At 43.9% G+C, this 288,358-nt stretch overlaps 7 protein-coding genes and 1 long non-coding RNA gene across 14 annotated transcripts in view; 5 read left to right on the top strand and 3 right to left on the bottom strand.

The window, feature by feature from the left end:
* Nucleotides 1-59,079, top strand: part of aldh1l1 (aldehyde dehydrogenase 1 family, member L1) — a 77,904-nt gene extending 18,825 nt beyond the window's left edge. For 2 of the 4 annotated variants that reach the window (XM_061783790.1, XM_061783791.1), the window contains exons 5-23: nucleotides 2,888-2,989; nucleotides 6,838-6,927; nucleotides 7,430-7,567; nucleotides 21,353-21,478; nucleotides 21,572-21,663; nucleotides 21,807-21,951; nucleotides 22,075-22,194; nucleotides 22,436-22,563; nucleotides 29,042-29,192; nucleotides 29,291-29,361; nucleotides 36,754-36,859; nucleotides 36,941-37,028; nucleotides 50,633-50,726; nucleotides 50,808-50,907; nucleotides 50,976-51,074; nucleotides 55,986-56,151; nucleotides 56,297-56,402; nucleotides 56,494-56,693; nucleotides 58,665-59,079. In XM_061783790.1, the coding sequence (XP_061639774.1) occupies nucleotides 2,888-2,989; nucleotides 6,838-6,927; nucleotides 7,430-7,567; nucleotides 21,353-21,478; nucleotides 21,572-21,663; nucleotides 21,807-21,951; nucleotides 22,075-22,194; nucleotides 22,436-22,563; nucleotides 29,042-29,192; nucleotides 29,291-29,361; nucleotides 36,754-36,859; nucleotides 36,941-37,028; nucleotides 50,633-50,726; nucleotides 50,808-50,907; nucleotides 50,976-51,074; nucleotides 55,986-56,151; nucleotides 56,297-56,402; nucleotides 56,494-56,693; nucleotides 58,665-58,720 (2,178 nt within the window). In that variant the 3' untranslated portion in view covers nucleotides 58,721-59,079. The other 2 variants (XM_061783793.1, XM_061783792.1) reach the window with 2 other exon arrangements.
* An 11,412-nt stretch (nucleotides 59,080-70,491) lies between these two features.
* Nucleotides 70,492-75,681, bottom strand: pdrg1 (p53 and DNA-damage regulated 1). The gene is made up of 5 exons (XM_061785898.1): nucleotides 75,521-75,681; nucleotides 71,734-71,806; nucleotides 71,582-71,656; nucleotides 71,390-71,470; nucleotides 70,492-70,774 (listed from the first exon to the last, which is right to left on the bottom strand). The coding sequence occupies exons 1-5, from the start codon at nucleotides 75,629-75,631 to the stop codon at nucleotides 70,692-70,694; spliced, it is 423 nt and encodes a 140-aa protein (XP_061641882.1). The 5' UTR covers nucleotides 75,632-75,681; the 3' UTR covers nucleotides 70,492-70,691.
* Nucleotides 75,682-98,890: 23,209 nt separating this feature from the next.
* Nucleotides 98,891-186,837, top strand: nucks1a (nuclear casein kinase and cyclin-dependent kinase substrate 1a). Of its 3 annotated transcripts, XM_061784085.1 has the most exons (8): nucleotides 98,891-99,201; nucleotides 122,420-122,469; nucleotides 134,438-134,528; nucleotides 151,649-151,695; nucleotides 151,786-151,938; nucleotides 174,927-175,076; nucleotides 185,506-185,655; nucleotides 185,991-186,837. In XM_061784085.1, the coding sequence occupies exons 1-8, from the start codon at nucleotides 99,185-99,187 to the stop codon at nucleotides 186,236-186,238; spliced, it is 906 nt and encodes a 301-aa protein (XP_061640069.1). In that variant the 5' UTR covers nucleotides 98,891-99,184; the 3' UTR covers nucleotides 186,239-186,837. The 3 variants fall into 3 exon arrangements, with proteins under 3 accessions (XP_061640069.1, XP_061640070.1, XP_061640068.1); XM_061784084.1 differs by lacking the exons at nucleotides 98,891-99,201; nucleotides 122,420-122,469 and adding an exon at nucleotides 124,092-124,311; XM_061784086.1 differs by lacking the exons at nucleotides 134,438-134,528; nucleotides 151,649-151,695.
* On the top strand, nucleotides 152,717-171,082 carry LOC133483213 (uncharacterized). Its single transcript, XR_009790052.1, has 3 exons — nucleotides 152,717-153,677; nucleotides 153,763-153,820; nucleotides 160,435-171,082. It is a non-coding gene; the product is annotated as an uncharacterized LOC133483213 (long non-coding RNA).
* Nucleotides 186,838-192,766: 5,929 nt separating the features above from the next.
* cldn19 (claudin 19) lies at nucleotides 192,767-222,406 on the bottom strand. Its single transcript, XM_061785679.1, has 5 exons — nucleotides 221,802-222,406; nucleotides 220,385-220,549; nucleotides 218,352-218,436; nucleotides 196,905-197,051; nucleotides 192,767-194,770 (listed from the first exon to the last, which is right to left on the bottom strand). Exons 1-5 carry the CDS (start codon nucleotides 222,022-222,024, stop codon nucleotides 194,734-194,736), a joined length of 657 nt encoding a protein of 218 aa, XP_061641663.1. The 5' UTR covers nucleotides 222,025-222,406; the 3' UTR covers nucleotides 192,767-194,733.
* Nucleotides 222,407-247,083: 24,677 nt separating this feature from the next.
* On the top strand, nucleotides 247,084-254,974 carry ap5b1 (adaptor related protein complex 5 subunit beta 1). 2 transcript variants are annotated; one of them, XM_061784363.1, is made up of 3 exons: nucleotides 247,084-247,414; nucleotides 249,732-250,520; nucleotides 251,588-251,850. In XM_061784363.1, exons 1-3 carry the CDS (start codon nucleotides 247,277-247,279, stop codon nucleotides 251,606-251,608), a joined length of 948 nt encoding a protein of 315 aa, XP_061640347.1. In that variant the 5' UTR covers nucleotides 247,084-247,276; the 3' UTR covers nucleotides 251,609-251,850. The 2 variants fall into 2 exon arrangements, with proteins under 2 accessions (XP_061640347.1, XP_061640346.1); XM_061784362.1 differs by lacking the exon at nucleotides 251,588-251,850 and adding an exon at nucleotides 253,049-254,974 and having other exon boundaries at nucleotides 247,104-247,414.
* A 78-nt stretch (nucleotides 254,975-255,052) lies between these two features.
* Nucleotides 255,053-267,916, bottom strand: c9h1orf50 (chromosome 9 C1orf50 homolog). The gene is given in 6 exon segments (XM_061784364.1): nucleotides 255,053-255,424; nucleotides 255,426-255,560; nucleotides 258,382-258,513; nucleotides 266,631-266,717; nucleotides 266,803-266,918; nucleotides 267,677-267,916. Coding segments are annotated over 6 exon segments (666 nt in total). The 5' UTR covers nucleotides 267,726-267,916; the 3' UTR covers nucleotides 255,053-255,277.
* A 16,633-nt stretch (nucleotides 267,917-284,549) lies between these two features.
* The window catches only part of p3h1 (prolyl 3-hydroxylase 1), a 73,615-nt gene continuing 69,806 nt past the window's right edge, over nucleotides 284,550-288,358 (top strand). Inside the window, exon 1 of the mRNA XM_061783953.1 lies at nucleotides 284,550-285,188. Within this exon, the coding sequence (XP_061639937.1) occupies nucleotides 284,727-285,188 (462 nt within the window). The 5' untranslated portion in view covers nucleotides 284,550-284,726. The remainder of the gene's footprint in view (nucleotides 285,189-288,358) is intronic.

The following is a 288,358-nucleotide window of genomic DNA, read 5'->3' on the forward strand; positions in this document are numbered from 1 at the left end:
ATCGCGTAATCTGACACCCTGCGCTTGCCTTGTTGTAAGGTGACAAGGGAGCGAGCTGTCTTACGATCTGGTGTGGAAGACTGAAAAACTTGCTCCAGAGTCTTTACGAAAGAAGTCCAAAAATGACATGCGGCGGAATTGCGGCTCCATTCAGCAGTAGCCCACGCCTCCGCACGACCAGTCAGGTGGGAAATGACAAAAGCAATCTTTGCCCGCTCGGTGGGGAAGACAGCTGCCTGCAGTTCAAAGTGGAGTTCTGAGTGATGAACGGTTTAATATTCCCAGAATCTCCAGAGAACCTCTCCGTTCGAGAGAGCTGTGGGCAGACAGAAGCGGAGGTGGCAGGTAGCTGCATGGTGACTGCTTCACATGGAAACGTTGGTACAGTGGCGGCATCGTGCAAGCTGGTTCCTTCTTCTGAACCATATTCATTAGAACTTCAAACTGTGAGGCCACCTGTCTCATCATAGTGTCCTGATGCTCGGACAGTCCCTTTTGAAGGTGGAGGGCAGCAAGCTGCTCATCCTGCTTCGAGTGGCGTTGACCCTGCGCACCGGGTCTGACTCTGCTGGGTCCATGTTATGGCCAGTTTGTTCTGTCATAAACGGAACAAAGGACAGGATCCAAAATACACGACTCCAATACAAATGGACAGTTTCACAAAAAAAGATGTTTAATAAACAAGCAGAGGTTGGTACACAGGCAGGCAATCCGAAAAGGCAACAGTATCCAAAAAACGTGAGGCAAAGAGACAAGGTCAATAATCGGAACAGGGTCTAGTCATACTATGAGTCGGTGACGTGGAAACAAGGAATGCTGGAACGTGACAACAAGGTACAACGAACTGGCGACCAGGAAGAATGAGACAGGAGGTTAAATGCATGGGGTAATTAGGGTGAATGAGGCACAGGTGGGGAAGATGCTCTCAGGAGCAGGTGTACGAGACAGTGGGAATACAACAAAAAGAACACACACATGACAGATAATGTTTTAGGACAAGTGATGAACTGTTCCAAGAATTCCAAATAATAGGCTGAAACGTTCGTCAATGCAATAAATTAAAAGCAGCAATAAAAAAAAGAATACCAACATTCCAGAGTACCCTCGAACTGCCGGAGTGTGTCAACCAAATAGTGAAGCTTCTTACACAAAGTAAAAGAAACCTCTCAAAAGTTCATGAGGGGAGGGGGGGGGGGGGGGGGGGGGGGGCATCTGGTCCTTGCGGCGTCCTCCGGGTGGCCAGTTGTCGGAGCGCCTCGGTGGGGCAGGCAGACCGCCTTGGGTCCCTCGGTGTGGGACATGTCGAACTTGCCTGACTGAAGTGGTTTATTATTTGGTGCAAATCAGCTAGCACAGACTTTGCAATAGCTTTGAAAAAGTCAGACGGTATTGAGTCAAGACAGCTCGTTAGTGGTTTTGACATTTCCCTGGGTGGCTTCAGATGTAGTATCATTTTATCATTTTGCTGATTTGTGCTAATATTTAACCTGATGGATTGTATTTTTTCACGAAAATAACAAGCAAATTCATTGCATTTATCTGCTGTTAGGAGTTCTGGAGCTATCTGATTCAGGGGGGTTGTGTGCTCGTCAACCACAGCAAACAGAGTGCGAGTATTGTTGAAGTTCTTACTGATGATTTCAGAAAATAGTTGCAGTCTAGCCCTGACTAACTCTTGGTTAAAATTACAAAGACTTTGTCTGTAGAGGTCGTAGTCAATTTGGAGTTTAGTTTTTTTCCACTTACGTTCTGCTTTCCTCCATTTTGATTTAGAGGTCGTTACCATAATTGTGCTCCTTCACGGTGTTCTAGGTCGCCTCAAGATTGTCAAGTGACAGAATGATGTCATCAACATGAACCATTAACTTAAATATTAGTGTAGTTGAAGCCACATTAAATCTGCAACTTAGTGCAGACTTGACCTGCCAACACAGGACAGTAAGCACCTAAACGTAAAAAACAACATTCTCAGTAAACTTCTCTAAAGATGCTTAACTGATAGATGGATGCCGATTGTGGTTCATGAAGGCAACTGTGTGTGTGTGCGTGCGTTTGTGCACGTAAATGTGAAAGTGAGTGCCGCTATGATATTGGGGCCATACACACATACAAACCATTGCTCCCACCATCGTAATTTTGATGTGAAGAGCGATAAAAGATTATGCAACTAGCAAAGCTGTGGGTGATTGACAGGTGAAAGGTGGAGAAGCACGTACTTACGTGACGTCAGCCGTGCAGCGCGTTAAACCAGCTCACAGTCCGGACTGCAGACGAAGTTGAAAGTTCTCACTTTTCATCGTAAATATTTAAAATAACTATTGTTAAGTCCTTCAGTGAGTCAGTCCTTACCATCCATGACTTTGGTATGAATAATTAAACCACAATGCATTGCGCGCATAACAGGCCAGTAAAACGCTATTCTTAATGTGTAAATAAAAAAGTAACAACAATTAAATACACTTTTTACTAAGGAAAATAACAAAAATAGTGTGGCGATAGTGAAATTGTGTCTTTCTTTTCACTTTTATGGTACTGTACCTTCACTGTGCATTGTAAACAATCACCTCGCAATGCCAATCACTGATGTTGAATAGCTGGACTGCGTTTTGGGCGACTCACCACCAGCCACAAATTAATACTTGGTGAGAGACATTGATGACTCATCAGTAACTACTGCTGGTTTGAAGAAGTAAGTGTAATCTAATTACTACCCCGGGAAAAATAACGCGTTACTTTGCCCCTTACTCAAAATGGTGGCATTTTGGAGTCACGTTACCGGCATCACTGCTCGTAAGTGAAGGTACCACTGTATATCTATTGTGACACCAGTCCTGGAAACTTTCTGACACACCTCGTACATTTGAAATATTTTTTTTTCTGGTTACAGGTAGAGGCAGTGAGGTTGATTGCAGAGGGCAAGGCTCCACGGATTCCACAGCCGCAAGAAGGAGCCACATATGAGTGCATCCAGAAAAAAGACAATGCAAAGGTAACACATTTTGAGGCAAACACCTCCTATTGGTTCCTGTTTTTATGCTTTTAAAGAAGTAAACTTTTATTAAATAATAATATTGTTCATGAATGTATGTATGTATGTATGTATTGTATTATTGTTTTTTAAGTTATTTCCTGAGATAATTTTCAGTCAGAAGTAGTGGCTGACTCCAGGCCTCCACCAGTGAGCCATTACTGGCCAAATCATGATAAAACCACAGCGTCTTACTCAACAGTGAGGTCACAGAAAGTTTCAAACCACTTTGTGTAAACATAAGCATGCAACAAGGAAGGTCTCCTCATATGCTATATGCCACTTTACGACCTAAGGCTACAGTTTCTGTACTAGCTGGACGGTCACATTTCATACCCTAAGCAGAGATCGCAGGACTAAAACAGCTCATCTCAGAACTCCTTCAGAACAGGTCTGCCTCACATGTCCATTCAAAATACTGTACAGACATGAATAACTGTTATTACAGAGATGAATAATAACAGCAATTCCATTGTAAAAGTAACTAGAGCCTCCTTGCAGTCAAATGTCCCAGATCTGTAGATTGTGGCCGGCGATGTTCCCAGTTGATAATAGGTACCTTAATGGCTATGATGCTCAGTCAACTTGCACTATTCTATCACCTTGTGGCACAGCTGCAAGTCACAGAACATAGATCATATAGTCAATTAAAGTCCAGTCACGTCAATTTATTATTTAATCATTTAATCTATATAACATCAATTCACAATGAAAAGTTATCTCAAGGCACTTTCCACATTGAGCAGGTCAAGAAACACACTCTGTATAAATTATACGTATATAACCAACTACCACACAAACATGCACTTGGCGATGGAGGCAAGAGAAAAACTCCCTCAAAGGAAGAAACCTCGAACAGAACCCAGGCTCTGTGGGGAGTCTGTCTGCCATGATTGGTTGAGATGGTGAGGCAGAGTAGAGGGACAGAGAGTCTAGACAGAGAGCGAGAGACAGACAGACAGACAGAGAGAGAGAGAGAGAGAGAGAGAGAGAGAGAGAGAGAGAGTTGAGCAACCAGAGGAAGGACGAGAACAATGGGCATAAAATCAGCCGTATCAACAACTGATAGTCCCATGATTTAGTTTCAGAAAACCTTTATCTTGGCGGGACATTTAAGGGAGCAGCTGAGCTGCACAGTTATTGACACAAGTTTACAACATAAATAACAAAAACAAAACAAAAAAAAAGTTAAGTACTGGTACAAATAAAATTAAGTACAACTGAAGGTCCGCGTTCTGAGCATTCAAAAGGAGAACAGGTTCATCTGGGTCCCACTGGCCAGACATTGTAGCCTGCGATCAGTGATGGCCAAAATGGCCGACATTTTGAGTAACGAGGAAGGATATGCGTTACTGTATTGAGGTAAGTAATCCGATTACAGGGGCGGCACAGGGGATGACTGGTGAGTACATCTGCCTCACAGTTCTAAGGGCCCGGGTTCAAATCCGGCCCTGCCTGTGTGGAGTTTACATGTTCTCCTTGTGCCTGCGTGAGTTTTCTCCGGGTACTCCGGTTTCCTCCCACATTCAAATTGTCTTTGTAAATTAATTTCATATATACTCTTTATGGGGTTAATTTTAAATGTATTTACAGTATTTGGGATCAGCTGGTTTTGCAACATCTTTTCCAAAGAAAGTCCTGCTCACATTGAGTTTGTAACAGTCATTCGAGCAATGTGAATGAATGAATGAAATTAATATTTTACAGCGCTTACAACATCCATCCATCCATTTTCTGAGCCGCTTCTCCTCACTAGGGTCGCGGGCGTGCTGGAGCCTATCCCAGCCATCATCGGGCAGGCGGTTACAACATTGCCATAGAATGGGGACAATGAGATCTTCATAAGATGTCTATCTTTAGCTAATTTGCAGTCTTTCTCCCTAGCCAGTATTTACACATAAAGCAATACAATGAACACATTCACTGCCATTGACGGCTTTAGAAGTCAAATATGCAAGTTAACTGTTAAGGCTGGCAGTAAATGAGTTACATAATAAAGTGACACAAAACATTGTTTAAAACACCAGATACAGTACAACTCACATTGAATGAAAAATGTTGATTATAAAACGAGCATTAATGTTAATCTCTGCAGCTGCTTAAAGGAGGTATGGGGTCTTAATGGTCCATATTTCACTAAAAAGTTGAATATATGTATTATTTGCTCAAGAAACTGAAACTGGCAGTTATTTTGGAGCAATTGGTAACTAACGAATTGCCTTTGGAAGGCCCCTTTTTCATCGCCAAAATCGAGACGCCCCCCACCCCATGTCTTGATGTGACCTCAGAGGCAGAAGTGGGACCAAATTCACTGCGGAGCCGGTGTGGAAAAAGGAATGTGTTATACTATAAAGAGGCAGGATTTAGTCATAAGTGATGGGAAAGTTTGGCATCCGGGAAAATAAATTGTCCCTCCTTGAGTCATTACCTTATCGTGGTAGAGGGGTTTGTGCATCCCAATGATTGTAGGAGCTAAGTTGTCTGGGGTTTTATACCCCTAACAGGGTCACCCATGGCAAACAGGTCCTAGTTGAGGAACTAGACAAAGCACGGCTCCAAAGACCCCTATGATGTTTAAAAATACTGGAAGACCTTTTCCCTTGGCCGGATGCGGGTCACAGGCTCCCCTCTCTGGAGCCAGGCCTGGAGGTGGGGCTCGAAGGCGAGCGCCTGGTGGCTGGGCCTGCACCAATGGGGCCCGCCCGGGCACAGCCCAAAAGGATAACATGGGTCCCCCTTCCCATGGGCTCACCACCTGTGGGAGGGGCCATAAGGGTCGGGTACAGAGTGAGCTGGGCGGTAGCCGAAGGCAGGGACCTTAGAGAGCCGATCTCCAGCTACAGAAGCTGGCTCTCGGGATGTGGAACGTCACCTCTCTGCCAGGGAAGGAGCCCGAGCTGGTGTCAAGAAGTTCTGACTAGAAATATATATATGTGGAGCTCGCCTCTGCACACAGCTTGGGCTCTGGTACCAGGCTTCTTATGAGGGGTTGGACTCTCTTCCACTCTGGAGTTGCCCACGGTGAGAGGCGCAGAGCAGGTGTGGGTATACTTATTGCACCCCGGCTCGGCGCCTGTACTTTGGGGTCATCCCTATGGACGAGAGGGTAGCTTCCCTCCACCTTCGCATGGGGGGACGGGTCCTGACTGTTGTTTGTATTTATGCACCAAAGAGCAGTTCAGAGTACCCACCCTTTTTGGAGTCCTTGGAGGGCTCTATTGATCAGAACCCGAGCGGTGTTCTGTTCCTCCTTTGCTCATCATGGATTGTCGATAACGAACACCATGTTAAAGCATAAGGGTGCCCATATGTGCACTTGGCACCAGGACACCCTAGACCCCAGTTCGATCATAGACTTTGACCCGGGTGCAAATCCGGACTCGCCTGTGTGGAGTTTGCGTGTTCTCTCCGTACCTGCGTGGCTTTTCTCCGGGCACTCTGGTTTCCTCCCACATCCCAAAAACACGCATTAATGGAAGACTCTAAATTGCCCCTGGGTGTGAATGTGAGTGCGAATGGTTGTTTGTTTATGTGTGCCCTGCAATTGGCTGGCAACCAGTTCAGGGTGTACCCCGCCTCCTGCCCGATGATAGCTGGGATAGGCTTGAGCACTCCCGCGACCCTTGTGAGGATAAGCGGCTCAGAAAATGGATGGATGGATGTAGGTCAGTGCTGAGACTGTTTAGGGCAGCAGAAAAGGCTTAGAAGGCCTTCACTTCACACCACTGATTAGATTACATACAGCAGCAATTACAATAAAGTCTATATACAAAGGCTGTGTTGCTTTATGTTAACAATTTCCTTTGTAGATCAACTGGAACCATTCTGCTGAAGCTCTCCACAACTGGATCAGAGGAAATGACAAAGTTCCTGGTGCCTGGGCAGAAATTGACGGACAGGTATCTATTAACTATTGATTTTTTTTTTTTTTTTTTCCAGTAACCACTGATAAATTCCAATTGATTCAATAATCTGAGAATACAATGACACGGATGAGAAAATTTACAAGTAATCACTGCCAAATTGTGTGTGTATATGTGTTTTCAGTGTATAGTACTTTGTATGATAACAATAAACACAACTGTCATAACTCGCACTCAACTCTCACACTATCACTGAGTGGGAACTGAACCCATGCTGCCTGCACCGAAGTCAGGCGAAGGCACCACTACACCATCAGTGACTACTACAAAATCAGTGAGGGATCAAATAATTATTTCCTCCACTGTATACAATTGACACGATGCATTGTGGTTGTCTATGACTGCACATTCCCACTATATTATCTCAAGCTGTATCTGATGATGTTCTCTGGCATCTCCAATGGAGGTACACCCCATGCAATGGAAACCCCTGCACTTTCCTCAACAGCCGTTGTGTTGTGTGTCTGTTTTGGCGTAGAAGGTGACTTTCTATGGCTCCACATTGGTGGATAATGGCACCAATGCAAACGGGAAGCCCCTGGAAATCATTGGTGCAAATCGACCTGGCATTGTCACGAAAGAAGGCCTGATGCTCTTTGGCAATGACAATAAGGCAGTAAGTTATCTTATCATTTCACTCTCTAGCACATGCTGACTACTAATCAACCTGGCAGATGAAATATTTTTGAAGGGACACACCTACATTTCCCCCCCACAATTTAAAACAATTTCCTGTTGTCGTAAGGCCTTTTCACACTCCAGTTGCTCAGTGTGAAAGGCCCCCATGTCAAAGCGCAACGACGACGGCCATCCCATATTTGGAAATGGTGATGGAACAGCCGCTGAGTGGACCGCAACTCGGCAGTATATATTTGTCATTGATGGGAAAAATGCTTACTTTGCTCATTTTAAGGACGAGGAGGTGACGCAGTAGCAAAAAAAAAAAAAAAAAAACGGAATGGGAATATCTCATACTAATTACACCTCAGCAAATCAGAGTTTAAACGCTTTCTAGTTTTGGGAAGTGCGCTTCGAGGTGTTTTTCAGGCTGAGCAGCAAGTTTTGAAAGGGGACTTTGAAAGCCTCCTGCAGAGACATCTCTGAATATTATTTTTCAATTGATCCAAAGTTCGGGATAGCGGGACACCGCAATTATTATGCCTTCCTCCATTTCCCCCTTGCCGTTTACAGTACAAGTCCGCCAAAATAGCACTAGAAATCACTAGAAATCGCTCCGCCAGCCCTGCTCCTATTGGATGAGCTTTTTGACATCAACCTGTCAACGCTCCAGAATAGAAATTTGTTATGTCCGATAACGCGACGATGAGCGTCAGACGCCCTCGGCATTGACGCGACGCTCTGCACTTTAAGTGTCACACCAATATGATAGTGACATAAATTTACTCCCACAGATCTAAGACCACAAGGCTACGCCCTGAACTGGTCGCCAGCACATTTTCATCCATTGGTTGATTTATAATAAGGAATCTGGATCACTCCAGTCTCGTTTAATTTAGGGTTACAATGTTAGTCTAACATTTTCATCATCTTCCTCAGGGTAGTTCTTGTCAACATGTTCTCAATTAACGTGTTCAGCCGTTTCCTACTGTTCTCGCCGATGAGGTAATAAATAGCTTGCATTTCGTGGATTCCTCTGCATCTGGTATTCTAAGTTCCGTGTAAAATGTGAATTTCTCTTTCCACGTCTTTGTCAAATTGCTCAAATCCAATGCAAAAGTCGGCGGCAGTCTCAATCTTTCCATTGCGACGTCCATCCTTAGTTAGCCTCTGTGCTAGTGAACTAGCGTCACTTTATTCACTCTTTTCGTGTCACCAATTGATACTACTCACACGCTGCCATGTTTCATTCTGTTCGTCCTGACTATACAGAATGGGCGGTTAAAGCAGTCACTTGCTTACTTTTACTTTTATTGACATAGCATTTCGATTAAGTTTTTATACAACAGCTCATAATACATACGGAATACATAAATTCCTGTAGAGACTACGCCTCTCTATAACCTGCCCCAGTGGCAACATTAACTCAGACTAGCAATACTATTGTTACAAGTGTGGTGACTCTTACACACATCTTTGAAACGGATTGATGAGGCTTTCCCTCATTTCAGGGTCAACTTGCTTCGACTTTTCACATAACATGCTTGCTGGAATACCCTTCAGGAAACTAAATACGGGCAAACCGACGAGACAACAAGGCACACTTGGACAAGACACGAGTGGCTAGAGGGAGCTTATTGATTGACACAAGGGACAGGGCTGACGAGAATAGGTGGAAACGAAAACGGACAAGACATAACATGAAACAAAACTAAATAGTTATAAACTTAGAGCTGCATTTCAGGCTGAGCAGGGAGCTTTGAAAGGGAGTTTGAAAGCTTCCCGCAGAGACGTCTCAGTATATTTTTCTATTGGCCCAAAGTTCGGGATAGACGCAATTATTATGCCTTCCTCCAATTCCACCGTGCCGTTTAAGGTACAAGTCTGCCAAAATTGCAGTAGAAATCAGTAGAAATCATAGAAATCACTCCTATTGGAGGAGCTTTTTGACATCAACACTCCAGAATTGAACATTTATCTTTCTGATGACGCGACACTGAGCGTCAAAAGTCATTTTTAACAATGAAAACTGTGTGCACTGTCTCACAAGCAAACTCTCGGTTCAATGTTCAGTTCATGTCTACAAACAAAAATAAAATAATTTACAATAGCATTATTTCTCTTACTATGCATGTTGCTTAGTGGGACTTCTGGCATTCCTTGTCCTCAGCAATCCTTTTCAAATCTAATTTATAGTCAGTTGTTGCCACTCGAAGTAATTCCTTCACGTTTGTCTATTGACTGTTCCGAGCGGTGACTTATAGCCGGGAACTGCTCACAACGGCAGCCATTGTGGTTTGGCACAGTCTTCGTATTGCAACCACAAATACTTCATAGCGACAAATGATAGCTAATAAGTCTTTGGGAAGTTATCGGAGGTGATTCGATGTTATTTCAGTAAAGCGGTATGATAAGTGTGCTAAGCACGGCAATACGCCTTACAAATAACACTATCCACTCCGGGTCAAATTCGATTGGATCGGACCATTGCATAAAAATAAGAGTTACTGATCGACGCACCCCCACACATTGAGCAATTGGATATCTGGATGCCCTGAGTGAGATTGTATAGGCGTTTGATGTTGAATATAAAGTATATTGTACTTGATCACATTTCTTAAACAGTAAAAAGATAGATTAAGGAAGAAGCGGGTTGCTAAAGAGAGAGGCCGTAAGCGACAGTTAAAGCAAAAGTGTAAATACTTTAAATGCGTCTCCCCCAATTCATTTGAATGTACCCAGGTTTGCGTACATTTTGGTCTTAAACTTCGCTTTTTCATCCACAGGGATATTATACATTAAGAATATAGTTAAGTTTTGATGTAAGGCACAATATTTGTAGGCAAACTTTTTAGCTGAGGGGCCACATTGACTTTTAAAATTTGACAGGCAGGCCATTCCAGGACCAGATGCTTACATATCAAAAACAAACAAACAAACAAACAAGCAAAAAAGGCCTTGCAGTGTTAATGCTTAGATTTACTTTTAATGGGAACAGTTGATCACCTTTTTTGCCTGTGGATCAAAGTCTGGTGTTAGTTTTGTTGTAGCAATTCTCAGAACACATCTGAGGTGTTCATCTCTCAGCTGGGGTCTGTAGAATGTTTTGTTAGTGTTCATCACACTAAATATCTGTTCACACACATATGTAGAGCCAAACACCACCAGCATCCTCTGTGCCATCTTCCGGATTTCTGAAAATGTTTCTGCGCTTAATGAAGCATAAAGCTCACACAGTTTGAGAGTTGAACTTTTCCTTTAAGACATTATCACATTGGAGATCAATCAGTTCCATCTGCAGTTCCCGCGGCGCTGTTTCAGGGTCTTGTGTGAGGGGGGACATAACAGCAGCTGAAGTGACTTGTAAATTTTTCCAAAATCAGAGAACCAATTGCAGAATTCTCCATGCTGGTCTTCTAGTGATTTCCTGTATTTTTTCACGTCGAGGAGCCTCTTTCTGCGTAGCCAGTGTGGGGAAATGATGGTGCCGATCCGTGTGGACGCCTCGGTTACATGCTCTCTAGTATTGTCTATGTTTTTGTGTTTTTCGTTCATCTTTGGAGACATTACGCAACTCACTTACACAAGGGAAGACTTGCTAAACATCAGGGAGGCTACTCCGGACTTTCTTTCACCAACTTTCGCAAATCCGCTCAGTTTTTTCCCCGAGTTACACACCGGAGCAGCGACCGCAGTCTTTGCCGCACGGAGCCGGAGGCGATGCCACAGAGCCCAGGGCTCGTCTGATCACTGCTTAATTCACTTAACACCAACATACAAGCAATAACTTAAATGTGCGAAGCCTACAGTGAAAACAATGAAAAAGTGGACCAATGAAGCAAAGACTGGAGTGTCTTTGAAAATTCAGCTGGCAGCCTGGATGAATATATGGACACTGTCACATCCTATATTAGTTTCTGTGAAGATGTGTACCAACAAAGTCATTTCGCACATTCAATAACAACAAGCCGTGGTTCACTGCCAAACTTAAGCAACTTCGCCAGGCTAAAGAGAACGCATATCGAAGTGGGCACAGGGTCCTGTATAATCGCACTAGAAACCAGCTGACTAATGAAATTAACATTGCAAACAGAAACAATGCAGTAATGTTAGAAAAACAGATTAGCGCTAGCGACTCTAAATCAGTCTGGCATGCATTACAATCGCTAACCAATTACAAGCGACGATCCCCCCAAGCTGAGAACAATAGTAGACTAGACGACGACTTGAACACCTTTGACTGCAAATTTGAAAAGGACACTTTCACATCCCACACCCACACAGCCGTATCACCGACCACAATCACACATCTGACTTCTGTGTTGACCATCCACGAACAGGATGTGAGAGGCATCTTCAAACAACAAAAGATTAACAAAGCAGGAGGCCCAGACCTTGTGTCACCATCCTGCCTCAAAGTCTCCGCGGACCAGCTCGCTCCAGTCTTCACACAGATCTTCAATAGATCTCTGGAACTGTGCGAAGTACCATCCTGTTTCAAACGCTCAACCATCATCCCAGTCCCCAAGAAACCTGCAATCCCGGGTCTGAATGATTACAGGCCATCTGTGGTCATGAAGTCCTTTGAACGTCTGATGCTGGTCCAACTTAAGAGCATCACAGGTCCCCTGCTGGACCCCCTGCAGTTTGCCTACCGAGCAAACAGGTCTGGATGAGTCAACATGGGACTGCACTTCATCCTAGAACACCTGCATTTAACATCATCATCCCCGAACTCCTCTCCCCCAAGCTTCTCCAGCTCAGTGTCTCGCCTGCCATCTGCCAGTGGATTTAGAGCATCCTGACGGGCATGACACAGCAGGTGAGGTTGGGGGAGGCCACCTGATCTACACAGCCCACCAGCACCGGGGCGCCCCAAGGTTGTGTCCTCCCTCCGCTACTCTTCTCTCACAAACGACTGCACCTCGACGCACCCGGCTGTCAAACTCCTGAAGTTTGCAGATGACACCACAGTCATCGGTCTCATCAAAGACGGTGACGAGTCTGCGTATCGACAAGAAGTGGAGCGGCTGCAGCTCTGGTGCGGCCGACACAACCTGGAGCTGAACACGCTCAAGACTGTAGAGATGATTGTGGACTTCAGGAGGCATCCTTTGCCACAGCTGCCCCTCACGCTGTCCAACTGCCTTGTGTCAAGTGTCGAGACCTTCAAGTTCCTGGGAATTACAGTCTCTCAGGACCTAAAGTGGGAGTTCAACATCAACTTCATCCTCATAAAGGCCCAGCAGAGAACGTACTTCCTGCGGCTTCTGAGGAAGCATGGCCTGCCACAGGAGCGGTCATCGAATCAGTCCTCTGTTCTTCCATCACAGTCTGGTTTGGTGCTGCTACAAAAAAGGACAAACTCAGCTGCAACGGACAATCAAAACTGCTGAAAAGATTGTCGGTATCCTCCTACCCACCCTTGAGGACAGAACTAAGAGAAGAGCATGTGAAATCCTCTTGGAACCTCCACATCCTGGTCACCAGCTCTTCCACCTCTTTCCTTCAGGTAGGCGCTACAAAACAATGCAAACTAAAACGATCAGACATTCCAACACCTTCTTCCCTCTTGCCCTCTTGGTCTTGGCCATAGTGGAGTTTGGACTGTGACTGTTTGAGGTTGTGGACAGGTGTCTTTTGTACTGATAACAAGTTCAAACAGGTGCCATTAATACAGGTAACGCGTGGAGGACAGAGGAGCCTCTTAAAGAAGTTACAGGTCTGTGAGAGCCAGGGGACCAAATACTTATTTTCCACCATAATTTGCGAATAAATTCTTTAAAAATCAGACAATGTCATTTTCTCTATTTATTTTTCTCATTTTGTCTCTCATAGGTGAGGTATACCTATGATGAAAATGACAGGTCTCTCTCATCTTTCTAAGTGGGAGAACTTAATTGGTGGCTGACTAAATACTTTTTTGCCCCAGTGTGTGTGTGTGTGTGTGTATATTATATATATATATATATATATATATATATATATATATAGTTTATATATGTATAGTGGCCTGAAGGAAGCCTCTCCTCAGTGCAAGACACATGAAAGCCTGCATGGAGTTTGCTAAAAAACAAGGACTCCAAGATGGTGAGAAATAAGGAGAAAACCAGGCACTGCTCATCACCTGTCCAATACAGTCCCAACAGTGAAGCATGGTGGTGGCAGAATCATGCTGTGGGTGTGTTTTTCAGCTGCAGGGACAGGACGACTGGTTGCAATCGGAGGAAAGATGAATCCGGTCAAGTACAGGGATATCCTGGATAAAACCTTCTCCAGAGTGCTCAGGACCTCAGACTGGGCCAGAGGTTCACCTTCCAACAAGGCAATGACCCGAAGCACAGCTAAAATAACGAAGGAGTGACTACAGAACAACTCCGTGACTGTTCTTGAATGGTCCAGCCAGAGCCCTGACTTAAATCCAATTGAGCATCTCTAGAGAGACCTGCAAATGGCTGTCCACCAACGTTCACCATCCAACCTGACAGAACTGGAGAGTATCTGCAAGAAGGAATGGCAGAGGATCCCCAAATCCAGGTGTGCATCATTCCCAAAAAGACTCAAGGCTGTATAAGCTCAAAAGGGTGCTTCTACTAAATACTGACCAAAGTGTCTGAATACTTATGGCTGTGTGATATTTCAGTTTTTCTTTTTTAATAAATCTCTGACATGCACTGTGAGCTGTAAGGTCTTATGTAGACAGGTGTGTTGCTTTCCTAATCAAGTCCAAACAGTATAATCAAACACAGCTGGACTCCAATGAAGGTGTAGAACGATCTCAAGGATGATCAGAAGAAATGGACAGCACCCGAGTGAAATATGAGTGTCACAGCAAAGGGTCTGAATACTTATGGCTCTATCTATCTATCTATCTATCTATCTATCTATCTATCTATCTATCTATCTATCTATCTATCTATCTATCTATCTATCTATCTATCTATCTATCTATCTATCTATCTATCTATCTATATCTATATCTATATCTCTCTCTCTATATATATATATATAGAGTCAGGTCTCGCTTCCCCCAGGCTCACCTGATCTTTAGAGCTAATGGAGTCCTGACCGGCTCTCCGTTTAAAGGGTTAGAGCTCCCCGTTGTCCCTTCGTTTTACACAATCGACCAACGACGTGAGTTTACTTAAGCCGGTGTCAAGAGAGATTCGCCTAGGTTCTCACAGCCGGTTGTAAAGCGTCGGTCCCACTTCAATTAGGCCTCACTTTCACAGAGTAACCTTAGCAGATGTTGGGTGAAACTCTAACCATACTACTTTAAGACTGCTCTCCCCCTTTTAACTTGTTGCACTTGGAATGACCTCGGCAGATTAGATGGTCTTGGTACGACAGTCAGGACCTGTTGTTGTTTAAATTATGGCCGAAACGACCTTTCAAAAATAGAGCTAAAATAATCAATGGCTATATTAATAATGTTATTAAGTCTGTTAACATAAACAACACTGGACTCATTCCTCTTTAAAGAAAAGGGACATTTTTCTTTGCTCACAAAAAGATACTTTAATAAACAGGATTTATGAAGGGCAAAGCTTCAAATAATAAAAATACAATTAATAAAATTCACAAAAAGTAACTGTGTGAAACAGCTACTCACTCACAAATGATATGGAATGTTCCAAGCTGGCCCTTTGTTGAGAAAACCAAAACAGTCCAAAAACATCACTTCAAGGAGAGCATTTGGTTGCATTCAAAGTTTAAAAAGATGGTAAATAAAAACAGTTCAAAGTGTGAAAATCCAATGTACAATAAAAATAAAAATACAATTCAGTTCAAATGAAAAAAGGAATATTCGATTATCAGGTCGAACATCCCTCAAACCTTTTAAGTTGAGTTGAGAATAGGCGTGGGTTCAGAAGAGAGAGGTCGGGGGCTTCGACCCGATGGTCATTGCTAAACTCCTCTATTTTAGTCGAAGCCATTCTCTAAAACAGTTCAGATTGTTCCTTTTTGAGCTGCCTCTGTAATCACCCTGCATCTTACACAGATAGATATGAGACTAAGCTGTTAACCTCAGGAGCTAACCGACAGATCAAAAGCACTAAAAAGAGGTTGGCCTTGCTGGCTGTTAGGCCTATGAGAGCACTTTGGACTCATCTGAGAATGACTCACCCCCATCTCTTCAAGTTTATTATTAGTTTTGTGCCCTTTTTGCCGAGAGACAAATCATGATGATAAACTTCCCCGAATAAATTGAAACTTCTCATAAATGATCCCTTCTTGTGGTATTCAGACCCCCTTAAATTTTCACTCTTTTTTATATTGCAGCCATTTGCTAAAATCATTTAAGTAATGTTTTTCCCCCTCATTAATGTACACACAGCACCCCATATTGACACAAAAAATGGAAGTGTTGAAATTTTTGCAGATTTATTAAAAAAGAAAAACTGAAATATCACCCAGCCATAAGTATTCAGACCATTTGCTCAGTATTTAGTAGAAGTACCCTTTTTAGCTAATACCGCCGTGAGTCTTTTTGGGAATGATGCAACAGGGTTTTCACACCTGGATTTGGGGATCGCCTGCCATTCCTCCTTGCAGATCCTCTCCAGTTCTGTCAAGTTGGATGGTGAACATTGGTGGGCAGGTCTTTCCAGAGATGCTCAATTGGGTTTAAGTCAGGGCTCTGACTGGGCCATTCAAAAACAGTCATGGAGTTGTTCTGAAGCAACTCCTTCGATATTTTAGCTGTGTGCTTAGGGTCAGTCTTTTTTTAAGGGGAGCCTTCGGCCCAGTCTGAGGTTCTGAGCACTCTGGAGAAGGTTTTCATCCAGGATTATATTCCAGTCTGCATTAAGATTAAGAAGTCAAACATGTTTGCATTAAGACTAATATACGTAGCGATACGTATACTAAAAACAGCGTTTACCCTGAAAAAAGAGGTGTCTACTTAGATGTGTAATAAATTGTTGTGCTATTGCAAGAATTGAACAGACTATGAATCCGGACTTTTTGGTTTCAAAACTAATTATCCAACATTTTCTTGTGTAAATGTGTTACTATGTTAAGTCAATTAAACAAGAGGTTAACTGATATTTGTGAAGCAGTGGAAAATGGCAGAAGTAGTTTTCACACCATATGAATCTTACAAAATGCTGAATGTGATGGATAGGCTGACAGATGAGGTTAGACTGGAATCCCCGTGGACCATGAAGTTCACAGATGACATTGTGATCTGCACTGAAAGCAGGGAGCAGTTGGAGGAACAGTTAGAAAGGTGGAGGCATGCATTGGAAAGGAGAGGAATGAAGCTTATCTGAAGTAAGACAGAATACATGTGCATAAATGAGAAGGGTGGAGGGGGAAGAGTGAGGCTACAGGGAGAAGAGATGGCGAGGGTGGAGGACTTAAATACTTAATACTTACTTCAATACTGCTAGGATGAAGGGCAAAGTTTAAAAGGAAGTGGTGAGGCCAGCCATGATGTACGGATTAGAGACAGTGGCACTGAAGAGATGACAGGAAGCAGAGCTGGAGGTGGCGGAAATGAAGATGTTGAGGTTCGCTCTCGGAGTGACCAGGTTGGATAAAATCAGAAATGAGCTCATCAGAGGGATGGCCAAGGTTCGATGTTTTGGGGAGAAAGTTAGAGAGAGCAGACTTCGATGGTTTGGACACGTCCAGGGGAGAAATAGTGAGTATATTGGTAAAAAGGATGATGAGGATGGAGCTGCTCGGCAAGAGAGCTCGAGGAAGACCAAAGGTTGATCGATGTAGTGAATTGTTAGAGAGGAGGATACACGAGATAGGTTTACATGGAATAGGATGACACGCTGTGGCGACCCCTAGCCGAAAGGAAAAGAAGATAGTGTAATTATAAGCTCTGTGTATACATTTAATTTGGATTATTTTATATCGCACACGTCTTGAATGTTGAATACTTTAGTATTGAATTCTTTTCGACAGTGAGAGCTGAACCAATGTCCCATTCCCATTGCGACTTGATCGAAGTCAAGCTTTCAGGCTAGGATAGGCTTAGTATCTTAGAAATAACAGAACATAGCAGCTGCTCTTAATTTACAATCAAGGACAATATTAGACCCCAAAATGATTCCTTTACATTTAAATGTTTCAAAAATAGATTGCAACTGAAAATATTGTAGATATGCAGAATCATTCAGGCCAAACCGTGTTTTCATCTCATTAAATAATATTATATGGCGATCCCTTACAATTTGCCTAAGGTGAGTAATATTGTATTGTTGCCAGGTATTCTCAATTAGTGTTTTGCCACCTGCTGTTAACAATGGCTTATTCCAAATAGGGCAAGATGGTAAATTTTGTGTACTGACTTTACAATTTCATGTGAAAATTCAATAAGTCAATTATTTAATCTGGCATTATATCTGGGATGGTACCATAACAATGATATAGAAATTGATTTATTATATTCAGATATGGTCCTCCCCTCCGGCCACTGTCATCTACCCTCAATATACTGTTGTTTTTTTTTTATATGCCGATGACGATGATGGAAACCTTACATTATAAGCTAAATAATAAAGAAGGACATCAGGTACAGCGGCGGCACGGTGGCCGACTGGTTAGAGCGTCAGCCTCACAGTTCTGAGGTGCAGGGTTCAATCCCCGTCCCCGCCTGTGTGGAGTTTGCATGTTCTCCCCGTGCCTGCGTGGGTTTTCTCCGGGCACTCCGGTTTCCTCCCACATCCCAAAAACATGCATTAATTGGTGACTCTAAATTGCCCGTAGGCATGACTGTGAGTGCGAGTGGTTGTTTGTTTCTATGTGCCCTGCGATTGGCTGGCAACCAGTTCAGGGTGTACCCTGCCTCCTGCCCGATGACAGCTGGGATAGGCTCCAGCACGCCCGCGACCCTAGTGAGGAGAAGCGGCTCAGAAAATGGATGGATGGATCAGGTACAGCCACGCCTCCCTTGTTTCTAGGCATAGCCAGTTTTTTTTTATCATTGACTCTCAGCTTCTTGTCACACGAGAGAAAGGTTGTGAATAAGTTCTCAATTTCTTTGAACCATTGCTGTGGAAACTTTAATGGTATTGCTGATATAACGAAGGATAATTTGGGATTAGCTTTCTCAGCATCCAGTGATAATGCGACTGCTGGATGCCGAACAGTCGACGCTCCTGCCACGAGTCTGAACGAGTCTCCACATCTTGTTAGAAGAAAGGCGGCCTCGAATGAAGCCAACATGATCTAAATGTACTCATGATGGCACTGGCCTCTCCAATCGCATAGCAAGGATCTTGGCAAAAACTTAATAATCATTATTTAATAGCCTTAATGGTTTGTAATTACTCATTTGCATAAGGCCCTTGCCCTGTTTTGGAATAAGAAAAATGGTAGCAGATCGCATAGACATTGGCATTGACTGTTAGGAAATTATAATATTAAAAAGCGTGGTAAGAGATGGGGTTAATGTATCTTGAAAACATTTGCAAAAGTCAATTCTGTATCCATCATTGCCTGGTGTTGAATGGTGTTTAAAGTTTAAAGAGCTTTAATGGCAGCAATGACTTCTGTTTCCAAAGCACCTGTCTCCAGTGTCTCCTTTTCGTTTGTGTTCAGGGAAAGTAGTGTTATATCTTTAAAAAGGTTATCCATATATATATATATATATTTGATTTATACAAATTAGAATGAAATTCCTGAAAGGCTTAATTAATTGTTTTTTGCTCCCATACTAAAGATCTATTACAATTATATTTTGCTGAAACATAGTATTGATTTTCCATTTGTTATCATCGAAATGCTAACGTTTTTACACCTTTTCCTCGTGATTAAAAATGTAATTTCAGTGTGAGAGAAAGCTCCTGACTGTGCATTTTGATTGTCTGTAAACTGTGACGCTGCGAGAGTGTGCACCCAAAACCAGTGACAGACTCATCGGTCACTCATGGAAACAGTTGCCAAACCGTGGACGATGCGCAGCAGTGCAGTTCGTGCTGTTTACTTGCATTCACCCAAGCGAAACTGCGACCGTCTTGAAATCTGAAGTTAAGGAAAAGGGTATATTTTTGATCGGGTGTATACTTAAACGTTACGTCATTTACCAAGATGGAGGTCCGTCATCAAATGCTTGATAAAAACAAGTTACAAGTAGTGAAAAACAACACCTCCACAAAATAGGAGCTCTGTGTGTGTCAACGATTAAGTTGCCTGGCATAGATTAATACAAGTTTAAACCACATTTATACCACAAACTATGATACCAAAGCGGTTTAACATAATTTTAAACTCGTCTTTCAACATAAAAAATTAAATAAATGGCTTACAGTTTAAAAAAAAAAAAAAAGCACCGCTGCAATCAGTGTGCACATGCAAATGTGGCAAATACTGAGTAACCTTCACTAACAACCCAGGTTAAACGTAGCTCCTCCCCAACATACAACGATCCTAGTGTCTCAGTCAGTATGTATCACTTCAACAATACATCTTTGGCACAACTTTCCTATTAGCCAGGGCTATGGCACCGTTTTGTGGTACATTAGGGCATTACAAAAAGGCTGCAGGTAGTGCTACCCATTTAGTTTTTTGTTTTTCTTTTTGTTAAATCCCTTAAATTTTTATGTAGCCGATCACATTAGGAAAAAAAAACTTACGTGAACGGAATGTGTCCGTGACGTGACATGCATGTGCACAAAACATGATGTCACGTGGTGCAGTGTGTTTACGGAAGTATATATGGCCCCTCGTGTAGGTCTCAGTCTTGATGCATCTGTGGCTATTTCGAAGATTTTGTGCAACCTGACCCAACATTTTCTTATATTTATCAGTTTTAAAGCATCTTCTTTTCACCACTGACTGTATACTGCTCCTTCGGCATAATAATTTGTCGCCTTTTGATGAAGTACAGGTCTTATGAGCGCGACCTGAGCGTCCAGACTGCAGTCGCATCGGATACATATCCAATTTATAATCAGATACTGTACAAAAGAGGCACACGCCACATTACGCAGATCGACGGCCGAACATCGACATACCATGTCCTACTAATTGGCGAAGATAAATTCAGTGCCAGCATGCAGCATTTTCAGTTCAAACATTTGTCTGAAAGTGCCACTTACAACAACTGCAATCGTCTTAATGGCACGACGGTGTGTTATATTCCGAATCATTTTGTTTTCATTTTATCTGTCATCGTCCGTCGTGAAATCCGTTGAAGTGATGCACCTGTGTGTGTGGCACTACCTGTAGTATGGTTGCTGGGCAACGCTGATCAACAGCTGGCTCACTTGCTTTCTTCTTTCGAAATGACATATATTGTACAGTATAGCCTGTTAGACGACATACTGTGACATACTGTATTTTCCAAATGGATTTCCATGGCAATCACATGTCTCAGGGAACCTTCACTTGCCAGTTCTTGAAGCTTCCCTGAGACTTGGATGAATCACATCTCTTGGGCAGTTGCGCACATATTCGTCAGGTCCGTGCGGGCTTTTTGTCAGAAGTCAGTTATGGGAGAATCGGCGCAAGCCAAGCGCATAAAAAGAAGACTTACGCACCAACGGGAGAATGTAGCCCTTAGTGAATCGTGAACTGTGAATAGGCTGGGGTCCACTGGAATTCCTTTTTCTTTTCAAACATGGCAACCTGTGTGGTAAATCCCAAGATTGCAACAACTTCACTTTCCCCGAGGATACACCTGTGGGATATACACACCACTTCTCAATTATTGCTCCTAAATGATGTCTCCTATGTCCATAATCCTTTGGATTACTGATAAACTCCATAAAATGTTACGGGGTAAACTTTTAAACTGTCTTTTTTCAACTCTTTCCACTTTTAGCTGTTGGTAAAGAATGTGCAATTTGAGGATGGGAAGATGATATCTGCCTCACAGTACTTTTGCACAGGAAGCAGTGCTGCTGTGGAGCTAACTGAGGAGGAAAAAAACTTTGCTGAACAGATCAAGGTAGCGTCTGTCTTATTTAATAATACATACATTGTCATTATTTGTAATATATAATAATATTTAAGAAAAGAAAAACATTTTCACTCCTTGCAGTCAGTGTGGCAGAGTATTCTGACTAATGTCAGTCAGATTGAAGACTCCACTGATTTCTTCAAGTCAGGAGCTGCCTCCATGGACGTCGTCAGGTAAAAAAAGAAGAAGAAAAAAAGGCATAAAATACAATTACTGCATTGTTTCTGTATTTTATACTGTTCAACAGTAATATACATATTGTACTAGCTTCACATTTGGTAGGTTATCACATTGTTTAGTTTGTTGTCATCTTAAGGCTCGTAGAAGAGGTGAAACTGTGTGCAAGTACCTGCCAATTACAAAACGAGGACGTCTACATGAACACCACCTTCCAGGATTTTATCCAGATGTGTGTCAGGAAGCTTCGAGGGGAGGGAAATGAAGAACTGATCATTGACTGTGTAACAAACTTATTGATTGAACATTTTGTACAGGCAGAGGAAAACCGTAGCTCGTTTTCTGACTCTAGTACACAATGCTAGCAAAGCATTTTTCATTCAATTGATTTGATTTCTCTTTCTCAGGTGGAGAAAAACATCAACAACATGACTGTGAAGATGCCACATCAGCTATTCATCAATGGAGAGTTTGTTGATGCCGAGGGAGGATTAGTTTACAAGACCATAAACCCAACTGATGGGACAGTAAGTTCAAACACTTTTGTTCTAAATGTGAATCGCAGCTAAAGTTCTCATTTATTTTCCGCGTAAAAATTGATACTTGTCCTTTAGTACACTCATTTGGGCGAGTTTGTGTTGTTTCTTTCGATAGACCTTGTAAAATACCGTACCTAAAAAGGATTAGAATCAATCCATATATGAGATATAAGATCCGCATGTTTGATTGGGGTACCACGTGTAAAATGTGTGTATGTCTGTCCTGCAGGCCATCTGTGATGTGTCCCTGGCGCAGATTGGCGATGTGGACAAGGCTGTTGCTGCTGCTAAGGATGCGTTTGAAGAGGGAGAGTGGGGCAAAATGAACCCAAGAGACAGAGGCAGACTCATTTACAAGTTAGTGCAATTTTTAATGATTGCGTTAGACCATCTCTGTATAGAGCTTGCATTTTCTCCCTATGCTTGTGTGGGTTTTTTTTCTGGGTACTCTGGTTTCTTCCCAAAAATGCTTCTTAGCTTAATTCAAGACTAAGTGGCCATGGGTGTGAATTAGGGGTCAAAGGACCTTGGATTTTTGGCTGTCGACACAAATAACAGTCGAGTCGACGTTGATTAGTTGATGTCGTCATTGACCTACCTCATAGATTTTCACTGGGCTTTAGATCCGGTGAGTTGGCTGGCCAGTCAAGCGCTCTGATGGCATGGGAATCAAACCAGGTTTTAGTGCTTCTGGTGGTATGGGCAGGGGCCAGGTCCTGCTGGAAGATGAAATCTCCATCTCCATACAGATCCACAGCAGAAGGAATCATGAAGTCCTCTAAAACATTCTGGTAGACTGTTGCGGCGACCTTGGATATAAGAAAGCAGAGTTTACCAACACCTGCACTGGAAATTACACCCCAAATCATGACTGACTGTGGATTTTTCTCACTGAACCTCAAGCAGCTTCGGTTCTGTTCTTCACCTGTCTTCATCCAAACCCAAATTAAAGGCACATTTTACTTTCATCAGAAAAGAGGACCTTGGACCACTGGCCAACAGTCCAGTCCTTCTTCTTCTTGGCCCAGTTGAGACTCTTCCTACGTTGGCTCAGGCTCAGTAGTGGCTTGACCCGAGGATCCAGACAGTTGTAGCCCATCTCCCGGATGTGTCTGAATGTGGTGGTTTTTGAAGCTGTGACTCCCGCCTCATTCCACTCTTTCTGGATCTCTGCTAGATTCTTGAATCTTCTATGTTTGATAATCCGCCGAAGCCCACTGTCATCTCTTTTGCTGGTGCATCTTCTCCTGCCACATTTGTCCTTCCACTAGATTATCCATCGATATGCTTGGACACAGCATTCTGTGAACAGCCAGCCTCCTTAGCTATGAACTTTTGTGGCTTACCCATCCTATGGAGGGTATCAATGATGGTCTTCTGGCAAGTCGTCAAGTCTGCAGTCTTCCCCATAATGAACCCAACTGAGAAAATTGAACCAAACTGAACTGGCCTGCAAAATTTGGGATGATTTCTTCACAGTATTCAATTTGTTTCCCAGTCCCAGTACTTAAGCCTGCATGGCCATGATGAAGAGCCTTTGCTAAACCAAACATATCAGCTAGTAGCTCATATGTACACGTTAGCAAGACACTATGTCTGGTCCTGTCATTTGTGAACTCGAGGACTTCCTTTCATCACCACTCAACTCCAAGACTAACAACACCAGAAATAAAAGCAAAACTGTGCTGCGGGCTGGGGTCTTCACCTGCCTGTCTCTATCTCTGTACTGCAGCCGCGCTGCAGGAGAAGGGGAGCGGGCGGGGGAGCGTCAGAGTGCATGGAGTGTCATGTCCCATTCAGCTATTTGGAGTTCTCTTTGTTTCATCGACTCACAACGTCCTAAGTCGATGTTGTCCGGAAGTCGTTCTCCACTCCTCCCACACCTGAGTTTTTGCCTTAGCAACCACCAAAGCTGTATTCCACTTGGCCTGCCATTAACAATCAGCTGCCTCCAGATTCCCACAAGCCAAAAAGGGGTCATTTTCCAATCACGCCCTTCCAGGTCTCACTGTCATTGCCCACGTGAGCATTGAAGTCCCCCAGAAGAACGAGGGAGTCCTCAGCGTGATCACTGTCCAGCACTCCCTCCAAGAACTCCAAAAACGGTAGGTACTCTAGAGCTAATGTTTGGTGCATAGGCTCAAACAACAGTCGGGATCCAACGCCCCACCCTAAGGCGGAGGGAGGCTACCCTCTAGTCCACCGAGGTGAACCACAATGTACAGGTAATGAGCCATGGGCAACTCCAGAGTGGAATACAGTCCAGCCCCTCTCAAGGGGACTGGACCCAGAGCCCAAGCTGTTGCGGTGATATCAATCTATCTAGTTGGAATTTCTCAACCTGACACACCAGCTCAGGCTCCTTCCTTGCCAGTGACATTCTACGTTCCAAGAGCCAACTTCTGTCGCCAGCTTCTGTCGCCGGGCATGGGACCGTCAAGGTCCTCGTCTTCAGCAGTCGCCTAGCTCTCCGCGCACCCAACCCTCTTGGCCCCTCTCACAGGGGGTGAGCCCATGGGTAGGGGGACCCATGTTGCCTCTTTGGGCTGTGCCCGATTGGGCTCCATGGGTGCAGACCCGGCCACCAGGCGCTCGCCATCGAGCTCCACCTCCAGGCCTGGCTCCAGAGGGGGGTCCCGGTGACCCGCGTCCAGGCAAGGGAAAACGTTTTCCAAAGTTTGTAATCATCATAGGGGATCTTTGAGTCGTACTTTCCCTTACCTAAGACCTGTTTGCCATGGGTGACCCTGCCAGGGGCACAAAGCCCCAGACAACTTAGCTCCTATCATTGCAACACACAAACCCCTCCACCACGATAAGGTGATGGCTCAGTGAGGGGGCAAAATTAGGATACATAGAAAAATATTTTTTCTATTGACTGTGGACTGCACGTGTGTTTGGGTCAAATTGGCCATTCTCTTGCTGAACTTCAATATTTGGTGGGAAAGAGAGAGGTGTTTTGAAGGAGTGACCCAATTATGAAACCAAGGGACATTAATCTGATTGCAGTCCTTTGATCTAGCAATTGTTAAATTAACATATATTGTCTATCGAAGTTCTGTTTATCAAAAAGGGAGTTGTGACGGGCAGCGCCTACATGACAGCCGTGTCAGGACATAGTGAGCCCACGCTACACGTGCCACATTGTGTACAGTATAGCGTAGCTTTTGGTCGCAATTTCAGTCCAAAGGCCTCATGGAAAGGTCTGTCTTTACAGCCATTCCAGTAATAAGAAAAGGAGACAGCAATGGGAAAATAAATATGGGCAAAACAATGTTTAAAAGCTCTGCATTCTTGCCATTTCTCTGCTGATGTCCCTGGTTATGAATAAAATTACAGTGTAGCCAAATGCTATGTATTTTTTTCTCTCAAAGACTATTTTTGTACAGTGTCAGAGAGATTAATCAGTGTTATCAATAAAATGACATATTACATCTATTTCCTTCAACATATGACTTATGGATTTCACCGTCGACCTCTGTCCTAAGCAATGCTTTTGTGGACTGAGCCACTACTGCCCAATGATCTTATGTGCGATCCAAATAAAGGATCCAGATTCGGTGCAACACGTTTGCTGACCACTGTGTCTTGAGTTTGGATTTGAGGAGGTTTAATAAGTCTGTGTTTTGGAGGTCAGGTGGTAGTGAGTTCCAAAGACGGGGGCAGAGCGGCTGAAGGTTCTGTCCCCCACTGTGGACAGACAGGCAGAAGGGACAGTGAGGTGGATGGAGGACAAATATCTCAGAGAGTGGGAGAGTATGGCAATGTGAAGGAGGTCCGCAAGATATGGCGGGGTGAGGTTAGCGATGGCCTTGAAGGTGCAGATCAGTATTTTATATTGGTTGTGGTATTGGACAGGGAGTCAGTTGAGTTATTGCAGGGCTGGAGTGATGTGGTGAGTGGAGGATGCCCTTGTGATAATACAGGCAACAGAGTTCTCGAGAAGCTGTAGTTTTTGTAGTGAGTTGTGGGGAGACCAAACAGAAGAGAGTTGCAATAATCCAGGCGGGAAGTAATGAGGCTATGAACAAGGACAGCAGCAGTGTAGGATGGAAGGAGGCAATTAAGGTTTCGAAAGTGAAAGTATGGGAACCGGATCATCTTGTTTATATGTGCTTGGAAGTAAAGTGTGCTTTTGAGATTGACACCCATACTCTTAACCTGAGGGGAGGATAGAGGAATTATCAAGTGTAATGGAAAAAAAATGTCCATTTGACTTGTATGGACTTGGTACCTATGAGTCGGTTTTCAGTTTTTCAGTTGAGTTGTACAAAGTTTGATGAAAGCCAGTGTTTGAGTTCAGAGAAACAGCAAGGGAGGAAGGAGGAAGAGTGACGGTGCGTTTGGCAGAGAGGTAGAGCTGTGTGTCATCCGTATAACAGTGAAAGTGTAAATTGAATTTACGGAAAATATTGCCAAGGGTTAAGATGCTGATGATAAAGAGGAGGGGGCCTACAACAGAGACTTGGGGGACAAATGATTTTCATTCGAAAAAACTGGGTGCGGCTGGACAGCTAAGAACTGAACCAGTGGAGGGGTGTGTGTGTAATGCCAATGTGGTGGAGTCTGTTCAGGAGGATGGTGTGAGAGATGGTATCAAAAGCTGCAGTCAGATCAAGGAGGATTAAGATGGTAAACCAGAGTCTGTTGCCAGGAGGAGGTAGTTAGTGATCTTGATGAGTGCTGTCTCAGTGCTATGAAGGGGACGGAAACCAGACAAGAATTGTTCATTGACATTAACGGAAGTGAGCTAGGAGTGGAGCTGGGAATAGTTTTGAGGGAAATGCGATGTTGGAGATGGGAACAAAGTTATTACAATTATTTGGATCTGAAGCATGTTTTTTCTGTATTGGGATTATGGCTGCAGTTCTGAATGATCTGGGAACAATACCAGTTGAGAGAGATGAGTGGATGATGTTAGGGATGAGGGGGACCAGGGATCGGACAGCTTTTACCAGAACAATTGGGAAGGGGTCAAGTTGGCAAGTGGAGGGCTTCGAGCAACGGATGATTTCTTAAATGTCCATGGCAGAAGGCAGAGTGAAACCTGCAAGTGAGTGGACAGGGGAGGCAGTTAGGATGGACTAAGGCAGGAGGAAGGAGGAAGTTGCTGGTGGATCCATTTCATTTTTTGCATAAAAAAAATGACAAGGAATTAAAGAAAACAGATGAGTACAATTGGGTGGGAATGGAGCCTGGTGGCATGAAATATTGCCAAGCAGGAAGAATAGTGCCTTGGAGTTGTCTTTGCTTTTATGGAATAGGGTTGTGTAGTAGGTAGATTTGGCTTGGATTAGAGTCTTTGTAGTGGTTAAGATGATGACTGTACATATCCTTGTGTATAGTGAGTCCCGTTTCCCTATGGAGGTGTTCGAGTTGACGACGTTTGGATTTTAATAGTCACAGAGCAGTGGTGAACCAGGGTGCAGAGGTGGTGAAAGCTACAGACCTGGTTTTTAATAGAGCAAGTGTGTTGAGGAAATTATGGGGATTTTTATTGGCGTGAATAACCAGTTCATGGGTGGGGGTGGAGAGAGAGTCCGTGCTGGGGAGGCTGTTGATAAGAGTGAAGATAGTGTCTGAGCTAATGCTATTGATTTGTCGAAAAGAGATGGCACAGGGGAAGTTGAGTTTGGAAAAGGTTAGATTAGGTTATTTTGCAATTAAATATTTAAACGAGTTTAAAAAAGAACAAACTAAAATAAATCTTAAAAAGAAGCCAGTGAGCAGCGCCAGAAGAGCAAGGCAGCAAGAGCATGGCAGCGTTCACTCAACCGGATGTGACACTATTATTTTGGGCTGTTTTTATTCTAAACTTTTATCCTGTTAAAACAATTAATTAGTTCAGACTGAAAATGTTCAACTAAATATACCATGGAGAAAGATGGTGATGGGTAGTTGTTGTCTTTGTTTTTTCTTTTGCTTAAAAATTCCCCTGTACAAGGAGATAACCCCGTCTCTTATTACGCGGAGTTACCAGACGTTTCGCTTCCTTATTGAAACAGTTTTGCGGATGTTTGCTTCCTCTTTCTTGATGTACCGCACTGAAGATTCATTCACGCCATAATGGCGTGCCACAGATGCATAACTTCTGCCCTCTAAAAGTTTCACTTTTTCGCTGATGGTAATCATCTTCTTCTTGCTCTTGGGCACCCCGGAGGAAGCTTTCGCAGGGGGACAGCGCTTAGACGCACTTGTAAGGGCTTAACTAATCAAAAGAAGTTATCGCTTAAACAAAAAAAGTTATCACGAACATAACACGAAGATACAGTATGCGAGCCAGTCAACAGCGTGGACGAGACTGGCGAGACAAGGGAAGATGCTGGGTGAGGCTGCGATGATGCGCAGACAATCAGTTCACAGGATAAATCCACTCGTGCTCTCATTGGTAGATGTCGCGCCGGGAACCAATCACGCGCCTTGTATGAGTGCCCGCGGAATGTACAGTACAGTACAGGCATGTAGAAAGCCTCTGAGTCAACTCATCTCTTTGTTTGGCATGCAGGGAAACCTTCTCTCTCGTGCATCAACATGAAACACGTCTCCGCAATATGGCTGCTGATATGGCTGTATTTTTTCATTTTTAGTTTTTGATGAATTATTATCTTTTTTTATAAATATTTTGGAAAAACCCGCGAAGCACTGAAGCCGCAAAACGCGAAGTGGCGAGGGAACACTGTAGTAGATTGTGCATACATTAATTTAATTGCAAAAGCGATCTCTATTCAATGTGGCTATTGCATCATTTGGGAAAAGAGCTCTTCCAATTTTGCCGAAAAGATTTTGTGCGTGTGACAAAGTACCTTTTCCTTTCCCTGTGTCCAATTTACTACAGGGTGGCTGATCTGATGGAGCAGCATCAGGAGGAGCTGGCCACCATTGAATCCATTGACTCTGGAGCTGTTTACACGCTGGCCCTCAAGACTCATGTGGGCATGTCAATCCAGACCTTCCGCTACTTCGCTGGTTGGTGTGACAAGATTCAAGTAATAGCCCCTTTAAAAACTTTAATGTGAAACAACAGTGACATGACCAAAAACCCAATATGATTTAATTTTGTTTTTGTTGTCATGTATAATTTCAGGGCAGCACCATCCCAATCAACCAAGCCAGACCCAACCGCAACCTCACCTTCACCAAGAAGGAACCAATAGGGTAGGAATACATTTAAAATAGGGGCCCCATCAAACTCCCACCAAATCAATTCATTCCCCATCCCCCCCTCATAATGTCAGGTAGAGCTATTGTTTATCTTATAGTACTGCAGTACTTCCTAACATTTATTGAGCGATTGCACCCATTTTACATCAGCAATACTGTATCTCACAGCACACCACCAATATGTCTGTGTAGATTCTCAGGAATCCAGGTCATGGTAATCTGCAAAGTTTGAATCAAGGCAACCCGGACTGTTCTTGTTTGTTGAAAGTGTTTCATCTATAATCCAAATGGCTTCTTCAGTTGTAAATTTTAGGATTGGAGTCTCCCTTTCTATGTCTCGTCGGTGTGTCCCCCTGGGATGGTCAACAATAGGGTGTTGTTGTTGCCCGGCAGAGTTAGTGAAATTACCGTCTTGCAAACCAATCAGTCGTTTACTAGTCTTGTGCCAAACCAGTTTGTTAGTCAGTTTATTTGTATAGCCCTTAATCACAAAATAGTCTCAAAGGGCTTCACAGGCCCACAGTTGGCAATGATTGATGACATCCCCTAATCTAAACCTCCCAATCAGGCAAGGAAAAACTCAAAACCCCATTTTGGGGGGAAAAAGAAACCTTGAGAATGCAGATGGAGGTGGTGGTGAGGAACAGAGTTAATTCATCCATCCATCCATATCCTCACTAGGGGCGTTTTTCAATGAACCTACCATGCATGTTTTTGTGATGTGGGAGGAAACCGGAGTACCCGGAGAAAACCCACGCAGACAGGGGGACAACATCCAAACTCCACACAGGAGAGGCCGGATTTGAACCTGGGTCCTCAGAACTGTGAGGCAGTTGTGCGAACTAGTCGGTCACCGTGCCGCCCACGGGAGGTTAATTGAATTGCCCATAGGTGTTAATGTGAGTGTAAATGGTTGTTTTTTTCTATGTGGAAACAGTGGACCAGCTCTACACCCTCGGCAGTGTCCTCGAAGGTGCATGGGAGTTCACCCAAACAGTCTACATGTGTTTTGTGGACTTGGAGAAGGCATTCGACCGTGTCCCTCGGGGAGTCCTGTGGGGGGTGCTTTGGGAGTATGGGGTACCGAACCCCCTGATACGGGCTGTTCAGTCCCTCTACGAGCGGAGTCAGAGTTTTGTCCGCATATCCGGTAGTAAGTCGGACTCGTTCCCGGTGAGGGTTGGACTCCGGCAACGCTGCCCTTTGACACTGATTCTGTTCATAACTTTTATGGACAGAATTTCAAGGTGCAGCCGAGGCGTAGAGGGGGTCCGGTTTGGTGGCCTCAGTATTGCATGTCTGGTTTTTGCAGATGATGTGGTTCTGTTGGCTTCATCAAGCCGTGATCTCCAACTCTTACTGGAGCAGTTCGCAGCCGAGTGTGAAGCGGCTGGGATGAGAATCTGCACCTCCAAATCTGAGACCATGGTCCTCAGTTGAAAAAGGGTGGCGTGCCCTCTCCGGGTCGGGGATGAGATCCTGCCCCCAGTGGAGGAGTTCAAGTATCTTGTGGTCTTGTTCACGAATGAGGGAAGAATGGAATGAGAGATCAACAGGCAGGCCTGAATGCATGCTCACCACACAAGACCCCATTGCTGAAAAAAAAACCATGTCAAAGCTCATATAAAGCCAGTTCAATACTGGGAGAATATAGTCTCGTCGGATGAGAGGAAAACTGAACTCTTTGGATGTCATAATGCACACCACGTTTGGAGGAGAAATGGCACTGCACAACACCCTAAAAACACCATACCAACAGTGAAGTTTGGAGGTGGGAACATGATTGTGTGTGGCTGTTTTCAGCAAATGGTACTGGTAAACTTCACATTATTGAAGGAAGGTTGAATGGGCAAATGTACCGAGACATTCTTGACAAAGATCTGCTGCCAACTACGAGGATTATGAAAATAAAAGGTGTGGGATGGGCCATAGGTGTCAGGTGCAGTGTGAGCTGGGCGGTGGCCAAAGGCAGGGACCTTGGTGATCCGATCCCTGGCTACAGAAGCTGGCTCTCGGGACGTGGAATGTCACCTCTCTGGCAAGAAAGGAGCCCGAGTTTGTGTGTTAGGTTGAGAAGTTCCGAGTGGCTATAGACGGGCTCGCCTCCACACACGGCTTGGGCTCTGGTACCAGTCCTCTTGAGAGGGGTAGGACTCTCTTCCACTCTGGAGTTTCCCACAGTGCGAGGCGCCGAGCAGGTATGGGTATACTTATTGCCCCCCGGCTTGGCACCTGTACATATGGGTTCTCCCGGGTGGACGAGAGGGTAGCCTCCCTCCGTCTTCGGGTTCCTGACTGTTGTTTGTCCCTCGGCACCAAACAGCAGTTCAGAATACCCACCCTTTTTGGAGTCCTTGAGGGGGTGCTGGAGAGGGCTCCCGCTGGGGAGTCTATCGTTCTGCTGGGGGACTTAGATGCTCACGTGGGTATGACAGTAAGACCTGGAAGGGCGTGATTGGGAGGAACGCCCCACCCCCCCGCCCCGATCAGAACCCGAGCGGTGTTCTGTTATTAGACTTCTGTGCTCACCACGGTTTGTCCATAACAAACACCATGTTCAAGCATAAGGGGGTCCACATGTGCATTTGGCACCAGGACACCCTAGGTCGCAGTTTGATCATCGACCTTGTGCTTGTGGCATCGGACTTGCGGTCGCAAGTCTGTCACTCGGGTGAAAAGAGGGGCGGAGCTGTCAACCAATCACCACCTGGTGCTGAGTTGGGTCCAATGTTGGGGGAAGATGCCGGTCCAACCTGGCAGGCCCAAAAGTATTGTGAGGGTCTGTTGGGAACGTCTGGCAGAATCCCCTGTCAAAAGGAGTTTGAACTCCCACCTCCGACAGAACTTTGCTCATGTTCCGGGTGAGGCAGGGGACATTGAGTCAGAGTGGACCATGTTCCGCGCGTCCATTGCTGAGACCTGAACCCGTTTGTGGACACCAACGGTGAGGGATGCCATCAAGCCGAAGTAGGAGTCCTATCTGGCCTTTTTGGCCTGTGTGACTCCTGAGGCAGCTCATGGGTACCGGCTGGCTAAGCGGAATACAGCTTTGGTGGTCGCTGAAGCAAAAACCTGGGCATGGGAGGAGTTTGGTGAGGCCATGGAGAAAGACTTCCGGACGTCTTTGAGGAAATTCTGGTTTACCATCCGGCATCTCAGAAGGTGGAAGCAGTGCACCATCAACACTGTGAATAGTGGGGATGGGGCGCTGCTGACCTCGACTCGGGACGTTGTGAGTCGGTGGGGAGAATACTTCGAAGACCTCCTCAATTCCACCGCCACGCCTTCCCATGAGGAAGCAGAGTCTGGGGTCTCTGAGGTGGACTCTCCTATCTCTAGGGTTGAGGTCACTGAGGTGGTTAAAAAGCTCCGAGGTGGCAAGGCCCCAGGGGTGGATGAGATTCGCCTGGAGTTCCGAAAGGCTCTGGGTGTTGTAGGGCTGTCCTGGTTGACACGCCTCTGCAACATCGTGTGGACATCGGGGACAGTGCCTCTGGATTGGCAGACTGGGGTGGTGAGCCCTCTTTTTAAAAAGGGGGACCGGAGGGTGTGTTCTAACTACATAGGGATCACACTCCTCAGCCTCCCTGGTAAGGTCTATTCACGAGTGTTGGAGAGGAGGGTCCGCCAGAAAGTCAAATCTCAGATTTTAGGAGGAGCAGTGTGGTTTTCGTCTTGGCTGTTGAACAGTGGACCAGGTCTCCACCCTCGGCAGGGTCCTCGAGGGTGCATGGGCGTTCGCCCAACCAGTGGACATGTGTTTTGTGGACTTGGAGAAGGCGTTCGACCCTGTCCCTCGGGGAGTCCTGTGGGTGGTGCGTCGGGAGTATGGAGTATCAAACCCTCTGATACGGGCTGTTCGATCCCTGTACGACCATTGTCAGAGTTTGGTCCGCATTGCTGGCAGTAAGTCACTCGTTTCCATCGCGGGTTAGACAACACCAACACTGCCCTTTGTCACCAATTCTTGGGCAGCTGTGGCCCAATGGTTAAGATCATCGCCTGCCACCGTGGGGGACCTCGGTTCAAGACCCCGACTGGACCATCCGCCAACATCCCGCGGACTCACGGCTGTGGTGTCCTTGAGCAAGACACTAATACCCCAAAATGCTCCTTGAGCGCTTCAGCTGCCCCCTGCTCCAGTGTGTTCCACTAACGTGTATGTGTTCATTGTGATGGGTCAAATGCAGAGAACAAATTTCATGTGTTCATGGCAATAAAAGGTGATTCTTCTTCTTCTTCTGTTCATTACTTTGATGGACAGAATTTCTCGGTGAAGCGGAGGCATAGCCACCTCTCCAAGATGCTTCCATAACTCCACAGGAATGTCATTAGGACCAACTGCCTTTCCATTTTTATCCTCTTTAACGCCTTTCTAACTTCCCTCTTACTAATCAATGCCACTTCCTGGTCCACCACACTTGCTTCTTCTACTCTTCCTTCTCTCTCATTTCCTCATTCATCAACTCCTGAAAGTATTCTTTCCATCTGTCCAGCACACTACTGGCACCAGTCAACACATTTCCATCTGTTTCCTTAATCACCCTAACCTAACCTGCTGCACATCCTTACCATTTCTATCCCTTTGATCCAAGATGGCGCCTACCCGTGTGGACGCCTCGGTTACACGGTCCCAAGTATTGCTTTTGTTTTTGTGTTTTTCGTTCATCTTTGGAGACATTACACGACTCACTTACACAAGGGGAGACTTGCTAACCATCAGGGAGACTACTCCAGACTTCCTTTCACCAACTTTTGAAAATCCACTCAGTTTTTTCCCCGAGTTACTCACCGGAGCAGCGACCGCAGTCTTTGGCGTACGGAGGCGGAGGCGATGCCACAGAGGGAAGCGAGCAGGCATCCAGGTGAAGCTCCGCAAGAGACGATACAGATTGGCATTTCCGTCCATCCACCTCGCGAATGTACGCTCCCTACCCAACAAAATGGACGAGCTTCATCTTCTGATAAAGACGAGTAAAGACTTTGGACATTCCGCCGCCACGTGCTTTACGGAGACTTGGCTTTGTGAGGCTGTACCCGATGGCGCCGTCATGCTTTCCGGCTTTCATCTTCACCGGGCAGACCGCGACATGAAATCATCAGGGAAAACAAAAGGCGGCGGGATATGCTTCTATATCAACGAAAATTGGTGTACGGACGTCACGGAGCTTAGCAAACACTGCAGCCCGCATTTAGAGTCGCTGTTTTTGAACTGTAAGCCATTCTACTCGCCTCGTGAGTTTGCATCATTCATTCTCACTGGTGTCTATATTCCGCCTCATAACACGACCACCGCACTGCTAATGCTCGCCGAACAAGTAAACGAAATTGAAAAAAAACACCCGGACTCACCCCTCATTATTCTCGGGGACTTCAACTAAGCTATACTCAACCACGAACTCCCTAAATACAAGCAGCACATCGACTGTCCTACCAGGGAAAATAACATTTTAGACCACTGCTATAGTACGCTAAATAACGCATACCGTGCCAAACCTCGTGCAGCCCTGGGGTTGTCTGATCATTGCATAATTCACTTAATACCGACGTACAGGCAAGAACTTAATTGCGCGAAGCCTACAGTGAAAACAGTGAAAAAGTGGACCAATGAAGCAAAGATGGAACTTCAAAGCTGCTTAGACTGCACAGACTGGAATGTCTTTGAAAATTCAGCTGGCAGCCAGGATGAATATACGGACACTGTTACATCCTATATCAGTTTCTGTGAAGATGTGTGTGTACCAACAAAATCATTTCGCACATTCAACAACAACAAGCCGTGGTTCACTGCTAAACTTAAGCAGCTTCGCCAAGCTAAGGAGGATGCATATCAGAGCGGGGACAGGGCCCTGTATAATTGAGCTAGAAAACCGCTGACTAAAAAAATTAACATTGCAAAGAGGAACTATGCAGCAAAGTTGGAAAAACAGTTTAACGACTCTAAATCAGTCTGGCATGCATTCCAATCGCTGACTAATTACAAGCGACGATCCCCCCAAGCTGAGAACAAAAGCACACTAGCCAACGACTTGAATACCTTCTACTGCAGATATGAAAAGGACAGTTTCACACCACACACCCACCCGGCCGTACCCTCGACCACAATCACACCTCTGACTTCTGCGTTAACCATCCACGAACAGGATGTGAGACGCGTCTTCAAACAACAAAAGACTAACAAAGCGGCAGGCCCAGACCATGTGTCCCCATCCTGCCTCAAAGTCTGCGCGGACCAGCACTGGGGCGCCCCAAGGTTGTGTCCTCTCTCCGCTGCTCTTCTCTCTCTACATGAACGACTGCACCTCAACGCACCTGGCTGTCAAACTCCTGAAGTTTGCAGATGACACCACAGTCATCGGCCTCATCAAGGACGGTGACGAGTCTGCATATCGATAGGAAGTGGAACGGCTGGAGCTGTGGTGCAGCCGACACAAGCTGGAGCTGCACACGCTCAAGACTGTAGAGATGCTTGTGGACTTCAGGAGGCATCCTTCGCCACAGCTGCCCCTCACGCTGTCCAGCTGCCTTGTGTCAACCGTCGAGACCTTCAAGTTCCTGGGAATTATAGTCTCTCAGGACCTGAAGTGGGCGATATATATATATATATATATATATACATATATATATATATATATATATATATATATATATACATATATACATATACATATATATATATATATATATATATATATACATATATACATATACATATATATATATATATATATATACATATACATATATATATATATATATATACATATACATATATATATATATATATATATATATACATATATATAGCAGCACGGTGGGCGACTGGTTAGAGCGTCAGCCTCACAGTTCTGAGGACCCAGGTTCAATCCCCGGCCCCGCCTGTGTGGAGTTTGCATGTTCTCCCCGTGCCTGCGTGGGTTTTCTCCGGGTACTCCGGTTTCCTCCCACGTCCCAAAAACATGCATGAATTGGAGACTCTAAATTGCCTGTAGGTATGACTGTGAGTGCGAATATATATATATATATATATATATATATATAAAATCAGAATTGCTAAATTCTTATGAATTCCCGTCCTTATATGACGTAATGTTAATGTGTATGTATGTAATTTTAAGACTGCCTACAGTATAATTTTGTTTAACACGTTAATTATTCCATATCCACACAAGTAGCATCTTGTTAAAACAACACCATTTACTGCTTTATATAAGACATCAAATGCACACTGAACACAACTGAGGTTAGCCCTTGTCACCTGGACCAGTTTCTCACATTGCCCCTTTGGGATATTGTTTGCCCACCACTGGTGTAGAGGATAGGTCGTAATGGATAGAAAAATTTAAGTTTTGTCACAACCAATAACTTTCCTGTCATTTTCTTTAGAGTTTGTGCCATTGTGATTCCTTGGAATTACCCTCTGATGATGCTGGCTTGGAAGACTGCAGCCTGTCTGGCTGCAGGAAATACAGTTGTCCTAAAACCTGCACAGGTTATCCTCTAAAATAACATGATATAGCCATACAACATTGAATTGCTTGCCGTGGAAAATATAAATAATTTTCATTACCAGGTGACACCACTGACAGCTCTGAAATTTGCTGAGCTGGCAGCAAAAGCAGGACTGCCCAAAGGAGTGATTAATATTCTACCTGGATCAGGTAAGAAAATGTTATTGTATAAAATTCTCAGACATTGTTGTGTTTTTTTTTTAACGAAAACTTGCCGCAGCACGTATAATACAAAAAAATAGTTCTGCGGTGTCACACCTACCAAAAACATGTTTTCTTATGGTTTTTGTCCATTGTTTTGGCTCATTTCTTGATTACATTCTCAAAATAACATAGACAAATCTCCAAACCGTCTCGCAATTATTCACAACAGAAATTACATTTTACATACATGTATTTTGTGTGTTTGAGTTTAATGAAAAACTTGATATCGCCTCAAGCGGGCTGCACAACTATGTAGCATTTATTGGTTTTGGATAAAAACTAATTAATTTGGAAAAGAAATACGTCGAAAGGTAAACGCCTGCGTTTACTTCCGGTGTACTTAGACGTACGTCGAAGGTAACAATCAACCAATCTTTGTCTCGGAAAGAGGCACCACGCCTCTTTTTATATGTGTACATTTTAGGAAAAGCGACGAAAAACCTCTATCAGTCTCTGTTGTCTAGAAGGCTGCTATCTTTATGAAATAAGAATTCTTGATTACAGCGGTTTTACCGTTATATTCAAACACCCACAAAACACAACAAGAAGTGTAATTTTATAGAAAATGTAATTAAATCTAAAAGGGAAACTACAGGGAGAACAATGCAGAGGGGCTTGACTATGAAAAGAAAATAATAATAATGGTAATAGAAAGGAAAATAGGCATACGTCAAGAAAAATAGGACATCATGTGTGGATGGACTCCAAATTAGCGTGAATAGGTTACAGCGTGTTAAGCTAGTACAAAGTTGGAAGTGTGAAGCTAGCATTTTCCCCCCAAATTATTCGGCACTAATTTTGTACATTCTGACAATTGCCATTCTCGACTGACGACCGTAGATCAGTTGGCCCTGGGGATTGTCTGTCTCCGAGCATTTCAGGAGAAAAAAGAGTTTTTCATTGTTCAACAGTCATCATTCACTCCATCCCTCCCCCCCAAGAAGAAGAAGAAGAAGAAGAATCACCTTTTATTGTCATGAAAATGCGTGCATGCACACGAAATTTGTTTTCTGCATTTTACCCATCACAGTGAACACATACACCTGTTAGTGGAACACACTGGAGCAGGGGGCAGCTGAAGCGCCCAGGGAGCATTTCGGGGTATCAGTGTCTTGCTCAAGGACACCACAGCCTTTAGTCCGGGTGATGTTGGCAGATGGTCCAGTCGGGGTCTTGAACCTAGGTCCCCCACGGTGGCAGGCAATGATCAACCATGCTGTGCCAGTCATGAGGAGACTTGCAATCAGTTTTATGGCATCATTTTCCTGTGTTGGAAAAAGATGGCTTCTTGAGGTTCATGAGGCAGGAATGCAACAGTTTATCAGTTCTTGGGGTTGCCATGACAACCAGGCCATTGGCGTATCCACTACACTAGAGACAAACTTTTGAGTCTGATGTTTCTTTTAGTGGTTTTGTTGTTTACATATTTGTTTACAATATTAAATTGCTTGAAAATGCCTGGTAGTCTAGGGATTCCCTGCTCAGAAACGGCTGGCAGTGAATGAGTTAACCTACCATGCATGTTTTTGGAATGTGGGAGAAAACCCATGCGCTCACAAGGAGAACATGGAAACTCCACAGAGAGAGGCTGGATCTGAACCCGGGACCTCAGAACTGTGAGGTGGATGTGCTAACCAGTCACCCACCATGCCAACTCTTGTTCAAGTTACTGTCAAAAAGGGGTTTGGTCACCCCCAAAAAATTTGCTTTTGCTGTCCACATAAAATGATGTGGCAGGCCGGATATAAATTAGTCTCTGCTAATTTGACATACCTGCTAATTGGTTTTATTATATCCTCTTGAGGCGGCACGGTGGCCGACTGGTTAGAGCGTCAGCCTCACAGTTCTGAGGTGCGGGGTTCAATCCCCGCCCCCGCCTGTGTGGAGTTTGCATGTTCTCCCCGTGCCTGCGTGGGTTTTCTCCGGGCACTCCGGTTTCCTCCCACATCCCAAAAACATGCATTAATTGGAGACTCTAAATTGCCCGTAGGCATGACTGTGAGTGCGAATGGTTGTTTGTTTCTATGTGCCCTGCGATTGGCTGGCAGCCAGTTCAGGGTCTACCCCGCCTCCTGCCCGATGACAGCTGGGATAGGCTCCAGCACGCCCGCGACCCTAGTGAGGAGAAGCGGCTCAGAAAATGGATGGATATCCTCTTGATACTCTTTTCATCTAAAAGATGTTGCTTGAGGATTAAAATATTTTTTTTTGTTTTAACAGTATTTGATTTACTATCTTATCAAATTATTAATTGGTGTTTTTTGTGTTAATGTTTACGTTTGACTCTGTAGCATGTATTTTGAGTAACCACTGTATCATTGAATCATGTAACTACACTATTGATGTGCTATGCGCTGTACTAATCTATTATTTGTACTGTTGATTACATGTGGACCCCAGGAAGAATAGCAAACTGCTACGACTATGGCAGAATCAGAATCATCTTTATTTGCCAAGTATGTCAAAGATATACAAGGAATTTGTCTCCAGTAGTTGGAGCAGCTTTAGTACGACAACGAATTGTGACAAAAATTACATTTGAGACTACGGATAGTCATTGAGCAATGAAAGGTTATCGGTAATTTGGTAATGCTGATACAATGACAAGACCTCAAACAATTTAGAGCTGCTTGAAATGACTAATAGAGCGATAATCTGGTACAGTGACAATTGTGCAGAATCCTCAGGAAATGTAAGCAGTTTAAAGTGACAAGTCGTGCGATAATCTGGAACAGTGACAATTGTGAAAATGGTGCAGATAGTTCTCAAGCACATGAGTGGCCAGTATTGGTCAACAACAGATACAAATAGTGCAGAGTGACGAGACTACAAGTGAGTGCATGAACAATGTAGTAGTTGTCTCAGCAGAAATGTGCAAAATTGGCAGCATGTTACAACGGAATTGTAAGTCAACTGTTGAAGCTGTTGGAATGTCTGCTGGTTTTAGTTTGCATTGATCGATAGCACCTACATGAGGGGAGGAGCTGGAAGAGGTGGTGACCAGGATGTGGAGGGTTCAAGAGGATTTTGCATGCTCTTGTCTTAGTTCGGGCACCGTGCAAGTCTTCAAGGGTGGGTTGGGGGGTACCGACGATTTTTTCGGCAGTCATGACTGTCCATTGCAGTCTAGTTTGTCCTTTTTTGTGGCAGCTCAAACAAACTGTGATGGATGAACACAGGACTGATTCAATGTGTAGAACTGCCTCAACAGCTCCTGTAGCAGTCCGTGTTTCCTCAGAAGCCGCAGGAAGTACATCCTCTGCTGGGCCTTTTTGTGAATGGAGTTGTTGTTGGACTCCCACTTCAGGTCCTGAGAGACTGTATAATTCCCAGGAACTTGAAGGTCTCGATGGTTGACACAGGGCAGTTGGACACCGTGAGAGGCAGCTGTGGGGAAGGATGCTTCCTGAAGTTCATGATCATCTACAGTCTTGGGCGTGTTCAGCTGCAGGTTGTGTCGGCCCCACCAAAAATCAAGCCGCACCACATCCTGTCGATACACAGACTCGTCACCATCTTTCATGAGGCCGATGACTGGTGTTGTCCGCAAACTTCAGTAGTTTGACAGCCAGGTGCGTTGCGGTGCAGTCATTCGTGTAGAGAGAGAAGAGCAGCGGAGAGCACACATCCCTGGAGGGCCCCAGTGCTGATGGTGTGTGTGGATAAGTTGATGTCCCCCAGCCTCACCTCCTGTATCCTGCCTGTCAGGAAGGTGTAAATCAGAATCAGAATCATCTTTGTTTGCCAAGTATGTCCAAAAAACACACAAGGAATTTTGTCTCCGGTAGTTGGAGCCGCTCTAGTACGACAACAGACAGTCAATTTACAGAACACTTTGGAGACAGAAAGACATTGACAAAAAAAAAAAAAAAAAAAACAGTCACTGAGCAGTAAAGGGTTGCTAGTTATCTGGTAATGCCGGTACTTTTTTTTTTTTTTTTTTTTGACAATTGTGCAAAAAGATGCAGAGTCCTCTAGCACTTAGAGCAGTTCGAATGACTAATATTGCAATAGTCCGGTGCAATGACCATTGTGCAAAGGGCGCCGAGACTTCAAGGAGTGTATGCGGTTTAAAGTGACGAGTAGTGCGATAGTCTGGGACAATGTTGGTTGTGCAAATGTTGCAGATACTCCTCAACCAGTGTGCAAATGGAGCAGATGCTACTCTGGCATGAGTGGCCAGTATATGCAAATAGTGCAGCATGGCGAGACAACTACAGTGAGTGCACGAGTAATACATAATTGGCCCCACAGAAATGTGACAACAAACTCAAATCAAAAAATTGCCAGCATGTTGTAATGAAATTGTAGGTTAGGTGTTTAAGAAGTTGATCGCAAGAGGGAAGAAGCTGTTGGAATGTCTGCTAGTTCTAGTTTGCATTGATCGGTAGCGCCTACCTGAGGGAAGGAGCTGGAAGAGCTGGTGACCGGGATGCGGAGGGTCCGAGAGGATTTTGCACACTCTTGTCTTAGTTCTGGCAGCGTGCAAGTCCTCAAGGGTGGGTAGCAGTTTTGATTGTCCGTTGCAGTCGGAGTTTGTCCTTTTTTGTAGCAGCACCAAACCAGACTGTGATGGAAGAACACAGGACTGATTCGATGACCGCTGTGTAGAACTGTCTCAGCAGCTCCGGTGGCAGGCCGTGCTTTCTCAGAAGCCGCAGGAAGTACATCCTCTGCTGGGCCTTTTTGAGGACGCACTTAAGGTTCCTAAGAGCACAGTGGCCTCCATAATCCTTAAATGGAAGACGTTTGGGACGACCAGAACCCTTCCTAGAGCTGGCCGTCCGGCCAAACTGAGCAATCGGGGGAGAAGAGCCTTGGTGAGAGAGGTAAAGAAGGACCCAAAGATCACTGTGGCTGAGCTCCAAAGATGTAGTCGGGAGATGGGAGAAAGTTCTAGAAAGTCAATCATCACTGCAGCCCTCCGCCAGTCAGGGCTTTATGGCAGAGTGGCCCGACAGAAGTCTCTCCTCAGTGCAAGACACATGAAAGCCTGCATAGTGTTTGCTAAAAAAACACCTGAAGGACTCCAAGATGGTGAGAAATAAGTTTCTCTGGTCTGATGAGATCAAGATAGAACTTTCTGGCCTTAATTTTAAGCGGTATGTGTGGAGAAAACCAGGGACTGCTCATCACCTGTCCAATACAGTCCCAACAGTGAAGCATGATGTTGGCAGCCTCATGCTGTGGGGGTGTTTTTCAGCTGCAGGGACAGGACGACTGGTTGCAATTGAAGGAAAGATGAATGCAACCAAGTACAGCGATATCCTAGACGAAACCTTCTCCAGAGTGCTCAGGACCTCAGACTGGGCAAAGGCTGTGTGATATTTCAGTTTTTCTTTTTTAATAAATCTGCAAAGATTTCAACAATTCAATTTTTTTCAGTCAATATGGGATGCTGTGTGTACATTAATGAGGGGAAATTTTACTTAAATGATTTTAGCAAATGGCTGCAATATAACAAAGAGTGAAACATTTAAGGGGGTCTGAATACTTTCCGTTCCCACTTTATACAGAGCCTGTGACTAAGTTGGCGCTGATGCGCCAGAGGGCCCAGAAGCAATGTTGTGCTTCAGCGGCCGCACATTCACAGAGTTTTTTGGATCCGTCATCATTTTTTTGCGTCAGGGACACGGACGCACATCAAACGAGAACCCTGTACACACACACACACACACACACACACACAGACACGCACACATATATATAGGGGAATTCATTATGACACATGAGTGAACTGTTTTGGAAGCGATATGAGCTTTTACAAGTGAGCATTAGTGTTGTGTGGTGAACTGTAAGACTTTCGCCAAATTATCTTAGACTTCTGAAAATGTAATCTCATTTTCAAGAAATGAGCCAAAGCAATGAAGAAAAACCGTAATTTCCAGTCACTTCCCTTGAACTGGGTGCTGACACAAGACCCGGATTACTGTATACTGATGATCTCACTCTGTTTTCCCAAAGGAGCACCTACTTCCTTCATAGTGATTTCCACACTAATTCCAATTTACAGCTAACTGGCTAAACAACAAACAAGCGCCGTCATTGCTTCGGCTGGCTATAAATTTATCTGCACGTATTAAGATCAATCACATTATGATTAAATCATTTTTCAAATATTGACAATGGGGTGACATATTAGCCAGGTTTACATGGATACTTTTTTGTCATTCTGATTGAAATCATTTTGATTGAAGATCTTTGGTCAGCTGTTTACATGTGACATGACCAATTCCGATTGGGTGTATACATGTGCACTACATTTAATCGGAACAGCCATGTGACATGCGCACTTCGTCGTGAACGTCACAACAATGATCATATAATCATATGATATATATATATATATATATATATATATATATATATATATATATATGCCGTGTGTAAACAATAACGTCACCGCACATTTACAGTACGTCGAGACGGAGCATGCGCAGACAGAGTTTTTCTGGGCTCTATTCCGAATGACAGTTTACATGGCGAAAAATTACTTCTGATCGGTTTGGCAAAAGGAATATTCCACTCCTGTGAAACTGAATGAAATTCAATTTGGATTTGGCTTGTTTATTCCGATTGAGGTGTTTACGTGGAGGTTTTTCATTCCGTTTGGGTTTCTAAACAGATTATATTCAGAATAAAAGTCTCCATGCAAACCAGACTATTGTCAAACAGATATGGGACAAAGATTGAATTCAGTTCAGCCAGGGTGGGTTCACTTCCCACAGTGACAGTGTGAAAGTGAATTGCAAATGGTTGACTGTCTCTATAAGAGCCATGTGACTGGTACCCAATCCAGGGTGTAGTCAAGTCAAGTTTCTTTGTATAGCCCTTAATCACAAAAGAGTCTCAAAGGGCTTCACAGTCCCACAGTTGGCAATGATTGGCGACATTCCACTAATCTTAAACCCAGCAGTCGGTCAAGGAAAAAGTAAAATAGAAACTTTGAAAAGGGACCGTAGATGTGGGACGTGGGGGGGGGGCTTCCATGATGACCAGCCTGCAATGGATGTCAAGTGGGAAACATTTATCACATAGTCTGATGCTGTACAATTTTCATTACGATGGCAAAAAGTGAGTCTTAAATCGGGATTTAAACATTTCCACTGATGTAGCAGCTGTAATATCTGCGGGTAGGGCATTCTAGAATACTGGAGCCCGAATAGAATATGGTCGAGACCATACAGACTTCTTTCTGGCTTTCGAAGTCACCAAAAGACCAGCGTTTTGCGAGCGTAGGTTTTGGGACAGAACATACGGTACAACTAAGTCAGCGAGATAAGTGGGTGCTAACCCATGTCATATTTTATGATTAAGTAATAGAACCTTAACATCGCATCTCAAGTAGACCAGGAGCAAATGCAATTTGGCCAGAATGGGGCTAATATGATCGAACTTTCTCATCCTCGTCAAAAGTCTTGCTGCAGCGTTTTGTACTAGCTGTGGGCTTTTAATACTAGACACGGGAAGAGCGGAAAGCAGCACATTACAATAGTCAAGGCAAAACGTAACAATTGCGTGGACAATGCTCTCTGCGTCAATAGCGGATAGGATGTGCCGTATTTTAGCAGTATTGCGAAGATGAAAAAAACACAGTTTTGGTAATATTCTTAATGTGCTTTTGAAAGGAGAGAGTTGAGTCAAATATATAACGCCGAGATATTTTGCTGACTCACTTTAGGTGATCGTGCTTTTGTCAAAACTCAGAGTGGTGTCCTTAAACAAGTGGCTTTAGCAGGAACCATCATCAACAGCTCAGTTTTCTCATGGTTAATGAGCAAAAAGTTACAGGATATTAACTATTTAATCTCATCGAGACACGACTCCAGATTAGAGCAATTGCGTGGGCTAGTTATTTTTAATGGCACGTATAGTATCATCGGCATTACAGTGAAAGCTAATCTTATATTTGCGTATGATATCGCCAAGCGGCAGCATATACACATTTTTCAAGTATTTTGGAAATAAATAGGAGATTTGACACCGCCTTATAATTGCAAAGACTCTCAGGGTTGAGGTTGGGTCTTTTGGGTAAGGTCAAATAACGGCTGTCTTAAAACCTGCAGGTACAGCGTTGGAGGAGAGTGATACATTTCTGATATTTAAGATTGAAGGTCCTAAGATTAAAAACAGCTCTTTGAGTTTCCCACAAAGAAAACAAGCAAGCATGTTGTCTGTTCTGCCGCACTAACGAATTTTGTGAGACTGTCAAGGGATACTTCGTCAAAATGAGAGAGGATAGCCGTACAGGTATCCGCAATGGTGCTCGTATAATTCTCGGTGATCAAAGAATTCAACCGGGCTTGAGGCATGGTGTCCTTTTTTTTTAGTAAAAAATTGGATGACATTATCAGCTGAAAAGGAGGAGCTATAGGAATTAGGCTGGTTTTGGCATTGTAGCATTGCTACTGTGTTAAATAAGTATTTTTGGGTTATTTTTATTAAGACAAATTCCATCCAACCATTTTCCGTACCGCTTATCCTCACTAGGGTCGCGGGCAAGCTGGAGCCTATCCCAGTTGACTCTGGGCGTGAACTGGTCGCCAGCCAGTCGCAGGACACATATAAACAAACCATTTACAGCTTGTTTGTACTTCAGTAAACTATCCCGGTGTCGAGAGCGTTACACAGATCCACATGAAAATCAATGGCATTGAATGGAACAATGGCAATGGGCCAAGACTTCAAATTTTATGACGTAATGGTTGGCAGTGGTATAGGGAAGTACCATTACATTTGAGGTCGCAATGCCCCGGGTTAAAACCAAATCTAAACTATTATCGTTATTATGTGTCAGTTCATGTATTAATTGCACCTGAAGTATCAATTATTTTCTGAAACGCTGCAGTAAGAGGTTCCGATGGGGAATTCATATGAATATTATAGTCACCCATGATTAATACATTGTCTGCGTGTGTCACCAAAACAGCAATAAATTCTGAGAATTCATCTAAAAAGCCAGAGTAAGGGACCGGGTTGCGGTAGATACCTGCAAGATAGAAAGGCAATTGTGTTGTAGATCGCATAACGAGAGCCTTGAATTTTTTTAAAGTCGATGTTAGGGGGAGATGCCTCATGAGGTGGTAAGAACTCATTTTGTTTTAACCAAGTCTCGCAAAAAACAATCATAGTAAGATAAGATCATAAGATCATTGACTAGCAAAGCTTTTGAGGAAAGTGATCTAATATTCATTAGGCCGATTTTCATTAAAGTGGGCTGATCGGTGCTATTTGCCGCCAGAGTATTCAAAGTAGTAATGTTAATAAGATTGCGTCATCTAGAACCCGTATTATATTTTGAGTTGCTGTGGGCAAAAGATGGTGGCTCTAAACACCACCACAGATCAAGATGGCGCCTACCAGTGTGGTCGCCTCGGTAACGCGCTCTCTAGTATTGTCTTTGTTTTTGTGTTTTTTGTGTTTTTCGTCCGTCTTTGGAGGCCTTACACGACTCACTTACACAAGGGGAGACCTGCTAACCATCAAGGAGTCTACTCCGGACTTTCTGTCACCAACTTTCGAATATCCGCTCAGTTTTTTCCCCGAGTTACTCACCGGAGCGGCGTCCGCGGTTTTCGGCGCATGGAGACGGAAGCGGCGCCACAGAGGGAAGCGAGCCGGCATTCAGGTGAAACTCCGCAAGAGAGGACACAGATTGGCGTTCCCGTCGATCCACCTCGCGAATGTACGCTCCCTACCCAACAAAATGGACGAGCTTCATCTTCTGTTAAAGACCAGTAAAGACTTCGGACGTTCCGCGGCCATGTGCTTCACGGAGACCTGGCTCGGCGACGCTGTACCCGATGGCGCCGTTATGCCTCCCGGTTTCCACATTCATCGAGCGGACCGCGACATGGAATCATCGGGGAAAACAAAGGGCGGCGGGATATGCCTCTATATCAACGAAAAATGGTGTACGGACGTCACGGTGCTCAGCACACACTGCAGCCCGCATTTGGAGTCGCTATTCTTAAACTGTAAACCATTCTACTCCCCACGTGAGTTCGCATCATTCATTCTCGCTGGCGTCTATATTCCGCCTCAAGCTAACACGAACGCCGCATTGCTAACGCTCGCCGATCAAGTCAACGAAATTGAAAAAAAACACCCCGACTCACCCCTCATTATTCTCGGGGACTTTAACAAAGCTAAACTCAACCACGAACTCCCTAAATACAAGCAGCACATCGACTGTCCTACCAGGGAAAATAATACTTTAGACCACTGCTACACCACGGTAAAAAACGCATACCGTGCTATACCTCGTGCAGCCTTGGGCTCGTCTGATCACTGCTTAATTCACTTAATACCGACGTACAGGCAAGAACTTAAATGTGCGAAGCCTGAAGTGAAAACAGTCAAAAAGTGGACAAATGAAGCCAAGATGGAACTTCAAAGCTGCTTAGACTGCACAGACTGGAGTGTCTTTGAAAATTCAGCTGGCAGCCTGGATGAATATACGGACACTGTCACATCCTATATCAGTTTCTGTGAAGAGGTCTGTGTACCAACAAAATCATTTCGCACATTCAACAACAATAAGCCGTGGTTCACTGCTAAACTTAAGCAGCTTCGCCAAGCTAAGGAGGACGCATATCAGAGCGGGGACATGGCACTGTATAATCGAGCTAGAAACCAGCTGACCAAAGAAATTAACATTGCAAAGAGGATCTATACAGCAAAGTTGGAAAAACAGTTTAGCGCAAACGACTCTAAATCAGTCTGGCATGCATTCCAGTCGCTGACTAATTACAAGCGACGATCCCCCCAAGCTGAGAACAATAGTAGACTAGCCAACGACTTGAATACATTCTACTGCAGATTTGAAAAGGACAGTTTCACACCACACACCAACCCGGCCGGACCCGCGACCACAATCACACCTCTGACCTCTGCGTTAACCATCCATGAACAGGATGTGAGACGCATCTTCAAACAACAAAAGATTAACAAAGCGGCAGGCCCGGACCACGTGTCCCCATCCTGCCTCAAAGTCTGCGCGGACCAGCTCGCTCCAGTCTTCACTCAGATCTTCAACAGATCACTGGAAATGTGCGAAGTTCCATCCTGTTTCAAACGCTCCACCATCATCCCAGTCCCCAAGAAACCTGCAATCTCGGGTCTGAATGACTACAGGCCTGTCGCTTTGACATCTGTGGTCATGAAATCCTTTGAACGTCTTGTGCTGGACCACCTCAAGAGTGTCACAGGTCCCCTGCTGGACCACCTGCAGTTTGCCTACCAAGCGAACAGATCTGCGGATGATGCAGTCAACATGGGACTGCACTTCATCCTAGAACACCTCGACAGTGCAGGGACCTACGCGAGGATCCTGTTCGTGGACTTCAGCTCAGCGTTCAACACCATCATCCCTGAACTCCTTTCATCCAAGCTTCTCCAGCTCAGCGTCTCACCTGCCATCTGCCAGTGGATTTACAGCTTTCTGACGGGCAGGACACAGCAGGTCAGGCTGGGGGAGGCCACCTCATCCACACGCAGCATCAGCACCGGGGCGCCCCAAGGTTGTGTCCTCTCTCCGCTGCTCTTCTCTCTCTACACGAACGACTGGACCTCAGCGAACCCGACTGTCAAACTCCTGAAGTTTGCAGATGACACCACTGTCATCGGCCTCATCAAGGACGGTGACGAGTCTGCATATCGACAGGAAGCGGAACGGCTGGAGCTGTGGTGCGGCCGACACAACCTGGAGCTGAACACGCTCAAGACTGTAGAGATGATCGTGGACTTCAGGAGGCATCCTTCGCCACAGCTGCCCCTCACGTTGTCCAGCTGCCTTGTGTCAACCGCCGAGACCTTCAAGTTCCTGGGAATCACAATCTCCCAGGACCTGAAGTGGGCAACCAACATCAACTCCGTCCTCAAAAAGGCCCAGCAGAGGATGTACTTCCTGCGGCTTCTGAGAAAGCATGGCCTGCCACCGGAGCTGCTGAGACAGTTCTACACAGCGGTCATCGAATCAGTCCTGTGTTCTTCCATCACAGTCTGGTTTGGTGCTGCTACAAAAAAGGACAAACTCCGACTGCAACGGACAATCAAAACTGCTGAAAGGATTGTCGGTACCCCCCTACCCACCCTTGAGGACTTGCACGCTGCCAGAACTACGACAAGGGCGTGCAAAATCCTGTCGGACCCTCCCAACCCCGGTCACCAGCTCTTCCAGCTCCTTCCCTCAGGTAGGCGCTACCGATCAATGCAAACTAGAACTAGTAGACATTCCAACAGCTTCTTCCCTCTTGCAATCAACTTCTTAAACAGCTAACTTACAATTCCATTACAACAAGCTGGCAATTTTTTGACTTGAGTTCGTTGTCACATTTCTGTGGGGCCAATTATGTATTACTCGTGCACTCACTGTAGTTGTCTCGCCGTGCTGCACTATTTGCATATAGTGGCCACTCATGCCAGAGTAGCATCTGCTCCATTTGCACACTGATTGAGGAGTATCTGTAACATTTGCACAACCATTGTCCCAGATTATCGCACTACTCGTCACTTTAAACCGCATACACTCCTTGAAGTCTCAGTGCCCTTTGCACAATGGTCATTGCACCGGACTATTGCGATATTAGCCATTCGAACTGAGGACTCTGCATCTTTTTGCACAATTGTTGTTTGTTGTTGTTTTTTGTCAATGTCTTTATGTCTCCAAAGTGTTCTGTAAATTGACTGTCTGTTGTACTAGAGCGGCTCCAACTACCGGAGACAAATTCCTTGTGTGTTTTGGACATACTTGGCAAATAAAGATGATTCTGATTCTGATTCTGATTCTGATATAGCAGGAATCTGGTAGTTATTTCCCAACTTGTCATTGGTAGAACGAACCGGGGAAGAGTGCTTAAATTCAGCACACAGTACTACTTCAGTAGAAAGCATAATAGCTTTGCAATGCAAAAGCAATGCATTAGTGGGTAGTGGAACAGAATGTTTAGTATGTCGCTCTTATCTACATATAGGTCTATGTGTGTTATTAGAGTCCAGGATAGTACAAGTTAGCCTTAACCTTGCAGACTCCGCACCCGTTCTAACAGGCTCGCTAATCACCTGTGTCCTGGCTTGCTCTATGTTTCTAGAAAAAGTGATAGCGCCTACCCCGTTGGGGTGAAGGAGTGTAGCTTCGCTTTCGACCGAAGTCATTCGCTTTCCCTGTCATTCTGAACAGGTTAAGCAGTATAAGAAATGGATGCATATTGAGTTTTTACGTTGCAACTGCAGATGTCTGTTGGCAGGAGTGACACACCCACATGTTGTACAGTGCCTTGAGATTACAAAATTATGACGAAAACGAAATTTTATTCATTCCGTCACCATGGTTGAAACTCAAATCACTCATATATCAAATCATCTTTCACAATTAAATTAAATGGAAATGCCTTTTAAAACTAAATAAAAATATTGTGGTCTCTTCAAATTATTACGTCTTGGCACCTCCTTCTTACAGGTTTGTTTAATCTTTTGTTACTAATCCTCTTCCAAATCAAACTGAACAACTGGTATTTTAATTTTTTGAATAAAAGTCACCTATATTGTAGGCAATCTGGTGGGTCAGCGCCTATCTGACCATCCTGACGTCCGAAAACTGGGATTCACAGGTTCCACGGCAATTGGTAGACACATCATGAAAAGGTAAGTGGTCAGTCCAAATTTGAAAACTCATCAAATCACTAAGAAGAAATTTACAACCTCTTGATTGCCATTCTTCAAAAGCTGTGCAATCAGTAATGTTAAAAAAGTGTCATTGGAGCTCGGAGGAAAATCCCCTCTCATCATCTTCAGAGACTGTGACATGGACAAGGCTGTGCGCATGGTATGTACATTTGTCATTTTTGCAGCGCACCATACAGCAATAAACCTACTGGGTGATGTGTATTTCAGGGCATGAGTTCAGTGTTCTTCAACAAGGGAGAGAACTGTATAGCTGCTGGCAGGTTGTTTCTGGAAGAGAGTATACATGACCAGTTTGTGACGAAAGTGGTATGTCTTTTGTTCTTTTTGGGCATTCAGTTAGTTCTCTTTAATGTGTGAGGAGTGGGGTTTTAGATCTGCTGCACATTTATTTTACTTATGTATTTTATTATTGACCCTTTATTTATCCAGGTAAGGCAACTGAGAACATTCTCATTTGCAATGCCGACCCAGCTGCAGACAGCAGAGTAACTATATGTCACACTTTTTTCCATGGTTTGGCTGGTCCTGAGACTTATACTCCGGAGCGACTTACAGCGGCTGAAATAAGTATTTAACACGTCATCATTTTTCTCATTTAATATATTTCCAAAGATGCTATTGACATGAAAATTTCACCAGATGTTGGGAACAACCCAAGTAATCCATTCATACAAAGAAAGTACAACAAATAAGCTCAGAAATTAAGTTGTGTGTAATAAAGTGAACTGACACAATATTGAACATGCGAACTGGTATTTATTTAATATTTTGTACAAAAGCCTTTGTTTGCAATGACAGGTTCAAGACACCTCCTGTATGGAGAAACTAATCGCATGCATTGCTCTGGTGTGATTTTGGCCCATTCCTCCAAATAAGTAGTCTTCAAATCTTGAAGGTTCCATGGGCTTCTTTAATGGACCTTGAGTTTCAGTTCTTTCCAGAGATTTTCGATTGGATTCTAGTCAGGTGCTTGGCTGGGCCATTCTAGCAGCTTTATTTTTTTTCTTTGAAACCAATTGAGTGTTTCTGTGGCAGTATGTTTTGGATCATTATCCTGCTGAAATGTCCACCCTCCTTGGCTCTTGGACAACTCTTCTGATTATTCTTTGCACTCCTCTGTCAGAAATCTTGCGAGGAGTACCTGATCGAGGCAAATTTATGGTGGTATGATTGGCTTTCCACTTACGTATTATGGCCCCAACCGTGCTCACTGGAACGTTCAGAAGGTTAGATATGCACTTGTAACCAATGCCATCGTTATGTTTTGCAACAATTAGTTTGCGATGGTCTTGAGACAGCTCTTTGCTCTTACCCATCATGTTCTGTGTCTTGACTCACACCTTGGCAATGAAACCTTTTTGTAGGCCATCAATTAGGACTGAACCAGCTGATATTCATTTGCACCGACAAGGGGCTTGATTGCTGATTGATTATTGATAGATTTTAGATGTTGTCTTAGCTTTCCATGCCTTTTTGCACCTCCCTTTCTTCATGTGTTCAATACTTTTTCCCTGTGTCATTTCACATTTTTACACACAACTGAATTTCTGATCTTATTTGTTCTACTTTCTTTGTATGTATGGATTACTTGGGTTGTTCCCAACATCTGGCGCAATTTTCAGGTCAATAGCGCCTTTGAAAGTATATTTAGTGAGAAAAATGGTGGCGTGTTAAATACTTATTTCAGCCACTGTAAATATTAAAATATATAATTTCACATGTTCAATATTTTCACACTGACAGCCGTGAGAGGGCGGTCTTGGCTTCTGTGGCAGTATCTACTACTCCTACTCCTGTACCACTGAAAATTTTAAATGTAAACATTAACTTTTAAAGACAACCAAGAAAGACAGAACACAAATGCAAACCAAAAGAACATCATACTCTGCAGACTACCAGCTGTAAGTACTGAAATATGCAGTCAAAAACGGGAATCAGACATGCAAATCTCCACCTGCACCTGATGCCTGCTTCAAGCTCTGCCTCATGAATACTGAAGCATCCTCCTCTTTAAGCACTTTCATTCTGGAAAACAATTGACTAAAATCATTTTCTGTTTCACTTCATTTTTCACAATTGCCAACTTCAAAGACTCATCCCAAATGCATCCTCCAGGAAAATATTATGTACAATATTTTTCTGTTTTTATTGGCCATTTCTGATCTTGAAATTAGTTCATTCTGTGTTGTGACATAATCCCTAACATTGCTCCGTCGCTTTATACATTTAACATTAACATCGGTAAACTAATTAGATAATTGTAGGCGCGTTTCCTAATTAATACAAGATGTCCTAGCGGATCAACTCTTGTCGCCAATGTGTGAGCTTCGCGGTTCCGCTGGGACCGCAACCAGGGCCACGACTCGCAGCACCTTAACGCAAAAATACAAAAGACCAGTGCAACAAATACGACACGGGCTGATCTGATGAGCAAAAATGTTGCTTTAACGTAACAGTAGCAATAGAGGATGTCCGCTCCATCAGACTCTTGTGAGGGACTGGCAAAAAGCGGAGGATACTCTAACTGAAATGAAGAAAACAAAAAAAGCTAATCGCAGGCTAAAAGCTAGATGGCCACAGCTAGGGGAACAAGTTCACAAACGGGTGCTTTAACAACGTGCTGCCGGGAGAGGCTTGTCAACGATGCAGTTACCTCTCCACACCCAGGTAGTTGCCAAGGCGATGAAGATAAATGACTTTGCGGGAGGTGTTACCGCTTCATGCAATGCCACCGCCTCACTACAGAGCATGGAAAAAAGTTGTCCCAAAAACTGCCAGCAGACTTCCAAGCCAAGGTCGACAGTTTCTGTGAGTTTCTTAAAAAGTATGTTTTGAGCACAACGTGACACCGGATCATATTATTAACATGGACGAGGTCCCCTTCATGTTTGACATCCCTTTTGGTCGAAGTGTCGCAGAGAAAGTGCAAAAGAATGTGAATATAGGGACAACTGATCATGAGAAATCACACTTTACAGTGGTGCTGGCATGTTGTGGAGATGGATCAAACTTGCCAATGGTAACTTTTAAACGGGAAACCATGTCAAAAATCCAAACCCCCTCAGTTGTCGTGGCCCTGAATGAGAAAGGGTGGATGGATCAAGAAATGATGAACTTGTCCTGTCCTTCCCTCACAGGGTGTAGCACGACTGCCCCATACAACAGTCATATCTAATGTGTCATTCTTCTAGGTATGTAATGATTTACTTTCCTCATCTTGTTTACAGTTAGTGCTTTGTCTTTCGTTGTCTTCTTTTCCCACTCCGCTCTAGAAACCTTGTTCTGTTCAACTGATCAACTCTGATTCTCAATGAATATCCATTAAAATACTAAGAAACCACAGCGGCAGCTTAAAAAGTCCACTGTGACACAGTAAAACTGTTCTGGCATAAAAGCGATCCACATCATCCTTTCTGCTTGACCTAACAGCCGAACAGGATAAAAAAAGGAGAAGACATGATGAACTTTTGGCTTACAAAGTGCTACTTTAAGCGTCCGGATGGCTTCTTTAGAACATACAAAGCCCTGCTTGTGATGGACAGTATGCGAGCGCACATCACGCCAGCGTTCAAAGATAAAGGTTTTCAACTCCATCCCAGCCATCATCCCTGGAGGCTTAGCCAAAGTAGTCCAGCCACCCGACATCTCGGTGAACCGGAGCTTTAAGGCAGTCTTGCGTCGCCTGTGGGAGCAGTGAATGATGGATGGACAACACAGCTTCACGCTAACCAGGAGAATGCACCATACTTACCTAGAAGTCACTGGATGGATTGACAAAGAATGGACTTCAGTGACAACCGAAACCATCTTTTCGGTATTCAAAAGGGCCGGAATAATTCTAAATCGAACTGATGCTGAGTCTGACGACTGCCACGTAGATGAGGAAACGGCACGCTGTCTACCTCCAGAGTTGGCGGAGTTGGTCCGAAGTGACACAGAGGATGAAGAATTGGTGATCTGGAGTGAGATCCAGAGTTTGGTAAACTTATGTTATCTTGTTTATGTTATAGTTGTCTGAGTAACTGTTAATACAGTATGTTACGTTAACATACCAGACACCTATTCAGCCTGTTGTTCTGTATTCTATTGTTATTACTATAGCTTTCCTTTCAAGATTTAATGTCTGTTCTTGGTCTCTGAATTTATTGAATAAATTTCCCCAAAAAATGTGACGTATAGTCCAGTACGACTTTGTAGCGTATATTGGTTTTGTATAAAAACGTGATTAATTTTGGAAAAGAATACGCCGGAAGCGAACGCCTGTTTTTACTTTCGGTGTAGTTCGACTTACGTTTAACGTTACAATCAAACTACAGTGGGTACGGAAAGTATTCAGATCCCCTTAAATTTTTCACTCTTTGTTATATTGCAGCCATTTGCTAAAATCATTTAAGTTCATTTTTTTCCTCATTAATGTACGCACAGCACCCCATATTGACAGAAAAAAATGGAATTGTTGAAATTTTTGCAGATGTATTAAAAAAAAAAAAAAAACTGAAATATCACACAGCCATAAGTATTCAGACCCTTGGCACAGTATTTAGTAGAAGCACCCTTTTGAGCTAATACAGCCATGAATCTTTTTGGGAATGATGCAACAAGTTTTTCACAACTGGTGTTGGGGATCCTCTGCCATTCCTCCTTGCAGATCCTCCTCCCCAGTTCTGTCAGGTTGGATGGTGAAAGTTATTGGACAGTCAATTTTCAGGTCTCTCCAGATATGCTCAATTGGGTTTAAGTCAGGGTTCTGAACAGGCGGAAAAAGGAAAAAAGATGTCGTTCACGCATTCTGTGGGAGCATGTGACCGTTTCTCTTCCTGCCTTTTTCATGGACCCGCTGGTAAAGCAACGCAAAGCAAAGCAAATTTATTTATTTAGTGTAAAAACAGCTTATAAATATATATATGTGACATGGTATAGGAAACGTGCCTTGAGATAACTTTTGTTGTGGAATAAATATAACATGACTTGAAATGTACTTTTGTCAGATTCTCACTTCCTGTTTGTAATTCCAGATTTGTGCTATATTTGTGTGTTCTTATTTCTATTTTATTTTATTGTTTTCAAAGTAATAGTTTACTCTCTATGGTTAATACAGTCATGCATGAGGTTAGCTGTTTCGGTCTCCTCGTCATCTGAAAAGAAACAGTTGTTTGAGTCATAACACTAGGTGGAACAAAATACAAATAAAATCACATCAAAATACTTGTCTGATAGGTTGAAGAGATAAAGAAAATGAAGATTGGTGATCCATTGGACCGCTCCACAGATCATGGTCCTCAAAACCACAAAGCCCATTTGGACAAGTTAGTGAAATATTGTGAGACTGGGGTCAATGAGGGAGCCACCCTGGTCTATGGTGGAAAACAGATACAGCGGCCAGGTATGCCACTGTCTGCACTGCTTTTTAGCCTCGGGTGTCTCGAGTTAACCATTAATGTTGATGCATATGTACAGTATATACGAGTGAATTTAATTTCTCCTACTAATAATAGAATATTTTTTTTCTCAAATTTAATTGTTGACAGGTTTCTTCTTTGAACCCACTGTATTCAGTGATGTGCAAGACCACATGTATATCGCTCAAGAAGAGTCATTTGGCCCTGTCATGATCATTTCAAAATTTAGGAGCGGGTAGGTTGTAATCACAGATTACTTCACTCCAAGAAATTTGTGTTGTTTTCATCATACTTCCTTCCTCATCCAATTTGTGTCCCTGATTTAGTGAAGTGGATGATGTCCTGAGAAGAGCGAACACTACAGAGTATGGCCTTGCTTCAGGTGTTTTTACACGGGATATTAACAAAGCTCTTTATGTCAGTGAAAAACTCAATGCTGGGACCGTCTTTGTGAACACCTACAATAAGACAGATGTGGCTTCACCATTTGGAGGCTTCAAACAGTCTGGCTTTGGCAAAGACCTGGGTAAGAATTCTTGAAAACATTGCAATACCTTTATTTTTTTGAGGACTATTGTACAAATATAAATGAGGTATTACAAATACTGCCCTCTGTTTTACTGCCCAAATACACACAAGTCAAATCCCCATTCGGTCATTCAAACTGGAATACAACCAAAATCTGGGAAAGGAATTTAACAAAAAGCTGCACAAAAATTTTTAGTTCATACAACTGTTGCGCACAACAAGTCACAAGTCTTGTCACTATATACAACCCCAATTCCAATGAAGTTGGGACGTTGAGTTAAAGATAAATAAAAACAGAACACAATGATTTGCAAGTCATGTTCAACCTGTATTTAATTGAATACACAACAAAGACAAGATATTTAATGTTCAAACTGATAAACGTTATTGTTTTTAGCAGATAATCATTAACTTGGAATTTTATGGCTTTAACACGTTCCAAAAAAGCTGGGACATGTGGCAAAAAAGACTGAGAAAGTTGAGGAATGCTCATCAAACACCTGTTTGGAACATCCCACAGGTGAACAGGCTAATTGGGAACAGGTGGGGGCCATGATTGGGTATAAAAGGAGCTTCCCTGATTTGCTCAGTCATTCCCAAGCAAAGATGGGGTGAGGTTCACCTCTTTGTGAACAAGTGCGTGAGAAAATAGTCGAACAGTTAAAGGACAATGTTCCTCAACGTACAATTGCAAGGAATTTAGGGATTTCATCATCTACGGTCCATAATATCATCAAAATGTTCAGAGAATCTGGAGAAATCACTTGCATCTAAGCGGCAAGGCCGAAAACCAACATTCAATGCCCGTGACCTTCGATCACTCAGGCGGCACTGCATCAAAAACCGACATCAATGTGTAAAGGATATCACCACATGGGCTCAGGAACACTTCAGAAAACCAGTGTCAGTAAATACAGTTCGGCGCTGCATCCGTAAGTGCAACTTGAAACTCTACTATGCAAAGCAAAAGCCATTTATCAACAACACCCAGAAACGCCGCCAGCTTCTCTGGGCCCGAGCTTATCTAAGATGGACTGATGCAAAGTGGAAAAGTGTTCTGTGGTCCGATGAGTACACATTTCAAATTGTTTTTGGAAATTGTGGACGTCGTGTCTTCCGGGGCAAAGAGGAAAAGAACCATCCGGACTGCTATGGACGCAAAGTTAAAAAACCAGCATCTGTGATGGTATGGGGCTGTGTTAGTGCCAATGGCATAGGTAACTTACATATCTGTGAAGGCACCATTAATGCTGAAAGGTACATACAGGTTTTGGAGAAACATGAACTGCCATCCAAGCAACGTCTTTTTCATGGACGCCCCTGCTTATTTCAGCAAAACAATGCCAAACTACATTCTGCACGTGGCTTCATAGTAAAAGAGTACGGGTACTAGACTGGTCTGCCTGCAGTACAGACCTGTCTCCCATTGAAAATGTGTGGCGCATTATGAAGTGTAAAATATGACAACGGAGACCCCGGACTGTTGAACAGCTGAAGCTGTACATCAAGCAACAGTGGGAAAGAATTCCACCTACAAAGCTTCAACAATTAGTGTCCTCAGTTCCCAAACGTTGATTGAATGTTGTTAAAAGAAAAGGTGATGTAACACAGTGGTAAACATAACCCTGTCCCAGCTTTTTTGGAACGTGTTTCAGCCAAAAAATTCAAAGTTAATGATTATTTGCTAAAAACAATAAAGTTTATCAGTTTGAACATTAAAAATCTTGTCTTTGTAGTGTATTCAATTCAATATAGGTTGAACATGATTTGTAAATCATTGTATTCTGTTTTTATTTATGTTTAACACATCGTCCCAACTTCATTGGAATTGGGGTTGTACTTGTAGTACTGACTTCAGTGAGCATCAAATTACTAACTGCACATGTACTTTGTATTTGACAAATTTCTAACCCTGTATGAATTCTGTCATGAATAAAAAACATCCTTACTGTCTGTGATACTCCATCAGGCCAAGAGGCACTCAATGAATACCTGAAGACAAAGGCTGTGACCATCGAGTACTGATTCTGAGCCGCTGTGTCCTGTCTCAGGAGTGGTGCACTTTTCTATTGATTTTAATGTAGAGTTGTCTAACAAATTGTCTTTCACTCATTTCAATAATATGACTTGTTTTAGTAATCTTCCAATTATGGCATGAGAGGGTTTTGTAGTTGAGTTGATGGGACACTTTTGAAAACATGAATTGCTTCTAAATATGGCTTACATCAAGTTACAAGGCTCTTAAATATGTAACAGATCTGCCGTGCCTTGAACCTTCTTACTGTATTTCCATTGATCTGTAAAATCAAATTCAAATACTAATCACTTTGTAGAGGGGTGATTTTTTTTCAATAAAGGACACCAGTAAAAGTTTGCATCTGTAACTGATATCTCAATGATTGAATGGCTTGAAAGTGATGGATTTTTTGGGATTCCACAAATGATGTCTGCATGGGCCAGACAGACACCATTTGGCACTCGCCATTCAAAATAAATCTGTGAGTTGAGTGCAACCTTGTTTCATGTGTTGTCTGTGTGGCTCCAGTTAGAACCTAGAAAAATCCCCAGATGTCTGTTTGTCTATCACCTCAGCGATCAGTCTGCTTGGTTACTGACAATGTGATACTTTACTTTCACATTTGCATAAGCTCTTAAACACATAGGCTACTTTAAAAAGTAAGTGTACCAAAGAGCAAGGGCTAATATGATGTCAACCTTAAAGTAACTTATATGTAAGGACTTGGGCTTTGGAACCACAGAATAACTATTCGAGTCCCACTGTGGACAAATGTGTACAAACTAGCTGCAATTGGAGAGCTGTAGTTCTGCTAAATTATGACAGTTGAGGTTCTCTTGAAGAAGGTATCAACCCTCCCTCCCCAGATCAACAGGGACAACACTGTTTGAACACCCAGACACACCATCCATCCATCCATTTTCTTCCGCTTATCCGTGGTGGCGTGGGCAGTAGCTTTAGCAGGGACGCCCAGATTTCCCTCTACCCAGCCACATCATCCAGCTCTTCCGGGGGGATCCCAAGGCGTTCCCAGAACAGCCGGGAGACATAGTATCTCCAGCGTGTCCTGGGTCGTACCCGGGATCTCATCCCGGTGGGACATGCCCAGAACACCTCACCAGGGAGGCGTCCAGGCACTGACCACCTTACGGCCACAGCTCCTGTCGGCCGCCTCAGCAATGGAGGTGTGGAACGTGGTCCACTCGGACTCAATGTCCCCTGCCTCCCCCGGTACGTGGGTGAAGTTCTTCCCGAAGTGGGAGTTGAAACGCCTTCTGACAGGGGATTCTGACAGACGTTCTTAGCAGACCCTCACAATACGTTTGGGCCTGCCAGGTTGGACTGGGATCTTCCCCCACCATCCTAGCCAACTCAACACCATGTGGTTATCAGTTGACAGCTCCGCCACTCTCTTCACCCGACTGTCCAAGAAATGCAGCCGCAAGTCTGCATGACCGAACACAATCTGTATCAGTTAACAACTGCAGATCAGTGTCTCTTAGGCTAACCTCTGGAGTCCCTCAGGGATCAATATTCGGCCCCCAGTCTTTATATCAACGATTTGCCCACTGTTTGTTCTGAAGCAGAGTGCGTAATGTATGCAGACGACACAGTTTTCTTTGTTCATGGTCGTGTGGTTAATTTTCGTTCGCCTGTGCTTCCAAGTCGTTGGTCTCCCGGGATAACTCCGACTTCCGTCTGGCATGGGGTGAATGAAGACTTCGAGACACTTGGCGTTTGGGCTAATTCGATTTATTGAACAGGCCTCAGTGTCCTAGCAGCTGCTGCATTGCCCGAACGACGAAAAAGCCCCCGAAAACCCCGGGATCTCAGTTTATCAAGGTTCCAATTCTCTGGGCGTGGAATTAGCCCCCTCCCTGGTTGTATCCGGAAGGATGCTGCTCCTCATGACCATATTTGGAATCGCACCCGCCAGCTGGTGTCTCTTTGGGTGTGTGAAATACCACTACTCGTCTGCTGTCGTCTCTCAGTCTGGTCAATCTTTCCCCCTGGGGTCCTTTGTTGCGATAATGCCAAACAGTCCTCTTTGAAGATCAGGACCCCTGATGCAGGACACCCCAATAAACATATAACTGGTTAAAGGATGTTCTTTGATGTAGAATTACAAAGAAAAGACAGTTGGCGTGAATACAGCTCTCCAACCATTTGTCCTTCCCAAAGGAACTCTGATTGTGTTACTATTAAAATATACTACAGTCGCTCCAAAGATACTGTTGCTGCTAAACTCACTAATACAATGTCCTGTGTCACAACTTGGTTGCAGGAGTGCTGTCTACAGCTAAACGTTTCTAAAACTGTAGGCATGTATTTCACTAAAACAAATAGAGTATCACCTGACCCCGATATACTTGTTAATGGAGAAAAAATGCAAATTGTCAGCCAATACAAATATCTTGGGTTAATAATAGATTCACAGCTTTCCTTTAAAGCCCATATTGACAAATTGTGTAAAAATATCAAATTAAACCTCGCAAATTTTCGTGCAATTCGAAATGAAATGTCAAATGAAGCCGCAAAAATTTACTTACATTCAATGATTCTTAGTCACTTTAACTATTGCATAACCAATTGGTCCCAGGCTGGTCAGAATGCAAAAAAAGTTTTGTACAAACAAGTAATTAAAGTGATGGATAAAAAACCAAGGCACTATCATCACTGTGCAATTTAAAAAAAATACAGTCTTTTAAACTGGGACAGTCTTCACATATTTGCAGATTTAAATTTGATTTAGGCGGCACGGTGGCCGACTGGTTAGAGCCTCAGCCTCACAGTTCTGAGGTGCGGGGTTCAATCCCCGTCCCCGCCTGTGTGGAGTTTGCATGTTCTCCCCGTGCCTGCGTGGGTTTTCTCCGGGCACTCCGGTTTCCTCCCACATCCCAAAATCATGCATTAATTGGAGACTCTAAATTGCCCGTAGGCATGACTGTGAGTGCGAATGGTTGTTAGTTTCTATGTGCCCTGTGATTGGCTGGCAACCAGTTCAGGGTGTACCCCGCCTCCTGCCCGATGACAGCTGGGATAGGCTCCAGCATGCCCGCGACCCTAGTGAGGAGAAGCGGCTCAGAAAATGGATGGATGGATGGATAAATTTGATTTATAAAGTATTGCACGATTTGGCTCCAGCTCCTCTGGCTGAGTTCATCAGCCAAAGAAACAGCTCTGAGCGTGTCACTCGAGGCTCTATCAGAGGTGACTGTCTCATTCCTCTGCGCAGGAGCACTTTCAGTAAGTCAGCCTGGTCAGTGAGGAGCGCTGGTGAGTGGAACTCAGTACCTGAGGAGGTTAAACTGCTTACAACATACACGGCCTTCACAAAAAACCTGAAAATGTGGCTAGTTAACACCTATAGCTGCCAACACTAAAATACAATATGTTATGATGTTCTTTTTTTTTTGTTATGATCAAATGATTTGTGCTTTTATTCTCTCTTAATAGTATAGTAAGTCTTTGATTATGTATCCTGTAGTATATTGTCTTGTAGATGTATTTTACTGCTTTTTTACATCATGGCCAGGGGACGACAGATGAAAACTAGCCTTCTGGCTAATTCTGGCTTTTTTAACCATGTGTATTTCATGTGTTTTATGAAATTGCATTGTCCCCTTTCAAATAAACTGAAAAAAAAAAAAAAGTCAGATGACACAACCACAAAGTCAATCATCGAACTGTGACCTAGGGTTTCCTGGTGCCAAGTGCACGTGTGGCCAGCCTTGTGCTTGAACATAGTGTTTCTTATGGACAATCCGTGATGAGCACAGAAGTCTAATAAGAGAACACCACTCAGGTTCGGATCGGGGAGGGGGCCATTCCTCCCAATCCCGCCCTTCCAGGTCTCACTGTCATTGCCCACGTGAGCATTGAAGTCTCCCAGCAGAACGATGGAGTCCCCAGCGGGAGCGCTCCCCAGCATCCCCTCCAAGGACTCCAAAAAGGGTGGGTACTCTGAACTGCTTTTTGGTGCATGGGCACAAACAACAGTCAGGACATGTCCCCCCCACCTGAAGGTGGAGAGAGGCTACCCTCTCGTCCACCGGGGTGCGCTCCAATGTACAGGCTCCGAGCTGGGGGTAATATAGCTAGTATACCCACACCTGCTTGGCGCCTCTCACCTTGGGCAACTCCAGAGTGGAAAAGAGTCCAACCTCTCTCAAGAGGACGAGTAGTAGAGCCCAAGCTGTGTGGAGGCAAGCCTGACTATATCTAGTCGGAACTCCTCAATCTCACACACCAGCTCGGGCTCCTTCCCTGGCAGAGAGGTGACATTCCACATCCCTAGAGCCAGCTTCTGTAGCCGGGGATCGGATCGCCAAGGTCCCCGCCTTCGGCCACCGCCCAGCTCATACTGCACCCGACTCCTATGGCCCCTCCCTCCAGTGGAGAGCCCATGGGAAGTGGGAGCCACATTACCCTTTCGGGTTGTGCCCGGCGGGCCCCATGGGTGCAGGCCCAGCCACCAGGTGCTCGCCTTCGAGCCTCACGTGTCTGGGCAAGGGAAAACGAGATCCAATATTCGTACTCTTCATAAGGGGTCTTTGAGCGTGCTTTGGCTGGTCCCTCACCTAGGATCTGTTTGCCATGGGTGACCCTAACAGGGGTATGACGCACCAGACGACTTAGCTCCTAGGATCATTGGGACACACAAACCCCTCCGCCATGATAAGGTGATGGCTCCAGGAAGGGACCCAAGCCTGATAAAACACACTGATGACTTTTATGTTGACACTGGACAGTCTGTGTCTTATGAAGAAGGACAGTCTTTGTTGAAGTCGCTCTCACGGTTAAACCTGCAATCACCTACTTTTTTTTGTTTGTTAAAAAAGTAATTTTCACCTAAGACGCTACTAGAGGAGATGAAACAGTGCTGATTAAGCCTGTCAGCTCCTCTAACATCTTGCTGTATTTTTCAGTATTTAATTATTTTACAATTACTGAATAAACGATGCGGCACGGTGGGTGACAGTTTAGAGCGTCTGCCTCACAGTTCTGAGGACCGGGGTTCAATCCCCGGCCCCTCCTGTGTGGAGTTTGCATGTTCTCCCCGTCCCTGCGTGGGTTTTCTCCGGGCACTCCGGTTTCCTCCCACATCCCCAAAACATGCATGGTAGGTTAATTGAACACTCTAAATTGCCCGTAGGTGTGAATGTGAGTGTGAATGGTTGTTTGTTTGTATGTGCCCTGTGATTGGCTGGCAACCGGTTCAGGATGTACCCCGCCTCCTGCCCGATGATAGCTGGGATGGGCTCTAGCACGCCCGCGACCCTAGTGAGGAGGAGCGGCTCAGAAAATGGATGGATTGATGGATGAATAAACGATTCATTTTCCACGCTGGCCTAGTTGGTGGAACGCTCCAAATGACGAAGCTGAAATGACGCCACGGGAATGATCCATTTTACTGACCAATGGGTGCAGCGTGGTTGTAAAAAGCTCTCTTAACATTATTTTGCGTTTCTATAACAGAAAACTATACAATAATTAATTTGTAAACAAAAACAATAAGAAATAATTAAAATAATTGGCACAACTCAACTAAGAGGGTGGATCTCATTCTATACTTCCTCGGTCCTATCTCCTAGCTCCTCTATTTACATGCTAGCCCCTCCCACCAGAAATTCCATCAAGACAATAACTGCTGCGAACAAAGTCCACACTTCGTACGAGCATCAATAAAGTATTACAAAAAAAAAAAAAAACATCTTCCCAAAGACCTGTAGCTGCGCAACAAGGTGCCTGAAGCACAGATGGTACCAATAATAGTTAATGACTTGCTATGTCTGGATCATCCTGCCTGGGATATTTATGTCTGATATATTCATAGCAAATGCAGAGAGGCTTCTATGTAAAATGTGTGGTGGATTTTCTGGTCTGAAGGATGTCACCAAAGAACAAACCGTCTGGCTTCCCAGTGAGTCTTGGACAGGAAAAATGAAAGTCGGGACAGATTGCTTTTGGAGCCAAATAAATTTATTGCGCAGTCTTGTGTCAGCAGATGTAAAGTGTCAAATTCAAGATGGCCCGCCCGTTTCTCCCTGACATGATCTTATAAGGACAATGTTTGGGCGTACATTATGCAAATGAAGGATGGAACCGGGTGTTTGTTGGGCGTTTACCAAATATGGGGAGCAGTTTGTCCCAAAAGAGAGCCTCCTCCTCATCGATCAATGTAGCTTATCAGAGCTGAAGCTGCCGTCGTTCTGTCTAGCTCTCCTGTCCAAGCTGCATATGGTTATTGTTAGGTTGGTGGTTTATTAAATAAGTGTATTGTGGTTGTGGAGCATTAACACACATTTTAGCATACATTTTTATCACAACAATTATGTAACAAAACTGATGCTGAAGTACCGAGGAAGGGTTTAAAACCCACCATCTTACTGGCGAGGTCATCTTCTTTCTTCTGTTCTTCTGCCAAGTTACGCAAGTGCCCTTGACAGTGCTGATTGGACATTGATTAGTCGATAATGTCCAATACCTGAACGATTCATGTGTCCATCAGCAGACCTGGTTTCGGTAGACCCAAATGGATCTGGTCCAATGGAGTGCCTGCCAAGACAATCTCAAAAAGGGATAGAGTGCACACACATCCTCATATTTAATTGACTTCCCAGCATTAATTTTTGGGTGGTAGCTACCATGTGTTCTGAGAACACAAGAATAATCATAAAATTCTGAGAATAATTTCGGTCAATTGTGCTACTACCACTACAATTCTTGCTTAAACATGTCTGCCATATCTAGACCGTATTTTGTAAGCGCATGGATCATTACTTCATTATATACATTGACAGCATAGAGTCAATATGGTCCAACCCATTATCAGCATTATAGTAAAATATTTTTGTTATCATTATCTTTGAGACTGATAATAAAAACATTGAGCCCGCCTCTACCCCCTTTTTTTTTTTTTTTTTAATAAAGTGACACATGGTCCCACCCATGCTCACTTTAGCAAAACACTTCAATTTGGATTGGCGGACAGTTCCTGATTAACCCTATATTTGCCAGTAGCCCAATCGGTGGTGCCCAATTAGTCATGTGTCAGCAGATAAACAAGAGGTTTATACCCTTCTAACCACGTTGAAGTTTGCTCCGCCAGAGAAATGTGCAGTGTTTTGGTTCGGAGAACAGACCCAAAAACAAAAAACACACAGCAAAGTCATGACTGGACAGGAAGTAGAAAAGAAGGGAAAAAATACTGGCGATATTGACTGAGTGTCTTGTAAAAAGCAAAATCTGAAAATCCTCTCAAAATGTCGTAATTAAATGCAGTTTGCGGCGTATACAGTACCATTCCTTTTAATGATCAAATATCTTCTTATGTTGAAATGGTTAAAATTGTACTATATTGAACTTTGAATGCACACTTGTAATTGTTGTAATCTAATAACTTAATTCAATTATTATTTTGTCTGAACGTTGAGCACTTTTCAAAGATTTTGAGCAGCGTCCTTTTCTTTTTTCTTCTCTCATTCTTACTACTTCAGAAAAACAAAACTGTTGCTCTACAATATCACAGCATCACACAAGTTAATCACCATCCATCCATCCATCCATCCATCCATTTTCTGTACTGCTTATCAAGTTTCAAGGTGCTTTTATTGTCAATTCTTCAATATGCCTAACAAATACAGAGGATTGAAATTAGGGTGCTCAAGGGCCCGCGTGTGCGACAAAAGACAGCACAAATAATAACATCAATATAAAAAGCTAAATAAAACTATGGTATATACAGTATAAAAAGTATTATGTGTGTGTGTGTGTGTGCGCGTGCATGTTTGTGGAACGTCAGATTTCAGGTGGGCAGAGGACAGAAGGTAGATGGTGTAGAGCGGGCAGAGGGTTCAGATTCCTGACAGCCTGATGAATAAAACTCTCTTTGAGTCGGCTAGTCCTGGCCCGCAGACTCCGCAGTCTCCTCCCTGATGGCAGCAGACTGAAGAGGCTGAGTGATGGATGGGTGGCATCACCCGCTATGCGGAGGGCTTCGCGGGTGCTGTAAATGTCCTGCAGGGAGGGAAGAGAGGTTCCAATGATCTTCTCAGCTGCCCTCACGATGCGGTGGAGAGTCTTGCGGCAGGATGCAGTGCACGCTCCGTACCACACAGTGATGCAGTTGGTCAGGAATCTCTCTATGGTCCCTCTGTAGAACGAGCACATGATGGGGGCTGGGGCTCTGGCTCTTCTCAGCTTGCGCAGGAAGTAGAGACACTGGTGAGCTTTCTTGGCCAGTGATGAGGTGTTGCTGATTCAGGAGATGTCCTCTGTGATGTGCACTCCCGGGAAATTGGTGCTGTGCACTCTCTCCACCGCAGCACCGTTGCTGTTCAGCGGAGCATGCTGGGAGTGCGCTCTCCTGAAGTCCACAACAATCTCCTTGTTTTTTTCCACATTTAGGGAGAGATTGTTGTCCGTGCACCACCCGGCCAGGCGGCTCACCTCACTCCTGGAGTATGTCTCATCCTCGTTGCTGATGAAACCACCACAGTTGTGTCGTCTGCAAACTTGATGAAGAGGTTGGAGCTGTATGTCGGTGTGCAGTCATGGGTCAGCAGAAGAGGAGAGGACTCAACACACAACCTTGTTCAGAGTGATGGTGCTGGATGTGTTGCTGCCAACCCGTACTGCCTGCGGTCTCCCTGCCAGAAAGTCCAGCAGCCAGTTGCACATCGAAGTGTTGACCCCCAGCTGGTCCAATTTGTAGATCAGTTGCAGATCAGATCCTCACTAGGGTCGCGGGCGTGCTGGAGCCTATCCCAGCTATCTTCGGGCGAGAGGCGGGGTACACCCTGAATTGGTCGGCAGCCAAACGCAGGGTAGTTAATCACCAATCCACATAAAAACATTTTCCCACAACTTATTTTCCCCCGCAACAAAAGCTCACAACATAAGTAATAACACACACACAGGGATACAAGTACATACAGTATCCACAGCGAACAACAGATCTTCCATCAATCAAACAATGCACTTTCACCAAACACTTGTCCAAGATTCCACTATTTGTCTCTCAAACACCAAACACATACAGTCGGTACGGAAAGTTTTCAGACCCCCTTAAAATTTTCACTCTTTGTTATATTGCAGCCATTTGTTAAAAATCATTGAAGTGAATTTTTTCCTCATTAATGTACACACAGCAGCCCGTATTGACAGAAAAAAAACGTAATTGTTGAAATTTTTGTTGATTTATTAAAAAGGAAAAACTGAAATATCACACAGCCATAAGTATTCAGACCCTTTGCTGTGACACTCATATATTTAACTCGGGTGCTGTCCATTTCTTCTGATCATCCTTAAAATGGTTCTACACCTTCATTGGAGTCCAGGGGCCTCAAGTACAAAAGGTGCGTACGCACAAAAACGTGGCGTCCGTTCTTTTTCACGGCAAAGTTCAGATGTATCAAGAGTGACATGACCATGGAAATGTGCGGTGCCTCACGCCAACTGCATGGCTGGCGTACGCACGTTTCTGCAGCTTTTGGTGCTTTGGCGACACTTAGAGGTGATGCTAGGAAACTGTTCTCATAAATCTGCACACCAGAGACGCATGAATAATTAGCACCGATGAACAATTCACGCCCGGCAACATTTGATTTCAACAATGCAATTGAGGCAAGGACTGAGAATTCATTTGTTAACCAGCGTATTTAATGAACCACTGATATTTGTGTATTAAAATAATAAATTGAGTCATCAAAAAGGAGTCAAAGTTTTTGATATCCTCTTTGATATGCTGATGTGCTTCTATTTGAATTCAAAAGATTTATTACAAATACCACACATCCAACATTTCCGCATGAACCTTCATCTCACGGGGCTGAGTGTAGGTTACTGTATGAACACATTTGTTATGAGTTCTAAAAATACATGGTATTAACCTTGTGGGGTGATCATAGTCAGCCACATGTGATCCCATTACCCCTGAGAGAGCAGAGTCACCCATGTTCGCAGCGATTCGCTCCTCGAACGGGTGAGGCCCTCTGCGCCGGTTCTTCCGCCTTTTTTTGGCCACACTTTGGCGGTGGCCAGAAGTCGTCCGCTTCACATCCACCTTAATGACTGACCACTTCTTTTTTCGTTCAGCGTGTGCGCGCTATTCTGTCTCCACAGCATTGACAGCCGCACACGCGCTGTCCCATTCGTTCCTCTTTCGCGTGTTGTTAACGCCGAGGACAGCGTGCCAAAGAGGATTTTCTTGCGCACCTCCACTTCATTGAGCAACTTCACATTCAGAAAAAAAAAATTTCTTCATTACCTTGCTCATTTTACTTTTTGACAGATCATGCAAAGATCGGCATCTCAGCTTCAGGGTTCATATAAATGTGATTTGCATATTCAAGTATGGGCGTGGAAAGGGAGGAGTCGGCTACTCCAACATGTGCGCTCATTACCACGTTGATTGGAATCAATCCATCCATTTTCTACCGCTTATCTGGGTCGGGTCGCGGGGGCAGTAGCTTTAGCAGGGAGGCCCAGACTTCCCTCTCCCCAGCCACTTCATCCAGCTCTTCCGGGGGGATCCCGAGGCGTTCCCAGTCCAGCCGAAGGATGTAGTCTCTCCAGCGTGTCCTGGGTCGTCCCCAGGGTCTCTTTCGGGCGCTCGCATCCAGGATCTTGTTCTTTCGGTCACGACCCACAGCTCGTGACCATAGGTGAGGGTATGAACGTAGATCGACCGCTAAATTGAGAGCTTCGCCTTTCGGCTTAGCTCCTTCTTTACCACAACGGATCGATACAAAGTCCACATCACTGCAGACGCTGCACCGATCCGCCTGTCGATCTCCCGTTCCATTCTTCCCTCACTCGTGAACAAGACCCCAAGATACTTGAACTGCTCCACTTGGGGCAGGATCTCATCCCCAACCTGGAGAGGGCACGCCACCCTTTTCCGACTGAGGACCATGGTCTCAGATTTGGAGGTGCTGATTCTCATCCCAGCCGCTTCACACTCAGCTGCAAACAGCTCCAGTGAGAGTTGGAGGTCACAGCTTGATGAAGCCAACAGAACCACATCATCAGCAAAAAGCAGAGATGCAATACTGAGGCCACCAAACCGGACCCCTTTTACACCTCGGCTGTGCCTTGAAATTCTGTGCAGAAAAGTTGACAGAATCGGTGACAAAGGGCAGCCTTGGCGGAGTCCAACACTCACCGGAAATGAGTCCGACTTACTGCCGGATGTGCTGACCAAACTCTGACTCCGGTCGTACAGGGACCGAACAGCCCGTATCAGGGGGTTCGGTACCCCATACTCCCAAAGCACCCGCCACAGGACCCCCTGAGGGACACGGTCAAACACCTTCTCCAAGTCCACAAAACACATGTAGACTGGTTGGGCGAACTCCCATGCACCCTCGAGGACCCTGCCAAGGGTGTAGAGCTGGTCCACTGTTCCACGGCCAGGACGAAAACCACACTGCTCCTCCTGAAACCATTGCTCGAACCAATTGGCCGAAGTCTTGCGATGCCTCATAGAGCTTCATCAGTTGTGATACCTACTCGCTTGCTCTGCGGAACATTTTCAATGTATCAATGTACCACAGAAGGATCATCAAACAGCTACACTACCTTTGAGATGAACACACATAATAAGAAATTTGTCAAGAAGCCCACATTCATAATTATTTTCCACTACAATGGAAATTTACCAGAACAGGCTATTGTTAGCCGGTGCCCCAACTCCTTATGAGAGGGCCATGTGTGTAGCAAATTGAAAGCTGCTGCAATATCTTCTCTCTCATGTGGAATGAAATTACAAAAGACATTTGCCGTTTCCTCGTGTTTATTACAGTAATAGAGAAAATATTAGCCACATCATCAATGTTGTAAGATCAAACAAAACTAAACAAATCTATTGGAAGCAGTGAAAAGCCCTTTTCTTCAATTTGAAGCAACCAGGATAACAATACATACATCTGCACACATGCAACCTATATGTTGTAACGGGCTAGATGAGATCTGATGTCAGCGTTTTAAGATGCTTTTAATAGCTTTCATTTCATTCGTGGACAGTGGCAAAAGGTTGTAGCTGCTCAGCTCAGGCTTTCCTGCAAAAACAAAAGAAAACCACCTCAGTCATACAAGCAAGAAAGCTCCTCGTTTCTTTTTCATGAATAGAAAACTGCCACTTTGTTGTAGGTGCTGGTGGGGTTACAGGGGTGTCAAACACACAGCCCGTGGGCCAGAACTGGTCCTTTAGGGGGTTCAATCTGGCCCGTGGGCATGGTTCTGCCCATCAGGCAAGTTTTAGTACATTTCTACATATAGATTCTTATTTTAAAACTCATGCTTTTATTTTGACACAAGCACCGTAGAACTGGAAGTGCTGTGAGTTGCCTGACGTGACATGCACGAAGCTGAGCGAGAGAGAAAAGATCGGCGCGGCGGGAGCATGCCTCCAGTCCGTTGCGGTAAAACCGTGAGATTTTGTGTGAAGAAATGCCTATATATCATATCATGTATTGTTCAGCAATTTCATGTGAAAATGTGCAGCTACAAACGAGTTTGTGAAGTTCACTGGGACCAAGATAATAATCAATAAATGTGAATATTTTTCCATGTGGCCTGCGACCTAAAATGAGTTTGACACCCCTGCTGTATTTCATCAGGAGAGGATAGTGGGGCTATGACTGTAGATGAAAAATTGGATATTCTTTTCTTACCTTGCGTCTCATTTAGACGATTGACATTTGCTTTTAGTCGTTTGTGAAGGTCATTCAGTTCACTGTCCAATTGATGCTGGTCTACAGATGAGCAATTACATCTCAGTGAAAAAATGAAAACCAAATCAATTCATATTAAGGACAATTAGTCCTATACAGTATGACAATTACAAATAGTTTAAAACATTGTACCTCTCTGAATCATTTCTCTTGTCTTGGACTTGGGGAGTTTGATGAACATATGACCAAAGCAAACCTTCACCTTTTCTAGAAGTGACAGTAACGAAGAGGTCAGTTATTCCCGCTACATATAGAACGACATTGAAAATCATAACGTCACTAACCTGAACACAAATCATTCTTCAGTGCATTGAGTGCTTCTCTGTTCCTGTTTCTCTTTACGTCCAGGTCAACGATCTTAGATGCAAACACACATTATGTAACAACAGAAAAGATCACAGAATTATCTGGCTAATAGACTTAAGAAAAAAGATTTTAACTATTTAGATTCAACAAAAATACCCGGATGAGGGGGGATAAAAGACGGATGAAGGGACTATTAAGGCTGAAGAACGCTTCCTACGTCGGCTCAGGCTCAGAAGTGGCTTGACCCGAGGAACCAGACAGTTGTAGCCCATCTCCCGGATGCGTCTGAATGTGCTGTTTGTTAAGCTGTGACTCCCGCCTCATTCAACTCTTTCAGGATCTCTGCTAGATTCTTGAATCTTCTGTTTGATCATCCGCTGAAACCCACGGTACACCCTGAACCGGTCGCCAGCCAATTTGCAGGGCACATATAAACAAACAACCAATCACGCACACATTCACACCTAAGGACAATTTAGAGTCTTCAATCAACCTAGCATGCATGTTTTTGGGATGTGCTAGGAAACCGGAGTGCCCGGTGAAAACCCACGCAGGCATGGGGAGGACATGTAAACTCCACATAGGCGGGGCCGGGATTTGAACTGTGGGGCAGATGTGCTAACCAGTCGTCCGTCGTGCCGCTGGCTACAAAACAGGCTAAAAAAAAAAACATATATATATTTAATCGTTCTGTATAGATAGGAAAGTTTTATTGCTTCCACATGATTCCTTACCCCCGCCCTTGGCAAACATGCCTCCTCTTCGGGGTTTGTCGCGCCCCCAAGCACCCTTGTCTCTGAGAATATTTCTTGTATCACCCCAGAAGAAGAAAACACCCTGTTTTTACTGGTCATTTTTTGTTTGTTTTTTAGTGCTTTTCAAGCTGTATCAAAATAATAGTCTCTTCAGCCATTGCATTAGCAACATTGATTACATGTTTGCAAATGTTGGTATAGATCCAGTAATTGTTGATGTTGACACACAATTTGCTTTGACCGGTCATCTTAAAAAAAAAAAAAATAATTTCCTTTTGCTGACAGATGCTACATTGTGTTAAAGATGCTTCGTCTCTCACAGCTAACGGGCGCTGACAACCTGAGCTCAGTCATGCCCACCTGACCCCCCTTGCATCCTTCAATACTAAGGTATCTTTAGTTTTTGCTAAAAACTGCAAGACACTTCCCACTGACCCAATGTCTGAACACATCGTGTCTCCTGACTTGCCCTGACATGTTCGGTGATGACCGCACGTGACCCTGTCTGACCTCAAGAGGCCTCCTTAATTACATCACGTGATAGTTTTATTGTATTACAAGACGCAATATTATACCATGTTTCTGTCCGGGGAAGACCGCGTGTGAGTCTGTCCTGTTCGAATTTCATGAGTCTATTCAAAAAATAATATACTTTTCTATATGCATGATTGTAAGATTAATATGTATGTCCAGTGGGAGGAAAAAGTATGTTAAGCCTTTGGAATTTCTTAAACCTTCAATCCACTACTAAAAAGTACAACAACAAAAAGTCATTTTCACCCAAGCCACAACTTGACGTGATGACAGTATAAGCCTGTCAGCTCCTCTAACATCTTTCTGTACGTTTCAGTATTTCATATTTTATATTTAGTGAATACCCGATTAATTTCCCGGGCTGGCCCAGTTGGTGGGGCACCACAAATGACGTGGCGGAAATGACGCATTTTAACGAGCAATTGGCGGAGCGTGGTTGTAAAAAGCACACTAAATATACTATTTTGCGTTTCTGTAGCAGAAAATAATTACTGTGTAAACAAAAAATAATAATTAAAAAATAACTGCCGCGGCTTAACTCAACTCAAAGGGTGCATCACAAGTATGCAACGTTCCTAGCTCCTCGCTCCTCAAAACATTGAACTCGACCCGGAAGTTGTTGTTACGCCGCCACATTAAGGAGCGTCTCCAGTGTCTTAAACGCCCACTGGGGAGCGTGGATCGAGCATCCAGGAGCTAGCTTAAATCGAGAGACGTCTGATGTATCCCTTGTGGAAGTCCCATAGCGCCTCGATGATGTTTGCAAATGGCCACGCACCAGCTGGATCGTGAACGGAGCAGAACTTCAAATCAAATAGTTAATCCTTAAATCCTGAGTTAATAGTGTGAATTGCTACTTAGTTTTAAGTGTAGCAAACATGTTTTACAGTGTGGGGAGTGGGACTCAGGGCGCGGTGCGGTGACGATGTCATCACACTCGCTGGAAAAAAAAACGGTCGCATATGCGATCATTTTGGCCGCCGTCTCAAGCCCTGTAAAGAGTAACAGTGTTGATTATATTTGACTTCGCTTATTTTCAACATTTGGCGTTCCGTGTTCCTTTGGGTTGCACGGAGCCTTTGTATAACTTTGGCATTCGTAGTCCAACTTCCACTACCGTAAGTGAGGACTGGTAAAATACCTTGATCGAAAACTTTTCTTTTCAAGCAAATGGGAAGACTGTTCTTGAATATAACACTAAGCCTTCCATAAGCCTGCCAGGCAAGCTTTATGCAGCGTTCAACATCAGTGGCTGTATTTCCATCCATTGTTACAAGTTGGCCTAAATGGATGTAGTTGTCGACGGCGTCGAGGACATAGTCGCCCATTTTGACATCTTTTTGTGGACAGTAACGATTGAAGATGACCTTCGTTTTGTTTAATATATAATATATATATATATATATTAATATATAATAAATTTGATACGTTAATCTTCAACAGTTGGAGTTCACTTTAATAATAGGGATGACATTTTTTAGCCTGCTTTTTGTTTTTAGCCTTCTTTTTGTTACAAATGACAAGGCCTAAATAAGTTACTTCCATTTGGATCTTGATATTACAAATACTGGGATCAATACATTCTTCGACAGGTAATAGTTGGCATTCATTTACATTCATCATAAAGCCAGAGACCTTAGAGTATTCCTATAAAGAGCATAGTGTCCTCTGCATTATAGTTTGAGTCGTAAATTTGTGTCGAATTCACAACCAAACAATTGTTTTTGCATCATCCGTGCTTGTACCATTGATATTTAACTGATGGGCTCTATACTTTTGCACACGTACAATTATCAGTTTTTGTGGGGAAAAAAAACATGTTTGTTGGATTAAATAATGAAATATATAGCTCTTTTTTTGTGTGTGTCTACTATTTGGAAGATATGCTTTACAAATTGGGATTTAACAAGGTTAGTTTAATGTCGAGAGGGTTCACAAAATTTCAAGCAGCACTGTATAAAGAATAAACTTTTATAATATTCATTTAAAAATAATTACATACTTTGTTTGTGTTTGGGGAAACAGGTACGCCCCAAAAACAACATGTACTTTTAATGTAATGATTATAAATGTTTACTTACATGTTGATGATAAACATTAGGTAAGCACTAAAAACAACATACATATTTATCTAAGATTTGCATGAGTGTTTACTAAATATACTCCGTGTGTGTGTGTGTAGTGGCAATCGTTTTATGGGCAGATCTGACACATTCAATATGGAGGACGCACTTACGTTTCCTATGAAAGGGCTAACCCGTGCATGGCGGGATCAATGTTTCTTTCTACGTCTATGCTCAAACACTGTCCAAACAGACAATCGTGAGCCTGCGCCACACAAAGCCCATTTCTGGCGTAATACCGAAACTTGACCTACGAGAGGCAACGTAAACGACGTCCATTGAAGCTTATTTACCGTGCGTGCGCACAATAAACAGCAGTGTAGCAAAAAAGCATATAACTTCCAATACTTTACTTGTTGTTTGGTTGTAAGGACATCTTCAGCTGCCTCCTCAACCTCCCTCATAAACTCCACAACGCGGTGAGAGTCCGAATCCATGGCTGTGTCCCAATTTGGTATCCACATCCCTCGAGGCGCAGCCGCCGCCGCCGCACGAATGCAGTGCGCATGCGCACACGTCACCATCTTCGGTCGCCAACTACGGCATCTCACTAGGTCAAAATGCACGATTTGTGGTGATCTAGTTACTTAGTTGATAGATATGGAAGTCAGTGTTGTACCTTAACGACCTCGATGAACAAAAGTTTCTGATTTGCAGTTTGTGTGCGCGATGTGCGTTCAGGGACACTGCGTAAATGGGACTGTTTGTGTTCTTTGGTTGTTTGGTGGTACAGTACGTCATTGTGAAAATGGATTTACTAGGAAACTATTATTTGGATCAGAATGCCTTACTTGAAACACTGTACCATCCCACCGTCATAACATGGAATTCATGTTTTTTGTAGATAAAATGAAAAATCATCATTGTTCCAAAAAAGCTGAGACAGGGTCATGTTTACCACTGTGTTACATCACCTTTTCTTTAACAACATTCAATAAACATTTGGGAACTGAGGACACTAATTGTTGAAGCTTTGTAGGTTGAATTCTTTCCCATTATTGCTTGATGTACAGCTTCAGCTGTTCAACAGTCCGGGCTCTCCGTTGTCGTATTTTACGCTTCATAATGCGCCACACATTTTCAATGGGAGACAGGTCTGGACTGCAGGCAGGCCAGTCTAGTACTGCACTCTTTTACTATGAAGCCACTCTGTTGTAACACGTGCAGAATGGGGTTTGGAATTGTCTTGCTGAAATAAGCGGGGGCGTCCATGAAAAAGACGTTGCTTGGATGGCAGCATATGTTTCTCCAAAACCTGTATGTCGCTTTCAGCATTAATGGTGCCTTCACAGATGTGTAAGTTGCCCATGCCATTGGCACTAACACAGCCCCATACCATCACAGATGATGGTTTTTGAACTTTAACAGTCCGGATGGTTCTTTTCCTCTTTGGCCCAGAGGACACGATGTCCCACAATTTCCAAAAACAATTTGAAATGTGGACTCGTCAGACCACAGAAAACTTTTCCACTTTGCATCAGTCCAACTTCGATGAGCTCAGGCCCAGAGAAGCCGGTGGGGTTTCTGAGTGTTGTTGATAAATGGCTTTTGCTTTGCATAGTAGAGTTTCAAGTTGCACTTACGGATGTAGCGCCGAACTGTATTTACTGACATTAGTGTGTGTTCCTGAGCCCATGTGGTGATATCCTTTACACATTGATGTTGGTTTTTGATGCAGTGCCGCCTGAGGGATCGAAGGTCACGGGCATTCAGTGTTGGTTTCCGGCCTTTCCGCTTACATGCAGTGATTTCTCCAGATTCTCTGAACCTTTTGATGATATTGTGGTCCGTAGACGATGAAATCCCTAAATTACTTGCAATTGTACGTTGAGGAACATTGTCCTTAAACTCTTCGACTATTTTCTCACGTACTTGTTCACAAAGAGGTGAACCTCGCCCCATCTTGGCTTGTGAATGACTGAGCAATTCAGGGAAGCAATCACGGCACCCACCTGTTCCCAATGAGCCTGTTCACCTGTGGGATGTTCCAAACAGGTGCTTGATGAGCATTCCTCAACTTTCTCAGTCTTTTTTGCCACCTGTCCCAGCTTTTTTGGAATAAAATACATAAAATTTAAAATACTAAGTTAATGATTATTTGCTAAAAACAATAAAGTTTATCAGTTTGAACATTAAACATCTTTGTAGTGTATTCAATTAAATATAGGTTGGACATGATTTGCAAATCATTGCATTTTAACACAACGTCCCAACTTAATTGGAATTGGGGTTGTAATAACAATAATCATCGTAATAAGTATGATAATGTGGCCCTATGGGGGGTACAAGCTTGTGCAAACTGTAGGCCAGTCCCAAGCCCGGATAAATGCAGAGGGTTGCGTCAGGAAGGGAATCCGGCTTGCAAGTTTGCCAAACAAATATGTTCATAAAAAAAATTCCATACCGGATCGGTCGTGGCCCGGGTTAACAACGTCCGTCACTGGCGCCGTTAACCTACAACCTCTCATCGCTCTCGCCGTAAAAATTGACAAAAGGCTTTTGGATCGCGAGCCAGATGAGGTGGCTGGGGCATTTGATTCGGATGCCTCCCGGATGCCTCCCCGGTGAGGTGTTCCGGGCACGTCCCACCGGGAGGAGACCCCGGGGACGACCCAGGACACGCTGGAGAGACTACGTCTCTCGGCTGGCCTGTGAACACCTTGGGATCCCCCGGAAGAGCTGGATGTAGTGGCTGGGGAGAGGGAAGTCTGGGCGTCCCTACTAGAGCTACTGCCCCGGCGAACCGACCTCGGATAAGCAGTAGAAAATGGATGGATGGATGGAATGACTAATAGAGCAATAGTCTGATACAGTGACCATTGTCCAAATGGCGCAGAGACATTAAGATTTTAAATTTAAGCAGTTTAACGTGACTAGTAGTGCAATAATCTGGAACAGCGCCAATTGTACATATAGTGCAGATACTTCTCAAGCACATGAGTGGCCACGATTGGTCAACAACAGATATACAAATAGTGCAGAGTGGCGAGACTACTCGCGTAACGCGTGTCACAATGGAGTTGTAAGTTAACTGCTTAAGAAGTTAATGGCAAGAGGGAAGAAGCTGTTGGAATGTCTGCTGGTGTTAATTTGCATTGTTCGATAGCGCCTACCTGAGGGAAGGAGCTGGAGGTTCCAAGAGGATTTTGGATGCTCTTGTTTTAGTTCTAGCAGGGTGCAAGACCTCAAGGACAAGTAGGGGGGGGGGGGGGGGGGGGGGCCGACAATTCTTTCAGCAGTTTTGCTTGTCCGTTGCAGTCGGAGTTTGTCCTTTTTTGTGGCAGCATCAAACCACACTGTGATGGATGAACACACTGATTCAATGTCTGCTGTGTAGAACTGCCTCAACAGCTCCTGTGGCAGGGCATGCTTCCTCAGAAGCCGCAGGAAGTACATCCTCTGCTGGGCCTTTTTGAGGATGGAGTTGATGTTGGTCTCCCACTTCAGCTCCTGAGAGACTGTAATTCCCAAGAACCTGAAGGTCTCGACGGTTGATACGGGGCAGTTGGACAAAGTGAGGGGCAGCTGTCGCGAAGGATGTTTCCTGAAGTCCATAATAATCTCTACAGTCAGTGTGTGTTCAGTTCCAGGTTGTGTCGGCTGCACCACAGCTCCAGCCAGTCCACTTCCTGTCGATACGCAGACTCGGCACCATCTTTGATGGGACTGATGACTGTGGTGTTCTCTGCAAACTTCAGGAGTTTGACAGCCGGGTGCGTTGAGGTGCAGTCGTTCGTGTAGAGAGAGAAGAGCAGGAGAGCGAGGACACATTCTTGGAGCGCCCTGGTGCTGGTGGTCCGTGTAGATGAGGTGGTGTCCCTCAGCCTCACCTGCTGTGTCCTGCCCATCAGGGAGCTGTAAATCCACTGGCAGATGGCAGGCGAGATGCTGAGCTGGAGAAGCTTGAAGGAGAGGAGTTCAGGGATGATGGTATTGAACGCAGAGCTGAAGTCCACGAACAGGATCCTCACGTAGGTCTCCGCACCGTCGAGGTGTTCTAGGATGAAATGCAGTCCCATGTTGACTGCGTCGTCCACAGAATGTTCGCTTGTAGTTGGTTAGTGATTGTAACCCCCGCCAGACTGACTTAGAGTCGTTAGCGGTAAACTGTTTTTCTAGCTTTTCTGCATAATTTGTCATGGTCTGTGTTTTGGTTTGGGTTGTGTTTAGTTTTGTTCAATGTTTTCCTGTGTTCCATGTTTGTCGTGTGCTCATTAGGTTGTTGTGTCCACCTGTTCTCGTCTACTTTGTGTCGACCAATCAGCTCTCTCTAGCCACTCGTCTTGTCCAGGTGTTCCTCGTTGTCTCGTCAATTTGTTTGTATTTAGTTCCCTGGTTTCTTTCAGTTCTCGTCGGTCATTGTCGTTGTCACATGTCTTGCCATGTCATTGTCGCTCAGGTATTTCACCAGTCATGTCTTGTTTCTTGTTTTGGGTTCACTCAAGTGTTTCTTTGTTACTTTGTGTTTAGATTTTGGACTTTGTTAATTTAGCATTTAGACTTTTTCATGATCTTTGTTTTCCTTTGTTTTTGGAATTAAATATTATTATTTTGAGATTCCCGAACTCCTGCCTTGCCTCCCTGCTTCCCTGCAATTGGGTCCACCATGTTCTTGCCTTGCGTTCCTCGCCTTCGCCCTAACCACGTACGTGACAGAATGAACCGACCAGAACAGGACCCAGCGGGAAGAACATGGCGTCACCCTGGACGCCACCAAACTGCCTCCCACCGTCCTCAGCCTGCCATCCAGTAAGCCCTATCGTTCAGTCTTTTCTGTCCTTTTCCTCGGGTCCCCCCACTTGTCCTAGTTATTCACCGTGCCCGACTATTTTACATCCACATGTTTCTTTAGATTCTGATTTTTTTTTAACCTCCTGTCTGATTCTGACTCTGACACAGATTTAGATTTTTCTGGTTCCTTCCCTAGTTTATCCCGTCCTCGTTAGTTTTTGTCACGTTTCCCCGTTTCCAACCCCAGTGAGTCCAAATCCTTTCCTTCGGCCCTTTTCTTGGGCACCCGTTTGGCCATCTACCCGGGACCGCCGCGTGGTGGCCAACGGAGGCGCCCAAGTAAAGGTCAAATTTTGCCCCCTCGTTTTTTCCCCCCTGTTCACAAGTCACTTGATTTTTCACCTGTTCCCACACGTTGTTCCACGGCTCCAATTAAGTCACGTCTAGCCAAACCTGCCCCCAAGCCATGTTCAGTACCAGCCATTTTTCCTAGTTCACCTTCCCGAGACCTTGTGCACTCTTCCACTCCCGTACCCTCTACTCCCAAACCTCAATGGCGGCAGGCTGAGGAAGCGACTGCAGCTCCCGTTCCGGCTCCTCGGCAGCTGCGCCAGGCTCCCGTTCCGGCTCCTCGGCAGCTGCGGCAGGCTCCCGTTCCGGCTCCTCGGCAGCTGCGGCAGGCTCCCGTTCCGGCTCCTCGGCAGCTGCGGCAGGCTCCCGTTCCGGCTCCTCGGCAGCTGCGCCAGGCTCCCGTTCCGGCTCCTCGGCAGCTGCGCCAGGCTCCCGTTCCGGCTCCTCGGCAGCTGCGCCAGGCTCCCGCTGCGGCGGCGCTCCTCCAGCGGCCGCCACCCGTCCTTGCTCCGGCGGCGCTCGTCCAGCGGCCGCCACCCGTCCTTGCTCCGGCGGCGCTCGTCCAGCGACCGCCACCCGTCCTTGGTCCGGCGGCGCTCGTCCAGCGGCCGCCACCCGTCCTTGGTCCGGCGGCGCTCGTCCAGCGGCCGCCACCCGTCCTTGCTCCGGCGGCGCTCGTCCAGCGGCCGCCACCCGTCCTTGCTCCGGCGGCGCTCGTCCAGCGGCCGCCACCCGTCCTTGCTCAGGCAGCGCTCGTCCAGCGGCCGCCACCCGTACTTGCTCCGGCGGCCCTTCGTCCAGCGGCCGCCACCCGTCCTTGCTCCGGCGGCGCTCGTCCAGCGGCCGCCACCCGTCCTTGCTCCGGCGGCGCTCGTCCAGCGGCCGCCACCCGTCCTTGCTCCGGCGGCGCTCGTCCAGCGGCCGCCACCCGTCCTTGCTCCGGCGGCGCTCGTCCAGCGGCCGCCACCCGTCCTTGCTCCGGCGGCGCTCGTCCAGCGGCCGCCACCCGTCCTTGCTCCGGCGGCGTTCGTCCAGCGGCTGCCACCCAACCCTATTGCCTGGCCCCTGCATTACCATTGGGTTCGGCACCGTGGCCGTCCGCCTGAATGGCCCTGTAAAGACCCTGGTGCCTGGCGTCCTGGACGACCTCCTGAACCGCTCAGCCAAGCACCTCACCTCAGGTGGCCTGGATGGCCACCAGACTGACCTGAGGGGTGGACTCTGTACCCTCCTCCAGGCCCCCTTCCGCCCACCCTGGGTTGATGACTTTTTGGTTGTTGTTTGGGGAACGTCTGGGATCCGTTCCTTTAGAGGGGGGGTACTGTCATGGTCTGTGTTTTGGTTTGGGTTGTGTTTAGTTTTGTGTTTCAAAATTAACAAAGTCCAAAATCTAAACACAAAGTAACAAAGAAACACTTGAGTGAACCCAAAACAAGAAACAAGACATGACTGGTGAAATACCAGCATGTTCTTGCCTTGCGTTCCTCGCCTTCGCCCTAACCACGTACGTGACATAATTTCTATTTGCGATGTTGATTTCTTTAGTCAGATGATATCTAGCACTTTTATACAGGGCTCTATCCCCACTACGATAGGTGACATCTTTAGCCTGGCGAAGTTGCTTAAGTTTGGCTGTGAACCACGGCTTGTTGTTATTGACCCTGCAAAATGTCTTTGTTGGTACACACAATTCCTCACAGAAACTGATATAGGATGTGACACAGTCTGTATATTCATCCAGGCTGCCAGCTGAAGTTTCAAAGGCAGTCCAATCTGTGCAGTCTAAACAGTCTTGAAGTTCTAACTTTGCTTCATAGGTCCACTATTCACTGTTTTCACCATAGGCTTTGCACATTTAAGTTTTCGCCCTTTATTTTGGTCTTAAGAGAATTAAGCAGTGATCAGACGAGCCCAGAACTGCACGGGGGAGAGCACGGTATGCGTCAATTAGCATGGTTGAGCAGTGGTCTTGAATGTTGTTTTCCCTGGTAGGACAGTCAATGTGCTGCTTGTATTTAGGGAGTTTGTTGTTGAGTTTAGCTTAGTTAAAGTCCCCAAGAATAATGAGGGGTGAATCTGGGTGCCTCTTTTTCAAGTTCGTTGATTTGTTTAGCGGGCGTTAATTCATAAACTGAATGGGTGGCAACAATGAGGAAATGAAATGCCAGTATTTGGAGGGTAATAGCCTGTCAGCAACATATTGGGGAAAAAAATAGTTAATTAGTTAATTTTTAGAATTTGAACCTTGTTCCAAATTTTTAATTATGAACTACGTACTGAACTAATTCATTTTTGGAACGATGAACTGAACTTCGAAATACTTCGCGTAAAAAATTAATTATTCCAACGCTGCTCACTAATCACTGAGATGTAGAATTAGCGGTTCCAAACAGACCTACGTATGTGACAAGTGTATTGTTTCACCAAATCACTTATTTCGATGTTTTGCAACTGCATAATGTTAGCTTAGCGATTAGCATGCCTTTGACATCGTCTTTGCCGATCCACTCCTCGTCCTTCCTTCGTGACACTTTTGTAAGAAGTATGGTCAGAAGTGTCGTTTATTCGCTACCATGGAGGCAATGATCAGTGACTTACAATGTATTGACACCAGACGCAAACAGAACGTTTGCCTCTGGGAGCGTAATAAAATAGCGTGCACCAAGCAGCTGTTCAATGTGGACGGGCCGGTAATGTCAGACGCTGGATTTTTTTTTTCCAATATCCAGAATAATCAGTGTTCCTGCCATAACGAGTCAACCTTCAGTGATTTCTGGAACAAAATACAGATGTTCCGTAACATTTGGCAGCTCTGCATGAGGATCACCCCGTCGACCATTTATGCAGGGACAGCATCGTACTCAGTCAATGACAGGTTTGATACACTGCCACCTGGCGGAAGCCCTTGTTACTTTGTTCATCATTACATGTGTTAGCTGAACCAAGTACTTCAGGGTGGAGTTGCAGTATTATGAATGATTTTAAAAATTAGGCATGTCTGCAAACATCATATTTTCAAGTTTAACAAACTGCGTGCATGAGACGATGACAATATTGATACTGTTGTGCTTTTAAGACCTTGTTTATTGACTGACCCAAGTGGCTTCAGGGTTGTCTTATTTGCTTGAGAACAGCAGTAGATACAGTAGTAAAAATCTGACAGAATTATTGCATTAAAAATGTTTTTGATAATGTGAGAACATTTCCGGTACATCTGATTGGTTTGTTTTTCCTTGGCGCAGTGGTTTTAAAAAAATCATTTAATGTTCACACTACAGGTCATTTCCATTTTTTTTTTTTTTTTTTTTTTTTTTATCCAATGTGACATCAGAAACACAATTATAAATGATTCCCAGTCTGGATTTATGAAGGGAAGGTCAATTCACAATAATATTAGGCTCTGACTTGACCTTTTGGACTATAATCAATTAATAGATGATGATGGATTTATCCTTTTTCTTGACTTTTACAAAGCCTTTGATTCCATTGAGCACTCTAAAATAATTAGGATTTAGTGCCAGATTTTAAAAATATTATAGAATCCCTTTATGTTGATATGAATAGTTAGGTCTCTTTACCTTGTGCTACTTCACCCTGATTCACAATCCGACGTGGAGTGCAACAAGGTTGTCTAATTTCCCCTTTCCTGTTTATTATCGCTACAGAAATGCTTTCCATCTTTATCACCCCCCTAAATGCTATCGGATATCCACTACTCATTACTCAGCAATCAGCCGGTGGCATTCCCTAGGTGTTATGGAAGCCCAGATTTTCTTGATGCTTGCTCTCAGTTCGTCTTTGTTTTGGGTCTGGTGCCCCTCATTCTTCTCTTGATAATACCCCATAGATTCTCAGTGGGTTTTAGATCCGGCAAGTTGGCTGGCCAGTCAAGCACTGTAATGGCATGGGCATCAAACCAGGTTTTGGGGCTTCTAGCGGTATGGGCAGGGGCCAGGTCCTGCTGGAAGATGAAATCTGCATACAGATCCTCAGCAGAAGGAATCGTGAAGTCCTCTAAAACATTCTGGTAGACTCTTGTGGTGCCCTTGGATTTAAGAAAGCAGAGTTTACCAGCACCTGCACTGGACATAGCACCGCAAATCATGAGTGACTGTGGATATTTCACACTGGACCTCAAGGAACTTGGGTTCTGTTCTTTACCCGTCTTCCTCCAATCCCTTGCACCTTGATTCATGAATGAAAAGCACACTTCACTTTCATCAGAAAAGAGGACCATGGACCACTGGCTAACAGTCCAGTCCTTCTTCTCCTTGGCCCAGTTGAGACGCTTCCTACGTTGGCTCAGGCTCAGAAGTGCCTTGACCCGAGGAACCCGACAGTTGCATCTCCCGGATGCATCTGAATATGGTGGTTTTTGAAGCTGTGACTCCCGCCTCAATCTACTCTGATAACCCACTGAAGCCCACGGTCATCTCTTTTGCTGGTGCATCTTCTCCTGACACATTTTGTCCTTCCGCTAGACTTTCCTTTGATATGCTTAGATACAGTCCTCTGTGATCAGCCAGCCTCCTTAGCTATGAACCTTTGTGGCTTACCCATCCTATGAAGGGTATCAATGATGGTCTTCTGGCCAGGTGTCAAGTCTGCAGTCTTCCCCATATTGGGCCCAACTAAGACAATTGAACCAAACTGAAGCAATTTAATGACACCTGGGGAAACCTGTGCAGGTGCTTTGAGTTTAGATGATGAGTGTGTAACACTCGGTTTAAAACATTTATGCCCTGCAAAATTTGGGTTTATTTCTTCACAGTATTTAAATGTTTTGAATTCCTGATTTCGTGGGTTTTATGAGCTGCAAGCCCAAATTGTGTACAAATAAACAAATACTTGAAATTGTTTCAATTGTGAAGGCGGCACAGTGGCCGACAGGTTAGCACATCTGCCTGCAACTGACACCCACAATAATAAGCATATTGTTATCTTCATACTTCTCTAATCTTGTCAATCAAAATGTAACTTTAGTGTCTTTGTAAATGCAGAATATGTGATACAGTTATTGTATTGGATATGATTATCGCTTATTGGTGTAGTGGTCATGTGGCTGGGCCAGTGTACAGTATATGTATGTAGGCATCTACCTGTAATACAGTGATCCTCAAAGTGTGGTACGAGTACCACTAATGTAGAAATGTCAGGCTCCTGGCCATCAGGCCATATCCGGCACATGCACCAATTGCGTCCGGCTCGCAGGATCAATTTGAAGTCAGCATGACATTGGCCCACACAATTGCATCAGCCAAATGAACTTACAGTATATACAGAAGTGTTGGAGGAGTGCGGATACGACAGCCGGACAATCATGTACCAGTTTTAAACGAGCCACATAGCTACATGCATCTGCTTGTGACCTTTAAGTACTAGTCACTGTTACTGCTAATTTTGGAAGCTGTTTGTTGTCGATTGGTTGTGTCAGCGCAAATGCAAAAAGTTAGTTACCGGCGAATGACAATGATGGAAAGAACGTAGACGGAACTCTTATTTGATCTGAGGCAATGACGTGTACAGGAATACTTTTCAGTTTCTTGTAGGGTGAGTTTCCATTAACGTCATCTACGTTACATTAGTGTTTATTAGAAGTTTTGACAAAGATGAAAATGTTACTTGTGGTTGTTGAGGTGAAAATCTGACTGCAAAAAGTGTTTTCGGTGTCAAAAATCACACGTTTATAGGATTTGGAAACAATACAAAACTATATGGACATGATTCCTTATTATTGTTATTCTTGTCTTCTGCGACATTTGAAGTAAACTGATGATGCGCTTGCTCTAACGGGCTCTTTATACTCCCACGCTGGCGTGGCCGACAGCGCCCTCATTGCATCACGTGACCAACACATTGGGCCGCGAGGACCCTGGTGAGGGTGTAGAGCTGGTCCACTGTTCCACGGCCAGGACGAAAACCACACTGCTCCTCCTGAATTTGTGATTCGACTTCCCGACGGACCCTCCTCTCCAGCACCCCTGCATAAACCTTACCAGGGAGGCTGATGAGTGTGATCCCCCTGTACTTGGAACAAACCCTCCGGTCCCACTTCTTAAAAAGAGCGACCACCACGCCAGTTTGCCAATCTAGAGACACTGTCCCCGATGTCAACGCGATGTTGCAGAAGCGTGTCAACCAGAATAGCCCCACAACATCCAGAGCCTTGAGGAACTCCGGGCGAATCTCATCCACCCCTGGGGCCTTGCTACCGAGGAGCTTTTTAACCACCTCGGTGACCTCAACCCCAGAGATAGGAGACCCCGCCTCAGAGACCCCAGACTCTGCTTCCTCATGGGAAGGCGTGTCGGTGGAATTGAGGAGGTCTTCAAATTATTCTCCCCACCGAATTATTCTCACAATGCCTCCGGTCGGCCGCCTCAGCAATGGAGGTGCAGAACATGGTCCACTCTGACTCAATGTCCCCCACCTCCCCTAGGACATGGGTGAAGTTCTGCCGGAGGTGGGAGTTGAAACTCCTTCTGACAAGAGATTCTGCCATACGTTCCCAGCAAACCCTCACAACACGTTTGGGCCTCCCAGGTCAGATCGGCACCTTCCCCACCATCGGAGGCAACTCACCACCAGGTGGTGATCAGTTGACAGCTCCGCCCCTCTCTTAACCCAAGTGTCCAACACATGCGAACGCAAGTCCGATGACACAACCATAATGTCAATCATCGAACTGCGACTTACGGTGTCCTGGTGGCAAGTGCACGTGTGGATACCCTTCTGCTTGAACATGGTGTTTGTTATGGACAATCCATGATGAGTACAGAAGTCCAATAACAGAACACCACTCGGGTTCTGATTGGGGGGGGCGTTCCTCCCAATCACGCCCCTCCAGGTTTCACTGTCATTGCCTACGTGAGCATTGAAGTCCCCCAGCAGAACGATGGAGTCCCCAGCGGGAGCGCTCTCCAGCACCGCTTGCAAGGACTCCAAAAATGGTGGGTACTCTGGACTGCTGTTTGGTGCAAGGCACAAACAACAGTGAGTACCCGTCCCCACACCCGAAGGCGGAGGGAGGCTACCCTTTCGTCCACCGGGGTGAAACCCAATGTACGGGGCGCAATAACTATACCCACACCTGCTCGTCGCCTCCCACCGTGGGCAACTCCAGAGTGGAAGAGAGTCCAACCCTTCTCGAGAGGACTGGTACCAGAGCCCAAGCCGTGTGTGGAGACGAGCCCAATTATATCTAGTCGGAACTTCTCGACCTCACACACCAGCTTTGGCTCCTTCCCTGTCAGAGAGGTGACATTCCACATCCCTAGAGCCAGCTTCTGTAGCCTGGGATCGGATCGCCAAGGTCCATGATTCGACCACCGCCTAGCTCCCACTGCACCTGACCCCTTTGACCACTCCAACAGGTGGTGAGCCCATGGGACGTGCTGAGTCAAACAAGGAAACAACATTAACACAAAGGATACCCATTAATAAGTTGATGAGATATGAAATCAAATACCGTTTAAACAAAAAAAATATTCTAATCCTCAACCAACACCTCTCAGAAGAAAAGAGTATCAAGTTGATATAATGAAACCAAATAGCAGGCATGTCAACCTCGCAAAAAACCGGGCTGCCACATAATTTTATGTGCCTGGCGAAAGCAAATCATTTGTTTCAAATTCCATGACTGTACCAACATTTCACATTGTAACATGCAATAAATAGTAACGCTGAGATATTGCAGGCAGGCGGCCCGGTGGATGACTGGTTAGCATATCTGCCTCACATCCAGCGTGGAGTTTGCATTTTCTCCCTGTGCCTGCATGGGTTTTCTCCAGCTACTCTGGTTTCCTCCCACATCCCAAAAAGATGCATGGGAGGTTAATTGAAGGCTCTAAATTGTCCGTAGGTGTGAATGTGAGTGCGAATGGTTGTTTATTTATACGTGCCCTACGATTGGCTGGCCACCAGTTCAGGGTGTACCCTGCCTCTTGCCCAGAGTCAGCTGGGATAGGCTCTAGCATGCCTGTGACCCTCATGAGGATAAGCGGAACAGAAAATTGATGAACGGATATTGCAAGCTTTTTCTTGTTGTTATTGCCAAACCCCTTTTTTCAGTAACTAGAACAATAGTTGAACAAACTATTATCCTTGAATTGTGATATGAAAACTAGTTGTCTAGTTTTGTTGTGTATATATAATACTATGATTAGGCGACTCAACATTTATATGGTTACACGGTCATAATGGCCCTCTGAGGGAAACCGTACCAACAATGACAAATATGAGTTTGACACCCCTGCACTAATGGAACACAGGCTCCCTCTAGTGGTATGCTAATGAATCACTGCCAAAGTGCAGTTTAGTTGTATTTAACTTTTAAATTCGATACAACTAATCTTTAAGAACTGTTTGCGTTTAAAACTTTATTTAGATACCTATTTTTATTTACCTTTTATATGCAATACATTGTAATTGACTCATTCTGTACAGTTTTCTTTTGTAAAATACAAAGTAAAAGTATAGTGTTCGCTTATAACATTTTGACTATATTCCTGTAAAATTGCATGCTTTTTTCATATTTTGAATTTCACATAAGTCACACGTTTTTCATGTAATATACATGACATATATCTACTGGGCGGTACGGTGGAAGACTGGTTAGAGTGTCCGCCTCACAGTTCTGAGGACCGGGGTTCAATCCCCGGCCCCGCCTGTGTGGAGTTTGCATGTTCTCCCCGTGCCTGCGTGGGTTTTCTCCGGGCACTCCGGTTTCCTCCCACTTCCCAAAAACATGCATGGTAGGTTGATTGAAGACTCTAAATTACCCGTAGGTGTGAATGTGAGTGTGAATGGTTCTTTGTTTATGTGTGCCCTGCGATTGGCTGGCAACCAGTTCAGGGTGTACCCCGCCTCCTGCCCGATGATAGCTGGGATAGGCTCCTGCACTCCCGTGACCCTTGTGAGGAGAAGCGGCTCAGAAAATGGATGGATATATCTACTGATGGCTCTGGACACATCTTCTGTGATTTTCCTGGAATCAGCGAGCATTTGGGGTCTTTCAACATCATACGCCCTCTGCCAGGTGACCCAGCCGGGGCTGATCAGACCCCATCTTGTGCCCACATGGCGATATCCATCCAAGATGGATGGATTGGATTGTGGCTTTTTGTGTAACTTTTTGAGATCTTTTGGCTGACTTGATTTTGTCAGACGGGTTCTATCTAAGTGGGATCTTGATTGAACAGGTCTTGAGGTCATCAGGCTTGGGTGTGCTCAGTGAAAATGAACTCAGATTTCTACGAAATGTGATTAGCCAAACGACAGTTCATTCATGATTGAACAAGGTGGACAAGTACTTTTTCACACAGCTCCAGGTAGCTTTGATTTTTTTCCCCCCTTGAAATAAATTAAATCATAGTTTAAAAGCTGAAGTTTACTTGGGTTGTCTTTGTTCATTTGTTTGATGATCATGAACATTAAAGTGGGGACAATATGCAAAAATATATATATATTTTGAGAAGAGGGCAAAAACTTTTTCATGGCACTGTCTTTTCACTAAAATAAATATATCCTCAGTCACAGAGCATCGAGAATAAAAGGGATGCAGTTGTCTGTTGCCTCATTGAGTATCTTGGGGCAAGGCAAAAATAGCTTTTCCAGGACTGTCAGGTCTGTTGTTAAATGATTGATGCTCTTTTATATTGTTTCGTCTCCTCCCCTCTCTCTCCACTCTATTCCTCTTCTCTCTTTTCATTTGCAGCATGTAAAATAGTAAATAGTTGTCACCTGCTTTTATGGAATGGCTCAAACACAACGGCCACACATCAGACTTAAATTAAATAAATGTTTTTACTTTTGTTTCTCTTTTAACATGGAGGATGGATGTGAGGACCACTCTGACCAAACTATGAACGGAACAGAGGATAGGACCCAAAAATGCACGACTCCAAAACAAATGGACAGTTTCCAAAAAGAGAGGTTTAATAGACGGGCATAGGTCGGTACACAGGCAGGCAATCCAAGAAAGGCAACAGTATCCAAAAACATGAGGCAAAGAGGCAAGGTCGAATCGGAACAGGGTCAAATCTTACTGTGAGTCTGTGACGTGGAAACAAGGAATGCTGGAACGCGACGACAAGGTACAACGAACTGGCGACAAGAAAGAATGAGACACGAGGTTAAATGCAAGGGGCAATTAGGGTGAACGAGGCACAGGTGGTGAAGATGCTCACAGGAGCAGGTGTGTGCGAAACAGGGGGGGAAGACAAAACCCGGAACACACACCCATGACAGTACCCCCCCTTAACGGCCGGCCCCAGACGGCCCTGGGGCCCCTGGATGCGCAACGTGGAAGTACCGAATGATAAATGCAGACGGCACCCATGAACGTTCCTCAGGCCCATAGCCCTCCCAGTCCACCAGATATTGAAACCCCCTCCCCCTCCGACGAGACGACAACAGCCGCTTCACAGAGAAGACAGGGCCCCCATCCACAAACCGGGGTGGAGGAGTGGGCCTGGAAGGCGGGACCAGAGGGGACTCCCGGGCTGGCTTGAGTAGGCTGACGTGAAAAGCAGGGTGGAGCGGCATTGACCTTGGGAGCCTCAGCTTCACGGTGACAGGGTTGATGATCTTTGTGATGGGGAAGGGCCCAACGAACCTGGGAGCGAGCTTCTTGGACTGCACCCGGAGTGGAATATGTTTGGTCGAGAGCCAAACTCGCTGACCCACTTTGTAGTTCGGGACCGGTGTCCTCCGACGGTCAGCAGCGGCTTTATAGGACCGCCCCTGGCGCAGCAGCATCTGGCGGGCTCGCTCCCAGGTCCTCCTGCAGCGTCTCACCAAGGTCAATGCCGCTGGAACTGTGGACTCTGGGGCTAGGGCAGGAAACAGAGATGGTTGGTAACCATGCACAACGTGAAAAGGCGATAGACCAGTGGATGCAGAGGGGAGGGATTTGTGGGAGAATTCGACCCAAACCAGTTTCTGAGACCAGGATCGCGGCTCCTATGAAGCGAGACATCGGAGCCCAGTCTCCAGGTCCTGGTTCAGCCTCTCTGTTTGGCCGTTGGTTTCAGGGTGAAACCCAGATGACAGACTGACGGTAGCACCTATGAGATTGCAAAACTCCTTCCAAGATTGCGGAATGAATTGGGGACCCCTATCAGACACCACATTCTTGGGGAAACCATGGAATTTGAATACGTGATTGATCATTAACTCTGCAGTATCTTTAGCTGAGGGGGGTTTCGGGAGTGCAATGAAGTGAGCCATTTTAGAGAACCTGTCAACTACGGTGAGAATTGTGGTATTACCTTTTGAGGCCGGTAATCCTGTCACAAAGTCTACGGAAATGTCTGACCAAGGACGTTGTGGTATTGGCAGGGGTCGCAACTCCCCAGAAGGACGTTGACGAGAGGATTTGTTAGCAGCACATACCTGGCAAGCGTTGACGTAATCGATAACATCCCTCCTAACATTAGGCCACCAAAAGCGCTGTTCGACCACTGATTGAGTCTTGGCAATTTCTGGGTGACATACCGTTCGGTTCGTGTGAGCCCAGTGGATGACTCTTCCCCTTAAGGTCGGAACCACATAAAGCCTGTTTTCAGGGCAATCTTCAGGGCTAAGAGTGTTTTTCAGAGCCCCTTTAACCGCAGTTTCAATGTCCCAAACAAAAGCGGAAATGAAACATGACTTGGGCATAATAGTCTTAGGGTCGGACAAAGAATTCTCTTCGCAGAATATACATGAAAAAGCGTCTGGCTTACCATTTTTAGAACCAGGTCGGTAGGATAACATGAAATTAAATCTAGTGAAGAACAGAGCCCATCTCGCCTGCCTCGCATTTAATCTTTTAGCAGTTTTAATATACTCAAGGTTCTTGTGATCTGTCCATACTAAAAACGGAGTCTGTGCCCCCTCTAGCCAGTGCCTCCACTCCATCAAAGTCACCTTGACTCACGGTCACCAATGTCATAATTTTTCTCAGCTGGGGTCAGTTTTTTGGAGAGAAAAGCACAAGGATGTAATTTATCAGCCTTGAGAGATTTCTGGGAGAGCATTGCTCCTATTCCGGCATCAGACGCATCGACTTCTACCACAAACTGCTGTTTGAGATCTGGCAAAGTAAGGATGGGAGCGGAGGTAAAGCTCGATTTAAGTTTTTGAAAAGCTGCCTGACAAAGCGGGTTCCATACAAAAGGTTTGTGTGGCGAGGTAAGATCATGCAAAGGAGAGGCTATAGAACTGAAATTTCTGATGAATTTTCTGTAGAAGTTTGCGAACCCTAAGAACCTTTGTACATCTTTGCGTGACGTGGGAGTAGGCCAATTAATAACTGCATCGACTTTGCAAGGGTACATTTTGACTTCACCTTGAGCCAGGACGAAACCCAGAAAAGAAACGGACGCCTTTCTCAGCCTTGACATATAGTTGATTCTGCAGTAACTGCTGCAAAACAGAGCGGACATGAATAATGTGAGTCTCCTCATCCGGGGAGAATATCAAAATGTCGTCCAAATAGACAAAAACATAAACATTCAACATGTCACGCAGGACATTATTAACAAGGTTTTGGAAAACAGCTGGAGCGTTAGTAAGCCCAAAAGGCATTACCAAATACTCATAATGTCCCGTTGGTGTGTTGAATGCTGTTTTCCATTCATCCCCCTCCCTTATCCTGACGAGATGATACACATTTCTTAAGTCCAGTTTGGTGAAAATCTTGGCTCCCTCCAGGAAATAAAAGGCGGTGGAGATGAGAGGAAGAGGGTACCTGTTCTTTACAGTGATCTCGTTGAGACCCCGGTAATCAATACAGGGTCGCAGGGTCTTGTCCTTCTTGTCCACAAAGAAAAATCCTGCTCCCGCAGGGGATGAAGATGGGCGAATGATCCCGGCTGCCAGTGATTCTTCCACGTACTCCTTCATGGCCTTGTGTTCCAGCCCTGAAAGAGAGAACAACCTCCCTCGTGGGGGTGTGGTTCCAGGCAGCAAGTCAACAGCACAGTCATAAGGTCTGTGGGGTGGAAGGGATTTGGCCTTGGACTTGGAAAAAACGTCTTTAATATCCTGGTAACAGGTGGGCACTTGAGATAAATCAGGATCCCCAGATGGGGTCTGTGGATTGTCCTTAGAAACATAGCCCTGAACATCACATGGCGGCTTGAAACAGTTCCGGGCGCAATTGCTGCCCCATGACATAACCTGCCCAGAGGACCAGTCAATGTGGGGGTTATGTAATTTCAACCATGGGTTCCCTAAGATAAGGTCATGATTCATGGCGTCAAAAACATGAAAACTAATGTGTTCCGAGTGAGAATCAGGAAATGTCAATGTGAGTGTTTGGGTGCGGTGAGTGATCTTGCCCATAAAACTGCCGTCTGCAGCATAGGTGTTGCGGTGGCGTTTTATTTGAAAGGTTCTAATGTGCATACGTCTAACGAGGAGGGAGTTAAGTAAGTTAGCGTCAGAACCAGAGTCAATTAATACAGGTGTATGAATTTCTTGATCACGAGAGCATAGTGTCACTTTAGGAAGAACCCGTGTAGGGTCTTCCTTAATGAAATTCAGACTCACCTCTCCCGTGCCCTTGCTACCGGCACCGGCAACTTTGACGTGACAGTTGCTCACGGAATGACCCAACTGACCGCAGTAGAAGCACCGCCCTTCCCTCAGCCGGCGTTGACGTTCCTCAGGGGAGAGACGGAACCTGCCCAGTTGCATGGGTTCATCCGTGGGGACGCTAGTCAGTGGGTTGAGACCGGAACCAGGGGATCTGCCTTGGTTTGGCTGGTCACCGAGGCTCGTCCTCCAAGTGCGCGGTGACGCAGCCCTCCGCCGATCTCCATGCAGCTCGCGATCCAAAAGCCTCTTGTCGATTTTTACGGCGAGAGTGATGAGAGTGTCCAAGTCGGTCGGCAGGTCTAGCGGGACTAAATGATCCTTGACGGTGGGGGATAGTCCTTGAAAAAATGCATTAAGTAGCGCCCGATTATTCCAATGACTCTCAGCTGCTAGAATGTGAAACTCAATCGCGTAATCTGACACCCTGCGCTTGGCTTGTTGTAAGGTGACAAGGGAGCGAGCTGCCTCACGATCTGGAGTGGAAAATTTGCTCCATAGTCTTTACGAAAAAACCCCATGAATGACACGCGGCGGAATTGCGGCTCCATTCAGCAGTAGCCCACGCCTCCGCACGACCAGTCAGGTGGGAAATGACGAAAGCGATTTTTGCCCGCTCGCAGGGGAAGGCAGCTGCCCGCAGCTCAAAGTGGAGTTCGCACTGCGTGATGAACGGCTTAATGTTCCCAGAATCTCCAGAGAACCTCTCCGGTCGAGAGAGCTGTGGGCAGACAGCAGCGGAGGTGGCAGGTGGCTGCATGGTGACTGCTTCACATGGAAATACCGTGGCGGTATTGGGTGTGGTGCCAACTGGTTCCTTCTCTTGAATAATTTTCATAAGAAGTTCAAACTGCGAGGCCAGCTGTCTCATCATATTGTCCTGATGCCTTGACAGTCCCTCTAGATGAAGGTGGAGGGCAGCAAGCTGCTCATCCTGCTTCGAGAGGCGTTGACCCTGCGCTTGAAGGGCTTTGCGCACCGGGTCTGAGTCTGCTGGGTCCATGTTATGGCCAGTTCGTTCTGTCATGAACGGAACAGAGGATAGGACCCAAAAATGCATGACTCGAAAACAAATGGACAGTTTCCAAAAAGAGAGGTTTAATAGACGGGCATAGGTCGGTACACAGGCAGGCAATCCAAGAAAGGCAACAGTATCCAAAAACATGAGGCAAAGAGGCAAGGTCGATAATCGGAACAGGGTCAAATCTTACTGTGAGTCTGTGACGTGGAAACAAGGAATCCTGGAACGCAACGACAAGGTACAACGAACTGGCAACGAGAGGGAATGAGAGACGAGGTTAAATACAATAGGTAATTAGGGTGAACGAGGCACAGGTGGTGAAGATGCTCACAGGAGCAGGTGTGTGTGAAACAGGGGGGGAAGACAAAACCCGGAACACACACCCATGGCAATGAAGGTGATTGTGATCCATAATGTCATGGCTGAGGAAGATCCATCAGAAGTGTCTATTGTGATTGAGGGCAACCAAGTGCTGACTGGGCGTGGATACCGAACCAAGGCTTGCATGCTGTTGATGGGATTGATCTACCCCCTCAACCTTGAGTATCCCAAGACACTGAAGAACACCTTCCAAGTATTCCAAAAACCTTTCCTGGAGCTTGATGGAGACAAGCTTTTCAAGAAGGTCCACAGCCTCAAACGCAAGCTAATGGAATAAACTGCTTACATGGAAGTGTTCACTTTTCATTTCAATGAGGTTATTCATTGTTGGAGAAACTTGCTGCACTGAGCGATTGTAATGAGCACTGATTTTTTTTTGTTGATGTACACAAAGGGAGATGGCTTTGTGTAATTTTTATTTTGTATTTTTTTTTTTTTGAGCTCTCATATACCTCAGAAAGGAATGTGTGTTTTGTCAGCTGGTTGTTCTGAAACATTTGAATATTTTGCAAAACTGTTATGCACAGTAATCTTAAACTTGCACTTTTGAAGGCGTTATCATATTGTCCCCTACATAAATATTTTACCAACACAAGGAAATGTTTTGTTACAGAAACTAAAGCACATTTGAAGCTAAAGATGGCATTAGGACAATGTTAAGTATAAAGATGAAGACCCTGTAATCCACATTTAAGATTTGCATATCGATGGTGTTGGTGGAAAACTTGCATCTCCAAAGCCACTTTTCAGGAACCCAAAAGTACGGCACGTCTGTTGTGCCACGGAAATTGCATTGTCAAATAGAGAGAGTTATTTTAAACACTTCAGATAAGTAAATAATTTGTAAAAATAAAACATGTGGGGATTGACATATCGCATTTTTTTTTTTTTTTAAAAGAAGAAAAGGGACATTAACGAAATTTGGACATCAGAGGTTTTGGTCTGACGCCCAGCAATTTACTTTTTGTCCCCTATATTAAGCGGGTTCTCTTTTATTTGTACTTGAACATTTGATTGATTAAAACCATTTAAAGATTATTGCTGCTTTAAAGTTAGTTTTTGGATAACTATTGCCTTCCCTGAATAAGTAAAAGTTACTTACAAATAATAATTCATATTTAGTAATAGTACTTTCGAAAATGTGAGTAATTTTTGCCCAATTTTGATGAGTAATTAGTTGTGAAATGTAATCAAAAAGTATTATTATTTATTTAAGTATTTTATAGCTGTGAAAATTTAAGTAATTGTTACCCAACATGTTTAATTTGAATTTACCCAATTAAAGCGGATACAAATTGTTACCCTACATTTATTGGGTAGATTCTATAGGTAGTTTTTAACAGTGTAGCTAGCTCCAGTACCATGGCTCCTTGGCTCTCCTCTTTTGAACCACAGCCATCTCTCTGCCACATCGGTGGCACTGCGGATGGCTTTCCTCTTTCTCGCTCCCTCGATGCCTAAAACTGATGAAGGCTCTGGCTCAGGAATGGGCTGCAAATCATCTGCAACTACCCTCTACTGGGAAACACCTTTCTCCAACCAGCTTGATGGGAGTCGCTGGAACAGTCCTTAAATTGTTCAGGTCCTACCTGGAGGAAAGGAGTTATTTTGTAATCATTGGAAGTGTTCAATCTCATCGAATGACAATGACCTATGGGGTCCCTCAAGGGTCAGTTCTTGCACCCCTCCTGTTCAGCCTTTATATGCTACCCTTGGGTCAAATTCTTCAGAACTTTAATTTTGACTATCATAGATATGCAGATGAGACACAGTTATAGCCAACAGTGTCTCCAGATGACTAAAGTTCAATTGAAGTGTTATGTCACTGTCTAAAACAGATAAATAACTGGATGAGCCAAAATGTTGTTCAATTAAACCACAACTGAGATAATTGTTTTTGGCAAAAAAAAAAAAAAAAAAAAAAAAAAAAAAAGAGGATTTATTTTACCAAATACCTGGAGTCACTCTCTTTAAGAACCAAAGACAAAGTCCGAAACCTTGGTATTCTGATAGATTCTGACCTGACTTTCAACAGACATATCAAATCAATTACTAAAACTGCCTTCTACCATCTGAAGAACGTAGCCAGAGTGAAGGCTTGCATGTGTCAAGCAGACCAGGAGAAGCTCATCCATGCTTTTATCTCAGGTAGACTTGACTATCGTAATGGTCTTCTGACTGGACTCCCCCAAAAAAGCATTAAAAAGCTGCAGCTCATTCAGAATGTTGCAGCTCGGGTACAGACCACAACAAAGAGGTCCAGAGCATATTACTCCTATTGTAAGGTCATCACACTGGCTTCCAGTCAGCTTTAGAATAGATTTTAAAGTTCTGCTACTGGTCACGAAATGGTTTAGGTCCTGAATACATGATAGAAATGCTAATGGGACATAAACCCAGTAGGGCTCTGTGATCGACAGACTCAGGTTAAATAGTGGAGCACAGAGTCCAAAGCAAACATGGTGAAGCAGCATTTAGCTATTATGCTGCATACAAATGGAATAAGTTGCCAACAGAAGTGACATCAACCCCAAGTGTGAATGTTTTTAAGTCCAGGTTAAAAACTCTTCTTTTTTCCCATGCTTTTCAGAGCTTTTCCACTTTTAAATGATATTTCTTGCACTGTACGCTGTTTTAATTGTACTTTTATTTTTTTCTCTTTGTTTTTAAATGCTTTCAATCATGTAAATCACATTGAGTTACCTTGCGTATGAAATGCACTATAGAAATAAATTTGCTTTGCTTTGCTTAGGCTTCTTCCAAATGGTCTTCCCACGGGACTCTCATGAGGACAATTTTTTAATATTTAGTCTTGGATCACAACCAGTTCAGGGTGTACCCCGCCTCCTGCCCGATGACAGCTGGGATAGGCTCCAGCACGCCCGCGACCCGAGTGAGGAGAAGCGGCTCAGAAAATGGATGGATGGATAGTCTTGGATCATTTTTTATTTTTTTGTTGTAATAGTTTGAATTTATTCCTGTCAACCTTGGCGTGTTGTTTTTACCATAGTATCACCATATCATTTTTTTCTCGTAATATTATGACATTATTCACATGTAATTTGATGTTTTTCACATAAACGTTTGACTTTATTCTTGTAAAATTATTATAAATTGATTTCTTTTTTTCTTATAATATTACAACTTTAGGAATACAAGCTTGTTTTTTAAATCAATATTCAGGCCTACTACGCTTCTGTATTTTAATGTTGGTCATTATAGTGTTACTATAATGAATGTCAATGATTTTTTTGGGTGGTACTTGATGTAAAAAGGTTTGAGAACCGCTGCTGTAATAATTCATAAATTTTATAGCAATATATTCATGTTGAAAGTTGGGCAAGATGTTTGGACCCACGTTGTGCTGTTACCTTTCAGTTTTGTCCCATTTTTATTTTCTCTAATCTATTACATATGTCAATTGCGTGCATGGAAGTTACATTTAATATTTGCGGTGAACATCTGGGCCTCTTTTTTGTTTTCTACACGGTGCCACTACAACATACCCCGAAGAAAGAGGCGGGGAGCGAAATGGTACAAATGAATCAGCAGGCAGCGGAGTTGTCCAATGAAAACGAAATTGCTCGTTCAAATAAGCCAATAGCAGCGGTGAATGGCCGCGCTTCTCCTTTCAATACCCAGTATGGGTGGGCGGTTATTTTGTATGACCCACCCATCGTGAACGTATGGTTTGGTTGCACACCGTATACAATTTCAGTTTGTTTTATTCAACGTTTTGAGTGCCCGAAGGTAAAAATTCCACATTTTTAGTAGGGCTCATCGTACTATACTTGTGATTTCAAGCGCCAACTCGGACGTGCGTTTGCGTGCCTCTTTCCCTCGCCTTGGTATTTCAGCAGAGCGGAATCTACAGTCGATTTTTGGTTTCTCCTGCTGTTTCTTCTCCACCTGGAAATCAACATTTCAACCTTTTTGAAGGTGTTCTTCCATAATGTCAAGACCAGTAAGGTAGGTCTGTCCTCAAACGACTTTTAGGCGGACGAGGTTGGTGGCTATCGCGCTGTAGTTGCACGCCTCCGCCATATTGTCTTTAAGGAAGCTGTTGTGTATGCTTTTCGTGGAAAAAAAAAAAAATGTAGACATGAATGTGGGCTTCACGTATGTGCGCATGCTTGTCGGACAAGGATCCCAGTGGCATTGGGACGCACTGATTTAAAAATATATATATAATTTTATTACCCCCCCCCTCTCCAAACTAGTGATTCTGTTTGCATTGTTGATTTCTATGAAGGCCTGGCGGAATACATACGCGCAAATGTTTTTTCTCCACGTTTATTGTAGGCCTGATCATTCCTACATTGCCAATGCTTCCACGTTCCCACGGAAGCTCCATGTTTAAAAAAAAAAAAAAAAATATTTTTATTTTATTCATTTATTTTTTATTTATTTATTTATTTATTTATTTATTATTATTATTTTTATTTACCTTAAACAGCATGGTTCGCCAACATTTCACTCTCCAGGCAAATGGAACCTTGCCGGCTGTGCGGATCCATTAATGAATTGAAATGGCTTTTCAGACTTCGACAAATAACGGTGTAGACCACAGCTGCGATGGCGTGAAATGAGCTTAATTTTCATTGAAGGGACAAATAAGATTTTGCTGATTGGGGCCTTGCTTGAAAGTGTCTCCCCCCTACTATGGCGCTTTGTGTAATTAAAATTACTACTGCATGTTTTGATTCCCCTAGATAATCGACCTTTTTTTTTTTTTTTTTTTTAAATACACAGTAGCTGCAGGAATTATGCATCTCACTGCTTTTATTTAAAATCGGATCGAAATTACCCTTGTAATAATTTCATTCAAAATGTAGTTTTGATGGGGCTTATTACTTAGAAATTATTACGTGTTTTGCACGCTATTTAAAACGTGTTTCTTACGCTGCTTTATAGTTATTAAATTATTGTAATACATTTCTGTTTCCGGTTTAATTTGAACAGTAAGACATTAGTTCCATATCATCTCTTTACTATGTAAAAGTGCATCATCAGTCATTTCTGTCTTTCATTCATTTGTGTAGAATGTCGCACCCATGTAATCTATACAGCTTTATTAGAATTTAAACCCAGAAAGTCTTTTTTTTTTTTTTTTTTTTTTTTCCCCCAAACTTATTTGCCACATTTAGTACTCAACTGTTCTATATTAAGTTGTGTAGAGTTTTAAGCAGTACAGCATTGGCAGAATACATAAAATTAATTTCTTTTCCTGAGATAAGTGCCAGCACATCCACGACCCTCGTGAGGATAAACTGTACGGAAAATGGATGGAATAGCCATATCATGAAAACTCAAAATTCCCCTGAGACTGGGGGCTTTCTTTGTTTGGCATTGATAACCAGTTTCTAATGCCACCTACTGGACAGTATTGTTTATATGCATGTATACATTTAAAGTGGCACTAAGCTGGCCCCAAATAAATCGCATGTAAATTTGACACACCAACAGAAAAGAGTAATGTTAACAAGTCTAACAAATTTGAATGAATTAAAAAAAAAAAAAAAAAAGTCACGTATATCAAATCAGGTTTCAAAACTTGAGGGTCAGCTCTCAGACGCTGTGGGCGTGTCGAATGGATGTGCCAAAAGAAATCAAACGTACTGAGGGAGTGATAGCTTTTATGATGTAAAATCACATTAGGAGGCTCAACTTTTTAAAATTGAATGGTTATTGTGGACTATAATCATAAAAATAAGCACACAAGTCAACTTACCCTTGTTGTTGGTGACGTAATGTCACCGCCGAACACAGCCCCTGACGACTTCGGGACGGTAGGAGGAAGCCCAGGTAGTTGGACAATCGGTCGTCTGGTGGTCGTGTTGGCTGCCGCAACTAAATGACTTTATTGTTGGCGATTTAAAAAAAATAAAATAATGTTTTTTTTATACATTTAAAATGCGGGTAGTGCTGCATACAAAAAGTGCTTCATTTGGTATGGTTAGGCTTCATTAAGTGCCGGCACCGCCCTCTGGGGCCAACTGAAAAGATTGAACCTTCATATTACTGAATTGGACATCAATGCCATTTTAAGCTTTTATTTTGAAGTTGGCCCTCTCAACACGTTGGTGGAGAGGCGTCGTGTCACGGTTAGACACTATTCGTAATCGTAGTAGCGGCTGCCTAGACGCCAACTTTTTGACTGGCATGACCGGAATGAAAAAAAAAATGCTGGGAGTAAATCGAGCGGGAAATCACAGCTGTCGAGTTCTTTGCAGTTTGTGACCATGCACGACTGACCAATGGTCAAGCAGAACAACAGAGACGTGCCCTTGCTGGACAATTAACTACATGGATGGGGATTTTCAAATGAAAAGTCGGTGCTTACAGCCGAGTGTTATTGCGTTTTATGCATTAACTGTATTTGTGTTCATTAAGTTGCAATTTGCGATTGCACTTTGTAATAGCCTACTTATTCAGTTTTGGGCCGAACTTTTTTTATCAATTTAATCTTATTAAAAAATCATTTTGCACTGAAAACTGTTATTAACGATATTGTTTTTTGAAATGTAGTGCAATAAAAATAAAGGTTTTTCCTGGACTTTACACCGATTTTATCAGGCTGATCGGTATCGGCCGATATTTAGCATTTTATGCCGATCGGCTTTAATGTCATAATTCGCCCATCTGATCAAGGACGTCATTGATCGGCTCCGCAAAAGACATTTACTCTGCGTCGCCATCGTGCACAGTATATTTGAAACCTAAAGCTAGTGTATGTTTAGCCTTGTCGCGCGTCTTTTGACGTAGTATTGGAAATATCTGACAGCCAATAAAGTTATTTAAAAAAACATGTTGGTGGTGTGGAACAGACAACACGTCTGAGACAGACATGTAATGCCCGGATCAGACTACAAGACAAATTTGGTCTTTCATGATTGCACTATGTCAGACTACTGCAATAACATCTTTTATTCCGATACCAACGCATCCCGTTTTTTTTTTTTTTTTTTTTTTTACGATCATTGGGCTTTATCTTGTCAACTGAAATGCGACCAGATACACTCGTTGCCGTGGCAACGACAACAAGAGTGGAGCGCGCTGACTTTGTATTATAAGGACAAAATGGGGGGGGGGAACGTGTGTTGGTGGTCACCGGTGCTCAGGACAGGAGAGGACGTTCGTTTAAGGCTTGCTTGAGGTTTGTTCACGTACTTTGAATACGATACGGCTCGCAAGCAGGCAACAAAACGTTATGTAGTCCAGCAAGCTAGTGGTACCACGAACGGTTGGACGTAAACATGCCGCCGTTCTGTTGAATCATGCTCTAAAGTTTCGGTGTGGGTGAAGTCATTTAATTAAAAATAAAGGAATTTAATTATAGTAAGTTAGCGCCCATTATTTCTGTCACGTAATGTTGGTTTGACCTGACGGATTAGAATACACTCTCTGACTAGAGCAGTGATTTCCAACCTTTATGGAGCTAAGGAACATATTTTACAATTGAAAATCTCACGGCACACCAACAAACAAAAATGTCACAAAAAGCGGATATGTTAATTACTGTATCTACTTCCTGCCATCTAATAGAAGACCAGATGATTCTGATTAATTTGTTCTGTCTGTCGCTGTGCCTCACTGGCATAAATAGAGGAACAAAGATACATTTATTTACTGTAAATAATTTTTTGAGCAATTAAGTACACAAGTATATACAGTAAATGACCAGGTAATTTAAAAAGACAGATTGCTCCATCTTGTGATTGGTTATCTTTTTTTTTTTTTTTTTTTTTTTTTTTATTAAACTCTGATCGGTCGCAAAAATATGGATTGTGTAAAGCCTACTATATATATATATAGTGCACTATATAGTATTTAGTGAGTGATTTCGGACTCGTAGGCTTACGATGGTACTAACACATCTTCATTTCTTCAACGCAAGATCTCTGTTACATATAACAGACCACTTGAAATTACAACTCGCTGGAAATCGCTATGTTTGTGAAGTTTTGATTACCGCGGAAACGTTTTCACTGGAGCGTACGTGATGCTAGTATGCAGTGAGCTAGCCTTTAAAAGGTGGGAGGCATAAACACGAACTGTTGTTTACCTGATGTGGATGTAAACACCCTCAAATTAAATCTGAAAGTCTGCAGTAAAAGCACATCCTGTATGTTTCATTTAAAATCCATTGTTGTGGTGCAGAACGTTTGTTAATTATGAGTGCTGTCGAACAAAGGTTCATGAACGAGTTCATATTTTGGGCGAATGTGAACAGAACTTCGTTAATTTTTGCCTGATTAATGTTATCGAGAGTGTGCACATTCTGGCGTCTGTGAGCGGTTTTTGAATGAATGTTCATTTTCATTCAAGAATGCCAGGTTTTGTTAGGGACTTCCAGAACAAATCTCGCCTGAACACACATGAAAGCCTTCAAATGTCGGGGGACAAACGGCGTATTTGGCAACAGATGCAGTGCGGCCGGCATTAATGTTTGAATGCGCAAGGTTCAGTGTTCAGTGTCACTCCATGAATGGGAGTGCATGTGTTCGGAAAATTATTTGTATCAGAATGTTTTAGTTAAAACCTATGATCATCTTCTTTTCCTTTTCAGCTTTTCCCATCAGCGTGCCATCCTTTTCCATGAAAGCCTATCTCCTGCTTCTTACTCTCTCGCATCAACTGCCCTCATGTCTTCCCTCACTACATCTATCAATCTTCTCTTTGGTCTTACTCAACCTCTCTTACCTGGCTGCTCCATCCTCATCACCCTTCTACCAATATACTCATTATCTCTCCTCTGGACGTGTCCAAACCATCAAAGTCTGCTTTCTCTAACTTTGTCTCCAAAACATCTAACCTTGGCCCGTCCCTCTGATGAGCTCATTTCTAATCCTGTCTAGGCTTGGGCATCGTTTGAATTTGAGCGGTTCCGATTCCGGTTCCAAACAATTCTCGATTCCCATTCTTTCAGGGGGCTGGGTCAAAAACATTTGCATCGTTAGGTTTACATTGGTTTGAAGACTAAAATAAATGCGAAAAACCATCAGTGCAAAAGTGCACCCAACCGTTTACCTTGTTAGCTGTCTCAATGTTGGCATAAATGTATTTTAGACTTTTATCCTTGGGGTGGCCAAGGCTATTTAAGGGGGTCCAAAGAATTTGTGTCTCGACCAATGAATTGCAATCAGTCTCTAAAGGTTGCAATGTACATACTAAGCACACAGAAGATGAGGTTTGTGCGCATAAATTAAAGTTTATTAACGATGTTTACACAGAAACACAACCAACAATTTTTCAATAATCACAGACTAAGCCACTCACAGTTATCCACTCACTCTCTGTCACTCACACACACACACACATACGCACACAATTACCCACTCACAGTTACTCATGCACACACACGAGCTATTCACTCACACACTCTCTGTCCATCTTACCGTTGCCTGACTTGCTTCTCTTTAAAAAGAAGTTATACATCTTGCCGGCCTGTCTTTTCCTTTCTCAGCGGAACCTATGAAAAAACAAAACAAAAAAAAAGGGCCAGTTTTGTTACTCTTAGCATCACTTACAATTGCACAATGTTAACAAATCCCCACTTCAAGCCTAAACAATGTCAGGGGAAATAGACCACTGTAGATGTAAGTTTAATATTCAAACTTTCAGCTCCTCAGTGTTACCCAACTGGTTTTGCCTCAGGACCCAAAATTTAACATTCTTTTGTAACTCAAATTTATTTCACACAAAAAATAGCCCAGTAATACAAAAGCCTTTATGCACTGTTGAAAACATGAAACCAGTTGAAATATATATCCATTCTCTACCGCTTATCCGGGTCGGGTCGCAGGGGCAGTAGCTTCAGCAGGGACGCCCAGACTTCCCTCTCCCCAGCCACTTCATCCAGCTCTTCCGGAGGGATCCCGAGGCGTTCCCAGGCCAGCCGAAGGATGTAGTCTCTCCAGCGTGTCCTGGGTCGTCCCCGGGGTCTCCTCCCGGTGGGACATGCCCGGAACACCTCACCAGGGAGGCGTCCGGGAGGGATCCGAATCAGATGCCCCAGCCACCTCATCTGGCTCCTCTCAATGCGGAGGAGCAGCGGCTCTACTCTGAGATCCTCCCGGATGACCGAGCTTCTCACCCTATCTCTAAGGGAGAGCCCGGACACCCTGCGGAGGAAACTCATTTCGGCCGCTTGTATCCGGGATCTTGTTCTTTCGGTCACGACCCACAGCTCATGACCATAGGTGAGGGTAGGAACGAAGATCGACCGGTAAATTGAGAGCTTCGCCTTTCGGCTTAGCTCTTTCTTTACCACAACGGACCGATACAAAGTCCGCATCACTGCAGACGCTGCACCGATCCGCTTGTCGATCTCCCGTTCCATTCTTCCCTCACTCGTGAACAAGACCCCAAGATACTTGAATTCCTCCACTTGGGGCAGGATCTCATCCCCGACCTGGAGATGGCATGCCACCCTTTCCCGACTGAGGACCATGGTCTCAGATTTGGAGGTGCTGATTCTCATCCCAGCCGCTTCGCACTCTGCTGCGAACTGCTCCAATGAGAGTTGGAGGTCACGGCTTGATGAAGCCAACAGAACCACATCATCTGCAAAAAGCAGAGATGCAATACTGAGGCCACCAAACCGGACCCCCTCTACGCCTCGGCTGCGCCTAGAAATTCTGTCCATAAAAGTTATGAACAGAATCGGCGACAAAGGGCAGCCTTGGCGGAGTCCAACCCTCACCGGGAACGAGTCCGACTTACTGCCGGATATGCGGACCAAGCTCTGACTCCGGTCGTACAGGGACCGAACAGGCCGTATCAGGGGGTTTGGTAACCCATACTCCCGAAGCACTCTCCGCAGGACTCCCCGAGGGACACAGTCGAACGCCTTCTCCAAGTCCACAAAACACATGTAGACTGGTTGGGCGAACTCCCATGCACCCTCGAGGACCCTGCCGAGGGTGTAGAGCTGGTCCACTGTTCCACGGCCAGGACGAAAACCACACTGCTCCTCCTGAATCTGAGATTCGACTTCCCGACGGACCCTCCTCTCCAGCACCCCTGAATAGACCTTACCAGGGAGGCTGAGCAGTGTGATCCCCCTGTAGTTGGAACACACCCTCTGGTCCCCCTTCTTAAAAAGGGGGACCACCACCCCAGTCTGCCAATCCAGAGGCACTGTCCCCGATATCCACGCAATGTTGCAGAGGCGTGTCAACCAGGACAGCCCCACAACATCCAGAGCCTTTAGGAACTCCGGGCGAATCTCATCCACCCCCGGGGCCCTGCCACCGAAGAGCTTTTTAACTACCCCGGTGACCTCAAACCCAGAGATAGGAGAGCCCGCCTCAGAGAACCCACACTCTGCTTCCCCATGGGAAGGCGTGTCGGTGGAATTGAGGAGGTCTTCGAAGTATTCTCCCCACCGACTCACAACGTCCCGAGTCGAGGTCAGCAGCGCCCCATCCCCACTATACACAGTGTTGGTGGTGCACTGCTTTCCTCTCCTGAGACGTCGGATGGTGGACCAGAATTTCCTCGAAGCCGTCCGGAAGTCTTTCTCCATGGCCTCACCGAACTCCTCCCATGCCCGGGTTTTTGCTTCAGCGACCACCAAAGCTGCATTCCGCTTGGCTAGCCGGTACCCATCAGCTGCCTCAGGAGTCCCACAGGCCAAAAAGGCCCGATAGGACTCCTTCTTCAGCTTGACGGCATCCCTCACCGTTGGTGTCCACCAACGGGTTCGGGGATTGCCGCCACGACAGGCACCGACCACCTTACGGCCACAGCTCCGGTCGACCGCCTCAGCAATGGAGGCGCGGAACATGGTCCACTCGGACTCGATGTCCCCCGCCTCCCCCGGAACATGAGCAAAGTTCTGTCGGAGGTGGGAGTTGAAACTCCTTCTGACAGGGGATTCTGCCAGACATTCCCAGCAGACCCTCACAATACGTTTGGGCCTGCCACGTCGGACCGGCATCTTCCCCCACCATCGGAGCCAACTCACAACCAGGTGGTGATCAGTTGACAGCTCCGCCCCTCTCTTCACCCGAGTGTCCAAGACATGCGGCTGCAAGTCTGATGACACGACCACAAAGTCGATCATCGAACTGCGACCTAGGGTGTCCTGGTGCCAAGTGCACGTGTGGACACCCTTATGCTTGAACATGGTGTTCGTTATGGACAATCCGTGACGAGCACAGAAGTCCAATAACAGAACACCGCTCGGGTTCTGATCGGGGGGGCCGTTCCTCCCAATCGCGCCCTTCCAGGTCTCACTGTCATTGCCCACGTGAGCATTGAAGTCCCCCAACAGAACAATGGAGTCCCCAGCGGGAGCGCTCTCCAGCACCCCCTCCAAGGACTCCAAAAAGGGTGGTTACTCTGAACTGCTGTTTGGTGCATAGGCACAAACAACAGTCAGGACCCGTCCCCCCACCCGAAGGCGGAGGGAGGCTACCCTCTCGTCCACCGGGGTGAACCCCAACGTACAGGTGTCGAGCCGGGGGGCAATAAGTATACCCACACCTGCTCGGCGCCTCTCACCATGGGCAACTCCAGAGTGGAAGAGAGTCCAACCCCTCTCGAGAGGACTGGTACCAGAGCCCAAGGTGTGTGTGGAGGCGAGTCCGACTATATCGAGTCGGAACTTCTCGACCTCACACACCACGTCCCTAGAGCCAGCTTCTGTAGCCGGGGATCGGATCGCCAAGGTCCCCGCCTTCGGCCACCGCCCAGCTCACACTGCACCCGACCCCTATGGCCCCTCCCACAGGTGGTGAGCCCATGGGAAAGGGGACCCACGTTACCCTTTCGGGCTGTGCCCGGTCGGGCCCCATGGGTGCAGGTCTGGCCACCAGGCGCTCGCCTTCGAGCCCCACCACCAGGCCTGGCTCCAGTGGGGGGCCCCGGTGGCCCGCGTCCGGGCAAGGGAAAATGAAGTCCATTGTTTGTCGTCATCATTAGGGGTCTTTGAGCTGTGCTTTGTCTGGTCCCTCACCTGAAATATATAATATGAAGTAAATAAAAAGGCAGACTACTTTTTTATTTATTTATTTATTTATTTTTTTTGTTGTTGTTGAAAAAGGAAGACTTCTGAATCAAATAATAAAATGAAACGGACAAAATAAATTAAAAAGGCAGACTTCACATGAATTACAGCATTTGTGCTTTTTAAACAAGTTATGCTTGTGATGCTCATTAACAGCCTTTTTGGGATGCCCTCAACTCTTGAAGTTTTCATTGAAAGCACTCCACTAGTTTGTCTTAAATGTGTTTTTAGCTATCCTGTTGTGCAGTACATTATGCATGAAATAAGGTGCTGCATAGAAGAGGAAAAACAATGGAGCAACACTTTGTGTATGTCAGTTTTAAAGATTTTAAACAAACATATCAGTATACCAACAGTTTAGAGACATGACAAAAGGCAAAATGTGAAGGCAAATCCCCCAGCCTCCTTCACGTTATATTTCATTTAACCAAACAGAGCATGAACAGAGCCGATTGTCTGCTAGTTCCATTCCTCTAAAATCATTGGAGAAACGCTTAAATATAAGCAGCAACCCGAATTAAATGTACACGTTAACGTGGAGTGACACTGGTCATGTGTAGACGCCATGAGATGTAACTTGTCCATGTGCCCGTGTTTGTGTGTGCCAGCGGGTGAGAGAGACTGCACATTGCTTATTGAAACACTGCATGCGCTGGGTGATAAGTTTTTGTTTTTACCGCCATGAGACGTAACGTAATGTTAACTTTAGCTTTATACCGTTGGCTTCTGGTAAAACGTTCTCCTATCTGAACACAAAAGTGATTTTAAACAGTGACTCATTAGGACACCACCGTAAAACTTACTTTAGGATGAGGTCGTGATGTAGACTGGCTCTGGGGCAAATCCTCTTCTTCTGTTGAGTTTCTTCGTCTTCTCCTAATGTGGATTGCAACTCCTTTTTGGTACATAGCACCAACTACTCTACAAGAGAGACTTAGCAGTCAAAAGGCGTCACTGATTTCAAAATGCAAACGGCTCCTTTCGACAAGACATGCGGTGCCGGCAGATGTCAATCATCTGGGGAGGCACCTGAGGGGTCCAATCAGATTTCGGGCAGCTAGATCAATTCCACACATCCACCATGCACACACAGATGTAATTGTGAATATTTTCTGTGGCGGACTAATATGCGAGCGCATTGGCCTGAGGTTCTGCCTGTGCGCTCGGGACCTGCTTTATAAGTCACAGGAGTTGACGAGACCAGAAGACGTCTGCCGCTTCTGCTGTTAAGAACTAACGGTACTTTTACTCCGTTACAGTGATCAAAATGTCGCTCGCTACTTTTTATTTACCAATTATTGCTTATTTATCAACTATTTCGAGCGGGAGATTATGACTTCGACTTCCGCATTGGGGGCTGTTTGCGTCAATCCAATTTAAGAGCAAGTGACGTTTAAGTCTATAGAGTTCACCAATCAAACGACACAAGAAAGTCCCATGACCTCAGACAGTGTCTTCTATTGGGCCCGGCTGATTGTTGTGCCTAAGTGGCCACCATTTTGGGAAGGCCGTCGTTACCATGAAGGCAGCGGCGCGCTACTCTTGTTTACATTTAGACGAACAAAAACAACAGCTTTCATGTATTGTAGTATTTGTCTGGCACTGTCTACCCAAATGTGGATATTTCAGCTCACTTATAACTTGAGAAAACACAGTGCAGTAAATTGCAGATGTTTTTGACTGTGCATAAACACACGCACACAAAAACAAGTTGCTCACCATTTACTCAGTACTTGAGTAATTCTTTCACTGTACTTTTTACCCTTAAGTAATTTTTTGGAAGTCTAATTTTATTTGAGCCAAATTATTGTCAAGTAACAGTACTCTTACTTGAGTACAATGTTTGGCTACTCTACCCACCTCTGGAGCAGAAATCCTCAATTGCTACTCTTACTTTTAAGCAAAATTTTTGCTCATCAGATCAGCCAGCGTCGTATTTGTTGCACTGGTCTTTTGTGTTTTCGTGTTGAGGTGCTGCGGGTCGTGGCCCTGGTTGTGGTCCCAGCGGAACCGCGAAGCACACATTACATTGGCGGCAAGAGTTGATCCGCTAGTACATCTTGTATTAATTAGGAAACGGGGCTACAATTATCTAATTAGTTTACGGATGTTAATGTTAAATGTATTAAGCGACGGAGGGATGATAGTGATTATGTCACAACACAGAATGAAGTTACTTCAAATTCAGAAATGGACAATAAAAACAGAAAAACATTCTACTTATTCTCCTGGAGGATGCATTTGGGATTAGCCTTTGAAGTTGGTAATAGTGAAAAATGAAGTGAAACAGACAATGATTTGAGTCTATTCTTTTCCAGAAAAAGAGCGTTTATAGAGGAGGATGCTATTCATGTGGCACAGCTTGAAGCAGGACTCTGGTGCAGGTGGAGATGGGCCTGGCTCAAGTTTGAGTCAAATAAAGCAAATAAATTAGGCAAATTTAATTTTAATCTTAAATTTGCACATCAACATGTATTTGAGCGGTGTAAATAAGTTTTACATGTGTGAAGAATTGATTGCTTAATTTATGTTAAACTAAAAATAATTCTCCGCTTTGTCACCTTTTTCATGCCTTTGGTGTTTACATGTCTGATTTCCTCCAGCTCTGCTTCTTTTTGTGTCTACAGTCTCTAATCTGTCACACCGACAGCACACCTCACAGCTGTTCCGATGCCCTCATACATGTGCTGGACTATTCTAACATACTTCTCTGCCACTCCAGACATGCAGTACCACAGTTCCTCTCTGGGTACTCGTTATAGGCTTTCTCTAGATCTACAATGACACAATGTAGCTCCTTCTGACCTTCTCTCTACATCTCCATTAACACCCTCAGGGCAAACAATGCATCTGGGGTACTCTTTCTAGGCATGCAACCATACTGTTGCTCGCAAAATACTCACTTCTGTCCTGAGTGAAGCCTCCACTACTCTTTCTCATAACTTCATTGTGTGGCTCATCAACTTTAGTCCTCTATAGTTCCCACAGCTCTGCACATCACCCTTGTTCTGAAAAATGGGCACCATCACACTTTTCCTATATTCCTCAGGCATCTTCTCACCCGCTGGACTTCTGTTGAACAAGCTAGTCAAAAACTCCACAACCACCTCTCCTAAATGCTTCCATACCTCCACAGGTATGTCATCAGGACCAGCTGCCTTTGCATTTTTCATCCTCTTTAGTGCCATTCTAACTTCCCCCTTACGAATCATTGCTACTTCCTGATCCACCACACTTGGCTCTTCTACTCTTCTCTAAATTTTCTTCATTCATCAACTCAAGAGTATTATTTCTATCTATCCAGCACACTAGTGGTACCAGCCAACACATTTCCATTTCTATCCTTAAAGAAAGGCTGCAGACTTTTTCAGAAGTAGTACAAATCTTGAATCAAAACGGGTTGCTTTGACGTGGTTGTGATTATTAATGTTGCTACTTGTCACTTTTTCTTGACCAAATGGAAACTTGAATGCCAGTATATTGCCTGTTAAGGCATTAATGACTGTTTATACCTCTGTGCCAAATTTTAATTTGTTGAACTGTAATATTTGTGAACGGAGCCAGTCTTTTTAAAATCTATTTATTGTGCTACATTACAGTGTTCAATATTGTTAGTTTCAATTAAAAGTGAATTGTTCTTAATCTACGTGAATATGCTCATTATATCAATGGCATAGTTAGTATCGATAGTATCGTTTGTCAAAGTTTTTGGGAAAATATATCGTCCCCAAAAAATTGCTATCATGACAGGTCTAAACACCCAAGAGAGAGCAAACAAACGGTCTTAAAAAAAAAAAAAAAAGAGTAGCGGCTATAATAAAAAAAATCTGCAATCTAGCGGGACGGCGAAGCAAGAACCATGATATAGTGAAGGATTACTGTATCTGTATTCTGTGATGATAAATTGGAGGGACTCATTGTTCCCGGTTTGTGACTCATTGTTTCCCTGACCTGTGAATCCCGGGATTCACATTGTCTGAAATGTAAAATGATCGCTGAGTTTTTGAGATTGTAGGGTGAAAGCTGCAGCTGGCAACTAGTGTGGACTGAATGGGTGGCAACAATAGGGAAAGGCCAGTATTTTTTTTAGGGTAGTAGCCCGTCAGCAACGTACCGCATGGATCCCATTTGATGTGCGTCCAGCGTCTGAGATGCACTAAAATTAGCAGGGATGCATAAAGTAAAATCAATCTGTGTCTTAGGAAGCAGAGCTATGGCTTAAAGTACTCAGGCTGGGTCCTGAAAACCTGGCGTATAAATTTTATTTCTTTAATTATTTTTTGGGGGGGGACAAGACAGGGCTCTAAGAGTGTGACTAATTGCGTCGCATATGCGCCCTAATTTCTGAATGGTGTTGCGGCAGATCTCGTCACGAGCCCGCGGTGAGGTCCGCCGTCGTGAGGTCCACCACCGCCACGCTCAACCGGTAATTCGTAGTTTGGCTTTTTAATGTATTTTAATCGTATTTCGAACCTTGCGTAACGCCGCATAATGGCCGTGAATGGAAAAAAGTAAACGCCTACAAAGGTCTGTCAACCAATAAGCGTTCATCAGCACAGCCTGCCCCCTCAAAGAGTTCCTGGTAGCTCTCCGAAGACCCTCCCCGCCAGGAGGAATGAAATAATCCAGGGGGAACCTTCTGTAACATGGTAGTTTTTTTTTCTGTGGGGACACTGGAGGAACTCAAGCTAGCAGGTTAGCTTGGGAAGTTCCTGCAAAGGTTCCTGCTGTGGGAAAGCCCCTGGAGTGAAGGGCAGGGACCCTCCCTCTGTTGACAGTGTGCATGTCTACCGTATGTGCGTGTCCACGCTCGCGTGTGCTTTTGAAATGCGGGCGCTAGCATACACAAAGCTAAGTTTTCTGACGGCAAGCCGGTAGGTACAAGCACAGTTACAGAAAGTTGAGCAGCATAAATGCTATTAATTCCAAAGCCTAACGCCACTGCGACGATTTGGGAACATTTCGGTTTCAAGACAGATGCCATCCTGCTAACATCAATGAGCTGGTATATTGGTATGAATTTGTATGAAGTCGCAACAAAGACAACACAATTTAAATCGTCAAAGTGATGAAATATATCGAATACAAAACCATCCCACCCAATTTCTTCAGCTGTGAACAAAAAACACGGAACATTTCCCGTTTCCTGTCACCTTGTAATTATGGGACTCTTTGCCCAAACAATGCACTTATGCTCACATTATATAAAGTATAGCATTACTTACGATTGTAAAAGATGCAGCCACTGTACATGTTGACAAAGCAGCGTTTCAAGAGGGGCAGCAGACCTTTTTAAAAAGTAGTACACATCTTGAATCACAACGGATTGCTTTGATCTACTTATTAACTCATTCACTGTCAGGCCTCCATGTTTACATGGATATTTGAATTCAAAACCCATCAATGGCAGTGAATTTAATCTTGCTATACTTAACCAACTGGAAACATGATTGGTAGTTACAGTATAGTAACAGACAATAGACGTACAGTATATTGCCTGTTCAGGCATTAATGACTGGATATAACTCTGTGCCAAATACGATAACCGATCACTGATCCGATAAGATGGAGCAATATGTCTATTTAAATGACTTGTTCATTTACGCTATATACTTGTGGACTGTATAGTGAGTATCTTCAAAAGTATTCTCTCTTCCAGTGATTCCCAACCAGTGTGCCGTGGCACATTAGTGTGCCATGAGCGATCTTCAGGTGTGCCGTGGAAAATTATCAAATTTTACTTAATTGCTCCAAAAGTTATTCATATACAAGAAATAATGCATCTTTGTTCCTCTATTTATGCCAGTGAGGCATAGTGACAGACCGAACAAATAAATGTTCTTCTATTAGATGGCAGGAAGTACATACAGTAATTACTATCTACTTTGTGACATTTTTGTTTGTTGGTGTGCCGTGAGATTTTGCGATTGTAAAATATATGCCTTCGCTCCATAAAGGTTGGAAATCACTGCTCGAGTCAGGTCATGTATTTAAATCATTCAGGTCAAACCAACATTACATGACAGAAATAATGGTTGCAAACTTACTGTAATTGTATTAAATTTATTGCAATTAAATTACTTCACACACACACCGAAACTTTAGAGCATTGCTAAATGCTTGCTAAACATCAGGGAGTCTACCCCGGACTTTCTTTCACCAACTTACGCAAATTTGCTCAGCTGCGGTCTATGGCGCATGGAGACGTAGGCAACGAAGGGGGAAGTGCGCCGGCATCCAAGATAAACTCTGTCAATTGACTGTCTGTTGTCGTACTAGAGCGGCTCCAACTACCGCAGACAAATTCCTTGTTTTTGACATACTTGGCAAATGAAGATGATTCTGATTCTTACGCGCATCCATGAGCCTAATGTATTAATGTCACAAAATGCTAGCTGCTCAAGTGAAAATGCACAAAGGCTGTTAATGCTTTATTTTTCTTTTTTTTAAATTAATGCCTTATCTTTTATGCACAATGTGAATACAAAAAATACAAAAAAAGTAGACTTTACACCGATCGGATCGGTTTGATCGGTATCGGCCGATAATTAGCATTTTATGTTGATCGGCTTTGTCGTCATTCGCCATCAGTCACGTCATTGATTGGCTCCACAAAAGACATTTACTCCGCGTCGCCATCGTCAGCACCAGTTTATTTTTATCCTCGTCGCGTATTTTGACGTAGTACTGTATCTGATCGCCAATGAAGTTATTTAAAAAAAAAAAAAAATAATTAAAAAAAAATGTCGGTGGTGTGGGACAGACATGTAATGCCTAGATCAGACTACAAGACAAATTTGGTCTTTCACGATTGAACTATGCCAGACTACGGCAATAAAATCTGGTATTCTGATACCACTAAATCCTGTCTTTTATGATCACTGGGCTTTATCTTGTCAACGCAAACCCGACCGGATACTATTGTGACCATGGCGACGACGGATCACGCCGCATGTATTATAAGAACTACTACTACTACTTTTCCTTTTGTCCCGTTAGGGGTCGCCACAGCGTCTCATCCCTTTCCATGTAAGCCTATCTCCTGCATCCTCCTCTCTAACACCAACTGCCCTCATGTCTTCCCGAGACTTTACACCGATTTTATCGGGCTGAGCTGTATCGGCCGATATTTTTATGCTGATCGGCTTTGTCATAATTCGCCGAGCCGATCAATGACGTCATTGATCGGCTCCGCAAAAGACATTAACTCTGCGCCGCTGCATGCACAGTATATTCCAAAAGCTAGTTTATTTGTAGCTTTGTCGCATGTCTTCTGATGTAGTACTGTAAATATCTGACAACCAATGAAGTTTATATTAAAAAAATAAATAAATGTTGGCGGTGTGGGACAGACAACACGTCTGAGACAGGCAACACGTAACGCCAGGATCAAACTACAAGACAAATTTGACTACTGCAATAAAATCTTGTATTCTGATACTACCGCATCCCGTTTTTTTCCCGATCATTGGACTTTATCTTGTCAACTCAAATGCGACCGGATACACTTGTAACTGTGGCGACGACAACAAGAGTGCAACGCGCAGACGGTATTATAAGGACAAAATGGGGGGAAACGTGTGTTGGTGGTCACCGGTGCTCAGGACAGGAGAGGATGTTCGTTTAAGGCTTGGTTGAGGTGTGTTCACATACTTTTAATATGATACGGCTCACAAGCAGGCAATAAAATGTTATGCAGCCTAGCAAGCTACTGCTAGCACGAACGGTTGGAGGTAAACATGCCGCCGTTCTGTCGAATCATGCGCTAAAGTTTCGGTGTGGGTGAAGTAATTTAATTAAAAATAAAGTAATTTATTTACAGTAAGTTAGCCATGTTGTAATGTTGGTTTGACCTGACTAGAATACACGATCTGACTAGAGCAGTGATTTCCAACCTTTATGGAGCCAAGGAACATATTTTACAATTGAAAAATCTCACGGCACACCAACAATGTCACAAAAAGTGGATACATTAATTACTGTATTTACTTTCTGCCATCGAATAGAAGACCATTCATTTGTTCTGTCTGTCACTATGCCTCACTGGCATGAATCGAGGAACAATGATACATTATTTATTGTAAATCGTATTTTTTGAGCAATTAAGTACACATGTATATACAGGAAATGAAGAGGTTATTTAAATAGACACATTCCTCCATCTTGTGATCGGTTATTGTTTTTTTTAAACTCTCGGTGATCGGCCCCAAAAATCCTCGCCCCTCTCATTCATGCACATATGTTCTCTCTTACTTCGCCTTCGTCTCCTTTCCAGTGCATGCCGCCACCTTTCTAACTGTTCCTCCACCTGCGCCCTGCTTTCACTGCAGATCGCAAACATCATGGTCCACAGGGATTCCAGTCTAACCTTATCTGTCAGCCTATCCATCACCACTGCAAACAGAAAGGGGCTCAGGGCTGATCCCTGATACAGTCCCACCTCCACCTTAAACTCCTTTGTCACACCTACAGCACACCTCATCACTGTTCTGCTGCCCTCATACATGCCGTGTATTATTCTAGCATACTTCTTTGCCACTCCAGACTTTTGCTTGCAGTACCACAGTTCCTCTCTGGGTTCTCTGTCATAGGCTTTCTCTAGATTCACAGAGGCACTATAGCTCCTTCTGACCTTCTTTGTACTTTTCCATCAACATCCTCAAGGAAAATATCTGTTGGTACGCTTTCTAGGCATAAAACCATACTGTTGCTCGCAAATACTCACTTAAGTCCTGAGTATAGCCTCCATTACTCTTTCCCATAACTTCTTTGTATGGCTCAACCTTATTGCTCTATAGTTCCCACAGCTCTGCACATCACCTTTGTTCTTAAAAATGGGCACCAGCACACTTTTCCTCCATTCCTCAGGCATCTTCTTACCTGGTAGAATTCTGTTGAACAAGCTGGTCAAAAACTCCACAGCCACCTCTCCTAGATACTTCAATACCTCCACAGGTATGTCATCAGGACCAACTGCCTTTCTAACTTCCCCCTTACTAATTGTCGTCACTTCTTGGTCAACCACACTTGCCTCTTCTTTCTCTCAGATTTTCCTCATAAAGGAACATGTGTTTTAAAATCACCTATTAACTCTCGAGGTGCCATGCGTGTTCGTTTTCGTGAAAGAACTACAATTATAACAATGTGTTGAAAGCCAACCAATTTCTTCCTGACAGAGGAGTCTATACATTTTACAGAGCTCTGGGTCAGCAGCTACGCTTATCCTAGCCTCAGCAGAGACAGCGTAGACTGAACAAAGCTATCTGTCCCAGACTGATACAATGTTTCAAAGAGGAAGCATGGAATCGTCGTCTGATTGTTCCATGGTCCATTGACCGTTGCTATGCAGAATGATGGCCATTTGCCGCTGGCTCTAGACTCTGTCTCCACATTCTTGCTTCTCATAAAGTTTACAGCAACCCCTGCAGCCATTGTCGTCTCCAACAGATGTTCCCCGCAGCCTCAACATGCACTCCTCTGGGAGCGTTCCTGGATCACACCCTTATCTAATTTACATTTTATCCTCCCTGCAATAAAACACCCATGTTCACACCCAGACTAGTTACACAACAAAATCATATATACATTACTCATTTATCAACTCCTTAAAGTTTTCTTTCCATCTATCCAGTACGCTGCTGGCACCAGTCAACACATTTCCATCTCTAGCCTTAATCACCCTAATCTGCTGCACATCCTTCCCATCTCTATCTGTATAGATCTTTTTGTCCTTCTTGAGTGTCCAACCTGGCATACATAGTCATGCCTCTTGTTTGGCCTTTGCCACCTTTACCTTCGCCCTACATCGCATCTCCATGTATTCCTTTCTCCTCTCCTCAGTCTTCTGTGTCCCAGGGGGGGAGAAACATGTGGTGGCGGTGGTGGTTAATTCAAGGTATGCTCACGTACTTTTAATACTATAGGGCTCACAAGCAGGAAACAAAACGTTATGTAGCCTAGGAAGCTAGTGCTAGCACTTCCGGTTGTACGTAAAGATGCTGGCGTTATGCCAACTCGTGCTCTAAAGTTTGGCAACCCTATGCGCCGCTCACGTGATGCAATGCGGGCGCTGTCGGCCGCGCGAGCATGGGAGTCTAAAGAGGCCTTAAGGCTAATTTATACTTGTGCGGGCGGCGACCGCGCTGACGTCACTGCGGCTATCCCGCATACAGTTTGCCTTTATACTAGAGTGCAACCCACGAGTGCTGTTTTGAAAATGTGCTGCAGTTCTCCTCCAGGTCGGGGGTGTTGCTTTGGCTGGTATTGGCTAGGACACCAGAGGGTGGAGATTCCTCTGCATTTTATGGCCATTTCCGGTAGCCGTTTTTACTTTCCTTTCCAGAACAACAATGGTGACCGTGGAACAGTCTGCTAGAACAAATTGATCTAGATGACCAGACGATGCGTTTAATTACACTGCAAAATTGTTCAAGAAGGCGGCGGTGGTATGTGGAACCAAGGGGAAGCGGAATACGTCATCACAGCATGTGACTAAAACGGACCAATCACGAGAGATGATCTCCGCAGCATTCTGCGCGCGCCGACAATTTGTGCCATATGCGTGTCAAGTGCCGCATCGGGGCCGCACGGCCCAATGTGTCGGTCACGTGATGCAATGCGGGCGCTGTCGGCCGCACGAGCGCTTGAGTATTAAGAGGCCTTTAACGCATGCTAACGCTTGAAGCAAACTAATTAGTACACCGCTAAGAGTGAGTAGTAGTGAATAGTTCCAAATGATGCTTCATGCATCTTTTTTCTCAGAGAGAAAGAGGAGTCTGCACTCTGCAGCAGCTCGGCAGTTTGCCATTTGCTGCTCCTGCCGACACACACACACACACACATCCCTCCATCCATACTTAAAGGCATTTCTCTAACGTGTCGGCAGACAGGCAGTCATTGGCTGACTCTCAGCTTTTTGACTGGCCTTCATAAGACACTATTTGGAGTGCTGTTGCGAGTTTTTTTTTTTTTTTTTTTTTTTTTTTTTTTTTTTTTTAAATTTGTATTTATTTTTTTAAAAAATGTTGTTACTATAAATACTGGTACCGTGCTATTTTTTATGTCCAAATACCTCTGTTCGGTACTGGTATCGATACTTGGTGCAACACGAGTCAACATTAGCTTTGTTTAGCCCACTGGCTAGACCTGCTGTGATAAATGGATCTCAAGCTGAAACAAACTTGGGTTCTGCAGCAGGGCAATGATCCAAAACACACCAGCAAGTCCACCTCCTGAATTGCTGAAGGAAAAACAAAATGAAGACTTTCAGAGTGGTCTACTCAAAGTCCTGACTTGAATCCAATTGAGATACTGTGGCATGACCTTGCAAAGGCAGCCCATGCTCGGAAACACTCCAATGTGGCTGAATTACAACAATTCTGCAAAGAAGAGTGGGCCAAAATTCCTCCACAGCGCTGTAAGAGACTCATTGCAAGTTATATAAAATACTTGATTGCAGTTGTTGCTGGTAAGGGCGGCCCAACAAATTATTAGCTTTAGAGGGCAATCACTTTTTCACACAGGGCCATGTAGGTTTGGATTTCTTTTCTCACTTTAAAAGTATAATTTGTATTTATTTATTGGTTATTTTTCATGTTGTTTATTTGTATTTAATCTATTGAAATGCAGAATATGATTGTTTAATTTAAGCAGTGGTTATGTTGCAATTTAAATATTTTATTTGGTTTTATTGAAGTTATAGTCTGAGGATTTTCTAATCTAATTTCAATTTTATTCAATTGTTGTACATTATGTTGAAAGTATATGTACCCCAATAATAAATGGGTCAGTTTTTCTGATACCTACTGTTCCTGATTATTGTTCTCTGTTTGAGTAAGATCACTTGATCAAGCCTTTTCTAACATTGCATACTGCAAAATAAGTAAAGTATGTATGATTATTGCTCATATCGGATCGGACCAATATTGGTATCGTTTTGGAGGTAAAAAAAGTTGGATCGGGACATCCCTATTTAGGACTCGAGTAGCCTACTGAAAATTCTATCGAACAATCGGATTTGGATAAACTATATTTTTTGCTTGGTTAAAGAGAAATTATAGAAAATAAGACATTTCACTTAATAACATACGCCTAACTGTTTTTTTATATCAAAAGTTTTTTTCTTAAATTCACATTGTGCATAAAAGATATCATTAATAAAAAAAAAAAAAAAAAAGCATTAACAGCTTTAACTTAAGCCGCTAGTATTTTGTGACATTAATACATTAGGTTTAGTTTCATGGCTGTGCATTTAGGAGCTTAGACCAGGTGACTAGGAATAAGACAAATATTCTTTGTACTGTTTTGGAAATGTTCAATTTGTTTAAACTAAAATGAAGAAACCTTGCGAGAAAACAAATATTTCCGTCATCTGACTTCACCAAAACCCTCCTTTGTTTGGGTGCATGACCCATTTCTCTCTGGCCAGATTTGCCATGTTCTTCACTGATTTTGCCAATGACACAATGTTCCTACCCCAGTATGGAATTTGATTTAATATATTTTCAGGTCTGGGAAAGTATGGCAAATGGAAACTGTTGTATGGAAAAATATTAATTTTTCAAGACTCTTACAATAGCTCGATTTTCTAAAAATAAAAATTCGGAATATCTACAAAAATATATTATACCATGGACTTGGAGAATACTTTATTCCGATTGGCTCCTGAAATTCCATTCCATCATCAGCCGATAATTAAACTAGTAAAATAATTAAAGTAGTTGCTGTCAAAAAAGTCATATTGTTCCAAAATTAACACGCAGCGCACCCTTAGTTATTAGATTATACAAACAAACATAGCAACTTGACACAGTAAGATTTTCTGAGGAGTAAACCGGAAATAATTTGAGGACAGCAATGAGTGAATTTAAACCAATAATCAGTGATTTATTCATTTACTTTATTTGGTGATTACAACACCTTTGATGTACTGGGATGCTGCTGAGGAATTCAGGGAAAAATGAAGTGAGAAAAGCCGCGCAAAGAGTTAACTCCTAAAGATTTAAATCAAATCAACTAAATCATAAATTCATTATGGCTAATCACAATTTTTGGTCAATTTTCACTGATCACACCCAAGCATGATTACCTCCAGACCTGTTCAATCAAGAAATCACTTAAATAGAATCTGTCCCGACAAAATCAAGTCTGACAAAAGATCTAAAAAAGCTGCAACAAAATGACACTATCCTAAGTAATTCCAGAACAGTCGTGAAATAAAGTAATTGACATCTATCAGTCTGGAAAGGGTTATCCAGGAGGCCACAAAGGAACTCAGGACAACTTCTAAAGAACTGGAGGCCTCCCTTGCCTCAGTTAATGTCGGTGTTCATGAAACAACAATAAGGAAGACAGTGAGCAAAAATGGCATACATGGCAGAGTTCAAAGGCAAAAAAAACCCCACTGCTGATCAAAAAGGATATAAAGGCTCGTCTTACTTTTGCAATAAAAACATCTGAATGATTCCCAAGACTTTTGGGAGAATATTAAATGGACTGACGAGATGAAAGTTGAGCTTTTTGGAAGGTGTGTGTCTCATTACATCTGGCGTAAATGGAGCACAGCATTTCAGAAAAATATCATACGAACAGTTAAACATGGTGGTGGTCGTGCGATGGTCTTGGGCTGCTGAGCTCAGACCTGAGCAACTTTGTGTGATTGATGGAACCATGAATTCTGCTCTTTGACAGAAAATCCTGAAGGAGAATGTTCAGACATCAGTTTATGACCTCAAGCTAAAGCGCACTTGCAGCAGGATCACGATCCAAAACACTCCAGCAAGTCAACTTCTGAATGGCTTAAACAAACAAAATGAAGGTTTTGGAGTGGCCTCGTAAAAGTTCAAGGCTTGAATCCGATTGAAATGGAGTGGCATGACATTTGATATTTGGTGGCTTAACCCTTACTTGCAGTAATTGCATCAAGCCTGCGACGCATTGGGTTCACCAGACTGTTGCATTTTTGTTTTTGTTTTGCATTAAATATATGCATAGTATTTATTGGTCGTTCTCTCAAATTACAATGAAAATGTTGGGTTCCATGATAGTTTTTGACAAAAATCTTAAATTCATATATATTTTGGTCTGGGATTGTAGGACCCTATCCTTTAAACAAGGGGTGTCCGTTGTGAAAGGTGGAGGCTAAAGTTAATTGTTGTTCTGACCTCCCTGCAGGAACAGAAAAGTGGTGAACTACTCACAATTCAACGAGTCTGATGATGCAGGTAAGAATTTTTAATTTTTGTTACTATTTGCACTAGGACTCTTCATGGATGTGACCCCCAATGTTTTTGTTTTAACAACTTTGTTTTGTGTCAAGCCACAATATTATCCCAGTTTAAAGTGTGCTCCAAACTGCACTTCCATTCCCTACACCAATAAGCATTTATTTTTTTTAAAGATGTGACATCTATGTTCACCCAAATAGCCTTCAACTGTAGCACCGTTGTAACAGTCCACCACGGCGGCATCCTAATTCCCAGAGCCATTTTTTTTTTGCGCTTAAAAAAAAAAAAAAAAAAAATTAATGGTGAATATTTTTGACTTATGGGCAGCAAGCAAGTAATATTATTAGCAGGGGCAAATAGGCCTCTCATGATAGCATATTTTTAAAAAGGATATATTTTACTAAAAACTGTCACAATAAACGATTGTATGGTTTTTGTTTTTTGAACCCATTGATATAATGATATTAGAGCATAATGTAACGAATATTGCCGACTTCCCAAAAAGACGACTCCACACCTTCCTTCAAAGGACAAAATGTCCGTCACACCCCATCCTCACTTTTCAAGACAAAGTAACTCAACTAGCCAGACTCCGAACTGGGTCACCACCACTGAAAGACAGAGGGTCTGGGCTAACTTAATTAGCAATGGCTTTATAAGTCTGATCTGCAAAGCCACAAACTGGTATATCAAATAGAATTCATCCCTTTTGAAGGTTGCGTTATGAACAACAGTTAGTGCAAACTGTAGGTCGGTCCCAAGCCCGGATTAATGCAGAGGGTTGCTTCAGAAACGGCATCTGGTTTACAACTTTGCCAAACAAATATGAGGGTTCATCCAAAGAATTCCATACCGGATCGGTCGTGGTCCGGGTCAACGACGTCCGCCACCCGCCGGTGCGTTAAGCATTAAAAAAAAATTTAATTCCTTATTTATCGTGTTTTATGAACTGGAAGCCCAAATTATGTAAAAATAAACAAATACTTGAAATTGTTTAAACTGTGGGCTCTGACTCTATAATCTATGAAAGTTTAACTTTTTGAATGGAATTATGGAAATAAACTTTTCCATGATCAAATATTTTGGAAAGGATCTGTATTAGGTGTCCAGGAGTGCAGGTGGAAAGGCAGTTAGGCTAGAAGTTTAGGGGCAGGGATCAAATTATTTTACCATGGTTTAGATGGGAAGAGAAATTGAGTAGGGGTTATTTTTTAAAGGAAGAGTTGGCTAAGAATGTGTTGAGGTGAAAAGAGTGTCATATTGAGTGATGAGGCTGAAACTTGAAATTGAGCGTGTAATTAGTGGCTATTGCCGACAAGGAGGATGTGATCTAGAAGTGAAAGAGAAATTCTGGAAGGAGCTAGACCAAAAGTAGTACTGAGCATCCCAGACATTGTAATGGACATGTTGGTGAAGGAAACTGGGGTGCTGAAAAAGTGATGGGTTAGTTTGGCATCGAGGAAAGGAACTTTGAGGGACAGATGGTGGTAGAGTTTGCAAAAAGGATGGAAAGGGCTGTAGTGAACACTTTCTTCCAGAACAGGTAGGGTGACCTACAAGAGCGGAGGAAGAAGCATGCAGGTGGATTACATTTTGTGCAGACAGTTTAATCTGAAGGAGCTTACTGACTGTAGACTGTAGGGGAGAGTGTGGCTCGACAGCATAGGATGGTTGTGTGCAAAATGACTGGTGGTGGGGAGGAAGATTAAGAAGACAACGTCAGAGCAGATAACGTGGTGAAGATGAGAAAGGAAGAGTTGTGCGGCTTTTCGAGAAGAGGTGAGACAGGCTCTCGGTTGACGGGAGGCACTTTCAGAAGACTGGACTACTACACCCAAGGTGATGGGAGAGAAAAGCATGAGAGTACTTGGTGTATCTTCTGGTAGGAAATGGGAAAAGGAAACTTGGTGGCGCAACCTCAAATTCCAGGAAATCATACAAGGGAAGAGGTTAGCTTTGAAGAAGTGGGACACTGAGAGGACCGAGGAGAGGAGAAAGGAATTGATGGAGATGCGACGTAGAGCAAAGGTGGAGGTGGCAAAGCCCATATGACATGTATTCCAGGTTGGACACTAAAGAAAGAGAAAATCATTTATACAGGTAGGCCAGACAGAGGGATAGAGATGGGAAGGATGTGCAGCAGGTCAGGGTGATTAAGGATATAGATGGAAATGTGTTGACTGGTGCCAGTAGTGTGCTGGATAGATGGAAAGAATAGTGTGAGGATTTGATGAATGAGGAAAATGAGAGAGGAGTAGATGAGGCAAGTCTGGTGGACCAGAAAGGGGGAAGTTAGAAAGGCACTAAAGAGGATGAAGAATGGAAATGCAGTTGGTCCTGATGAGATACCCGAGGAGGTATGAAAGAATCTAGGAGAGGTGGCTGTGGAGTTTTTGACCAGCTTGTTCAACAGAATTCTCGTGGGTGAGAAGGAAAAGTGTGCTGGTGACCATTTTTAAGAACAAAGGTGATTATGCAGAGCTGTGGGAACTATACAGGAATACACAAGGAAGTTATGAGAGATTACTGGAGGCGAGACCTCAGGACAGATGTATTTGCGAGCAACAGTATGGTTTCATGCTTTGTACCACAGATGCATTAGTTTCCTTGATGTTGATGGAAAAGTACAGACGGTCAGAAGGAGCTACATTGTATATATAGATATAGAGAGCGCATATGACAGAGTACCCAGAGAGGAACTGTGGTACTGCATGCGGAAGTCTGGAGTGGCAGAGAAGTATGTTAGAATAGTACAGCACATGTATGAGGGCAGCGGAACAGCTGTGAGGTGTGCGCACCGCACCGGTTTTGGGTCTGATAAATGCACATGTCCCTGGAGGTCGTTGATTGTTTGCATGTATTAGCTTAGAATTGCCACAGTTATCCAAGTAACTGTGGAGCGATCAAAGGACCCATAACTGAATTAATGAGACATTTGCAGTTTCACTGTACAAGGCCGTGTGTCCTTTGACTTGCATGGCTTAATCTTTGAGACAAGCATATGCTACTGGCAGGATCAACCAGCTAGCCTCAGTGGTGGGGGGGATAGGTAGAGGCACGGGTCGGGGAGGGGTCCGTGCCTGCATGCCTGACCGGCTGGTTGACTGCACGGTCGCCGTAACCGAGGCGGGTAGAGGAGTAGCGGCGGACCGTAAGCCCGCGCTCGTCCGTCCGGAGCAGGCTAGGCAAAGCATGTGCTCGCAGGGAGGCCCACTGCGTGCTGGTGGGGGTTAACGGCAGACGGCGGTAGGGGCTGCGGGCTCAGGAGGAGGATTGCTGCGAGGAGGGAGACGGTGCATCTTGGTCTCGCCAGGGAGCGTGATACACCTTCAGATGCAGGGGATGCGAACCCGCAGGCTGGAGGGACCGTCCGCCCGGACACCGGTGCCAGTCCAGCCGGTGGGGGCACTCCAAGGGCTGTTTGGTCGTGTGTGAAGTGTGCGTGGATGTGTGTGAGTCTGTATATCCGGCTGATGGGGGTCATGCCACGCTCTCCCATGCCGCTCGGCTGGCGAGAGAAGTCCATAGCAGCTGGATGGAAGTCTGCTTCTTCTTTTGACAATAAATTTAATCCGGCAGGCAGGGGCCATGCCTCGCACTCGCATGCCCGCTCAGGGTGGCTCCTTCTCAGCCTTCATTCGGACAACGCCCTGCTGTCATAAAGAACTCTCGTGGTGCATGGTACAAGCAAGCCAAAGGGTCCTCTTGGACCCTCACATCGGTTGGATGACATGAGGGCAAAGTGCCGCCAGTTTGCGCGGGTGCTCCCCGACTTTTCACTTGGGTCCCTACAAAAGTGTGCAAGGTACATTGCAACTCCTGGGGAAACCTCATGACTACGCACTTGCCCACTAGAGTGCCCCAAATGACCAAAGTCGGTATTGCACCCACATCACTTCCCTGCTGGAAACTCTATTCGTTTGAATGGGGATTACAGTTGGGTTATTCGTAACTGACCTTCCGGGGGCTAATAATGGGCGCTAGAGCTGGAACATCCAGCCGGGAGCTCTGACATCCAACTTGGAGCTGGGACATCCATCCTTGTTTTTATATTATTTTTTCAAATTTCTCTTCTTTTTTTTCCCCACTAAGAACTAAGAATTTATGGATTCGACCTGCCATCTGCAGCCTGGATCTTTGATACTCCGCATGGTGCTCGGATACCCAGCCCGGACCTCTTACTTCCAGACATGAGCTTTTCCAGCCTGGAGCTCTGACACCTATCCCAGAGCTCTTGCTTCCAGCACGGAGATTTGACACCCAGCATGGAGCTCGGACGTCCAGCCCGGAGTGCTGACGTCCCGCCCGGAGCGCGGACCTTCCAGCCCGGAGCGGAGCTCTGACAACCAGCATGGAGCTGGGACTTGTATTTCAATTTATCCATTATTATTAATATTATTATTTTTAATTTTTTTTGTTTACTGAGAATTCATGAATTCGACCTGGAATCTGCAGCCTGGAGGTTTGACACCCAGCATGGAGCTCGGACACCCAGCCTGGATCGCTGACATCCAGCCCGGAGCTCTAAATTCTTGCCCGGAGCTCCGACACCCAGCCCGGACCTCTGACTGAGCGACAGACCCATGTTCAACTGTTGTTCACTTGGAACCCTTCTCCACTTTGGGCTTCAGAGCTCTCATTTGAACATTTGCTACTACCACCAAGATCTGCACCCGCTGCAGCTCTACACGGGCGCGTGCCCGATGCTTGCATGCACACCGCGGTGGCCCTCCTCCTCGTCGCGGCTTGGCTCCTTTTGTCGTACAGGCTGCCGGTGACGGCTGGGTGAAGGGCCGATGTTCAAGCGCCATCCATTTTCAGGGGTAGTTGATTCAGCAGGTGGGTCGTTGGTGAGTTGGGTGCCGAGAGTTGGGTGCCGGGGCCGGTTGCAAGTTCTGAGGTGGCCGAGCTCCGCTGGTGCCGGGGGGAAAGTGGCTCACTCACGGACAAAGTGGGCTGCAGAGGAGTGGGGCAGGCCAGCCACCCGGAGCCAGCCGTCCATCCGACCGTCCCGCCTCTCCTCCGCGAGCGCTGGGTTGGGGCGGCTGGGAATGGCATCCCCACACCGCCCGGAGCCGTGTCTTGCCTGTCCACCGTGCGGACTCCACCTCCTTCCGCAGGTTCACCTACGGAAACCTTGTTACAACTTTTACTTCCTCTAGATAGTCAAGTTAGATCGTTTGATCTTCTTGGCGTGTCCGATCTGAGGACCGTACTAAGCTATCCAATCGATAATAGTGACGGGAGGTGTGTACAAAGGACAGGGACTTAATCAATGCGAGCTTATGACCCGCGCTTACTGGGAATTCCTCGTTGGTGGGAAATAATTGCAGTCCCCACACCTTATCACGAGCGGGGTCCAGAGCGTTACTCGCGGCTGTTGGCGCAGGGTAGGCACATGCTGATCGGCTCAGTTTGGCAGCGCGCGTACAGCCCCGGACATCTAAGGGCATCACAAACCTGTTATTGCTCCATCTCGTGTGGCTGAGCGCCACTTGTCCCTCTAAATTGGATGCAGGCCGCGTAACTAGTTAGCATGTCGGAGTCTCGTTCATTATCGGAATTAACCAGACAAGTTGCTCCAACGACTAAGAACGGCCATTCACCACCACCCACGGAATCAAGAAAAAGCTGTTAATCTGTCAATCCTGTCCGTATCCGGGCCGGGTGAGGTTTCCTGTTTTGATTCAGATTAAGTTGCAGGCTCCATTCCTGGTGGTGCCTTTCTGTCAATTCCTTTAAATTTCAGCTTTCCAACCATATTCCCCCTGGAACCCAAAGGTTTGTGGTTTTCCGGACGCTGCCCGGCGAGTCATGGGAATAACGCTGCCGGATCGCTAGTCTGCATCGTTTATGGTCGGAACTATGACTGTATCTGATAGTCTTCGAACCTCTGATTTTCGTTCTTGATTAAGGTGGAGGTGGGACTGCATCAGGGATCAGCCCTAAGCCCCTTCCTTTTTGCAGTGGTGATGGATAGGCTGACAGATGAGGTTAGACTGGAATCCCCATGGACCATAATGTTCGCAGATGATGTGATCTGCAGTGTAGGGAGGGAGGAACAGTTTGGAGGAATGAAGATTAGCCAAAGTAAAACTGAATATTTGTGCATGAATATGAGGGGTTGAGTGAGGCTACAGGGAGAAGCAATAGTGAGGGTGGTGGACTTTAAATACTTGGGGTCAACAGTCCAGATAAATGGTGAGTGTGGTAAGGAAGTGAAGAAACGGGCCCAAGCAGGTTGGAACGGGTGGAGGATGGTGTCAGGTGTGTTTTGTTACAGAATAATCTCTGGTAGGATGCAGGGCAAACTTTAAAATACGTGGTGAGGCCAGCCATGATGTACAGATTTGCAACAGTACCACTGAAGAGACAACAGGAAGCAGAGCTGGAGGTGGTGGAAATGAAGATGTTGAGGTTCTCTCTAGGAGTGACGAGGTTGGATAGGATTAGAAATTACCTCATCAGATGGACAGGCAAGGTGAGAAGTTTTGTAGCAAAAGTGAGAGAGATCAGACTTCGATGGTTTGGACACAGCCAGAGGAGAGAGAGTGAGTATATTGGTAGAAGGATGAGGAGGATGGAGCTACCAGGCAAGAGAGCTCGAGGAAGACCAAAGAGAAGGTTGCAGGAGATCGGTTTATATGGAAAAGATGACACGCTGTGGCGACCCCTAACGGGACAAGCCGAAAGGAAAGGAAGAAGGTAGTATTTAGCTGGGTATTTCTAAAACAATGTGTGTCTTATATTTAAATATAAAATGAGGGTAATTATTTTTGTGGTGTGGTTAATTTTACAGTGAACTCCAACTAGGGTGTCAGTACAGAGTTAAAGCACACTCAGGGAGGGCAGAATTACATTCTACTGACTGCAAAGTCCAAGTTGCTCTTATGAGACTAGCGGTGTTAGCTTTTGCCATCATCTTGAGATCCAGTCAGGCGGTGCTGGTCACGGTTTTTCTTTGCATCATCATAACATCCTTTCGAGGATGGGATGTTTCGTTAATAAAATAATTTCAGACCGAAACTGAAAATGCAGTTTTGGGCCATTTTCGGTGGGCGAAAGTTTTCGGTGACTTTGAAATTTGTACTGGTCTGAGCGGGCCAGTGTCTCCATGTATGAGATGGCCCAAAACAGCGGCGTATTGGCCCCGGCCGTCGTTGATGTCGGACCCTGCTCACTGTCTAGTGATATGCTTTTCTACCCTAAATTTATATAGCGAGCCATAGAAATTAGATAAATCAAACATTCTGTTTGCTGATCATGTCTATAAAAAATTGTTTTTCTCTGGTTAGTAATGTTTTTTCTATTATGCTTACCATTTCTAATGTATTTACTAAAATGAAAAGCCCACACACTCCATGTATAAAAATTTAAGAAACAAGCTCAAATAATATTAGAAATTAGGGTTCACTAAATTCAAATATTTTGAATTTCTTTATAAATTATAAGGAATTAGATTGTTTTTAAAATAAATTAACTTGAATCAAATACATTTTATTGAGCGCAAAAGCAATCCAGAATCATGTGCTGTTTAAAATCAACACTGATTATTTTTGTAAATTTTTTTTTTTTTAACATGCAGATTTTATATTTTGGCTTTCTATTCAGGTGACACTATTTTTCGTGGTTATCTCCCCCAAGTAAGAAAATAAATAATACCTTGAGGCTAATCAACCGGTTCTCTATCTTCGAGACTCTACGCACCCTGATGGCGTCATATATCTCGCCGCCTTGTGCTGTGCACATAATATAGCCGCCATTATACAACACTATAGTGATTTAATTACCCGATCCTTCTCGCTGTTTGGCATGGCTCAATGGCCGTCCAATTGGAGAAGTTTTAGAGATTTCGGATAATGTTGCAGGATTTATATTCACTATCGACTGTCTCCTGTGCCTCAGCGCGGTTGTGCCTGTCAACATTAGCTTCCTTTAGCTCGCTGGCTGCAACACCCATAAAACTTTGGCGACTAATTTTGGCAATATTTTATTTGGGTGCTGGCGACAAAGGGAAAAATGCATCTCGTCTACGGCACCCTCTTTGAACATAAAATGAAGTCACGTGTGGCATCTCGCCCAGTTTTCAACCGTCTGTTGCTTGGCATGGTGCATTTTGTCACCTGCTCGCAGCCAGCCATGAGCTCCGACTGACTTTTGACTAATCAACGATCACCTGTGCCTGCCCACAGCTTCCATTTCTGTTATCAGTCCACGCGCTTTTCGTCGAGTTACGAGGAATAAACGGTTCAATCTTTGTTTTGAGCTGCTGACTGCTCAGTAAAAGGTTTTATTTACTGTAAACCTTAAAATTTGCGTTATGCATCCGGCTCCCCCCTTGTTGAGGTGGCGTAAGCGTGCTGCCACATTCAAGGTAGGCAGTGTGTGTGTCCTTTGAGCTTTACAAATTGAAAAAAATGGTTCTTCGGGGCATCGTCAGCAGCTTTTTCGAATCCACTTGCTTGAATTAAGAACTTGTCAGCCCTACAGCATAAATTTTGAGAAGACAAATGGCACAATAGATATTTTTATATTGTCCCCACAAAATATATCTCCATTCACCTAGCTCTGATAAGTGTTTAGGATACGCCCATAATAATTCAACTACATCCTTTTTAAGAACAATTAACTTTAAATTCTCAAAAATATTGAACATTGGCATTGAAATGTAGAACAATAAATATTTTACACAAAGCGTGCATAAAACAGACGCGGGCTCTGTTCACAAAAAAATCGCACTTAAACAAATATGAAACATTTGGCAGAGGTATAGAACGTCATCAACCCACTAAAGGGCAAAGATTTGACACACCATCGAGAAGACTTGCCAAATTTGAATGAATTAAAAAAAAATTATAATAATAAATCACAAGGCTCTGAAATCATGAAATATAAAGGGGGACGCTGCAGGTCTTTGTGGGTGTGTCCGCTGAAGGTGCTGGAGACGAGTCCGCTGCGGTTATAGTTAATAAACTTAACTTTCCCGTGTGCGTGTTTTATGTGGGGACTAACACACGCAACAACACAGAGCAAGGCGCTGAGGACAAAGACACGGTCGAGCTGTTTAGCCCCTTAGCTTGCAGGCTAGCCAGCGTAATAAACCGTTAACTTTCCCTTCAATGTCTCTGTTGTGTGATCTACGCGCGGCCCATGTAGCAAGGATGTGGAGTATTGGACGGAGCCTACACTGGCCCGCCGCCGGTTCATGTCCAACTCGCCGTCAGCTCGCTGTGTGAGCTGCATGCCGGGTCACCACAACAAGAATTTCTCAAGTCCGGCATGGATCTTGTCCATTTTTATGTATCCAACGATAAGTGGATATAGTAATTATCGTGACATGCCTAGGGGCAGATGAGATAGGCTGGATAAAGAGAGCCGTCGAGTGAGGAAATGCTGCGTTCTCGTGGTGGATTGATTACAATGCTATGGGTCCGTTAAATTTTCTCCAAACACCATGCCTTAAAGATGACTTTTAGTAACAATGTGACAAGATTTACCAAAAATGACAGTATCTCAAAATGCTGAGTGTGATAGGAATGGCTTCTTCAACCGGAGTACAACACATGCAACGAAGAATTTTTAAAAATGGAATGATGGGTTCTGGAGAAATTTTGTTCTTTGTGTGGGGAGATAAAATTTGCCTTTTTCGGAAAGGTGTTTGTGTGATATCGCCTATAGAATGCCTCGTCAAAAATGTCTTCATATTGGAGTAAAACAGTAACTTTATTTATTTTTTTCTCATGTCCCCAACCTTTTCATTTCATCTGTTATTGGCTAACAAGTTTGTTAAAAAATATCCATCAGTAAGCTGGTATGGGCCGAAATTTCGAGGGGTATTATGTGCCCTGTGAATGACTGGCAACCACTCCAGGGTGTATTCCGCTGAGGGCTGGGCGATCAGGCAAAATAATGGTCATGATAAATTTTTTCATATTGTCCAATCTCTATTATCACAATTCTACTTTTTGAAAAACTTTTTTAAATAGCCTGTTTTAAAGCATCTGTACTGGAAACTAAAGAAGCTAGTTCAACATTTTATTAACACCTTTTGTTCACAAATGGTAACTCCAACATATTAGCGTACTAAGCAAATAAGGCAAATAAATTATATATAGAAAAATATGAGGAGAATTTTCACCCAACAGTGCAACAAATGTAGAAAAATATAACTGCACTATTTTGTAGTCCTGAGTTATTTTTGAGGTACCAGATACAAAATAAACAAGCTGCGCCCTCTGAGAATTGAAGAGGTCTTCAAAGTATTCTCCCCACCGACTCACAACATCCCGAGTTGAGGTCAGAAGTGCCCCATCCTCACTATACACAGTGTTGATGGTGCACTGCTCCCCCCTCCTGAGACGCTGGATGGTGGACCAGAATTTCCTCGAAGCTGTCCACAAGTCGTTCTGCCAGACCTTCCCAGCAGACCCTCACAGTACGTTTGGGCCTGCCAGGTCGGACCGGCATCTTCCCCACCATCGGAGCCTACTCACCACCATGTGGTGATCAGTTGACAGCTCCGCCTCTCTCTTCACCCGAGTGTCCAAGACATGCGTCCGATGACATGACCACAAAGTGGATCATCGAACTGCGGCCTAGGGTGTCCTGATGCCAAGTTCACGTGTGGACACCCTTATGCTTGAACATGGTGTTCATTCTGGACAATCCGTGATAACTGAACACCACTCAGATTCTGATCGGCGGGGCGTTTCCTCCCAATCAATAAAGTCCCCCAGCAGAACGATGGAGTCCCCAGCTGGAGCGCTCTCCAGCACCCCCACCCCCGCCCCCTCCCTCCAAAGAGTCTGAAAATGGTGGGTACTCTGAACTGCTATTTGGTGCAGAGGCACAAACAACAGTCAGGACCAGCCCCCCCACCCGAAGGCAGAGGGGGGCAATAAGTATATCCACACCTGCTCGACGCACCTCACAGTGGGCAACTCCAGAGTGGAAGAGAGTCCAACCCCTCTCAAGAGGACTGGTACCAGAGCCAAGACGTGTGTGGAGGCGAGCCAGACTATACCTAGTCGGAACTTCTCAACCTCACTCACCAACTCGGGCTCCTTCCCTACCCGAGAGGTGACATTCCACGTCCCTCGAGCCAGCTTCTGTAGCAGGGGATCGGATCGCCAAGGTCTTCGCCTTCGGCCACTGACCAACTCACACTGCACCTGACCCCTATGGCCCCTCCCATAGGTGGTGAGCCCATGGAAAGGGGGACCCACGTTACCCTTTCGGGCTGTGCCGTCCGAGCCTCATGGGTGCAGGCCCGCCCACCAGGCGCTCGCCTTCGAGCCCCACCTCCAGGCCTAGCTCCAGAGGGGTTCCGCGGTGACCCGCATCCGGGCAAGGGAAACCGACATCCATTTGCTTTAATCATTGTAGGGGTTTTTGGAGTCATGCTTTGTCTGGTCCCTCACCTAGGACCTGTTTGCCATGGGTGACCCTACCAAGGGCGTGAAGCCCCAGACAACTTAGCTCCTAGGATCAGTGGGACAAACAAACCCCTCCACCACGTTAAGGTGACGGCTCAATTCTTCTTCAATATTCTTCAAATGTATACAGTGTTACCCATTTCTGAGGACGCCGACATACTTTGCTCATCAGCTAGTTAATAGCATTGTTCCATGTCGCTTTGGAGACACTGCCACAGAACCGACATTGAAAACTCACTGAGCGGCTTCCATCACTGGTCTGGAGACAGGCCGCGTGGTTCGTGCGACAGCAACTCCCGCCATGTTAGATCGAGGAAATGCATACGTCTGATCACCGAGATTGACGGGAAATTTATCACCATCTTTGATCTCGATCATATAATCGCCCAGCCCTAACTAAGCCTCTCGCCCAAAGTCAGTTGGGATAGGCTCCAGCTCAAGCGACAATAAGCGATATAGACGAATGGATGGCTGGTTAGACCCATTTATATGGATGTTGAGATTAGAACACATATGTTGTTTCTCTATAGATGAGGAATATGGTGACTCTAAGCCCAAGAAGGTGCGCACTGCACCCCGTGAGCTGAAGCACAAGCGCTCAAAGAATTCACAGGATGAAAGGTAAGTAGGAGTTGGGGATGGTTCATGTTTTTGTGGGATGCTTTAGAGCAGGGGTACTTTCTAAGATCAGACTGGATTTGGCGCGCTCATAGTAGTATGGCTGCAGGCCACGCTCAGTGCGCAATCAAGCAGCCCATTCAGCACCCGTGATGCCAGTAATGCTTTACAAAATGGCTGCCATTTTGAGCAACAAACAATGTAATGTGTTACTGCATTCAGAAAAGTAGTCAGATTACAGTAACTCTGTCAAGCCATTGTTAGTTACGATTGCGTCAACATTGACTCATAATAGGCAAACACAGGTTATTAATCGCTTGAAGAAGCAGCCTTTATGTTCAATAGCAATTTGCCAGGTTGGAAAGACAAAACCTACTTTTATATGAAGGAAAGTGACTGGGAGGGTTATTGTTATGAGACTACATGCATCAAGCAGCCTATCTTGCAATCCTTAATGCTTATTAGTGGTGTAAGGATTCATTCATGATATCAATGTATTGTTTTATATTCCTACTATCCATCTGGATCGATGGCTGCTCGGCAAGTTAGCCATCCGGACGTAAATGTATCGATTTAAATCGTTTTAAAACGTAGTGAATTGATTGTATCAATACTAGGAAAATAAAACTGAATTTATGCACAGCAGACTATATGGATGCGTGTGTTTTTTTAGCACTTTAATGACAAAGACATTAAGCGTTACTTTGTACTGGGCGATATATCGAGAAGCTCGATTTGATCAATATTTTTTACATTTTTCCTATGGTAAAAGGGGTTCATCGATAGGGTTGGGCATCAAGAACCGATTGGAACCGGGACTAACGTTCCGGTTTTCCCGGAATCATTCAAATAAAACAATTTCGGTTCACAGTTTCGATGCCTAGTCCGCCGGCCCCGAACAAGTGCCAAAAAACAATGTGGCGAAAACCAACGAAGAACGCCCACAAACACATGCTTGTGGCCAACGGCGGCGAACAAAAGTGTATCTTAACTTTGTTAAAATTAATGACCAGTCGCCTCAGTGCAACACTCGGAATAAGTTTATATCCTGCAAAGGAGGCTTTCACGATGTGAAGCGTCTGGCGCACTCTGGGCCTCAGACTACACCGCACGGAGATTCAGTGAAGTCAACTCTGTCAGTTGGGTGAGTGAAACAATAAAATACGTTTATGCCAACATTGAGGCAGCAAACAAAGTAAACGGTTGTTTGCACTTTTGCACTGATGGTTTTTGGGGTTTATTTTAGTGTTCAAACCAACGTAAGAGCCAATGACAGAAAAAAATAGCTTAACATTGAGCTAAAACTTCACCATAGCAACTTTCCATCCCATTGAATTGGGACAAAATTCACAAACGTCTCACAGTATCACAAATACTTTTTTTGTCCTGTTCGGTCAAGCAGAATGGAGGATCTTTATCCCTTTTATGCCGGAACAGTTGTACTGTTTCACAGTGGAGTTTTTAAGTTGCCGCTGTGGTTTCTTGGTGTTAATGGATATTTATTGAGAATCAGAGTCAATCAGTCGAACAGAACATGGTTTCCAAAGGGGAGTGAGAAAAGAAGACAACAAAAGACAACGCACTTACTGTAAACGAGGAGGAAAGCAAATCATTTATCGAGAGCAATGACATCTTAGATATGATTGTTGTATGGGGCAGTAGTGTTTACACCTTGTGAGGGAAGGACAGAACAAGAGGAAGCATGCAGGACAAGGGTTGTGAACCCGGCTGTACAAGTGAAGTGTGGTGGGAGTGGCTATATAAATTATAAACCTCTATAGGACTAGAGAGTGAGTGAGGGGACACCCTAGCATTTCTCAGTCATGAGTTATTTGTCGCAATAAGTGAGTGGCCCCAAACCCAGCGAAAAGGTCCCAGGGGTGTATGCCTGCGGACTCATGCAAGTGAATTGACACAGTTTCGCATGCACAATGACTGACAGAAGTGTCCCGTAATTGCTGTGCCTGCACCGCGGAGGCTGAGGACCCCACCCAATGAATCGAGAGGCGGGATCGGGCCCAGGAGTTCACCAGAGAGCAGCTTGGTGGACGGGACATGTCCCACACCGAGGGAACCAGGGCGGTCCACCGGCCCCACCGAGGCGCCACGACAACCGGCCACTCGGAGGAGGCCGCAGGAACCCAATGCCCCCCCCCCCCACCCCCGCACCCCGCAGTACCCACAATGCAGCCAGTCCCCTGCCCAGCCCGAGTGGTGTGGTGCATTAAAATCTGGAGAGGCAAGTGAGCATTGGGTGGGGCAGGGCTGCCAGGCACTGCTGCCTGACAGCCAAATCCCCCCACCCAAGACCCACTGGCCCCCAGAGATGGGTGTATGTGGTGCATTAAATGAATGGGGGATAAGTGTGTGTAATGCATTAAATAAGAATCATCTATATTTTCCAAATATGTAAAAAACACAAGGAATTTGTTTCCGGTAGTTGGAGACGCTCTAGTATGACAACTCCTGGGTGGCAGGCAGGGCGGAGGGGCAGGGCGCCTGGACCGGGAGACAGCACTGACGTACTAAAACCCGGTCCGGCACCCGCACTCTCCTGAGCCCACACCAGCCCCCCAGAAAACCTTGAATATGTGTGTGTGCCCAGATGTGACGAGTTAAAAAGAAAATTATAGTGAGTGGTGTGAGTGTGTGCTAGGTGAGTGATTAAGGCTCCTGCAGGTCGGGCCCATCAGGCAGGACAACAACAGACAGAGAAAGCCTCCCTACCCAGCCCGTAGCACCGACCCCAGGAATCCCCTCACATTCCAGCCAGCACCCACTACCCGCCCCTGAGTTTGGGAGGTGCCCCCCACCCGGCCTCCCCATGAGAAGAGGAGGAGGCAGGCCCGAGGAGCGCACCACCGCCCCCTACCAGTAGCCAGAGCAGGGGACCAAGTTGGGCGCCAGCTGGAAACAACCGAGCACCCGTGGACATGGGCGAGTCCACCATTAATGCTCTCCGGGAGGTCAATCCAGTGGTCGTCTCTCTTCTTCTCAGTTTTTGTTGTAAAAAGGGAGAAGTTAGGGCTACATTAAATCAATCAAAATATCATACTTTCAAAATGATACGTTAATCTTCAATACTTGGTTGGGAATCTCTTTGCTTTAATCACTGCCTCGATGCGCTGTGGCATTGAGGCAATCAGCCTGTGGCATTGCCTTGGAGTTATGGAAGGTCAGATTTCCTTGATGCGCGCTGTCAATTCTTTGTTTTTGGGGTCTGGTGCCCCTCATTTTCTTCTTGATAATACCCCATAGATTATCAAGGGGGTTTAGATCCGCCGAGTTGGCTGGCCAGTCAAGCACTGTGATGGCATGGGCATCAAACCAGGTTTTGGTGCTTCTAGCGGTATGGGCAGGGGCTGCTGGAAGATGAAATCTGCATCTCCATACAGATCCTCAGTAGAATGATTCATGAAGTACCCTAAAACATTCTGGTAGACTGTTACGATGACCTTGGATTTAAGAAAGCAAAGTTTACTAACACCTGCACTGGATGTTGAAGTCCAAATCATGACTGACTGTGGCTATTTCACACTGGACCGCAAGCAGCTTGGGTTCTGTTCTTCACCCGACTTCCTCCAAACCCTTGGATCTTGATTCCCAATGAAAGGCACACTTTCATTGGAAAAGAGGTACTTGGACCACTGGCCAACAGTCCAGTCCTCCTCCTCCTTGGCCCAGTTGAGACTCTTCATACGTTGGATCATGCTCAGAAGTGGCTTGAACCGTGGAACCCGACAGTTGTAGCCCATCTCCCGCATGCATCTGAATGTGGTGGTTTTTGAAGCTGTGACTCCCGCCTCATTCCACTCTTTCTTGATCTCTGCTAGATTATTGCATCGTCTCTGTTTGATAATCCGCTGAAGTCCACAATCCGCTGAAGCCCTCATCTCTTTTGCTGGTGCATCTTCTCCTGCCACATTTTGTCCTTCCACTAGACTTTCCATTAATATGTTGGGACACAGCACTCTGTGAACAGCCAGCCTACTTCGCTATGAATGTTTGTGGCTTACCCATCCTATGGAGGGTATCAATGATGGTCTGGATAGTTAGCAGTCTTCCCCATATTGAACCCAACTGAGACAATTGAACCAAACTGAAGAAAATTGACACTAGGGGAACCTGTGAAGGTGCTTTGAGTTTAGTAATTGATGAGTGTGTGACACTCAGTTTAAAACATTTATGGCCTCCAATATTTGGGCTGATTTATTTTGATTCTGATTTTGTGGGTTTTATGAGCTGGAAGCCCAAATTATGTAAAAATAAACGCATAAATACTGAAAATTGTTTAAATTGTGGGCCCTGAATCTATAATCTATGAAAGTTTAACTTTTTGAATGGATTTATGGAAATAAACTTTTACATGATATTCTGAATTTTTGGAAAGTTTCTGTAATTGAGTTTTTTCGTTGCGCTGCTGTTTTTTCTAACGCAATATACTCTGATGAAATTAAGCCAGTGATTGATGTTAATAGCTTGTTTATTTTTCAAGTTTAATAAAAATGTTTAGCAATACCCAACATGACGTGTTATGATTGTGAATATTTATTATGGAGATCGATTATGCTCAAGTCACCAAGTATGCATGATCTCGGGGAAAGTGGAATCCTGCAGTTCAAAATACGAGAGTTTCTGCGTAACCCAAGTCCAAAAGCATTGAATTGTGGTGGATTCCCATATAGCATAAAAATAGGTGTCACGGAATATTTTTGGTGCATTGCACGCATATATTAGATGGAGAGAAGCCCATTTTATGCATAGTGTATAGAGTAAAGTGTGTTCGATGCGGCACTTTATATTGTATAAACCTGTAAATTTGTGGTTTTTGTCATTCTAAATGTTTCATAACTGTATCCAGTAATTTCGGTCAGCATACATAGGTCTTCTTCCCATTTAGTCATTGGTAAGTGCGGTTCGAAGGTGCTTTGGAGTGTTGGTATTCTTTTTTTAATTGCTGCTTTCAAATTCTTGGAACAGTTGATCACGTGTCCTAAAAATATTAGCGTTAAATAATTGTAGGTGGTCAATCTTTTACCCATGTGCTAAAATAAAGGGGTGTATTGTTAATTTCGAAATCTGGATTCTGCCAGAGCATACTGGGAGCTAATTGAGATCCTGTCGCTTCTAAACTTTTCCACCAAGCCGTGGTAGAGTATGCGATTATTGGGTTCTTGAAACATTTTAAGACGTGGAAATAAATGGGAGTTTTTGAGAGTTTGATGTTGTTGCAGTCTATCCGTTCTAATTCTAGCCAAGAATGATGCTCCTCATTCTGGTGCATCCATTTGATGAGGTATTGTAATTGCTTAGCTAAATAATGGTGTTTAAAGTTGGGAGCATTTAGGCCACCCTCATGTTGAGTTTTCTGAAGAGTGGATAAACTAATTATATTTTTCTTATTTTTTTCACAAACATTAACCTTGTGGCTCATCGGTGGGTAAAGAAAGGAATCAACGTTTTATAGCGTTTTAGTTTCACCCTATCTCCAAGGGAGAACCCTGCGGAGGAAACTCATTTCGGCCACTTGTATTTACCACAACAGACACAATGATACAAAGTCCGCATCACTGCAGACCCTGCACCGATCCGCCTGTCGATCTTCCGTTCCATTCTTCCCTCACTTGTGAACAAGACCCCAAGATACTTGAACTCCTCCACTTGGGGCAGGATCTCATCACTGACTTTTCCGACTGAGGACCACGGTCTCAGATTTGTAGGTGTTGATTCTCATCCCAGCCGCTTCACACTCAGCTGCAAATTGCTCCAGTGAGAGTTGGAGATCACTGCTTTATGAAGCAAACAGAACCACATCATCTGCAAAAAGCAGAGATGCAATACTGAGGCCACCAAACCAGAACCCCTCTATGGGCCGTGAAATTCTGTCCATAAAAGTTATGAACAGAATCTGTGACAAAGGGCAGCCTTGGCGGAGTCCAACCCTCACCGGAATCGAGTCCGACTTACTGCCGGATATGTGGACCAAACTCTGACTCCGGTTGTACAAGGACCGAACAGCCCGTATCAGGGGGTTCGGTACCCCATACTTCCGAAGCACTCCCCACAGGACTGCCTGAGGGACACGGTTGAACGCCTTCCCCAAGTCCACAAAACACATGTAGACCGGTTAGGCAAACTCCCATGCACCCTCGAGGACCCTGGCGATGGTGTAGAGCTCGTCCACTGCTCCACAGCCAGGATGAAAACCACACAGCTCCTCCTGAATCTGAGATTCAACTTCGATAAAGAGTTCACCGGTTCATTTTTGAACCACTTTATTGTTCGCCCCCCTTCATTGTTCCTGACGGGCAATTTCCCTCAAAATATTTTTTTATATATTTTATTTGCCCTTTGTTTCCACCCACTCTGTCCAGACTATTAGCCAGCTCCAGCTTTCACCCTACAATCTCAAAAACATATTGTGTGGATGGTGTTTTTTTTAAATGAAGAATTCAAACAAAAACAGGACTTTTGTCATTAATGTGCAAAGAAAAACATGCAACACAGTATGACAGGAACGATGGTGAAAGGACTCATTTCGCCCGCTTGTATCCGGGATCTTGTTCTTTCGGTCACGAGCTGTGAACGTAGATTGACCGGTAAAGAGAGACCTTCTTCACCACAACGGACCGATACAAAGTCCGCATCACTGCAGATGCTGCACCGATCCGCCTGTCGATATCGCGTTCCATTGTTCCCTCACTCGTGAAGAAGACCCCAAGATATTTGAAGTCCTCCACTTGGGGAAGGATCTCATACCCGACCTGGAGAGGGCACTCCACCCTTTTCCGACCGAGGACCATGGTCTCATATTTAGAGGTGCTGATTCTCATCCCAGCCGCTTCACACTCTGTTGCGAACTGCTCCAGTGAGAGTTGGAGATCACGGTTTGATGAAGCCAACAGAACCACATCATCTGCAAAAAGCAAAAATGCAATACTGATGCCACCAAACCGGACACCCCTATGCCTAGGCTGCGCCATGAAATTCTGTCCATAAAAGTTATGAACAGAATCGGTGACAAAGGGCAGCCTTGGCGGAGTCCCACCCTCACTGGAAACGAGTCTGACTTACTGCCGGCAATTCGGACCAAACTCTGACACTGGTCGTACAGGGACCGAATAGACCGTTTCAGAGAGTTCGGTACCCCATACTCCCGAAACACCCCCCACAGGACCCCCCTAGGGACACGGTCGAACGCCTTTTCCAAGTCCACAAAACAGATGTAGACTGGTTGGGCGAAGACCCATGCACCCTCGAGGACCCTGCCCAGGGTATAGAGCTGGTCCACTGTTCCACGGCCAGGACGAAGACCACACTGCTCCTCCTGAATCTGAGATTCGACTTCCCGACGGACCCTCCTCTCCAGCACCCCTGAATAGACCTTACCAGGGAGGCTGAGGCGTGTGACCCCCCCCTGCCAATCCAGAGGCACTGTCCCCGATGTCCACGCGATGTTGCAGAGGCGTGTCAACCAGGACAGCCCTCCAACGCCTTGAGGAACTCCGGGCGAATCTCATACACCCATGGGGCCTTGCCACCGAGGAGTTTTTTAACCACCTCGGTGACCTCAACCCCAGAGATAGGCGAACCCGCCTCAGAGACCCCGGACTCTGCTCCCACATGGGAAGGTGTGTTGGTGGAATTGAGGTCTTAGAAGTATTCTCCCCACCGACTCACAACGTCCCGAGTTGAGGTCAGCAGCGCCCCATCCCCACTATACACACTGTTGATGGTGCACTGCTTCCCCCTCCTGAGATGCCGGATGGTGGACCAGAATTTCCTCGAAGCCGTCCGGAAGTCGTTCTCCATGGCCTCACCGATCTCCTCCCATACCAGAGTTTTTGCCTCAGCGACCACCAAAGCTGCATTTAGCTTGGTCAGCCGGTACCCATCAGCTGCCTCGGGTGTCCCACAGGCCAAAAAGCCCGATAGGACTCCTTCAGCTTGACATCACCGTTGACGTGGGTGAAGTTCTGCCGGAGGTGTGAGTTGAAACTACTTCTGACGGGATTCTGCCAGACGTTCCCAGCAGACCCTCATAATATGTTTGGGCCTGCCAGGTCAGACCGGCATCTTCCCCCACCATCAGAGCCAACTCACCACCAGGTGGTGATCAGTTGACAGCTCCGCCCCTCTCTTCACCCGAGTGTCCAAGACATGCGGCCGCAAGTCCGATGACACGACCACAAAGTCGATCATCGAACGGCGACCTCGGGTGTCCTGGTGCCAAGTGCACGTGTAGACACCCTTATGCTTGAACATGGTGTTTGTTATGGACAATCCATGGTAAACACAAAAGTCTAATAACAGAACACCACTCGGGTTCTGATCGCGGAGGCTGTTCCTCCCAATCACCCCCTTCCAGGTCCCACTGTCATTGCCCACGTGAGCATTGAAGTCCCCCAGCAGAACAATGGAGACCCCAGCGGGAGCGCTCTCCAGCACCCCCTCTTAGGACTCCGAAAAGGGTGGGTACTCTGAACTTCTATTTGTTACATAGGCACAAATAACAGTCAGGACCCGTCCCCACACCCGAAGGCGAAGGGAGGGTACCCTCTCGTACACCGAGGTGAACCCCAATGTACGGGCGCCGAGCCGGGGGGGGCAATAAGTATACCCACACCTGCTCGGCACCTCTCACCATGGGCAACTCCAGAGTAGAAAAGAGTCCAACCCCTCTCAAGACGACTGGTACCAGTGTGGAGGCGAGCCTGACTATATCTAGTCTGAACTTCTCAACCTCACACACCAGCTCGGGCTCCTACCCTGCCAGAGAGGTGACATTCCACGTCCCTAGAGCCAGTTTCTGTAGCCGGGGATCGGATCGCCAAGGTCCCCGCCTTCGGCCATCACCCAGTTCACACTGCACCCGACCCCTATGGCCCCTCTCACAGGTGGTGAGCCCATGGGAATGGGGACCCATGTTACCCCTTCAGGCTGTGCCCGGTCGGACCCCATGGGTGCACGCCTGGACACTAGTCGCTTGTCTTCGAGCCCCACCTCCAGACCTGGCTCCTGAGGGGGGGCCCTGGTGACCCACGTCCGGGTAAGGGAAACCTAGCTCCATTTAATGTATTCTTCATAGGGGTTTTAGGAGCTGTGCTTTGTCTGGTCCCTCACCTAGGACCGGTTTGCCATGGGTGACCCTACCAGGGAGTGAAGCCCCAGACAACTTAGCTCCTAGGATCATTGGGACACACAAATCCCTCCACCACGATAAGGTGACGGCTCAAGGAAAGGTATCTACTCCTATATTACAAAACAAAATCAATTCTATATGGTCACTGTATTTTAACTAAAGCATTCTGATACAAATAGTCATTTCCCTAGTAATCCATTTTGACAATTATGTACTGCATTACAAAAGAACACATTCATTCCCTTTTACACAGTGTCCCTAAACGCACCTCGCGCACTCACGCAGCTGCCGCGTGCTTGCCTAGTATCATTCTGAAGAACGAAATAGGAAATGCAGCTGGTGTACCTGTAGATTCTGCTGGTCACTTTTAATAGATGGTTCACTGTATATTAAAGAACACCAACATCCCAGCAGACCATTACACGTACATCGCAATGACGCCCAAAGAAAATATCGTGCACCCCTAATTCACGCGGGCTGTAAAAAAAATAAACGACACAAGGTAACGCCAAGTCACTCACACTTCTGTGAAATCAACCTGTCCAGTTAAGAAGCAACACTAATTGAAACAGTTTCCCCTGCTGTTGTATAAATTCAACAGGTGGAAATGAGAGGAAATTAGCAATAGAATCTCTATAAAGGAGTGGCTCTGCAGGTGGCGACATAGACCATTTCTCTGTTCTCATCCTTTCCGACTGATATTTTGGTCCCTTTTGCATTTTGTCAGTGCTCTGACACCTAGAGGTACTATGAGACGGAGTCTACAATTCACAGAAGTTGCTCAGGTCGTGCACCTCTTCCAGGATGGCATGTCAATGCGAGCCGTGGCAAAAAGTTTTGCTGTCTGTCAGCACAGTGTCTAGAGCACGGAGGAGATATCAGGAGACGGGAGATGTAAAGGAGGCCGTAGGAGGACAACAACCCTGCAGCAGGACTACAAATTCATCCTTTATGCCAGAAGTAACCGGAGCACCAATGGCAGAACCCTGCAAAATGACCTCCAGCAGATTACAGCCCAACAGCGGGCAGTTCGATTGGCATTTGCCAGAGAACACTAAGATTTGCAGATTCGCCATTGGCGCCCTGTACGCTTCACAGATGAGTTCAGGTTCACACTGGGCACGTGTGACAGGCGTGACAGAGTCTGGAGACGCCATGGAGAACGTTCTGCTGCAACATTGTCCAGGATGACTGGTTTGGCAGTGGGTCAGTAATGGTGTTGAGGAGAAATTTCTTTGGAGGGCTAGCCAGAGGTACCCTGACGACCATTAGGTACCGGGATGAGATCCTCAGACCCATTAGAGACCATATGCTGGTGCAGTAGGCCTTCTGATGCATAACAATGCTAGGCCTCATGGTGGGTCATTGGTGGGATGGATTGGCCTGCCCGTTCCCCAGACCTGAATCCAGTCGAGCACATCTGCGACATCATGTCTCCCTCCGTCCATCCATCCACCGATGCCATGTTGCACCACAGACTGTCCAGGAGCTGACTGATGCTTTGATCCATATCTGGGAGGAGATCCCTCAGGAGAACATCCGCCGCATCATCAGGAGCATGCCCACCCGTTGTAGGGAGGTCATACAGGCACGTGGAGGCCACACATACTACTGAGCCTCATTTTGACTTTCCAATTTCCACTGAAGTTAGACCATCCTGTGATGTGAATTTCCACTTTTATTTTGCATATGATCCCAAATCCAGATCTCCATGGAATAATCATTTTGGTTTACATTGATCATTTTTATTTTGTTCTCAACGCATTCCACAATATAATGTGATGTGTTATTTTCGTGTTCCCTTTATTTTGTGTGCGTTTAAATCGATCTATTTTCACCCGGAAGGCTAACTAGCCAAGCACAGATCCAGTTGGATCGTAGGAATATAAATCGATATAATGAATGCATTATGTTAGACACACACACACACAGAGATATGGGCCGTCCCCATCCAACATGACTTCGGCAATATACTGTAATGTGTGTGAGAGAGATACTCCAGACAAAAATATATCGATTTAAAAGGTAATCAATTGATTGTATCGAGACTAGGAAATAATGTATTGAAATTACGCCCAGCCGAGTTTATATGGATGCGCATGTTTTTTAGCTTTTGATATAGACTTAAAGCGCTGCTCGATTAAGATTTCCTGTCCGTGACTTTGAAGGGGATCACGGGACTGTGTCTTTTTTTTTTTTTTCTGGTGCGATTGAGTGGGCCAGCCTTAGAAGCAAACCACATAACCCAGTTGATGAGCATGCACAGTGAAGACTATATGATGGAGTAATGTGCCACTGAGCACACCCCTCAACTTAACAAGTGGAATCCGCAAAGGTTAAAGCAAGCCAACTGGACTGTTCTTGTTTGTTGAAAACATTGGCGAGCCTCCCGCGAAGCTTAAATCCTGTCATGCTGAGCGGCGGCGGTGCTGGCTCAAAGCAGGCCCGTAGTTAGTTATTTGGAGGGCATGCAGAATGGTGGCTCTGTATGCCTTTTGTGCTGGAGCAGTTTTGCTGTGCAACAGGGGAGTTTTGAAATACTCCCGCTGCTTTTTTAAAATTATTATTATTAGGAGGTTTATTGAAAATGCAGCCGGACAGAAAATGTTTTAGGGGACAGACCGAGGGACAGAACGGACAAGGGGAATAGGGGTGCGAACAGCAGCAGAACAATAGGGAGACAGTCTAGATATTTGATCACCAGTAATGTTACAAAATCCCTCCTTGAGCTGTCACCTTATTTTGGTGGAGGGGTTTGTGTGTCCCAATGATCCTCGAAGCTAAATTGTCTGGGGCTTCACGCTCCTGGTCGGGTCACCCATAGCAAACAGGTCCTAGGTGAGGGACCAGACAAATCACTGCTCCAAAAACCCCTATGATGAATAAAATAAATGGATATAGGTTTCCCATTCGGCCGCAAGTCCAACGACATGACGCAGGTCACCGGGGCCCTCCTCTGGAGCCAGGAATAAAGGTGGGGCTCGACGGCGAGCGCCTGGTGGCCGGGCCTGCACACATGGGGCCCGGCCCGGCACAGCCCGAAAGGGTAACGTGGGTCCCCCTTCCCATGGGCTCACAACCTGTAGGAGGGGCCATAGGGGTCGGGTGCAGTGTGAACTGTGTGGTTGCTGGAGGCGGGGACCTTGGCGATCCGTTTCCCGGCTGCGCTCCCACTGGGGACTCAATCGTTCTGCTGGGGGACTTCAATACTCGTGGGCAATGACAGGGAGACCTGTTGGGAGTTGGGAGGAACGGCCCCCTCGATCAGAACCAAAGTGTTGTTCTGTTATTGGACTTCTGTGCTCACCACGTATTGTCCATAACAAACACCATATTCAAGCATAAGGGTATCCACACATGCATTTGGCACTAGGATACCCCTAGGTCGCAGTTCGATTATCAACTTTGTGGTCGTGTCATCGGACATGTTTATTATCACTCGGGTGAAGAGAGGGGCGGAGCTGTCAAATGAAAACTTATTGTGAGGGTCTGCTGGGGGTAGGCTCTCATTTGATGTTTAACCAAGGATAAATGTCTGTTTTGATATTTCACAAACTCTAGTCATTTTCCAAATGTATGCCTTGTCTGTCAGTGTGTCAACTTTACAAGTGCAAGTGTGAGGTTTTGAGAATTGTTTGTCTTGATTTGACTGAAGCATGAAATGTGATTTGAACCTTAAGCAGTTGTTTTCCAAAATATAAGTAAAAACAATCAGTCTGATATGCTTGACCTCTGAGTAAAGAGAGTACCAAGTTGGTTATTTTATATTAATATATGATTTTAAACCCATTTTATTAAATTTGTAGTCTATATACAAGCTGATGGGTGTGGTCTTCTCCAGGTCGTCAATCCCTCTTGCCCACGCCCTGCCTATGCGATATTTAACTCTTAACTCCCGCCTTCTGGGTCTCGTGTTTTTCCTCTCCTCTGACTTCTTAAGTGTTCTGGCTGGCAGCTCACCAGCCACGGGCCACCCCTCTCCCCGCCCTTTCTTTGTTCGGGCACACGGCTCAGTAACCGCGAAGGCCGGGATGACAACAGACTCGGCTTCCCAGCCTATCCGTGGGCCACTGCTAGGCGATCAGAGCAGCTTCTACTAAGGTACCAGGTACGCTTCCAGCCTAGCGTGATCGCTCTGAATTTGCAAGCGAGCCACAAAAAAGGCAGGAAGAGAGACGGTCATACTCTCCCAAGGAGGCGTGACAAACAACCATTTTTCGTCTTCCGCCTCGTTTTGCTTTATTTTATTTTTTATTTTTTCCTTCTTCAACCAAATCTGCCTCCGTGCTTCCCGAGACCCGCCCCGAGAGAGACCACCCACCAGCTTGAGCCTATGGTCGTGAGTAAATGCGGCAGACTTTTGCCAGACTGTACAATATCAGTGCCTGATAATTTCGGGGAAATTACGAGCTTCAGACAAAATCTCAATTTTGTCCTCTCTCTCTCCCATCCCCACTGGACACAGCAAATGCTCATGTTTCCAACTTTAGTCCAACACACTGTTCTATTTCCCTTTTCGTACGCCTATTTTCCTAATTTTTATCATTAGTGTTATTTTCTTTATTTAGTCAGACTCCTTTGTGTGTTTCCCTCTAGATCACTTGTAGATGTCATTAAATATACTATAAAATTCCACTCTTGGTTGTATTTTGTGTGTGTTCTGAGTTTAAGTAAACCTCTGTCATCAAGAATTCAAAATTTCATAAAGTACGAGACTGATAAAAAGGTTTCTCGTCACTTTCCCTAAATTTTATCTGCATAAAAAGTGATGTGGTTCCCCTTTACTAGATCAAATTAGTTTGATTTTAACATCCATCCATCCATTTTCTGAGCCGCTTATGCTCACATGGGTCGTGAGAGTGCTGGAGCCTATCCCAGCTATCTTCGGGCAGGAGCCGGGGTACACCCTGAACTGGTTGCCAGCCAATCGCAGGGCACATACAAACAAACAACCATCCACACTCACATTCACACTTAGGGGCAATTTAGAGACTTCAATCAACCTACCATGCATGTTTTTGGGATGTGGGAGGAAACCGGAGTGCCCGAAGAAAACCCACGCAGGCACGGGGAGAACATGCAAACTCCACACAGGCAGGGCCGGGGATTGAACCGAGCTTCTCACCCTATCTCTAAGGGAGAGCCCGGACACCCTGCGGAGGAAACACATTTCTGCCGCTTGTAACCGGCATCTTGTTCTTTCGGTCACGAGCTGTGAACGTAGATCGACCGGTAAATAGAGAGCTTCGCCTTTCGGCTTAGCTCCTTCTTCACCGCAATGGACCGATACAAAGGCCCCATCACTGCAGACGCTGCATCGACCCGCCTGTTGCTCTCCCGTTCCATTCTTCCCTCACTCGTGAACAAGACTCCAAGATACTTGAACTCCTCCACTTGGGGCAGGATCTCATCCTCGACCTGGACAGGGCACTCCACCCTTTTCCGACTGAGGACCATAATCTCAGATTTGGAAGTGCTGATTTTCATCCCACCTGCTTCACACTGCTGCGAACCGCTCCAGTGAGAGTTGGGAGATCACAGCAGAACCACATTGTCTGCAAAAAGCAGAGATGCAATACTGAGGCCACCAAACTGGAACCCCCCCCCCCCCCCCCTACGACTCTGCTGCACCTAGAAATTCTGTCTGTAAAAGTTATGAACAGAATCTGTGACAAAGCGCAGCCTTGGCGGAGTCCAACCCTCACCGGAAACGAGTCCGACTTACTGTCAGCAATGCGGACCAAACTCTGACACTGGTCGTACAGGGACAGAGCAGCCCGTACCACAGGGTTTGGTAACTAATACTCCCAAAACACCCCTCACCAGGAGTCCCTGAGGGACATGGTTGAATGCCTTCTCCAAGTCCACAAAACACATGTAGACTGGTTGGGCGAACTCCCATGCAACCTCGAGGACCCTGACGAGGGTGTAGAGCTGGTCCACTGTTCCACGGCCAGGACGAAAACCACACTGCTCCTCCTGAATCTGAGATTTGACTTCCCGACGGACCCTCCTCTCCAGCACCCCTGAATGGACCTTACCAGGGAGGCTGAGGAGTGTGATCCCCCTGTATTTGGAATACATCAGCTGCTTTAGGAGTCCCACAAGCCAAAAAGGCCCAATAGGACTCCTTCTTCAGCTTGACGGCATCCCTCACCGCCGGTGTCCACCAACGGGTTCGGGGATTGCCGCCACGACAGGCACCGATGACTTTACGGCCACAGCTCCGGTCGACTGCCTCTGCAGTGGAGGCGCTGAACATGGTCCATTCGGACTCAATGTCCCCCACCTACCCTGGGACGTGGGTGAAGTTCTGCCTGAGGTGGGAGTTGAAACTCCTTCTGACAGGGGATTCTGCCAGACCTTCCCAGCAGACCCTCACAATACGTTTGGGCTTGCCAGGTCGGACCGGCATTTTCCCTACCATCGGAGCCTACTCACCACCAGGTGGTGATCGGTTGAAAGCTCCGCCTCTTTCTTCACCCGAGTGTCCAAGACATGCGGCTGCAAATCCGATGACACGACCACAAAGTCGATCATTGAACGGTGATTGGGTGTTTCTCCCAATCACGCCCTTCCAGGTCTCACGGTCATTGCCCACATGAGCGTTGAAGTCCCCCAGCAGAACGATGGAGTCGTCAGTGGGAGCGCTCTCCAGCACCCCCTCCAAGGACTCCAAAAAGGGTGGGTACTCTGAACTGCTGTTTGATGCATAGGCACAAACAACAGTCAGGACCCATCCCCCCACCCGAAGGCAGAGGGAGGCTACCCTCTTTTCCACTGGGGTAAACCCAGATGTATAGGCGCATAGCTGGGGGACAATAATCATACTTACATCTCCTCAGCGCCTTTCACTGTGGGCAACTCCAGTGTTGAAGAGAGTCCAACCCCTCTCAATAGGACCAGAGCACAAGCAGTGTGCGGAGGCGAGCCCGACTATTTCTACTCGGAACTTCTCAACGTCACACACCAACTCGGGCTCCTTCCCTGCCAGAGAGGTGACATTCCACATCCCTAGAGCCAGTTTCTGTAGCTGGGGATTGGATCGCCAAGGTCACTCCTTCGGCCACCGCCCAGCTCACACTGCACCCGACCCCTATGGCCCCTCCCACAGGTGGTGAGCCCATGGCAAGGGGGACCCACGTTACCCTTTCGGGCTGGACCCCATGGAAACCTGTATCCATTTATTGTATTTATCATAGGGGTTTTTGGAGCCGTGCTTTGTCTGTTCTCTCAGCTCGGACCTGTTTGCAATGGGTGACCCTACCAGGGGTGAAGCCCCAGACAACTTAGCTCCTAGGATCATTGGGACACACAAACCCCTCCACCACGATAAGGTGACAGCTCATGGAGGGGGAATTTCTGTTTCTTTTTTTCTATTAAATAGTTGGACCTGAATTAATACTTTGGCAATTGCCAAGTTAAAGATCAGTGATACATTTTACCTCCATTGCAGCAACACATCAGACTAAGGCTATGTTCACACTGCAGGTCAATTTTATTTTTTTTGCCCAGTGTGATGAATCACTTTTTTTTTTTCATGTCACTGTGCAAAGTACAATTCTGATTTTCCTTTTTTTCCCTTTTTTTTTTTTCTTTCCATATTCGACCCAGGCCTCTTTCATGTGTGAATATAAAACGATGCTTTAGAACTGATGGCTCCGGTTGCACAAAATCCTTGAAATCGGCACAACTGTGTCATGACGAGGCCTACGCGAGGGGCCATATTTACTTCCGTCAACACGGCGCCTTGTGTTTGTGCGCATGCATGTGACGTTACGGACCCGTTCCATCCACAGCAGAAGCCACATTTTTTGTAATGAATTGGGCATCAGTCCCAGCAGTGTGAACATAGCCTAATTGATGTGATTGTTTGAACGATCAAAATCCATAATTACAAAGTTATTGATTTTAATTCACATATATATCTTGATTTTTTTTTTTTTTTTTTTTTTTTTTTTCTCCTGATTCTTGGTTTCAGTGAAGACTCGGAGGACAAACTCTCAAAATCCAAAAATGATTCTGCTGGTAAGTCCAGCTCATTTTTGCTTAGATATTTGCAAAGCAGTAAGAAACTGTCACAAGAAGAGCTGTATATTGACTTCCATGTTTTTGCAGATGACTTTGGTAGTGATGATGAAGACAACAAATTTGGCGAGGAAGAAGATGAAGATGGAGGAAGTGACTACGAAGAAAAAAAGGACAAAAGAGGAAAGAAACCCAAGATGGAGAAGCCCAGCAGAAGGACACTGAAAAGAAAACGGGCCACAGGTAATGTATTGTCACCATGTTTGAATGGGTTAACAACATTTACGTTTACATTTGTAAAATTACACTTGTTAGAATCACTTCTACCACACCTGTAAAGAAACAAACGGCACTACCATTTTATGCAAAGGTGCTAAAAGAGGAGGGAGGGCTATGGGGCTGGACAAGGATACTTTTTCTTTCCTATATTTTCAGTCTCTACACTGGTTCCCAGTAAACTATATAATTTAGTTTAAAGTTCTGCCACTGGTCAATAAATCACTAAATGGTTTAGGTCCTGAATACATTAAATAAATGCTAATAGAATATAAATCCAGTAGGATTCTTTAGTCTACAGACTAAGGTCAGATAGTGGAGCACGGAGTCCAAAGTAAACATGGTGCAGCAGCATTTAGCTGTTATGCTGCACACAAATGGAATGAGTTGCCAACAGAAGTGAAATCAGCCCTAAGTGTCAATGTTTTAAAGTCACGGTTGAAAACTTCCTTTTTCTCATGCTTATCATTGATCATTTTAGAACGTTTCCATTTCTTAAATGATTTCTCTAGCACTGTACATTTTGTCTTTTAATTTTATGTACTTTGTTTTTAATTATTTTTGCTCTTTGTTTTGAAAGCACGTTGAGTTTTTTGTCTTGTGTATGAAATGTGCTTATATATATATATTATATATATATATTATATATATTATATATATATATATATATATATATATTATATATATAATATATATATATATATATATTATATATATTATATATATATTATATATACACACATACATACATACACACACACATAAAAAAAATAGCCTAGTTTTAAGGGTGGCTTCTTGTGCCACAATTCTTGCTGCATAATTTTCAGGGCCATGCCTACAATTCTAACGGTGTATTCTAGCAAAATTATTCGTAAAAAATGTTAACACTCAACTCATTCCCTGCCAATGCTGCCCAAAGACGTTATTCAGAATCGAGCTATTCCCTGACAATGCCTTCTAAAGACGTCAATGGTGTTTTTTAACGGGGATGACTGGGTGAGGGTCTTGTGCAGTTTGTGTGATCGCCAAGCCTCTAGATAACTGCAATGAGGAATGGCACCCTGTAGAGGGCAACAATGCCTTAAGGTAAACGTCCCTCCCTCAGAGGAAGAGGAGGAGGAGGCGGGGTGCAAGAGACGGTGAGAAAAGACCAGCATAAAGGTGGAAAAGAGAGAAGACAAAATGAGAAAAATCTAAAAAAAAAAAAAAAAAAAAAGCTTTTGGCTTTAGAAATTTATTGCGCCAAGGCAAGAAAAATATTCCTGTGACCGACAGGAAAGACGCCTTAGATCATGCGGGGGGGAATAAAGGGTGACGCTCCGAGCTGATCGCTTTCTTGCAAAGCTATCGCCCAAAATGTCGGGCCATATGGCGAGATGCTCTCGGCCGCTTGCCAGCTTATCGTGTGCCGACCAGAATTTGAGTAAAGGGGATCAGGAATCGTCAGATGAGTGAACTCCCTCTGGATCGCCAGCCAAGCTTCATCCCGAGATCCTCCGGATGATATGGAAACGAAGGTAACTCGTTTGCACCTCACGTTAGCTACATTTAGCGAGCAAACACGCTCTGTGAAATTTTGTCCCTCTAGTTCACATTACAATGTCATATCTGTTGCCAGTACTGATTTGAATTTTCCATTTCCAGCTCGTCCATCTTCATCATCCAACACCCGCGAGTCGAACGTCTTTTAGGATTGCAACGACAAAGTAACGTTTTTTTTTTTACCTTTGCAAAACATGTCATCAATAAAAAGTACTCTCGTAATGGTATGTATTTTTTTAAAACTTACAGGTTATGCATTTCAGCCGACGTTCAACTCCCACTCCAGTACACAATGCAGACAAAAAAGGTAATTGAAAGCTTTTTTTTTTTTCCACGTCCCACGGCAGCAATTTTAACAATTTACCGTGGGTACGGAAAGTATTCAGACCCCTGAAATTTTTCACTCAATTCAATCATTTTTCATTTTTTTACCTCAATGTTCACACAGCACCCCATATTGACTGAAAAAAAAACGGAATTGTTGAAATTCAAATTTACAACAATTCAGTTTTTTTTCTGTAAATATGGGGTGCTGTGTGTACATTAATGAGGGAAAAATTTACTTAATTTTAGCAAATAGCTGCAATATAACAGAGTGAAAAATTCAAGGGGGTCTAAATGTAGTAACTGCACAGGTTGTGCTTCGAGCAGAAGTAGGGACTGGTTTCAAGGACAATGACAACCACACAAGCTCCCATTCACCACCACCAAAGAATAAAATTCAGATGTGGATAAAACTGTGCTAGATTTTATGCGCAAGGTACAACCCCAATTCCAATGAAGTTGGGACGTTGTGTTAAACGAAAGAAATAAAAACAGAATACAATGATTGGCACATCATGTTCGACATATATTTAATTGAATACACTACAAAGACAAGATATTTAATGTTCAAACTGATCAACTTTACTGTTTTTAGCAAATAATCATGAACTTAGAATTTTATGGCTGCAACGCATTCCAAAAAAGCTGGGACAGGGTCATGTTTACCACTCTGTTACATCACCTTTTCTTTTAACAACATTCAATAAACGTTTGGGAACTGAGGACACTAATTGTTGAAGCTTTGTAGGTGGAATTCTTTCCTATTCTTGCTTGATGTACAGCTTCAGCTGTTCAACAGTCTGGGGTCTCCGTTGTTGTATTTTACGCTTCATAATGCGCCACACATTTTCAATGGGAGACAGGTCTGGACTGCAGGCAGGCCAGTCTAGTACCCGCACTCTTTTACTACGAAGCCACACTGTTGTAACACGTGCAGAATGTGGTTTGGCATTGTCTCGCTGAAATAAGCAGGGGTGTCCATGAAAAAGACGTGGCTTGAATGGCAGCATACATTTCTCCAAAACCTGTATGTACCTTTCAGCATTAATGGTGCCTTCACAGATGTGTAAGTTACCCATGCCATTGGCACTAACACAGCCCCATACCATCACAGATGCTGGGTTTTGAAATTTGCGTCCATAAGTCTAGATGGTTATTTTCCTCTTTGGCCCGGAGGACACGACGTCCACAATTTCCAAAAACAATTTGAAATGTGGACTAGTCGGACCACAGAACACTTTTCCACTTTGCATCAGTCCATCTTAGATGAGCTCGGGCCCAGAGAAGCCGGCGGCGTTTCTGGGTGTTGTTGATAAATGGCTTTTGCTTTGCATAGTAGAGTTTCAAGTTGCACTTACGGATGTATCGCCGAACTGACATTGGTTTTCTGAAGTGTTCTTGAGCCCATGTCGTGATATCCTTTACAGATTGATGTCGGTTTTTGATGCAGTGCCGCCTGAGGGATCGAAGGTCACGGGCATTCAGTGTTGGTTTTCGGCCTTGTCGCTTACATGCAGTGATTTCTCCAGATTCTCTGAACCTTTTGATGATTATATGGATTATACGTAGATGATGAAATCCCTAAATTCCTTGCAATTGTACGTTGAGGAACATTGTCCTTAAACTGTTCGACTATTTTCTCACGCACTTTTTTACAAAGAGGTTAACCTCGCCCCATCTTCGCTTGTGAATGACTGAGCAATTCAGGGAAGCAATCATGGCACCCACCTGTTCCCAATGAGCCTGTTCACCTGTGTTATGTTCCAAACAGGTGTTTGATGAGCATTCCTTTCTCAGTCTTTTTTGCCACCTGTCCCAGCTTTTTTGGAGCGTGTTGCAGCCATAAAATTCTAAGTTAATGATTATTTGCTAAAAACAAAGTTTATCAGTTTGAACATGATTTGCAAATGATTGTATTCTGTTTAACACAATGTCCCAACTTCATTGGAATTGGGGTTGTAATAAAAGCCTGGACTATTGACCAAAGAGTAGAGGAGGAAAATTTGGAGGGAAAAAGTGCAAGTCTGGCAGCCCCATTTGTTCATGCATTTTTGTCCAATGTAAATTCTGTACAGTTATAATTATAAAATAAATTATTTTTCTGTCAAAAGTACTTTCTGTGTTGTTTTTATGTTCAGATGTTTGAGAATTTCACTGAAGAAAAAAAAAAACATTGGTGCCAAAGTAATTGTTCTGCTTGATCTGTCTGCTTTCACAAAAAGTCTGTTTTTTTCCTCCAGAAACAGATATGGCTGAAAGTAGCCTATATTTGGCTACTGATTACTAAAGAACGGTATAAGCTAGAGACAAAAAAAAATTTCTGATGAAAGAAGAGAGTCCGATCTTTCTTTTGGTGGTTTTAGTGTTTACATAGTCATAGTACACAATATTCTGTAGGGCTTGAAACATGAGTGAAATTGCTTGAAAATACCTGGCAGTCTCTGGGTTCCCTGCTCAGGAAACGGGTGGCAGTGAATCAGTTAAACATGCTGCTCAGCTCTAAAGTGCTTAAAGTGGAGAGGAGGAATTTTTCGGAAGCTTTGTTTGTGTCTTAAGAAGAAGTGACTTTTGGCTTTTCCCTGTCAGGGGTCGCCACAGCGAGTTACTCGCATGATTTGTTTGGCACAGTTTTTACACCAGATACCCTTAATGACGCAACCCATCCATTTTTACCCGGGCTTTTTTTTATTTTTTTTTTTATTTTATTTTTTTTTTACCACCGGCAGTGGTTGGGGTACTGACTGGGAATCAAAACTGTGCCGTCTGCATAAAAGGGAGCAGCATATACTACTACAGTACCGGTACTTGGGTGTGTCTTAGAGGCCAACATTTTTTCGGGATTCCCACAGAGTTCCTTAGGATTCCCATGGGATGGGAGTGAATTTCACTATTTTTTTTCAACACACTCTGAATAGGGATGGAGTGGGATCAATGCATAATAACGTCAAAATGAGTCTGTGAAATGGTTTGTTTGCATATGAAAAGTGCTTAATTTGTAGCAGTCCCCGCAACCCTGTCAGTCAGCCACCAGGGGGCAAACGCATGTTTAAGGCTTCATTAAGGGCCAGCATTTTGCTTCCGTGACCAACTTCAAAATAAAAGCTTAAAAGGGCATTGATGTCCAATGTTACAATATATGAAGCTGTTATTTTCAATTGGCCCTCTCAGCACGTTGGCAGAAAAGGCGGCGTGTCACAGTCAGACACTCTCAACAATCATTGGAGCGGCTGCCTTGATTTCAGCTTTCGTTTGCCCTGACCGGAGTAAAAAAAATACCAGAAGTAAATAATGAGGGAAATCAGCTGTCGTGTTCTTTGCAGTTTGTGACCATGCACAACTGACCAATGGTCAAGCAGAACAATGGAGACTTGCCCATTCTTGACAGGTTACAATATTGACGGGGATTTTCAAATGGCAAGTCGGTGCTGACAGCCTGACGTTATTGCGTTTTATGCATTAACTGTATCTGCATCCATTAAGTTGGAATTCATGTTTGCATTATGTAATAGAAATAAATAATAATAATAATGTAAATTTATCTAGGTAGCCTTTTGTAAAGATTTTTTTTGTTTTTAAATTTTTTATCTATCACTTATTTATTTAAATATTCATTTTGCACTCGAAACTGTAACATTGTTTGAAAAGTAGTGCAATGAAAAATATTTTTCCCAAACATGCAGAATGATCATGATTGATAATCGTGATTAAAATTTTGATCAAAATTATCGTGATTAATTTTTTTGGCCATAATCGTGCAGCCCTTTGATGTAGTGTCGTCAATTTATATTCAAGTCCCCTACCCATTTCGTGTGTTAGTACCCACCCACTCAACTTGGCCGAACGGCAATGCAGCATTTCTGGGTTTTAAGCGAGCGAGTCTCAGCTGACGCCAAGCCATACAAATACAGTCTATAAAGTATACATGTGTTTTATAACAATACTTAACTATATTTATAATTGGTAATATAACTGTGGATTAAATAGCGAAGCTTGCAGTCACTAGCCAGGTTTACATGGAGACTTTTGTCATGTAGATTGAAATCATTCTGATTGAAGATCTCTGATCAACGCTCAGTCTCATGGGACGTGATCTATTCCAATTGGGTCCATACATGTGCAATTTGTTTAATCGCAACAGCCGTGTGACATGAACACTTTGTGAACGTCACGTCATTTATCGAGATGGAGGTCCATTGTCTATTCAGTTTAGTAACTGGGATTGTTTTGATACGTTTATTAAACAAAACACTTGATTAAAAACAACTAGTTAAAAATTTTGTGAGCCGCTTCTCCTCACTAGGGTCGCGGGCGTGCTGGAGGCTATCCCAGCTATCATCGGGCAGGAGGCGGGGTACACCCTGAACTGGTTGCCAGCCAATCGCAGGGCACATACAAACAAACAACCATTCGCACTCACATTCACACCTACGGGCAATATAGAGTCTTCAATAAACCTACCATGCGTGTTTTTGGGATGTGGGAGGAAACCGGAGTGCCCTGAGAAAACCCATGCAGGCACGGGGAGAACATGCAAGCTCCACACAGGCGGGGCCGGGGATTGAACCCGGGACCTCAGAACTGTGAGGCAGACGCTCTAACCAGCCTCCACCGTGCTGCCTGATTTAGGATTGGTTTGGCAAAAAGAATATTCCACGCCTGTGAAAGCGAATGAAATTCCATTTGGATTCAGCCTGTTTATTCCGATTGAGGTCTTTATATAGAACATTTTTGTTTTGTTTGGGCTTCTAAATCAATTATTATTGAAACAGAACACTCAATGTAAACCAGCCTATTGTTGCCAAAATGTGCGCAAGCGATGAATGTCGCATACCGGTTATATTCAAGTGCATGGAATAGTATCCATCTCCAGCCTGCAGAACATCATCTGGTTACGCCCCTCTCCAGGTCTCTCTTTATTGTCACTATCAGCTCACATTCCGGATTAGTGGGCCAACTATCCAACGCTTGGGGAATTCTGCTTCACAATGATAGTAAGACCCCACATCGAAAGAGCCAAACGGCATGTCGCTATGAACGCTTGGCCACCGCAAAACGGTGTGATATCGCCCGGGACCAATCAGAGAGAGAACCTGTAAGAACCTGTGAGTTATTTTAGTATAACCTGTGTTGTTGTTAGTGATCCCAGGACAAGTGATTGACGCGTATAGCGTGTCTATCGAATGCATTAGTGAATGAACACCACATCACATGCATGTTAGTCAACTGGTGTACGGAGTTGCTGAATAAATAAAAGTACAATTAAAGTAGAGTACTGTGCAGGAAATATTATTTAAATGTGGAAATGCTCTCAAAAGCATGAGGGGGGGGGGGGGGGGGGGAAGAGTTCTTAACCTGGACATAAAAACATGCACACTTGGGGCTGACGTCACTTCTGTTGGCAACTTATTCCATTTATGTGCCGCATTATAGCTAAATGCTGCTTCACCGTGTTTGCTTTGGACTCCACTATTTGACCCGAGTATGTAGAAGTGTGGTTCACTCTTTCTTAATAGACAAAATATTTGGACAATTGGTGCCTTATGTGCTCCAATATAGATGTCTTAATTTTAGTTTGAACACTTCCAAAACTCAGTATGAAGAATATTTGTCTTTTTCCGAGTCAGCTGGTGAGTCCAAAAGTACACAGCCATGAGATCCTACTGAATTTTATGTCACATGCTAAAATGCTGGTTGCTGCAGTGAAGTTGCACAACATAAAGGCTGTTTGTGCCTTTTTTTAAATTAATGCCTTATGTTTTTGATAGGTGGAACGGTGGTACGACTGGTTAGCACGTCTGCCTCACAGTTCTGCGGACCGGGGTTCAAATCCCATCCCTGCCTCTAGGGCGTTTGCATGTTCTCCCCGTGTCTGCGTGGCTTTTCTCCGGGCACTCCGGTTTCCTCCCCCATCCCAAAAACATACACGGTAGGTTAATTGAAGACTCTAAATTGCCCGCAAGTGTGAATGTGAGTGCGAATGGTTATTTGTCACACACACATGTAGAGCCAAACACCACCAGCATTCTCTGTGCCATGTTTAAGCGATTGTCCTCGCTTAATGAAGAATAAAACTCATCCAGTTTGAGAGTTGAACTTTTAAGACAGTATCACATTGGAGATCAATCAGTTCCATCTGCAGCTCCCGTGGCGCTGTTTCAGGGTCTTATGTGAGGAGACATGACACCAGCTGAAGTGACTTGTCAAGTTTTCCAAAATCAGAGAAACAATGGCAGAATTCTCCATGCAGATCGTCGAGTGATTTCCTGTATTTTTTCACGTCGAGGAGCCTATTTCGGCATAGCCAGTGTTGGCAAATAAACAAAGTACTTGTTTGACATTTGCTTTGAGAATAAAGCGAGCTTGGTTTTGAAGGCTCTGATGTTTGTACACATTTCATGCACAAACTGGTCTTTCCCTTGTAGCTTCACGTTCAGCTCATTCATACAGTGGGTACGGAATTCATTTTTATTCAGACCCCCTTAAATTTTTCACTCTGTTATATAGCAGCCATTTTCAAAATTATTTGTTCATTTTTTTCCTCATTAATGTACACAGCATTTCATATTGACATAATTTTATTTTTTTTTATTTTTTCAGATTTAAAAATAAATCACAGGCATAAGTATTCAGACCCTTTGCTGTGACACTCATATATTGGTGCTGTCCATTTCTTCTTCTCATCCTTGAGATTGTTTTACAACTTCATTGGAGTCCAGCTGTGTTTGATTATACTGATTGGACTTGATTAGAAAACCCACACACCTGGCCATATAAGACCTTACAGCAGTGCATGTCAGAGCAAATGAGAATCATGAGGTCAAAGGAACTGCCTGAAGAGCTCAGAGACAGAATTGTGGCAAGGCGCAGATCTGGCTACATAAAACATTCTGTTGCACTTAAGGTTCCTAAGAGCACAGTGGGCTCCATAATCCTTAAATGGAAGACGTTTGGGACAACCAGAACCCCTCCTAGAGCTGGCCGTCCGGCCAAACTGAGCAATTGGGGGAGAGGAGCCTTGGTGAGAGAGGTAAAGAAGAACCCAAAGATCACTGTGGCTGAGCTCCAGAGATTCAGTCGGAAGATGGGAGAAAGTTCTAGAAAGCCAACCATCACTGCAGCCCTCCACCAGTCCGGGGATTTATGGCAGAGTGGCCCGACGGAAGCCTCCTGTAGGTACAGGACGACTGATTGCAATCAAAGGAAATATGAATGTGGCCATGTACAGGGATATACTGGACGAAAACCTTCTCCAGAGCGCTCAGGACTTCAGATTGGGCCGAAGGTTCACCTTCCTACAAGACAATGACCCTCAGCGCACAGCTAAAATAACAAAGGAGTGGCTTCAGAACAACTCTGACTCTTCTTGAGTGGCCCAGCCAGAGCCTTGACTTGAACCCAATTGAGCATCTCTGGAGAGACCTGCAAATTGCTCTCCACCATCGTTCACCATCCAACCTGACAGAACTGGAGAGGATCTGCAAGGAGGAATGGCAGAGGATCCCCAAATCCAGGTGTGAAAAACTCGTTGCATCCTTCTCAAAAAGATACATGGCTGTATTAGCTCAAAAGGGTGCTTGTACTAAATACTGACCAAAGGGTCTGAATACTTATGGCTGTGTGATATTTCAGTTTTCCTTTTTTTAATCTGCAAAAATTTCAACAATTCAGTTATTTTTCTGTCAATTTGAGGTGCCGTGTGTATATTGAGGAAAAAAAACAACTTAATTTTAGCAAATGGCTGCAATATAACAAAAAGTGAAACATTTAGGGGGTCTGAATACTTTGCATACCCACTGTATGTGTCAGTATGTCCACAGCAAAAGCTAAATCACAAAGCCAATCTGTGTTACTCAGCTCAGGAAAATCGTTGGTTTTCTCCAGTAACGCCAAAAAAGAGATCCTGTTTGCGCTCCGATACTCGATCGCACACTTTCCCTGAACTTAACCAGTAGACATTTGAGTGGTAAATTATTTAGTTATCCAGTTCAGGATCGCGAGGCGCTGGAGCCCATCCCAGCTGACTTCGAGCCAAAGGCAGACTACACCCTGAACTGGTCCACAGTCAGTCGCAGGGTGCACATAGACACGGACAGCCATTCTCACTCACATTCAAACCGTCACCGAGTGGGAACTGACCTCACGCTGCCCGCATCAAAGTTAGGTGAGTGCACCACTACTAATCAGTGACTGATTTAGCGAGCCATCTGTGGTAATGTTGGCAAGCGTACTCCAAGGTAGCTTGTGCCTCTTGATGACACCCGACACACTGTCATACAAATTCTCTCCTCGCGTTTTTACGTTCAGGGATTCCATGCCCAAAAACTCCTCAGTTATCTCGAAATATTCATTAATTCCTCTGATTAAAAATTAAAAGCTGAGTGGTATTTGTCATCACTTTGGTCCAGTACCAAGGAATACAATGTAAATGACTGCTTTTTTTGTTTAGCTTGTTAGCTAAGTCTTCATTTATTTGCTCAACACAGCGATTCACTCTCCTGGGTGATAAGCTGATGTTTTCAAATGTGTTCTTGCTCTCAGGACACAAGACACTTGCTCTCTCTACCATGCATTCTTTCAGAAACTCTCCTTGGGAAAGAGGCTTGCTGGTCTTTTCTAGTTTGAATGCCAGCAAAAAACTAGCCTTGGTGACTGAATATTGGATGGCAGTTTGTCAGATGATTTTGTTTTGCAGAGCCTGCAAGCTTGATTTTAAGCGCTGAGCTGGATCCATCAGTTCCTGCATGGACTGGTTGTTAGAATAATCAGCATGCTTGGTTGAAAAGTGACGTCTGATGTTATATTCCTCTAAAACCGCAATGGTTTCTTAACAAATAAGACATAACAGCCTTTGACTAGACTACAGTGAAAAAGTATTTAGTAGTCCATTCTATATTAAACACTCGGCACTCACTGTCGACTTTTCTTTTGCCCACTCATGGGTGAAGAAGAGTTCAGAGCAGTTGCAGAGTAAAAACAGAACAGCCAAAGTCAAGTCAATGTCAACATACCTACTGCGCTACCTGGTGGAACCACTGGGCATTACAGGACAAGGTCTAATGAATGTAGTCATGATTTTGATATGATTTGGGCGATTCTGTACCTTTGGCGGGCCGGATTACTGGATTGAAATTATCAATGGGCTGGATGTGGCCCGCGGGCCTTAGTTTGCCCATCCCTGGTCTAGCTATTTGTAGATGTGAGGTTGGGGTGGGGGCAAACCCGGTGAGGACATGCAATAACTAACCAAGAGAACAAGAGAGGACAGAAAAGGCCAGGACAGGATGTGGGAAAATGAGCAAGGCAGCGTTACTGAATAGTGGTGCGGTGGGATTCTTTCTTTTTTTTTAGTGTCTAAACACCTGTGAACCTGTGAGTTGATATGGTAGTATAACCTGTGCTGTTGTTAGTGATTCCCACCACAAGTAATTCAAGCCTATAGTGTGGCTATCGAACATATTAGTGAATGAACACCATATCACATGCATGTTAGTCAACTGGTGTACGGAGTTGCTGAGCCGGCACATCGAGGAAGGCTGAGCTCCCCCAGTTCCCCCCCTCCACCCACAAGGGAAGGGCTGAGTCAGCAAGCCGATCCAGCAGGGGACCCAACCAGGGGGACGCCACCGACCCGCCCTAGGACCCAGGGAGGTCCTGAGCCCGACCAAACAGGGCACCGGACCACCACCGTCACTGCCCCCACCACCCCCGAAGAGCTTGGGGGCCCCAGCCCAACGCACGAGGGCCCAACACAGGAGCCAGCAGCCATCCAAAAATGGTCATAACCCACCAAAGCAACTCCATGTTAGGCGCCCGTCGTGAGCAAGGAAGGACAGGCGAGGGTGCCAAGATCGGGGAGAGGAAGGCAGAGCCCAAAGGGGTGGAGTGGGCGGGAGGGGGGGGGGGGGGCAGATGTGCCAGCACCCGGCCTGGCGCCCGCCCCACCATACCATGTTTAAATTAAGAATAACAGCGATTCAATCACAGCAAAGCTTATTTATGTATCAAATAATAATGAGAAATCCGACCGAATATCCGATAGAATAGCTTGGAAAAAGGGCATGCAGTGATCTTGCAAACCTGATAAAAGGACTTCAAAGATAAGGAAAATATATATTTTTTAATTCATGGTATGGGTCCTTTAAAACTTTACATTTACATTTTTGAATGAAAACAAATTGAAACAACAACAAACTTTTAAAATTCTTTTTGGATTGAATGTGAAATCCTTTAACTTATTGAAACCAATAAGTGCTCTTTTTAGAGCACTGGAAAATGAGACTGATGTAACCGTTATCGCAGGTGCTTCTGATCTCTCAGGGCCTTTACCCCCCCCACCTTCTTTACACACAAAACAAACGCTGTCTAATTTAGCGAGAAATGCTATGTCTGATTAAGTAGTTGGTTTGGAAATGTTATTGACAAAAATTGACCAGTGGCTCATTGAGTTTTCAGGTTGTAATTGAACGTAGACACAAGTGATTTCATAAGCAGACGTACTGTATGTGTGCGGCGCAATATGCGTACACCTGTACATTAAATTGCTACGTCATCGGGGTGAGTTAAAACAAAACATCGGTTCCCCTAAATTATCAGAGTGATCGATTTAGTTTCTGTACCTCAGTAATGTTTGTTTGCCCAACAAACAAAGCACGAAACCATCCGGAAAAATAACATACGTGGTTGTGTTCACCTCCTCCTCACTGTATGTAATTAAGTAGCCAATTCACCCACCCATCCATCCATCCATTTTCTACCGCTTATCCGAGGTCGCGTCGCAGGGGCAGTAGCTTTAGCAGGGACGCCCAGACTTCCCTCTCCCCAGCCACTTCATCCAGCTCTTCCGTGGGGATCCCGAGGTGTTCCCAGGGCAGCCGAAAGACGTAGTCTCTCCAGCGTGTCCTGGGTCGTCTCCGGGGTCTCCTCCCGGTGGGGACGTGCCCGGAACACCTCACCAGGGAGGCGTCCGAATCAGATGCCCCAGCCACCTCATCTGGCTCCTCTCGATGTGGTGGAGCAGCGGCTCTACTCTGAGATCATCCCGGATGACCGAGCTTCTCACCCTATCTCTAAGGAAGAGACACCCTGCGGAGGAAACTCATTTAGGCCGCTTGTATCCGGGATATTATTCTTTCGGTCACGACCCACAGCTCGTGCCCATAGGTGAGGCTAGGAATGTACATCGACCGGTAAATCGAGAGCTTCGCCTTTCGGCTTAGCTCCTTCTTCACCACAACGGACCGAAACAAAGTCCACATCACTGCAGACGCTGCACCGTTCCGCCTGTCGATCTGCCGTTCCATTCTTCCCTCACTCCTTAACAAGAACCCAAGATACTTGAACTCCTCCACTTGGGGCAGGATCTCATCCCCGTCCTGGAGAGGGCACGCCACCCTTTTCCGACTGAGGACCATGGTCTAAGATTTGAAGGTGCTGATTCTCATTCCAGCCACTTCACACTCTGCTGTGAACCGCTCCAGTGAGAGTTGGAGATCACGGCCTGATGAAGCCAACAGAACCACATCATCTGCAAAAGGCAGAGATGCAATACTGAGGCCACCAAACCGGACCCCTCTACGCCTCGGCTACGCCTAGAAATTCTGTCCATAAGTTATGAACAGAATCGGTGACAAAGGGCAGCCTTGGCGGAGTCCAACCCTCACCGGGAACGAGTCCGACTTACTGCCGGATATGCGGACCTAACTCTGACTCCGGTCGTACAGGGACTGAACAGCCCGTATCAGGGGTTTCGGTACCCCATACTCCCGAAGCACCCCCCCACAAGAGCACCTGAGGAATACGGTCGATCGCCTTCTCCAAGTCCAGACTGGTTGGGTGACTGGTAGACTGGTTGGGTGAACTCCCATGCACCCTCGAGGATCCTGCCGAGGGTGTAGAGCTGGTCCACTGTTCCACGCCCAGGATGAAAACCCCACACTGCTCCTCCTGAATCTGAGATTCGACTTCCTGATGGACCCTCCTCTCCAGTACCCTTGAATAGACCTTGCCAGGGAGGCTGAGGAGTGTGATCCCCCTGTAGTTGGAACACACTCTCCGGTCCCCCTTCTTAAAAAGGGGGACCACCACCCCAGTCCGATTTGCAGAGGCATGTCAACCAGGACAGACCCACAACGTCCAGAGCCTTTAGGAACGCTGAGCGAATCTCATCCACCCCCGGGGCCTTGCCACCGAGGAGCTTTTTCACCACCTGTGAACATAGAGCTTATGTGCCTTGCCAAAAGGTTCCAGTTTTGTCTCATCTGTCCATAGGACGTTCTCCCAGAAGCTTTGTGGCTTGTCATTATGTAGTTTGGCAAATTCCAGTCTTTCTTTTTTGTATGATTTTCAACAGTGGTGTCCTCCTTGGTCGTCTCCCATGAAGTCCACTTTGGCTTAAACGGCAACGGATGGTGCGATCTGACACTGATGTACCTTGATCTTGAAGTTCACCTTTAATTTCTTGGGAGGTTGTTCTGGGCTCGTTTGTTTCTAATCTCCTGAGATGACTCTTCTTTTCTTCCTCTGGACCATGTTTAGTGTACTACACTCCATGTCACCCAAAAGCACAGTGATTTTAAATAGGCTTACTGATTATACATTTGAAGATACCTGCAATGCTAATTAGAGGACACGACTTGCTTGAACATGTCCCTATGGTGAAATTTTCTTTTCAGATGTTGGGAACAACCCAAGTAATCCATACATACAAAGAAAGTAGAAAAATAAAATCTGAAATTATGTGTAATAATGTGAAATGACACAGGGAAAAAGTATTGAACACGCCAACTGGTATTTATTTAATACTTTGTACAAAAGCCTTTGTGTGCAATGACAGGTTCAAGATGCCTCCTGTATGGAGAAACTGGTCGCATGCATTGTTCCGGTGTGATTTTGGCCCATTCCTCCACACAAGCCGTCTTCAATTTGTATATTACTGTATTTTCCTCTCTGAACACATCCTAATTTGCCTGTATTTTGCTCTTCAAAGCTGGCTATTCTCCTTCATAACGTGGTTCCAGCCAGACCAATGTGCCAAGTGTACTGTACTACCAATCATTTATTTTGGGGTTTGTGACGTCATGTGATATAGCTGAGCGATTAGCATGATGTTTCTGTCAGACTGTCTTTTTATTTTTATTTTTTTATTTTTTTATTTAATTTTTTAAATTATTGCTCATCCAAAACTCAAAGCTACATTATCGGTATCAGATCGGAAGTGGAAAAAGTTGGATCAGGGCATCCCTTGAAAAAAAAACATGTCCACACGTAACAAGAGTGTTGACAGACTTGAGTTGAAAGTAATCCCATACTGTGATAAAGACTTTCTGCGACGTGACACCACCTCCATGTTTTGACGTCCGCCACAAGACATCAGAGGAAGCACCCTGATCAATGGATTTGTGTCTGCCATAACTGCAGAAACATTACAAACCTCATGCACACCTTAGTCTTGAACGCGAGAGTTTTACGTCTCACCAGACGAATGGGGAATAACATGCAGACAGCTGAGGACCTCCGTGACCCTGGAGAGAAAAAACAATTCCGCCAAGGCCACCTATCGCCAATAGGTAATGTGGAAAATCCCCAAGGACATTATATTGGATTCAGACAAAGCAGAGAGAACAATTATGCAGCTCGGAACCACGTCATATTTTCAAAGCCTCGTTCCACTACAAGTGTGCATGGTATATTACTTTATATTTTTAGATCCATTAGCACTTTTTTTATTCACTCCCATAATGTCTGCATATTTACCTATACCATTTTAGAATTGTTATAAGTTAATTGAAAATAAATATCCTTTAAAATTAAAACTCAGAAATCAAAGTGTTACCGTAATTTCTCCTGCATAATGCTCATCCCCCCCCCAAAAAGTCAATAGTGCGCATTATACACAGGAGAAAATGAATGAGTTTCACATTTTATAAATGTATGCTGCAATCTAGAGGTTATGAAAAAGCTATACTTTTTCTTTCCAATATGCCACTGCCCCCTATAGGTTATGAAAAAGTTGTACACTTTCATTCAAGTATGTCACCTAGTGGTAATGAAAAAGGTGTACCCTACACTTTCATTCCAATATGACAGGGGTACATATGACTGCATATATGTACAGTTGTGCTCACAAGTTTAAATACCCAGGCAGAATTTGTGAAATATATATATTTTTTATTTATTTCAATGACTGATGACTGAACAACAACCATTTATTTCTTTGTGGTTATGTTTTGTTTAATGATAATGCTTTTCTGAAATGCTTGACAGTTTAATTTGAATCCCATTAAAATAAAATGGGTTTTGCCTGGTCCTTTGTTTTCTTTAAAGGTCAGATGACAAAGATGTTATGGGGTCAGTTAAAATTCATATTTGCATTGTTTATGTAATACATGCATGTAACTTCCAGCAAGTATTCAACCATAGTTTAGCAAAAAAATAAAATTTTTATGACTCATATTGAGTCCTCCCCGAACATACCCGAATCTCAAGACACCAGGGTGTGGTTATTCTATCCACCACAAGGTCTACCAGAAGTGACGTTGCAATTGACAAACACAGCGCGCTACACTCTATACGCAATGGTGAGCAACGTGTTGGAATATGAGGAGGAGGAGGAATTCGACGTACAGGAGCACCCATCTTGGCATCGTCAAACCGTACATCTGAGCCGATCAGGAGGTCAAAACCTGACAGTGACTACAACGAGCAGCCAAGTAGCAGAAAAAGAGAGTGGCCACTGGGTCGATGTGACGGTATGTCAAAAGCATGTCTTTTTATACAGTCATGGCTAGAAAAATAGCACGGCAGGGGTGCAATATTTTTTAGCACGACTATACGTATTATATATTCATGTTTCAGTAACACTGCACAAGCTTTTACGTAGGATGCAATATTCCTATATGTTGTGTGCCCCTCGCTCGAGTAGCGTTATAACACGCCCCACAGAAAGTCTTATTGGCTTGTCATATAGGCAAAAGTACAGACCGTACTGACAAGTACTGCGTGGGTCTTTTTTTCCCTACTCCCCAGTGCATCGTAACCATAATAGAGTCATAGGTATATACGAGGACATCCCCGCCTCTTGTCTCCGCCGCTTCGCTGCTGCTTCGTGGCGGCTGCGATATTTAGTTCTGTTGCTGGCGGTTGAGGTCCCGATGGCTTTAGGAAAAATAGTTGGCACCGCAGCTGGTTTCAGCCTCTACCTCTGTATACCTCTTTCTCAAAACACGCCGGTTCGAAGTGATCAGCACGCTTGCTAGGCAGCCATAGCTGACCACATTTCTTCCCCTGTCGAGTGACTTTCCCCATCCACTGGTCACGCATTCCCTTTTCACTTGGAAAGCCAAGAAAATCTTGCCACTGCCTGAAACATTTGCAGAACCAATTGCCACACAATAAACCATCGTGACATCGTGAGACAACAAATATACAAGGACGGGAACAACAGCATGGAACAATAGCACACAACACCGAATGAACAGGTTGTTTGGCTTGTGTGACGTCACAGCGCCGGAAAGAGACAAAAACCGGAAGGCACTGGATGCAAAAAGCATCAGGGGCATTATGCATCATATTTATCGATTTAACTGCTGTATATTTGCTATATAATCACTTCGAAATGGCAGATGTGGTTTGTAAAGGGGTTCTCGAGTTATCAAGATTTTTTATTAATTTTTTTAAATCTTTGTCCTTTGACCTTTAAAGAATTGTACACATCATTTGTACATTGAGGAACATTGTCCTTAAACTGTTGGACTATTTTCTCACGCACTTGTTCACAAAGAGGTGAACCTCGCCCCATCTTTGCTTGTGAATGACTGAGCAATTCAGGGAAGCTCCTTTTATACCCAATCATGGCACCCCCCTGTTCCCAATTAGCCTGTCCACCTGTGGGATGTTCCAAACAGGTGTTTGATGAGCATTCCTCAACTTTCTCAGTCTTTTTTTGCCACCTGTCCTAGCTTTTTTGGAACGTGTTGCAGCCATAAAATTCTAAGTTCATGATTATTTGCTAAAAACAAAGTTTATCAGTTTCAGCATTAAATGTCTTTGTCGTGTATTCAATTAAATATAGGTTAAACATGATTTGCAAATCATTGTACTCTGTTTTTATTTGTTTAACACAATGTCCCAACTTCATTGGAATTGGGGTTGTACAGAGATGAAAAATGCCTGATCTCCATGGGGGTCTGACTTATTCTGGAGAAGAAGGTTGTTTGGATCTGATTTGCAGCCGCAACCCCACACATATCAGTCAGATTTGGAGATAAGATTCTTCATGGGTGGAGGAGGGGCCCTTCGTATCTTAGTGGACATTGGTTTTAGGCGAGGGCCAACGGGAGGAATGTATTGGCGTGGTGTGCAGTGGATTCCAACATTAACAAGGGCCTTCATCCTGTCCGTCACATCTAATAGAGTAAGCTAGATGATAGTGAGTGTTGTCTTGGGCTTTGCTCCAATGGAGAGATTCCAAGTGCTGCCTCATCTCATTCCTCATTCGTTCTTCCGATTGTTTGGGTGACGCTGGTTACTCCATCTGTGCCTCGTGTCGTCTTCTCTTGTTCCTTCGATTGTTTAGGTACAACTGGAGACGACTCCTGCGGCTTTTGTCCTTCAGCCCTGCCAACAAGGCGAATGTTTTCCTTTCGTGCCGCAGAGTGGTGTACACGGTAAAAAATGTCAGCCAGTAACCTAACCCCTTTTTTATTGAGACAGAAACCATCTGCCTTGTAAAGATGTCTGCACTCCCAAAAAATGAAGAAATTGTCAATGAAGCTCACGAATAGCGCAATACACACTTTTTTGAGCCACTTATTTAATTGACTGAGCCTGCTGAAACGTTCATCTCCAGATCGTATCATTGGTGGAGGTCCACTTATGAAAACCTTAGCATCCAAGCATTGCACCTTTGTTAGGAGATCAATGAAATCTTGTTTCAATACCTCTGATTGCTGCTTAACATCCAGGGCTCCTGTGTGTATAATGATAGATTTCACAGTTGGGTGGTCTCCATGATTATTATTATTTTTTTGAGATATCCGACACCATGTCGTTGGTAAAACACACTACTTTTGTGTTCTTCTCGCTGCAAAAACGTTTCACATCCTTGACAGCTCCATCAGCAACTATTAAAGTTTGCAGTGCCATATTTTTCTTGCATGATTTAATTTAATACTTTTCAGTGGTGGTTGGGGATGAGCATTCTTTGCCAGGATTTTGTCTCAAATCTGTTTGTCTTCTATTGACTTGCGTCCTCTTTTTTTTTTTTTTTTTTTTTTTTTTTTTTGCCATTCGCTGTAGCAACTGGCAACGGCCGCTCTCTCGGGGTTGAAGACTCACCCAATGGAGGCCAGCCAGATTCCTCGGTCATCTGCTGGTGTTCTGTCCTTCCTTTTGGATGCTGTCCCATATCTCTTGGCTTTGTTCCCACTAAATTACAGGGAGAACTGCTGGATGATCCATTACCATTTCCACAGTCCACATCTGTCGTCTTTGAAGAGCTAAGTGGCTGTTTGTTAGCATGATCCTGCTTACCAATGGTAGAGTGGTTTCATTCCTCGACTGACATCTGACTTTACATCCACATACACTTCAACATGGTGGATTTTTGTTCCCAGGGCCGCCATCTTCTGTAGGAGTTGGTGATAGTCTTCAGTGGAAAAGGGAGTCATCTTGTTGCTAATTAGCAGGCCACGCTCCCGTAATGGTGAGGGGTTATGAAAAAATATTGGAATATGACAACAACTGACTGTAGCTACAAAAAAAGCACAGTCCCACAGGTTTAAAAAATATCCAGGAGTCATAGCTTTTAATTTCTTTGGAAGAAGAAAAACAAGCTCATGAGCAAGAAAAATGTAAACTGAGGCGATGAAAAGTAGAGCAAGCAAAAAAGCGTCTGCACTGTATGAGAGCAAGAGCGAAGAATACAGAGGTGTGTTTGTACCCTTCCTGATTTCTTACTTTTTGGTATTTTTGTCACACTTGTTTCCCGTCGTCAACCAAATTTAAATAGTCAAAGACAACACAAGTAAACACACAGTCTCTTTTCTCTTACAGAGCTGTGGAGGAATTTTGCCCCACTCACCTTTGCAGAATTGTTGTAATTCAGCCGCATTGGACGGTTTTCAAGCATGAACTGCCTTTTTAAGGTCATCCCACTGCATTTCATTAGGAATCAGGTCAGGACTTTGACTAGGCCACTCCAAAGTATTCATTTTGTTTTTCTTCAGCCGTTCAGAGGTGGACTTGCTGGTGTGTTTTGGATCATTGTCCTGCTGCAGAAGGTCATGAACAGATGGCCGGACAATTCTCCTTCAGGATTTTTTGGTACACAGCAGAATTCATGGTTCCCTTTATCACAGCAAGTCTTCCAGGTACTGAAGCAGCAAAACAGCCCCAGACATCACACTACCACCATATTATAATGTTGGGATGATGTTCTTTTTCTGAAATGCAGTGTTACTTTTACGGCAGATGAGAAACACACCTTCAAAAAAGTTCAACTTTTGTCTCGTCGAACCACAGAGAATTTTCCCAAAAGTCTTGGGGATCATCACGATGCCTTCTGGAAAAATTGAGACAAGTTTTAATGTTCTTTTTCCTCAACAGTGGTTTTCGTCTTGGATTTCTACCATGCAGGGCATTATTGCCCAGTCTCTTTCTTATAGTGGAGTCATGAACACTGACCTTAACTGAGGCGAGTGACGCCTGCAGGTCTTTGGATGTTGTTGTAGGGTCTTTTGTGACCTCTTGGATGAGTCGTCACCTCTGGGTAAATTTTGGTTGGCCGGCCACTCCTGTGAAGGTTTCACCACTGTTCTATGTTTTCCCCATTTGTGGATAATGGCTCTCACTGTGGTTCGCTGGAGTTCCAAAGCATTAGAAATGGCTTTTAACCTTTTCCACATTGCTAGATCTCCATTACTTTTTGTCATTTGTTTCTGAATTTCTTTAGATCTATGCATGATGTCTAGCTTTTGAGGATCTTTTGGTCTACTTCACTTTGTCAGCCAGGTCCCATTTAAGTAATTTCTTAATTGAGAACATGTGTGGCAGTATCTGGCCAGGGTGTGGCTAGAGAAATTGAACTGAGATATGATAAACCACAGTTATGTTTTAATGGGGGGAGGGGAGGGGCAATCACTTTTTCACACAAAGCCATGTAGGTTTGGATTTTTTTCCTCCCTTAGTAATAAAAACCTTAATTTAAAAACTTCATTTTGTATTTGTTGTCTTTCATTATTTATATTAAATATTGGTTGAACATGATTTGCAAATCATTGTATTCTGTTTTTATTTGTTTAACACAATGTCCCAACTTCATTGGAATTGGGGTTGTACTATGTGATATATGAAACTAATCCCAAATTTCCAAATCCCTGTGCTCCCAAGCTTCTAGCTTTACTGCCTTTCCACCTGTTCTCACAATATATTTTAACTTTCTCCTAATCATCATGTCAACCAACTCCCTAGCTTTTCCTGTCATAGTCCTCACACTCAGTTTTCAGCTTTGTGCTTTCCTCTTCTTTATGCCAAAAACCCGGTTTCGACCTCTCCTTCGTCTTCGACTCACAGTAGCTGAATTACCATCACCGCCCTGTAGGTTAACAGCCCTGGTGACGGACGTTGTTAACCCGGGCCATGACTGAGCCGGTATGGAATTCTTGCTCATATTTGTTTGGCAAAGTTTTAAGCCGGATGCCCTTCCTGACGCAGCCCTCTGCCTTTATCCGGGCTTGGGACCGGCCTACACTACACTGCCTTGTTCAGATTATTCTGAGGTCTGATGTATTTTAAGAGTGGATTTGTCCCGATTCTAGGGATCGTGTCCGCGCCGACAATCTTAAATCTTGAGGAACACAGCAACAACGGAAAATAAAAATGTCTTACCGGATTGTTTTTATTATTAAATAAAAGTGGGTTCCCCAGACGAATAGTCTTATTTTATTTTTGTAGGACATTTTATGATGGTCCCACCTGATTTATTTTATTTATTTATTTTAATTTATATCTGGGGTCTTTAGCAGATCAAAAAAATCTTTTAAAATTTTTAAAAATTCTTGTGTACCAGGCCTAAATAACACATGGATGCTGCCAAATGCCACAGAGAGGAAGAGCTCAGCTTCCTAGTTCAAATAGACACAGGTGCAATTGGGCTCAGGACTAGGCAGCTCCACGCAGGTGAAGGCCTGGATGTGTCGGCCCTCCCCCACTGCGTAAGTACTGAGCGCAACAGTGGCTATTCGGGCAATTGTCAGTTCCTTAGTAATAATGACTTAGCCCATTTGTACCACTATAGAGCGCAATTAGCCATCGAGCTATGCCTGCAACTGAAGAAATGCATCTTCCCTGAAGTGTTCTGTGTTATTTGGGCAATGGTCTCTTTGTTGTGCGGGCTCGCCAACTGGCGGCAGGGCCGTCCGAGTCACCACAGCCTCGCTCTGTGTGGCGCGCGTGGATCCACAACAGAGACACTTAAGGGAATGTTAACTGTGTATCACGTTCGCTAGTCTGCTAGCTTGCGAGCGGACGGGTGGCGGGAATGGATGATATCTGTTGCTAGAGATAGTTGAAGGGTAGAGAAGAAAGAATGGGTAAGAGTTCTGATCTGGCGGGATCTGTTTATCAAGGTTGTTGGTTTAGCGAGTGAAGGCTTTCAAACGGATTAATAGCTGACTGACTCGCGTTCGCTCACCAGCAAGGGTCCTCCACCAGGTGGACCTGCTGGAAAGTTATTGCGGTAGTGTAGTTGTTTGTTTTGTCAATCCTGGATGTGCACGTTATATGCACTATTTATTTTTATTTTTTTTTAAATCAATTGGATATGATGCATGCTGCATGAAAAAACAAAGATTTGCTGCGTTCCAAATTATTAGGCATATGCTGTTTTTGTTTATCTCCCAGTGACCCTGGAGTGGACGAGTGAAAAATAAATCAGTAAGATATTTGTATATAAACACTAACGATTTAGTTCAATCACTGTTTTGATCACCAATACCTTGAATATGTGTATTGTATGTTATGTTATTTCCAGGTTATACTCTGTTTGTTTTGTTTCATCCGTGGCATTGATCTTGTTTTTTGTGATTTTACAGATTGCAGTGATGATGACAAGGATGTCAGCCGAAAGCGAACAATACGTCAGGCGGCTTCCAAAGCAGTCTCAAAACAAAGGGAGATCCTTCTGGGTGATGGAGGAAGTGAGGATGAAGAGCATGAAGATCAGGAGGAAACCTACCTTGACCGTAAGTACATTGCATTTTGGCCTTGTGTAACAACACATCATGCATTAAAATCCCAACAAACATTTAAAAAAATAATTTCCGAAATGTTTTAAATGTGTGTACTAGAAACGAGTTTTTATATATTATATTTATATATATTTATATTTTATATATATTTATATTTTCCCAAAAACTATCACGGCAAACGATAGTATCGTAGTTTTTTATGCCACTGATATATTAGAGCATAATAATGCAAATACATCTTTTTTTAAGAACAATTCACTTTTGATTCTAATGCAAAGAAAAATTAACATTGACATTTTAATGTAGAACAATAAATAAAATATCGTAGATACAAAAATTTAATCAAACAGACTCAGGCTCTGTTCACAAAAATTGCACTTAAACAATCCATAATGCTTTAACAGGCAATATACTGCCAATCAAGTTTCCAGTTGGTTAAGAAAAAGTGCCAAGTAGCAAGATAAATAACAACACAAGTACATACATTTGAGTCAAGAGTTGTACGACTTTTCTAAAGTCTGCAGCCTGTCTTTAAATGCTGCTTTCGCAATCTGTTCTTTGGCTACATCTCTTACAATAGTGAGTATGCTATACTGTATATAATGTGAGCATACGTGGACCATATACGCTGTCACGTTTGTATTTGCATTGTTGGGCAAAGGCTTCTATAGTTGCAAGCTGATGGAAACGAAGAAGAAATTGGGTGGGATAGCTGTGTTTAAAATGGGTTTTGTCACTTTGAGGTTTTAAGTTGTTGTCTTTGTTGCGACTTCATACACATGTGCCATACCAGCTCGTTGGTGTTAAGAGGGATGGTCGCGTTCAACTGGCTTGAATCCAAAATGTTTCCACATTGTCACGGTGGTGTTCGGCTTTGGAACTAAATCCATTAATTCCATTAACTGTGCAGCTACCGCCTCGGTGTCAGAAAACTGATTTCCAGCACCATGACAGTACTAAGCCATAGCTCTGCGTCCTAAAATGCAGATTGATCGTACTTTACACTGGCATTTGCCAGTGGATTTAGAGCTTCCTGACGGGCACCACACAGCAGCTGAGGTTGGGGGACACCACCTCATCAACACGCACCACCAGCACAGGGGTACCCCAAAGATGTGTCCTCTCGCTGATGCTGTTCTCTCTCTACACGAACGACTGCACCACAACACACCCAGCTGTCAAACTCCTGAAGTTTGCAGACGACACCACAGTCATTGGCCTCATCAAAGTCGAGTCTGCATATGGACAGGAAGTGGAGCGGCTGGAGTTGTGCTGCCGCTGACACAACCTGGAGCCGAACACGCTCAAGACTTGAGATGATTGTGGACTTCAGGAGGCATCCTTTGCGACATCTGCCCTTCACGCTGTCCAACTGCCCTGTGTCAACTGTCGAGACCTTCAAATTCCTGGGAATTACAGTCTCTCAGGACCTGAAGTGGGAGATCAAGATCAACAACATCCTCAAAAAGGCCCAGAAGAGGATGCACTTCCTGAAGCTTCTGAGGAAGCAGGGCCCGCCACAGAAGGTACATACAGGTTTTGGAGAAACATATGCTGCCATCCAAGCAACATTTTTTTTTCATGGGCGCCCCTGCTTATTTCAGCAAGACAATGCCAAACCACATTCTGCACTTGTTACAACAGCGTGGCTTCGTAGTAAAAGAGTTGCGGGTACGAGACTGGCCTGCCTTGCAGTCCAGACCTGGCTATCTTCGGGCGGGAGGCGGGGTACACCCTGAACTGGTCGCCAGCCAATCGCAGGGCACATAGAAACAAACAACCATTCGCACTCACATTCACACCTAAGGGCAATTTAGATTCTTCACTCAACCTACCACACATGTTTTTGGGATGTGAGAGGAAACCGGAGTGCCCGGAGAAAACCCACCGAGGCACAGGGAGAACATGCAAACTCCACACAGGCGGGGCCGGGATTTGAATCCCGGTCCCCAGAACTGTGAGGCAGATTTGCTAACCAGTCGTCCACCGCATTTGTATTTTCGCATTGAGGTGCTGCGGGTCGTGGCCCTGGTTGTGGTCCCAGTGGAACCGCGGCGCACACGTAACATCGGTGACAAGAGTTCCACTAGATCCACTAGTACATCTTGTATTAATTAGGAAACGCAGCTACAATAAAAACAAAAAAATATTGTACCGTATTTTCCAGACGGTAAGCCGCTATGCCCTCTGAACCCTGCGGCCTATGTAACGATGCGGCTAAAATAGAGATTTATTTTTTATTTTTTCGCTAACAGCTATCAGGCGACGCATTAAGTGAAAAAACAAGACAGGCCCAACTTGTTCGAACGTAATGCTTAAAACCTGACCGTTTCCCATAATGCACTAGGGTTTGGGCATGCACAGATGCCTCCTGCGTGTAGAAGAAGACAACGCTAGTTTTTTTCACGCAAAACGCAGCACGACACGCACGAACGCAAAAATAAATAAAGTAATTCACAAGTTCTGCCAGGGTATGTAAACTTATAAGCACAACTGTACATATTATACAGTCTTGTGTACCCCTGTCATATTGAAATGAAAGTGCAGGCTACACCTTTTTCATAACCGCTGGGTGGCGGTGGTACAGTGGGTATGGAAAGTATTCAGAACCCTTTAAATTTTTCAGTCTTTGTTGCAGCCATTTGCTAAAATAATTTGTTCTTTTTTTTCCATTAATGTACACACAGCACCCCATATTGACAGAAAAAAAAACAGAATTGTTGAAATTTCTGCAGATTTATTAAAAAAGAAAAACTGAAATATCATACAGCCATAAGTATTCAGACTCTTTGCTGTGACACTCATATTTAACTCGGGTGCTGTCCATTTCTTCTGATCATCCTTGAGATGGTTCTACACCTTCATTGGAGTCCAGCTGTGTTTGATTATAATGATTGGACTTAATTAGGAAAGCTAAGTACTAAGCCATAGCTCTGCGTCCTAAAATGCAGAGCTAAAAAAAAAAAACACCTGGAGGATTCCAAGATGGTGAGCAATAAGATTCTCTGGTCTGATGAGGCCAAGATAGAACTTGTTGGCCTTAATTCTAAGCAGTATGTGTAGAGAAAACCAGGCACTGCTCATCACCTGTCCAATGCAGTCCCAACAGTGAAGCATGGTGGTGGCAGCATCATGCTGTGGGGGTGGTTTTCAGCTGCAGGGACAGGACGAAGGAAAGATGAATGCGGCCAAGTACAGGGATATCCTGGACGAAAACCTTCTCCAGAGTGATCAGGACCTCAGACTGGGCTGAAGGTTCACCTTCCAACAAAACAATGACTCTAAGCACACAGCTAAAATAATGGAGTGGCTTCAGAACAACTCCGTGACTGTTCTTAAATAGTCCAGCCAGAGCCCTGACTTAAATCCAATTGAGCATCCCTAGAGAGACCTGAAAATGTCTGTCCACCAATGTTCATCATCAAACCTGACAGAACTGGAGAGGAGGAATGGCAGAGGATCCCCAAATCCAGGTGTGCATCATTCCCAAAAAGATTAATGGCTGTATTAGCTCAAAGGGGTGCTGCTTCTAAATACGAAGCAAAGGGTCTGAATACTTGGGGCTCAGTTTTTCTTTTTTAATAAATCTGCAAAAATTTCAAAAGTTCAGTTTTTCTTCTGTCAATATGGGGTGCTGTGTACATTGAGGAAAAAAATTAACTTACATTATTTTAGCAAATATAAAAAATATAACAGTGAAAATTTTAATGGGGTCTGAATACTTTGTACCCACTGTATAACACTGGGGAACAAAATTTTTGTTGAGTGCCCTGCAACTGGCTGGGGACCAGTTCAGGGAGTACCCCGCCTCTCAGACAGAGTTAGCTGAGATAGGCACCAGCACACCCGCAACCCAAGTGTGAGGATAAGCGGTACGTAAAATGGATGGGTTGGTGGAACATGAACACACCTTTTTTTCCCCAAAACAAGCAAAATACATTGTTCAGACAGAAATTGTCAGCTTTGTATAGCTAACTGGAAAATATATTGTTGCATCATTCCAGTCCCCAAGAAACCTGCAATCTCTGGTCTGAATGACTACAGGCCTGTCGCTTTGACATCTGTGGTCATGAAGTCCTTTGAACGTCTCGTGCTGGACCACCTCAAGAGTGTCACAGGTCCCCTGCTGGACCCCCTGCAGTTTGCCTACCAAGCGAACAGGTCTGCGGATGATGCAGTCAACATGGGACTGCACTAAATCCTAGAACACCTCGACAGTGCAGGGACATACTCGAGGATCCTGTTCGTGGACTTCAGCTCAGCGTTCAACACTATCATCCCTGAACTCCTTTCATCCAAGCTTCTCCAGCTCAGCGTCTCACCTGCCATCTGCCAGTGGATTTACAGCTTTCTGACGGGCAGGACACAGCAGGTCAGGCTGGGGGAGGCCACCTCATCCACCCGCAGCATCAGCACTGGGGCGCCCCAAGGTTGTGTCCTCTCTCCGCTGCTCTTCTCTCTCTACACGAACTGCACCTCAGCGAACCCGACTGTCAAACTTCTGAAGTTTGGAGATGCACTGTCATCGGCCTCAAGGACGGTGACGAGTCTGCATTTCGACAGGAAGTGGAGCGGCTGGAGCTGTGGTGCGGCCGACACAACCTGGAGGTGAACACGCTCAAGACTGTAGAGATGATCGTGGACTTTAGGAGGCATCCTTCGCCACAGCTGCCCCTCACGTTGTCCAGCTGCCTTGTGTCAACCGTCGAGACCTTCAAGGTCCTGGGAATTACAATCTCTCAGGACCTGAAGTGGGCGACCAACATCAACTCCGTCCTCATAAAGGCCCAGCAGAGGATGTACTTCCTGCGGCTTCTGAGAAAGCACGGCCTGCCACCGGAGCTGCTGAGACAGTTCTACACAGCGGTTATCGAATCAGTCCCGTGTTCTTCAATAACAAACTCCGACTGCAACGGACAATCAAAACTGCTGAAAGGATTGTCGGCACCCCCCTACCCACCCTTGAGGACTTGCACGCTGCCAGAACTAAGACAAGGGCGTGCAAAATTCTCTCGGACCCTCCGCACCCCGGTCACCAGCTCTTCCAGCTCCTTCCCTCAGGTAGGCGCTACCGATAGATGCAAACTAGAACTAGTAGACATTCCAACAGCTTCTTCCCTCTTGCGATCAACTTCTTAAACACCTAACCTATAATTCCATTACAACAAGCTGGCAATTTTTTTACTTGAGTTCGTTGTCACATTTCTGTGGGGCCATTTATGTATTACTCGTGCACTTGTCTCGCCATGCTGCACTATTTGCATATACTGGCCACTCATGCCAGAGTAGCATCTGCTCCATTTGCACACTGATTGAGGAGTATCTGTAACATTTGCACAACCAACATTGTCCCAGATTATCGCATTACTCGTCACTTTAAACCGCATACACTCCTTGAAGTCTCAGCGCCCCTTGCACAGTGGTCATTGCACTGGACTATTGCAATATTAGTCATTCGAACTGCTCTAAGTGCTAGAGGACTCTGCATCTTTTTGCACAATTGTTTTTTGTCAATGTCTTTGTCTCCAAAGTGTTCTGTAAATTGACTGTCTGTTGTACTAGAGCGGCTCCAACTACCGGAGACAAATTCCTTGTGTGTTTTGGACATACTTGGCAAATAAAGAGGATTCTGATTCTGATATGTGCAATAAATAAGCATAGTTCATAAATATTTGTTTGACTACAAACACTGACTACATACACCATGCACCACCCTGCCCACCACCACAAGTGAATTCTCAACCTAGGGGAAAACATCTCTCCAGGGTCCATATTTTTTATATATATATTTTTAAAGTCTGCTGACATGAGCACCAACCACTCATTCGTATAAAGTAAACCAATTCTGATTCTTAGTTAGGACTCCCAAATCATTGAGGGGAAATTCCCCCCTTCTCTCCACCATGTACACATCAAAATAAAAGTAGTGCATACTTCACGTTTTATTTTGACTTCATAAAGGCTACAAGGGTCGGTCAGAGATCGTGGACAGGTCAGATGTGGCCCTTGGGCCGTACTTTGCCCAGGTTTGCTCTCACAACATCTTGGATGTCGGCGCTTTATACTCTTCCATATTTTAGGAATCTGTATTTTTGATATGAGACCCTCTGCCATAAAACGTTGTGCTTTGCGCAATGTCTTAAAGGCTTAACATATCCCAAGAATAATAAGTAGAGGTTCTGGCTTGATCACAATCCCCATGATGTCAGAGATATTATTGTTAAAAATATCAGTCCAGAAAGAATAAATCTTTGGGCATGTTACATAACTATGAAGGTGGGTTGCAACAGACACATTTGTCTCACAAAGGTGATATATGTGGATAAATATTGAGCAATCTTTCTTGTGAAAAGTAGAGCGTGTATAATTTTATGTCCTGAATTGAAACGGGTATTAATACTCAAGTGCTTGGTCCCATTGATCATTTGTGATAGGTTCACCAAATTATTTCTCCCACTTACATCTGTGTGTATGAACGGGGTTGGGGAGGAATTTGGGGGACTTAAAGATATGAGGCTGTTTTATGTAGTTTATTTGGTTGCAATTTCAGACAGTCATCCGTCAATCATTTGGGTTCAGTTGTAAAATCTTCCACGTGTACGTATATAGTCTCTAATTTGCAATTATTTAAAAACAATTATTCCCCAATCTAAAAATCTGCTGTAACTGAGGAACTAAAGCAAGTATCCTTTCTATTTTAAGAGCACCAATACATTTAATACCTCTCTGATTCCACTTGGAGAAGGTTCCACCTGAAGCAGAGGAGCAAAAGTAGGATTCCTATCTATGGGTAATCCAGGGCACAGTAAAATTGGTTCTGATTTGTTTCCAGATACGGATCATATCATGAATAAAAGCGTTGTTGTTACTGTATATAGTGACCTCTAGAGTTTGTTACAGCTGCAGCTATTGGATTAGGATGGCAGTCCTCCTGTTCAATCAGTACTAAATTAGGTGGGGGTGTTATGGTATTTATTCAGAAAGTCAGTTTGTAAAAATGCCCAATGGTAGTGAAATGTGGGAGTTCCCACCACACGTTTTGGTTTGCAGAGATTTTTTGTTGATAGCAAGCCATCCTGTTTTCAAGTGCGTAAATTATGTCACCGCAAGGCGTTGGAGAAATTCTTATGCTCAGCGTCGTTGTAAATAGTTAAGAATGCTGTATGTATTTGTGTTAATTATCACCTAAATCGTGTTCATAGACCTTGTGTGTTTATCCTCCTCTTCATATTGTTGCTGTGTGTTAACTATTGTTTGATTATTTTTCTACCACCATGAGTGAGTCTAGCCTCGCGACTGAGGACCTGCCTCGTTGTGACTACCTTGAGCAAGCATGTGGCACGTGACTGTCACGGGTGAAAGTAATCTCCACTATAGATTCACATTAACACCACTAGTATATGATTTGTATGGGATAAATTAAATCTTATTCCTATCAAAATACACAGATGTAGTAATATTTATATTCTCATAACTCAAAGTAGTTTCGTAAAACTGATCTCAGCGATGGAAAATATGACCAGATGGCGTATAATACATGGGTATGATTTTTCTTGATTTCTTGGGTCAATTTTAACAGTGTGCATTATACACGAGCGTATTATACATGAGAAATTACAGTATGTAATTTAGGCAATTTTGTTCATGTTGATGTTAATTAACAAGTGAATAATCTCAACACTAATTGATAAGCATATTAATCAACCTTTAATATAGTTTACTAGTTCAACCTTTATACTTGCATCTTGGTGATGAAAAGTGTCACTCTTTTTATTGTATTTTATTTTTTTATACTAAATCCATAATTTATTAACTAATATGATTCAGGGATCTAGTTTGATGTGCGTCCACATACGCATATATATTTTCCTTTATAAAAAAAATAAATAAATAAAATACTTTGAAAAGCAAATCAGGTGTACCCGGACACGGTCGCGAAAATGGAAGCAGGCAGGGGCGTATGTGACACAACACGCTGATGTGTGGACGCGGAAGTGAAGTTATTCGATTGAGGAGTGGGAAGACAGTGGTTGCAAGATGCGACACAGAATTGAGGAAAGAGAGAAAAAAGACAGATAGCGAAAGTGTGGCAGCATTTCATAGTGAAATGCAAGGCAAGCACCCAGTCGTTGTAACGCAGACCTTTCTCGCCGTTGAGTCAAGTTGGTGAAAAATATAGTTTATCCAAATAATCGTTTTGTTTGATAGAGTTCAGTAGGATACGCAAGTACGAAAATACTTAACTGGAGCCCTACATTCAACTCCCCCATTATATTGTCATATTTTTATAGTTTTATAAAATCCTTGCTTCCGGTCCTTGTGTGATTAAGATGCACAGAAATTCTCCTCAAAATTAGAAAGTTGTGCCTCAAATGAAGAAATAATTAGCAAAACTGCTCCTCAAAGAAAAACAACATAATTTTGAACCTTGTGTGTGTGTTGCTGAAGTGCTTCAACGGTCATTATTAACTAAAAGTATGAGTCCTGTCTTGGTGCGAGTATGGCAAGTTATCGTTCCATAAATACAATGGGAACGACTTTTTTTTCTTCCTTTTCCGGACTTTTCATTGTTGCGGTAACAACCAGCGGGCCACTCACGACGCAGCGAGCTGCTGGTGGAACGCCTTTGGCTCCATAGACGCAAACAACTGGAATATTTTAGGAAAAGTTAACTATTACGTTCGCTAGCGCGAGCTAACTAGCGTGTGTGCTACGGAGCTAAACGGCTCGCTCTGACTCGATTGTTGCGGCATTGTTTAAAACAGAGGTCACTAACTCGCAGTCCGCATCCGGACCCAGAAGAAGTCCTATACGTACCCACACCATAGCCAAAAAAGAGAGGTTATAATTCAAGACACATGGGGTGCTTCTATTTTAAGCGGCTCAACATATTACAGGCTTTACGGTCGTGATGAACTGTTCCAACCAATCACATGCGAGTTCCGCCACCCATTCAGTCAATCAAATCTGCATTGCAGTTGGTAATTACTGAAATCACTGACTACGCACAGAACAGACAGGGGAGGGAGGGAGAAGGGGGAGGGAGGGAGAGGGGGGAAAGAGAGAGAGAGGGAGGGAGAGAGAGATAGTTGAGTTAAAGACCGAGAAAGATCAGAAAATGACTGACAAAGGAAGCGAAAATGTGGAACAAATGGTGCTTAAAATGGAACGGGCAGAGTCATTTTTGTTTGTACTTATTACTTATTAAAATTGCATGTGAAAAGCCATGATGAAACAAAACTAAGGTTTTGTAAGAAAATTAAAAGGTTAGATTTGTATGTAAAATTGTTGGAGACTTCTTGTCAAGATGCCAAACCGAAAAGGGGAAACTCACACTTTATTTTTCTTACGTTCAGCACTTTATTTGAACAGTATAGTATAACTTTTTATTATTCTTATTTTGAAATGCAGCTCTACTTTTATTTCGTAAATGAGAGAACATTACATATCTGCTCTCATGTTTTATTACCAGGGCAGATTTTGTAAGATGTCAAATTCTTTATTATGCTCTCATATCATTATATCAGTGGTATAAAAAAAAAAAAAGATACTATCGTTTATCTTGAAAGTTTTGGGGAAAATATATTGTTTTTAAAAAATTTGCTATCGTGGCAGGCCTAAACACATATAGCAAGATAGCAAGAGGAATGGATCACAGAAAAATATTCTACCAACAGGATAAAAGATTAAAGAGTAACAACTGTAACAAAAATCTGCAGTATAGGGGACCGCGAAGCAAGAACCGTGATATGGCGGAAGGTTACTGTATCTGTATTGCGTGATAAGTTGCAGGGCCTCTATGTTCCAGGGCTAGGACTCATTGTTTCCATGACATGTGCATCCCAGGACTAACATAGTCATTCATCTTCCGTTCCGCTTCTCCTCACTAGCCTCACGGGCGTGCTGGAGCCTATCCCAGCTAACTTCGGGCGAGAGGCGGGGTACACCCTGAACTGGTTGCCAGCCAATCACACAAACGTAGTCTCAAGTGTAAAATGATCTATTTGATTATAGAGTAAGGATTATGTTGTGCAATTGAACAGTATGCAGAATTGTTTTTATCCTATTACATAATATACAGCAATAATTGTCCCGCTGTAATTTTCTTGACATAACTTCAAAATACGGTAATTCAGACAAGTTGTTCTGGGAGTGAATTTCTATAGGTTGGCAACTCTTGAGTATTTGGTATCTAGTATTTAGTAGAGTAGTTGGCATTTAGAAAGTTTTTGAGCTGTCATCTGCAGCGGACATTTTTTCTGCCATTTTATGACCTGGACCTATGGTACCATCCAACCAATCATTGATTCTATACATCACCGTTTTGACGTACAAAGTGACGCGATACTTTTGTGGGTATTTAACAAGTGACACCCGAGGACATCTCCAAGTGTTTGACCCAGCCCTTAACCTCTTTGTGCAGCTGATGAATCAGGCAGTGATGAGGACTTCATGGTGGAAGATGACGATGACAGTGACTATGGTCACTCCAAAAAGAGAAGCAAGAAGGTTATACGACGAGGCCGAATGGACAAGGAGAAAAAATCTCCCAAACCCAGATTAAAGGCTACAGGTAAGATTTAGTTTCAACACAGCTACTCCTTCAGTCTTCAAGCACAAACATATATATTTTTTTCATTCGTCACTCTTAATATTCAAAAAGTTTTATTTATTTTATTTCATTGGCTTTAAAATTCATTTGACTAAAAATGACCCTGTGTGAACTTCATTCATATGAAATTTGTCTGAAGCATTTTGGATAAAAAGTTTAAAATGGTTCCAATGTCATTTTGTCATTTTAGTACAAGTGGTACTAAAAATGTTAATTTGTAAGTCTTAACATTATTTGGTGTGAGGATAAGACGAATATGCAGACAGTTTCTATTTTCCTCCCCTCTGCCTTCCTAGTAAACCCAAGCCCTATGAAAGGTAAGGGGAAAGGCATCAGCACCAAGGCTCTGGAAAAGAGTTCACCCAAAGAGGAGGAGGATGATGATCCTGAGAGTCCCTTTGAGGAGGAAGAGGGGGAAGCTGAGAAGAAAGATACCTCCCCTGCTCCCAAGATCACAAAGAAGGGTACTGGAGAGGAGGATGAGGAGGAGGATGAAGAGGAGGAGGGTGGCTCAGAGGAGGAAGCTCCCTCTGGGGAAGACTAGATCGTACCCCATAAAGTGTCCATGTTTATTTTTATTTGTTTTATTATTATTATTTTTGTTCTCTTGGTGGCCTGGCTACATGGTTTGGACTAGATGTGCTTGTCTTTTCTCTGCTGACCTTGAGCATGGATCACAGTTTACCCATATGATCATCTGATATCACGCTCGGTTTCACCCGTTCTTTTGAGCTCGTCACCCCTGACTTCTCCATCTTCGACTAAGAGGACATTTTATAAGGCTTATGAAACAAGTCTACTGAGGATATTTGTTTCCGGTTCATTAAGAGAATCCGTCCTGTGTAAACAAATTATTTCATTCATGTTCATGTTCTTCCCTCAAATTTATCAGTAGCGCAATTCTTCTTTCCCAGTATGTGTAAGGCACCAAATTTACACTGTGAGAAGTCAGCATGTGCAGTGAGGTGATTTACAGACATTTTACTTTTAAACTAAAATGTTTTAATGTTCGTTCATTTTACCATTGCTACATTAAGAAATAACAAATATTTTGCTGGGTTAAAACTGTGTTTTGTTGATTTTTGATTTTGCTGCTTTGTGGGCCGAGCAGTAAACCACGAGAATAAAAACAAATTGAAGGTTGCAATTTTGGAAATGATTCATTTGGTTGAATGTACAACCCAGTTCGCAGTTAGGTCTGCTGTGTCAGCGACATAAGACATTAATTACACTTGATAAACCAGCACGTGTTAATATACAATTTACTATATACATCAGAGAAGGTCCAATTTTTCTCCTGTTTGCTTCCATTTATGATTTCTTATGCTTCATAATTTGTAACCATGCACAATCACTGCATTCTCACTGTAGCCATTTAATCATTTGTACCAGGCAGGAACCACGTAAATGTTAATTTTTTGGGGGGGTTATTTTTCTTTTTTTTTTTCTTTTTTTTTTTTCTTTTTTTTTTTTAGAAATGATTTTTTTTCTTCCTTAAATTTGTGGTTTATCTTTCTCGTTCATTGTATTAGTTCTATATTAAGATTTTTTTTGTAATGTTTGTTTTTTAAGAAACAAAATAAAATGTATCTTGATTTTAAAGAAAAACTGTCATGCCCAATCCGTTCTGCATGACAGTCAGACGACTTGCCTTTTTCACTTTATTTTGAGTGTGATCGAAGTATACAGTCAACTGTCCGCTTTGACTCTGATCAAGACAATTGATCTTCCCGGTCCAAATGCACATTCGGCCTCAACCAAATGAAGTTGAATACAAAAGCAAAAATTGATTGAATCATGTCGTAAAGGCCATGGCAATTACAGTGGGAGTAAAATGTAAACCCTATGGAATTTAATGTCTACATAAATTGGTTTTAAAATGTAATCTGATCTAAAGCGTGAGAAAAAACTGACTGCTTAAACTAATACCACACAAAACATTTTTTTTTCATATTTTTATTGAAAATATAAACATTCACAGGAGATGGAGGAAAAAAAGTAAGTGAACCCTCTAATTTATAACTGGTTGACCCACCTTTGGCAGCAGTAACCTCAACCAGACGTTTCCTGCACAGTGGAACCTTGATTTAGCGGACAGAAAATAGTGTCCAGTTGGAAATCAGTCACCCCTTTCTTGCACCAGGGACATAAGTTTGGATAAACTTTAATAAAAAAAATTTTTTTATGTATACTTACAATAATTTTGTACTGTACTGGGTGTTTATAGCCCACAAAATAGTAACAAATTTGTACTGTTCTGGGGCCTCATGTACAAAAGGTGCGTACGCACAAAAACGTGGCGTCCGTTCTTTTTCACGGCAAAGTTCAGATGTATCAAGCGTGACATGAGCGTGGAAATGTGCGGTGCCTCACGCCAACTGCGGGGCTGGCGTACGCAGGTTTCTGCAGCTTTTGGTGCTTTGGCGACACTTAGAGGTGATGCTGGGAAACTGTTCTCATAAATCTGCACACCAGAGACGCAGGAATAATTAGCACCGATGAACAATTCATGCCCGGCAACATTTGATTTCAACAATGCAATTGAGGCAAGGACTGAGAATTAATTTGTTAACCAGCGTATTTAATGAACCACTGTTATTTGTGAGGACACCTATGAATTGATCGAGGCGATCATTTATGCCGCCTATTGCCCTCACAATGGCTTCGTGACTCCAGCACATGCACTGAAAAAAAAAGAGTCCTTTGAATTGACTTCATTTGAACATGTACATTAGTTGCACATGATTAAAATGTGTTGAAATTGACATAATTAACCCCTCTTCTCCACTGATTTTGTCAGTGTGCATGTCCTCTCCGGTGTATTAAAATAGTAAATTGAGTAATCAAAAAGAAGTCAGTTTTTGACTCCAACATGTGCGCTCATTTCCACGTTGATTGGAATGTACGAAGGAAATGTGCTTGGATTCGTGAGTACGCAGAGTTTCATACATCCGAACATGAAGAGTCGATACGCCAGTGCACTGTAGCAGACCGGCTAACTGACATGCCTATGTGGCGGCCATGTTGGCAGGGACAACGTTGATCGTTTAGATTTCATTTGAACTGTCAGAATGGTTTCTATCCATTTCTCAATGCTAAATTAACATTGAGTTATTGCAATGTTGATTGTACCTGATGTTGATGAATATGACATTGGATCATTGATTTTATGATCAGCTATTGAAAAGCCATGGATTTATAGTTGCCCGTGAAAAATGATTGAAAATTAGATGATGTGTGACTGACTGGGAGATCATCACGTGGAATAACCGGCGGAGGGACTCGTGGACCGAACAACGACCCAAGCAGAGGCGGAGTAATTAACTTTAGTCTCTCCAATGGACAAGAGACCAGACTGGATCCATGGTGCATGGAGGAAAATGAGGTGAGCATCCACACTATTGAGTGTAAATTATATTAATTAAGACTTAAATTAACTGTACATTTAGTAATGCAATAGGTAAGTTTAACTTATATGAGTTTAGGAGGCCTTCGTGGCCTTTTTGTTAAGAGGGACTTTTTAAAATCAGCACACTGGTTACAAGTGATGCTTGACAAATCTTCATTATTTTACAGTTTTGAAGTTCTGGGGCTGGAATGGAAAAATAATGCCTCTACTTTGCGATTAACCCCTTTCCTCCCCAGTTGGTCATGCCCATTTTTTTTTGTGTTATTTTAGGACATGGACAGTTTGAAAGCATACAGTGCTGCTTGAAAGTTTGTGAACCCTCCTGATAAGGTCACTCTTTTTGCAAAAAAAACGGTAAACTAACCTTGTTAAACACGGTACATCCAAATCCCAATTTGTAAAGCATACCTTCGAAATAGTAGACACGCACACACAAAGAGATATTTAATCTAACATGTTTTCTTCACACAAAAAAGAGAGCTATTTAATTATTTAATCCAACAAACGTTTCCCCCCCCCCCCTGCAAAAACTGATAATTTTACTTATGCACAAGTCTGTGCTCCACTTTTCTGTCCTCTTGCATCTTGTTGTCTTGGTTAGTTATTGCATGTCCTCAACGGGTGTCTCCCCCCACCCCCATCTACAAATAGGAACACGATTTGACTGTTGTAATATTACTTGCTCAAATATCTAGACAGTCTCACCATTGTGGTTCGCACCCCTATTCCCCTTGTCCACTCTCTGTCCCCTAAAATTATTTTCTGTCTGGCTGAATTTTCAATAAACATCAGAATAAAAAAACATTTTAAATAACCAGAGGGAGTATTTCAAACTCCCCTGTTGCACAGCAAAACTGTTCCAGCACAAGAGGCATACAGATCTTCCAGAAGTGTATTTGTGAGGTCACACAGTGATGTTGGACGAGAAGGTCTGGTTGTCAGTCTGCACTTTCAACCCAAAGGTGTTCTATCAGGTTGGTGTCAGGGCTGTGTGCAGGCCAGTCAAGTTCATTCCCACCAGACTCTGTCATCCATGTCTTTATGGACCTTGGTTTGTGCATTGGTGCACAGTCATGTTGGAACAAGAAAGGGCTGTCCCTGTTACCACAAAGTTGGGAGCAATTAATTGTCCAAAAGCTCTTGGTATGCTGAATCCTTCAGAGTTCCTTTCACTGGAACTGAAGGAGCCAATATTTTGGACAATTCCATGCTCCCAACTTTGTGGGAACCGTTCTTCCATTTCTAACATGGCTGTGCACCAGTGCACAAAGAAAGGTCCATAAAGACATGGATGAGCGAGTTTGGTGTGGATGAACTTGCCTGGCCTGCACAAAGTCCTGGCCTCAACCAGATAGAACACCTTTGGGATGAATTAGAGCGCAGAGCCAGGCCTTCTCGTCCAACATCAGTGTGTGACCTCACAAATACACTTCTGGAAAAATGGTCAAAAATTCCCATAAACACGCTCCTAAACCTTGTGGACAGCCTTCCCAGAAGAGTAGTGATTATGCGCCTGCGTCACTTCCGAGTTATCGTAATTTTAAATTATAAATCAAGATGTTTGATATATATATGAGGGGCACCACTTTTTTTTAAGTTTAACTTGAGGCGAAATGACGACAAACCTTTTTTAATCAGTCTCTTATCGGAAGGTGGCTACATTTTAGGAATTTCTAGACTTTCTAGAGGTTTTGTTCCGAACCCAAACACACACCATCAATGCAAGTGGTGAATTTGATAGAAAATTTAATAAAAAATGGGTTTCTACAGGATAAAACACAGACAAACACAAAACAAACAAGGTGTAGATGAACATTGGCAAAGGAAGGGAATGGGCGTGTAGTGAATGCGTGTAGCTGAGGACTCCTGTTCTCGTTAATATAAACCCAAATATGCACTAATACGTACTTTTAGTAGACCGCAATGTTGGACTTACGTGTCTGGAACACGTTTGAGGCAGGCGAGTCAGGCTCCCGAGTGTTCACCCGGCCCGGTCCGCACTGGGAACAGGTGGATTCGACGGAAGGGAGGAAGGAAAAAAAGGAGGCCAACAAGTTCCCAGGCAGGACGTCTCTCAGGTGTCTCTGTTTGCCAGATGTTCGAAGCGGTCGCGTTGTGTCCGCCGCCGTTCCCTTGGACTGTGCTCGGCCCCCCAAGCAGGGTGGCTCGGAGCGCAGGCAGGAGGCTCTACAGCCAGGGATCATCCGATGTGTCCTTGCCACCTCGGGCGAGGTGGGCATCCTGCCCGGCCCGGTCGTCAACGAGTTGGTCGGGGTGAGACCAAAGGAAGACTTCTCCACCTTCTTCTTCTTTTCCTTTGGGCTTGTCCCGTGAGGGGTCGCCACAGCGCGTCATCCTTTTCCATGTAAGCATGGAATTTTCTCCTGCATCCTCCTCTCTTAACACCAACTGCCCTCATGTCTTCCCTCACTACATCTGTCAAACTTCTCTTTGGTCTTCCACGAGCTCTCTTGCCTGGCAGCTTCATCCTCATCATCCCTCTACCAATATACTCACTATTCTCCACCAAAACTCCAAAAAGCTTCTCTACTGGTCTCAGCTCCGGCTTATGGAGCGGGTCAAAAAGGGAGGGTTTACCCAACCCGAGCCCTCCTTTTCTACCACCTTCGTGAACACCGAGGGCTGGACTGCCTTTTGGTGTTATTTTTTTCCATTTTAGGATTATTTTGTCGTTTAAAAGCAGTGGAATAAAATACTAATTATTGGATTTAAGATAACGAGACCATTTCCACACCCTGCTTTGTTCCACACTCATCCTCTTTCATACTTGTATTGAATGTTTCAAATGTTGTGTGGTGTGGAGAACATTACTATTTTCTTTGTGACATTTATGGTGTGGGGTGGAACATTTCATCTGGTTCAGTTAACAACATATTCGACATTAGACATTCAGGTTTTCAGCAATACAGTCACTAGTGGCGTTCTTCAAATATTACCTCCCAGTCGAGTCACAGACCGTCTAATGAACCCATGTTTCTAGTGTCGTTCCGTCGCCCGTGGGTGTCGCTGTTGCCTGTTCCAACTCCCAAGTCGCAGTACTCAACAGGGTGGAGGCGCCTTTGTTGGTGCAATCCTTCGACTGGCGGGGAGTTAATTAACTTAGCGTCCGGGGGCGAACTCGGCGTCCTTGGGTCTCCGCTTTGAAGCGCCAGGCAGCCGTGATTCACAAAGCAAATGTCTGTGTCTTGTTGAAGATAGTTTATGGCGTTGATCAATTTAGAGTCCGCGTGTGACTCTGCAGTTAACGTCTACCTCGGCGGGGAGCGGCGGTAGTGCGAGGCTGGGGTGCCGGGTGGCATCTTTTGCGTGGCATGTTATAGCTGCAAAGGGTGGACCGACGTCATATAGAACACTATGGGTTTGGAATGGGATGTCACTTAAATTCATATGTGAGTCAAGGCAGGTGACCGAATACTTTTGGCAATACTGTATATCATATGCTTGAGCACATACAATGGTTTATTTTCCTGTATTCTTCTGCCTGCATTTTTTTTTTAATGTCCTGTATCCACTATTGCTGCTGAAACAATGCAAATTTCCCCATTGTGAGACTAATAAAGGTTACTTTATCTTGAAGAAGCAATACGTGTGGGAACACATTGAAGGTCCTGAAGTGGTATAAGACAAAACATGATTCATGGACAGAGCTAATCCTCTTTCTTTATTCTGAAAGAAACAGTCAGGAATATATCACTAATGAGGTGATACACAAAATAAACATTTTTGTTCTTTGAGCAAACTGGTACATGAGGCAGTGAGGCAGGACTGGTGATCATCCACAACAGTTATTCTGTCATTCATGTGAACACGGTGAAACAGAAAGTATTCATATACAGTATAAACATTCCATTCCACCTGGGGACTGGCAAAAAAGCCCATACAGAGCTCTGCATGATCCAATATGCTTGAGATCTCAAACGTATGATTGGGTGTTATGACAGGTCGAGTAATTTCACACGTACAGTATAAATCCAATAAAATGCCAATGAAGAGTCATGGGCAAGATCCAAAATGTGTTTTGTCGTTATGTCTCTGCCATACAAGACCTCCAAAGTAATGAAACCTACATTTAGTCACAATTAATCACATTTTTAATATAATTTAAAGTTTTAATTATTCAAGAAACAGAAATTGTAAAATCCTTTTTCCCCCCCCATTAACTAGTTCATAAATCTTTTTTTACTCCTCAAGTTGAGGGCTTTACTGTCTACACAGAGGTAGAAGACTCCCCGAAGTACAACATGACTTTTGAATTGCTTGTGTACAAATGCTTTCGTAGGTGGAGTCCGCCAGCCCATCAAGTCTGAAATACACAACCAAGTAAATCTTTTATGAGCTGCCCATTTCCACAAAAAGTGTCTGCGAGCAAGCCATTCTGAATTTTGCCAGATTGTGACGTGAGAGTGGGCCGCATTTATATCACTGCCACTCACCGGGTTTCTCCGGTCCATGACTTGGGCACTTTGGCTGGGCAAAGACCCGCCACTTTTGGTTGGCGGTTCAGTATTTGTTATTGCTGATGTGTCATGTGCTGGATGCACAGATCTGCAACACTATTTGTGAAATGTAAATTGCCGCCTTGGTAATGAAGCCGTGCCTCCGCGAGGGACAATTTATTCTATGCTTTATGGGCGCTTGCCTTCTCCTCAGCAAGTTGAAGATGCTTATTCCTCTCTGTGAGAAGTGCTCTATAAATCAAATGTTATCCAGCTAGGTACTTGAAAGCACCTCCAAGACCTGGGAATTGATTTCAATTGTGAAAAAAAAAAAATGCATGTCTCCTTTAAGCCGCACAGAATGTTAAGTGTTCAAAAGTATAATCACGCAAGACATCGTCAAATCACAAGAATGCAGTTCAGAACATTAAATGACTCCCATTAATTTTTAGCATTAACTTTTGTTGTGGCTTTTCTGCAACACGAATATGCATGCTAACTTATTTTTACATTGATAAAAGATGTTTTAACAATACATTTCGGGCCTCTGTGATGCAAATGCCTTCACACCATACCTGCAGTATATCCTTACCATTTGTCAATACATTTACTGAATACCTAAATAGTGCTGTTACACTTGTCTGGGAGTTAGAATGTTATATATCCTTGAAAATTGGCTGTGGAATCAAATGTAGTAGATGATGCCAGTTTGACCATGTTTATTAATATTTCCATTATTTCTGAGGGTAAAGACTGTATCAACCTTGGAGGTTCTGCTGTATTGCTCCCCGTTTCTGGCGGGATATAGTAAACATTTAGTTTGCATTTCAATTAGGGAAAATATTGCTTTTCTAATAATAACAACAAATGAATCTGAAAAAAAACAACATAACAAAACAGAGTTCATATTTGCTAAAAAGGGGAATCACAAACCAACATGACAAATAACAGTTCAAGTTTCAGGGCAGTGTTTAACAGGAGGTGCACATGGTGAACTGTGTTTGAATTCGTTTTAATTCTAATTGGTCCAATTCTAATTGGGGAACTGGTCCAAGAAAAGACTAATAAATCTTACATACATAAATATTCTTCTGTCAGAAATATGTGAGTCAAAGGCAACAGGAAGGAGAAGAAACTGGTTGGACAGTCGGAAAATCCTTGATAAAAAGATGATCAGTCAGGGAAACTAGTTTCACTCAACAACTCTGCCCTGAATTAGAGAGAAGTAAAAGAAGAATAGAATTAAAAGGCAGAAGGGTAGACAATCTATACAACTGCTTATGATGAGCTGGAAAGTAGTAAGTCAAATGGAATTGAAAAATGTGGAATCTCGGTGTCTGGTGACGGATATATTCGGAAAGAGCTCGCTCTGATTCTTGATATCGGAAAAGTAATTCCTGAAAGGTTGAGATTCAAAAGTTTCAACAAACAAACTGGTAGAGCGCTGACAACTGTGCTGACTTGACCTTTCAAACTCATGTCATAGGTCGTTTTGCATTTATTAGTTGTTGCGTTATTTTTTCCGGCTTGGATAAAGAAGAGAAAGAAATCTTCTGAAGTCTCAAGAAATATAATTTTACAGTTTTAAGAATTTTTAATTGAAGTAGCCTGAGACAATTATGAATTTAACTCAACTCAACTTTATTTATAAAGCATTTTAAAAACAACCACAGCCGCACGGGAAAGTGCTGTACATTATAGAAAATTCTAACATATGGAAACAGTTAAACAGAGGACAAATAAAACAAATTAATAGTGAGGTTAAAAACAATAAAACACTTAAAACATTGCAGAGTATCGTGCTGAGTTAAAAGCCCCAAAAAATAAAAGTGGATTTGAAGAAGAGTTTTAAAAATGGACAGTGAGGGGGGCCGAAAACTGATGGTCAAGTGGGGGGGCGGGGGGGATCGGGTGTAAATCAATGCAGAGCCACAATTCATGGTCCCTTAAAAACAATCGTGGAAACAGTCATGGATTGTGGGGAGAAAAAAGGAACTGTAATCAAGTACAGTTACTGAAAAAAAGGATGTAATCAGATTACAGGTAGATTTCTTAAAGATTGCGGTTATTTCTCAAGATTACATTTTTAATGCGCGGAGAGAGAGAGAGACGCTGGTTGTTGCTCTGAGCAGTCGCCCGCTTTCCCGCTAATGGGCCGAGCGACCTTATCATATTTACTCAAATAACATTTTGGATCAATTGTGCTTGTCGGAGTAGGTTTAATGAAGCACACGTTTTATTTGTTTGAATGTCTCTATTTATATAGCTTTTCCAGTGTTTGTCTCATGTTTTCCTATTATTATTAATAATAATAATAATAAATAATAACAATCATATTAATAACTACGGACCGACCGATTTAATTGGCCGATATTAGCACTCTTGAAATCATCAAATGTCAGATGATTATTTTTTTTTGCTGTTTGTTTACACATTACAAAATAAGACAACGGTAATGACATTCATCCATCCATCCATTTTCCAAACCGCTTCTCCTCACGCGGGTCGCGGGCGTGCTGGAGCCTATCCCAGCTATCTTCGGGCGACAGGCGGGGTACACCATGAACTGGTCGCCAGCCAATCGCAGGGCACATACAAACAAACAACCAGTCGCACTCACATTCACACCTACGGGCAATTTAGAGTCGTCACTTACCCTACCACGCATGTTTTTGGGATGTGGGAGGAAACCGGAGTGCCCGGGGAGAACATGCAAACTCCACACAGGCGAGGCCGGATTTGAACCCGGGTCCTCAGAACTGTGAGGCAGATGTGCTAACCAGTCGTTCACCGTGCCACCCATCAAATAAAGGCTTATTGTTCTATGTATTTCTTTTTGGCCAAAGCATTGAAAGAAATATTTATGATTCTTCTGGAATCTTTTTTTTAAATATTTTTTTTTAATTATTATTTTGAGCAAACTGTTGTTGTTATTTGAATTCAGTCTCGCAATTTTTATTTTGTTAAGGGCCACGAGTGGATTAAATTTAATACAAGTCACGGTTCTGCTTTGATTTTGATAAACACAACTAAAAACGTCTCGACATGGGTTATGATAGACATTTACAATTAGTTCACCTCCAAATTGTGGCAACACAAGCCACCTGATGAAAGTTGATTCTTATCATAGTTTTCACATTAATATTACATTTTAGTGGTGGATATTTGTCAAGTTATTATTCGGTGTGACTATGACACTGTAATCGTGATCTTTATGTGTATGCATCATAATATTTTTGCGATGGGAGACATAATCTGAACAAAGATGGGTTGCGGTCTGAAATATTTCCTAGTAAACTATTTGTTTTGATGACAAAAGGGAGTGGTTTGGGGTTTACACATACTCCCTTGCTGTGGAAGGCTGTGACTGGCGGTAATACTGCTGGCCCTGCATGTCCTCTTTGGAGCAGGAACAACACAGCAAGGAGCCCCCCAGTACAGTCAGACTTGCTGCTGCCCACCCCACAAAGAGGGCCGAGCCAAACTCATACCTGCACAGTAAAGAGAGACACAAACACTTGTAAACATACATGCAAATCAGTCGCCTTTTGGCGAAATTCGCCGTATTGAAGTCAAAATAGGCCATTTTCGTGAATCGTACAGATTCGATGATTTTTTTTTCTGAGGGGGGTCGCCGTCACTGTCGCCATAGACTGTTTCGTACTCCTTCCGTTCCACACTCCCACCATCCAAACACAGATGTAAATTAGTGATGGGCACGGCAGTTCTTTTGAGTGTACTGAATCATTCGAATCAGCTCATTCAAAAGATTCGTTCACCGAATTGTTCAGTTCTTTTGCACAAAATCATTCAAGTGCTTCCTCATTCATTTAATGATCCATCCGTGAGCTTCACGTTCACTCAACACATTCACCGGAGGACTATGTATTGTAAACTAGGACAAAACAAAAAACATTGGCTAAATTATCACCTACCTATCTCTCTCTTTGCAAGCTCTCGAACATCGACTTTGGTTGTGAGTCGTGAACATGCGTGCAACGAGTTCAGCTACCGACCATCCCGCCGCGTCCCCTGATGTCCAGCGAGGCTCTAGCCGGCCGGTGTGACTTTTCTGACACCAGCCCCCGCCACCCGGGCTTTCTGCTCACTCACCGTACTGCCAGGACTTGTGGTTAAAATCACTCATACAGAGGTTCACTGCGTAGTATGTTGTTACTTGCGCAAACGAATCACTCATCGTACTAGTACATTGCTCCTTATCGGATCACGAAGACATTCAACAAACGAATCACTCGTGTCTAACGGATCGCAAATGATAAGTTCAACGAACGAATCATTCTTCAGTTCCTCAGTACACCAGGACACTGAGCAAATCACTCAGTTCACTTAAGTCCCTCCCCTGCCTCCTCGGTGCTGCCTTACGCCGCCTGCTCATTGGTTATTCGCCGAAGTGAGTGACAACGCTGGCAAATCGCAAATCACATGGCAGTAGGTTGAATGAAGTCCCGTCCCCGCCTGCACACTGGGTGCTCATTGGTCATTCGCCGAAGATTCAGAGTAAGTGACAGAACGCTTCAGCAGTTCCGTTTCCGCTCTAAGCCGACTCGCTTACCTCACGGCGGCGACCAAGCTAAAATAACTCATCATTTCATAAACTGATTCGGTTCAGTTCATTCAATAAAAATATTCGTTCTTCTGAACGAAACAACACTAATTAATTGTAATTGTGACTACAGGAAGTCCTCGATTTACGAAAGAGTTCAGAATAAGAATCATCTTTATTTGCCAAGTATGTCCAAAAAACACACAAGTAATTTGTCTCCGGTAGTTGGAGCCGCGTAGGTGTAACTGTGAGTGCGAATGGTTGTTTGTTTGTATGTGCCCTGCGATTGGCTGGCAACCAATTCAGGGTGTACCACGCCTCCTGCCCGATGTTAGCTGGGATAGGCTCCAGCATGCCCGCGCCCCGAGTGAGGAGAAGTGGCTCAGAAAATTGCTGGATGGACACTACAAAGACAAGATATTTAATGTTCAAACTGATAAACTTGATTGTTTTTAGCAAATAATCATGAACTTAGAATTTTATGGCTGCAACTGCAGCCGAATAAGCTGGGACTGGGTCATGTTTACCACTGTGTTACATCACCATTTCTTTGATCAACATTCAATAAACGTTTGGGAACTGAGGACACTTAATTGTTGAAGCTTTGTAGGTGGAATTCTTTCCCATTATTGCTTGATGTACAGCTTCAGCTGTTCAACAGTCCGGGCTCTCCGTTGTCTTATTTTACGTTTAATAATACGCCACACATTTTTAATGGGAGACAGGTCTGGACTGCAGGCAGGCCAGTGTTATACCCGCACACTTTTACTATGAAGCCACGGTGTTGTAGCACGTGCAGAATGTGGTTTGGCATTGTCTCGCTGGAATAAGCAGGGGCGTCCATGAAAAAGACGTTGCTTGGATGGCAGCATATGTTTCTCCAAAACCTTTATGTACCTTTCAGCATTAATGGTGCCTTCACAGATGTGTAAGTTACCCATTCCATTGGCACTAACACAGTCCCATACCATCACAGATGCTGGCTTTTGAACTTTGCGTCCGTAACAGTCCGTATGGTTCTTTTCCTCTTTGGCCCAGAGGACACGACGTCCACAATTTCCAAAAACAATATGAAATGTGGACTCGTCGGACCACAGAACACTTTTCCACTTTGCATCAGTCAATCATAGATGAGCTCGGGCGTTGTTGATAAATGGCTTTTGCTTTGCATAGTAGTGTATTCAATTAAATATAGGTTGAACATGATTTGCAAACCATTTTATTCTGTTTTTATTTATGTTTAACACAACGTCCCAACTTCATTGAAATTGGGGTTGTAGTATCTGATTTAGACACCCGTGACCGTAGTGAGGATAAGTGGTACAAAAATTGGATGGATGAACGATTTTGACATTTTCACTGTACGGCATTGTGCATGAACTGCCGCTTTTCCATTTCCTGCCCTGGCCTCGGTTGCTTTTCCATGACAACAGGCATCAATCGAAAGTGGGATAGCGGGATTATGGTGACATGCTCGTTTCTTGTCGCACCCTCCATCTTGCTGTATTTCATCTTTTGCCAATATGGACAAAAATGCCCGCACCTCCTCAGTCGCACACTGCGCGACGTGGTTGAACCCGACGAGACCGGACCATCGTGCAGAGTTGCCGACGCACCCCCGCACATGAGCGATTCAACAAGTGGAAGCCCAGAGAGCCTGTATAGGTGTTTAATGCTGTGTATTCAGTATCTTGTTTATCACATTCCTTAAACCGTGAAAAGATAGATTAATAGTTAAGGAAGAAGCAGGTTGCGAAAGAGAGAGGGTGTTGGTGAGAATAAAAGCGAGAGTGGATATTTGAAAGGAGACTCGCTGGCTCCGTTTATTTGAACATACCCAGTGTATGTTCGCTTACATTCTGGTCACAAGCGTTGCTTCTTCATCCACAGGTACATTATACATAATGAAAATGTGGATGTGAACAATATTTGATGCTTTATATACAACCCCAATTCCAATGAAGTTGGCACCTTTTTTAGCTCTATTGAATATGTTTTTTAGTAAAAGTTGATTCAAAGGTTATTGTTTTCATAATTTATAGACCTCCAAGGTACGTTCAACGGCAAATTTATGGAGACATTTTCATAACTGCTATCAGTGACCTGTACTGACTAAAACTACTATATGTCGTCATAACGGGAGACTTAAACATTCATGTAGCACAATAGCATGAAAATTTTTTTACAAAGAATTCTCTGCTATACTGGACACATTTGCCCTCTCTTAGCTATAAAGAGTCCAACCCACACTCAAGGTCACATCTTTGACTTCGTAGTCTCTAAGGATGTTGACAGTTGACATTAAGGACTTGGCTTTTTCTGATTATTTTTGTGTGTTCTTTGAATAACAGATTCCTCCCAAAGGTTATGGCAACCTCTGTGTCCATTATGAATAGATACATCACTGTGAGTACCAGCACTAACTTTATGGAGACCATAGTGTCACAAACTGTGAATGCTGAGACAGTTGATGAACTTTTTAGATAAGTTCACCTAGAAAATGTCAAATGTCATGGATGCCGTCACTTCTATTAAAACTAAGACAACCTTGAGGCCGCCTAAAGCACCGTAGAGGAGCACTACGATGGTAAAGGCCTCTAAATCATAGTGTAGGAAAGCACAACGTTAAGTTGAAAAAGACTAAACCTCATATTGACTATGACCTCTAGAGACAAAGTCATTGTAAAATGTAAAAAATTGCTGGCTGCATGCTTACACAACACTGCATACACTTTTGTTTGATACATCCCATTACAGATACACACCCAGATATCCTTATAAACATAACTGCATTACACTTAGTCGCACCGACACAACAAACACACAACATCGGGTGCGTTGGGAAGTTCACTCCGGGCGCGCTCTCTGCAACCCGGAACCTTCGGTAACTAAGAGCGTTGTTAGTGTGTCTGCCACTCGATAAGAGCAAAACTGACACATTCAATATGGCAGATGTGCTGACTTATCCCTAACAATAGCAAACACGTGCATTAGTAAAGTTATAGAAAGTGGAGCACGCTCTGTCTCTGGGTACCGTGGTCTCGGTGCGCAATGGGAGCATCAGACTAAATTTCCGAACGGACCACAAACACTGAGGCGAAGCTAGGATTGGTACGAGACTGCATGACGTCACGATGGGAAGTAGTTTTGGCCATAAAACAAGCAGGCTGAAGCCTGAACGGGCTCTTCTACATGGGCGTTATCCTGAACCAAGTGTGGAAGAGCCCAGCACCGTACCTTCACCAACCTTATTGCTTGACTTTGTATTTTCGAATAAATTGTTAAACTTTTCATCCAATAAATTGTTAAACTTTTCATCCAATCATTATCTCAACCAGAATAAAACTCGACTCCATAGTGGCAGAAAGAGGAGGTGTGTGCTCACCAAAACGCTTAACGGTCTGAGAGCCTTAGCTAATGAACTTAGAGAACAATCAGGAATAACTGACTGGTTTCATGATCTGCTGGAAAGATGGTTTGGCAAATGGAAAGGGATAATCTCAATTGGCACATACTTGGGGCTTTTGTGTTTTGCGGTTGTTGTATTCCCTTCATTAGGCGCTGATCATCAGATGCATCGACTGAGCGGTGGGTCGTCTAGAGAAGCATCCCCCCCCCCCATAACAGATGGCAGAAAGGATGGCCCTCCTGTAGGATCCGGAGGAGGAAACATCTGAGGTCCGACTGGAGGTGGCGGCATTTGGATTTGGATTTGGCTACGACCTGGAACTGGATATCATCTTTGGCCTGATGTCAACGTTGGACTCTAGTGCAGTGTCAACATTACACAATGTCGCTAATGTTAACACATGGTACCGCTGCTGCAGGGAAAGTTTATTGCTTAGGCTGCTCATTGTATGTATGGGGGTCCGAAGACCTCACGGACCTTTAGGGGGAGTTAGTCCCCATGCTTCTGTTCAAAACACACTGTTAGTTTTTCCAACTGTCACACACATCTACCCACCGCCCGGTGCCAGAGTTTATGTCAAACCCATTGGGGGGCCGGGTACTTCGGTGTTGGGTATGGGGGTCTACATATAGGATACACATAGTTCACACACACCCACCATGTTTGTGAGGTGACCTGGTTGGGCATACACTTTTGTTTGATACATCCCATTACAGAAACACACCCAGATATCCTTATAAAATATAAGTGTATTACACTGAGTCGCACCGACACAACAAACGCACAACATATCAACATAGGGTGCATTGGGAAGTTCACTCTGACCTCACTATGACCTCTAGAGACAAACTCTTTGTAATGATAGAAATTACTGGCTGCATGCTTACACAACAGTGCATACACTTTTGTTTGATACATCCCATTACAAATACACACCCAGATGTCCTTATAAACATATAAGTCCATTACACTTAGTCGCACCGACACAACAAATGCACAACATATCAACATAGGGTGCGTTGGGAAGTTCACTCAGAACACGCTCGCTGCACCTAAGAACCTTCGGTAACTCAGAGCATTGTTAGTGTGTGTGCCACTGATTAAAGCAAAAATGACACATTCCATATGGCGGATGTACTGACATATCCCTAACAATAGCCAACACGTTCATTAGCACACTGTGTCTGGGTGCCGCGGTCTCAGGGTGCGATGGGTGCATCGGACTGAATTTCTTAACGGACCCCAAACACGGAGGCGAAGAACAGGCTCTTCTACATGGCCGTTATTCTGAACCAAGTGTGGGAGAGCCCAGCGCCTTATTGTTTGACTTTGTATTTTCGAATAAATTGTTAAACTTTTCATCCGGCCGAATCCTTGAAGTATTACCTCGACCAGAATAAAAGAACCGGGCAATAGAGGTTTGCACGGTCGGCAGGTTATACCTGTACCGCGACTTTTCTTTGTTCTCTTTTCCTAACCTCTAACAGTAATTTTAACCAAGAGTTAGTCAGGGCTACACACTTTTCTCAAAACATGAGTAAGAACCTCAACAACACTCACACTCTGTTTGCTGTGGTTGACAAGCTCACAAACCCCCGATTCAGATAGCTCCAGAACTCTTCAAGTAGATAAATGCAATGACTTTTTTTGCAATTCTCGTGAAAAAATACAGTCCATTTGGTTAAGTATCATCTCAAATCAGCCAAAACGATAAAATGATGCTACATCTAAACCCACCCAGGAAAAACTCTATTGCCATGTCAGAGTTTGATACAGTTGACCAAAATACTGTAGAGAAAATTGTTCAGCAGCTGAAATCGTCAACTAGCTGTCGACTAAATGCCATCTGACTTTTTCAAAACTATTGTGAAATCACTACTGCCTGGTTTGCAGCAAATAATCAATTGCTCACTTCAGTCAGGCATGTTTACTAAAGCTCTTAAAGTAGCTGCCGTTAAGCCTCTTCTAAAAGAGAACGTTGCATGATTCCATGTTAGCAAACTATAGACCTATCTCAAATCTTCACTTCATAGCCAAGATTGTTGAGAAAGTTGTTTTTAATCAACTCAGCAATTACTTGAACTTAAATGGACTTCTTGACAAATTTCAATCAGATTTCCGAACTCAACACAGTACAGAATCAGCTCTTACCAAACTGCCAAATGATATAACGTTGAACACTGATTCAGTAAAGGTGCCAGTTCTGGTCTTGTTGGATCTCAGTGTGGCTTTTGATAGAGATATAGTTCATAACATACTGCTGAACAGGCTGGAAACGTGGGTAGCACTAAATGGAACAGTCCTGAAATGGTTCAGGTCCTACCTGGACGAAAGGAGTAATTTAGTAACCATTGGAAGTGTTTGATCGAAGGGCATTGACATATGGGGTCCCTCAAGGATCAGTTCTTGGACCCCTTCTTCTCAGCCTGTATATGCTACCCTTGGGTCGAATTCTTCAAAACCTCAGTATTTGACTATCACAGCTATGCAGATGACACACAGTTATATCTAGCAAGGTCTCCAGATGACTACATTTCAGTTGAGAGGTTGTGGCACTAAAACAGATAACTGGATGAGCCACAACTTTCTTCAATTAAACCACACAAAACCGAGATAAAAAAAATTTGGCAGTAAAGGATTGGTGTTAGCAAATACCTGGAGTCAAGTCTGGAACCTTGGTGTGTTGATGACACCAACCTGACTTTCAACAGTCATATAAAATCAATCACTAAAACTGCCTTTTAGCAGCTGAATAACATATCCAGAGTGAAGGCTTGCATGTGCCCAGCAGACCAAGAGAAGCTCATCCATGCTTTTATCTCAAGTAGACGAGACTACTGTAATCCTCTTCTGACTGGACTCCTCCAAAAGAGCATTAAACAGCGGCTGCTCATTCAGAATGCTGCAGCTCGGGTTCTGACCAGAACAAGGTCAAAACAGATCAACAGGGACGGTGACGCGTGGAAAAAACATCCAGTCTCTTTACGTACACCTCACTCAGCCACTCTCTCATTTTCTCCTCGCCCATCCAGCCCTTTTGATTGGCCTTAACGATGACTTCGGCTTGAAACCTTTCTTTAGGCAGCGTCTTCTTTGTGCCATATTACTTTGACCAACTTTTTGTCCATCGTAATTACAGGGATGAAAAATGCCTGATCTCCATAGGGGTCTGACTTCTGGAAAAGATCCCGCACATATCAGTCAGATTTGGAGATAAGATTCTTCATGGGTGGAGGAGGGGCCCTTCGCATCTTAGTGGACGTTGGTTTCAGGCGAGGGGGGATGGGAGGAAGATCTTGGCGAGGTGTGCGTTGGATTCCAATATTGACAATAGCCTTCATCCTGTCCGTCAAACCTAACAGGGCATTTAGGCTAGTAGAGAGCGAGTTTTGCATTGGGCTTTGCTCCAATGGGCAGTGAAGGGTGTGGGTGATTCTAAGTGCTGCCTCATCTCATTCCTCATTCGTTCCTCTGATTGTTGGGGTGACGCTGGTGACTCCACCTGTGCCATTTGGGAACAACTGGAGACCTGCGCTTTTTGTCATTCAGCCGCGTCAACAATGCCAATGCTTTCCTTTTGGGCCGCTGAATGACGTACACAGTTAAAACAAATTTTTGACAGCCAATAACTTAATCCCTTGTCTATTTAGACAGAAACCGTCTGCCTTGTAAAGATGTCTGCACTCCCCAAAAAGAAATGCAGAAATGGTCAATTAAACTCACAGATAGCGCAGTACACACTTCTTTGAGCCACTTATTTAATTGACTGAGCCTACTGAAACGTTCATCTCCAAATCGTACCGTTGGGAGAGGTCCACTTATGAAAACCTTAGCATCTAAACATTGCACTTTTGTGAGGAGATCAATGAAATCTCGTTTCAGTACCTCTGATTGCTGCTTGACAACATCCAGGGCCCCTGTGTGTATAATAACAGATTTCACAGTTTGGTGCTCATTTGCGATCTCCAGGATTTTTTTTAGAGATGTCAGACACCATATCATTGGTAAAACAGTACTCTGGTGTTCTTCTCACTGCAAAAACGTTTCACATCCAGCTCCATCACCAACTATTAACGTTTGGGGTGGCATTTTCTTCTTGAATGATTTAATTTCATACGTTTCAGTGGTGGTGGGGGATGAGCATTCTTTGCCAGGGTCTTGTAAAAGTGGCTCAAATCTATTTGTAAGTCTGATGTCAATGTTTTGCATTGACTTGCGTCCTCTTTTCTTGGCCTTCGCTGTAGCGACCGTCCACGGCCACTCTCTAGGGGTTGCAGAAGCACGGAACACAGGCCAGCCAGATTCCTCAGTAATCTGCTGGTGTTCTGTCCTCACTTTTATATGTTGTTCCACATGTTTAGGCTTTGCTCCCAGTAAATTCCAGGGAGAACTGCAGGACTATCCAATACCGTTTCCACAGTCCACATCCGTCATCTTTGTGGAGCTAAGTGGCTGTGTGTTTGCACGCTTCTGCTCACCATTTTGAGACATCGGTGGAGAGGTTTCATTCCCTGACTGTCCATTTACATCATATACATTTCAAGACAGTGGATTTTCGTTTCCAAGACCGCCATCTTCTGTAGCAGTTTGTGATAGTCTTCAGTGGAAAAGGGAGGCATCTTGTTGCTGGTTTCGTTGCTAATAGCAAGCTTGTCCTAATTAACAGGCCACGCTCACGTAATGGTGAGGGGGTATAAAAAAAAATATTGGAATATGGCAACAACTGACTGTATCTACAAAATACTGTCCCACAGGTTTAAAAATATCCAGGAGTCGCTGTTTAAAATTTTTTGGAAGAAGAAAAAGAAAGAAAGATTTGGTAAATCTGGGCTTAATTCTAAGTGGTATGCTGTATGTTGAGGTAACCAGACACCACTCAATACCTGACACTTTTCTTTCATGCTTGTCCTTGTGGAACTTTCTTCTCTGGAGCTCAGTCGGAATAACCAATCTGTTCTTGGTTTCTTGTAATTGATTATTATGAATTGGGCAGGCAGACTCTTTTTGTCCAAAACCTCTGTCCTTTAACAATTGAAGATAAAACTAGGCTCTTTCTCTGTAGCTTTCTAACTCTTCAGGTAGTTGCTTTCACCTCAAAGGTTTACTTTTGATCTGATATACTTTTTTTTAGCTGTAAAGTCTGACAATAGATAGGTGGAACATATACTGTATAATGGAACAAGACAAACAATGACAAAACAACCGCTTTACAAACCCCAATTCCAATTAAAAATAAAAAAACTGAATACAGTGATTTGCAAATCCTTTTCAACCTACTGTATATTCAATTGAATACACTCCAAAGACAATATATTTAATGTTTAAACTGGTGAACGTTATTGTTTTTTTGTTGTTGTTTTTGCAAATATTCTCTCATTTTTATTTTGGTGCCTGCAGCATATTCCAAAAATGATGGGAGGGGGGCAACAGAAGACTGCGAAAGTTGAGAAATGTTCAAAACAAGACTTGTTTTGAACATTCTACAGGTGAAAAGGTTAATTGGAAAAAGGTGAGTGTCTTGATTGGGTATAAAAGGAGCATCCCCGAAAGGCTCAGTTGTTCAGAGAATTCAGAGAATCCGGAAAAATCTCTGCACGTAAGCGACAAGACCAAAAACCAACATTGAATGCCTGTGACCTCCGATTGTTCAGGTGGCACTTCATTGAATACCGGCATCATAGTGTAAAGGATATTGTCACGTGGGCTCAGGAACACTTCAGAAAACCATTGTGAATTAACACAGTTTGTGGCGACAGCTACAAATTAAAAACTCTACCATGCAAAGCGAAAGCCATATATCATCAACACCCAGAAATGCCGCCGACTTCTCTGGGCCCGAGCTCATCTGAGATGGGCTGATGCCAAGTGGAAAAGTGTGCTGTGGACTGACGAGTCCACATTTCAAATTGTTTTTGGTAATAATGGACGGCGTGTCCTCCAGGACAAAGAGGGAAAGGACCATCCGGATTGTTGTCAGTGCAAAGTCCAAATGCCAGCATCTGTGATGGTATGGGGGTGTGTTAGTATCAATGGCATGGGTAACTTGCACATCTGTGAAGACACCATTAATGCTGAAAGGTACATGCAGGTTTTGGAGCAAAATATGCTCCCATCCAAGCAATGTCTTTTTCAGGGATGTCCCTGCTTATTTCAGCAAGTCAATGCCAAACCACATTCTGCAAACAGCATGGCTTCATAGTAAAAGTCAAGTTGCAAGTGTTTTGAGTCCTTTTGAGTCATTTTACCAACAAAATATTTTTTTGGGGGGAATATTTATAATATTTATATTTAATATTTAATTAATATGTATATATTATATACTGCATTTATATATTTAATATTTTAAAATCCATATTTATTTAACAAAACAAATTTGATGAACAAGTGCATTGAACCTTTATAAGAAAACTACGGGGCTGATCAAACGTTTTGCACCTTCAAAGCCAATCGTCAAGCGGGGTGTTTAGTTTATTGCCCCTTCAAAACCGATCAATAGTATGTTTTCAGTTATTCTATTAAAATGTTATACTATGACTTAGTTTTTAAAATTAAACCATTGCTTTAGGTAGTGTGTGAAAGAATGACCTTTGCATACGATTACTAGAGAATACTTTTTATTGATGATGTGTTTTGCATGGGGGGAAAAAAACATTACTTTTCTTTGTCGCAATCCTAAAAGACGTTCGACTCGTGGGTGTTCCATTACTGCAAGATGGACGAGCTGGAAATGTAAAATTTAAATCAGTAGTGGCAACAGATGTTACATTGTAATGTGAACTAGTGGGACTAAATTATGTTTATGTGATAAGGGTTGAAGGAGAATGTTTGATCACTAAATGTAGCTAATGCTAGCTGTAAACGAGTTACCTTCGTCTCAATTATCATCCGGCGGAAGCTCGGGATGAAACTCGGCTGCTTCCAGGTGCTCCAGAAGGAGTTCACTCATCTGACGATTCCGGATCTCATTTACTCAAATCCTGGTCGCCAGATGATCAGCTGGCAAGCGGCCAAGAACATCTCGCCATATGGCCCGGCATTTTCCGCGATAGCTTTGCTTCACAGTGATTGGCTCAGAGCGTCATCATTTATTCCCCCGCATGAGTTAAGGCATCATTCCTGTCGGTCGCAGGAATATTTTTCTTGGCTTGGAGCAATACATTTTTAGTTTTAGATTTTATTTAATTTTGTCTTCTCTCTTTTCCACTATTATGCTGGTCTTTTCTCACTGTCTCTTGCACCCCGCCTCCTCCTTCTTCTTCCTCTGAGGGAGGGACGTTCAGCGCATTGTTGCCCTCTACAGGGTGCAACAATTGCAGTGATCCAGAGGCTTGACGATCACACATAAACTGCAGAAGACTCTCCCCCACCCATCCCCGTTAAAAAAAAAAAAAACGCCATTGACGTCTATAGACGGCATTGGCAGGCAATAGCTCGATTCTGAATTACGTCTTTGGACGGCATTGGCAGGGAATGAGTTAACTGTTAAAAGATAATAAGAACTAGCTTCACATTAGCAATCCTCGTGTGGGACACTTTGACCTAATAATAGTTAAGACATTCAACATTATGTTATCACTTATCATATTTTCCTGTAATAGAACAGTATGTTGCACACATAGTTATAGAAAGAGAGTGTTGATGTTGGTTTCTAAGTGCTTTGGTCAAAGTAGTAAGTCTTTTCAAGTCTATGGGTTCAAGTCTTTTAATATATTGTCGAGTCTAAAGTAATCAAATTCATGACTCGAGTCCAAGTCATGTGACTCGAGTCCACACCGTATTTATATATTTATTCAGAAAAACATGTTTTTCTAATGTCTTGGCATTTAGCCAATTACATTTTTCTTCATGCAAATTCTCCAGCTTTCGATAACATCCGCTCACATGCCTTTTAGGACCTTTTATTCTACATGTGCTATGGTGTAATGTTGTAACTAGTTACTATATCACATTGTACAGTTTGTATGTATGTATTTGCTTCTATTTTGCTTTGTATTACTCTGTTGTCTGCAGCCAGGTTGGGATTGCAAATACCTGGATAAGGGTCAATAAAATAAAAATAAAAAATAGATGACTTCATGGACAGCTCTTAGTCAGTTTTTAAATACAGCAGTGTATTGGTATCTGTAAATGTGTTAGCATGAAAACAACAGACTCTACATTGCAAATATTTATATGTGAACGTACAAACGGACTAAAAGCCAGGCTTCCTTTCTTTCGTCAAAAGCATCAGAGCTGGCTAAAGCACAAAAAATAGGGTGGTCTTCGCAACTTTTATACCTGTTGCCAATTGTGCCACAAAAGTAAGAGATCAACTCGGCCAACAAACAGCGTGCGCAATCTGTTAGAGTGAACAAGCAATTTAGCACCTACAATTTTTGATCTTAGTAAATGTTAAATATATTCTAGAAGTTATCATTTATTTGCTTAGCTTGCATTAGTATTATGGACGATTTTAGATGTCTCGCCTTCGAAAAGATGACTCAGCATCATCCGATGGAAGGGCGCCTGGACCAAGGACGTGATCGGATGTGGTCGGGTCGGGACAAGTGTTGGTCCAATATTTTGTGTTGTGTCTTATTGCTTAGAATACTATGTCTGGGAAAAACCCTCTTATTATCAAATATTATGTGTCGTGTCTTATTGTTTAGAATACTATGTCTGGGAAAAACCCTCTTATTATCAAATATTATGTGTCGTGTCTTATTGTTTAGAATAGTATGTCTGGGAAAAACCCTCTTATTATAAAATATTTTGTGTTGTGTCTTATTGCTTAGAACATTATGATTTGTAAATCCCTCCTATTTCAAATAAATGCAGGAGCGAGGGGGGGGCGTTCAGAGCGTGTTGAGAGGCTGTGATCTGAACAATCTCCCATACGCCCTCCTCATGAGAAAAAGAAACCAGCGTCTTCATTCCTTTTGTGTCTATTTTTTATAATGTTGGGTAAGATAAATCCAACATTAAATTGGTCCTTCGAGCCGGATGTCAACACACCCGAGGATTCCAGTTGTGGAGCCGACTTCCAGTTAAGAGACCGTGGCCACGGCAAGTAAGACCCTTTACGGGACTGGTCTTCGTTCTCCTCAACTGGGATCTGAAGGTTGACGACAATCCACAGGATTGAAGACGACTGGTGAGTTAAATTTCAAAAAAATTTTTAGGAAAAAGGACGGCGGAGTCCACAAATTCCGCGAGGACGGCGGAGTCCTGTACGTACTTAAATTCCGTGTTTAATAAACCTTGTGTAATACTAGTCACTGGCAAGTAATGGACGGCGGAGTCCGACATATTCCGCGAGGATGCCGGAGTCCTGTACGTACTTAAATTCCGTGTTTAATGAATAAAGAAACTAGGCAAGTTTCGTGGCGTCGTAGTTAAATTCCGTATAGGATGGCGGAGTCCTCTAATGAGCTGTTGACAGACGTAGTTAAATTCCGTATGGGACGGCGGAGTCCTCTGACAAGCCAGTGTGAATGAAAACTGTTTGAATGAGAGTGTAAATGGGAAATGGGAAACCACTAGGTTTTTCATTCCATAGCAAAACAGTGGGAAGGTAAACGGTGGACTTTTGTGGATGCAAAGGCAAGAATTCTCCACTCGAAAGAGTTGAAGTGAGAATTACCACAGAAAGTAAATTTGAATCACCGTCCTACTGAAAAAACAAAAAAAAAAAAAAAAAAAACAGTGTTCTAGACTACCCTAGGTAGTATTACACTGAACCAAATTCTTTCAAATGGGGAAAGGAAGTAGTAAAATAAAAAACAGGAATACACTGCAGTGTAAAGGTTGGAGGTTCATTAAATTAAATTTAAAAGAAAAAAAGAAACAGGATCCTGATAAAATTTAATATTTAGAGACAGGGATAACCGAACACGGCTTTAATGGTTGGTTAAATACACAAAAAATAGCCGCGTTGCAGGAATCAAATTATATAAAAAATAAAAGACAAGCCACCGTTAAACGTGGGAAAGGCCCTGTTGTCTGCAGCCTTGCAGCTTATCACAAAAATAGAAGATAAAAAAGAATGTGATGAGCTGCAGTAATACAGAGCATGCGTACCAAACCCACGCACATTGTTAAATTCATTAAGACCAGACGCTACTGTGTTTACAGTAGTGGACATTAATGCATTAATGCAGTAATGCATTCTTTTCAGTACCAATAGAAAATAACAGTCAATTTTGGTTTGCATTCACATTTGAAAAAAAAAAAATATATATATATATATACATTTACTAGATTACCGCAAGGTTACTGTGAAAGTCCAACTATTTATTCACAAGTTAATTCACAACACGCATGTCTTCTGGCATCTACAGATGAAGACACATGCAAAGATTCATTGACCTTACTGCATCATCTAACAGAAGAGGGACATAAAGTTAACAAAAATAAATTGCAATGATGTAAAAGACAAGTTAAATATCTAGGCCATAATTTAAGTATAGGAGGAAAGACTAATTAGAAGACAGGAGAGCTATAGTCTTAGAAAATCCTAAACCACAGACGAAGAAACATATAATAATTTTTAGGTCTGACAAATTATTGTAGAGCATGGATTCCAAACTATGCAGAAATTGTTGCACCATTGTCAAAATTAATGTATGAAAACAACCTTAAAATGACATCACCTGTTTAATGGAGCACAGAGGCAGAAAAGGCCTTCTGTGACATTAAACAACATTTGGTGTCCAGTGCTGCGCTAGGCCTTCCAAATTTAATGATAAAACATTCATTCAAATGGTAGATTGTAAAAGCTATTGCATGACCTCCGTACTTACACAACAATACGGTGATAAGCTAAGACCAATAGCTTATTTTTCAACTAGAGAGCAGTTCACCCTAAAGGTCCCACATACAGTGTCTGCTCTCCTATTGCAAATCACCTGCAAGACATTTATCTTGCATTGCCATCTTGCTATCACAACCACATTTGACTGTTGAGCGATGCACAACCTTAAATCCAGCCACACTAATACCCTTACTTGATGAAGGCACGCAGCATGATTGACAGGAATTGGCTGAACAAGCTGCTGAATTAGTAGCATTAATCGAGGCATGCAAACTAATGATAAATAAAGATGGTACAATCTATACTGATAGCCAATATGAGTATTCCACAACAAGACCGCAATTATTGGGAAAAACAAAGTGCAAAACTACAAAATGAAATTTACATTAGCACAGGAAAAAAAAAAAAAAAAACCTATTCAAATGGGCTGCTATATTGAGACATGCTGTGTCACGTCTCAACCGGAGGGATGGTAGCACAGATAGATTGACACTTTACAGCCCTAAAAAAATAGCAGAAAGAAACACGTGGGTTCATTTAACACACTGTAAAAGAGTCATTTCAGCTGAGTACTCAAATAGCAAAAGTGAGCAAAAGTCTGATAACGGAGCGGGAGCACATGTGGAGATTCTGAAAACGCTTGCTGGTCAGTGAAGAAAAAAGACACCAACCCTTTTAGTGAGAACTCAGCAGAAAGGCACACCCACGTCGGTTATGAGATTCGATAGGTTGTTACGTAGCAACTTTGGCTACTAAGATGTTGGTTTTGTTTTTGTGGTACATGGGACGTCCCACCCTCAATGATAAAACCCATTTTTTAGATAGAAAATCACCTACCAACTGGACCAATATGACGAACCCAATAATAATAATAAAACAATTTTTTTGAATCATTAACTCGTATCAAAAGGAGTACAGCTGATGATCAAAATTGTGGGCATGGCCTCCAAATGCGGCAAAACGGTTTAATATTTTGTGCCCCCAAAATCAAGCTGCTTTAATCCTAATTCCATATGCGGCTCTCACCAATGATGCTCAAGAGAATGGGCAGAATTGGGGATTTAGATATGACTGGTATGCAACTATAGGTTTTGAATGGAAAGAAGTTTAACATAAGCAAAACGGCCCATAGTTGAATATTGAAATACAAATCAAGTCACCCTATGTGTTTGATAGTGAGCTTGTGGGCCTATTCTGGTGGAAAAGATCCCCACTTCCAAGTAGTATTGTGTTATAGGAACCGTGTTAAACCAAAAATGCCATTGAAAACTTCAAAGAAAGGTGGACAAATTTGAATGGTTAACAACATAACTACTGATGATTGGTTCCTTGTTGTCACAGGAGTTTCAGGACAAAATAACAATTGGTTACTATTGATGGAACAAGCAGCAAATGTAGCGAGAAAAGATTGTGTTGTTTGCATGGGTCCCAGGCCTTTGTTGCGCATAGTTCCGGCATAATTATCACAAGATTGTATTATTCCATTTGCACACTGATTGAGGAGCATCTGCAACATTTGCACAACCATTGTCCGAGATTATCGCACTACTCGTCACTTTAAACCGCATACAATCCTTGAAGTCTCAGCGCCCTTTGCACAATGATCTTTGCACCGGACTATTGCGATATTAGTCATTCAAACTGCTGCTAGAGGACTGCATCTTTTTGCACAATTGTTTTTTGTCAATGTCTTTATGTCTCCAAAGTGTTCTGTAAATTGACTGTCTGTTGTACTAGAGCGGCTCCAACTACCGGAGACAAATTCCTTGTGTATTTTGGACATACTTGACAAAAAAGAGATTTATCCTGGCAGAGGCAAAATTATCCAACATAAAACATACATGGTGTTCCTCGTGGGGTTCCTAATCAATACAAATTAGCTGACCAAGTTGCAGGAGGATTTGAATACTTCATATGCTGTTGGTGTACGATTAATAAAAATGTTGATGGGATAAACTATATCCACTTCAATGTACAGAGATTAGGAAATTGGACTCAGAGTGGGTTGGAAGCTGTGCACGAGCAGCTCAAGGACGTTCCAAAGACCGCATAGCTGTCGACATGCTCCTCGCAAGAGAGGGAGGTGTTTGCGGTATGTTTGGAGAACAAACAATACTGCTTCAGATGGCAGCTTGACCAGAGCCATCGATGGTCTACGGACCCTCAATCAACACTCCTTGTGAAACAGTTGAATGGACGTTTTTGGTAAATATAAAACCCTAATTTCACCAATATTGATATCAATTGCTGTTTTTGCAGCCATTCTGACATTGTGTGGATGTTGTTGTATCCCATGCATTCGGGCATTAATCAGTAAATTAATCACCACAGCCATAACCCACATGGAACCGTATGGAGCAGATTTATCCTTTATTGGAGGTTGATAATAATGACGATGATGATGATGATGTTGTTTTACCTGATTTGTTTCCTGATCCAGGTGATTACGATGTTTAAACTACAACATTCATGTATGACAAGTTTACTCTGAGTGTAAATGTATTTGTTTCATAAAAATGATTCTACAATTAAAAATCGAAATGAAGTGACTGTAAGATGATATGAGAATTTGTGCAAATACATGATAAACAGGAGGGAAATGTTAAATATATTCTAGAAGTTATCATTTATTTGCTTAGCTTGCATTAGTATTATGGACGATTTTAGATGTCTCGCCTTCGAAAAGATGACTCAGCATCATCCGATGGAAGGGCGCCTGGACCAAGGACGTGATCGGATGTGGTCGGGTCGGGACAAGTGTTGGTCCAATATTTTGTGTTGTGTCTTATTGCTTAGAATACTATGTCTGGGGAAAACCCTCTTATTATCAAATATTTTGTGTTGTGTCTTATTGCTTAGAACATTATGATTTGTAAATCCCTCCTATTTCAAATAAATGCAGGAGCGAGGGGGGGGATTGTTCAGAGCGTGTTGAGAGGCTGTGATCTGAACAATCTCCCATACGCCCTCCTCATGAGAAAAAGAAACCAGCGTCTTCATTCCTTTTGTGTCTATTTTTTATAATGTTGGGTAAGATAAATCCAACAGTAAATCAGGCTGTTAGTTGCATTCTCAAATTACTATACACAGCACTTATGATAATGTTATGTATCTTCCTGGATTGTCCTCCATTTGCACTGATACTTTGCGGGGGAGTTTGGCACTGCACAGCCACTCGCACTACACAATGGTAGCACTGCATGCCTCATTACACCTGTCCTAGTCTGGCCCGCCCCATTTGCTATTCTTTGCATCCCTTCCTCACAGGGTGCAACTCTGCCTTCCCAGTCCACATGTAGATAAAATCAAACTCCTTGCCTTTAATGTTATTGTTGTAGTATACTGCTGTTTTCTCTTTTCTCTTTTTCTGTCCCCTGTCAAACCTTTTTCTATGCGATTGCAGTTAAAATTAATATCCATCACAATACAATGAAACAACAGTGCAAATATATCAAAATTCCTTGTTGCACCGTGGAATGAAAACGTTTTATGTGTTAATAGTATAACTTACTTCCTCAGTAGTGAACAGTGAGACAGTCACATTTCATCCTCATAGGGTACAGCATTAAATGTTTTCCTGGTCCTTTGTGATAATGTATGGTTATTCATATTTGACATCCATTGCTTAACTGTCTCTGTAATATAAAAACCTGGCTGGCTTTAATTTTTTTTTAAGTTGTCATGACAATAAGATGTAGGTGATTGTTTTTGGTGGCATCTAGGAACGTCACAGAGGATTTTGGCTCCTTGGGCAGTCTGACCAAGCCATCTGTAATCTGGGTGTTTAGATCGATGCTGACCTGAAATTCGACTGCCAGATCAAGGGAATAGTCAAGTCTAGTTTTTACCACTTGATGCAGCGTTCCAAGATGAAGCAAATCCTGTCAAGGCAGCATTTTGAAACAGTAGCCCATGACTTTATGACCGACTCTACTGGGTGTCAGCGCGTCTGACCATTAGTCGTCTGCAAATGGTACAGACCCCTGCTGCACGTCTTTTGACTGGAACTGGTAAATTTGATCACATTTATTTAAATATTAATGGGAAAAAAAGTCTCTTGCTTGTTTTCTTAAATTTTTCCCTCCTATTTCTCTCTCACTTGAAGTTTTATCCCTGGCGCATGTGTCTGTATTTTATATACTAAACAAACATATAAACGCAACACTTATTTTTGCTCCCATTTTTCGTGAGCTGGAATCCAAGATCCAAAACGTTTTCTACATACAGAAAGGCCATTTCCCTCAAATATTGTTCACAAATCTGTCTAAATCTGCCTGTGAATTGAATGTTAATTTATCTACCATTAGCCATCTCCAAAGGCGTTTCAGACAATTTGGCAGTACATCCAACCAGCCTCACAACCGCAGACCACGTGTAACCACACCAGCCCAGGACCTCCACATCCAATATGTTAACCTCCAAGATCGTCTGAGACCAGCCACCCGGACAGCTGCTGCAACAATCGGTTTGCATAATCAAAGAATTTCTTCCCAAACTGTCAGAAACCGTCTCAGGGAAGCTCATCTGCATGCTCGTCGTCCTCAACGGGGTCTCGACCTGACTGCAGTTTGTCGTTGTAATTGACTTGAGTTCCTGCCAATATGCAGCAACTTCGCACAGCCATTGATGAGGAGTGGACCAACATTCCAAAGGCCACAATCAACAACCTGATCAACTCTATGCTCAGGAGATGTTCCACTGTGAGAGGCAAATGGTGGTCACACCAGATACTGACTGGTTTTCCAACCCCCCAGACTTCCACAATAAAGCAAAACTGCACTTTTCAGAGTGGCCCTTTATTGTGGCCAGCCTAAGGAACACCTGTGCAATAACCATGCTGTCTAATCAGCATCTTGATATGCCACACCTGTGAGGTGGGATGGATTATCTCGAAAAAGGATAAATGTTCACTAACCCAGATTTGTGAACAATATTTGAGGGAAATGGCCTTTTGTGTATGTAGAAAAAGTTTTAGATCTTTGAGTCCAGCTCACGAGAAATGGGAGCAAAAACAAAAGAGTTGCGTTTACATTTTTGTTTAGTGTATTTTGTGTTTACAGTTGATTTGTCTGTATAGATAGTAATATTCGTCTTACATTTCATACATACTTACATCTCAGATTTGTATGTTTACATTGTCATTGTTCACAAAGACTGTATTCTCGACGCGTTTGTTTATATATACCGTTCTGCACTATTTTTGTATTTTATTAAAATAACAGTTTTATTTCTTTTTTAAAGTCTTTTGCATGAAACTCTTGAGCGTCTTCATGTAGTCTGTAATCGTTGGTGGTCTGTGGCTTTAAATATTTTCTGCTGTAAAGGATTGTGGGTTATATATCACCTTTCTTTTCGTAAAGGTTGCTCAGGAGAAACCTATGCTAAATGTGGCTTAAAGGTTGCACCGAGGCACCTTTCCTAAAATTCGAACGCCCTATCCTCCAAGTACTTCCGGTTCATCTTGCTGGGGTAGGATAGGAAAGGAAAGTTCAAAAACGAGAATCCGAAGAGGGCCAAAAACTACACGTGCTAGAAACCGCCAGTGCTAACTGAACTTTTTTTTCCCACTTTGGGACATTTAAATTATGTTTAAACATATGAAATATGAATTAAAATTGTCTACGCATTCCTGAGTTGTAGACGTTTTTCTGCCGAGAGGCCTGAAATCAGGTATTCGAATTTCTCGAGCTTAACTACATCACTCGCGAAGATCTCCGCCTTCCCTTTCCACTCCCGAGCCAGCGCTATCAACATAACAAACGTGTGTTCTCACAAGTGGGTCTTCTATAGAGAGGCAACCAATTAGAGGAATTGGGGCGGTCTTAGATACAAAAATTGGGTCAAACAGAAGTAGCTGTCAGAGGGACCTTTTCTGGACACTCGTGTAACAAAACCATTGTGTTCTTTTTAAATGAAATTGACAATTTTATACTAAGTCCATGTTAGAGAGTCACTCTATGGAGGTCTAAATAGCCAAACTTGAGGACTTTTACAGTACAGGGGGATGCAATATCTTTGAAACATACCTGGCATTGGCTGGGGTATTTGGGTTGAAGAACTGATAAGACACCTGTGTTGCGTACCAGGAAACAGAAACCAATGTACACAGACCTGGAAGAAAAGAAAGTATTAGGCAAAATCAATTGCCATGCCATTTTACCAGGCATATGGACGCTTATAATAAATTTGTATATTTTGAGATCCATTTAATTCTATTTTACACTGTGTTCAGAAATATTATGCATCTTTTTCTTCTTTTTTTCCTTTTGGCTTGTCCCGTTAGGTGTCGCCACAGCGTGTCATCCTTTTCCATTTAAGCCTATCTCCTGCATCCTCCTCTCTAACACCAACTGCCTTCATGTCTTTCCTCATAACATCTATCAACCTTCTCTTTGGTCTTCCTCTCGCTCTCTTGCCTGGCAGCTTCATCCTCATCATCCTTCTACCACAATACTCACTATCTCTCCTCTGGATGTGTCCAAACCATCGAAGTCTGCACTCTCTAACTTTGTCTCCAAAACATCGAACCTTGGCTGTCCCTCTGATGAACCTCAACATCTTCATTTCCGCCACCTCCAGCTCTGCTTCCTGTTGTCTCTTCAGTGCCACTGTCTCTAATCCGTACATCATGGCTGGCCTCACCACTGTTTTATAAACTTTGCCCTTCATCCTAGCAGAGACTCTTCTGTCACATAACACACCTGACACCTTCCTCCACCCGTTCCAACCTGCTTGGACCCATTTCTTCACTTCCTGACCACACTCACCATTGCTCTGGACAGTTGACCCCAATTATTTAAAGTCTCCACCCTTGCTATCTCTTCTACCTGTAGCCTCACTCTTCCCCCACCACCCCTCTCATTCATGCACATATATTCTGTCTTACTTCGGCTAATCTTCATTTGTTTCCTTTCCAGTGCATGCCGCCACCTTTCTAACTAATCCTCCATCTGCTCCCTGCTTTCACTGCAGATCGCAAACATCATGGTCCACAGGGATTCCAGTCTAACCTCATCTGTCAGCCTATCCATCACCACTGCAAACAGGAAAGTGCTCAGGGCTGATCCCTGATGCAGTCCCACCTCCACCTTAAACTCCTCTGTTACACCTACAGCACACCTCACCACTTTTCTGCTGCCATCATACATGTCCTGTATTATTCTAACATACTTCTCTGCCACTCCAGACTTCCGCATGCAGTACCACAGTTCCTCTCTGTCATAGGCTCTAGATCTGCAAAGACACAATGTAGCTCCTTCAAACCTTCTCTGTACTTTTCCATCAACAACCTCAAGGCAAATAATGCATCTGTGGTACTCTTTCTAGGCATGCAACCTTACTGTTGCTCGCAAATATTCACCTCTGTCCTGAGTCTAGCCTCCACTACTCTTTCCCACAACTTCATTGTGTGGCTCATCAACTTTATTCCTCTATAGTTCCCACAGCTCTGCACATCACCCTTGTTCTTAAAATGGGCACCAGCACACTTTTCCGCCATTCCTCAGGAATCTTCTCACCCGCTAGAATTCTGTTAAACAAGCTGGTCAAAAACTCCACAGCCACCGGGTTCTGATCGGGGGGCCGTTCCTCCCAATCACGCCCTTCCAGGTCTCACTGTCATTGCCCACGTGAGCATTGAAGTCCCCCAGCAGAACGATGGAGTCCCCAGCAGGAGCGCTCTCCAGCACCCCTTCCAAGGACTCCAACAAGGGTGGGTACTCTGAACTGCTGTTTGGTGGGTAGGCACAAACAACAGTCCCCCCACCCAAAGGCAGAAGGAGGCTACCCACTCGTCCACCGGGGTGAACCCCAACGTACAGGCATCGAGTCGGGAGGCAGTAAGTATACCCACACCTGCTCGGCGCCTCTCACCGTGGGCAAGTCCAGAGTGGAAGAGAGTCCAACCCCTCTCGAGAGGACTGGTACCAATTGTATGATTGTATATAACTAAATAACCGCTTGACATTTTCCTCTGGACTCCTGATCCCATAAAGTTATGAATTTGTTGAAAGTTATGAAAAGAATGTCATAATTAAAAATATATATATACAAGTAATACCTGCAAAAAGGAAGAGAGCTCCTCCAGTCACTGCAATACGTGTCTTGACTGTTGGGTTATTATCTCCCACCTTTGTGCACTTCATGCCAACCACGCTGATGATGATGCCGATGAGGCCAAGCAGTACTGACACCACCATTAGGGCGCGACATGTCTGGATATGGACTAAAGAGGGGGCAGCAGAATGTAAAAGAAAAAAGATTGATCACCACATCAACTTATAAACATGTTCATTGAGATTCACTGAAGAGACACACATGTAAAACGGAGAACACAACTATACAGTAGACCACTGTCCTAGAGCCAATGCATGGAAAATACTCGTGGTTTTGCCTTCTCAAAAAAAAAAAAAAAAAAAAAGTCCTTCACGCAAACGCCTACGGACACATAACTGTGTGGGGGGGAACATATTTCTGCATAATTACACAGACACACACACACAAACGCACACACATGAACACTAGCCTGAAAAGTGAATAAGTATTGAAAGGGAATTTACAAATCTATGAGAGACCAATCTTTTATAAGCCTCTTCTAATTTTTTGTTCTCCATCCAAACACCTGCAGCAGGTGACATATTGGTTTGGTCACACCAGGATGGTGTGTCACAGTCTGGTGAATATTCATAACATATATTATGGTCACCATTACATTTTTGTTGTGACTCGTGATGTGCTCCATTCACAACAGTGCACATTTAAGATGACTCAAAAATTCTTGGCCAGTTTAAAAAATGGTGTGTGTGTGTGTGCGCGTGTGTATGTGTGTGCTCATGAGCACTTGTGCATGTTTGTGCGTGTGTGTGTGCGTGTGTGTGTGTGTGTGTGTGCGCCTGCGTTTGAGTTGGTGAATCATCACTGGTGTTTGCCTAAACACAGACCATATTCATCCGTTTGAGTTGGTGAATCATCACTGGTGTTTGCCTAAACACGGCCCATATTCATTCACAAAGACAATACAACATTCTTCTGAGCATTCAATTTTGTACAAATCTGAAAAATACTTACTATATACTGTATATATAAAATACCAATAATCACACAATGTCATTAAGATACCAATATGTATGTAAAGTATATATACACACACACGTACGTACATACATACATACATGAGTGTCAGTATACCTACTACTATATAAAATAAAAATAATCAATTGATCCAAAAGGAGCATAACTAAGAAGTTATCCTGAGTTGTTGTTTTTTTTCCTTGGAGATGCGTTTCAAAGACTCTAAGGATTTTTTTTTTAAATAATTGGAGTTTCACAATATGGCAATTTACTTAATGAACTTGATAATGTTCTTTAACTTACATCTTTGGCGCATACAGGATGCACAAATAATGGATTGGATTAATTTAGAAGACACAAGTTAGTGTGACAAATATTCTCCAGTCAACATCAAGCACTGTACTCACTGTCAAGAGAAAGCATCGAGTCAAAGATCTTGCACTGGACCTGTCCTGTGCTCTGTGAGGCGCAACTCATCCACAGGCCCTCATACAGACCCACAGCGGTGATAATTGCATCACCCACATATGATGATTGCTTCCACTGGGGCAAAGCTGTGGTGGAAATGATTCCGATCCAGCCACCCAAGGCCAGGAAGTAACCTAACAACTGGAGACCTAAGTTTGCCATCCTTTTGTTTAAACCACTTCTGTTTAATCCTCTTCAGCCACTATCTCCGGACTGTGTTTTGCGGACAATCCTGTTGAACTTATCTTTTCTATCTGGTGCCTTTGTCTCTCGTCCCCCTGTGTTGACTCATTAATGTAGAATCATAAAAGAACTGTTGCAATAATGTCTCTCCTGTCAGGGCTCCAATGTCAGTCTTGTGTCTCTGGGAAAATCGAGGTGATTTTTTTTTTTTTTTAGTTTATTGCGCAGTTTATCAAGTACCTTATCTGGATTAATGTTCTTCCCATGGGTCCCTCTTAGGCTTTTTTTTTTTCCTGCTGCTCACTTCTTTTCTCCCTCTGCTCTGCTGTCCTTCTGTTCCAGCCTCAAGTGTCTCAATGAGGGCTAGATGAAAGAAAGAAGTAGGGAATAACATACAAAAAGTCAATAGGCTGAGAGTTACATTCGAGAACTGGGTTGTGATTGGGCTATTCTGTGACAGTCATGCCTACAGGGAGGGCAGAGACTGGAGGAGGAAGAAGGGAGGAGGGGTGGGGGGGGGGGGATTGGCAAGATGGAGCTAAATTGGAATGACAACATTATTAGCCAAAATTTTAATTGGAATTAATTGAATTGCATCCCAATCCTTTGATGAAACATTTTAACAGACAACTTCAATTGCTCCACCATCACATATACGAGTGATAAGATATTTTAAGAGTTTATTTCGTATTTAAGTAGTGTAGACCAGGAGGCTTTCAAGTGCAACAGATGCATTAATCGACATTGAAACAAAGGTAGCTCAAAAAGGATGTGTCACATGCTGACCGCCTCCTCTAGGAAATATGGCCCAGTGAGGCAGTTCTCCTCTATCAGCATGGCAACCCAAACAAATAACAAGAGCAAAATAACGAGTTCAATGAAATGTACCTCCCGAAGTGCTGACACTGTGCCCCCCCCTACCACCCCACAGCCGCACAATTGCTTATCACTTCAAATTGTACTTTCAGATCAGTTCTGTCTTTTTTTGTCTTCAGTTCTATCAGTTCTCTTTACCGTGTACTCTGCGACATGGCTATTCTCTCACATCTCAAGAGACAAGCCTCACTCATTTAACAGACAAGGAATTGTGGTCCTAAGTGATATTTCCATTTAAAACAGGTTGCGTTAATCACCCCAATTCATATTAGATTTTGTTACATTAGAACCAGTCCTGTATAAAGTACATTTAAGTGTAAAGTGTTAACTTCAGTCTGAACAGAAATAAACTTTGGTCGAAGTTATATTATGCCACCATACTACATTACATTATATTATATTATGGAGGATAAGCGGTACAGAAGATGGATGGATATATGGGTGGCATGACTGGTTAACACATACGCCTCAGCGTAATCGGGACCCTGGTCCAAATCCGGCCTCACCTGTGTGGAGTTTGCATGTTCTCCCGGTGCCTGCGTGGGTTTTCTCCGAGTACTCCGGTTTCCTCCCACATTCCAAAAACATGGACGGTAGGTTAATTGAAGACTCTAAATTGTCCGTAGGTGTGAATGTGAGTGCTAATGATTGTTTGTCTGTGTGCTCTGCGATTGGCTGCCGACCAGTTCAGGGTGTACCCCGCCTCCCGCCCAGGGTGAGCTGAGATAGGCGCCAGCACACCCACGAGAGCCTAGTGAGGATAAGTGGTGGTTGATAAATTCATTCTTAAACTTAATTCTTTATTACAGACCCAGGGGGATCCATATCTCACAGTAAAAAAATACTATTTGAAAGAAAAACAAATAAGAAAAGAAAACAACAACAACAATAATAATAATAACACCAACATTTAAAGAGAAATAACAGCAATCATATAATAATAATGACAAGCCTTGCACAGTGTTCAATGTCCAACATCCACAAAGTGATGGCCGAACATTCTCCTTCAGGATTTTCTGATCAAAAGCAGAATTCATGGTTCCATCAATCACAGCAAGTCATCGAGGCCCTCAAGCAGAAAAGCAGCCCCGGACCATCACACTACCAACACCATGTTTTAATGTTGGTATGATGTCCTTATTCTGAAATGCTGTTTTACATTTACACATCTACACCAGATGTAACTAGACACACACCTTTCAAAAAGTTCACCTTCCGTCTCGTCAAGCCATAGAATATTCTCTCAAAAGTCTTGGGAATCATTCAGATATTTTGTTTTGTTTGTTTGTTTTTCAAAAGTAAGATGATCTTTTATCATCTTTTTGGTCAGCAGGGTTTTTTGCCTTTGAACTCAGCCATGGATGTCATTTTTGCCAAGTCTCTTCTTTATTGACACCTTCTTCTTCTGACCTTAACTGAGGCAAGGGAGGCCTGCATTTATTAGATGTCAACCTGGGTTCCTTGGTGACCTCCTGGATGAGTCGTCGCTGTGCTCTTGGCGTAATTTTTGTAGGCCTGCCACTCCTGGGAAGCTTCACCACTGTTCCACATTTTCTCAATTTGTGGATAATGGCCCTCAGTGTGGTTCGCTGGAGTCCTAAAGCTTTAGAAATGCTTTTGTAACCCTTTCAGGACTGATAAATGTCAATGACTTTAATTCTCATCTGTTCTTGAATTTCTTTGGCTCATAGCATTTAATTGCAGCTTTCTGAGACTTTTGGCTGACTTCATTTTGTCAGACAGGTTCTATTTAAGTGGTTTCTTGATTGAACAGGTCTGGTGGCTTGGGTGTGAACAGTGAAAATAAACTCAGCTTTCCAAAAAATTTGATTAGTTATATCACATTCATAATTTAACAAGGGGGGAGGGGCAATTAGTTTTTCACACAAGGTCAGGTAGTTTTGAACAGTTTTTTTCCTTAATAAATAAAATCAGCAAAACTGCTTTTTATGCTAACTTGTGTTTCTTTGATATTTATGTGTTTGATGATTTCAAAGTTGGGAAACTATGAAAAAAATAATAATTTATAAGAAAAATAAGAATTTGAGAAGGGAACTCAGAAGCTGCTGGAGGCCAGCACTATATGGGCTAAAAATGACCAGATCATCTGTGTATACAAGGTGGTTGATTAGTACTGAATGTCACCAATCCTACATCCTCTACCTCATGCATTTAAAATCAAAGACAAATGACTCATATACATATTAAAAACTAAAGGAGACAGAATTCTGCCCTGACGGACACCACTGGACACATAGAGAGGAAAAGATGTTATATTTCCTCATCTCGCTCTCATTGACCGATGCGAGTGCCGATAAAACAAGATTCTAATTAAGAGGCAGGGACCACACTTTTAGACAAATAATTTGTCATGATTAACACAATTGAATGCTTTAGAAGCATCAATGAAATTATGAAACTAAAATTTAATAAAAAATAATTTAATAATAATAAAAAATATAATATAATTATATTATATTATATTATCCATCCATTTTCTGAGCCGCTTCTCCTCACTAGGGTCGTGGGCATGCTGGAGCCTATCCTAGCTATCATCGGGCAGGAGGCGGGGTACACCCTGAACTGGTTGCCAGCCAATCGCAGGGCACATACAAACAAACAATATTCGCACTCACATTCACACCTACGGGCAATTTAGAGTCCCCAATTAATGCATGTTTTTGGGATGTGGGAGGAAACCGGAGTGCCCGGAGAAAACCCACGCAGGCACGGGGAGAACATGCAAACTCCACACAGGCGGGACCAGGGATTGAACCCCGCTCCTCAGAACTGTGAGGCTGACGCTCTAACCAGTCGTCCACCGTGCCGCCTATATTGTATTATATTATATTATATTATATTATATTACACGTTCTGTATATTCTCCCTGTGCCTGCGTGGGTTTTCTACGGGTACTTCACATCCCAAAAACATGCATGGTAGGTTAATTGAAGACTCTAAATTACCTGTAGGTGTGAATGTGAGTGTGAATGCTTGTTTGTTTCTATGTGCCTTGCGATTGGCTGGCGATCAGTTCAAGATGTACCCCGCCTCTCACCCAGAGTCAGCTGGGATAGGCTCCAGCACACCTGCGACCTTAGTGAGGATAAGCGGTACAGAAAATGGATGGATATTATATTATATGATTGTAAAAGTGCATTTTAAGACGTTATTTAAAAGATGCTATCGATTTTGCATGTCTCAGATCCTCAGGAAGGTCATTCCAAACTCTGATGAAGAATACTCGATCATCTTTTGTTTTAAGCCTCAGCTTTGAAACAACCAGAGGCCCTATATAAATATAACTAAATAATATAGGAAGAGAAGACAGGAGTAAGAAAGATGAGAAAAGTAACTCATTATATGCCTAGTTAAATGACACATTAGATTTGACTGATGTATGAGGCAGTAGTCCTACACCATTTGAAAGAAGGACAGGGCAATATAGGACAGGACTGGACAGTACAAGGACCGGAGGAGAAGCATGCAGGACAGAGGTAGTGGTGGTGGGAATGGCTATATAAATTCTGAACATCTATAGAAACAAGAGGGCAAGTGAGGAGATACCCAGGACATTCGTATAGTTGAGTTATTGAGTTATATGAGTGAGTGGCCCCACACCAAGTGAATAAATCCCAGAGGTGATTATCTGCGGACACATGCAAGTGAATTGACACCATCTCGCATGCACAATAACCTTCAGAAGTGACCTGTACTTGCTGTGCCTGCACCACAGGGGCTGAGGGCCTCGCCCCATCCACCCGAGAGTCGAGGTCGGGCTCAGGTGCCCACACGAGAGCGGACAAGCGGACGGGACACCACCCACGTCGAGGGACCCTGGGTGGTCCACCGGCCCCACCGAGGCACCCCAAAGCCGGCCACCCGGAGGAGGCCACGGAGACCAAAAGCCACCCCCCCAGCCAATCCAGCCAATAATAATAATAATTATCATTATTATTATTATTATTATGAGCCGGATTCCAGATTACTACTACTACTACTAATAATAATAATAGTATTATTATTGTTGTTTTTTATTTTCCAGTGGAATGCGAGAAGACTGTTAGCAAATGGGCAGGAATTTAAGCACTACCTGAGAAATTAAGTTAAAGGTCCCGTATTTTGTATATTTAGACCTCCATAGAGTGACTCTCTAACATGGATTTAGCATAAAAGCATCAATTTGATTTAAAAAAAACACCTTGTTTTTGTCATATGAGTGTCCAGAAAAGGCCCCTCTGACAGCTACTTCTGTTTGACCCAGTTTTGCATCCTCTTTGCCCATATTTGGCTTAGACCGCCTTCTTTCCTCTGATTGGTTGCCTCCATGTTGAAGACCCACTTGTGAGAGTACACGTCTTTGTTATGTTTACAGCGCTGGCTCGGGAACGGCGAGGCAGGGAGAGATCTTCGCTTGTGACAAAGTGAAAAGGTATTGGCCCCTTCTCAAAATTCTTATAATTTTGCATAATTTCCTCACTTTAATGTTTAAGATCATCAGACAAATGTAAATATCAGACAAATATAACCCAAGTGAACCCCCCAGAGTCTAGCCTCTTACTTCACACACACTGCACATTTTTAGTCCTCACACTGTACATACTCCGCACATTGGACACACTCACATCTCATTCAGGGTCCCCTGGGGGACTGGCACTTGTCATGGTGGGTCGGGCGCAAGGCCTGATGCTGGCACATCTGTGCTGGTTTACGGTCTTGTACTCCCCACCTCCACCCCCACTTCACTGTTCTGCTGGTCCTCCAGTTTTAATGCATCATACACCCGTCTGTGGGAGGAGGGCAAGGTCGGGCTGAGCAGGACACTCGGCCAGGTGTCCCGGCACGCCGGCCTGCTCTTTGGCCCGCCATGCTTTTCCCCAGCGGATTTTTATTGTACCACGTACATCCGCACATCCTTTGGGGAGCTGGTTGGCCTGGGTGGGGGTGACAGTTGCGGGTGATTATTGCCCTGTGACCATCTCGTCTCACCCTCACCAGTTTCTTCAATTTTAATCCACTACACCCCACCACCACCCACAATCACGGTACAGGGTTAATGGTTGCCAGTCAGGGACCTGGTAACCATAGTAATAGGGTGGGTGGTGGGTTTTCACATTTCTCTTGTCCCTTTGGGACTGGGTGGGGCGCTTCAGTTGGGCTTGGGACCTCCCTGGGTCCTGGGGGTCGGTGCAATGCAAAGATGTTAGCATGTCATGAGCTTGTGCTCCTGCCTAAGGCTGGCTCTCCTCTTGGAAGCAATGTTGCCTGCTACAGAATACAGCCGCTCAGATGGTGTTGAGATCCCAGGGATGCATATGTAAGACTTGTCCAGCCTGGCGAAAATGGGGTATTTGTCACTGTTAGGTTTCCATCATCGTCATGAGCTTTCTTCCTTGGAAAAGTTCCTTTCTCCAAAGTATGTAAGGACTTCATTCCTCACTTGGGTGTGGACATCTTCAGATTTTTTTTGTCTGTCCTCTTCTTCACCATCGGAACCAAGGAGTGTATCAAGTAGAGTGGCATCTGTTGATTCAGTAACTGGAGCATCGGTGGATGACACTGCAACTGCCATACTGCTGCACATTCATCAACCTTCTCTCTTCAACGTCATTGTTTACACTTTTGCTTGAACATGTAGGATTTCATCAGGTGGAAAAAATAGTAATATCGGGTCGAGGGCCGCCGCAAGGATCACAGTGTTTCATGCTGCATCTGAGAAATCAGTCTCCCCTTTCCAACGCTCTTGCAAATGCTCTACATCAGTGAGTTGGAAAGGCTCCAGTGGGACTATCTCGAAGGTAGCACTCTGGGTGGACTTCAACAGCACCTTCACAAGTGGAGGTATTGCTGATATTGTCACGTACTGTATTTCTGTCCACTCAAGAACATGGTGGCACACTTAAAAGGCTTGAGGGCTGTTGAAAGCTCTTCCAGCAGACTCCACTGGTCTGGCTTCAAATCCAGGTACCTTTTGCCTCTTGTGTGACGGAGCTGTCAGACAGGGTTGCTGTAAAGGGCCATTTGTTCAAGCAGTTGGTTGATTGTGTAAAATGTGCTGTTCAACTTTGTGCTTATGTCTTGAACAAGGCTGTGCTCAGGTATGGCAATTTACAATGTTCCTCCATGTACAATTGCAAGGAATTTAGGGATTTCATCATCTACGGTCCATAATATCATCAAAAGGTTCAGATAATCTGGAGAAATCACTGCATGTAAGCGGCATGGCCGAAAACCAACATTTAATCCCTAACTGACATCAATGTGTAAAGGATATCACCACATGGGCTCAGGAACACTTCAGAAAACCAATGTCAGTAAATACAGTTTGGTGCTAGATCCGTAAGTGCAACTTGAAACTACTATGCAAAGCAAAAGCCATTTATCAACAACACCCAGAAACGCCGCTGGCTTCTCTAAGATGGACTGATGCAAAATGGAAAAGTGTTCTATGGTCCGATGAGTCCACATTTCAAATAGTTTTTTTAAATTGTGGACGTTGTGTCCTCCAGGCCAAAGAGGAAAAGAACCATCCGGACTGTTATGGACGCAAAGTTCAAAAGCCAGTATCCGTGATGGTATGGGGCTGTGTTAGTGCCATTGGCATGGGTAACTTACACATCTGTGAAGGTACCATTAATGCTGAAAGGTACATACAGGTTTTGGAGAAACATATGCTGCCATCCAAGCAACGTCTCTTTCATGGACGCCCCTGCTTATTTCAGCAAGACAATGCCAAACCACATTCTGCACATGTTACAATTCTACAATTATCATGGGAGGTAACTTTAACCTTACGCTAAATCCCCTAATAAATTGCTCAAATCTCAAAAATAGCAATCAGCCATAATGCCCCAATATACTAGAGCAGTATATGGACGACTTGGGTCTTGGTGACATATGGAGGCTGAAAAAACATACAAAAAGAGAAGACACATTTTTCTCGTCGGTTCACCGCTCTTTCTCAAGAATAGATTTTTTTCTCTCAAACAATTTGGCAGCTCAAAGAATTACCTCCAAAATATATCCAATAATCATCAGTGACCATGCACCAATTTCTATCAATCTAAAAATTGAGCCAAGTCTGGGACCCCCACCAACATGGCACTTTAACACGTCCCTATTGAAGGACCCAGATTTTGATTATTTCGTGAGGAATGGGATGAGTTTTTGAAATTCAACGACTCCCCAACCATATCCCCATCTCAGCTGTGAGAAACTGGGAAAGCTGTATTGAGAGGTTGAGTCATATCATACTCTTTGTACAAGAAAAAACAAGAACAAAATTTGAAAAATGGAATTGCGGAAAAATTAAACACCTCACAGAAGAATATTCAATTAATCCGACAGGTGCGCTTAGAAACCAACTTCAAAAGGCATAACATCAATTAGACATTCATCCATCCATCCATCCATTTTCTGAGCCCCTTATCCAGACAATGGTCGCGGGAATGCTGGACCCTATCCCAGCTATCATCTGGCAGGAGGCAGGGTACACCCTGAACTGATTGCCAGCCAATCACCAATTAGATGTTATCTTATCAAAAAGAACAGATTTTATACAACAGTTAAGATAGACTAACTTTGAGTACAATAATAAATCAGGAACATTTCTTGCGAACCAACTTCAGCGCAATAAAGAAAAGTCATTAATTACAGCTATTCAAGATTCAAACGGCAAATGTACCGTCACCGCTAGAAATACATGTAATATTTTACAATTATTATAGCAGTTTATAAGTATCTTCGAACAACCCAGACCAAAAAGACATTTAAACTTTTATTAAGGATCTAAACATTCCTCAATTAAATACACAAGTTAAAGACAGCCTTGAAGTTCCTTTAACCATCACAGAATTACATAATGCATTAAAAAAAATTGCAATCGAGACGAGTGCCTGGCCCGGACGGAATCTCCGTTGAATTCATTAAACATTTCTGGCCAATACTAGCCCTCTATTTTTCAGAACAGTCAACGAGATAAATGATAAAGGTCAAATAAGTAGCCATTTGAACACAGCTTCAATTAAATTATTACTAAAGTCAGGAAAAGAGCCCACTCTCCCGGCTAATTATCGGCCCTTATCACTGATTAATGTAGATGTCAAGATTATCTCGAAAGCCCTCGCAGCGAGACTTGAAAAGGTACTCCCCTCAATAATCCACTATGACCAGACAGGCTTCATTAAAGGTAGAAGTTCCACAAATAATGTCAGACGCCTGTTAAATTTAATAAGCATCTCACAGCGTAAATATATAAATGCAATCATCATGTCACGATACAGAGAAAGTTTTCGATGAAGTTAACTGTTTGTAGTACTTTGCAAATTTGGCTTTGGAGACTCATTTATACATTGGATAGCAACATTATACAACTCGCCGAAAGCGACAGTTACCACAAATAGGATTACTTTTATAAAGAGGAACCAAACAAGGATGTCCACTCTCACCAATGCTATTTGCAATATTCATCGAACCTCTTGCTGCCGCTATACGTCAGAATGCTAATATTAAAGGTATCTGCTCGCAAGTGACAGAACACAAAATCAATCTGTATGCTGATGATGTTCTTTATCTACAGGAACCCAAGTCTTCTCTTCAGGCAGTCTTCAATCTCATTAAAACTTCTTCAACCTTCTCTTTGGTCTTCCTCTAGCTCTCTTGCCTGGCAGCTCCATCCTCATCATCCTTCACTATTTCTCCTCTGGATGTGTCCAAACCATCAAAGTCTGTGCTCTCTAACTTTGTCTCCAATACATCGAACCTGCAAATCTCTATCTCTCTGTCTGGCCAACCTGTATAGATCCTTTTCTTCTTCTTTAGTGTCCAACCTGGCATACATGTCATCATATGCCTCTTGTTTGGCCTTTGCCACCTCTACCTTTGCCCTATGTCGCATCTCAATGTATTCCTTTCGCAATCTCATTAAAACATGTTCACAAATGTCAGATAACCCTATCAACTGGACAAAATCAACAATACTCGCAATAATAGCAAACTCAGATTACCCCATTCCTATAGGAAACATTAAGTATTTAGGTATTAATAGTTCCCCAAAACTTACAGAGCTAACCAATCTAAATTACACATCACTTCTGGAAAAACTCTCAGCTGACTTAAAAACGCTGGAATAACTTGCCTATATCACTACTGGGAAGAATAAATATATATTTATGTCCAATAAAAATGAAAAGCTTACCTCAAATAAATTATTTATCTTCAATGATTCCATTTAAGCACACATTGCAATGGTTTCAAACATTAGATTTTGGTGTACTAATTTTTTATTCAAAAAATAAGAAAAATAGAATTAGTCTATCCACTCTTAAAAAATTAATCAGGAGGGAGGCCTAAATGCTCCCAACTTTAAACACTATTATTTAGCTAACCAATTTCAATACCTCATTAAATCGTTGCACCACAATGAGGAGTATCATTCTTGGCTAGAATTGGAACAAATAGACAACAACATCAAACTCCCAAAACTCACATTTATGTCCACATCTTAAACGCCATAAATGCTTCAAAAACCCAATAATCGCATCCACCTTAATGGCTTGGTGGAAAAGTTTAGAATCTACAGGATCTCAATTAGCTCCCAGTATGCTCTCCACAATCTGGCATAATCCAGATTTCGAAATTAATAATATACCCCTTCATTTTAGCACAAGGGAACAACATGGAATTAACCACCTACAAAACTATTTAACAATGTTTTTAGAACACGTGATGAACTGTTCCAAGAATTCCAAATAACAGGCGGAAACTTTCTTCAATACATCCATCCATCCATTTTCTAAGACGCTTCTCCTCACTAGGGTCGCGGGTGTGCTGGAGCCTATCCCAGCTATCATCGGGCAGGAGGCGGGGTACACCCTGCCCACATACATACAAACAAACAACCATTCGCACTCACATTCACACCTACGGGCAATTTAGAGTCTCCAATTAATGCATGTTTTTGGGATGTGGGAGGAAACCGGAGTGCCCGGTGAAAACCCACGCAGGCACTGGGAGGACATGCAAACTCCACACAGGCGGGGCCGGGGATTGAACCCCGCTCCTCAGAACTGTGAGGCTGACGCTCTAACCAGTCGTCCACCGTGCCGCCTTCTTCAATACAATAAATTAAAAGCAGAAATTTAAAAAAAGAATACGAACACTCCAAAGCACCCTCGAACTGCAGGAGTTTGTCAAGCAAATAGTGAAGCTTCTTCTGCAAAGTAAAATAAATCTTTCAAAAGTTTAGAAACTAATTTCATGCACTAAATCAATGCACTTACCAATCACTAAATGGGAAGACCTTTCCATGGCCCCTGACCGTAACTACTACGGTCTACTACTACATTCTAAAAAACACAAATTTACAGTTTATACAATATCAAGTGCTCCATAGAACACACTTTACTCAGTTCACTATGCATACAATGCGTTTCTCGCCATTTGATATATGCGCGCAATGCACCAAAAGTACCTATTTTCATGCTATATGGGAATGCACACCAGTTCAATGCTTTTGATCTTCGGTTACACAGAAACTCTCTTATATTTTGAATTTCAGGATTCCACTTTCCCCAAGATTGTGTTCATCCGACTTAAGCATAATCGACCTCCCTAATAAATATTCATTATCATTACTCATCGTGTTAGCGACCGCTAAGAAAACAATTCTATTAAACTGGAAAAACAAACAAGCTATTAACATCAATCAATGGCTAAATATCATCATAGTATATATGGCGTTAAAAAAAAAAGAAATCAGCAGAACGAAAAAAAATCTCTCTCTAAATATATATATATATATATATATATATATATATATATACGTAGATAGCTGGTCACCCTTCCTCAACATGCTAAATCTAGACTCTTGATTCCTTTGCCTGGGTAGTGTGCCATCTGACCATAACAAGACTACTTGTATTTTGTAAGTGTAAAAGAAAATTTTGACTTCTGTATTCTTTGTTGTCGAGGTTGTTGTTGTTTTTTTATTATTCCATTTGTCATTATTATTATTTTATTCCTATTCATTTATGTACTCGTTTTTTTTTTTTTTTTTTTTTTTTTTTTTTTTTTTTTCTGTTTTCTTTTTTCTTTCTCCCATTTTAGACCAATTTGTATGGTGAAAGGACACATGCACGGAGTGGGGATCTTCTCTTCTTGTCCCTGTGTTTGCGGTTCCTGTGTCTGTGGGAGCGGGACTTTCTTCACTCATTCCCGATCTTGGCGGGGGGGGGGGGGGGGGGGGGGGGGGGGTAATCACTGGATTGACCTCCCGGAGAGCATTGATGGTGTGATGGTGACTCGCCCATGTTCCGTGGGTGCTGGGGCGGTCCAAGCTGGCGCCCGCCTGGGTCCCCCGCTCTGGCTACTGGTGGGGGCCCCGCTGTCACTCCTCAGGCCTGCTGCCTCCTCTTCTCTCCATTCCTTGCATCCCGCTGCGATCGCCTCTTCCTCTTCTTGTTGGGTGGCTGATGGTCCCCTGCGTGTCTTGGGTGTGTGTTATGGTTTTTGTCTTCCCCCTATCTCGTACAAACCTGCTCCTGAGAGCATCTTTCCCACCTGTGCCTCGTTTACCCGAATTACCCCATGCATTTAACCTCGTGTCTCATTCTTTCTGGTTGTCAGTTCGTTGTACCTTGCTGTCACGTTGCAGCATTCCTTGCTTCCATGTCACTGACTCACTGTAAGCCTAGACCCTGTTCTGATTATTGACCTTGCCTTTTTGCCTCACGTTTTTTTGGATACTGTTGCCTTTACAGATTGCCTGCCTGTATACCGACCTCTGCCCGTTTATTAAACCTCTTTTTTTGAAACTGTCCATTGAATTGGAGTCGTGCATTTTGGGTCCTGTCCTTTGTTCCGTTCATGACACAAGTTTCATGGTTTTCCCAAGAATGTGGTATCGGATAGGGGCCCCCAATTTGTTTCACGATTTTGGAAAGACTTTTGCAGTTCAATAGGTACTACCGTCAGTCTGTCATCTGGGTTTCATCCTGAAACCAATGGACAAACTGAGAGGTTGAACCACGACCTCGCTTCACAGGAGCCACAATCCTGGACTCAGAAGCTGGTTTGGGTCGAATTCTCTCACAATTCTCTCCCCTCTGCATCCACTGGTCGATTGCCTTTTCACATTGTACATGTTTACCAACGATCTGTTTCCAGCCATAGCCCCAGAGTCCACGGTTCCATCTGCATTGACCTTTGTGAGATCCTGCAGGAGTACCTGGCAGCGAACACACCAAATGCTGCTACGCCAAGGACAGTCCTACAAGACTGCAGCTGACCGTAATAGGACACCGGCCCCCAAACTACAAAGTGGGTCAGCGAGTTTGGCTTCCACTCCGGGTGGAGTCGCGGAAGCTCGCTCCCAGGTTCATTGCGCCATTCCCCATCACAAAGGTCATCAACCCTGTCACCATGAAGCTTAGGCTCCCAAGGTCGATGTGGGTCCACCCTGCATTTCACGTTGGCCTGCTCAAGGCCGCCCGGGAGTCCCCTCTGGTCCCGCCTTCAGGCCAGAGGTCCTGAGCATTCTGGAGACGGTTTTCATCCAGGATATCCCTGTACTTGGCCGCATTAATCTTTCCTTTGATTACAACCAGTCATCCTATCCCTGCAGCTGAACTGTTGGGACTGTATTGGACAGGTGATGAGCAGTGCCTGGTTTTCTCCACACATACCACTTAGAATTAAGGTCAAAAAGTTCTATCTTGGTCTCATCAGACCAGAGAATCTTATTTCTCACCATCTTGGAGTCATTCAGGGTTTTTTTAGCAAACTCCATGCGGGCTTTCATGTGTCTTGCACTGACGAGAGGCTTCCGTTGGGGACACTGCCATAAAGCCCCGACTGGTGGAGGGCTGCAGTGATGGTTGACTTTCTAGAACTTTCTCCTACCTCCCGCTGCATCTCTGGAGCTCAGCCATAGTGATCTTTGGGTTCTTCTTTACCTCTCTCACCAAGGCTCTTCTCCCCCGATTGCTCAGTTTGCCTAGACGGCCAGCTCTAGGAAGGATTATGTAGGCCACTGTGCTCTTAGGAACCTTAAGTGCAGCAGAAATGTATTTGTAACCTTAGCCAGATCTGTGCCTTGCCAAAATTCTGTCTCTGAGCTCTTCAAAAAGAGACATTCTTTTAATTCTCCTCAAGTATTTCACTCAGCGCTCCCAGATGCCCTTCACTGAATACACATGAAAAGCTGTGTGTGTGTGCATGAGTGCGCGTGTGTGTGTGTGCATGCGCGCGCGTGCGTGTGTGTTTGTGTGTGTGTGTTTGCATGCATGCTTGTGGTGAGCTTTCAGTACTTCCATTGTGTCTTCAACTCTGGTTTAGTTGGAAAAAAGTGTGGGACACTGACCACTTTGTTTTTGTATGTATTTGTGTCTTGTGGATTTGACCATTGTTTCTCAAAAGAGAGTGGGAGAAAGATGTGCACGGCTCTGAGTACAGTAGACAATAGACAGCTATTCTGTGATTGGCACCGCTGTCGCTGATTAAACTACCAAGCGCTCCAACATATTTTTATATGTTTTCATTTGGAATATTGAGAATTTCTGATCCCATTTTTAAGATTCAATCTGTGAACATATTATTATCCTGTGTAAGATGACTGGCCACAACATTATGAACTTACACAAGTAATGAAATCCATAGCGAGAGCTGAATCTATTAAATATTTTGAAAATGTTTAAGCAGGAAAGCTTCATTAAGATTAAAAATCTCCTTGTCCTGATCCAGCACAACAAGTATTCATGGAACACAAACAACATACAAACAAACAACACAAAATAAATAAAAAGGCACAATTAACATATCCAGGGAAATCTCAAAAAGGTGAGCCATCAAAACATTTACAACCTGTTACGTCATCATCCATATATCAGAATGAGAATCCTATTTATTTGCCAAGTATGTCAAAAACACAGAAGGAATTTGTTTCCGGTAGTTGGAGCTGCTCTAGTACGACAGCAGCCAGTCCATTGACAGAGAACACATTTGAGGCCTGTACAATTTTTTTTAATTTTTTTTTTACAATTGTGCAAAATTATGCTGAGTCATCTAGCAATTAGAGCAGTTCCAAATGACTAATAGAACAATAGTGTGGTGCAGTGACCATTGTGCAAATGGCGCACAGAGAGGCAGAGAAATTTATGCAGTTTAAAGTGACTAGTAGTGCGATAATCTGAGACAATGTCAATTGTGCAAATGGTGCAGATACTTCTCAAGCACATGAGTGGCCAGTATTGGTCAACAACAGATAGGCAAGTAGTGCTGGGTGGTGAGACTACTACAGTGAGTGCACGAGTAATGTCTAATTGGCCCAACAGAGATGTGACTACAATGTCAAGACAAAATTGGCAGCATTTTACAATGGAATTGTAAATTAACTGTTTTAAGAAGTTAATGGCAAGAGGGAAGAATATGTTGGAATGTCTGCTTGTTTCAGTTTGCATTGATCGTTACCGCCTACCTGAGACAAGGAGCTGGAAGAGGTGGTGACCAGGATGTGGAAGGTCTAAGCGGATTTTGCATGCTCTGGTTTTAGTTCTAGTTTTATTCAGCTTTTGACATTATTATTTGGCCTGTCTTTTGTAGCACAGCGGACCCTTGAGTACCATAATTTCAATTATTTGTATGTGTTACGCATATTGAAGAATTGACAATAAAAAGCACATTGAACCTTGAACCTTCTGGCAGCGTGCAAGTCCTCAAGGGTGGGTAGGGTGGAACCAACAATCTTTTCAGCAGTTTTGATTGTCTGTTGCAGTCGGAGATTGTCCTTTTTTGTAGCAGCACCAAACCAGACTGTGATGGATGAACACAAGACTGATTCGATGACTGCTGTGTAGAACTGCCTCAACTGCTCCTGTGGCAGTCCGTGCTTCCTCAGAAGCCGCAGGAAGTACATCCTCTGCTGGGCCTTTTTGAGGATGGAGTTGATGTTGATCTCCCACTTCAGGTCCTGAGAGACTGTAATTCCCAGGAACTTGAAGGTCTCGACGGTTGACACAGGGCAGTTTGACACCGTGAGGGGCAGCTGTGGTGAATGATGCCTCCTGAAGTCCACGATCATCTCTACAGTCTTGAGCGTGTTCAGCTCCAAGTTGTATCGGCCGCACCAAAGCTCCAGCCGCTCCACTTCCTGTCGATACGCAAACTCGTCACCGTCTTTGATGAGGCCGATGACTGTGGTGTCGTCTGCAAACTCCAGGAGTTTGACAGCCAGGTGCGTTGAGGTGCAGTCATTTGTGTAGAGAGAGAAGAGCACCGGAATGAGGACACAGCCTTGGGGCGCCCCAGTGCTGGTGGTCCGTGTAGATGAGGTGGTGTCCCCCAGCCTCACCTGCTGTGTCCTGTCCGTGAAGAAGCTTTAAATCCACTGGCAGATGGCAGGCGAGACGCTGAGCTGGAGAAGCTTGGAAGAGAGGAGTTTGGGGATGATGGTGTTGAACGCAGAGGTGAAGTCCACTAAAAGGATCCACACGTAGGTCCCCGGGCTGTCGAGGTGTTCTAGAATGAAGTGCAGTCCCATGTTGACTACGTCATCCACAGACCTGTTTGCTTGGTAGGCAAACTGCAGGGGGTCCAGCAGGGGACCTGTGATGCTCTTGAGGTGGTCCAGAATTGAGCATTCAAAGGACTTCGTCATGAAGTCCTTTGAATGCCTAATTCTGGACCACAGATGTCAGGGCGACAGGCCTGTAGTCATTCAGACCTAAGATTACATGTTTCTTGGGGACTGGGATGATGGTGGAGCGTTTGAAAAAGGATGGAGGATTTGCGAGGTGGATCGACGGGAGCGCATTTCAAATACTCTCTTATGGAACATCACTTGGATGCCGGCACACTTCCCCCATTGTCGCCTTCGCCTCCATGCACCGTACACCGTGGGTGCCCCACTGGTGAGTAATTCAGAGAAAAAAACTGAGAGGATTTGCGTAAATTGGTGAAAGAAAGTCTGGGCCCACTGGGAGCAAATTAGGGTTCAGCGTCTTGCCCAAGGACACTTTAATTGAACTCTCTGAATTGCCCGTAGGTGTTAATGTGAGTGCGAATGGTTGCTTGTTTATATGTGCCCTGCGATTGGCTGGCGATCAGTTCAGTGTGTACCCTGCCTCTCGCCCAAAGGTAGCTGGGACAGGCTCCAGCACGCCTACGAGGATAAGCAGTACGGAAAATGGATGGGTGGATGGATTATTAACATGAGCAGTGTCCACATTAATGAATGTAATGAATTAATAACATAGAATTAAAGGTAATTTGAGCACATTTGTTATTTCAGAAGTGTGTATCAAACTGGCAGTCCTTTGTATTAAAGAAGTAAAAAGGTTGGTGACCCCCAGGTGAAGCGAATGTAATTCTATACCACTGCACCATCCATCCATCCATTTTCTACAACCCCAATTCCAATGAAGTTGTGACGTTGTGTTAAACATAAAAACAGAATACAATGATTTGCAAATCATGTTAGACCTATATTTAATTGAATACCCTACAAAGACAAGATATTTAATGTTCAAACTGATAAACTTTATTGTTTTTAGCAAATAATCATTAACTTAGAATTTTATGGCTACAACGCATTCCAAAAAAGCTGGGACAGGGTCATATTTACCACTGTGTTACATCACCTTTTCTTTTAACAACATTCAATAAACGTTTGGGAACTGAGGACACTAATTGTTGAAGCTTTGTAGGTGGAATTCTTTCCCATTCTTGCTTGATAATGCGCCACACATTTTCAATGGGAGACAGGTCTGGACTACAGGCAGGCCAGTCTAGTAGCTGCAGTCTTTTACTACAAAGCCACGCTGTTGTAACATGTGCAGAATGTGGTTTGGCATTGTCTTGCTGAAATAAGCAGGGGCGTCCATGAAAAAGACGTTGCTTGGATGGCAGCATATGTTTCTCCAAAACCTGTATGTACCTTTCAGCATTATTGGTGCCTTCACAGATTTGTAAGTTACCCATGCCATTGGCACTAACACAGACCCATACCATCACAACCGGGGGTTGGCAAGAGCGCTCACGAGGGATGGTTTGCAGGAAAAGGAAGCAGAGAGAAAAAGACGCACTTCAAGTGCTGGTGGGCCGTTACAATGCACACTATTGACTTTTGACAATTTTTTGGGGGGAAAAAATAAGCATTATACACGAGAAATTACGGTAGTAAATTTTCCACCAGGAAAATTTAGCCTGAAATCTGACGGCACGATCCAGCCAAGAAGACAAGCAGCGGAGCCGTGTGACAAAGACCAGGGCTGAGTCCCCTGCCTGCTGGCCCACCCAGGAGGTCTTCCGGCCTGTCAAGATAATTTATGACACTACACATTCCCTACTGAAGTCCAAATTTTGTAAACAGGCTGGTCTTTTCGCTCCTTTTAACAGACGTAAAATTCCAGAAGGAATATAACTCCAGGGCAATTAAATGGTAATCGCCAAATGACATTCTTGGGACCCGCTCACAGACCCCAGACATCAGATGGTGGATGATATAGTTGAAGAGATCTGGAACAGCCACACAGCCCTGCCAAATTCCACTGGAGATGGGAAACCAGTCAGAGTCTTTGCTGTTGACATGGAGACAACTCTGAGCGTTGCTGTAAAGCATCTTGAACAGGGCAGCCATCTTGGGTAGTGCTCCAAGTGTTATCTGAACAACTTAAGGACGAACTCGCGACCAGGGATGAACCCACCTCCGTTGAGAATTAATTTTGTTAGCGATCCAACTCGACAACCGCTTCTGCGAGAGCGCTCGTGAGCGGGTAGCTAAGACGCGTAGTTTCGCTCCACCCACCGTGGCTGCGCCGCCAATGTCTCCGCCACACACTGAACCCCCTGTCACCTCCTCTTCACCCCCCACTGGACCAAAGGAGCCTCTGCAACTAGGCAGGACCGGGTTAGACACCCAGGAACGACAGCGCTGCTTCACTCAGCGATTATGCATCTATCGTGGACAGCCTGGTCACTTCATTGCCACCTGCACTCTTAAGCCTGAGAGCGTTGTGGTGAGCCAAACCAACACCTCCCCAAACACTTCTTGGTTCCGTTCGCAACACACCAGTCTCTGCCCTTATTGACTCCGGCACGGATGACAATTTTATCCATGAGGGCTTGGCGTGTCAGCTTCAGCTTCCCCTCGAGCCCCTGCCGTTCCCTAAAAAGGTTACAGCCCTGGACGGGCGAATCATCTCGCCTGTCACGCACCAAACTGCACCATTCACCGTGAAACACTCCAGTTATTTTTCATCACTTCATTGGAGACCCCATTTCTCCTCGGCATCCCTTTGCTCAAACAACACAACCCTGCCATAGATTGGACCCACCTGTCAATCACTGGTTGGAGTCACTTCTGTCATTCCCACTGTCTTCTTTCGGCCATCCCGTCCTCCAGCAGTCCTCATCCACCAGTAACACCTACCGATCTCTCCCGGGTTCCAGAAGATTATCACGATCTACCCCCGGGGTTCAGCAAGGACCTCGTCATTTCTCTTCCCCCCCACAACCCCTATGATAGCACCATTGACCTCTTGCCGGGAGCCCCTCTTCCCTCCAGCCGCCTCTTTAATCTCCTGTCCTGAAAAAGATGCGATGGAAAATTATATCCGTGACTCCCTTGCTTCAGGACTCATCAGGCCCTCTTCTTCCCTCGTGGGGGCTGACTACTTCTTCGTGGAAAAGAAAGATACCACTCTCCGCCCCTGCATTGATTTGTGAGGCCTAAATGACATCACGGTAAAAAACAAAACACCACTGTCCCTTATTGACCCCTCTTTTGAACCCCTCTACGATGCCCAGATTGTCACGAACTTGGATCTACACGATGCATATCATCTTATCCGCATTAGAGAGGGGATGAATGGAAAACGGCTTTCAATACCCTGGACACTTCGAGTATCTGGTCATACCGTTTGGATTAAACAACGCCCCCGCCGTTTTGCAAACCATCAATGACGTCCTCCGTGACATGGTGAACTGGTTCGTTTTCGTCTATCTTGATGACATACTCATGTTCTCCTGCTCCCCGGAAGAACATCGCCAGCATGTCTGCCATGTCCTCCAGCGCCTTCTTGAGAACTGCCTTTTCGTGAAACCTGAAAAATATTAATTCCACCTCTCCTTCGTTCACTTCTTGGGCTACATCATCGCCAAAGGACAGTTACAACCAGACCCAGCAAAGATCCAAGGAGTCATCAACTGGCCCATTCCCTCCACCTGCAAGGAGCTTCAACGTTTCCTAGGTTTCGCCAATTTCTAGTGACATTTCATCCGTGTCTACAGCAAGGTTGCTGTACCTCTCATCAGTCCCACCTCTACCAGCTCAAATTTCCATTGGACCCCTGCCGCATCGCAAGCATTCAAATGCCTCAAAGAACTGTTCACCAGTGCTTCCATCCTGCAACACCCTGACCCCTCCCTCCAGTTCGCGGTGGAGGTTGATGCTTCTGACACGGGAGCGTGAGCAGTCTTCTCCCAGCGGGACCCAGTTTCCCAAAAACTTCATCCCTGTGCCTTTTTCTCCCGTCGCCTGTCTTCATCCAAGCAGAATTATGACGTCGGGAACCGTGAGCTGCTAGACATCGTTTGGGCCCTGGAGGAGTGGAGGCACTGGTTGGAGGGGACCCTTACACCCTTTTTATATGGACTGACCACAAGAACGTGGTTTATCTCCGTTCCGCCAAGCGGCTTAATCCCCGGCAAACTCGCTGGGCTTTATTTCTCAGTTGGTTCAATTTCTACCTCTCCTTCCGCCCTGGTTCGCGCAATGGCAAGCCTGATGCCCACTCCCGTATGTTTGCACCTCCCTCCAGTGCAACAGAACATGAATCCATCCTCCCTTCCTCGTACTTTGTGGGAGCAGCCACTTGAAAGATCGAACAGGTGGTTAAAGAGGCTCAGAAGACTCACCCGGATCCCAAGACCGGTCCTCTTAACCGACTGTTCGTACCCGAGTCCGCAGGCTCTGACGTCCTTCAGTGGGCCCACAACTCCAAGCTCACGTGTCATCCCGGCATCACCTGCACCATCCATTTCATCCAGCAAAACTTCTGGTGGCCCAGCCTAGCCAAAGACACCCGAGAGTTTGTCCTAGCCTGCTCCGTCTGTGCCCAAGGTAAGGCTTCACATCAACCTCCAGCTGGTCTGCTGAGCCCCATTACCCATTCTGAGCCGCCCTTGATCCCACATCTCCCTGGACTTGGTCACCGGCCTACCCCATTCTGAAGGTAACACCGTCATTCTCACCATTATTGACCGGTTCTCCAAGTGTGTTCACTATGTACCTCTTCCCAAATTGTCCTCTGCTTTTGAGACTGCTAACCTTCTTGTCCTCAACATGTTCAGACTTCATTGTATCCTTGTTGACATTGTATTGGGCCGGGGTCCTCAGCTCTCATCCCAGGTCTGGAAAGAGTTCTGCAAGGCGGTGGGCGCAGCTGCCAGTTTGTCTTCTGGCTACCACCACCAAACCAACGGCCAGACGGATAGGGCAAACCAAAACCTGTAATCTGCTCTTCATTGCGTCGCTGCCCGCGAGCCTGCCTCCTGGTGCACCTTCCTGCCGTGGGTGGAATATGCCCACAACTCCCTCACCAGCTCCGCCACAGGTATGACTCCCTTTATGCCATGTTATGGTTTCCAACCTTCATTGTTTAAAGATCAAGTGCATACTGTGGCGGTTCCCGTGGTGAGGGAGCATCTGCGACGGCTCCAGTCTGTGTGGAAGGACGTCAGGTCTGCTTTAACTCGGTCAATGGAGAAAATAAGCGGCTGGCGGATTCTTCATCGATCCCCTACTCCGGAATACAAGTTGGATCAGATGGGTTGGTTCTCCTCCCGTGACCTCCCACTCCAAACAGAATCCCGTAAGCTCGCTCCTCGCTACATTGGTCCATTCCCTATCACCAAACCTCGGTTGAATTGAAACTCCCCCAATCCCTTAAGATCCATCCAATATTCTACGCGTCTCTGCTTAAGCCGGTCTCAACCAGTACCCTTAGCCTTCCGTATGTTGACTCCGCAGCTGTATCGGATGTTGCAAAGTGAAGCTATCTGTGAAGAAACCTCGTTCATTTGCTGCTTGGAGATTTTTCAACTGTTTTACAATTAAGTCAGAACTCATGGGATTGAGATTGAACCCGTAGTTTTGATTGTATTTGGCTATTCTAACACCATTTTACAAATATAATTTTCAGATTTTCAAGCAAATACATCTGACGTCACAAAGCTCGATAACTAACAATGCTCGGTCTCTGGCCGCCATTACTGAGGGGACATCGAAGGCAAGCTTATCGCCAGCAGCATTATCATTCGAAGTCATCCAGCCCAGTGGTCCCCAAGCCCAGGTCCGTGGACCGGTACCGATCCATGAGGCATTTGTTACCGGGCCGCGTAGAAGGAATGACCAATTTACATAATTTACATTGTATTGCGTTTTCGCGTGTTTGAAAAATGACCGGATCTTCTCCGCTGCAACAGCTGCGCGTCGCAATTGACACGTCAAGACTCCACAGAACGCTGCAGCAGTTCCGTTTCCGCTCCCAGCCGACTCGCTCATGGCGGCGGCCAAGCTCAAAGAAAGAATCATTTCATAAACTGATTAAATTCATTACGTTCACTGAAAAGATTAGTTCTTTTGAATGAAACGTTCGCGAATGAAAAAAACACGAGACTGCACATCGGTCACGTGATAAGTTACTAAAAATAAGTCCGCAAACTAGCAAAAATGAGTAAAAAACAAACGTCTTCGGAGAGGTTCTTTTCAAAAGGAAAAAGGCCACCTGAGGGGCCGGAAGAAGAGCCTATGCCCTCAAAGAAAAATAATTCTTCTTTGATCTGTTATGCGTTATGGTGAGTTGTATTTTTAATGCATTTAACATTAGTTTTTAAGCCGGTCGTGTTAATTTATTTTTGCTGTACATATATGCCTTGACGGCCGATCCATAAAAAAAAAAATGCCTACTCTAAACCGGTCCGTGGTATAAAAAAGGTTGGGGACCACTGATCTAGCCTATGCATTCTGATTGTCTCGTCTTTCACACTGGACCTCAAGCAGCTTGGGTTCTGTTCTTCACCCGTCTTCTTCCAAACCTTTGGAGCTTGATTCCCGAATGAAAGGCACACTTTACTTTCATTGGAAAAGAGGACCTCGCACCACTGGCCAACAGTCCGGTCCTTCTTCTCCTTGGCCCAGTTGAGACGCTTCCTATGTTGAATCAGGCTCAGAAGTGGCTTGACCCGAGGAACCTGACAGTGGTAGCCCATCTCCCGAATGCGTCTGAACGTGGTGGTTTTTGAAGCTGTTAATCCCGCTTCATTCCACTCTTTCGATCTCTGCTAGATTCTTGAATTTTCTCTGTTTGATGATCCGCTGAAGTCTTCTGGCCAGTTCTCAAGTCTGCAGTCTTCCCCATATTGAACCTAATATTGAACTAAAGCAATTTAATGACACCTGGGGAAACCGGTGCACGTGCTTTGAGTTTAGTAGATGATTAGTGTGTGACACTCAGTTTAAAACATTTATGGCCTGCAAAATTTGGGCTGATTTCTTCACAGGATTCAAATTTTATGAATTCCTTATTTTGTGGGTTTTATGAGGTGGAAGCCCAAATTATGTAAAAGTCAAGAAATAAATACCTGAAATTGTTTAAATTGTGGGCCCTGAATCTATAATCAATGAAACTTTAACTTTTTGGATAGAATTCTGGAAATACAGTGATCCCTCGTTTTTCGCGGTTGATGGGGACCAGAACCCCCCGCGAAAGGTGAAAAACCGCGAAGTAGGATTTGCCCCCCCCCTACGGATTTTCGTGTGTGTACCAGAATGTTTAAAATATGTAAACAGTAGTTATACTTTACACATTTGAGACAAAGATTACGACAGTACACGTATTTCCTTAAATCTTTAATTACAAAACCTTATACAGTAATTAACATTCATCAACATTGCCTTCTGAGAGAGGCGAAGAGTCTTGCGTTGGTGGCGGAGGAGAGGCTCTCACTTGACTCGTAGAGGCTTTAGGTTCACTCGGAGACTCTTCTGCTGGAGGCGCTGATGGTGTAGCTGGGGTTTTACCTTGGAGAAAAACATGGTGATGGGTAGTTGTTGTCTTTGTTTTTTCTTTTGCTTCAAAATGCCCCTGTACAAGGAGATAACCCCGTCTCTTATTACGCAGAGTTACCACACGTTACGCTTCCTTATTGAAACAGTTTTGCGGATGTTTTTCCTCTTTCTTGATGAACCGCACTGTAGATTCATTCATGCCATAATGGCGTGCCACAGATGCATAACTTCTGCCCTCTAAAAGTTTCACTTTTTCGCTGATGGTCATCATCTGCTTCTTCCTCTTGGGGGGGGGGGGGGGGGGGGGCCCGGAGGAAGCTTTCACAGAGGCACAGCGCTTAGGCGGCATTGTAAGGGCTTAACTAATCAAAAAAAGGTATCGCTTAAACTGAAAATGTTATCACGAACACAACACTAAGATACAGTATGCGAGACAGTAAACAGCGTGGACGAGACTGGCGAGACAAGGGAAGATGCTGGGTGAGGCTGCGATGATGCGCAGCCAATCAGCTCACGGGATAAATCCCGTGAGCTGGAACAGGGAACAGTGAAAATAAACTTTTCTATGATATTCACATTTTTTGGAACGGGTCTGTATATATTTACACGTACATATCACCCCCTCTGTGTCTCTAATGCAATTATCAAAGCTTTTCGTATAATTCTAATAATAATAATACATTAAACTTATAGCGCTTCTCAAGACACAGACGCTTTCCACTATTCAAATGACAATAACAGTAAGGTGAGTGAGCAGGAAGCCCAGAGGACGCGGAAGGATGTTCACGAGTCACGTCAGCGTACCTACCATGTTGGATGTGGCAGATCTGTCCATAAATTCATGCAAAGTAAATGGACTGAACTTCGTAGCTTGCGTGAATGTACATAAAACTACTTGCTTCTTCGTCACCCAATCATACAAATAGACACACTATTACATTGGTAAAACAGAAAGGCGTGCATCAAAAACAAAGTGTTCATATCTAGGAGGCGGAGAAGAAGAAGCGCTTGTTCATATCGACGAGGCAGCGAAGAAGAAGAAGAGGAGAGGAAGAAGAAGAAGAAGAAGAGGAGAAGAAGAAGGGTAGTAGTAGTAGTAGTAGTAGTAGAAGAAGAAGAGTAGAAGAAGAAGCACGAGCAGTAGCACTACTCCTACTACAACAACAACAACACTTGTTGGAATTGTGTTAGTCAGCTGTCTCTGACGCACTTTGCGCCAGCTAGTTTGAAGAAGTCCACGTGTATTTCACCGTTTAAAAAGATCTGAGAATTTTCGCAGAAAGTTTGCCAATGGCGGTAAACTGGACGGCGAAAATTTCCGCTTTCTCCCATAATCCCTCCCGATTCATCTCCTCAAAATCGGCGGAGACTTTCCTCGCGGAGTTGCTCCGTGAGCTCCGAGATGACAGAGTCACCGACAGTACCAAGGTATGCCTTTATGCTGTACTGCAGTGGCACATATTGGCACCTCTCAGATACGTACTGTTTTAGTAAAATAGAATGAATCGTAATCGTAGTGATAATTATGTTTTTATTTTATTTATTTATTTACTAGGAATGTTAGCGTCTGTCGATTCGGCGGCCTTGTTTCCCTGAGTGACAGGGATACCCCATGCAAAATCGTAATTTTTAGGGATGCACAAAGGAATACCTGTAATCTTCGTTCATGGCGTCATTCAGTATTGTTGAATGTCATTTTTCAGAACGATGGCTGCACTGCGTTGACGTTTTTGCACTTGAGGGCGAGTAAGGGTCTGTCAGATACTTTGAAAATATGTTAGTTTATCTGTTATACCACCGCATCCCGTCTTTTATGATGACTGGGCTTTATCTTGTCAACTCGAATACGACTGTATACACTCGTTACCATGGCGACGACAACAAACAATGGATCGCGTCGTGTGTATTATACGAACAAAATGGGGGGGGGAAACGTGTGCTGGTGGTCACCGGTGCTCGGGAGAGGACTTTTAATTCAAGGATTGCTTGAGGTATGTTCACATACTTTTAATACAATACCGCTCGCAAGCAGGCAACAAAATTAGCAAGCATTAACATGTCTGTGTTATGTCGAATCATGCGCTAAGGTTTTGGTGTCTGTGAAGTAATTTAATTACGACCCAATTCCAATGAAGTTGGGACGTTGTGTTAAACATAAATAAAAACAGAATTAAATGATTTGCAAATCATTTCAAATTGTTTTTGGAAATTGTGGACGTTGTGTCCTCCGGGCCAAAGAGGAAAAGAACCATCCGGACTGTTATGGACGCAAAGTTCAAAAGCCAGCATCTGTGATGGTATGGGGCTGTGTTAGTGCCAATGGCATGGGTAACTTACACATCTGTGAAGGCACCATTAATGCTGAAAGGTACATACAGGTTTTGGAGAAACATATGCTGCCATCCAAGCAACGTCTTTTTCATGGACGGCCCTGCTTATTTCAGCAAGACAATGCCAAACCACATTCTGCACGTGTTACAACAGCGTGGCTTCGTAGTAAAAGAGTGCGGGTACTAGACTGGCCTGCCTGCAGTCCAGACCTGTCTCCCATTGAAAATTTATGGCGCATTATGAAGCGTAAAATATGACAACGGAGACCCCGGACTGTTGAACAGCTGAAGCTGTACATAGAGCAAGAATGGGAAAGAATTCCACCTCCAAAGCTTCAACAATTAGTGTCTTCAGTTCCCAAACGTTTATTGAATGTTGTTAAACGAAAAGGTTATGTAACACGGTGGTAAACATGACCCTGTCCCAGCTTTTTGGGAACGTGTTGTAGCCATAAAATTCAAAGTTCATGATTATTTGCTAAAAACATTAAAATTTATCAGTTTGAACATTAAATATCGTGTCCTTGTAGTGTCTTCAATTAAATATAGGTTGAACGTGATTTGGAAATCATTGTGTTCTGTTTTTATTTATCATGTCCCAACTTCATTGGAATTGGGGCTGTACAATAAAGTCATTTAATTATAGTAAGTTAGCACCCATTATTTCTGTCATGTTGTAATGTTGGTTTGACCTGACTGATTAGAATACATGACCTGAAGAGAGAATACTTTTGAATATATTTAGTATACAGTACACGAGTATATACAGTAAATGAACACCCCGTTTAAATAGACGCTTTGCTCCGTCTTGTGATCGGATCAGTGATTGGTTATCGTTTTTTTAAACGCTGTGATCAGCCCCAAAAATCCTGATCGTGTAAAGCCTACTTAAAATATGACCGCATATGCATAATAAAATGTTGGATAGCTAGTTTTGAAACCAAAAAGTCTGGGACACTGGACCGCTTGTCAACCTCCATGTTTCCTGACGTGTTCGGGGATGACCCCGGGTGACCTTACTCTATTACATTTGATTGTTTTACAAGGTTGGCTTAATTATACCATGTGACGCAACATGTCCCTGTGTGACCTCACGATGGAGCCATAGTTTCTGTTAAAAGCTGATAGACTCCTCCCACTGACCCTTGGTCAGCCCCCTTGTTTCCTGACCAGAAATGTCACAACATGTTCGTGCGTGACCCTTACCCCCTCTTCCCTCTGACCCTTTGTCAATTGTTTATCAATTCATCAATCAATCAAGACAATTGTCTGTCAATTGCCGGCGACCAATTCCTCGTGTGTTTTTTGGACATACTTGGCAAATAAAGATGATTCTGATACTCACATATCGCTCGCTTCGGCTGAAACTATTCTGTTGTGATGACATCTGGACTTTGATTTCTCATCTACCTCAGGTCTGTCTGCTGTCCCCTCTATGTGAGCAACCGGCCCTCCTCTGTCCCACAGTCTCTGTTGGGGAGGAGACAGTCCTGGAGCTCCTGTCAGTGTTTGCCCACTGTCCAGATACATGTGTTCAATTCCGCAGCTGCCTGCTCGTCACGCTGACCTCTGTCCTCATCTGTACCTTTTGTGCGAGCAACACAATAAATGTATGCGTGGACGTCCTGGATCTGCTCCTTCAGATAGTGCAGGACACCTCTGACCTACATAGTGACAGCTTTCTTCTCTTTCGAGCTACAGCATGCGAAAGCCTACAAGAGCTGGAGACCTGCTGCCCCAACCTTCTTTCTAAGCGCCTTGAGCTCATAGGTGGACTTTGGGCCAAAGAAACCTCAAGACTTCACCAGCCCTATGCAAGACTCCATACGCTGGTGTTGAAAAACTGTGTTTATCAGCTCGCCTCGGATCCTGGATCTGGTGATGAGCATCTAAAAATACTCGTAGGGGAAAATACAATGGTCAACTGGGAAGCAGACCAGGAATTAGTTCAACCAGATGAAGACTCAGCCATCTTATCCTCCCTTATAATGGGTCAAATGGGAACAGTGCCGATTCTTCACACTGGGCGAGACTGCAAGGATTTGCGTTCCGTCATGTCTGCCATCCTGGAGAATTCTTTTCTACTCACTCCACTGTGTCAAGCGGAAGTTCTACACAAACTGATGGAGATGGTTGCCATGGTGCCTGTTGTCCCCCCATCCATATTTCGAGTTCAGCTTCTGCGCATGCTTGGAACCAGTGAGGTTTGTATTCTTTGCCAATGAGGTAATTATTTGAATTTGACTGTCTCGTATAAAACCACGTTTTGTCACCCGATCGTGCCATTGCGCACGCATGTACGCACTGACGAGTGAGGTCATAAGGACTCCGCTCTCGGCCAATCGAAGAGGTCAAATTCAAACAGGGTCTCTCGAACAATGAAAGAGGAACAATACAAACAGGTTTGAAAATAAACATGTACAAAATATACTCATCCGCACACAAAATATACTTATCTGCATACTAAGACTTTGTAAGTATCGCGGGGAAATAAAACTTTGCAGCTGTAACACAAAAAACGTCATAGTGGTGCCAAACACTCGTGTGCGCGCGCACACCCCTGGCGATTGCATTTGGATGTTTTGTTTCTAAAATAAAAAAAACAATTTAAAAAGTCATTTGGCAGGGGCCGGGGCATTAAAATTATGTTGCGGTCTCTGGCGTCACTTAGTGGGTGAAAAGTTCAATTACATGCAAAATGTTTTTATTTTTTTATTTTCTGCAATCAGAAGCGTTGCCAAGTCTGTCCATAAAAACACACAAGGAATTTGTCTCCGGTAGTTGGAGCCGCTCTAGTACGATAACAGACAGTCAATTGACATTGACAAAAAAAAATGCAAATTAGGCAGATGCTACTCTGGCATGAATGGCCAGTATTGGTCAACAACAGATAAGCAAATAGTGCAGCATGGCGAGACTACAATAGCGAGTGCACGAGTAATATATAATTGGCCCCACAGAAATGTGACAACAAACTCAAGTCAACAAATTGCCCGCATGTTTTAATGGATTTGTAGGTTAGGTGTTTAAGAAGTTGATCGCAAGAGGGAAGAAGCTGTTGGAATGTCTGCTCGTTCTTGTTTGCATTGATCGGTAGCGCCTACCTGAGGGAAGGAGCCGGAAGAGCCGGTGACCGGGATGTGGAGGGTCCGAGAGGATTTTGCACGCTCTTGTCTTAGTTCTGGCAGCGTGCAAGTCCTCAAGGGTGGGTGACAATCCTTTCAGCAATTTTGATTGTCTGTTGCAGTCGGAGTTTGTCCTCTTTTTGTAGCAGCACCAAACCAGACTGTGATGGAAGAACACAGGACTGATTCGATGACCGCTGTGTAGAACTGCCTCAGCAGCTCCGGTGGCAGGCCGTGCTTCCTGAGAAGCCGCAGGAAGTACATCCCCTGCTGGGCCTTTTTGAGGACGGAGCTGATGTTGGTCACCCACTCCAGGTCCTGAGCGACTGTAATTCCCAGGAACTTGAAGGTCTCGACAGTCGACACAAGACAGCTGGACAGCGTGAGGGGCAGCTGTGGCGAAGGATGCCTCCTGAAGTCCACGATCATCTCTACGGTCTTGAGCGTGTTCAGCTCCAGGTTGTGTCGGTCGCCCCACAGCCTTTGTCTTTAAATATGTTGTCTTTGATCAGAATGTCATAATGATCAAAAGTGTGCTAAAAATGTCATCATTGCAAAGGAAGGGTTAAAGACTGTTTTGTCAGCATGTTCAATGGCTACATCTCTTACAAATGTAACTTTATACTGGATAGAACGTGCGCCATATTCACGTTGGTATTTGCACTGTTGGGCAAAAGGTTCCATAATTGCAAGCTGCCGGGAAAAAGGAAATGTCAGTTTTTGTTTTTTTTTTGTTCGCAGCTGAAGAAGGGGTGGGAGGTTTGTGTTTGAAATGAATTTAGTCACTTTGAGGTTTTAAATTGTGTTATCTTTGGCGACTTCATACAAATTGGACATGCCAGCTCGCTGTGGTGTTAGCGGGATGACTGCATCCACCTGGCTTGAATTCAAAATATTCCCACATTGTCGCGGTGGCGTGAAGCTTTGGAACTACAGACCCTTTCCAAAAAAACAAAAAAAAAAGGAATATCATGGAAAAGTTTCTTTATTTCCATAACTCCATTCAAAAAGTGAAACTTTCAAGCTGAAGGTGTCTTATCAGGCATTTTTGGCCTGTGTGACTCCCGAGGCAGCTGATGGGTAGCGGCCGGCCAAGCCGGAAAGCAGCTTTGGTGGTCGCTGAGGGTCGCTGGGAGGAGTTCGGTGAGGCCATGGAGAATGCCGTCCCGACGGCTTCGAGGAAATTCTGGTCCACCATCCGGTGTCTCAGGAGTGGGGGAGCAGTGCACTATCCACACTGTATAGTGGGGATGGGGCGCTGCTGACCTCGGGGAAATCACTTTTTCACACAGGGCCATGTCGCTTTGGATTTATTTTTATTTTTTTCCCCCCAGCCTTAATAATGAAAACCATTTAAAAACTGCATTTTGTATTTACTTGTTGTCTTTGACTAATTCAATTTGTTTGATGGAAAACATTTGTGACAAAAAAAAAAACAAGAAATCAGGAAGGGGGCGAACACTTTACACCACTGTATCTAGTATTAAGTTTACCAATGATTTATCTCAGCCTCACTTTTTTTTTTTTTATAACACAAAAACCTGGCAGGTGCGTGTAGACTTTCTATCCACTGTATTTTCATACTAATGTTGAACCAATGTTTTCAGGTTTGCCTTGTTCATACTACTCTGCTGATGAAGTATGCCTATACGGACAGCCTGTTCAGCACCGATGACGAAGCTTTCATCCTGAGACGATTGGTTGTCCTCTCCCAGCATCCATTGCTAAGTATAGCGGAGAAGCTTTTCTTCATGGACTATGTTCTGCATTTTCCTGAGAACAGGCCAATCGGCTGCGGAAATGGGAACGAAACCCCCCCCGTGTTGCTAACTCCCCAGTTAGCATGTACTCTAGCACCCACTGTATTTGATGATTCTACTACAATGCTGGGCCGCTTCAATCTGCTGTTGCTGATCTACCAGGAGGAGGGTGAGAAAGATGGCGAGGAAGGCAAGGGTATGGTCTATCTCTGTGAACACCTCAGCTTGCTACTCCACATTGTGGTGAGAGGACACAGTCGAGAGATTGTTGTCATGTTTTTCAGAGCAGTTTTCCTTTTTCTCGTCTATTTTTGCCACGTGGAGAGATACTCGAATAGTATTGCAGATAAACTATGTATGCTTTATCACCGTCAAACCCACCTGGCTCTACACATCCTCAACCTGGCTGATCAGACTTCTGACTTGTTCCCTGAATGTAATTGGGCTACAAGACTCTGCAGGGCCCTGCAGGGCATTATCACCGAGGCTCCACTTGGTCAGCTTAATGCAACAGACCTCAGTTGGCACCTTAAGGTGCTGACTCGGGTGGCAGAAGAAGGGCAAATCCCTCAGCTGAGCACGCTCCGACTACTTTCCAACGTCGTCATTACACCGTCACTGTGCGTGAGTAGCGACTGGCGCCTGGGAAACTGTGTGCTTGGGCTTTGCCGGCGCTTAATGACGCATCCCAGCCTGGACTCGCTATTTACCACTCTGGCCAACATCCTGCAACATATCGTCTGTTGCTATGGCGACGCAGACATTCAAGATCATGCCCAACTATACTACTGTCTCCTGACTACTCTCTCCAAAGAAAAATTGACTGGGATTGTAACACAAGGTTTGAGGGAAGAAGGACACAATGTCAAACACTCACTGTCCTGCATCATGGCAGACACAGAGAGACTCACTAGTGTGCTAACCATTCACCAGACGGATAAACCAGTATTGAGGCTGGTCGAGTTAAAATATCCTGAGCCACAGGGGAGAAACAAATCTAGTCTGGAAAGTTACCCCAGCCCCAGTGAGGCACAGGACTGCCCGGGACTTGAAGCATACAGGGCTCAGTTCCAAGACTCTTGCTTCGGCTCGCAGATTACCTTGCGCTACCAGCTCAATCATACCATGTGCAACCTCCTTTCCTGCTTCGATCGGGTTTTCAGCATACACCTGCACTTTAGCTTAAGGGACAACAACTATGAAGAACTCAGTGACTTCAATGTCCCTTTTCTTTTTAGAGAGAGACCGTCTCCTGTGGTCAAACTTAGGTTGAAGCCCAGGTTGCCTATCCCCACCACCCTCAGTGGCAGTGCCATTTTCAGCACGTTGAATGGCCTTTCTTGGCACACCACGCTGCCAGACATCCACGTGTGTTTTCGGCAAGCCTTTCTGCCATTGACTGTTCCTCCTACTTGGGGAACAGTTGTTAAATTGGGTATTTTTGAGGGCCTCTGGGATGAAATAAATGTGGAAGAACAAACAGATTATGTTACCACCTTGTTTTGTTGCCAGCTGAAAGCAGGGGAACTCGGGTCTGTGGTGGAAAAACATCTGCTGCACCCCTTCATTATATCAGAATCAGCCAATAGAGTTGAATTCAAAGTGATTTTTTTCATCCCCCCACAATTTCACATACTGATGAAAGTCATTTCAGAAGAGGATGCTGTGCAATTCAATATTGCTACAGATAATTGGCGACTGCTGCCTCACATCAGTTCTTTTCTTGGTAACCTTCTAACGTCCTTGCCAGAAACGGTTCCCAGTAACCCATGATGTAGCTTATTGTTTTTAAATCAACACTGCCACTATTGAATTGCCGTCTGTATAAAAATCCAAAATATGCCGATGAAATGAAATGTTTGTTTGATGGAACTGAGTTCACATTTTTATATACAATATCCCGTAGTTTCACATCTGCAATAATGTCAATAATGTCTTATTTTACATTCTGACTACACAAAAATCCCACATTGTATGTGGCTTACACATGAACGTACAGCGTATGTTTTGAAATTCAATGAAATGCTTGCTCACCCCAAACCCAGCAAAGATGGATTGCCAAATGTTCTGAAACAATTATATGGTGAAAATGTCATGAAATATTTGTCGTGTGTTTCTGATCTGCCAGTGTATAACAATAGTCATTTGGTTTTTGGATAATGGTTCAGGTTTATTCAGCTTCAGGCCCTTGAAATTGGGTTCCATGCCCGATGGTGAAGTCGTCTGCTTGGCTGAGGAGCTTGCCCATGATAGCAATCTCTGTATCCCTTTTATGCACGTCATCCAAAGGAGTCCAGGACATGTCGTGTTGAAGTTTGAATGCACCAACAAACAAGTGAGGACAACTTGGGCCCCATTCCTGCGGAGTAGAGTTGAAAGTTTAGGCTGTTATTCCCGACCACGGTGCTGTGGCGCACTACTGCGCCATGAGATAATCAGGGGGAAATGATCCAATTCTACTTAATTTGTCTAATAACAATGTATCTTGTTCAGCTATGCATGCCAGCCAAGTATAGTGGCTGGACAAATAAATTGCCACTCATACAACAGGCCCAGATTTCATTATTTCCGTATTCATAATTTGTGACATTTTGGTGGTGGTGCACCATTCATTTGCATTTCATACATAAGTTAACTATGTGCTTTACATGATTAAAGCATTTAGAAACAGACAAAAAAAAAAAACAGCTTCTAAACATTCAAAACAGAGAAAAATAAAAGTATTCCATTTTATCTACTCTTAAAACAATTGTTTTTAATTCAAAGTTCCACCAGAATCAGAGGCGCCACTGAATATTTACAGTTACTGTCACTCATACAAACAAAAACAAATTTACAGCCAAAACTATTAAAATCCTTTTTAACATGCTATAGCACGCATTTCCGCGCTGCGCCTGAATGCACCATATGCTATGGCGCACACATGAACGATTAGACCGATCAAATGTTGGACGAAAAAGCCATGTAAGTTGAGTAACTCTTTTTACGTTAATGGGGTACCTATGGCCCGGTTGTCATGGCAACCCCAAGAACTGATAAATTGTTGCATTCCTGCCTCCTGAGCCACAACCAGCCAGATTGCTTCCACAAGGCACAGGAAACCTGGTTTATATCATTTGAAGCCATAAAACTTAATGACTTGCACAGCTGATTGGGGAGGAAGTGATTTATGACTGTTAAACGAATTGAACACCATCACCCCCAGTTGTGGTTAGAGACACCGCCTGTGGACGTTGAAACCCCACCTTCGTAACAAACAAACGTCCAGGAATATTCTAAATGTATGCCTCGATGTCTGTCATTAATGTGTCAGTTTACAGGTTCGGCTACGGGACTTTGACGACTGTCCTCTTGATTTGAAGCCAAACCGTACGAAATGATGTATTGAACAATTAGTTGATTAGCCAAGACGAAAGTTGAGACAATCATTCTATATGCTTGATCAATGAGCACAATACAAAGTTGGGAGTACTTTAGATTAATGTGAGATTTTTAAAAGCATTTTCTTTATGGGCCAAATTGAGACTAAATTCGAGTTGATGGGCATGGTCTTCCCCACTACCCCTGGGTATTTAACCCTTGGCTTCCGCCTCTCGTCTCTTGGCTCTCTGTTCCTCCTGGGTAACATCCTTGTGTCCATTGGGACACACAAACCCCTCCACCATGACAAGGTGACAGCTCAAGGAGGGGCAGATCATTGTAACAGATTTAAACAACAGGAACATTTTTGGCCTCAATGACATGATACTCACCCTTTGTCAAAACTGACGTACAATACTTGAGTTGATGTGGCTGTGAAAGGCCCGATCCACCTGGGTTTGCCTTGGACAACACCACTGTCCCAAACTCTTGACAGCTTGATGGCTCACTTGCTTGTGCTTTGCTAAGAAGCTAAGCTGCAGGATCAGTATTGGCACTTCAAACGTTGCTTGCGGTTATAAAGTCTTGCTCACCATTATTGACACCCATGAAGCTTATGTATTATATGTGCACCATCTCCTGAAGAAAATTAATCAAGTGAAACAACATTTTTCCATAGATTAACTCATTCATTAAAAGAGCAAATGATGAACAATATTTAATGGACAGATGAAACAAAGAGTTTTTTGGTAATGCACACAAACAGTATTTTTACAGACTCCGCAATGAAGCGTTTAAGGGGAAAAAAAACAGCCTGCCAACAGTCAAGCATGGTGGAGGATCCATAATGCTGAGTGGCTGCTTCACTACATGGAGGCCTTGACTGGAGCACAGGTATCATGACATCATGAGATTTGAAAGCGAAATGAAAACTTGCTTTGAGGAGAAGGTCATGGGTCCTCCAGCAAGACAAAGACCCAAAATATACATCCAGAAGCACACAGGAATCGTTGAAAAGGAAAACAAATGACCGTTTCAAAATAGTCAGCATCAAGTCCTGATCTCCATCCAATTGAAATTGAGAGCTGAAATCAAGACCTTGAACAAATTGCAAAGAGTGGGAGGAAAAAACGCTTACAGATGATACAAGAAATGTTTGGGGGCTGCCATCACTGCCAAAGGGTGTGCAACAAAATATAAAAGTGGTGCCAATATTGCGCAACATGCTGGTTCCTGTTCTTTTTCTTTGAAATTACAACAAGTGAAAAAAAACCTTTGGACCTCTGATTAAAAGATCCTGATGAGATAGGTTTGTTACATTTGCATTTATTTCTTAAATATTATAGAGGTTATGCAAAAAGAATTAAGGGGTACCAATAATGGTGAGCATGACTGCTTAATTTTGGCACGCTGGCCGCTGCATGCTGCACAGACCCCTCATTGTCAATCTTTTCTCGGGGTACCATCACTTTCGTCCAGGTCTGTTGTAGGAGTTGTTTTATTTTATTGAAGGTGAATTTTCACCCGATCTTTGCCGCCCCCTTGAGGCCACAGCGCCCTTAGCATGTGCTAATCTCGCCCGATGGGCATTGGGGCATGAAGGCGTACACGTAAATGACAATAGGAGAATCGGGGCAGCAGAGAAAAGTGCGCAACTGCGTGGGTTTTCCTTCTTACGCACATGGGAGAATATGGTCCTATTAGAGTAGTCAGAACACAGGGCGATTTTTTTCCTTATGGGTGGGGGGGTCTCATTTAAAAAATAAGTAAATAAAATCAGCGTGTGTGTGCCCCCGCTTTACTAAAACAAAAAAGCCAACCTTAGGAGAAATGATGGAAAAGTATTTTTGTCCAGAAGGTCGCTCGTAGAGGTAATACATGTTGCCTGGTTTTTTCACAATATTACAGGCAGCGTGGTGGAGGTCAGCATCTCTTTTCGCTTCTTCTAAGACCTAGACACGGACAGAAAGAAATCAAACGTGTGCACCAGTCAAGAAGCATATATTTCAATGTCTGCTAAACCAATAAGTTTTCAGTCAAGCCTGAAATTATTCAAACCCCTGGCATAGTTTGACTTGAAATTAATTTTTTTTCCAACCAGAAATATTTTCTTCTTCTGGTTTCTTCGTGAGGCATCACGATGGGGAAAAATGTTTTGCAGCTTTTTTTTCCATTAGAACAAAAAGTGGCATGTTCAAAATTATTCATACCCTGTGCAAACTGTAGAATTCGATGGGAAAAGTAAAAAAGTACAAAGTTCTATACCATTCTAAACAGTTCAAGCTTCTCTAAAGCATCCTTATTTCCCTGACTGATTGGGAACAGCTATTTTAATCAACTGGTGTGCGTACGCACAAAAACGTGGCGTCCGTTCTTTTTCACGGCAAAGTTCAGATGTAGCAAGAGTGACATGACCGTGGAAATGTGCGGTGCCTCACGCCAACTGCGTGGCTGGCGTAAGTTAAGACACAGCTTTGTTCGCCGCCGCCATTGGGCACAAGCACGTCATAGTGCGCGTTCTTCTTCGTTGGTTTACGCCGCTTCTTCATTGCTTTTCGCCACTTCTTCGCAGTTGGAGGGCTAGGCATCGAAACTTGGAACCGAAATGTTTCCATTTGAACGGTTCCGGTAGTCCCGGTTCCAATCGGTTCTCGATTCTTGATGCCCAACCCTCCTCACAAGTCAGGAAAGGGCTATAAGGCCATATCTAAATGTTTTCCAGTTCCAGTGGTCTCCAGTGCCAAATATTACTTAAAAATATGAGACGTTATGCGCGATGAGAAATCTCAGAGGACGTGGTTGGGAGCCAAAAGTGACACCTGTGCTGGCCAGGATGATAGTGAGAGCGATGAAAACTAATCCGAGTATCACCACCAAGGCCATCCTAGTGATTCTGGGCTGTGGTGGTGGAAACATCTCAAGGCAGACAGTCCAACGGCCACTGCTGGGTTCCACAGACTCGGACCAAGGAGGAAGCCACTCACATTCAAAAGCCCGCTTGGCCCTTGCAAATGCTTACCTGGACAAAGAAAAATTCTGGTCTTCTGTTTTAGGCGCAGATTAAACAAATATGTATGCATGTATTCTTTATTTGATGTAAAAAGCGGACACCTTCAACCCTAAGATCACCATCCCCACTGTTATACATGGTGGTGGGAACCTAATGCTTTTGGGGGTGGGGGTTGGGGGGGTGATCAGCCAATGTACTAGGGAATCTAATCACAGAAAAGGGCACCTTGGACAGTCTGCAGAGAAACTTGGCCATGCGCACCAGTGGATATTTCAGCACAATGACAACCCAAGACAAAAGCCAAAAGTAGTGAAGAAATAGTTCACATTTAGCGGTGGCCCAGCCAAAGTCCTGACTTGAATCCAATTGAGAATCTGTGGAGGGAGCCAAAGTTCAGGGGGATGGCTAGGAGACCCTCCAACCTGAACGTGTTGGAGCGCATCGCTAAAGATGAACGGACAAAAATATCAGTGGAGGCATGCAAAAAAGCTGGCAATTATAGAAAGCGTTTCATTGCTGTAATAGCCAATAAAGACTGAATAATTTTGGACATGCCACTTTTTGTTCAAATTGATATAAAAGCTGATATTTTGGGCTATTTCAACCTCCAGAGAGTGACTAACATGGACTTAGTATAAAAGTGTCAATTTCAGAAAAAACAAAAATATTATTATATTGGTTTTGTCATACGAGGGTCCAGATAAAGCCTCTCTTACAGCTACTTCGGTTCGACCTGGTTTTGTATCCGCTTTGTCCATATAAAACCCACTTTGTGAGAGAATTGCATGTCCTCAAATCAATAAACACAGCGTTGTCCGTGTTTGAGGGCGCCGACATACCTTACTACGGCGGCCTGGAAGTGCAAAACAAATGAACAAAACGCGAAACACTTTTACATTTCAGAAAACAACAGAACAAAACAAATTTCGGAAAACAAATGAACAAAACACCCAACACTTTTACATTTCAGAAAACAAGAGAACAAAACACATTTCGGAAAACAAATGAACAAAACGCGAAACAAGTGACACAAACCGGAAAGGGAATGTACCATAGCGTTGATTGTCATGAAGAGACGGGTAGTGATAGCGTGCTTTAACGCGACATTTTGAGCCATTTATCGAGTCCAGGTGATGTTTTGTCCATTTTGCGGTTAACACATAAGCGGCTTGATGCGGTTTTGCCCCTCATGTGGTTGCTCTTTAGAGTCTTTGAAATGGCACTGAAAAGACAGTTCCTTCAACAGGAACATGCTGAACAAAGCAAGTGGTGTACCTGTACAGGATGAAGCTAGTTATTTGAAGCTATTTTTGTAGCGGCTGCTAACTTTCAGAATTTTTCAAACTGAACTCCGCTGTTCATTTCAGGAGAAAAAAAACCTTGCCCATCATATCACCAATTCATGCAAGTACAGAAGCTCAAAGTCAAAAAGAACGACCGTCGTTTAACTTTGGACCAAAACCAACCAAAAGATTTCGGGCTTAAGAAAAAAAACGAGCACAGGTAAGGAGTATTACAATACTGATAGTTTAATGATTAATCGACCTAAAAGCTCTGCAGTGGATGATAGCTCAGTTTGTAGAAAATAAGTTGGTTTTTACATTGTTGTCAGTATACAACAAAAACAAAGGAATTGACCTTGTCGTTCCAATACTTTTGGAGGGGACTATATTTACATACAGCGGCTGAAATAAGTCTTTAACACGTCACCATTTTTCTCACTAAACATATTTCCAAAGGTGGTATTGACGTGAAATTTTCACCAAATGTAGGGAATTACCCAAGTAATCCATACGTACAAAGAAAGTAGAACAAATAAGCTCGGAAATTAAGTTGTGTGTAATAATGTGAAATGACACAGGGAAAAAGCATTGAACACGCCAACCGGTATTTATTTAATACTTTGTACAAAAGCCTTTGTTTGCAAAGACAAGTTCAAGACGCCTCCTATATGGAGAAACTAGTCGCATGCTCTGGTGCGATTTTGCCCCATTCCTCCACACAAGTAGTCTTCAAATCTTGAAGGTTCCGTGGGCTTCTTTTATGGACCTTGAGTTTCAGTTCTTTCTATAGATTTTTGATTGGATTCAAGTCAGGCGATTGGCTGGGCCATTCTAACAGCTTTAATTTTGTCTTTGAAACCAACTGAGAGTTTCCTTGGCATTATGTTTTGGATCATTATTCTGCTGAAATGTCCACCCTCGTTTCATTTTCATCATCCTCGTAGATGGCAGTCGATTTTTGTCAAAAATGTCTCGGTACATTTGCCCATTCATCCTTCTTTCAATAATGTGAAGTTTACCAGTACCATTTGCTGAAAAGCAGCGCCACACCATCATGTTCCCACCTTAATAGTCCAACAGCTTAAGGACAATGTTCCTCAACATACAATTGCAAGGAATTTAGGGATATCATCATCTACGGTCCATATCATCATCAAAAGGTTCAGAGAATCTGGAGAAATCAGTGCATGTAAGCAGGCAAGACCGAAGAACCAACAATGAATGCCCGTGACCTTCAATCCTTCAGGGGGCACTACATCAAAAACCGACATCAATGTGTAAAGGATATCACCACATGGGCTCAGGAACACTTCAGAAAACCAATGTCAGTAAATACAGTTCGGCGCTACATCCGTAAGTGCAACTTGAAACTCTACTATGCAAAGCAAAAGCCATTTATCAACAACACCCAGAAACGCCGCCGGCTTCTATGGGCCCGAGCTCATCTAAGATGGACTGATGCAAAGTGGAAAAGTGTTCTGTGGTCCGACGAGTCCACATTTCAAATTGTTTTGGGGAATTGTGGAAGTCGTGTCCGCCGACACGCCTTCCAATGAGGAAGCAGTCTGGGGTCTCTGAGGCAATGCCTTTTTCAGCGACACCACTGCTTATTTCAGCAAGACAATGCCAAGCCACATTCTGCACGTGTTACAACAGCGTGGTTTCGTAGTAAAAGAGTGCAGGTACTAGACTGGCCTGCCTGCAGTCCAGACCTGTCTCCCATTGAAAATGTGTGGCGCATTATGAAGCGTAAAATACGACAACGGAGACCCCGGACTGTTGAACAGCTGAAGCTGTACATCGAGCAAGAATGGGAATTACAACATGCTGGCAATTTTTTGACTTGAGTTTTTCATTTCATTCTGTGGGGGCCAATCATACATTACTCGTACACTCACTGTAGTTGTCTCGCCACGCTGCACTATTTGCATATCTGTTGTTGACCAATACTGGCCACTCATGCTAGAGTAGCATCTGCTCCATTTGCACACTGATTGAGGAGTATCTGTAACATTTGCACAACCAACATTGTCCCAGATTACTACTCGTCACTTTAAACCGCATCCACTCCTTGAAGTCTCGGCGCCCTTTGCACAATGGTCATTGCGCCGGACTATTGCAATAATAGTCATTCGAACTGCTCTAAGTGCTAAAGGACTCAATCTTTTTGCACAATTGTCAAAAAAAATAAATAATGTACCGGCATTACCAGATAACTAGCAACCCTTTACTGCTCAGTGACTGTTTTTGTCAATGTCTTTATGTCTCCAAAGTGTTCTCTGTCAATTGACTGTCTGTTGTCGTACTAGAGCGGCTCCAACGACCGGAGACAAATTCCTTGTGTGTTTTTGGACATACTTGGCAAATAAAGATGATTCTGATTCTGAAAGAATTCCACCGACAAAGCTTCAACAATTAGTGTCCTCAGTTCCCAAACATTTATTGAATGTTGTTTAAAAAAAGGTGATGTAACACAGTGGTAAACATGTCCCAGCTTTGTTGGAACGTGTTACAGTCATAAAATTCTAAGTTAATAATTATTTGCTAAAAACAATAAGGTTTTATCAGTTTGAACATTAAATATCTTGTCTTTGTAGTGTATTCAATTAAATATAGGTTGAACATGATTTCCAAATCATTGTATTCCGTTTTTATTTACGTTTAACACAACGTCCCAACCTCATTGGAATTGTACATATACATACATATATACATTTGTCATGCTGAAATACCCAGCCACGTTTCATCTTTAATGTCCTTGCTGATGGAAGGAGGTTTTCACTCAAGAATGTCACGCTACATGGCCCCATTCATTCTTTTCTTTACACAGATCAGTCGTCCTGGTCCCTTTGCAGAAAAACAGCCGCAAAGCATGATGTTTCCACCCCCATGCTTCACAGTAGGTATGGTGTTCTTTGGATGCAACTCCGCATTCTTTCACCTCCAAACACAACAAGTTGAGTATTTACCAAAAACCTATATTTTGGTTTCATCTGACCATATGACATTCTCCCAATCCTCTTCTGGATCATCCAAATGCTTTCTTGCAAACTTCAGACAGGCCTGGACATGAACTGGCTTAAGCAGGGGGACACGTCTGGCACTGCAGGATTTGAGTTCCTGGCGGCGTAGTGAGTTCCTGATGGTAGCAGGTCGACAATTTTGTTTCTGGTGTCCTTTGACAGCTCTTTGGTCTTGGCCATACTGGAGTTTGAAGTGTGACTGTTTGAGGTTGTGGTCAGGTGTCTTTTATACTGATGAGTTCAAACACGTGCGGCACGGTGGCCGACTGGTTAGAGCGTCTGCCTCACAGTTCTGAGGAAAATCCCCGGCCCCACCTGTGTGGAGTTTGCATGTTTTCCCCGTGCCTGCGTGGGTTTTCTCCGGGATAGGCTCCGGCGCGCCCGCGACCCTAGTGAGGAGAAGCGGCTGGATGGATGGAGTTCAAACAGGTGCCATCAATACAGGTAACGAGTGGAGGACAGAGGAGCCTCTTAAAGAAGAAGTTGTGTGAGCAAGAAGTTTATAAGTGAGCAACTACTTATTTTTCAACATAATTTGCTAATAAATTCTTTAAAATGTTATTTTCTCGATTTTGTTTCCTCATTTTGTCTCTCATAGGTGAGGTATACCTATGATAAAAATTACAGGCCCCGCTCATCTTTTTTAAGTGGGGGAACTTGCACAATTGGTGGCTGACTAAATACTTTTTTTGCCCCACTCAATAAAAGCTGGAATTCTGAACTTTTGTCTCATATTCATCTTTTGATCTGAAACCCAAATGTCTTTAGGATACAACAAAAACAAGGAACATATTTTACAATTGAAAAATCTCACCGCACACCAACAAACAAAAATGTCACAAAAAGTGGATAAATTAAATACTGTATTTACTTCCTGCCATCTAATAGAAGACCATTCATTTGTTCTGTCTGTCACTATGTCTCACTGGCATAAATAGAGGAACAACGATACATTATTTATTGTAAATAGAATTTTTTGAGCAATTACTGTATTTAACACATACATAAGGTGCACCGCATTATTGGGCGCAGGCATGGTAAAACATACGGTAGCTTCAAACATACGGTAGCATCCATGCATGCTAAAACAATGTTTTTAAAAAGCCGGCGGGAGAAAAACTGAGTTCAGCTGTACTTTATTGAAGTATTTAATAATGTACCGTATTTTCACTACCATTGTAATACCATAATTTATAGAAGTCACATTTGAACGTACTTCTGCTAGAGATTTAATCTGCTCGACTTCAAACTTTGGGTATCTCAGCTAAAGATATTGAAGATGAAAAGTTATTAAAAGAGTTTCATTCCGTGCCTCGCTGTGCTGTTAGCCAAGAAACTAATGCTTTTTTGAGGGTCGAAACATGCATGCAAACTCAAACTCTGCACACACATCAAGCCTTGCTAACAATTCAATATTTAACAGTTTTTTTGTGCAATTTATATATAAAAAAAAAATAAAAAATAAAAAAAGGCTCAGTACCGCCCCCTACAAATTTTCAAAGAAGCAGCCTCTGTTGTACATTTCACCTAGGTCTACCAAAATTGGGAGGCATATGTAACAGCCCAAGACCTGTTAAAAAGTCTCTTCAAGCCAAACCCTAAACCCAACAGGAAGTCAGCCATTTTTAATTTACTTTCAAATTCAGACCTATTTTTTTCCCTTATACAGTCGTATATGTTTACAAACTCCTCCCACCGATTTTTATCTGATCGATTTAAAACTTTGGGTGTCTCATCGAAACATATTGAAGATGCAGATTTATTCAAAGCTTTCCATATCGTCTAACACTGTTGTCGTGGCGACATGCTGTTCACCACGCTGCTGTGTTGTGCTGCAAATAATTGTGCTATGGAATTAAATGATATACAGGTTTTCATGAATATAAATCTGCAAAGTGTGGTGCGCATTTCTATTCAATGGATCCACAATGTACCCCAACGTGGGCGAGGGCCCTTAATAGCTGCTCGCATCCCTCGTTTGCATAGTTGCCATCCCATTATTTATTGGTTGTCTTTCATGGTTTTCTAGTTGATTTTCTATTTAATCTATTGAAATGCAGAATATGCTTAAGCGGTAGTTATGTTGCAATTTAAATGTTTTTTTGTTATTGGTTTTGTTGAAGTTGTTTTTCAGGATTTCCCAATATCATTTTTATTCATTTTATTCAATTGTAGTACATTCCTATGTTTAAAGTTACTTCATGTAACCCAATGGTTAATAATAAATGGGTCAGTTTTTAGTTAAAACATCAATGACCTCTAGGGGGCATTTGGGTCACGTGACCAGATCAAGACATCCGTACATTTCAAATGTAACAGGAAGTTTTGACATCTTGGGTTTATTCCCCTTTAAATGCTTTCAATGTTTTTAAGCTAAAGGGCACAAAGACAAGACAAATGATGATATTCTTGATCCTTGCTACTTAACACATTCACTGCCATTGACAGATTTATAAGTCAAATATCCATGTTAACTGGGAAGGCTGGCAGTGAATGAGTTAAGACACCGAGGAACTATTTTAAATTGTGAAAGGCCGTATCGCGCAGTGACCTTCAAGAACTCTGTCTTGATGGATCAAAATATAAATATATGGAGGGATTGTTTTTTGTGTGTGTTTTTTTTTTTTTTTTTTTAACAGTTTATGCATCGTAAGTTCATTTGCTAAATAACTGCTTTGGTATCAAAAGAAAAACTGTGACTTATGTGCCATGCTGGTAGGTGTCCTCATCTCCCAATTTGCCGGTGCACTCACCTTTTTTGCTTGTTCTTGTAGATATCTGATCTGGTCAGCAATTACCGACAGTTTGTTGCAAGCATTGGCTTTAATAAAATCGTCTCCCTGAGAAAACACGTCAATTTCAGATCTGTGCATTAAAAGCAACAAATGATCCATTTGATTTAGTAAGTAAAAACAGAGTCAGGACCTTCTGCAGTTGCAGTGCCAAAGCAACAAGATCCATAGGGTCCTCCACTCTAGTGGTCTGGTAGGAGTTTACAAGTTCCATTCCACCAGGAGCCATGCTTCTCTCAACCAGAGTCACTACAAAACCAGACTGATGTTGACATCAAAATGCCTTCAAATGCTGCATTCCAGAAAAGTGGGTTGTCCCACTCGGACCGTACCAGTTTGCGACCTCAAAGCTCTCAAGGCGAATGTAAACAACAAAGATGGCTGATTGCGATTCATTCTTTTTTGTTTTGTTCCTCAAAACACATTTTGACCTCCATTAGGGCCATGTGAAGTGGGGTAGATATTTTTTCTCCCGACTTCGCGACATGGACCTACCAGTTTGAGTGGCGTTCCAGCGCAATTTTCCTGGTCGGAGGTCGGAAAACTCAGACTTCCCACTTTTATGCAATGCAGCGCAAGTAAATCGTCACTGTTGGGCGGAAACCTCGGTCCAAATTTGGTCCCATGTTCTCACGATGCATTTCCACGCCGACCTGCTGCGTCCATTGCCCAGCAGCAAATGCAAAAATCATAATCAAATGATCACAAATAATAAGTCCTAAATTCCATACCCGTGAATGTACTTTATTCGAAGTCGATCCGTTGCAGAGTAAGAACACTTAATTATACAATAATACAATGTTGGATAATATATAATGTATGTACTAATGTATCTCCTGAACGCTAATTCAGTAGTTGTATTTCTACACTGACGACACAACACGTAGGAATGTTATCCAAATATTTCCTCGATTTTTCACCAACGCGTAAATGAAACTAAAGAGTTGGCTGTCATTTCAAGTTGACATGATGAAAACGGTGACGAGTTTTTGCACAAGTTCCTTTACCTTTGGTTGTTTTGTCGGGCTGGTTCGGGAGGCTGATAGCTCCATCCATTGTTTTCTCGGTGAGCCTTTATTGAGATGTCCTCTCCGCGAATATTTGGACAAGTTGGCGCTCTCCCCCACCACCAGTTAAGTAACCAACTTGCTTTGCAAGTAAAGCGTCATCATCATCATCATCATCTTCTTCTTCTTCGTCTTCTTCTTCTTCTTCTTCGTCTTCTTCTTCTTCTTCTTCTTCTTCTTCTTCTTCTTCTTCTTCTTCTTCTTCTTCTTCTTCTTCTTCTTCTTCTTCTCCTCCTCCTCCCTCCTCCTCCTCCTCCTCCTTCTTCTTCTTCTTCTTCTTCTTCTTCTTCTTCTTCTTCTTCTTCTTCTTCTTCTTCTTCTTCTCCTTCTTCTTCTTTGTTGGCGGGTGGCATCAAACGTTCAAGATGCATTACCGCCATCTACTGTGCTGGAGTGTGGGTCAGAGTACTTCTATACATATGTATCGTACTAGGGAGCAAAATAAATAAAAAACAAATAAACTTCAGACTATATTCTCTTTATCAATCCGATTTCATTTAAAAACTAAAACAAGGCTTTGATCTTAATCTCCATCCCAAAGTTTTTGCCATTCTGTGCTTCACGTAAGCCTTGACCTCACCCATCCCAAAAGGTATTCACAACCATTCTTCTCGTTTAAGTGCTTGTTAATCTCAACAGACTACAACCCGCTTTATCCTGTTTTGTTCGATCAACTGTAGTGCCATCATGATTGCAAGCAATCCCACTGTATACACTGTATATATGCGCAGACAGCTGCAGGGTTAGCTGAGGAGGGGCAACCGTTAAGCCATTTTGAGACAAACTACCCCAAATCCACCGACACCTTGCTATTGTTTCTGACACAAAACCACTACTGCGCGGTAATTTCAGCTAATGGTTTTCTCGGACAGGGGTACTTTTGTTGGTTTTGCTATAAAGGACATCAGAACCATCATACACATTATTGTGGGGGGCACTGTTATGTTTGTGTCGATCCAACTTGCATGGAGTCAGGGTTAATGCCCATCCATTGCGTGGATTGGAATAAAACATGTCAAAATGAACACTGCTACGCCCGTCATAAAGAATGCAGACAAATTCCAGGTAGCCAAAACCCGATCAGCAAATGTGTGATACATACTATGCTTATCAGACAAGAAGTAAGAAAAAAAATTGTGATGAAGGTCAAAGGTATCACGCAGACTCATGAATGTTCTCATTATATCAATCTTGAGAGCATCAAAGACTTGGTTGAACGTTACAGTGACTCACTAGCGATAGTGACTCGTGAGCCATCAAAACCCGTCAGCACAGCATTCAACGTAATAAAAAATACTTTCAACTGAGGAATACAACATTCCAGAAAAAGTTACGAGTCGTGCATGACAAAAGACGGCTCCTGCCGGATGGCAAAAGTCTGCTGTTTGGCTATTAGAGAAGTGTTTTGTTTGTATGAAATGGAGTTAACCCCGGTTGACTTTGACCCGAGGTTACAGTCTCCTTTTTCCTGTCTGATATCAGGACCGAGTGGATGTGGGAAAACACATTTTGTAAAAAGTGTAGTGGAAAATTGCAATCATGTATTAAAAAAATGAACCCGAGAACATTGTGTGGATTTATACTTCTTTTCAACCCATGTGCAACAAACTTCAAAAATGGAATAAAAAGATCAAATTCATCGAAGGTCTGCCTGCTTCTTTTGAGGATGAAAACTTGTTTCCAGCTCGACAAAGCCGTCTGATCATCCTCGATGACCTAACCTTTCAAGCCATCTTTCAAGTGTTATAATGCTGACACAAAATGTACAGCAAGACCATCATCTTAAATTCAAATTATATGATACTGTTTAAAAAGAAGAAGAAAGAATCAGCACCTCCAAATCTGAGACCATGGTCCTCAGTCGGAAAAGGGTGGCGTGCCCTCTCCAGGTCGGGGATGAGATCCTGCCCCAAGTGGAGGAGTTCAAGTATCTTGGGGTCTTGGTCACGAGTGATGGAAGAATGGAACGGGAGATCGACAGGCGGATCGGTGCAGCGTCCGCAGTGATGCGGACTTTGTATCGATCCGTTGTGATAAAGAAGGAGCTAAGCCGAAAGGCGAAGCTCTCGATTTACTGGTCGCTCTACGTTCCTACCCTCACCCACCTGTACAGAACAATTCCGTCTGCGGACCGGTGTGCTCCCAGGTCAGTGGCCTACTGTCTAACCTGGAAAAAGGTAACATGTCTACGCATGGCCGAGCAGGATTTGGATTCGAAAATGAAAGAAGTTTTAGAGGACCGTACAATGACACAGTATGAAAAAATAAAAAAATATAAAGCTTTCATGCAACGTTATTTAACGCTCCTCAAACATGGGGAGAATGAAGGAAGTACGCTCACGTTGATGCTACCTCCAGAGGAATTACAAAGACTGTTAACAACAACAAGTGACGACAGATCCGTGGCAAGACATTGTACAGACTAGTCCCTCACGGTATCAAAAAAACATCAGCTATGTTTTACAAAATTAATCGATGATGACCGCCGTATGGTGGGCTCGGATAAAGCTGGAGATGTCTAACAAACTTGGATACCATCCATCCATCCATTTTCTGACCGCTTCTCCTCACCCTGAACTGGTTGCCAGTCAATCGCAGGGCACATAGGAACAAACAACCATTCGCACTCATGCCTACGGCAATTTAGAGTCTCCAATTCATGCATGTTTTTGGATGTGGAGGAAACCGGAGTGCCCGGAGAAAACCCACGCAGGCACGGGGAGAACATGCAAACTCCACACAGGCGGGCCGGGGATTGAACCCCGCACCTCAGAACTGTGAGCTGACGCTCTAACCAGTCGGCCACCGTGCCGCCTGGATACCATAGCATCATTTTTAATTACATCATCGTTGTAAAAAGCCAACACATCTTGATAAGACAGACCACAGCCTCTACTGCGTATGTAATAAACACAATGTTGACCACAAGTGATTGACAGCTCATGTTGCAGATGATGGTTATGGTATAATATATGCTCAGAATGGTCTTCCAAGAATGCTTTTATAGTCTGTGGGTAATATTCAAATTCGTGGGGAAAACCGAATGCGTCGACAAAAATACCTATCCCATCTTTTTCCAAGGTGAGAGCCAACCAATGTTCTCCCGGTAGGTTTCCTCAGATGAGTATTGACGATGTAGAATACGGGGGGCATAGGCTGTAAAAATTGTAACTCATCAGAAGCATACACGCCGCCAAATAATGCGCCTTGAAGACATTTCATAAGGGTTTCAAGATCACGTCCGTTCATCCTTTCAGTAATAATCCACCGACACCTGTCTTTTTAAATTTATTTCGAGAATAGAGTCGTAGAAGGCGTACACGATGAGAATGGTAGTATGGGGGAGGGGGATTTGAAATCTCAGCTCTAAAATAAAGTTATTCACTAGTTACTCAGTACTTGAGTAGTTTTTTCACCAAGTACTTTCTTACTCTTACTCAAGTAATGATTTGGAGGACTACTTTTTACCTTTATTTGAGTCATATTATTCGAAATTAGCAGTACTCTTACTTGAGTACAATATTTGGCTATTCTACCCACCTCTGATCACCCCTTTTGTGAAAACATTGACACAAATAAAGATATAATTATAATGATGCAATATACTTCTATAGCGATTTTCAAGTTACTCAAAGATGCTTTACAATCACTCCACAGTCACACCCTGGTGGTAGTAAGCTATTTGAATAGCCACAGCCCACCCTGCGGTAGTCTGACAGAAGGGTGGCTTCCATTCTGCGCCTATGGCCCCTCCGACCACCACCAAGCGTCAATTCGCATTCATTCATACAACATTGCTATGGGCGACCCATCCCGGGCCTGTGGGGCCATGGCCCCAAGATACCATGGTGGGCATCCCTTATTTTACAACCCCAATTACAATGAAGTTGGGACGTTGTGTTAAAAATAAATAAAAACAGAATACAATGATTTGCAAATCATGTTCAACCTATATTTAATGGAATACACTACAAAGACAAGATATTTAATGTTCAAACTGATTAACTTGATTGTTTTTAGCAAATAATCATTAACTTAGAATAATTTTATGACTTTAACACGTTCCAAAAAAGCTGGGACAGGTGGCAAAAAAGACTAAGAAAGTTGAGGAATACTCATCAAACACCTGTTTGGAACATCCCACAGGTGAACAGGCTAATTGGGTGGGTGCCATGATTGGGTAGAAAAGGAGCTTCCCTGAATTGCTCAGTCATTCACAAGCAAAGATGGGGCAAGGTTCACCTCTTTGTGAACAAGTGCGTGAGAAAATAGTCGAACAATTTAAGGACAATGTCCCTCAACGTACAATTGCAAGGAATTTAGGGATTTCATCATCTACAGTCCATAATATCATCAAAAGGTTCAGAGAATGTGGAGAAATCACTGCATATAAGCGGCAAAGCCGAAAAAACCAACATTGAATGCCCATGACCTTTGATCCCTCAGGCGGCACTGCATCAAAAACCGACATCAATGTGTAAAGGATATCACCACATGGGCTCAGGAACACTCCAGAAAACCAATGTCAGTAAATACAGTTGTGCGCAACATCCGTAAGTGCAACTTGAAACTCTACTATGCAAAACAAAAGCCATTAATCAACAACACCCAGAAACGCCGCCGGCTTCTCTGGGCCTGAGCTTATCTAAGATGGACTGATGCAAAGTGGAAAAGTGTTCTGTGGTCCGACGAGTCCACATGTCAAATTGGTTTTGGAAATTGTGGACGTCGTGTCCACCGACACGCCTTCCCATGAGGAAGCAGAGTCTGGGGTCTCTGAGGCGGGGGTTCTCCTATCTCTGGGGTTGAGGTCACCGAGGTGGTTAAAAAGCTCCTCGGTGGCAAGGCCCCAGGGGTGGATGAGATTCTCCCGGAGTTTCTAAAGACTCTGGGCTCTTCTCTGGGCCCGAGCCCACCTAAGATGGACTGATGCAAAATGGAAAAGTGTTCTGTGGTCCGATGAGTCGACATTTCAAATTGTTTGGGAAATTGTGAACGTCATATCTTCTGGGCCAAAGCCAAAAAGAACCCTCCAGACTGTTATGGACGCAAAGTTCAAAAGGCACCATTAATGCTGAAAGGTACATACAGGCTTTGGAGAAATATATGCTGCCATCCAAGCAGCGTCTTTTTCATGGACGTCCCTGCTCATTTCAGCAAGACAATGCCAAACTACATTCTGCACGTGTTACAACAGCGTGGCTTCGTAGTAAAAGAGTGCGGGTACGAGACTGGCCTGCCTGGAGTCCAGACCTGTCTCCCATTGAAAATGGCGCATTCCACCTACAAAGCTTCAACAATTAGTGTCCTCAGTTCCCAAATGTTTATTGTTAAAAGAAAAGGTGATGTAACACAGTGGTAAACATGATCCTGTCCCAGGTTTTTTTGGAGCGTGTTAAAGCCATAACATTTTAAGTTAATGATTATTTGCTAAAAACGATAAAGTTTATCAGTTTGAACATTAAATATGTAGTGTATTCAATTAAATATAGGTTGAACATGATTTGCAAATCATTGTATTCTGTTTTTATTTATGTTTAACACAACGTCCCGTATTCATTGGAATTGGGGGTTGTAATTTCTGAAAGGTGGCAAGCCTAATAGTAGCAAGGAGTAAGAGTGAATGTTGCTTTCTTCAAGGTCCCGTATTTGGCTTAGAATAAAAGTGTCAATTTAATTTAAAAAAAGACCTTGGTTTTGTTATATGAGTGTCCAGAAAAGGCACTTCTGACAGCTACTTCTGTTTGACCCAATGGTGTCAATGTGAGTGCGAATTGTTGTTTGTTTGTATGTGCCCTGCAATTGGCTGGCAACCAGTTCAGTTCAGGGTGTACCCCGCCTCCTAGCTGGTAGAGGCTCCAGCACGCCCAGACCCTAGTGAGGAGAAGCGGCTCAGAAAATGGATGGATGGATAGATGAAAATCCTGAATGTCAGTGTTCCCCAACCTTCTTTGCACCGCGGACCGGTTAGGAGTCAGCATTTTTCTCACAGACCGGCTGTGGTAGCGTGCATATACATACATATATACATATAGACGCTTGCCTCGCTTCTGCTTCCTCCTTCGCCGTTCGTGGTGCGTCCACTTGGGTGCGATGCAGGAGTTGGGGGGAGTTATTGTAGGCAGCCAGTTATTGTAGGCAGCCAGACCAGACTGCATTTCCGTAGCTCCGCAATGAGAGTAGACTTTGAACTCCGTAAAAGTAGTTCTGCCTGTGTCGAGCAGCAACCTACCACTGTATCTGTATCAGAGCAGACTTGGAGTGTGAGAGTTAACTGTTGCGATAAACCCGTATTTTAAATAAGACTCCCGATATAGTGTTGTTTCGTTCGTGAACGTTTCATTCAAAAGAACAAATCTTTTCAGTAAACGTTATGAACTAAATTAGTTTATGAAATGATTTCATTCTTTGAGCTCTCCCGTGATCTTGCTGTAAGGCTGTAGCACTAACTGTTTGCATGCGGCACACACTCGTACTTACTAAATATACCAACTTGAAAAACAAGAGATACAGTATACCTTTTTCCATATGCCAATCATCATGAAATTGTGTGATCTTATTGTCCCTCAAAAATTTCTGAATTTGACCACCGACCCAATCTGCCAATCCAGAGTCACTGTCCACAATCTCCACATGATGTTGCAGAGGCGTATCAACCAGGACAGCCCCACAACATCCAGAGCCTTTAAGAACTCCAGGTGAATCTCATCTACCACTGGGGCCTTGCCACCGAGGAGCTTTTTGACCACCTCGGTGACCTCAGTCCCAGAGATAGGAGAGCCCGCCTCAGAGAACCCAGACTCTGCTTCCTCCTGGGAAGGAACGTCGGTGGAATTGAGGAAGTCTTCGAAGTGTTCTCCCCATGGGCTCACAACGTCCCGAGTCGAGGTCAGCAGCGCCCCATCCCCACTATACACAGTGTTGATGGTGCACTGCTTCCCCCTCCTGAGACGTTGGATGGTGGACCGGAATTTCCTCAAAGCCATCCAGAAGTTTTTGCCTCAGCGACCACCAAAGCTGCACTCCGCTTGGCCAGCCGGTACACATCAGCTGCCTCAGGAGTCCCACAGGCTAAAAATGCCCAATAGGACTCCTTCTTCAGCTTGACGGCATCCCTCACCGCTGGTGTCCATCAACGGGTTCTGTCAATCTGTAGATATAACAGTGCACAGTTTGATTATTTTGATAAATGTTCCTTGTCTTTTGGTTTCAACTCCACCCATGCCCGAGTTTTTGCTTCAGCGACCACCAAAGCCGCATTCCACTTGTTCAGCCGGTACCCATCAGCTGCCTCAGGAGTCCCATCGGCCAAAAAAGCCCGATAGGACTCGTTCTTCAGCTTGACGGCATCCCTCACCATTGGTGTCCACCAACGTGTTTGGGGATTGCCGCCACGACAGGCACCGACCACCTTACGGCCACAGCTCTGGTCGGCCGCCTCAGCAATGGAGGCGCGGAACATGGTGCACTTGGACTCGATGTCCCTCGCCTCCCCCGGAACATGAGCAAAGTTCTGTCGGAGGTGGGAGTTGAAACTCCTGACAGGGTATTCTGCCAGACGTTCCCAGTAGACCCTCACAATACGTTTGGGCCTGCCACCTCGGACCAGCATCTTCCCCCACCATCGGAGCCAACTCACCACCAGGTGGTGATCAGTTGACAGCTCCACCCCTCTCTTCACCCGAGTGTTCAAGACATGCGGCCGCAAGTCCGATGACACGACCACAAAGTCGATCATCGAACTGCGACCTAGGGTGTCCTGGTGCCAAGTGCAAGTGTCGACACCCTTATGCTTGAACATGGTGTTCATTATGGACAATCCGTGATGAGCACAGAAGTCCAAAAACAGAACACCACTCGGGTTCTGATCGGGGGGTCCGTTCCTCCCAATCACGCCCTTCCAGGTCTCACTGTCATTGCCCACGTGAGCATTGAAGTCCCCCAGCAGAACAATGGAGTCCCCAGCGGGAGCGCTCTCCGGCACCCCCTCCAAGGACTCCAAAAAGGGTGGGTACTCTGAACTGCTGTTTGGTGGATAGGCAAAAACAACTGTCAGGACCCATCCCCCCACCTGAAAGTGGAGGGAGGCTACCCTCTCGTCCACCGGGGTGAACCCCAAGATACAGGCGCCAAGCCGGGGGGGCAATAAGTATACCCACACCTGCTCGACTGTTGTTTGTGCCTATCCACCAAACAGCAGTTCAGAGTACCTCTCAAGAGGACTGGTACCAGAGCCCAAGATGTGTGTGTAGGCGAGTCCGACTATATCTTGTCAGAACTTCTCGACCTCACACACCAGCTCGGGCTCCTTCCCTGCCAGAGAGGTGACATTCCACGTCCCAAGAGCCAGCTTCTGTAGGCAGCGATCGGATCGCCAAGGTCCCCGCCTTCGGCCCCCGCCCAGCTCACACTGCACCCGACCCCAATGGCCCCTCCCACAGGTGGTGAGCCCATGGGAAGGTGGACCCACGTTACCCTTTCGGGCTGTGCCCGGGCGGGCCCCATGGGTGCAGGCCCGGCCACCAGACGCTCGCCTTCGAGCCCCACCACCAGGCCTAGATCCAGTGGGGGGGCCCGGTGACCCATGTCCGGGCAAGGGAAAACCAAGTCCATCGTTTGTCGTCATCATAAGGGGTCTTTGAGCCGTGCATTGTCTGGTCCCTCACCTAGGACCTGTTTGTCATGGGTGACCCTACCAGGGGCGTGAAGCCCCAGACAACTTAGCTCCTAGGATCATTGGGACACACAAACCCCTCCACCACGATAAGGTGACGGCTCAAGGAGGGGAGAATGAAATTAATTTGCATGACAATTCAAACCGTAAAAGCCCCTACTGTTCACGTTTTCTCAGTTTGTAAATTATGAACAGAATCGGTGACAAAGGGCAGCCTTGGCGGAGTCCAACCCTCACCGGAAACGAGTCCGACTTACTGCCGGATATGCGGACCAAACTCTGACTCCGGTCGTACAGGGACCGAACAGGCCGCATCAGGGGGTTCGGCACCCCATACTCTCGAAGCACCCCCCACAGGACCACCCTAGGTACACGGTCGAAAGCCTTCTCCAAGTCCACAAAGCACATGTAGACCGGTTGGGCGAACTCCCATGCACCCTCGAGGACCCTGCCAAGGGTGTAGAGCTGGTCCACTGTTCCACGGCCAGGACGAAAACCACACTGCTCCTCCTGAATCTGGGATTCAACTTCCCGACGGACCCTTCTCTCCAGCACCCCTGAATAGACCTTACCAGGGAGGCTGAGGAATGTGATCTCCCTGTAGTTGGAACACACCCTCCGGTCCCCCTTCTTAAAAAGGGGCACCACCACCCCAGTCTGCCAATCCAGAGGCACTGTCCCCGATGTCCACGCGATGTTGGCGTGTCAACCAGGGCAGCCCTACAACATCCAGAGCCTTGAGGAACTCCGGGCGAATCTCATCCACCCCTGGGGCCTTGCCACCGAGGAGCTTTTTAACCACCTCGGTGACCTCAACCCCAGAGATAAGAAAGCCCGCCTCAGAGAACCCAGACTCTGCTCCCTCATGGGAAGGCGTGTCGGTGGAATTGAGGAGCTCTTCGAAGTATTCTCCCCACCGGCTCACAACGTCCCGAGTCAAGGTCAGCAGCGCCCCATCCCCACTATACACAGTGTTGATGGTGCACTGCTTTCCCCTCCTGAGACGTCGGATGATGGACCAGAATTTCCTCGAAGCCGTCCGGAGGTCTTTCTCCATGGCCTCACCGAACTCCTCCCATCAGAATCAGAATCATCTTTATTTGCCAAGTATGTCCAAAACACACAAGGAATTTGTCTCCGCTAGTTGGAGCCGCTCTAGTACAACAGACAGTCAATTTACAGAACACTTTGGAGACAGAGACATTGACAAAAAACAATTGTGCAAAAAGATGCAGAGTCCTCTAGCACTTAGCAAGGAGTTTATGCGGTTTAAAGTGACGAGTAGTGATTTGTGAAAGTTGGTGACAGAAAGTCCGGAGTAGCCTCCTTGATGGTTAGCAGGTCTCCCCTTGTGTAAGTGAGTCGTGTAAGGTCTCCAAAGACGGACGAAAAACACAAAAACAAAAACAATACTAGAGAGCGTGTTACCGAGGCGACCACACTGGTAGACGCCATCTTTTTGCTTCAGCGACCACCAAAGCTGCATTCCGCTTGGCCAGCCAGTACCCATCAGCTGCCTCAGGAGTCCCACAGGCCAAAAAGGCCCGATAGGACTCCTTCTTCAGCTTGACGGCATCCCTCACCATTGGTGTCCACCAACGGGTTCGGGGATTGCCGCCACGACAGGCACCGACAACCTTACAGCCACAGCTCCGGTCGGCCGCCACAGCAATGGAGGCGCGGAACATGGTCCACTCGGACTCGATGTCCCCCGCCTCCCCCGGAACATGAGCAAAGTTCTCTCGGAGGTGGGAGTTGAAACTCCTTCTGACAGGGGATTCCGCCAGACGTTCCCAGCAGACCCTCACAATACGTTTGGGCCTGCCACGTCGGACCGGCATCTTCCCCGACCATCGGAGCCAACTCACCACCAGGTGGTGATCAGTTGACAGCTCCGCCCCTCTCTTTACCCGGGTGTCCAAGACATGCGGCCGCAAGCCACCTGTCTTTTATTTTTTATTTTATTTTTTTAAAATTGAGGTGTCTTTTGGTTGGCCCGGACCAGATTAATTGCATTTCCATGCATTTCAATGGAGAAATATGTTTTGAGAGACAAGTTTTTTTCTTTTTAGATAAGACCATGGTCATGGGATGAATTCAACTCGTATCTCAAGGCACCACTGTATAACAATACTCAGGCATATATTCTTCCAACTCTTAACGACATTCAATTGTGACTTCTACTTTCTTTGTTACTGCACGTGTCTCATTACGTGCACCACACTGCCTCGCAGAGGTCAAGAAGTAACCCATTACTTAATAAAACGGGTTGTTTTTTTCTCAAACCTACTGTTGCTGATTGTTTTTCTGTGTTTGAGCAATATCACTTGATCAACCTTTTTCTAACAGTCCCTCCTACAGTACAAAATAAGTAAATTATATATGATGATTGCTGATATTGGATCGGACTGATATCGGTATCGGCCAAAACTCAAGGCTGTACTCCAATTGGAAGTGAAAAAGTTGGATTGGGACATCCCTACGATCTATCATTTAATAGCACTCAGTGATGTGTCGGTCCTGAACGAAACGGCTATAAGATTCGGATCTTTGAAGCTAACGGTGAGAGCTGGTGTCAGTACCAAATGTGATCAGGCTGCAATATTTGACCGGGTCCTTTGTCTGTTAATGACATCACGCTATATGATGGACTGGAACTTGGCAGGATGACGTAGAAGACTAGTTGGTCCATTTCGCGGGGTAGGAATTGTCGTTCTTTTGACAAAAAATGGATTAATTTTACGAAGAACTCTATCATTACATATCGAAACGGACTTAGGACAGTCAGGCTACTGCCTCAATGACCCAAGAGTGTGTCAGTGTGAATCAACCACAAGTCATCAAAAAGTTACACAATTGAAAGTTACTGTTTGACTTTTAACATTACGTTTATGACTCCTTTTCAATGAATATTTTCAACACACGAATGTCGAGTAAAGTCTACTACAGCAGGCAATGTACTCTAAAGACCCTCATCCAGGGTCAAACTGAGAGTGCCATGACTTCCAACTTCACAGAAAACAAGAATGATAATAGACAATCATGTTAATCGTTTTCTATAAGGTGCGAGTCCTGGGTACGTGTGATTTTCGATGCTGTAATCATGGGACATTTTCATCTTTGTCAGGAGGAAAATCTCAACCTAATTTAAAAATGTAAAAACTAGGTGGTAAAGGGATTTCCCAACAACTAAAATTTGAAAATTACAAGTATTACCTTGCAAGAAACATTTAGAAAACATGATTTTGGTGGAGCTACGCTGTAGTCATGTCCTAATTTCCGCGATCAAGAGACTTGGGGAAAAAAATAGCGGCCATTTTAGGGATTTAGTAGTATTGCTTGAAAATTAACAATAAATAATGCAGATAACTTTTTGTAGCATGCGTATTGTGTTAAATAAAGAACTATTAATATTTGCCGTTTCCTGATGCTCCATGTCGCCAAAAGTCGAGGGCTGTGCCTCCTGCGCCTCCTGCCTGTACTTACTTGTTGAATGACAATGAACCAACTCGTACATGTTTTCAGTAACTTCATGCGATGAACAAAGGGCTAATGCTAACGCACTGTTAAAATTAAAATTGAGTGTTCCCCAAAAAGGCCAGACACTCTGTTTGAATTATATGTAGCCAACAAGCTTTATTGTTAGCAAGGACGTTAATTTGTGTTGTATATTGACTTTAAGTTTACCTTACCTGAGCAATGCTTAATCGTAGGTCCAACATTTTACATAACTGAGCTCAAAATGCTACTCCGAATGAAAGTTACCCGTACAACATGTCGATAATTTTTTTTATAGCATGAGCATTGTGTTAAATAAAGCACTTACTCCAGCTGCCGAGGAGCAGGCACGGGGGCCTGTTGCAGCTCCATTGTTTTTTTCAGCCTGCCGGCATTGGGGAGCACAGGAAACAGGGGCAGGGTGTGCAGTAACTAGGGAAGATGAACTAGAAAACACGGGTGGTACGAGATGAGGTGAGGAATTTGGAACGGAACGAAGTGACTTTGAGGCAGGTTTGGGAGGACGTGATGGGACGGGCGTGGAACGAGGTGTGGAAACAAGTAATAAATTATGTGGCTTTGAAATGGGGGCAGAATGACATGACAATGAAACTTGACCTTTACTTGGGCGCCTCCGTTGGCCACCAAGAGGAGGTCCCAAATAGATGGCCAACCGGATGGCAAAGTAAAGGTCAGCTGGAAAGCCCTTTGGCATGGACTCAGAGGGATCAGGAAAAAGGAACTCTTGGCAAAAATTGACTGGGACAAGAAAAAATAGGAAAAACAAATAAAAAAAATAAAATCAAAATCGGAGAGGAGGTTAACTAAAATGGGGCCATCTTGACAATCTGAAAAATCTGGGGGGAAAAAATAGGTGAAGGGCAAATGTTAGGGCTTTGTGAATAACTGGGGCAACTCGGGGACACTGGTGAAAAGGACAGAAGAAAGAACGATGGGGCTTACAGGCTGAAGGTGGGCTCGGTCGGCATGCCGAGGGTGCTGGGAGGCAGACTGGCGACGTGCAGGGCTACTCCGTGTGCTTACCTCCTGGGTCCTTGTGTGGTCGGTTCATTCTGTCAGAGCTTTTGGTTTAATGTGGTGTTGGAAGCAAAAAGGCAAGGGACCCAAGTGCAGGGAAGCAGGGAGGCAAGGCAAGAATGCAAGAGTCTCAAAAAATATATTTTAATTTTCAAAACAAAAAAAGCAAACAAGGATCATGAAGGTAAATGCTAAATTAACAGTCTAAAAAGCTACACAAAGTAACAAAGGATCACTATGAGACAAAGAACTTGCCACTACAAGAAAGAACTAGGAAACGTGACATGAGACAACAGACTGCAATCGACAAATGACAATGAACCAACCAGAGCTGAAAGAAACTGTTGTGTATTAATCTCTTCTGTTGTCCCCTTTTACATATGCCGCGATGCGCGCTGGGAGATGGTAATGGTGACGTCATTACGTTGAGTAAAGAGAATAAAAACGCAGGTGTAATGGCTTCCCGTCTCCCCAGTGTTCTTTGATTGTTATACTCTCATAGACAAGTATATAACAAAACTGGCGACGAGGTACGACCTCACGTTTGTTGTTTTCGGCATGGTAATAAGAAGTCCGCGCTTAAAGGTGAAGGCTATTGTGGAAGCTCCATCTCCCACAAATTTGAGTCAGTTGAAGTCCTTTCTTGGATTGTTGACATAGTATACAAGATTTATGCCCAACCTGGCTAACATGTTAAAACAGTTACATGTACTGCTCAACAAGACAACAACATGGAAATGGACTGACATATGTGATTCTGCATTCAAAGACGTGAAGTCAGCTCTCGTCAACTCAGGGGCCCTGGCCCACTTTGACCAAAAACTACCACTACAGCTGGCATGTGACGCCTCACCTTATGGGGTGGGTGCAGTTGTGTCACACATCATGCCATCTGGAGAAGAGAAACCAATCGCCTTTGCATCAAGAACAGTGAGTAAGGCAGAAAGTAATTACGCGCAGATTGAGCATGAGGCACTTTCTAGTGTTTGGAGTTAAGAAATTTCATCAGTATCTCTTTGGCAGGAAATTTATGCGACTGACAGACCATTGGCCACGAACCTCTATTTTTGGGTCTCATAGGGGCATTCCATCGCTGGCAGCCAGCCGTATGCAGCAATGGGCTCTGCTGGTGTCTGCCCATCAGTATGTCATCAAGTATAGGAAGTCAGACCAGGCATCAAAAAGTTGACGGGTTCTCTAGGCTTCCTTTACCTGTTACACACGCTGAGTCTGTGCAGGCTGACATATTTTACTTCAAGGAGGTGACAGCTGCTCCAGTCACCTCAGTTCACGTGAAGACCCCGTTATGTCCGAGGTTGTTGATATCATCACTCGGGGTAGGAGAGGAGAGATGACACCCACTTTCAAGCTGTATCTGGTGCGACAAGATGAACTTTAAGTCCAAAATGGATGCCTTTTGTGGGGCTATCGTTTCATCATTCCACCACCGCTTAGAGAGAAAGTGCTTGCTGAGCTTCATGCGGGACACTGCGGAATGGTGCGGATGAAAGAAATGGCACGGAGCTATTTCTGGTGGCCTTGCCTGGATGCAGCCATAGAGGAGAAAGCAAGGTCATGCACTGACTGCCAAAAAGGAAGAAACATCCCACAACTGGCACCCTTACATCCGTGGAGCTGCCCTGAAGAACCGTGGCAAAGAGTTCACATTGACTTTGCGGAACCATTAACGAACCAAATATTTTTAGTGGTAATTGATGCTCATAGCAGCCAGAAGCAGCTGTCTTGAAGAGCACATCTGCAGAGAGAACCAGAGAGCTCAGGTCTATATTCAGCCGATTTGGTCTACCTCAACAACTTGTTAGTGATAATGGCCCACAGCTAGTGTCAGAGGAGTTCAGAAAGTTCATGGAAGAAAATGGTATTCAGCACATTAAGTCTGCGCCTTATCATCCTGCTACAAATGGGCTTGCAGAAAGATGTGTACAAACTATGAAGCAAGCGCTCAAATCCTCACCAAGCTCATAGTCCCTCAACCGGCGCCTCAGTGCTTTTCTGCTGTTTTACAAAAACACCCTAATGCTACAACAAAGGTGTCTCTTTTCTATGTTCAAGAAAACGCTCTGCACTCGACTTGATCTTCTAAGACCTAAAAAGACCAAAGACATTGTGCACCTTCAGCAAAAAGCTCAAGTTGAAAACCGGACCAGGGCAAAGCTACGGTCATTCACAGCTGGCGATAAGGTGCTTGCCAGGAACTACACCAGTGGTGTTAAGTGGACACCCGTGACAGTGATTGCAAAAACAAGTCCTGTGTCATACACTGTAGAAACCATCCATCCATTTTCTGAGCCGCTTCTCCTCACTAGGGTCGCGGGCGTGCTGGAGCCTATCCCAGCTGTCATCGGGCAGGAGGCGGGGTACACCCTGAACTGGTTGCCAGCCAATCGCAGGGCACATAGGAACAAACAACCATTCGCACTCATAGTCATACCTACGGGCAATTTAGAGTCTCCAATTCATGCATGTTTTGGGGATGTGGGAGGAAACCGGAGTGCCCGGAGAAAACCCACGCAGGCACGGGGAGAACATGCAAACTCCACACAGGCGGGGCCGGGGATTGAACCCGGATCTTCAGAACTGTGAGGCTGACGCTCTAACTAGTCGGCCACTGTGCCGCCCTGTAGAAACCAGTGATCAGTTAATCTAGAGGAGGCATGTCGATCAATTACTCCCCATTTCAGGACCAACGGAGGACTCTCCTCATTTACCATCCATCATTCCGGAGCCGGAGGTCCATCAGGAGCAACATTCATTCCCTGAGGAACTCCAAGAGAGACCTATGGAAATGGACAGTCTCCCAGGCACACTGAAGCCAACTCAGGGGCTAATGCCAGACACCACTCCCAATTCAGGATTCATAAAATCCCCTTCAAAAGAATTGCTGACTGACTTGGCCGTAGGTTGTACTTACCTCGGCCTCCTTACAGACTGAATTTGTAGTCTAGTGACTAACCCATTCCACTTTATATTTATATAGTTTCCACAATTAGAAAAAATGTTCCATGTGCCCCCTTTTTACTTCTAGCACCTGCCCCTCCAAAGCTCTTTGCAGACCCCCTGTTCAAAGTACACCCGATTGAAAATTTAAATTAAATAAAATTAATAAAAATTTGAAAAAGGAAAAAAGAAACGCCGGGGTGGGTAAAAAGTAAAATTTGTTCCCCCCACCTTTGACACCAAACTTATGCCGCTGGAAACAACTTTTTTGCCCTTCACATTAATTCAATACAAAAAAAACAACATTGGTAAAGCATTTAGGTTTTTTCAATTACTGTATATTGTCATTATCCATCCATCTGCCCATCCATCCATGCCAGACCCTATTCCAGACTTTGGGCGAGAGTCTGGGTGCACCTGGGAACTTGTCAGTCAATCGCAGCGCAATCCTTCTCATTTTCAATCCAATTATTCGCACATTAATCATCCACTTATTTGTGGGGACCATTCATTGTCATGGACATGTCGATAAAAAGGAAGAAAAAAATTGTCTAATATGAATTGTTCCCGACCAAAAGTAAACATCGCTGACAAAAAGTGCTGAGTGTCCTTTAGTGAAGAGGCGGGGCTGATCCAAAGCCACGCCCACCTCTTCACTTTTCGATGACTCCAAGCTTGTAGCCAGTTTTGGGTTGAGACTACTGGCCGCTATTTTGATCACTTTTCAGTCAAGCCTCCGAAAACACTTAGTTTTCAAAATATGCCCGGAGCTCTCGTCCAATCTTAATCCAAATTCTTCGTGCGCACGAGAGTTCAGGAAAAATGGAGCTGACTTTAACGCTCACAGTCATTTGCGTCGCTTTGCCGTCATGCGCGTCGAGCTCTTATTTGAGCAGTAATTTTGTTTTGGAGCCCTGTGATTTCCTTTTTGACACGGCGGTGGAAGCCTACTATAAGGGAGACTGGCTCTCGGTAATCCTGAATATGGAGAAGGCTCTCCGGAACAGAGCGACAGTCCGGAAGGTAAAGGCAGACTGCCGACTCGGATGCGCCAACCGGACCGTTTTCGAAGACCCCATGCCCGGCCTCGGAATTTCCATACCCGGGGCTGGATCTGTGGAGGATCTGGGTTTCTTTCGGGAAATTCTCAAACGCGCGGACTGTGTGAATTCTTGCGAAACGGAGAAACTCGGTACACCGACTTTGCATCAAGTCGGTGAAGCGGTGGAGTTGGAGTTCAAGAGGAGGACCCCTTACAATTACTTGCAAGTCGCGTATTTCAAGGTACAGTAGTCCTGTGCAAATAGCTGGTGCCTGTAATCACTGTTATATATTTGGGCAAATGCATAATACTGAACGGAGACTTCCGTGTACTAATTAGTAGACGCAAACTGAGGTTAAATGTCCTCAACGTGTAGCCTAAATCCTAAAAGTATACCCACCCAGCCCCCCCCTTCCCCAAAGCCCTCTCCCAATCAAACAGCAATGCCACGTCTTCAGGAGGAGTCTAGCTTCTTAAAATGGGAAATATGGTGGTCCTTTTAAAATCTTTGAATTTGTTTTCATGTTACTTTGAATTAGTCTTTAAAAACAATTACTGCATCATCATCATCATCATCTTCATAATAATTAAACAATATGTCGCATTAGTTTATATATTATATTCTAAGCTTCTGCAGTTTTCATCAGGTTTTATTATATGACCCCTTTTCACAAGTGATTTTTTTTGGTTTTTTTTGAGCGGGGGGTGGTGGGGGGGGGGGGGGGGGGTTATATATGCTGAATTAACTTGTCAACGTCAACTAATTCCACCTTCACTTCATCCAAATTTGATGTAGAATTTCAGAATAAGAGAGTTTTGAACTCTGCTTTGCCTTCAAATTCATCCATCAATCCATCCTTCCATTTTCTGAGCCGCTTCTGCTCACTAGGGTCGCGGGGGTGCTGGAGCCTATCCCAGCTGTGATCGGGCAGGAGGCGGGGTACACCTTGAACTGGTTGCCAGCCAATCGCAAGGCACATACAAACAAACAACCATTCGCACTCACATTCACACCTACGGGCAATTTAGAGTCTCCAATTAACACATATTTTTGGAATGTGGGAGGAAATCGGTGTATCCGGAGAAAACCTACACAGGCACGGGGAGAACATGCAAACTCCACACAAGCAAGGCCGAATTTGAACCCAGTTCCTCAGAACTGTGAGACAGAAGTGCTAGCCAGTTTTCCACCGTGCCGCCCTACATTATGTATTTTGTGTAGTAATATATTTTACATGCATATTGTGAAATATTGGCTGGTTGTGGGAGGCTAAGCTTAGGGAAGCATTGTATACTGTATATATGTGTGTGTGTGTGTGTGTGTGTGTGTGTGTGTGTATGTCCGCGCGCGTGTGGATGTATGATTAGATGTACTTGTATTATGATTTTTATTTACTTTTAATTATTATTTTGTATATTCGTGATGCAATGTTTCTGTTGAAAGGACCCCTTGAAAATGAGATGGCACATCTCAAAGGGCTGTCCTTGAAATAAATACAAAATAATGCACTATGTATATATTTTTTAGCGTTCTCCAAACTTTTTCGCACCTTTGACCGTTTTCATGTAAACACATTGTTGGTTATTTACACCAAAGGGACAAATAACCATGTTATACGATATGTGTGATTTACACACACAAGGCCGTATGCCGTATTCCGAGTGTTACAACGGTGCTGTAAAGTGTCTTTGTGTTGGCCGGCTTTGTTTTTTAAGATGAATAAAGATCTTGTCAGCACGGTGTTGTTGTCCGCGCATTATGCCCCATAATGATCTGACTGTGAAGCTTCATTTTGTGTCCCTGCCCTTGCGGGCCGCCCCTCGGCGAGATTTTATTTGGCGCCCCCTTTTCATTTGCAATTTACACATGTTAAATACAGAATTTGAATAGCACTGCTTTTAACATGGTTTTTATAAAATAACAACACCCAATTTTAAAGTAAAATAATTTTATTACTATAATTTAAAGTATGAAAATGAAAAACCCAGTCGATACGTTTAGACTACTATGCATGTATAATATACAACATATATATTTTTTCTTATATGCGTGTTAGTAGCGTAGAAAAGGCCAATGGAGACATCAACTGAGTAGGTTTAGTCTCCAAAAATGATCTATAATAGTTAAGAAACCGCCAATACATCCAGTACATTGTTTTTTTTCTTCTAACATTTGCTTGAGTGTTTACATTTACCAATGGAGTAACTTTCTGTGATGATACAATTTGAAATATTTTGTAGCTTTATGGGAGTAAAAAAAAATTAAAAAATAAAATTTTTTCTTGGGGTGTTTATGGTTACCCAAATATATTCGTGTGTATGGCTAAATGAGAAACAGTGAGTTTGTGCATGTACGTTAGTCCCTTTATGAAGTCCAGTGCATTGCCTTGCTTGTTCCACATCAAATATGGCAGACGTGCTGACGTCCCACAACAACAATCCACGCGGTGTTTATATATACATATCTATGCTAACAATCTTAGTCTTTTAATGGCAAAGTTTCCAATTTCAATCTCCGCGTTCTCTATCATTTTAATGTCTTATAAAAATCATTCATAACCAGCATCAAGCTTTGTTACGATGATTGTTTACAGGGCAGGACTTTTATGCCGCTGAAGCCAATTGTCAAGGTTTGGGGGAGGGGTTGGATGCCCCCCTCCGGGTGGATGCCCAAGGCCAGGCCACTCCCTTTGCACACCACTGCAGCATTGCCATTTTAAGAGCTAATAGCAATAATTAGTTTGAATATAATAAAAGTATATTAAAGGTGCACTCTTCCCCAATTTTGTGGCGCCCCCTTTGCATTCGCCAATTCTGCCTGTAGCGTATATTGATTTTTGGATAAAAGCGTAGTTAATTTGGAAAAGGAATACGTCGGAAAGTAAACGCCTGTCCAAGCTTCAGCCTGCTTGCTTTGTGGCCAAAATTGCTTCCAGTCATGACGTCATGCAGTCTTGGACCAATCCTAATGCAGGACAAGGGTCGTGTACCCGGCTACAACCCGGCTGTCCAACTGAAGTGTGGTGGCATTAATTATGTAAATTATAAAAGTGTACAGGACTAAAGTATAAGTGAGGGGATACACAAGCGATTTGCATATTCATTAGTTATTTGTTACAGTAAGGGGTGTGTGGCTGCGGATAAATGCAAGTGAATTGATACCGTTTTACATGCACAAAGACTGACAGAAGTGTCCTGTAATTGCTGTGGCCGCACCGCGGTGGCTGAGGACCCCACCCAATCAATCGAGGGGCGGGCTCAGGCCCAGGGGTCCACCCGAGAGCAGCCCGGCGGACGGGACAAGTCCCACACCGAGGTACCCAGGGTGGTACGCCAGCCCCACCGAGGCGCCACGACAACCGGCCAGCCAGCGGGGGCCACAGGGACCCAATGCCACCCCCCCAGCCAACCA

Source organism: Phyllopteryx taeniolatus, chromosome 9 (assembly GCF_024500385.1).
Source record: "Phyllopteryx taeniolatus isolate TA_2022b chromosome 9, UOR_Ptae_1.2, whole genome shotgun sequence".
NCBI lineage: Eukaryota > Metazoa > Chordata > Actinopteri > Syngnathiformes > Syngnathidae > Phyllopteryx > Phyllopteryx taeniolatus.

Excerpts from the sequence above, each read along its gene's own strand:
- pdrg1 (XM_061785898.1), bottom strand. The coding sequence starts at position 75,631 with ATGTGGATACCAAATTGGGACACAGCCATGGATTCGGACTCTCACCGC. Across the intron at positions 71,657-71,733 it reads GAAGAATGATTTGTGTTCAG|AAAAGGTGAAGGTTTGCTTT; the intron begins GTTAGTGACGTT and ends TGTCACTTCTAG. Across the intron at positions 71,471-71,581 it reads AAGAGAAATGATTCAGAGAG|ACCAGCATCAATTGGACAGT; the intron begins GTACAATGTTTT and ends GCTCATCTGTAG.
- nucks1a (XM_061784084.1), top strand. The coding sequence starts at position 124,215 with ATGAGAAAGGAAGAGTTGTGCGGCTTTTCGAGAAGAGGTGAGACAGGC. Across the intron at positions 124,312-134,437 it reads ACTGGACTACTACACCCAAG|ATGAGGAATATGGTGACTCT; the intron begins GTGATGGGAGAG and ends GTTTCTCTATAG. Across the intron at positions 151,696-151,785 it reads ATCCAAAAATGATTCTGCTG|ATGACTTTGGTAGTGATGAT; the intron begins GTAAGTCCAGCT and ends ATGTTTTTGCAG.
- cldn19 (XM_061785679.1), bottom strand. The coding sequence starts at position 222,024 with ATGGCAAACTTAGGTCTCCAGTTGTTAGGTTACTTCCTGGCCTTGGGT. Across the intron at positions 220,550-221,801 it reads CTCGATGCTTTCTCTTGACA|TCCATATCCAGACATGTCGC; the intron begins GTGAGTACAGTG and ends CCCCCTCTTTAG. Across the intron at positions 194,771-196,904 it reads CAGCCTTCCACAGCAAGGGA|GGCAGAGTTGTTGAGTGAAA; the intron begins GTATGTGTAAAC and ends TCTCTAATTCAG.
- ap5b1 (XM_061784362.1), top strand. The coding sequence starts at position 247,277 with ATGGCGGTAAACTGGACGGCGAAAATTTCCGCTTTCTCCCATAATCCC. Across the intron at positions 247,415-249,731 it reads GAGTCACCGACAGTACCAAG|GTCTGTCTGCTGTCCCCTCT; the intron begins GTATGCCTTTAT and ends CATCTACCTCAG. Across the intron at positions 250,521-253,048 it reads GCATGCTTGGAACCAGTGAG|GTTTGCCTTGTTCATACTAC; the intron begins GTTTGTATTCTT and ends CAATGTTTTCAG.